The sequence below is a fragment of the Haliotis cracherodii genome, unplaced genomic scaffold (assembly GCF_022045235.1).
Source record: "Haliotis cracherodii isolate W230 unplaced genomic scaffold, xgHalCrac1.p SCAF_1, whole genome shotgun sequence".
Lineage (NCBI taxonomy): Eukaryota > Metazoa > Mollusca > Gastropoda > Lepetellida > Haliotidae > Haliotis > Haliotis cracherodii.
Genome location: NW_027266264.1, coordinates 23154499 through 23416824, shown reverse-complemented (window position 1 = coordinate 23416824; position 262326 = coordinate 23154499). Strand labels below are relative to the sequence as shown.

The following is a 262326-nucleotide window of genomic DNA, read 5'->3' as shown; positions in this document are numbered from 1 at the left end:
ACGCCTTGCACATAATCGCAGAGCCAATACAACATGTAACCATATTAACATCGACGTGTAATTCCATCGCGTCAGTTTAGAAATACTACATGAAAAACATCAACATGTATTCATATATTATTTCAGTTTTGTAAAGTACGAATGAACTGTTAAACATTCTTTCAAGAGTTGCCAATGAAAAAACCCCAACACATTTGCAACAAATCCGGGCCGCTTCACCTCTCCTTTCTCATCCAGGATCAGCGCTCCGTCAGTCCAAGCGTAAGACGTTTATACATATTGTTCAGCTCTGCACATTAATGTTCTTCATATTGTAGCCTAACTGTTTTTAGTTTTGATATATTATATATATATATAATAGTATATAGTATCCCCAACCTACTGTTAATGTCATCTCTCCATGTCTACAGATTTACTGTCGCCCACGTGTCGCCGTCCACACACGGCAATTACTAATTTAGCTAATTTTGCCGGTACGAACTCATAAATCGCGGAGCGATTTGTAGCCGTACACTAACATATTTTATATATATCATTATGTATTAAGACAATAAATTCATTCAGTGCAAATCAAGTGATAAGAGAAGGACCATTTAGGCATATTTCATTCAAAATATGTTTATACATTCTGCATGTAGATAACTCGTTGAGTATATTTGTTGCGTCTCATTTGATACAGTCAATGTCCCAATTTTATTTTCTAATTATTTATTTGGTGTTTCAGGAGTATCTACACATTATTGTTCATGATAAAACTTGCCTTCATAATCATCTCTTATAATTTCTGTCAACATCATGTTAAATTTATGAATGCATGTTACATTCAAAACAGGTGCATTATACAACCATGACCATCACTTGTATTACTTACTCAATATCACTATGAAGAAAACTGTTTTACAAATCATTAACAAGTGGTATTAATTGATGTTTTGTATGTTTGAGGCAGTTTCTTCAGAATTCCAATCTTCAGCTTAATCATCAGCATACTTCATTATATGGACCGATGTCATTGCATGCTACAAGGTATGAAGTTCATTTTAATGTTGTTGTTGTTGTTGTTGTTGTTGTTATTATTATTATTATTATAATTATTATTATTAATATGATAAGGTATTCTCTCTGATTGTTGTGAAAATACAGAATATAAGAATAAATAATATGAATACATTCGAAATTACAACTTTTACTTGTGAAAGTTCATTGGAGTATGAACATGATGAACCTTCACAGAGTGAGGGCCAAAGTGTACGAACATCAGAGCAATGAACTCACACAAAGTGAAAGTCAATTTTTATAAATCACTATTTTTTACCTTGAAAGATGTAGATCTATACAAAATTGTATTTAGAATGTTACTTCGTGTTTATACTAAGTGACATACAACAACCACATGTATCGTGGAATGAAGTTGTTCCTCTTAAGGAGAAGTATCATGAGCGTATGTATGCTCACAGTGACATATTTTGTAGTGTTTACAACAAATCTTATATTGTCAAATAAGATCGTCATTAGATGAGAAAGGTCTGTTAAGGGCTCGTTCAAGAATACGAGTCGGTTTTAACGTTTTTTTTGGTCACAACTGTTGCCTTTCGAATTTTTTGCTTCAACATATTTGTTTTAGTATGTTCTATAAATGATTTCATCCCCTATTTATTTGATACTGTACATCTCCTTTAAACCCTATTTTACTGTTGACTGGACTGCACATCTTTTATGTCTGTGATTCCTACTCTGAATTGAGAAACAAGATATTCGACTATATCATAAGCATGAGTTTAAACAATATTTATTTCCAAGAAAAAGGAATGGGATTGGTGAACAGGTTCCACTTTTTTAAACACCTCTCCCTACAAAGAACATTTAACAATGAATGAGGGTAAACTGTACATAAAATAATAAATTTAGATTAATTGTACCTACTGTTGCAAATATTATGATGCGATTGTGTACACAAGTCACACACGAATACACACATACATATATCGGTACATAAACAAACATCATACCAAATACCATACAAACAACTATATAAAGAAGACAGATTTAGATTTTAAATCTTTTAGATTTTGCAATGAACCAATGGACAAGTATGAGTTTATGAATCACTGTCAAATACTGATGCTATCCAGGCCTACTAAAGGATGAGTGTCCGGAAACATCCGCGAGAATGATAGTAAAATATAAATTGTTTTTTTCTCTATATAGCAGTGTTCTTGTATGAATTATGACAAAGTGTCACTAATGTGCTAAAATTGTAACACTAATTTCTTAATATATTTAGTGAACACCATTTTCACATACACTGCTCTACCTGTCTGCAGATAAACCTCTGGCTGAAGATGTGTTGCAGTTATTTTCGCCAGCGAAGCTTGTTGATTGGTAAAAATGAGTGAGTGAGTTGGGTTTAACGCCGCTTTTAACATTATTTCAGTTATATCACGGCGTGTCAGCTTAATGTGGGAGGAAAGCCCGAAGTGATGCAGGTCTCAGAAGTTTACCACTTCGGTGAAGCCCACGAGCATGGGTATGGTGCTGACATACCTAGAAACATAATCGGGGCGAACCGGGATTCAACCCACAATCATAGGTTTCTGGCGTGCCCAAGGGACGTAACTCTGCACAGCCAATCGCGGCGCCTTAGACGACTGGGCCACCCGTGTCCCCGATGATTGGTAAAAAAAATGGAGGGTTATAGGGGCCGTTTCATAGGCAAGTGAGTTAAGGTGACGATGGTGGACTAATGTCACTTTCAATGAGGGACGGTCGGGTAGCCTAGTGGTTAAGACCCGTGTTCGAATCCCGACATGGGTACAATGTGTGAAGCCCATTTCTGGTGTCCACCGCCGTGATATTGCTGGAATATTGCTAAAAGCGGCGTAAAACCAAACTCACTCATCACTTTCAATGATGGTATTCTTTCACTTGAGGTTTATAATTTTGACGTTTAAAATTCGTCTTCATGTTCATAGGGCTTTTGTTCAGGCTGATTTCGAACAGACGCTGTGGCCACTGTAGTCTTTGCAGGATACAAAGTAAATTTGCTTATGTATCGGGTGTTTGCGTAAACTAACTCCACTCACCAGGTCACATACAATTTCTATTTTGAGAACACGCAGACAACTGATAGAAGTTCACAAACAAAGATTATAAGCTGCAGATTTAAGGCAGATTCGGGTATAGAATCTCTGTCCAGGTTAATTAGGACTATTTACATTGCTCAAAAGTGCATAAGTGCAGTCACCTCCATATTGCATCCAAACAATTTACCTTTGAAACTGCTGACAAATCATATTGTTTTTTGCGAGTTCTTGTTTGCCTAGAAACTAGGCCAGGGACGCAAGTGTAATCTTACAGGATATCGACTGTCAAGATGGAGGACGAACACAGGTGAGTGACGAACACAGGTATAAAATTAAGCCTTTTGTACGATAATACCATTGGTTTTCCTTATTGTTCGATTGCCATTCTAGAAGTTGGTGAGTAAGTAAGAAAACGTTATCAAGCCGGAGTGTAAGAATCTACATTGAAACGTCCCTATATGCAATAAACCAGATGCTGTTATGCATAAAGTTGTACCTTTTCTTATAGGTTTTCCGTACAATACTACCATTTGCTTAAAGAGTGTAGTCTCCATAGAGAGCAGAAGCTTCGATCTCAGACCTCGTCATAAAAAAACACATTAAAAGATAGCACTTGTTTTAGCCTTGTGTGTCTGGCGTCTGGAGATAAACAAGGACTGGTCGGCTCTGACTCGGTATGCCGCGTATGAGTAGGGTGCAGCATGGTATATTAGTACTATAAAACGGGAATATGTCCAAACTAGAACCAGCTCTCACACCCACACATACCAATATATAGAGTATATATACACACGTACACGCACGTCGCTACATAAGTGCAATAATCTTGAACGCGACGTTAAGCCCATTTCAGTTCACCAGTACTGTAGTAGAAATACTGGCATGCATGCGGTGCTATGAACTATGACATTCACCTTCTCAGACATCTTCCCGAGGCAAGAGAGCCAATTGACTTTAAAAATCCAGTTTCCACCCTTGCCGAACTACGCTGGAATTCCTGGGCTCGATCTTAGCGCCATCAGTGTCTTTTACGAGTTATGTCCCTTCTAAGCCTCTCCTATGGACCAATCAGATTCCACCTCTCGTATCACTTGCATTTGTTTCAAACAAAAAGGACGATCTGATCGATAATCAAGATCTATATTGTGATAAAACGGGTCTTACATCGCGAACTGCATCAAATCAAGTGAGCACCTTGATTAAAAACATAAAAAGATTTGGACAGCGAGTTGGCGGGGTACATGCTTTGCAAATCCTGCAATCGACAGTTTACGAACCAGATTTCAATTTCGTTGTGCGATTTTGATTGGACTATGCATTAGTCCAACCAAAATGTAACTCCATAATACCAGCCTAGTTCGGCAAGTGTGGAAACTGGACCTTTATAGTCAGTTAACTCCATTGTCCCGGGAAGATGATGTCAGACTTCTCTCAACAAGGCAGAACGTAAAGCAATAGAACACGCGATTTGAAGTTAAATTACTGAAAAAAAATAGAGAAAAAATAAATACGTTCACCAGTATTATTATTTTAATAATACAATAACAGCTGTATTGCAAATTTTGAGGAAATATGGCCAATGCAACTATTGAACTATCAATGGTCGCTTGGTACGTACATATGCCTCGAATACCCTCTGAGCCCCATTTCCCGCGTACAAAAAGGGGTTGGCATCCTCCAAAAGCTGGCGGTACGCATGGCGACCATGGAGTACTGTTATGAGGTAATGAAACATGACGTCAATAATAGTGGTATGGGATTGCACCAACAATGTTCAGAGCGTAGGAATCATCATCATGGTTATACGTATGCTTCGTGTGGAGTTCTGTTTACTTGCCTTTCTTGAACCCGTTGGGTATTACCGTTATGTGCATGTAAGTTGTTATCACATCAGACAAACATCACAGAAGGATGGGACAAGCTTCTCCCTGGAGGACGGGAAGAAGTTACTGGAGTTCCTGGTTGAGAAAGGTCTGGATAATGACACTCTTATCCAGAGGTACGACGAGAAAAGCGAAGATTACAACAAGGTACCTCGGACGACGAGGAACAATACACTTCCATATTAAAACAACGAAGGCCAAGATCACCGGTTTGGTCACTGTTTGTTTCTCAGTTTGAGAAGTTTGTAATAGTTTGAAGTACCCATGTTTTCAACTAGAAATAATCAAGCATGTTATTGGACAGACAGAAGGACAGGCTTTATTTAGTACTTTAGGTCCTTGGCCCATAATACAAACAAGATGGAAAAGGTCAAATGTACATGCTGTGATAAACGGCTGGAGCACAGTACACTTTATGTTACAGGGATGGGTGATTTGCTTCTAATCTTTAGAACTTGACAAAGGAATTTAATCAAACATTTAATAATATGGATATTGTCGGTTGACATAAATCTTAAGGAGATTTCAGTTATTGATGGATTTGTGACATGAATAGCAAAACACTCACTTCTCGTTTGGGAATGTCAAAGAATGTTTAGAGCTGTCAAATATCAAAAATGCTTGTAATTCATCCCTAACATACTCAAAGCCTCTAGCATGGCAAAATAAACAGAAGCGTTCGTTATATGGAGTCTATATATGGCGGCCGCTTTCAACAGCAAGTCTAAAGTTATTTCACCGAATCATGGTTAATATTTTCATAAGTTAAATAGTTTTCTACATTTAGTAAAGATTTAAACTGAGAATAACAATTACATTTAGATGAAGCGTCGAGTGAGTGATGCCAATATTGAAAGAAACGTTAATAAAATCTCTGTTTGAAAATTACCATTAATGATGAGATGCAATCAATGTTTTGAGACAATCATATAAATCCAAAACATATCTAAATAAAATATTTCTCATATGAGATGCCCAAGTTCTTTTACCATTATCATCAAGAGTTTTAATCATTTTATATGCTTGGTGGGTCCCAGGACCACATTGATATAAGTATACGTGTTTTCTCTCAGAAAAGATTTACAGAATATTGTGTGTACACTTTCAATGATGTTAAAAAATTCAGTATTTTGAATATTCAGGATAAAATGTTAGGTGATGACTTTGTTTCTTTTTCTTGACATTACCTTTCACAAGATATACCTGTTCATATTGATGAGGACACTAATACTATTCTATATAGAGAGATTTTAAGTGAATAAATAGTTAAAGCACTGACTTCTTTAAAGTGTGGTTAAGCCGCTGGCCCCGGTGGAATTCTTCCTGAAATGTGGAGACATGGAGGTGATGTGTTACAACGTACCTACATGTTCTTTTAAACAGTATTTTTGAATCTGATGGTTTTCCATGGCATTGGTCTAAAAGTATAATTTTCCCACTTCACAAAAAAGCAATACAGAGGAATTTCTTTAATGGACATCTGCGGTAAAATATATACATCTGTTTTTAATAACAGTTTTAAATAATAATGAAAACGGAAACATGTCAGACACATGAGGAACACCTCTCGAGCTCCCACCTTCCTCCTCCAACATTTTATCACAAGAACACAGTGGTGAATACATGTTTACAACAAACAAACAAGCCATGTTATTGGCTGATATTGAATGTCAAGGTGATATAAACGGAAGTGCATATACATTTTCTCATTATAGCCTGGGATTTACTGGAATTCCTTCCCACACCGGAAGTGATGTTATGCAACCGGAAGTCTAATTACTTTGTCTTTAAGATAGCTTTCACGACAGAATTTGTTTTAAAGATTTCTTTAAATTAGACCAACCCGGAAGTGATGTCGTTAAATCAGAAGTGTTTATAACTTTGTTAGTCAGGTTTGTAGAGGCACAGTTCAGATGCAATCCAAACACCTTTCTAGTCTTAGATTTATGTTCAAATTGTTTCTCTTTGTTGACACACTGACATTGCTTTTAGATGCAGACTGTTCGTGGATACAAGGCACCCACAGCGATTGCGGACACTCTGGCTTCTCTGTATCCCAGCAACCGAGAAAATGTCCAGATATTGGATGCCGCTGCAGGAACCGGTTTGGTCTCCGTAGAGGTAGGTTCCGTCACAAAGATGAATATTCTGTGTAGAGCTTAGCGGGTGTTATAACGGTTGCAGTACGGTACATGTCGTTGAAAGTGGTGTTTCCCTCAGGGTATCCAGGTTACAAAATATCCCCAGTACTCCAGCTTGTTGCAAGAACCGACTAACACTGGGATCGGATGATCAGTCTTTATGATTTGGCTAATTCGCGTGGATCGTGTTTACCTGGTCGAGACTCGATAACCAGGTCAATGGTTTACCTGGTCCAGACTCGATGAGTTACGGTGTGCCGCGATATAGTTGGAATATTGATGACTTTTACAGTATTCAATAATGGTATAGATTGTTAAATCTCACATAACCGTATATCCATTCATCATGGCCAATCGCGATATGGCTGCAATATTGTTGATGCCATGTGATGCCACACGCAGAAGAACAATACATTATTTTCTGTTTCAGGTAAGGAAGCGTGGGTTTGTACATATCGACGGCCTGGATCCGTCTGAAGGAATGCTTGAAGAGGCCAAGAAAAGTAACTTGTACGAGCGATACATCTGTGATTTTCTTGGGGACAACACACTGGACATTGCTGACGGTAATGGAAGACGCAGTTGACGTTTACAACGTCTACAGTCCATGTGTAGAGCACTGCACTAATGCTACTGATGAATAAAGAAGTTATTAGTAGATAAGATGGACCATCATTCATCCTGTATCTATCTCTAGTCGCCTGAAGTCTTTAACGATGATAAACTTGGACTTGGGCCAATGCATGTTTTGTCAGTTTGTTCAAAGTGTTTGTATCTTTTGAGTAAACATGAAATGTTCTTTGTGTACATGAATCTCTTTGAACAATACACAACAATAAGGAAAACTCTTACTTACACCGCACTATAAATTATGCATTGTTGTCGTGTTATGATGTGGTTTGTGACGCATTAGTATCTGTCTGTCGTGTGCATTAGTTTTTCGGCTTCGTATCAGGTTTTTCTGCTTGAGTTTGTAATCTTTTGAAGGCAGGATAATATTTCACTATATTATATCGGAGGGTCTTTTGCCCTGAAGTTTATCCAGGCAGTCCGTGTTTACATTTTCAACTGTCAACTGCAGTGATCTGCAAATACCGTGTGTAAGGATGACCAAAAGGAATACCATGGGCTCTGATCACAATTGCGAAAGGCAATGTCTTTTGTTACCCCAAAATATTTTACTATTTCTTACTGAATTAGTGGAAAGTGGGATTTAATTTGTTTTCTATTCCGTTCATAAATAAACTGTTTGGCAAGTAATGATATGACTTTTAAGGGGTTATTATGTTTATAAATGATGTTACCTAGAGGAAATACGTATTGTCATGCTGTATCTATTATATACAGGCTTTTATTTTATTAGTGTTTACTCATTTCATCTGTTTTTATTTTCTGGTAATTTCAGACACATACACGGTACTGACATTGGTCAGCTTAACTTCTGAAATCTTGAAGAAACTGTCCATCAAGTGTTATGAGGAGCTTGTGCGTATCACGAAATCAGGTTTGTAGTACGACATCGACAGCGTGTGATTTATTTTCACTTTGACATCAAAGTATAATGCTCTGTCCGTAGTTTTGTTGTTACAATGTAGCTGTCCAATGTTACATTTCATAGTACTATGGATTTTAGGTCATAACCAATAACGTTACAAATGTTATATTTGGAATAACACTTTCTTGGTAAAGTACAAATTCTCGTACTTTTGTGTGTGTTGAGTCCCTTGCGGGTGTGTGTCCGAATCCCGACTCAACCCCCAAAAGGTACGAGAATTTGTACTTTACCAAGAAAGTGTTATCCCAAATATAACATTTGTTACATTTGACCACTTTCTAAATAACATTGTGTGTTCATAACCAATAACGTTTCATAATGCCAGTTACTTTGGGCCATAAACCATTACGTTTCATAAAACCACATACTTTAGGCCATAAACCATTACGATTCATAATACCATGGATTTTAGGCCATAAACCATTACTTTTCATAATACCATGGATTTTAGGCCATAAACCATTACGTTTCATAATACCAGTAAAGTTTAGGGCACAAAACATTACGTTTGGGATTTCGGTTAAGCCGTTACGTTTCTTTAAACTAGGGATAATAAATGGTCTGTTGAACTTTATCAAACAATTGATTCAATAAAGAAGTATAAGTCTCGATTTGAGCTTTCCTCTAACATTAATCTGACTAAATATTACTGAAATAGAGTTCCAGTAGCAATCACCCGAACTCATTCACTCACTCACTCATTTCATAAGTCTTTCCTTTATCGTGTGCAGGTGGCCACATCCTGATTAACCACTACGACTACATCTTTGACAGTGATGACATCAAAGGAAATCTGGCTCACCTGGAATACCGTGGGATGTGGAAATTGGTAGATAAGCAATACGTAGTAGAAAAGCAGAATGGGGTGCGTCGTTGCACGTGTGTGTATAAGGTTGCATAGACGTTGTTTGCTTACATGTTAGCTCACCTGAAATGTTAGTTCCAGTGAGCTTGAGTGGTGTCGGGTTCGTATCATGATGCAAGTTTAGAATATCATAGGGAAAATAACATAAGACACGTTTTTTGCATAGTTTGAGATTTGACTCGCACAAGCCACTATGTAAGCATTTTCGGTCATTAGTCACAACGGCCACACGTCAAAACGGCCATGACAATTAATGTCAATACAGCCAATAGAGAAAGTCAAAACTGCCAAGAGCATAAGTCAAACGGTCAACAAAGACATACAAGTTTCCTCGGTGCGTGTTTTTGTGTGTGAATTGCCTGGTGAGAAGGCATTGGTTGTCTGACAGTCGTGCGTCTTACGCAGCAATGCCAGTAGATCTTTATTAGATGTTGCTGACTTATGTACAAAGGTGAGCCAAACATATCAAGCTCATCCTTTGCAGTAAAAGGTTTGAGGATTAACTCATATGACACATGTAACTTTCTTTATTCAAGTTAACTAGTCTGAGGAGTATCGAGACAAACAATGTATTGTGAATACTGCATGCACGTCTGGAATAAATAGCAACATACCTCAGTTGTGAAGCCGTCGCAAAAAAAACCCGAAACAAATTTTGGAATAAAAATAAGAATAAACCGGTTTTGGCTTTCTGACTTTTGACCAATGACCGTTTTGACTTAAATATGGTCGTTCTGACCTTGACAGGGCAAAGAGTGCTATGGAACTCCGTTTTCATACAGTAAAGCCAAACTGAAAATGTCATTTTATGTTATCATTACTGAGTCATTCTGTGTTTTAGAAAGATGAATTCTGTTGTTTCCAACCTTTTCTTGATTATGTATTCATGTTTACCAGAATGTTATCGTAATCTTAATGTTATTAATAATCAGAAATATCCATATCAGACTTAAGGCTCTATTTCTATCATTCATTCAGTCAAAGTTATTATATTCAAGACATATATATGGCGCTGAGAGATGCCACTAGCAGTAAGACAGCCCATACAATATTACTGAGTAAATAAACTGAAGGGCAAAAGAAAGTACACACTTGAAAACTATATTTGACGAAGCAATTTACAAACGTTATCAAAATGTTTCTGAGCTGAACCAGTAGCTGGAACACTGCAAACTTAAGGTCCAAACCATAACTGTGATTCCCGTATCAAATGCATCAAATAACCGTTTCTTGTTTGTTTCATTTGATCCGCCATCTAACATGGGCGTATATTCTCCTTTACCCGGCAGTTTAGAACACTCTTCGTACTATGGAGTTATGATACAGGTTTATTGTAGATATAGAATGTATGGCGATTTCATCATTGGAAATTTATGTTAAATTCGAATTAACTATATTTTTTTCGAAAATACAACTCTTTGAAATATAATCCTCGATTCACTATGAATATTTTAAATATCATGTCCTGTTCGTTCAGAGCTTAGAACGTTTTCCTTTTAAATTATCTGCTGTTTCAGACTTTCACTGATTAATGTTATTTCATGACCAACTAAATAAATTGAGTCGTATATATGAATTGAGTTGTTTATATGAATTGAGTCGTATACATGAATTGAGTTGTGTATATGAATAGAGTGATCTGTGATACTTGAGCTTGTTTCAGTATTGGGCATATAGATAGTTCCTCTGCAGCTCTCATGTGTCTCCCTTGTGTCCTGAAACGTCCATGGTTCTTCTTGTTCAGGCTCATTTGGTTGTAGGGACAATGTATGTTCTATTTACTTTGTGTTGAATATAAGCCTCATGAACTAAAATTAAAATCTGAATTGAGCGAATTTTAACAAAATCTGCCTTTCCTGCTTCCATGTTGAAATTAACAATATACATATAGGTAATTAATATCAGCAACTCAGCAGTATTCCAGCTATATGGCTGCGGTCTGTAAATAATCGAGTCTGGACAAGACAATCCAGTGATTCACATCACCAATATCGACCTTCGCAATTGAGATACGATGACATGCATCAACCAAGTCTGCGAGCCTGACCACCCGATTCCGTTACTCGCCTCTTACGACAAGCATAGTCGCCTTTTACGGCAAGCATGGGTTGCTGAAGACCTATTCTATCCCGGATCTTCACGGGTCATATCGCATATAGCATTAAGAGACCCATACATATCTATAAGTAAAATCGAGAACATACTTCTGTTATCATAAGAAATGGTGATAATACCAGGTACTTGCGAAAAGGTGAACGTACATGGCACAGAGGTAACTGAGAAAAGTTTCAACGCCAGAGAATAATCAGCCTCAATCATCTGCCGAAACAGATTCTATTGGGCGTAAAAGGGAAAATAGCGATGGAATTATGGCCTGCCCTGTCGGTAGCAACCGCCTACTCACGATTTGCATCAAAAGCAAGTGTTTGTTGTTTGAGAGCGTCCTGTAAACAAACCAAAACAAATCAAGTGTTGACCAGAAAATCAAGTTACATGTTAGCGTATTTCCTGATACAGACAGACAGACAGACTGTTGTATTCAGTATAAGGCCCCCGGCCCAAAATACATGTACACAAAATATGATCATACATGCGCATTATATATCATATTTACAATTTGTATGTGTCTTTTTTAATATTTTTGATGATACAGGAATAGACTGACATTTCTGATGACATCAATGTTCTTACTCTGCATGATAGAAATAAAATTGTCAATTGTAGGATATTTACTGAAATGTTTAACAATGAATTTGTTTAGAAAATTCGTCTTCAACATCAAAATAGTCTTTATGCTTGCATGACAAAACAGTCTCTTTCATTATAAATCATATTTTCATATCCGCCAGTCTCAACAGCATGCTTGAAATTGCAACATCTAAACCTAGAACAAGATGTTCTCAAATGTTGGAAAGACACCTATGCTTAAATACTTTTCAGTATTTAAAAGTGATTTAAACTGGTCATAGTGAACATACTTATCATTTGCATGTATCATGTTGCCATGACTGAAAGAGATTATCATGTAATCTCTGCTTAAAACGTGCAATGAAGGCTGCTTGGTCTCCCATTTCCAGACTAATCCATGCAAAGTCAAATCCAAATTTAAACAGAATATACTCATAAACGCTGTGGTAAGAGATGGTCATATTTGCCTGTGCTAACATGAGTAGTCTCTGTGTCGTCAGAGACAGATCACGTCTTGTTCACCTTTCTTACACATGTTGTCAAGTCTCTTCTAGAGCTTGGCCAGAGGTCTCATAACATTGATGACCTTACCCTGTATTCTCCTGAGACACATCACGCGCCTTAGTTCCTGGGTTCGTTTCAAGAATGTCTGACCACTGGTCATCCAGCTCAGGAGCTTTAAGAATATCAGTCTCTGGCACTGGGTTTTCTGTCAAAACTGAGGATTGTATGTCCTCTACCTTGATATATTCTCGGTTTATCCACATAACGCTTCATGCCAGAAGGTAATTTGTAAGCCATTGTCATTGTCTGGTCTGAAACGTTGATAATATTAAATGATAGGTATTACTTTACGGAGTTGACGAATGACAAAGTAGACACAATTTAAGGATAACAACTTCTCATTTTACTGTAAAGGCGACTTTTCGGTTTAAGCATCTAACACGAAACGTTGCATTTCCAGTAAATAAAGAAGTTGTTATCCATAATTTGTGCCTACTTTGTTCATAATATTCACTGTATTAAGAGTCCCACATGACGAACCACTATATTCCGAGTATGTCCCCACGTCATCCCGTTTGAGATTATGTTTGCAAGGCTTAGACTGTTTACATACATGAGGAAAATTTTGTCATGATGTGACTTTCACTTTCTCTTCCTGACTGTGTTAGTTACACTTGGCTTTTGGCTTTCGTTTCCTTCTTGGCTGCTTGCATGTGCCGTGTGGCCGTTGACTGACAGTGCCCGGCGGTATCGCTCATTGCTAAGTTCTCCTTGGGAAAGTGGCATGATCTGTCAGAAGAGTGAGTGAATATACAAATATTCTGCGTTTGAAAACAGTGATAGATAAATTACTTTGAATGACGTGGTCTTACATATCCTCTCAGGGGGACAATAATTTTACACTACTTTAACCCCCTTCGAGGATATAGCCACTTACAATCTCAGTTAATTATTCATACTATCAATAGTAAAAGTTATTTCTGTCACAAGATAACCAAACACATCCAAACTAATCCTGGTATCAAAACCTGCACCCGGAACATAACCTACTGGAAAAACAACGTTCAACAACGCCAGGATGGGATTGATGCTGAAAACGCCTTGCCTTGCTTTACCTACAGAAAAGATGGCGTTTCTCGCTCGTTACGCGAGATCCCACTTTGAACGGCTTGAATTGTACGCGAACCAAGGGAGATAATTTGTTTAAGTCTTACTTTGGTTTACCTTGCCTTCTTCGTAAAATTATACTTTCATTTCGGGGGCTACGCCCCCTTATAAGTTTTCTAATTTAAACAGAATATTTCTTATTTGTGTTGCCCATTTATAACGGCCTACATCATCCAAAGATTTTAACATAATATAACATTGTTTTGGTAGCCTATTGTTTGTTAAATGTAATATTCTGCACCAATATTTCATTGCCTTTGTCACAAGTACAAACTGCAAAGGCACTCTTCAACATTCCCTTAGAACCATGTTATAACAAGTTGATTTACCAACCTTTATACTAGATTTGCAAAATTTGATATGTACATATTCAATAGTATTACAATAAGATGTGGCCTATATTTCAGAACCATAACATAGAATTGGTGTTATCACAGAATTAAATATCTCAAATAGATCTGGACAACTATTATATATTGCCTTGTTTGCTTGGGAAACAAGACATGTCTGAGCTTTGCTCCAGATTAACTAAGAGGTGAATACAAGTCCCAGGTATGTATGTAAAGATCCTGTTACTATAGGTGTACCATCTCTTCATCATCATGTATTGTATTCAGACCATAGGCCCATATACATACAATAATATTATATATATATACGAGTATAAACATGCAGACTTATATGCACAGAGATGTGCACGTGTACAATTTTGTGAAAAATAGATCGCATCACAAGAGGAGATTAAAGCATTTGATTAATAAAGGCAAATAACCTCAAAAATAATTAAACATCATCTGTACAAAGACGGTTGCGAAGTCGTAAACTATAATCAATGTATAGGATAGTATTCTTTTGTTGCTCGTAAAATATTTCATCAAAACGGAGGAGCTTGATTAGTGTATTGATGTTTTGGGGTAGACCTTGGAAATATTTGGTTCTGAGCGATTCATAACATGGACAGATAAGCATACAATGGTATTCGTTTTCAATAAATGTGGGGCAAAAAGGACAAAACGCATATTTTTTTAAACTGAGGAAAAACGACCCGTATTGCATACTAAATTGTTCAAACCTAATCTAAAACGTGTAAAACACACTCTAAGTTTCTGTCTGTTATTTCTGTTAAGTACTGTTCTGGGGATAAGCAGGAATTAAATGTTTTATAAAGGTCGTATCTTGAACTATTTTCCAATGTAGCTCTCCATTCTTGGATAAACAAATTAGATGCAACTTGTTTAAATACACTAAGAGAGTGAGTATGGTTTACGCCGCTTTTAGCAATATTCATGCAATATCACGGTGGGGGACACCAGAAATGGGCTTCACACATTGTACCCATGTCGGGAATCGAACCCGGGTCTTTGGCGTGACGAGCGAACGCTTTAACCACTAGGCTGCCCGACCGCCCCTAAATACACAGCAAGAACTGCTGTCTTATATCCAACACCTTGGTAAATCCAAACATATCCAAATCAATGAAGAAATAAAAGTTGTCTGATTTTAGTGACCCATGTTATATAACCAACACTGTCGCGGTGTTTTAGCATTTCACAACATTTACGTGGAATACGATCAGGTGACATTTCTGTAATCTTTAACCAATATTTTAGACCGCGTACATAAGAACAGATATATAAGGGGTGTCTTCCACATTTACCATACACCATACAATTTGGGGTAGATTTGCCAACATTTAAGAATCGTTTACATGCAGTTAAGTGATCTTTTTCCAAGATGTGATATTTTTCGAGACCCCAAATCTCTGAACCATATAACAGAATTGGTTTAACTTGAGAATCAAAAAGTTTGAAGAAAACAGACGGAGAAGACACACCGAGTTTATCAAGAGCAACAAATAAAGTAATGAGGGCTCTCTTAGCTCCTAGCGCAAGATCGTTGACGAGGTGATTTAGTTTCAGATTAAAAGGAAAAATGACATCAAGGTATTTATAACTTTTTTCAACATTAATTTGTTGCCCATTTATATACCATTTTTCCCTGGATGCAAGAGGACCCCCCTTTCTAAAAACAACAATTTTCGTTTTTTCTGTATTAACAGTCAGTTTCCAGGAGGAAGTATACAGAAACATTATGTCTATTTGTGTTTGAAGCCCATTAACAGTATCAGAAATTAGTATAACATCGTCTGCGAAAAGTAATATTAGCAATTCATACATATCTGGATAAAGTTGGACATCGTGTTTTCCGTTTTGTTGGATTTCAAGGGACAATTCGTTGATAAAGAAAGAGAAAAGGAGAGGGCTTAAAATGCAGCCTTGTTTCACACCGATAGGGCAATCAAAGTAATCAGTGACACCATTTTTGTGACGAACACATGATTTGACATTTGCATATATAGACTTTAACATATTATACATTTTACCCCCAACGCCCGTTTTTGTCAAACAATCCCAAAGTTTTCAACGATTAACAGTATCAAAAGCTTTTTTGAAGTCCACAAATGCAACATACAGTTTTCGTTTCCGGCATCCAAGATATTTTTGTACAACAGAATAAAGTGTAAAAATATGGTCGATAGGTGAATATGATCGTCTGAAGCCCGCCTGATTTTCTGGAATTTTATCATAAACATTAGACCAGAGCGTTAAACGCTTGTTTAAAACTATAGCAAAAACTTTACCTAAATTACTTGTCAATGAAATTGCTCTATAATTATCAGGATCTCTTGTATCATCCTTCTTAAATAGAGGAACAATGATAGATTTTGACCAAGTTGACGGAAATATACCTTTGTTGAATATGTCGTTAAAGAAAGAATGCAAAAATGGAAAGTTATGTGTTTGGAACTCTTCAGCATATCCGCTAAGATATTGTCAGGGCCTGGAGATTTTCCAGGTTTAAGTGAGTCAATAGCATCGAGAATTTCCTTTCTTGTTATTTCGGACACAAGACTGTCAAACTCAACATCTGATGGGTTATAAACAGCAATATCATGCTCATTTTCAATAACATCATGGAATATAAGACCATTGCCAAACACATGCGTAAAATGAGTCAGCCACTCTGTGCCTGTGATATTATTCTGAACTGATGATGGACTGCGTAGAGAATTAATTTCTCTCCAGAACCGTTTTGGGTTTGATAATGAGGCATTAAGACGATTTAATTTGGTAAGTTTAAGGGATTTTAAATAACTTTTACATTCTGTTTTATTTTTGTTGCGTAACCATCATAAAACCGCTTTCCATATTACTTTAAGAGACCACCATTTTAAAACACAACAATCTTGGTTTTATTCAAATTTACTTTCATGCCAGTATGTTTACAAAAACTTTCTAGTTCAGTTATCTTTCTCTGCAGTTGTGTTGCGAGCAGCAGTCGAGACATCGTCAGCAAACACGAGGGAGCTATTTGGCTATTTCAACAGATGCATACAAATTGACATATTACCTCTCAAAGTGGTGGTCCTGAGAACACTTTGAGTAGTATCTATCAGGGCCTTGAGTGAAAAGAGAGTCCATAGCAGTTAATAATTATCCCAATGACACAGACCTTTTTTCTTAAATGCACACATGCTTGAAATGAGCATCAAGCTGTGGGGCCTAGTATACTATTACGAGGAATACCTTGTATGAAACCATGTCACACTGATGCGGCCAAATACGACAGCCTACCACAAGTTAGCACTAAACTATAAAGTGGCTAATCAGTGAATGAGAAAAAAACCCCATTTGATTCTGTTCCGATATCGAACGTAGACAGTTGTAATGGGTTATCGGCAACCATTGTTATGTGCATCGATATGAAGGCCATCGACATGTGGATTTATCATGTAGCTGCGATGCGATGAACCAGTCCGTTAAACTTGATATCACGGGCCGATAATAAGCACATGAGGTAACCTATCTTGAACTACTTTTAAGCTACATATATCAATTCAATGTATGCTTGATAAATACATTATTGGCTATGCCTCCCAATACTTTTAAGGGGGCACGGGTGGCCCAGTCGTCTAAGGCGCTGCGATTCTCTGTGCAGAGTTGCGTCCCTTGGGCACGCCAGAAACCTATGATTGTGGGTTCGAATCCCTACATATCCACCTGCAACATGGAGGACGAAAACAGGTTTGCGAATCATTATTGTTACTTTGTTTGTTGGTTATCGACGTACTCGGCAAAATTCCAGCTAAATAACGGCGGTTGTTTACGAATTAAGCGAAGGGACTAGTAATTAGTATCCGGGGTCAGAGAGGGGTGTCCCGAATTTTGCTGCCCTCTCCAAATTGTATTTTTCATGGCCTACCCAAAATACATGTAACTGTTCATTTGAAATAAATTAGAACGGGGTCATTTTTTATTGGTCCTCGGTTGTGTTCTGATAAATTTCGGCGACCCCCGATTCAGCGGGGATCATGAAAAAATTACACAGTGAAAGACTGTGTAATTTTTTCATGATCCCCGCTGAATCTGACACCCACCTTCCCCTATAAAAACTGACGAGTCCCAAAGTCTCTTATATGATAGTAACATTGGCTTTCCTAACAGTAGTACCCTATGGTTAAATAGCGTAGTCTGCCCGGAGAGCAGAAGGTCGGCGGTTCGATCCCAGGCCGCGATACACCAAAACACAGTTAAAATACTTGTTCTTATCCCGCCTGGCTTTGGGGGATAAAATAACGACCTTGTCGGCTCGGAGTCAGTATAATGTGTAGGGTATCCATCTTAATGTGCGGCATGGTATTTCAATTGGCATGCACTATAAAACTGGCATTCCGGACTAGTTCTAGCAGCCGCACCAAGACTGAGCACAGCTACTGGCTCGAGGCTATAACAGCCTCACGTGGACTAACTGAAATCGGTCCCAATAACTACGTTTGTTGTTTGTTTGTTTGTTGTTTAACGCCACACTCAGCAAAATTCCAACTATATGACCACGGTCTGTAAATAATCGAGTCTGGACCAGACAATCCAGTGATTGACATAATGAGCATCGATCCACGCATTTGGGATACGATAATATGCATCAACCAAGTCAGCGAGTCTGACCAACCGATCCCGTTGGTTGCCTCTTACCAGTTTCCGAAACACTGAAAACCTAAGGCCCAACCCACAACTATGATGCCCGTATCAAATACATCACAATTGAATAACCATTTCTTGTTTGTTTCATTTTAGTCAGCATCAACATGGGTGTATACTTTCTTTTGCCCGGCAGGTGAGAACAATCCTTCGTCCTACGGAGGTTCAGCACAGATTTAATGTAGATGGAGAATGTATTGCGACTTCATCGTCAGAAAGTCTTTCGTCCTACGGAGGTTCAGCACAGATTTAATGTAGATGGAGAATGTATTGCGACTTCATCGTCAGAAAGTCTTTCGTCCTACGGAGGTTCAGCACAGATTTAATGTAGATGGAGAATGTATTGCGACTTCATCGTCAGAAAGTTGTTTTACGTTAAAGATCACTTTCATTCTTCTGAAATGTATTCATCTGAAATATTATCCTTGATCCACTTTTATGAATATTATCGTCATGTTCACGTGCAACTTGCTTCAGAGCTTAATAATATAAACCAACAAATTGAGTTGGGCATATGCATTGAATTCATTGTGATGCTTGAGCTTGATACACGGCAATGTCATGGTATCCTTTCAGTATAACTCTCACGTGTCTTCCTTGTGTCCTGAAACGTCCATGGTTCCTCTTGTTTCAGCTCATATGGTTAAAGGCACAATATGAAACCAAATAGCACGGGTATGGTGCTGACAAACCTAGAAACAATACCAGGGCAACCGGGATTCGAACCCACGATCACAGCTTTCTGGTGTGCCCGGGGGATTGACCATGTCTAGAAATTCAATTGACAAAGACATTTCCATAATCATAAGAAATCTCTACTAAAAGCAGAGTCTATTGTTGGGCTCCGGGGATATCATAAGCATGTGTTTATGAATCACTATCAAAAAGTGATGATACCAAAACACGATTTAATAAAAAGATGAAGTGTTTTCATGGATTCTGTTTCTGAACATATTTCAAGGCTGTTTGATTAACCTTAGCTTCAGCAGTAAATAGTGAGCTAATGTCTGGTAATCTGGAAGAAATATTTTTTAATCCAGTGGCTACTTTGGCACCATCCTTCGATCCACCAGTGATGATGGATCGGTGAGAATCGTATTTTGATCTTAATTGGATATTGGATAATTTAATATTCGTGCTGAAAGAATAGCTGGTTTGTAGCAGATTATTAATAATTAGTTAGTGTAAGGTCTGTTTCTAATTACCAATTGACTAATTACCAATGAGGTGTAGACATTAGTCGGTATGTTGCAATAATATCAAGATCCAAATTTGCTACTGTTATATCTGGTTTTATTCTGATCACCAGAGGTGGAACCAGCTTCGGTTTAGTTTGGAATAATTCCCCAAAAGGAGGATTAAAACGCAATCATACGCTGGTTTGGATTGATTTGATTTTAATTTAGTTTTGTTTTGTTTGTTTGTTCGTTTATAATCACCCCTTGGTGCTGAAGAATGTTTGGCAAGTGTTTGACCAAGTTTACGGGGGATGTCACTTTTATCAGTTAATAATTTATCACCTTCTTTAAGATGATGAACAGAAGATTTTGATGGCGGCAGAAATACATTACCGCTTTCTTCCTACACTTTGGTACCTTTTTGCATTCATTACTAAACCATGGTTTACGAATGTAACAATTTGCAGAGGACTTTGGAATTATTTCATCTGTTATTTCATTGAACGGATCTGAAAACAACTGAATCGGATCTTCATTTTATTTATTTGTTCAGGGGTTAAGTTTGCAGTTCTTAATAGTTCATACATTGACCAAATGGCCATGTTAAACTGTCATCTAGATGAAGATTGCTTTAAGAATGGTGGGGAAATGATCGCTTCCACAGAGGAAGGCAGGATGTAACTAAGTGTTTGAATCATCTCTGAGTTTTTGTTAGAATCATGATAAAAATCGCAAAACAGGATAAACGTTTTATGTTTTCTTATTGTCAGAGGTATTGCAAACCATATTCGTTTTTTTCCGAGGTTATGTTGTGGCAGACACAAGTATTAACATACAGTTTTGTTGTACATATGTTTTATCTATTTGAGGTCCTTTAGGTTTGTAATATTATTTTAAGTTGTTAGGAAAGTAGGTTCTTAGTTCAATATCTATTATGGGCTTCTGGATGAGTTTACTTATAATGTAGAGGGTGGTTGGGTTGGTCTATGTTTGTGTCATTGTTTCTCCTCTTTGTTCTAACCCAAGCCTTGTTTTCATTGGCTTGTTCAAACTGTGCACTTTTCATCCATCTTGCACTTGACAATACACCAATTCAGAAGTCAGTCAACAATTTGGACATGGACAGATCTGGGATAAATAATTCGATTATTAAGGTTAGTAATCTATAAAATTGCTAGCTAATCTCTATGTATGTATTTAAATGATAATATAACTTATGTTATCCAAGTTATGTGGAATGTTGTTTCAGTATTATTAACATGCTTATCTTTGGTATGGTGATTGTGTCACCATATTACTAAGTTAATAATAAAATAAGGCTAAGTAAACACTATAAATGCTTTTCTTCCTTCTGTGTGTGAATGTTTGAATGAATGCGTTGATTTTTATCATTGTGTAAATACTGAATTTGTATGCAATGTCAATCATTGTTTGATAGTTGGATTTAGTTTTATTTCCTCAATTGTATTCTGTGTGTTACATTTATTCATATTTGATTCTGTAATTAGGAGCGTGTTGACAGCTTCTTAGCATCCACGCACGGCGGCTGCCTGGAGAGGACAAACACCCCAGTGTCACCCACAGGGTACGCACAATTTACATGTTTGTTGTGTCATGAAATATATCTTGTAAATAGTGTATCATACCAAATGTATGATCAGGTAATGAATTAATATAGTAGTTTCAACAAAGTGGTAATTGTATTTGTAATGTTCATTGTATGTTAGAACCGTGGACCATCTATATATTGTAATCTTATCAGTAATGTCGGGATCGAGTTATCGCCCTTGATAAATCGTTTGTTTACTTCAGGGTAAGATAATGATTTTATATATCATTGATTATTAAGTTCATGTTGATGTAATGAATATAGACTATGTTTATATTAAATGAAAGGTCGCTTTGTATTGTATTAATATATGTGTGTATGAAACCTGTGTACTACTGTTTTTATAATCTAATTGTTTGTACATTACAGGGTGTCATTGTTATCTACTAAGGCAATAAAGACTCACACCCGTAGCCTGTGTTGGACCTTGTATTTGCCATCACAAAACCCGGTTACAATGTTATAAAGGTTTCAATGCCCTGTAGAATATACAGGGGGTGCTTAACCTTTTTCTGTGTGTGTATATGTGTTTGTTTATTTGTACCACCAAACATACATTTAATTCTTTTGGAGGGCAGGGGTGGCCCAGTCGTCTAAGGCGCCGCGATTCGCTGTGCAGTGTTGCGTCCCTTTGGCACGCCAGAAACCTATGATTGTGGGTTCGAATCCCGGTTCGACCCGATTATGTTTCTAGGTTTGTCAGCACCATACCTGTGCTCGTGGGTTTCACCGAAGTGGCATGCGCTAAAGTGTGGATGGCCTGTGACATCGCTCCTACAAAAAGTGAGTTTTAACACACTTTATAGAAATGTAGAAAAACCTCAAAACAAACATTGAGTTTGTAAGAAGATTTTCTATCATTATTTGAAGCCTTTTGTTGAAAACATGACATTACAAATCTTAAAACCCAAACCCTTCACACAAACTGTATAGAGTGTAAACCTGACAAGACCTAGCTAGTGTACCTAGGCTTTTATCTTGATTGAACAACAATGAGTGACAGGGGAGAGGAGGATGTGTTGTATAATACTCAACCCAGCGACAGCCAGGACAAAGCGATATATGACGAACTCAAGCTCAAGCTTGGACACAAAGACAAAGACTCTTTTCAACAAGGCCTGATTGGTATCTACAAAAGTGACCCCAAGGAACTTAACCACATTCGTGAAAGTGTGTATGACTATGCTAAGGCTACTTGTGACGAATTTCCTGCTGGAAGACTTGTATCACGACGATATAAAAACAACAACAAGCAATCTATTCTCAACAAATACGCTCAAGATGTGTATTATATATTCCAATATGTGGAGGGAGGAATACCAGATCACGTTTTACAGACGAAAGTGCTCAGCCGGGCAAGTATCAAATCTGTTGGTAACCATTCGATTCTCGGTGACGAAGACAGCCATGGAGGAGACGACGGAGACGACAACGCAGTGGAGGAGAACATCACACACAGTGAAAGTGACTCGTTACCCTTGATTTTAAGTCATGTGATCCAACTTAAACAGTGTTTTAACCAGGGGAATGATGCAATAGACAACAGGATTAAGAAACTGGAGAAGAAATTCGAAGATGAAGTTTTGACATTGAAAAAAACTATCTACGAGAAGGAAGTACAAGTGAATGAGTTAAAAGATAGACTAAATGAATCAGAAAATCGACGAGCTGAACTCAGAGCTGAACTTAAAATTAGTGGCCAGGAAAACAAATGCTTCCGGGACCATATCCATGAACTGGAAAGCGAAGCATTACGCATGAACTACTCAATTGATACTAAACTAAAGTTCATAGAAACGAAGGTCAGCAATATGGCGTCTAAACTGAATACTTCACATACCCCTAATAGACCTAAATCAAATGGAACCATTTCCACAATAAATGAAGTCCAACCAATTGAAATGCAAGCTGAACCTGGACCAAGAACCAGAGAAACTTTACCGGATCCTAATGCAGGTGCCCAACAAAAAGTAAATAATGACAAACCAAATAAAGACGCCCATATGATACCTACAGAAAATAGACAGCAGACAAATGAAGTTTATATATCATCAAATCCTGGAATATCAACATTGTCAGATAAAGGTGACAACTGCCTTGATCTTACCAACAAAACCTATCTGTACGACTTTACTTATAATGGTGAACACAGTGATAATGATTCTTGGAACTCTGTGAGACGAAGACAACGAAGCAAAGACAATGATGCACGTGAATCTGGAAGTAAACAAGCTGGATATGAATCTTATCCTATTAAATCCTTAGCTAAAACCTATCGAACTCTTGAAGGTGTACCAAGAATGCGGACCAAACGGATTGTGCTGTATAACATTAGAGCAGATGAACCTTTTGAGACTGTGAAAGATCTGATATACAACTGTGCCCAGGACAAACATGTTCGCGTGACATTTGTGCGACTCATGAAGAAGAAAATGAACTATAACCATCAGGATACGTATACTGTGCAAGTTAACATGGACGTTGATGACTATGAAAATAACATAGCTGGTAAGTCAGATTTTTGGCCCCCTGACATCAGAAGTAGAGACTATGTACCTAAAAACAGAATGGGCTATGACCAGACTGACTCGTACAAATATTAGAAGTTGTGATATTATATTCAGAATGCTTAATTTCATGTCTCTATCCACATTTGTTCAAATGACTCTGTCCTTATTAACATGGAATGTACGTGGGATCCTCCATGGTACAGATTATATTTGTAACACCTTATCAATGCCAGTTGACCTTGTTGCCTTACAAGAGCACTGGCTATCGTCTGATAAAGTAGACTGTTTAAGATCATTTCAAAACCTAAATTTAATCACATACAGAGCATTACCCCCAAATGCGAGTTGTGCACGAGGGTCAGATGGGTTAGCTATCTTAACTAATACCCACACCAAGTGGAAAGCTATTCCAATAGCTATAAGCTCGGATTATGCAATAAGTGTTAAATTGTCACAAACAGGCTACTGTGATGTATATGTAATAGCCAGTCGACTACCATCTACAAATGTGTTAAACTCTGTATACTGTAATGCCCTTGATGAACTGATGGACATATATGATAATCTGTGTGAGTTAGGAACAGTTTTTATCTTGGATGATTTAAATGCTGATGTTTGTAAGGCCAATCTAACAGCACGGGATAAGCTACTTAGAAACGTTATAGAAAATAGACATCTATTACATGCAGTAAATATGGTACAATTCGGAGGACTAGGATATACATGCAGATCAAAAGATAACACGTCACGAAGCCTTATAGACTATATTCTTGTACCGTCATGGCTACGTAACTTCATTACAGACTGTTACATTATAGCAAGCTGTCCTTATGAAATATCTGATCACTTTCCTTGTCATATTTCTATATCACAAGAAGGGCTAACTAGCCACGATCAAAATATAAAGCGAGTTATCCCTAAGTGGGATAAAGCAAATAAGACTAATATTTCTATGTTTCAAGCAGAAGTTGATAGATATATTAAATGTGCATATGATGGCAATCCAAATCCCCACTCCTTAGATCCACAAAGTTTAGAAATCCAATGTGACATCATAAATGAAACTCTTATACATGCAGCTAACAAATGTATCCCACAAAGTGTGTTTAAGCCCTTTCTTAAACCATTTTGGAGACAAGATGGTCTTGATAACGCACACTATCGCATGAGGGTGGCTCGAAGAACTTGGATTCAAAATGGTAGATCGAGAGATAAAGATTCAAACGAACGTATATCTTACAAAAATGAAAAAAGGTGTTTTAGACGCCTTTATCGCAAATCCAAAAAAGGTAAAAGGAAGCAAGTCCTTACAGAAATAGAAAAATCATCTGAACTTGATATACATTCCTTTTACAAAACTGTAAGAAAGCAAAGGTCAAAAACTACAGATATAACAAAACTCAACTATGAGGGAGAGAGTGTCACAACACCCTCGGACATTTGTAGATTGTGGGGAAAATATTACTCTGATCTAGCTCAGCCATATTGCTCAGACACTTTTGATGAAAATTTTCGAAAAGATATATCTTCTTCCCTAGAACGTATTCACGAAGAGATAGGGGCACATGATGAGGAACTAGAAAGACAATTTTCCACTGTAGAAGTAAATGAAACTGTTAAAACACTGAGTAGAAACAAGTCCCCTGGGCCTGATAAAGTTACAAACGAGCATATAATTCACGGGGGTGAATCTTTGATAAGATATCTGTGTGCCCTGTTTAATGCTATGTTAAGACTACAATACATTCCTTTTAATTATAGACTAGGAATGGTCATTCCTATATACAAGGGTAAGAATGACAAATCGGATCCCCGAAACTATAGAGGTATAACCTTAACTTCATGCATTGGAAAGCTGTTTGAAAAACTTATTGTTAAGCGCATTGAACTAAAAATGATAAAGTCAAATCCTGACTTCCCCGACATGCTCCAGTTCGGCTTTAGGAAAGAACATGGGGCAATAATGTCTGTTTTCACCCTAATTGAAAGTATTCAATTTTACTTACATCGAGATTCTACAGTATATGCTGCTTTCTTAGACAATGAAAAGGCTTTCGACAGAATATGGCAGGACGGCCTTTTTTATAAATTACACCAAATGGGTATCAGAGGAAATACATGGAAGTTATTACACCATAGCTATACAAATAGCCATGCTTTCGTTACTTATCAGGGTGAACAGTCAGATATATACCATGTAAGACAAGGTGTCGGACAAGGAAGAGTTCTCTCTGCTTGGTTCTTCTTAGTCTTCATTAATGACCTTATAACAGCCCTTAGACAAGCAAATAGTGGTATTTGTGTATTTGGTCTAGATATTCCAACTGTTTTGCTTGCAGACGACACAACTCTTGTGAGCACATCGCCACGAGGGCTTCAAAACGCACTTGATACAGTACATTCATATGCCTCAAAGTGGCGACTAACGTATAACCCTTCAAAAGGTAATGTTGTTGTCTTCTCTAAGACAAAACAAAAGGGGTTAGATATTAATTGCAAACTTGGTGATATAAAAATAACAACATCTGACTCTGTCATGTATGGTGGCATACTACTAACGCATAACCTGTCATGTAAATCAAGTATTGAAAAATGTTGCCAAAAAGCAAGACAAAGTATTAATTCGTTAAAATCTGTGGGACTCAACAGTTCTGAGCTACATCCAGCTACCAGTGTAAAAATCTGGTTAAGAATGATATTAAAAACAAGTTTTTACGGCTGCGAACTGCTCTTTGATATTAAGGGTCAAAACATTAATGTCATTGAAAATACTCAACGCTATTTCGCGCGAACTATACAAGGACTTGATAAAAGATCTCCATCAGAATCCACTATTGCTAATCTTGGGCTGTGGACAATGATCGGCTATATCGATAACTGTAAACTTCAGCTGCTTGGCCGCTTATGTAACGTAACCTGTAACAGTCTTGTTAAACATCTTTTTTGCGCATACATTGCAAATCCAACTAATCCTAAATCTATATGTGGAGATTTATTATCAGTTCTTAACAAGTATAACCTACGAAACAACCTTTGTACATATATAAGCTGTGGTGTATTTCCTACAAAGAGAAACTGGAAGCAGCTGGTTAATAAAACCATTCATGAATATGAAGAAAATATGTGGCGCAGAAAAGTTTCTGTCAATACAGGTCTTTCACGCTTCATGCTAATACACACAAAGCTTACTCACCATATATTATGGCAACTAGCATATCAGTACCCAGAACAGAGGTCAAGTTTAACATTTTGTGTTAGAGTTTCATCACGTAACAAAACTTCCAGGGACTGTTTATTGTGTAACAAACATGCCTTTGATTATGATGATCACATCATATTACATTGTGAAGCTCTACTGCAGGAAAGAAATGAACTGTTTTCAACCTTTATTGATCTGCTTGATGTTGAAACCTATGTCCAGTTGGAATTACAAGATGAAGAAGATATGTTGTCATTTTTCTTTGGTGCTGATACTCACTTCTCACAATGTATTGATATAGTTACATGGGAATCTGTTATATTGATATTTTCTGCTTATGTACTTACACTAAAGCCTTACCTTGATTATGTCATCTGATCTAACCTTTTGTACTGTGTGAATGGCATGACACTGGTGCTACTGTCTTTTATTGTATATATGTACAGGTAATATGAGCTTGTGTGAATACGTTTGATTAATTATGTATAATCTTTGGATTAATTTCTGGAGGAAATAAAGAATCTCTCTCTCTCTCTCTCTCTCTCTCTCTATAAATGCTTTTCTTCCTTCTGTGTGTGAATGTTTGAATGAATGCGTTGATTTTTATCATTGTGTAAATACTGAATTTGTATGCAATGTCAATCATTGTTTGATAGTTGGATTTAGTTTTATTTCCTCAATTGTATTCTGTGTGTTACATTTATTCATATTTGATTCTGTAATTAGGAGCGTGTTGACAGCTTCTTAGCATCCATGCACGGCGGCTGCCTGGAGAGGACAAACACCCCAGTGTCACCCACAGGGTACGCACAATTTACATGTTTGTTGTGTCATGAAATATATCTTGTAAATAGTGTATCATACCAAATGTATGATCAGGTAATGAATTAATAGTAGTTTCAACAAAGTGGTAATTGTATTTGTAATGTTCATTGTATGTTAGGACCGTGGACCATCTATATATTGTAATCTTATCAGTAATGTCGGGATCGAGTTATCGCCCTTGATAAATCGTTTGTTTACTTCAGGGTAAGATAATGATTTTATATATCATTGATTATTAAGTTCATGTTGATGTAATGAATATAGACTATGTTTATATTAAATGAAAGGTCGCTTTGTATTGTATTAATATATGTGTGTATGAAACCTGTGTAGTACTGTTTTTATAATCTAATTGTTTGTACATTACAGGGTGTCATTGTTATCTACTAAGGCAATAAAGACTCACACCCGTAGCCTGTGTTGGACCTTGTATTTGCCATCACAAAACCCGGTTACAATGTTATAAAGGTTTCATACATTTAATTCTTTTGGAGGGCAGGGGTGGCCCAGTCGTCTAAGGCGCCGCGATTCGCTGTGCAGTGTTGCGTCCCTTTGGCACGCCAGAAACCTATGATTGTGGGTTCGAATCCCGGTTCGACCCGATTATGTTTCTAGGTTTGTCAGCACCATACCTGTGCTCGTGGGTTTCACCGAAGTGGTAACCGTCTGAGACCTGCATCACTTGGGGCTTTCCTCCCACATTAAGCTGACACGCCGTGATATGACTGGAATAATGTTAAAAGCAGCGTTAAAACCCAACTCACTCACTCACCCATTTAATTCTTTTGAACAAACCAGTAATATATTTCCGGTGCATTAGCTGAATAAAGACACATACACTATAAGTAAAATTTCGTTTACGCTTCAAAGAAGATGTGGATTAAAATGTCACCAAACAGGCTAAACTGCATCTAGAAGGAAGGGAGAGACCGGGTTATGTTGGTAATATCAATTCCATCTTGTCCCAGCCAAGAGAATTGGAAGTTCACACTATGCACCATAGAGAAGGAGATTGGCTCGTATATCTTACATGGTTCTGATGAAATATGCCTTGCTCACACTGCCATCTCATCAGATCAGACGTATGTATTTGAAAGACTAAAATATCTACTTGACAGACGTCAAAACTCACCGTGGAACGTGACCACTTATGATGAATTTCATAAGTTTGATAATTTCAAAGTCTGTAAATTTAAATTCTCTTTTTAACAATTCCTCTGTGAAATCGTTAAGGAGTAGCCCATCTACTTGCTTCTTTTCAAATTTTGAAACATGTTTGTCCAGTTTTAGTGCCATGAGAGTTTTTGCCAAACCCTCTATTGTGAGGTATTTGAGATGACTGGGCACCAGTTTACTGCGTGGTGGCAGCGGAGGCGCAGGAACATCATCACTTTCTTTCCCCTGTACCTGGCTCACTTTTTTGGTGCTTGTATCCTCAGAAGATGAACTCGATCTTGACGGAAGTTTCGGTCTGAAGCTGGTATCCTGACTGGTTGTACTGACAATCTTTGTGAGTTTTGTTACACTCGTTTTCTGTGGTTTGTCTTCGGTGCCAGTGATCTTTAGTTTTTCCTGTAACTCGTTCACCAAGGCTCCTTTAGGTGGACGTCTCTTGTGGAAATACGGAGTGGCATACTTTTCATCATCAGTGACGTTGTCCTGAGACAGCAGTGCAAAGGTAATGTATTCAGAAGGCTCTATGTAGGAATAGATGTGATCCTCTTTATCTACCACAGAGCTGTCCGAAAACACCGCTATCTCTGAAATGTACATAAAACCTCAATATCGTATCTCGACATATTACTACACACATTATTTAATACATGATATCTAGGTATATATAAATTTCAATGCAAGAGAATAACCAGTCTATCCCATTTGGCGTAAAGGGCAAAATAGCCGTGTAAATTACATGAATGGATCACTGAAAATCAGTCGAAGTGAACTACTGTGAACCAACAGAAGTTGTCTTGACTTCTAAACACCCACAAAGACTCTATAACATTATCATCATAATGTCTTCAAACGGATTATTCTTGTTTCCATTAATTGATCAAATGTGGTGTTCAACTACTTTTGTTGTACTGAATTGCGTGTCTTGCACATGTTAATTTGGAGTTTGGCTTCTATCGGCGACACGTTGAGTTAATGACATAGGGTCTTACCTTTATTCCCCATGTTGGGAGGGACCTTTACGTCTTTCAAAGACTCCTTCAGTTTAGCATACAGAGTCTTCCACTCCTCCTCCTCCATACCAACGACGCCCTTCACCGTGGACACGTGCAAGTCATCAATGTACAGTGGAACCACCATCGGGCTCATGTCGAGCGACCCTGGGGAATGATTTCAAAAGGACATATTCATTTGCTGATGGTGTGACACAGTACACTGAAGCTCGATGTGAACATTCAGGATACTCTTAAGTGGCAGGGTAATCCTGATATTATCTCCTTTGGCTGGGAGGGTCCTCTCTATTCATGCTAATATTGTTCTCAAAACAAAAGTTATTGGTTTGTTATCTCGATGATGTTACGAGGCCAGGCGTGGTGTGCTTTGCTGGTAGGCTTGATCATAACTTTGAATCATTGGCTCGGGGTCCCAAGGCTAATATCATGGCCCTCATCCAGAGAGTACCACGATGTTGCCGGCCAGGATTTGCCGGCCAGGATCTGCTGGGGACACAAGTGTCTATTCTTTATCTGTTTATTGACTTAAGTAAATTTAAGCGATCCCTTATTTCTTAACATAGCATGAAGACTTACGCCCATATACTCCATTAGCTAGGATGAAGGTCTCCTCGTAGATATGTGACAGAGCGAGATTACTGAGGTCCTTGGCCTTCTGTCGATCAGATCCCATATAAAAGGCAACGTTTGCGGGGGCGGAAAACCTGACCTGCACTGGCAGTTTGTTCTCAAGTAGGATCTGTTTCATTGTCTGTTCTGGTCCCACTGAAACAACCATTGTTTTGATTGATAAATCATTTGACAGAACTTTGTGATGCATGTATACTTCCACATTTAATTTGAAGGGTGTCTGTGTGATAGACGTGGACGTGGACGTGGACGTAGGGTAAGGGTAAAGGTTAGGGCGTGGGCTTGGGTTAGGGCTAGACCGTGGGCATAGGGATGTAGTCGCGGGACAGACAGACAGACAATATATTCCAGTCCCACCTCATATACATATACCTGAACCACTTATGAGCCACTCCTAAAAAGATCGATAATAAAAGCTTTAAGACACGCCGCACTCAGCAATATTGCAGCAGTATGCAAATAATCGAGTGAGTGTGATTATATGTGTATGATTATATGTGGTGTGGTGTGGTGTGGTGTGGTGTGGTGTGGTGTGGTGTGGTGTGGCGTGGTGTGGTGTGGTGTGTGTGCGCATTTGTGAGGAAGTAGGTGTTTATGTGTGTGCAGTGTGCGGGTTCGGGTTGTTAGGAACTTGTGGTGGTGACATGGCTGTGGTGCGATTGGTATGGATATGGATGTGGGGAATGTGGATGGTATGTTGTGGATGTTACAGCTACAAGGCTAAAGGCTCATGTGAAAAACTATTAATACGTTCCTCCCACATTGAGCTGACACGCTTTGATATAACTGGAACTCTGTTCAAAGCGGCATTAAACCCAGATCACTCCTCACTCAATATCATTATGATTATGAGATATTTATATTGATTTTTACATAGAAGCCTTGTATACCCGGAGAAGACCTAGATTCTTGTAAGTGTGGGTGGTCAGGCTCGCTGATTTGGTTGATGCATGTCATCGATCCCAATTGCATGGATCGATGCTCATGATGTCAATCACTGGATTGTTTGCTCCAGACTCGATTATTTACAGACCGCCGCCATATAGCTGGAATATTGCTGAGTGCGGGGTTAAACAACAAATAAACCAAACCAAACCAGAATCCAAAAAATCCAGGTCATTGAATTATCGAGTCGGTGCACTGAGCTATTCAAACCATGACTATTATTCATAGACATTACGCACCTAAATAGATTCCCACCTGGTGAAACCTGTGGTCAATTAATTAAACTGCCTGCCATACATCCACCGTCCACTACATACTCTTTTGTCTTGATATGACAATCTTGAACTTCATGGGGTACTCCTCGGGTATGCTGATTGTCCTGCCTCTTGAGTCACGAGCGACCACCCGTCTCTGCTTGGTGTAGCCGTGGCAGAAAAGAGCCTGGGGAGGGAAAGAACAGATAAGCGTACTTACATGAACAATAGTCTCGCTGTCACAGAACAAAGAAGCATGTAACACAATAACGCGGCTTCGAGTGCCGTGAGATGTTAACAAACGCGACATGTGCTTCTGTTAACAACCTATTTTGTAGATCTCCAGAAGGAAGGGCAGAAAATGGTTGATCACATCGTGTCTTTTAAAGGATGAATTAGCACAAAACGCTTGGATCTTCTAATTCCAGTATGTTTAATTGAAACATTTTCCATATTCATAGGAAACATAAGCATGTGTTTATGAATCGATATCAGATAGTGATGATACTAGGTGTTCGCAAACACGCGAGCGTTTCCAGACCCACCAGTGGCACCCGACACAAGCACATGTAGAGGCAAGTCAAGTATTGACCTGAACAAACATATGATTCAAGTCAAACCAAGGAATTTCATCGGAGATAGTTGATGGTTCCTGATATGTTAACTTTGGAAATGTCCTCACATAAGCTTAAACGTTTTGAAAGCTTTGGTGAGGCCTTGCATATTGTGACTCTGATCTAACTATCTGTAAGCAAGACACGGGAAAATAGGACACAAATCAAAATAAGGTCTCGGGCATCACTCATGCATCATTGAAGCTTTTAAATTATTAGGGCCTTGAATGCTATGGCGTGATTAAACAACAATTGAGCAAGGATTGTATGAAGCTCTTTAAAATCTTTGCAGAAAGAGCATGCTATGTTGTACCGCCAAGTTGTGGAATGCAGATATCAAAGGCAGGAGCAGCTGGACTATTGCACGACTTAACCATTATGGTGATATTCTGCTATTGTTGATGCGGCTGGGCCAGGGATTCACTGAACAAAATTTAAACAAGTAAAACTGACGCGAATATAAGTCACATTGCAAAGTTATAGAGAAATTATATATCAACCATAACATGGTCAAAGTTGGAGAAATAACTCTAATCTGTTAATTCAGGAAGGAGGTTTGATTCCACTTCCGGGATAAACATACATTAAGAGATAGTTGACAATTGGAAAGTAGAAGTCATCCATCTTGCCATACAGTCTTGCATCATGAATATGTAAAACAAAATCGTTAAATAGAACGTGGTTGCTTACTGGTGTAAACTACGTGAATATTCGTTAGGTCGTCCAAAAATGATTGTCACTAATCTACTTTGTGATGATGCGTCAACAATGAGCAAGATCTATAATCATCTAATAAACGTATAACTACCTGTGCAATATTTCCTGTTTTGTGTAATAAACACTGATCATCTGTATATTACTTGACAACATTTTAAGAACTGATTTCAACTATTTAGTTGAGGCTTCAATCTGTGGATTTATCTGCATAACCTGTTCAACACGGAATTAATAGACGTCTTACCCGTTCCACAGAATGTATAAACGCCATGCCTGTTAAACAGAGAATGTAAAGACGTGGCTACAACATTTAAGGACTCAGTAAAGCTTTCAAACGTTTTATGGTATATATGTGAAGGACATTTCCAAATTTGACGCATGAGTCACAAAAATGACGTCCTTTGTAATTCCTTATTAAGACTTGTACCATATGTTTCTGTGATTTTTTCGGGTGCACAATTTACTCGACCACAATATGGCCATTGTGAGTATTTCGTGAGCAAAGCCTTGATCTTTGACAGAGAGACATGACCATGAGAGACAGTATGCCTGTGATCCTTATTTATTAATAATCATTTCAAATCTTCCTTTTCAGAAGTCCATAACAGTTGTTGACTGTGATAGGAAATGACCATTGAGCATCATACACCCTTACTCGAAAAAAATGCAATATAAACATATATATGAATAAAAATAGTTTACTGCAATAACCTAAACTGACAAGCAAAAGCAATGTTACCAGTCACTATTGTTTGTTTCAAAAAGAGAACAGGAAGATACTTGTATGGTCAAAAGACATGAATTAACAAGTTACGCCATGAGAATCAAGTTGGCCTAAAATGTACCCTATTGCAGTTTGAGATGCCTCAGTTGTGAGGATGAAGGGTTTGTTTTGGTCAGGTATGCAAGGATGGGGGACTATTGTAAGGGCTTGCTTTAGCTTTTCGATTGCCTGTTGGCAATTGTTGGACCATTCGAAAGGTTGTATTTCAGAAGGTTTTATAGAGGGGAGGCGATGCCAGAATTTTTAAAAACAAATTTGCGGTAATACGCGGGCCAAACCTAAGAGGCTCAATCGAATGATGCATCATTTTTCAGGAGGAGAGGCGCTTACATTTGCTTGGTGTTAGAGCGAGTCCTGCTTCTTTTATCTTTTAGAATACTGCCTTGAGGTGATTCAAATGTTCTGAAAACGTTTCAGAAAATATTATGATGTCATCTACATGTATTAATATGAAGGCCAATTAATTTCTTCTAGTGCCTGAAATGGTTTGCTAAAATGCCATAGGAGCATTTTTGAGGACGAAAGGGAGGCGATTCCATTCATAAACACCATGTAATGAAGGCAACTTGTGTTTTGTATCTGGATTGAGTGGTATTTGCCAAAAGCCACAACAATAATCAAGGACACTAAAAATGTTGCCATGGCTGTCAACTATATATGGCATTAACGACATCTTCAATAGGTGACAGAGGGGAAAATATGTAAGTTTGGTAACTGCATTGAGGCGTCTATAATCGACGGCAAACCGATAAGAACTATTGTGTCTAATCATAAGCCCCCTCCAGGCAGGACCCTTAATCCCTGTTTAAAAATCACCTACATCTGTACAGTTATTATGTTTTAGTGAACAGTGAGAAACTTTTAACATTCTTTCCATAGGTTGAATCTAAAATGTCCTGTAAAATAATTCCAGCTCTCTTTACAGAAAAATAACAATCTCAGCCCCTAAAAATTAATAAAAAACCCAACATGACTCTACCCCAAACACATACCCCCATAAATATCAAATGGTCCGCCCCTTATCTATGCCACATAGAATGCATAGACGTCAAACGAGTTCACCACAGAATGTACAGACGTCAAACATATTTTTTCAGAATGTATGCCCGTCAAACGTGTTCGCCACAGAATGTGCAGACATCAAACGTGTTCAACACGGAATGTATAGACGCCTTGCCTGTTCAACACAGAATGGTTAGGCTTCGAACGTGTTCAACACAGAATGTATACACGTCTAACATGTTCAACAGAGAATGAATAGACGCCTTACCTGTTCTGCGGAGAAGGTCTCGAGATCGGTGAACCCATAGCACCCTTGTGTCACTATAGCGAATATCGGCATATTCTCCGAGTACCGGTCAAAGAACTCTGGCATGGAGTAGTCCTCTTCATATGTTTCAAACTGTACTACCTTATACAAGAATTTCTTCGAAGCCATGTTTTCCTGTGCAAAAAGACAAAAAGTGTCTCCAAAATCGTTGAAAGGCATTACTTTGAACCTTGACAGCTGTTATGTCTTGAACGAAATAGGATATGATTTTTAGTATATGTGTTGCAGTTAGCTATAGACTGTGGAATCAGTCATTTCAAGAAATGACTAAAACTTTCTGTGATTTCGCGAAATGACTAGTGGGGTAGTACTTTCATTAAATGACTGAAATATATTACCAGACATTTCATGAAATGGCTATGCAGATTCCATAAGGAATAATTAAAAAGGGGGTGCGCCAGTAAAGGGCTTCACACATTGTACCCATGTTAGGTACGAACCCGGGCCTTCGACGTGACGAGCGAAAGCTTTAACCACTAGGCTACCCTACTGGCCCAAACATTATTAGAGTGAAAAAGATAGCACAACGTATGAATAATATTCACAAATATGCATCATATAGGGAAACAAAAAGCCTATAGTGTGTATATTATCAACATATTGTATAGTTATGTAGTCGTAAAGTGTTGCTTTGTGTAGTGAATATCATTAATTGAAAAGTGAAACATTTTGTCACCTTTATTGACAGTATTCCCTTACATAACCATGTGGTTAACGGTTACTGAGATGGTAAGAATTTCCTTCTATAGGACCAATGAAGATCCGGGGTAGAATAGGTCTTCAGCAACCCATGCTTGTCGTAAGAGGCGACTAACGCGATCCGAGGTCAGGCTCTCTGACTTATTTGATGCATGTCATCGATCCCAATTGCATGTATTGATGCACACGATATTGATCACTGGATTGTCTGGTCCAGACTGATTTATTTACAGACCGCCATCACATAGCTTGAATATTGCTGAGTGCGGCGTTAAACAACAAACCAACCAACCGTCTAAATGTGTAAATGACACAATAATGAGGTTGATAGGGTAGGGGTTGTGCACCAGGAAAGAAGAAGGGTGCAGAGGAAGAGATATGATGGCAGTATCTAATCTAAGTTAAAAAGTGACCATTTTCCGTTTATCTTAACACTATCTGAGGTATACATATACATTTTTCTATGTTGAAAAAAATTCTTTATCAGATATAATACCTGGCTTCTATTTCAATATCTAAAGCGGCAAGTGTTTATATATTTATTTTCAAAATAAAACACAGGGTCTTAGAAGTTCTTTCTTCATACCAGTAAATGATTTTTTAAATTAGGTTTCTAGTCTCATTGCAATGAAAGAAAATTAAATTATTTATTTATTGCAAAACTAATATTGCAAACTATAATGCGAACATTAAAGTTTTCACTGTAAAATACTGTTGTGTGTAGTGTGTAGTGTAAAAAGGTAGTGTGTTACCCTTAGATTGTAGTCACCTTTTTACTATATGTACTGTGTAGAATGCAGTTGTGCTGTGTCTGTTTGTTGTTAAAAATGCCGCACTCAGCAGTATTCAAGATTATTGATGGCGGTCCAGACAGACTGTCCAGTGATTGATATAAGGAGCTCACATACACGCAGTTGGGATATGATAATTTACCATTAACCAAGTCACTGGGCCTAACCATTCAATCCATTTGTTCATCTCTTACAAGAAGCATGGCTTGCTGGGAACCTGTATCCCAACCTGGAATCCTCACGTGTTTGAATGCAATGGAACCAAGTAGATATTTCCTAAGATTACAATTTATTAACGTAAGATTATGTTCAGTTCGTTATGTACACATATAATAAAATAACGTGATTGAGAAATGATCGTCATTATAATTATACTGCATTTAGATTCATCACATGGTTGCGCATTATCTGTATGTTTGCTTTTGAATGCAACGTATTTATCATAAAGCTCCGATGCATAATTCCGTTTGTTTCCGTATATTCGATATACATTTGACATTTTTTTATGTAACCATGTCCTACTATGTTACATGTAATGATTTAGATAACCATATTAAATTTCACGGTGTGCTTATTTCTAATCATATTTACTTTTAATTAACCCATACTTATGTAGTCTTGCTCCATATCGTTTGCAGTAAGTGAGTGAGTGAGTGTGTGTTGTTTTACACCGCTTTTAGCAATATTCCAGTAATATCACTGCGGGGAACACCAGACATGGGCTTCACACTGCTATTAAGATTTCTGATAACATTTGGGCATTTCGTTTTATAATTCTATTCATTTTAGCTATAATACTTGTTAAAACGTCCACATTTAGTGCATTATTTATTCCATTGTTAACGTTTGTGTTTACATTAAAGCGTTGTATGGGGAATGTATTGGTCCTGTCATTTATACCGTTTGTAAGTGTCAAGTTTTCATGTTGACATGACATATGCGATAAAGGTACCAGATAGTGTAAACATTTCGGCAAAATGGTGTCTTTACTTTAGTTGCCGTATACGGTGTCATATTATGCTGGCAGAAAAATATTGGGCGAGGCGTAATATCGGTGTATTTACACAGTGTAAATATATGGGTTGTGTACAAATTACGACCTGGGTAGTCCATTATTCCTCAGCAAGGATCGTTTTATCCTCTTCCTTTTTTTAAAAGTCATAATTTGAATAGTCAATAATGAGAATGATATGTCCCCGTTAGCATTCAAAGCCTCTCTATTATGCCTTGGTAGGCTCCTAACCGCGTTGTGCAGGTAATGATCGAGAGAAATGACATGATCATCTCCACACAATATGTTCCCAGAATTGTATGCCCGTTGAGCTGCCAAATGGTATTTTGCCGAAGTTAGCACGTACAAAATTGGCTATGCTTAACCTTTGATTATCAATATACAATACAGTGTTTTGTGTATATCTACAGGAATTCAAGGACTGAAATATGACCCGGCAGTTTTAACTGTTATACAGAACGAGGAAGGTGTCAATCTATACTAAACCATTTTACCTGTATCCATATCTATCGTATAATGATAGCACGTCAACGCCACAGAATAAATAAAACATAGTGGCAATGACATGAAAGCCAACACGTTCTCCATATTGAGAGAATAACTTCCGGGTTCTCCGTAGCCTACGTATTACGAGCATTTATCTAGTGCATTGGAAGTATTATTAGATTCACTGAGAAACAAGTTATAAGACGAGCCTTGAACGTAGATATATTGGTGACATGGATGCATGTAGAGGACATACTGGTTCCATATACCCATTATTACTGTCTCCAGACTGAATGTGCTACCCATTCGTCATGTTAGCCTGGTAGGGAGGATCGTCAGTGACTCTTGCGACTATATTGACTTTTACCTAACATCACCTGGACATGAGCGGGAAACATGTATCTTACCTTAGTGTAGCCGCGTCTTCACTCCGAGGTAACCAGGAGCCGATTGCCGTGTGTCGCTCCACAACTTGATCAGGCCCGCCCTGTGCACTGTGTGACTTATATAGACATCAATATGCGACGGTTAAATATAGAACCGCGGCGATTCACATAACATAGCACAGGACAAAATGGTCACTCTTTTCCGTCTGTTTCTGCACCTCGGAACGGACATACATATATTTGCTGTTTGTGTTGTATGTATGGGCAGTGAACCCCCGTACCTCCACATTCAAGGGTCCCTTCGTCGATGTATGTATTCACTGCAGGAATGCACCCGAAACAGTTCGGCGTCCACTGTAGATAGGTTTGGGTGGGATGGGGTAGAAAGGGGTAGGTAGAAAGGGGTGGAGAAGAGGGTGGTAGGGTAGAAAGGGGTGGTGTAGAAAGGGGTTAGGTAGAAAGGGTGTGTGAGTACGGATCACACACTGAACGGTGTTCACTGGACTAGCAAATACTAATAGAGTTTTGGAAGTAAGTGTTGATTATCTGTATGAGTGTTCTTTTTACATTGTTACATGTCAGGACATATATTCACATGACACATTTTAGTTTTTAGGAGGTAATGTGGGGGTGACACGGTGTTTAACGTGGCGTTCAAGAATATTTTTCTTATGTAGAGATGTGCATGCGCGCGCGCGCGTGTGTGGATGTTTGTACTAGTCCGGACTAATGCCGGGTTTAGTGTTTCAGCCCACTGATATACCATGCCGCAGTTAAACATGGTTAAATAAACTTGGTCCGAGCCGACAAGTCCATGTTTTATCTCCTGAATGCCGAGCAACGGGCAAGGTAACAAGTACAATCTTTTAACGTCTTTTTGGTATGACGCGACCATGGAATAGAACTACCAACCTTCTGCTCTACAGGCAGACGCTTTATCCACTACACTTCGGATTCGGACTTGATTTAAGAAAAACATTCTTATACACATCCATTGACACATCGATTGACACATCCATTGACACATCCATATACACCTCCATAGACACATCCATATACACATTCATATACACATCCATAGACACATCCATAGACACATCAATGTACACATCCATTGACACATAATATACTCATCCATATACACATCCATTGACACACCCATTGACACATCCATATACACATCCATATACACACCTAAATACACATCCATATACACACCCATTGACACATCCATATACACATTCATATACACATTCATATACACACCTATATACACATCCATATACACATCCATATACACCTATATACACATCCATATACACATCCATATACACATTCATATACACACCTATATACACATCCATATTCACATCCATATACACATCCATAAACACATCCATAGACACATCCATATACACATCCATATACACATCTATAGAGACATCCTTAGACACAACCATATACACATCCATATACACATCCATATACACATCTATAGAGACATCCTTAGACACATCCATAGACACATCCATATACACATCCATAGACACATCCATATACATATCCATAGACACATCCATATACACATCTATAGACATATCCATATACACATCCATAGACACATCCATATACACATCCATAGACACATCCATATACACATCCATATACACATCCATATACACATCCATAGACACATCCATAGACACATCTATAGACAGATCCATAGACACGTCGATATACGCATCCATATACGCATCCATATTCACATCCATTGATAGATCCATATACACACCCATTGACACATCCATATACACATCCACTGACACATCCATAGAGACATCCATAGACACATTCATAGAACATCCATATACACATCCATAGAGACATCCATTGACACATCCATATACACAGCCATTGACACAACCACATACACATCTACTGACACATCCATTGAGACATCCATAGGCACATTCATAGACACATTCATATACTCATTCATATTCTCAATCACATGTATATTCCTGGGACGACTGCACCACACCTGTCCTAATGATTATTTGCCATCATCTATGGTCGCATCTCGTTCCTACATCCTCTCTCTACACTTGCACTACACTAGCATATTCCCATGTTGGTCACCCGGGTTAGAATTGGTATTCAGCAACAAACGGCGATCAACGGGATTGGATAGTCAGACTCGCTGACGTGGTTGATGCATGCCATGTAATCGAAATTGAATAGATCGAAGCTCATGATGTCAATCACAGGATTGTTTGATCCATAGTCGATATATTTACAGACCACCGTCATATAGCTGGACTATTGCTGAGTGTGGCGTTAAACAACAAATCAACCAACCTTCTATAGTAATGACACAATAATGAGGTGGATAGGATAGGGGTTGTGCACCAGGAAAGAAAGACTGTTTAGTTATGTTTAATTATCCCCTCAGCACTTTCCGGATGAACAGTTTACTTGCCTTTGCATGTTTGTGACGGGTGATATTGCCGGAATCGTACAAGGGACTCTACGTGTTGCGGAGATATCTCATGAAGAGGGAATAGGTTTCTCGCTCTTATTTACATTATAAAAATGTATACAAGTATTAAATCACGCTAGCCGGAATCCCGGCCGTGCTATCAAAATGATTCGGTTTGTTTGATCTATGGGAAGGAGTTCTATCCTCTTCGTACCATCTGAAAAGGAGAAGTAGGCAATTCAGTGCAGTCGCCATTGAAGTTCATGTTTACTGTGCGACCCTATACTGAAGAGGTAAAAACATAAAAAGAGGGATAAATACAATGCAACACGGAAGTTACACACAAGTGAGGTACGTCTGCATTTTTAAAGGGTGGAGTAAACCTAACCAGTGCACATTTTTGTCAACAAAACTATCTCTTACTGAGCCGACAACTAGACTTCCTTGGCTTATCCAAATATCAACACAGTGATACGCCCTCAAGTAACATGAAGATCTCAGCTGAGCATCTCCATTTGCAGACGGTGTTCATGTGTTGATTTCATATCGCGAACGTGAAGCATAAAATGCTATTTATGACCACAAAGTGTGCATACTTGTTGTATTTTACAACAATGTATATACAGTAAACTACGGTTATAACGAACACGCTTATAACGAACTGACGGATATAACGAACTAACTTTTTAGTCCCGACTATTTGCTGTAGTTATGATGTATTTATGCTTATAACGAATTACGGCTATAACGAACTAAAATTAGTAGTCCCTTTGAGTTCGTTATAACCGTAGTTTACTGTACTGTGACGAATTCAAGAGATGCATATATTTGTTTGTTTGCTTTTGTTTAACTTAGCAATATTCCAGCTGTATGGCGGCGTTCTGGAAATAATCAAATGTGGACTAGACGATCCAGTGATTGACATCATGAGCATCGATCCACGCAATTGGGATACGATGACATGCATCAACCAAGTCAGCGAGCCTGACCACCCGATCCCGTTAGTCGCCTCTTACGACAAGCATAGCCATCATCGGTTGCTGAAGGCCTGTTACATCCCGGATCTTCAAGGGTCAAAAGATGCTTACTATTACTTAGGTCTTCGTCATATGTTTGTAGAAAATACATCATGGTTGGATTGGTAACTGTACACAATTGGCAAATATGTGCACCGTTTCCTAACTTGATGAACTAAAACGAATCACAAAAAATCACTCAAATGAAAATCTTTCATATTCCAAGCAGTGAATTAGGCGAGAGTAACACTCTCATGTTTTTTTTAAGTGGACAGACTAAATAAAAATGACTTTCAGACTAACATTATCCCAATTTTGCAATTTGACAGGTTATTTTGAGCAATTCACTATCAATCTCTCGTGTATGAAATCGTTATAGTTATTGCTGAAGAAAAGGGATTGTTTGTACTACTACAAATGAAAGTCTGACAAATGCACTTTTTCTTCTGTTTCTGTGTGTACTATTTAGTGATACTCATACACTGTAACGTATCCTATATGTGTTATTTAGTAATAGTTCTGTCTGCATTTGAAACTATGGAGAACAAATGTACTGTTCAAAGCGGCATTAAACTCACTTACTCACCAGGAAGGGGCAATTAAACTGATGACATACAGATTAAATACCACTTTTCAGTAGAATGGGTTTGCTTAGTAACGATTTATCACAAATCTCTCAACCATTTTTTGCGGATTTGGACGCGAAAAGAAAAGTGAAACATATTGCCCTTCATCCTTAATTTTCTGAAACAATCACTCAAATGAAAATCTTTCATATTCCAAGCAGTGAATAAGGCGAGAGTAACACTCTCATGTTTTTTTTAAGTGGACAGACTAAATAAAAATGACTTTCAGACTAACATTATCCCAATTTTGCAATTTGACAGGTTATTTTGAGCAATTCACTATCAATCTCTCGTGTATGAAATCGTATTGTTACGAATTTGTAATACTGTTATTTCATCTCCATGCCTCGCTATCTCGAATGTCCGGATATCTCAAAGTTACAACGCGGTCGCGCAAGGTTCGACATACCGAGTTCCGACATTTGCCCCTTGTAAGCCAATCAGTTATAACCTTACGTGTTATAAACTTATGTGTTTTTATTATTGCTGTTAAGGTTATGCTTGGTATTCATGCTGTTCATAATGCGTCCACGCACATGCAAGTGTGCGCAGCAGCAGAAAGTTTAGTGATGGCACAGTCCTCTAGTTGCCTTAATTCGCTGTGCAGAGTTGCGTCCCTTAGTCCCACAAGAATCATGTGAGCGTAGGTTTGAATCGTAGGTTCGTCCTGATTTTGAATCTTGGTTTATCCGCTCCAAACTGGTGGTCGTAGGTTTCACGAGTAATACACATTTAAGACTGCATCCCCTTGAGCTTTCCTCCCTCATTTAGCTGTCATGTAATTTACTGTTTATTGTATCAGTTCAGAAAACTATTTATAAATGCAGCGCAAAAGATGTTATTCCAAATATAGAATACTCAAAACGAAAAATTGTACAATTGTATAACACTACCAAATGTATTTATTGGGCAACTGGCGCAATTTGGGTCAACGCTGTATTTGTCATTTAGAAATAGTGATGTTTAAGCTGTTAATGTCTTTTTACCTGTATATGAGAACTTAAAAAGTAAGAAGTCGAACACTGAATATAGTTATTGCTGAAGAAAAGGGATTGTTTGTACTACTACAAATGAAAGTCTGACAAATGCACTTTTTCTTCTGTTTCTGTGTGTACTATTTAGTGATACTCATACACTGTAACGTATCCTATATGTGTTATTTAGTAATAGTTCTGTCTGCATTTGAAACTATGGAGAACAAATGTACTGTTCAAAGCGGCATTAAACTCACTTACTCACCAGGAAGGGGCAATTAAACTGATGACATACAGATTAAATACCACTTTTCAGTAGAATGGGTTTGCTTAGTAACGATTTATCACAAATCTCTCAACCATTTTTTTGCGGATTTGGACGCGAAAAGAAAAGTGAAACATATTGCCCTTCATCCTTAATTTTCTGAAACAATCACTCAAATGAAAATCTTTCATATTCCAAGCAGTGAATAAGGCGAGAGTAACACTCTCATGTTTTTTTTAAGTGAACAGACTAAATAAAAATGACTTTCAGACTAACATTATCCCAATTTTGCAATTTGACAGGTTATTTTGAGCAATTCACTATCAATCTCTCGTGTATGAAATCGTATTGTTACGAATTTGTAATACTGTTATTTCATCTCCATGCCTCGCTATCTCGAATGTCCGGATATCTCAAAGTTACAACGCGGTCGCGCAAGGTTCGACATACCGAGTTCCGACATTTGCCCCTTGTAAGCCAATCAGTTATAACCTTACGTGTTATAAACTTATGTGTTTTTATTATTGCTGTTAAGGTTATGCTTGGTATTCATGCTGTTCATAATGCGTCCACGCACATGCAAGTGTGCGCAGCAGCAGAAAGTTTAGTGCTGTCTGCATTTGAAACTATGAATGTACTGTTCAAAACGGCATTAAACTTACTTACTCACCAGGAAGGGGGAATTAAACTAATGAAACAAGAGAAACAATTATCATTTAAAGTGACATGTGAATTGTTCGACAGTAACATTCCGCCAATACTACCGTGTGGTTCTGCGATACGTTGAACCAAATGTAATTATTTTCATGGGAGAAGTTCATGCGTCGAATTGTAAGAATTATTTGGGTTGGTACGTATACGTAAAATTCTAAATATGTTGTTACTGTTCTTTGTATGTGTGAAAAGAGTTCATATATATGAGGCAAAACAGTATTTCCTGATATTACTATCAGTTATCAGTCTCGCTATATATTGTAACGAATTCCTTATTCAGATAGTAAAAGATAGGGAAGACTAATTATATAATGAATATGAATAACCAGCATGTACGTTGCTAGTGTACATGGAGGTGCAGGAACTTGATACGAAATTAGATGATGGTAATAATACATGGCACAGACGAGGTGCAGTCCAATGAACGTGTATTTGAATGTGTTTCTTAAATCAACACATTATATACATTGTAACGAGTTCATAACTAAAATCGTAAAAGATAGGGCAAGACTAATTATATTACGAATATTAATTTCCAGCATGTAAATTGCTAGTGCACATGGAACGTGTTACGAAAACAGATGCTAGTAAAATAGTCCGTGGTTCATGTGAAGTGCAGTCGTTCCATGATTGTGCATATGGATGTGTTTCTAAAATCAACCAACCGCCTCCGTGGTGTAATGGATGGAGCGTATGTTCGGAGAGCAGACGGTCGATGGTTCAATCCCCTGGCCGTTAAAAATGGAACTTGTTGTGACCCTTCTTGGTGTATTAAGGGTATAAAACAAGGACTGGTTGGCCTAGGAGGCAGTGCAATGTGTCTGAGTAGGGTTTCCATGTCAAACTGCAGCTTGGTATCTCAGTAGGCCAGGAAAAATAAAAACGGCATAATGACAAGCAGACACACACGTGCTTGCACGTGGCTATAGACAGACATTCTTTATTTCCTCCAATAATTGAAGAGTACATATGACAGTAAGTTAGGTCAAATCATAGATGACCTGTAGTGAACAAAACGCAGATAACAAAACAAAATGAATACAATGTCCTTATAGGTAGGAGCTTGTGAACTGTAACGGTTATAACATGCTTTGGTTGATGTGTAACCTGCAAATATGTACAAACTTTGAGACAACCAACACAAATCGTATCCAAGTGCTAAAATCAACACGACATAAGGTGTTGTGATCTCCTCCAAGCAAACAGTTCAACATTGCATTGTCATCCTGGTCACAAAAGTTAATAAAATCGTTTATATGCAGCAGTGAAGAAAGTTTATGAAGCATCAGATATGTTGGTGAACAACTCACATGAGTAGAGAGCATTTGGCAAGATAACAGTTCGCCATAGCTTTGCCCTAAAGATAGGATTAAACCCATGGACATTTAATCCGGATGTATATAGAGAGTTTAGAGTTTTCAATGCTTTGTGACATGCTGATTCAATTCGTCGTTTAGTCAAGGTGTTATGGGAGAAGATAACTCCTGCATATCTCGTTTGCTCAACTCTATTAATTGTTTCTCCGCCTATGGTGAGGTTAAATAACAATGGCCTTTTAACGCAAGTGTTTATTGTTGACTGTTTCCTTCTGATACTTTTGATTCTCCTGTAAAAGTACCCTACATCACAACTCTGTTCAATATCCCTGTATAGCTCTTCTGCAAGTCTACATTCGGCTTGACGTTTATTCCTGCGAAAGTTTCTTTCCCACGTGACACCAAACTTAGTTGATAAACGTTATATTGCACTTGACAAAACTGTCCATGTGATTCATGTAGCACGCCGTCGGGTGTGGTCGTGTGAAGAAGGTAAATCAACCAAGTTACAGAGTTCGAATCCCCGACAAGTATCATGTGCCGGACACCTATATTGATTTTTACCATACGTCCCCGTGTTTGTTCAGGTGAACAATTGACTTGCCTTTGTATGTGTTTGTGTTAGGATAGGCTAACATTTTCGCGAGCACCTGGTATCATCGCAATTTGATAGTTATACATAAACACATGCACATACTATAGCAGAGATGTATTAAGAGTATGGAAAGGGTTTTGTCACTTTTATTTACAATAATACGTGAACATGCAACCACGTAATCCGTTTTAGCTAACTTAACATCGCAATCCACAGAAGTAGTTGATACATATAACTCCAGGCTCATAAACCAACATTAAGAAATATCCTTGAAAAAAAGGCTTTGTCATGTTTAATATGAGTCATATTCTCACGCACTTAACTCATTCAGTTCCAATTGGTTTCCTTGATAACCGCTGGATATGTTGGCACCACAAAGCTAACTTTTATACCAAGTCGTTCCCGGAGTTACATAGCCAACGCATGGAGAAAACAAGATATGATTATGCTTCATTTGTTCTATGATTTCATAACCTTAATTTAAAGCTCTTTTAAATCGGTATAAAATGACACTAAACATGTTTGTAAGTGGCCTATTCATCTGCTGCTTTTTAAAATGTGACTTTTCAGTCTTTTGGAATGTGGCCAGTCTTAATGAATTTCATAAGCTTCACGGATTCAAACCCTGTGAATTTGAAATCACTTTTTAATACATCAATTGTAAACTCGTTTGCGAGTAGACCATCTACCTGGTGATTTTGAAATTTTGAAATATATTTGACCAGTTTAAGTTCCTTGAGAGCCTTAGAAAAACCCTCTATTGTGAGGTCTTTGAGGTGATTGGGCACCTGTTTGATGCTACCTTTGCGTGGTGGCAGTTGAGGCACAGGAACATCATCACTCACTGTCCCGTGTACTTGGCTCACGTTGATGGCGCTTGCATCCTCAGAAGATGAACTCGATCTGGACGGAAGTTTCGGTCTGCACCTGGTATCCTGACTGGTTGTACTGACACTCTTTGTGACTTTAGTTACACTCGTTTCCTGTGTCTTGTCTTCGGTTCCAGTGATCTTTAGTTTTCTCTGTAGCTCGGTCACCATGGCCCCTTTGGGCGGATGTCTTTTGTGGTAATATGGAGTGGCGTACTCGTCATCATCAGTGGCCTTGTCTCGTGACAGCAAAGAGAAGGTGATGTATTCAGTAGGCTCTATGTAGGAATAGATGTGGTCCTCTTTATCTACCACAGAACTCTCCGAAAACACTGCTATCTCTGAAATGTAGGCATGCTCTTTTCATAAAACTTTAAATCCAAGAAGCATAAAAAAACAAAACATATAAGAACATGAACTTACGTGTTTACATATATCCAATAAATAACCATTTCCGTAGTCATAAGAAATGTCTGCTTAATGCAGAGTTCTCTGTACGATTCCAACGATATCATTAAGCACATGTTTATAAATCACTATCAAATTGTGATGATACCAGGTGTTCGAGAAAAGGTGGGCGTATACTGCCCTACCGGTGGCACCTGTCACAAACACATGCAAAGGCAAGTAAATTGTTCACCTAAAAATGCTGTAACATATGGTACTAATCACAAGAGGGAATTGCATCGGATATATTTTGGGTTACTAATGCGTTAACTTTAGAAATGTTCTCCACATGTCTACCACAAAACATTTTGAAAGCTTTACCAAGGCCTTTAAAGTTTCAACTTTGATCAACAACTTTTCAGCAATATGACGCACTTTGAAATCGTCACAGAAGAGGATGTTTGACTGTCCCTCAAAAGTTGGAGCTTGTGGAGTAATGCTATGAGGGAAACTTGACTATTGGAAAGTTGAAATCATCCATCTTGTCATACAATCTTGTGGATATATTTCGGTCACGCAAGGCACGCATACACACGATAGCAGGACATAGGTAGACCGGCAGAGTAGTTATGGAATATATCAAATCTTTTGAAATGAATAACCAGGATGTTTTGTATCCCGAGTTTTATCTGGACAACACGTGTAGGACCTGTATTCAAGGGGCAGCAAGCAACGCACGAACCCGCTTTATTATATACCCCAAGATGGTGAATGGACACAATTGTCAAGCCTGTTGGAGAATCGTTTCGAGGCAACGCATAACAGATGGTATGAGGCGCCGCAATTCGTTGTGTTCTGTTGCGTCCCCTATCCTGTGAGATTTCTAATCTTAAATTTTCTCTAATTTATTTCCTTGGTTTGTCAGCAAAATACCACTGCTTTCCGCATCGTGATTAACGGCTACGACCTGCCTCACCGCCCTTCTACATGAAGCTGACACGCTATGGGACAATTCTACATGTTAAGCTTCATATTTAAACACATTTGAAAGCTTCTGAAATCAGACAGAAACATTCAATTACTTATTTTTTCCACTTGGAGATACCTGATACGTTTGAGTGAAGCTTTATATGATCTTACCATTATTTCCCAAGCTAGGGGGTATTTTGACATCTTTCAAAGACTGTATTAGTTGAGCATACATGGTCTTCCATTCCTCCTCCCCCATACCGACCACGCCCTTCACCGTGGACACGTGCAAGTCGGAGAGGTACAGGGGCACAACCAACACACTCATGTCCACCGATCCTGGGCAGAGGGATGCTTGTGTTATAGTTTTATATCATAAATGAACAACTGAAATCAATTTTCGATCATGACAATTGTTTTCATCTTCTCCCTGTCAAAAACGTTAGTTATAGAAGTAAATATGGACATGGTATTGTCTTTTGATACATGAAAACATTTATTATTTCCCCAATAAGAAACCAAGTACAAAAATAGGACTTTCGACCTTGAAACTTAAAAAAATACACACCTTGAACTTTACTATCCTTTGCATCGGCATATGTATACATTTGTTGTGAATGTTCAATACATAGTATAGTAAAATCACGTTTTGAGGAGACATATTTATATGTTTTTTCCCCTGTAAGATGTAGGGGACACGGGTGGCCCAATCGTGGCGACGCGATTTGCTGTGCAGAGTTGCGTCCCTTGGGCGAGCCAGAATCCTATGATTGTGGGTTCGAATCCCGGTTCGCCCCGATCATGTTTGTCAGCACCATACCCGTGCTCGTGGGTTTCACCGAAGTGGTAAACGTCTGATGCCTGCATCACTTCGGACTTTCCTCCCACATTAAGCTGACACACCGTGATTTAACTGGAATATTGTTAAAAGCGGCGTTAAACCAAACTCACTCACTCACTCACTCACTCACTTATTGTAAGACGTAAACTCTTAAGACCTACGCCCATAGACTCCATTAGCCAGGATGTACGTCTCCTCGTAGATATGTGACAGAGCGAGATTACTGAGGTCCTTGGCCTTCTGTCGATCAGATCCCACATAAAATGCGATGTTTGAGGGAGCAGCGAACCTGACCTGCACTGGTAGTTTGTTCTCAAGAAGGATCTGTTTCATTGTCTGTTCTGGTCCCACTGAAACAACCAGGGTTAAAAAGGTATGGATTAATCTTCTTTGTATAACATTAAGTTACTTTATGCTTGTCGTACGATTGTGGGTATGAGGTCAGATGCGGTTGTTGGTGTCCGTGTCAGGCCGGAGACGGTTGTGGTTGTGGATGCTGCAGCAGATGCATATGTCATTGAAGGTAGGTTGTTATGGGAGTGAAATTCTTGTTCTGACAATTGAATGGAGTATATTTAACAACTACCAACTTATAGTTCAGATATTAACATCGTCGTCTATACGGGATCTGATCGTACTGACTTGGTTAAAGATCCTTTATTAGAATTTTGGGCCAGAATTATTGTTGTTTTCATGGGAGATGAATGACTTAATAATTTTTGGAAAACATAGTCCATCACTTACCTTTATTTCTGGATATGACAATTTTGAACTTGATAGGGTACTCCTCGGGTATGCTGATTGTCCTGCCGCGTGAGTCCCGTGCAACCACCCGTCTCTGCTTCACGTAGTTGTGGCAGAATAGAGGCTGTGTGGGGAAGGAGTGAAGTAAGTGAAAGTTCCAGCCAGGTTTGCTGTGTATGTTAAACTGTTCAATTAAAAAATATTAAGAATGGCCCGGTTATGTTTTACAACGTTATCATATGAATTAAATTATAGAGTTAGGGTTTAGGTTTTGGGTTCAAGAGTATCATGATGACATACCTCTAACATAACGGCTCCATCCAGTGTGAGATGGAGCCGAAATAATATAACATGTCATTGACAGTCATGTTTAATTTCAAAACTTGCAAGCGATTTTTAGGGAGATTTAAAAATGCTCTTACCATGTTACTTTGTCTTCTGGTGATACAACCTCAGAGAAATATTTTGCAAAGTGTTTCCGACAATCGGAAAGTTGAATTCACCCCATACGTAGCCCATATTGACAGAATAACCAATATCAAAATAAGCACCCTGATGATCCACAATCGGAACATAGACGAACATCTTAAACAAACTGATTGCTAAAACTCTGAATTACCGAAACGTGAGAAGATAAATAAAAGCGACAAAATCCAATAATCATAAGATATCTCTGCACCATCCAGACTATAAGATAGGCATGTACTTATGTATAAACCTCAGACAGTGATGATACCATGTGAGCGTTTATGTCCACCATAAAACGTTTTGAATCTTTACTAAGGCCTCAATGCACAACTTTTGTGCAGGATTTGTATGATGCTCTTTGATTTCTTCACAGAAGGCGTGATCAACTGCATTTCAAAGGTTCAAAGGGTATACAAGTCTAGAGCTGAAAATATTGCTCCACATAAAGGAGAAACTTGATTCTTTGAAAGGTTTCATACAGTCTTGTGGACATATTTTGGTTACGCAATACACTCGATAGCAGGAGAATAAAGGTAGACCGGTCATGAAGAATATCAGATCGTTTGATTTGCAAGTGCATAGATCTAAGTATGAAACAGATAAGGCACTTGTCTCTTTTTATTTCTAGTTCCGCTGGGTAAATCAAGGTAGGGAAGTGGCTACCTTGCCATTATTGAACGACAGTAGATAATCGATATACCCGACGCTTAAGTTAAACTCCTTGCCTAAATTTTCGAGTTTTTTTTTTGCTGATCCGATCAGAAATTCCGATTCACATATATAAAGAAATAAATCAACAAGACGGGGAGCACAATTGGTGCCAGTGATTATGCCTACTTCTTGCCAAAATGGATCATCCCCAATTTTGGCACAGATGTTATCGATGAGGAAGTCCTGCATGTCACGTATTATGTTCGCAATAAACTTCAGCGGACATTTGCTCTCATGTTTGACAGATTTCCTGAACCTTTTTAAGATGGATATTTAACTGTATATATGGTCACCACATTTACTGACAAATACACCAAGGATACAGTAATGTATTAATGGAAAAGCATAGGGGACGCCTTGTGAAATAATAATTTCTGGGAATAAACTAAAGGGTTTATTTTCATTTTCAAATGTTGCCTTTTTTAACCGAACGTGTTTAGAGATCTTACCTGTTAAAACTGAACTATAGGCTATTCTCTGTAAAACAGAGAGTACATACGTCTCACCTGCTCGGCGGCGAATGTCTCCAGATCGTTTAACCCGAGGCACCCCTGTGTGACTATGGCAAATATGGGCATATTCTTCGAGTATCGGTCAAAGAACTCCGGCATGGGGTAGTCCTCTTCGTTGGATTCGAACTGTAACATTCTCATCTCCATCCCGGCCCTGCAACAAGAACCGACTTCTTGGACTAGTTTTATTATATGTTATGATCTCAGCAATGAAGTATATAGAAACAAAGTGCAACTACACCGCTCACTCTGACATGCGGACACTGAAATGTTATATGGTATATATGCATTGTTGTACATACACCCTCTGGCAACATGCCTAATGCTTATTTACATTGTGAAGGACACGACACCGGTGAGACTACCTAAATGACACTATGTATGACATATGTGTTACCGTAAGAGACGATGTCGACCTGATTCCTAATCTTACTATATCCGTCATGTAAGACCAACTAAGGCTGCTACAAAAGTCCATCATTTTACTACACTGTTTTCTAACTAAAATGGCAACATAACTATTTGCTATGTGGTCTCACGAGCTGCACCCATTATTGTACTGCACTGTGAATCTGTCAGACAGCACTATATTTACAGCCTTGAAGATATTAGCACAACCGACTGAAGTTTAGAGTATGTCACCTTAATGGCAATGTGAAATGCGGCTAAATAACTAAACAAGGGCACGTGTTAAAGACATATTTGTATGCTACCGAACATATAATACTAGGGGTCAACTGCAGTATTTGGGTCCCCACTTCGTGGGTTTCCATAAGGAAACCTCTGCCTTCGGCAGCTTCGCTTATACATAAGCGCGCACACGCAAGCGTGCCGAAATCCGTTAGGAGGCATTATTTAGCAAGAAGGACCTCAAAAATGAGCAAGACGTGAAAAGTATGGTCTCAAATTCCGCCCCTGTGGGGGCCGAGAGTTTTACGATAGAAAGTGAAGCCGAATTATCGTACTGTCGACTTCTTGTTGTTTGTGGGCGGGACATAAATGACGTAAGACGTCACGTGTCTGATCATGTGACTTTCCTTATATTGACTCGTTACTACGAAAGCAACTTCGCTCATAACTTGTAAATTCATAAACTGTGGCTTGTACAAATAAAACAGAGTCGCCTTGGAGTACAGTGAAGACATCTTTGCATAGGTATGGGAAGAATGCGGGAATGTATGACATTTACTTTGTTCAAAACATTATCAGAAAAGAAATATTTCAGTTGTTCAATTGATCAGTTTCTAAGTTCACCAGCCGTGTTTACATTTATTAAACTGAGGAAGCAAAATGATCGTTTAAGAAAAAGATGAAAAAGAAGCAGAAAAAGAAATTGAACTAGGTCTAGATGGATCCACAGACTTAGGGCCTATATGACAGTCAATACGAATTCAACGTTTCAAAAGATTTGTTTGAATGAGAAAGTATCTATCGATGATCATTTTCCTATGAAAATTTACATGCTTTCATGAATGAAGTTATGCCATAGTGCGATTTATATGAAAAAGGGGGATCCTCCCCCTTTACCCCCCCCCCATATTTTACTTTAATATTTCGACAAGGGGGGGACAAACCTTGGACCCCCCGTGTGTTGTCTGTGTAAGAAAATACTGAATTGCAGACAGCGTTCAGTAGAAAAATGGCGGCCAACAAATCCTCTCGCTTCGACCGTAAATAACGAACTGCGCATGCGTGGAACGTTTTTCGTTCGACAACTTCCGTTTACACGTAAAAACGTTCCTTCCGAAGTGGGGACCCAAAAACTAAAGTCTACCCAATACTGGCACTAGGCAATAATGAAACAGTATTCAAATTGTGAAATCCGTTTTACAAAACCTTGGCAACACTAGGCTAAAAACAGAATATACTACATAATGGCACCCCGTTTAATGACAATGTCGTTTAGGAAATGTCTTTGTTTCAACCTCTCGACATCAACTGAAATATATGACAATTAAATACTAGTCAGAGAATCCACCAGGGAAGACCAGAAACCTATTACCTTCAACTTGCAGACACTCGTCCACCGCCCTAGTGAAAGCCAGCCACTGCATTTGGCCACCAACCCTGCGGTGTCTGTATATAGATAGTATCAAGTGCACCACTTGATTGCACAACCCATTCCCCACCCTCCCGTCTTGGAATGGACTGGGCCATAGTGTCGATAGTGTGACCGATATACCAGTCCATTTGATTACTCACCTATGGGTGGTTATCTTGCCTTGTATAGATGCATGTCCGTAGGTATTTTGGGTCAAAGTGCTATTGCACCTTCAATAAAGGGAAGTATCGCTACAGTTGGCTATCTACATACATGGATCTATTCTGTCCCTGTTGACTTAAGTCGCTGATTGTCTGCTCCAGGAAGTACATGTATTATTTATGAAAGGACTCCGTCGATTACAATCACCATGTTTACCGGGCAAGGTGGATAAGGTAAACTATCACGGCGGCCTATAGGACAATAGAGCGTAGGCCAGGCAAACTAGTGGTTGGTGACATAGGCAATTTATTAAGCTGCAGGGCAAGGTGACACACACCCTTGAAAGGTCACATAGTCATAAGGCGACTTTACAACAAGCCATGGGTAATGGGGACCTATTCCGTCTTGGATAACTATCTGGGTATGTGAATAGATCTGGTATTATGTCAGTCCTAGATAATATACTCCCATCCATTACATGGTAAGATCCCAGGCCGGGTCATACCAAAAGAGCCAAACGACGGTTCTTCTTGTTACCCTGCTTGGCACACGGCATTGAGGAGATAAAACAAGGCCAGGTCGGCTCGGAGTTAGTATAATGTTAGATAAGCTTGTTAAACTGCGGCATGGTATCATTGCTCTAGTCCGGACTAGTACAAGCAGGCACAAATCATAAAAGCATTCCATGAAGATACGTCACTATAAATTAAAGGATCGATCTGTGCGGTGTCGACGTTGACGAAGTGGCGAGTGTCAGTCGCACCAGAGGCCTGTGTCTCGGTAGCCGGACTAGGCCTATCATATCTGTAGGTGTAGGGTAGGGTACCTAATGTACAATAAATGCTATATACGTACACAATACATATACCGTATATTGGTTACAAAAACGTTTAACAATATAATGACATGAATAAAGTTTTATGTTACGTTATCCTAAAGATTTTTAAAAATGTTTATTATCGTTTTGTTGCAATGAAAACATTCCCTAGCTTGTCCCTACGTTATGTTATACGTTGTCATTTGTGTGCAAACGCTATACTTTAGTTAAGCGTTGTCATTTCATTTTCAAATCAGTCAGAGTTAAAGTCGTTGACATCAAAATCGTTGCCAAAAACATCAGATCATTAGAACACAATTATCAAAATTATTGTTTTAAATAATACAAAAACATATTGATTTTCACGTTAAATAACGTAGGATGATTTTCTAACGAAATATACAGTAACAATAACTTACTTTAACCTGTAGCATGCAGAAACCTATGACACAGAAATTGACAAATCCCCAAATAACCTACTCAAAATAACAGCAGTGCCAATTACTAGAAGATTCCAGCAGCACACTAGTTCTAACAGAATCAAGCCTGCCAGGTCTCCAATACCGCAATACAGTCAGTGTGAACTTAAATACGCATCACCTGAAATGTTTACTACCTGCAAGTTCAACCGTAACCAGCTGCAACGCTGCTACTTCCTCATTCAGTCAATAGCAGGAGCGGAGCGTGAAGGTTCCAAAGTTCGCATAACAAGCAGGTGTTAGGAAAGCATAACAAAACGTATTGAGATGTGACGATGTGCAACAGCAGTGCGTAAGCAATCCAAACAATGAATGTCAATGTATACGACGATTTCAAAGAGTGTCATACGACTCTTGCTCAGAAGCTGATTGATCAGGGTTACAACACTCAATGCCTCAGTAAAGCTTTCAAAAACGTTTCATGGAAGATATGTGGAGGACATTTCCAGATTTGACGCAACCATCTGATGGTGTTGTAAGTGGAATAATTAAAATGAGGCGCTCCCAAAATGTCATGTGACCTTTGGCCTTTGGTGATACTCCCACGGCAGCTCATAGGGTAGAGTGATTTCCCTTGGTTGTGTATGATCAAACTCCGCCCCAGGCCTTGACACCTTCGAGAGCCCTAGAGTCCTAGAGCCCTAGAGCCCTAGAGAGCTCCGCTGTGATCTCGTTTACAGGCTTGTTTACAGTTATGCACTTCCGGGACGGACTACAGTGTCAACCAGGGGCAGTGGTGGCGGTATTGCTGATGGTTGTGAATAGCCCATAGTTTCCATGGCACAATGTCCATCTTGTACATTAGTTGCCTCAGACTTATCATTTCAACGAATACTTTCGCGTGTAGGGAGGACAGTCTGGGGGTCGGACCCGGGTGTAAGGCAAGTTAGGAGTTCCCATATGTTCTGCCTATAGCGAGCACTCTCTGAAGTTCGGCATTTTAGCAGATATTTCTCTGCTAACTGTTGATATAAATTTGTTATCAATTTAAGTTCAATTTCAAGCACCTTTCAACCTTTCAACAAATAACATTCATTTCACAACTCGCTGTGATATAACTGGAATACTGTTACTAATAAGCGGCTTAAACCTAACTCACTCACTCACTCTCACAACTCACTACTAGATATTTACGAGGGGGTAAAAAATCGTTTTGAGTCTAGCATACATATAGCTAAAATATTTGTGTGAGATTAAATTACTTTCAATATAGTCTCCTTGCAGTAAACTTGTTCCATCTCTCCTCTGAGGGAGTTACCCCTGTATTGTAGAAAGTCAAACTCGTGTCTGTCAAGCCGCCCTCCGCAGAAGCAACCAATTCTGGGACCCCGTCAAATCTCTGACCAGGCAAATGTTGTTTTCTTTTGCAAGTTGGAAAACGGGTGGTAGTCTCAAGGGGCTAGATCTTGTGGACAATGTGGATGGAGAAGAGGCTTGTACCCACTTCCCCGTACAGCAGCCACTGCAACATGATTTTTGTGAAGTGGAGCATTATTCTGATGGGAGAACAACACCACATCGAAGTTTGCTGCTTTGCTTCTCTTTGATCATCTTCCCGAGGCAATGGCGTTAACTGACTATAAAAGTCCAGTTTCCGCCCTTGCCGAGCTAGGCTGGAATTTCCAGGCTCCATCGTAGCGTGTCGAGTTGCGTCCCTACTATGTACCTCCTATTGACCAATCTGATTCCATCTCATATATCATTTGCATTTGCTTCAAACAAAACAGCGGCGCCCAGTCAAAACGATAGTCGAGATCTTTAATAATAAAGCGGGCCTTAACCCGCGAAGTGCATCAAATCAAGTGCACCTTGATGAAAAACATGAAAGAATTTGCAAAATATTTGTCGACGCCCAGTTGGCGGAAAACATGTTTTGCAAATCCTACAGTCGACCGAAATCTTCACGTTGAAATCCATGTTGTTTACGAACCAGATGTCTAGTTCGTGACGCGATATTTCGGGAAGGGTGGAAACTGGACTTTTACGACAGTTTGACAGTTAACGCCCTTGCCTTGGGAAGATGTTCTTTGATAGAGTCGCGCAATCTTTTCCAATAAGAAGTGCAAAATATGCACCACACATTTGTGTTCGGTGTCTATTATGCTTTTGCTGTCCCTAAAGAAGGTGGCTAGAACGATCACAGTGGGTCAGGTTGCTCTAAACGTCTTGGTTTTTGGAGAACCAAAGTGTTTCCACAAGTGGATTTTTGTTTGCTCTCGGGGTCATAGCGATGAATTCAGGTCTCTTCAACTGCCATTAGCCTAAAATGAAAATCTTCTCGGTTTCAGTTGTATCTGGTTAACAGGGCATAAGAAGTGGTGACCCATGTAGCCTTCATTTCATCCGATGGCGTTCGAGGAATCCATCGGGCACAAACTTTTAACATACTTAAATGTTCAAGAAGTACGGTTTCTATTGGCTCATACAAGAATCCCGGGGTCTCCTAACTGATGGAAAGTATTGCACCTACATGTTGTTCAGGACCAGGATGTGGATGGCATCAATGTGTTCTTTAGTCGTGCTGGTGGTGGGGGTCCTCCAGAGAGGGTTATCTTCAAAACTATCTGTCCCACACTGAATTCCTTCGCCCAACGTTTATTTTGTTATTTTTAACATAATCAATGACAAAGGAAAATAGATTAAAGGATCCAATTTATAAAATATGAAACCGACTGCAACGAAAGCGACTGATGACTCTTCAACATCAGTGTAAACAGTGATAATTCCATAACGGTAAATAATCGCAGCTAAAAATCCAACGTATGATTCCGACTCTATCATAAGTCTGTGTTTATGAATCACAATCAGATAGTGATGATGCCAGGTTTCGACAAAAACGTAAATTATGTTAATTAGAACATTCAAATTCAAGTTATCTTCATCGTTGGCGTCACGGCAAGTGGCATGGTGACTACACAGTAAACAAGAATAGAGATGACATTGTTTGCTGGCGCTGTGTTGATAAAGCTTCGCGTGTTAACAGATATGAATCTACAGATAAACTCCCGACTAAATGGCAGTTCTTGAGGGCAGACACGGGAACAGAACGATGTAGTTTGTATTCATTTATTATGCAAATGGAGAAGGGGCTGAGGAGACTTGGATTTAACCAAGATGAAATACGTATCACGTTAACTTGTTTCATCTTCTTTTTTATACATATATATATATACCTGCTTGTCTATCTTTGCTAGAACGTAAACAATTAATCCAATATGGCATATATCACCTGCAAAAGTAAATAATCTCGTCAAGGTGGACGGTGATTGATGGAGAGTTGTTAAAACTGATTTTGGTGAAATTCATGTTCCAAAATTCAGACTTCGGTAATACCCGAGAAGTCATTTAGGGGCCCTCATACTAACTCCGATTAACAGGAGTCTGCAATACAGGAACTGTTGCCTCATCATGTTTGTGACTGCCCAAAACATTGTGCCAATGCTGAAATTGAGAACCGAAGGTTTCTGAATGTTGAAAAAGGATTTTATTGATACTTTCATGCCTAGCAATGAAAATACAAATACCCCTTCAAAACATAGACTAAACATAATTTTGGTTTCGAAATATTTTGCAGAAAACTTGTACAAAATTCGGAATGTGGAAGACATCCAATGAACTGAATACTTTAACGAAATCCGATTGGAAGATGTGCATAAATGGACATGAGGTGCTCTCTGTTAAGAGCGGCCACTTTGTTTGATACACATGTTTGGCGCGATTTGTCAAATGTCTATGTAAGATTCCTCTTGTATATTTTCTTTAGTAATTTATTATTGGAAATTTTAGGTGAAACAGAACCACTGCCACGCAAATACTGGAACCGTAAGCTCTGGTATCTTCCAGTGATGGTACAATGTAAGGCTCACAATATCATTCTCTGTAGATATTTATTGGTGTTTCTAAATGTAATGGTTTTAAGTGTGAACCAAAACCTATACACTAAAAGGCCTGAATGCGAGCATCGAACGGAAAGAGTCCGTCTGGGAGACACACGGGTGCAGGAACAAACAGTTATAACATGAATGTGTACACATTATCATAAATTAGACCTCATATAAAGTCAATAGCAAACATATAATTTACACATATTTGCATCAATAGCAATAATAGTAACATTGAAAGAGTAATTTGATGTCCTACCTATTTATATACCGTATTCTGTTAAAGGACAGGTCCTGGAATGATGAATATGCGCGATAGATAATTACAATATATTGACATCAAAACCTTCATTGATTTAAAACAACTTTCCTGCTTAAGAAGTCGAAAAGTAGACATATTTGAGCCCCGGTAACTTTCCGACGAAATAGTTTCCTGCTCGGATCAATATTATTTGGACAAACAAAAGACACGAAATTAAAAAACACACAAAACCAACAAATGTTGAAAACACTGAGGAATTACGTTCCGAATGTAAATGGGAAGAATCACAAGTTCAGGAATACCTAAATATGTATAGAAAACTGGTCTTGCTTATGCAATGTGAATAAAATGTAAAATATATAGAGAATCTCACCCGAGTGTCTTTTCATATCAAAAACACAAACACGAGTTGATAAAAGTGGCGTCTAAAAAAGGGCCAGTGGTCACTGAGAATTGGTGGGGCTGTGATATTGCTGGAATATTGCTAAAAGCGACGTAAAGACAAACTCACTCACTCACCCATAGGTGTCAGGGAGTATGGTATCCTCACTGTCAGGGAGGACAGTCACAGAGAAAGTATTAGGGCCATTTTGTCATTTGGAAATGAACAACACATTTTTCAGTATGTTCACATTGAAAATTGTACATTACACTCTATCATGCCATTACTTGATATCGCCCTTGGCATCTTAGGGAGTATTTGTTCTGATTGTCAGCTGAGAACTTGCTCAGTCATATCACAGAGGTGAAAAACTAATATATATCGCACGTAAGAATAACAACAACCTATATATAGCTAGATATGCCAGGCTCGTAACTTCTGATATCTTTCGTCGTTTAAATTTCGACCACTCTTGTGAAATATCATTTTAACATGGCCAGTGACAAATGGAAATATAATATAAGATTCATTTGATAAAATATGAAAACCCACTCCAACGGAAGCGTTCGATGAATCTTCATTAGAAGGCAATGTTGATTGGAACATTCAAAGTTCTAGTTACCTTCGTTGGTGGTGGCGTGTCATGTAGCATCGTAAAACTACCCTTGGTGATGCCATTTAGAAATGAAGAAATCAGAGAGTTTATGTTCACATTCAGAATTATACATTAAACTCTATAACATTACTTGAGGTCATTTGTCGAGCATGGCCTTTGGTATCTTGGTTTGTGATCATTGGCCGAAAACATGCTCAGTCACATTTTTGGAAAGTCTCAACAATCATTCCTGAAGGAAAGGTGGTTAAAAAACTACCGACTCATTTAGGAACATATTGTTTCAATTTGGAATGTGTCCAGTTCTGAGGAAGTGCTGAAATCTAAATACCTCAATGGCCGAAAATTGGAATTCCTTCCTTAACATATCGTCAGTAAGTTCCACAGCGATGTGCCCGTCAATCTGATTCTCTTTGAACAAAGGCACGTATTTACCCAAGTGTAAATCTTGCATTTTCAACGCAAGCTCCTCAATGCTCAGATCCCTGGTAGGAAAAGACGTAGGATCAGTACTTCCCACAAATGTGTGAGGGGCGGCGCAGTCATCACTATCACTTCCACTTTGACCTTTTCCCTGGCTCTGAGCATGTATTGGAGATCTGATCGACCAAGACTTCCGCTTTTGTTGCATCCTGGTGTATAGATTATCTTGGGTCCCCCGCGCTAATGGCCAACGCCAGGACCAGTTGGGTCCCTTCTTGTCGCTGCTTACAGTGTCCACGTGTATAGAAGCACGCTTAGTGATGATGTTTTTCCTCAGCTTCTTGAAATGTCCCTTAGCCTGTTTGAGTAGTCCTGTCTTGGGTGACCTCTCTGTCGGGATGACACTGTAGTATGCCGCTTCAGCTGAAGCATGCTGTTCTTTATCTTCTCCAGGTAGGCTTACGTCCTCGTATATTTCCTCATTATCTTGATTCTGTGGGTTATTTCCCCCGATGGATGATCCAGCATATGCTTTCACTTTCCGCATTTTCAGCTTCACATAGTCGTAAGGTTCTACGGTTTCAAAGGAGGTTTCTGGGGCTTTTACCGACTCGTTGGAGTAAATGGAAATGTCTGCAATGCATAAAATAACTTAATACAAATATTAACGTTTTTCGGAGCTCGTGGTGTGTTTTACCATTTTCACTGTCAACCATTTAATTGCTGTTTAACACAACTTGGCAATATTTCAGCAATATTACGGCCAGCTTAAAATAACAGAGCGAGGATCTGACAAACCAGCGATTGATGTTATGAGCAACACTCCACACCACAATGAGCCACGGTCAACCAAGTCACCGAGCCTGACCACCGGATCCATTAAGTCGCCTCTTACAACCAGTGTATATAGTTTGCTGGGGACTTTTTCTATTTCGGAATCACCACCGGAAAATTTACAAAGGCTTGAGGTGGTCGTTGTTATAGAGAAGACAAATAAGAAAATGAGATTGTCTCTTTACAAAAATTCAAGCTAACGCCGCCTCTGTCAGCAATAGTTCTGCTATATAACTACATCATGTAAATAATCAGCCTTGGCTGGACATATAAGTGGTTATAACATGAGGTGAGGTGAAATGGGGTCCAAGATTATTGCACTTATATAGCGAAGCGCATGCAAGTGTGTGTGTCTGTATGTACTAGTCCGGACTAATTCTGATTTAATAGTGCTAGCACACTGAGATACCATGCCGCAGTTAAACATGAATACCTCACTCAGACACAGTACACTGACTCTGAGCCGACCACTCGTTGTTTTAATCCCCTTAATGCCAAGCGCCAACCAGGGTAACAACAAGTACCATCTTTCGTCGCGGCCGGGGATGGAACCAACTATCGTCCACTCTCCAGGCAGACGCTCTACCACTAGACCACGGAGGCGGTCGGTTATAACACGGGCAACGATAACATACCATTGGTCAGGCTGCACATTGTAACTTTTGGTAAAGTATACTTATTTATCACACCTTCTGGTGCCACTGTGTCAAGAGCCATGGTTTCCATCCGTGAGTTGAAAAAGGTCATCAGATTCATGAAGTACCCTGTAGACTTGCCCTTGATACCATTAATGGTTGACAGCAGCACGTCGTTCAGGTACAGTGGAACCACGAAGGGTGTGTCGTCAAGCTCGGCTTTTCAAAATATCGGAATGATGGGTTATTAAGGATCTCTCAAGGCGTAGAGTTACTGACTCTAAAAACACTCGTCTGGATTTTGTAACAATTTTTTATGAAACAATAAAAACAGTAGAACAATAATACAAAATGTATTGATTTTGAATTAAAAAAAACACATCCTGATCTATGGATCAGACGTTCGACAATAAGCGTTATTCATCAGGTTTGATTGGCTCACAACGAGTCGATGATGCCGAGGACTAAAGATGAGCCCGTAGGCTCAATGATACGGCGAGATATCGGATTAAAGAGGCTTGTCTTGCAAAAACTTAAGACATATTGAGATTAAATATCGGTAATGGTAACTAACGTTATTGTCTGAAAGGAACTATCATTACTTATATAGTTTAAATGGAATGTAATGCTCTGAACACCAACTGACTTATAATCTGTCACATGACGACACAAATTTAGCAACATAAACAATTCAGTGTTTCGTATATATCTTCGAACCTAAAATTGTTTACTACAAACTATTTACAACATGATAAGGAAGAAATAGGAATTTCCCTTAATTTCTGTGTACATGTATCGTCTTAACAACAGCTGTTTCCATTACCCAGCAGCGATCGTCACATTACGTATTTGAATTTGAATGATCACTATCATTTATCACGCTTGAAATTTTTTAGGGCCTTATTAACTATACTTTTTCTATACCCGCATATGCACTTCTTTTCGGAATGAACAAATCTCTTACCACATCCCATCCCTAGCAAATCTTTCAATGTCACCTATTTTAGGGGAACTATTTTTTAAAGCGTGACGTTGTAGACCCTACTGAATTCAATTCACGAAGTGCAGCACAGTTTTGTTGTCTTCCCCCGTGATATAACAAAAGCTTTACCATGCACTCTTCCTTCAATACAACTTACGTATACCTACTTTCATCGACGCCATGCCCTATGAGATAGACTACTTCATAGACATCTGTGAGCTGTAGTGAGCCAAAGTCAGTGACGTCGGTCTTCTCTCCGTTTAGAGCTATTAAATCGTCGCCATCGACGGCGAATTCCACATTAACCGGTAGAGCATTGTCTCTCAGTATATCCCGAAGGCTTTGTGTCGCCCCAGCTGAAAATAAGATAAAGTTTTGAATGTATGTAAGATCATATTAGGGACCGATAATTTCATATTGGATTGGGGAGTGTGTGGGGGTTGGTGGGGGTAGATTGTAGCAGACATTTCTTGAAACAAATAATTATGCTTCAGATTGGTTGAGAAAAAAGAGTGTCGCAAAAGGTACATTGTAGTTGAAAAATACGTTTTCTCCAGACAAAATCCGAGCGTTCGCTCGTCACATCGATTCCCCATGGGTATAATGTGTGAAACCAATTTCCGGTGTTCCCCGCCAACAGCCCAAAATAAGAAAGTAACTTACGTTTCCGGTCTGAGTTCACTCTGAACAGGTGTTGTGAATCGACGGGTATGCTGACGTTAATCTGCCGTTTGGCCTTCGCCATCACTCGCCTCTGTCGACTGAACGTGTGACATCGGATGACCTGCAGACACCAGGTTCACAGTCAAACATGGACACATCTACCGGAACAGTACCAATACATACACAACTGCAAACAGGACGTATACTTATTCATGCCCAATTCGTCGCTCGAGGTTTTGCTGGTTGTGGGTTCGATGCCACATACGGCCGAACAATGATCCTTGTTCTTTTAGTATCATACTTTTGCATCATGGGTTTCAACAAAGCGTTATTCAATGGCCACGACCTGCGTCACGTTAGGTGTTTCATACACATTAAACTGATTTAACTGAAATATTGTTTCAAATCACTAGCTCATTTATTCGGACCCATCCCCACATGTGGTCAGTTAATCGAACAAAGCTCTCTCTCTCTCTCTCTCTCTCTCTCTCTCTCTCTCTCTCTCACTCTCTCTCTCTCACTCTCTCTCTCACTCTCTCACTCTCTCTCTCTCACTCTCTCACTCTCTCTCTCACTCTCTCTCACTCTCTCATTCTCTCTCTCTCACTCTCTCTCTCACTCTCTCACTCTCTCTCTCTCACTCTCTCTCTCACTCTCTCAATCTATTTCTCTCACTCTCTCTCTCTCACTCTCTCATTCTCTCTCTCACTCTCTCTCTCTCACTCTCTCTCTCACTCTCTCTCTCACTCTCTCTCTCTCTCACTCTCCCTCTCTCTCTCTCACTCTCTCTCTCTCTCTCTCTCACCTGATATGCTGGAACTGTCTCTATGTCTGTCAGGCCACATTGCCCTTGTGTGACTAGTATCAGCTTGGGCAGGTTGTTCTCGTGTTCCTCAAAGAATTCCCTCAGAGTGTAGTTCTCGCCATTGTCCGAGAAGAATGCATCACCCGAGTCCATCGCCGAGCGTCATCAGCCGCAGCCTAAAGTAACGTCTGAGATGTAATAAATACTGTCTAAAAATACATAACATTATTGACTTTTCAAATGGTCTAGTTTTCCTCAATTTAATCATCAAAGCATCATCAAGTATCATCCTTCAATTAAACATCAACAGCTAATCACGGCTGGTGGATGGTTGCTGAGCATATCACCGAACACTGTTATTTTGAACACGTGTAAATAGTGTAAATTCGAAAATATTCCATAAACACAATGTGTCACGCTCAGCACCCGTCAATAGAAATGCGATCAAAATAAACTGCCGTGCAAAATAAAATATACTCTCATGATGGGGAAGTAGCCTAGTGGTTAAAGCGACCGCTCGTCACGCCGAAGACCCGGGTTCGATTCCCGATATGGGTAGAATGTGTAAAGTCCATTTCTGGTGTCCCCCGCTGTGATATTTCTGGAATATTGCTAAAAGCAGCGTAAAAACACACTCACTCACTACACACATAACGGTGGCTAAAAATGAAACAAACAAGAAATGATTATTCGATGGCGACGTAATTGATACTGGTATTTGAACCTTACGTTTGTTGTATTTGGCAACTGTTTTCAGCCTAATAATGTTTTGATGACACATGATCAACACCCATCCGAAGCGTCAAGTAAGAAACAAGCATCATGACGCATGACGCAGTCTTCGTGGTATGACGTGAAATGCCAGTGGTGAACACATTAATCAATGTCTGCGTGTATACGCTGGGGCCGACTTGTCCGACATAATGGATTACCCTACGACAGAAGAGGCCAACACAAAGGGAGGTGTTCAAGTGAGAGAAACTCACTGCTAGTCCTTGAATGAGTTCACCATGTTCGCGGTGCATCACAAATACATGTCGGCACAGATACTGGTTTGATCATACTGAAAAGGTGCATATCGTAGATATGCGGGGTCGCAATATCTTTCAAGTATGATATGTAGTTATAATTATTACAAATGCAAATTTTAGAAATGGGTTACGATGAACATGTTCATATTTTACCTCGTGATTACCCTTCTAAAGGTTTAAATTTATCAATAAGATGCAAAAGGTTCAAAGCTGAGATGTTTATGTTAAATACAATTGTTGAAGGGGATACTATTGGTGTTTTGTACTTTCAACATAATTCAGGTATGACCTACAAAGCTCAGTGTAGAAGTATCATCATGGACGACACCGATTGCTGCGACAAAGGACGTGGTGCTTATGGGCGCGGTGACTTCAGGGAACCAGGCTACATAGAACCACCCTACACTTATGAGTATACATGACAACAAATGCATAAATACAAGCACTCGAGGTAGTCCGGTGACATATGTAATAGAAATATAGGTTTGGCTTACCTGACTGGTGTTTATGTGTCGTGTGGAATGCGGGATCCCTCTCCACGACCAACTGATATAGCTACCGTAATGTCTCTACGACTGGGGTGCCGCCTATATTGAGGACGAGGAAAAGGTTTCTAAATAAGAATCGGGTCTCTAATTTGGGAGTGATCAGCTGCAGAGTGGAGCGGGCGGTGTTTTCTTTTGGACTCAAGGAGTCAAAACTTTGTGTACAAATTTAATCAAACACATGTTGCTTCACGCATGTGAACGGGGTATTAGGTGTGTAAATAAAGTATGTAAATTGTGTAAGGCACAAATATTCGTCAGTCAACTGTTGAAAATTTGTTTGGTTTGGGCAAAAGAACATATATTAATTAGTACTCTTACGTACTGCATATAGGTAGCTACAGGTGTAGGTCTGTGTATGTATTTACTATATGTAGGTGTGTTGTTGTTATTGTGTTTACTGTACTGCATATAGGTAGTTACAGGTGTAGGTCTGTGTATGTGTTTACTATATGTAGGTGTGTTGTTGTTAGTGTGTTTACTATACTGCATATAGGTAGCTACATGTGTAGGTCTGTGTATGTGTTTACTATATGTAGGTGTGTTGTTGTTAGTGTGTTTACTGTACTGCATATAGGTAGCTACAGGTGTAGGTCTTTGTGTATGTGTTTACTATATGTAGGTGTGTTGTTGTTAGTGTGTTTACTGTACTGCATATAGGTAGTTACAGGTGTAGGTCTGTGTATGTGTTTACTATATGTAGGTGTGTTGTTGTTAGTGTGTTTGCTGTACTGCATATAGGTAGTTACAGGTGTAGGTCTGTGTATGTGTTTACTATATGTAGGTGTGTTGTTGTTAGTGTGTTTACTATACTGCATATAGGTAGCTACATGTGTAGGTCTGTGTATGTGTTTACTATATGTAGGTGTGTTGTTGTTAGTGTGTTTACTGTACTGCATATAGGTAGCTACATGTGTAAGTCTGTGTGTGTGTTTACTATATGTAGGTGTGTTGTTGTTAGTGTGTTTGCTGTACTGCATATAGGTAGTTACAGGTGTAGGTCTTTGTGTATGTGTTTACTATATGTAGGTGTGTTGTTGTTAGTGTGTTTGCTGTACTGCATATAGGTAGCTACAGGTGTAGGTCTGTGTATGTGTTTACTATATGTAGGTGTGTTGTTGTTATTGTGTTTGCTGTACTGCATATAGGTAGCTACATGTGTAGGTCTGTGTATGTATTTACTATATGTAGGTGTGTTGTTGTTAGTGTGTTTACTGTACTGCATATAGGTAGCTACATGTGTAGGTCTGTGTATGTATTTACTATATGTAGGTGTGTTGTTGTTAGTGTGTTTACTATACTTCATATAGGTAGCTACAGTTGTAGGTCTGTGTATGTGTTTACTATATGTAGGTGTGTTGTTGTTAGTGTGTTTACTGTACTGCATATAGGTAGCTACATGTGTAGGTCTGTGTATGTATTTACTATATGTAGGTGTGTTGTTGTTAGTGTGTTTACTGTACTTCATATAGGTAGCTACAGGTGTAGGTCTGTGTATGTATTTACTATATGTAGGTGTGTTGTTGTTAGTGTGTTTGCTGTACTGCATATAGGTAGCTACAGGTGTAGGTCTTTGTGTATGTGTTTACTATATGTAGGTGTGTTGTTGTTAGTGTGTTTGCTGTACTGCATATAGGTAGCTACATGTGTAAGTCTGTGTGTGTGTTTACTATATGTAGGTGTGTTGTTGTTAGTGTGTTTGCTGTACTGCATATAGGTAGCTACATGTGTAGGTCTGTGTATGTGTTTACTATATGTAGGTGTGTTGTTGTTAGTGTGTTTACTGTACTTCATATAGGTAGCTACATGTGTAGGTCTGTGTATGTGTTTACTATATGTAGGTGTGTTGTTGTTAGTGTGTTTGCTGTACTGCATATAGGTAGCTACATGTGTAAGTCTGTGTGTGTGTTTACTATATGTAGGTGTGTTGTTGTTAGTGTGTTTACTGTACTGCATATAGGTAGCTACAGGTGTAGGTCTGTGTATGTATTTACTATATGTAGGTGTGTTGTTGTTATTGTGTTTGCTGTACTGCATATAGGTAGCTACATGTGTAGGTCTGTGTATGTGTTTACTATATGTAGGTGTGTTGTTGTTAGTGTGTTTACTGTACTGCATATAGGTAGTTACAGGTGTAGGTCTGTGTATGTGTTTACTATATGTAGGTGTGTTGTTGTTAGTGTGTTTACTGTACTGCATATAGGTAGCTACAGGTGTAAGTCTGTGTATGTGTTTACTATATGTAGGTGTGTTGTTGTTAGTGTGTTTGCTGTACTGCATATAGGTAGCTACAGGTGTAGGTCTGTGTATGTGTTTACTATATGTAGGTGTGTTGTTGTTAGTGTGTTTACTATACTGCATATAGGTAGCTACAGGTGTAGGTCTGTGTATGTGTTTACTATATGTAGGTGTGTTGTTGTTAGTGTGTTTACTATACTGCATATAGGTAGCTACATGTGTAGGTCTGTGTATGTGTTTACTATATGTAGGTGTGTTGTTGTTATTGTGTTTGCTATACTGCATATAGGTAGCTACATGTGTAGGTCTGTGTATGTGTTTACTATATGTAGGTGTGTTGTTGTTAGTGTGTTTACTATACTGCATATAGGTAGCTACATGTGTAGGTCTGTGTATGTGTTTACTATATGTAGGTGTGTTGTTGTTATTGTGTTTGCTATACTGCATATAGGTAGCTACATGTGTAGGTCTGTGTATGTGTTTACTATATGTAGGTGTGTTGTTGTTAGTGTGTTTACTGTACTGCATATAGGTAGCTACATGTGTAGGTCTGTGTATGTGTTTACTATATGTAGGTGTGTTGTTGTTAGTGTGTTTACTGTACTGCATATAGGTAGCTACATGTGTAGGTCTGTGTATGTGTTTACTATATGTAGGTGTGTTGTTGTTATTGTGTTTACTGTACTGCATATAGGTAGTTACAGGTGTAGGTCTGTGTATGTGTTTACTATATGTAGGTGTGTTGTTGTTATTGTGTTTGCTATACTGCATATAGGTAGCTACATGTGTAGGTCTGTGTATGTGTTTACTATATGTAGGTGTGTTGTTGTTAGTGTGTTTGCTATACTGCATATAGGTAGCTACATGTGTAGGTCTGTGTATGTGTTTACTATATGTAGGTGTGTTGTTGTTAGTGTGTTTACTGTACTGCATATAGGTAGCTACATGTGTAGGTCTGTGTATGTGTTTACTATATGTAGGTGTGTTGTTGTTAGTGTGTTTGCTATACTGCATATAGGTAGCTACATGTGTAGGTCTGTGTATGTGTTTACTATATGTAGGTGTGTTGTTGTTAGTGTGTTTACTGTACTGCATATAGGTAGCTACATGTGTAGGTCTGTGTATGTGTTTACTATATGTAGGTGTGTTGTTGTTAGTGTGTTTGCTGTACTGCATATAGGTAGCTACATGTGTAGGTCTGTGTATGTGTTTACTATATGTAGGTGTGTTGTTGTTAGTGTGTTTACTGTACTGCATATAGGTAGCTACATGTGTAGGTCTGTGTATGTGTTTACTATATGTAGGTGTGTTGTTGTTATTGTGTTTACTGTACTGCATATAGGTAGTTACAGGTGTAGGTCTGTGTATGTGTTTACTATATGTAGGTGTGTTGTTGTTATTGTGTTTACTGTACTGCATATAGGTAGTTACAGGTGTAGGTCTGTGTATGTGTTTACTATATGTAGGTGTGTTGTTGTTATTGTGTTTACTGTACTGCATATAGGTAGCTACATGTGTAGGTCTTTGTGTATGTGTTTACTATATGTAGGTGTGTTGTTGTTAGTGTGTTTACTATACTGCATATAGGTAGCTACAGTTGTAGGTCTGTGTATGTGTTTACTATATGTAGGTGTGTTGTTGTTAGTGTGTTTACTATACTGCATATAGGTAGCTACAGTTGTAGGTCTGTGTATGTGTTTACTATATGTAGGTGTGTTGTTGTTAGTGTGTTTACTATACTGCATATAGGTAGCTACATGTGTAGGTCTGTGTGTGTGATTACTATATGTAGGTGTGTTGTTGTTATTGTGTTTGCTGTACTGCATATAGGTAGTTACAGGTGTAGGTCTTTGTGTATGTGTTTACTATATGTAGGTGTGTTGTTGTTAGTGTGTTTACTATACTGCATATAGGTAGCTACATGTGTAGGTCTGTGTGTGTGTTTACTATATGTAGGTGTGTTGTTGTTAGTGTGTTTGCTGTACTGCATATAGGTAGCTACAGTTGTAGGTCTGTGTGTGTGTTTACTATATGTAGGTGTGTTGTTGTTATTGTGTTTGCTGTACTGCATATAGGTAGCTACATGTGTAGGTCTGTGTATGTGTTTACTATATGTAGGTGTGTTGTTGTTAGTGTGTTTGCTGTACTGCATATAGGTAGCTACATGTGTAGGTCTGTGTATGTGTTTACTATATGTAGGTGTGTTGTTGTTAGTGTGTTTACTATACTTCATATAGGTAGCTACATGTGTAGGTCTTTGTGTATGTGTTTACTATATGTAGGTGTGTTGTTGTTTGTGTGTTTACTGTACTGCATATAGGTAGCTACAGGTGTAGGTCTGTGTATGTGTTTACTATATATATATATGTGTGTGTGTGTCGTGTCGTGTCGTGTCGTGTCGTGTCGTGTCGTGTCGTGTCGTGTCGTGTCGTGTGTGTGTGTGTGTGTGTGTGTGTGTGTGTGTGTGTGTGTGTGTGTGTGTGTGTGTGTGTGTGTGTGTGTGTGTGTGTGTGTGTGTGTGTGTGTGTGTGTGTGTGTGTGTGTGTGTGTGGTGTTTCGTGTGTGTGCGTTTCCTTTATGTAGGTTGCTACACGTGTTGGTCTGTTTGTGTTTACTATGAGCTGTAAGTTATGGAGACAGTAAATAAGTACATGGCCTGGCTATGTATGTTCCCTGTCATAACTGCTTGTGATCATGGTGTTATCATGGCGACTTAAGACAGTGTATGCAGTTTCCTCCCTGTTTAATGTGGGTTCTCATGTCTCTTTAACTTGAATTGACACGCCATTCAACTCTAATTTCTTCTCACGCGACATTACGGAAATAGTTAGGTTAAAAACCCTTCGTATCTTTCATGCACAAACATGTGTCGGTCAAACGTTCACCAGTAGGCCGCTATGCACCGACTCCAGCGAACAAACACATAATCCCTCGATACACCCACCTCAGTATACACACATACACCCACCTCTGTAGACACACACATACACCCACCTCTGTAGACACACACACACCCACCTCTGTAGACGCACACATACACCCACCTATGTAGACATACATACATCCACCTCTGTAGACATACATACACCCACCCCTGTAGACACACACATACACCCACCTCTGTAGACACACACATACACCCACCTCTGTAGACACACACATACATCCACCTCTGTAGACACACACATACACCCACCCCTGTAGACACACACATACATCCACCCCTGTAGACACACACATACACCCACCTCTGTAGACACACACATACACCCACCTCTGTAGACACACACATACACCCACCTCTGTAGACACACACATACATCCACCTCTGTAGACACACACATACACCCACCCCTGTAGACACACACATACACCCACCCCTGTAGACACACACACATACACCCACCCCTGTAGACACACACATACACCCACCCCTGTAGACACACACATACACCCACCCCTGTAGACACACACATACACCCACCTCTGTAGACACACACATACACCCACCTCTGTAGACACACACATACATCCACCTCTGTAGACACACACATACACCCACCCCTGTAGACACACACATACACCCACCCCTGTAGACACACACACATACACCCACCCCTGTAGACACACACATACACCCACCCCTGTAGACACACACATACACCCACCCCTGTAGACACACACATACACCCACCTCTGTAGACGCACACATACACCCACCTCTGTAGACACACACATACACCCACCCCTGTAGACACACACATACACCCACCCCTGTAGACACACACATACACCCACCTCTGTAGACACACACATACACCCACCTCTGTAGACACACACATACATCCACCTCTGTAGACACACACATACACCCACCCCTGTAGACACACACATACACCCACCCCTGTAGACACACACACATACACCCACCCCTGTAGACACACACATACACCCACCCCTGTAGACACACACATACACCCACCCCTGTAGACACACACATACACCCACCCCTATAGACACACACATACACCAACTACTGTAGACACACACATACATCCATCCCTGTAGACACACACACATACACCCACCTCTGTAGACACACACACATACACCCACCCATGTAGACACACACATACACCCACCCCTGTAGACACACACACATACACCCACCCCTGTAGACACACACATACACCCACCCCTGTAGACACAAACATACACCCACCCCTGTAGACACACACATACACCCACCTCTGTAGACACACACATACACCCACCTCTGTAGACACACACATACACCAACCCCTGTAGATACACACATACACCCACCCCTGTAGACACACACATACACCCACCCCTGTAGACACACACATACACCCACCCCTGTAGATACACACATACATCCACCCATGTAGACACACATACACCCACCTCTGTAGACACACACATACACCCACATCTGTAGACACACATATACACCCACCCCTGTAGACACACACATACACCCACCCCTGTAGATACACACATACACCCACCCCTGTAGACACACACATACACCCACCCCTGTAGACACACACACATACACCCACCCCTGTAGACACACACATACACCCACCCCTGTAGATACACACATACATCCACCCATGTAGACACACAGATGTCCACATACAGTGTGCTCACTCAAATCAGACACTGTCTGACACCTATCACAAAAGCCTTCTGTCAGTGGCAGGTCGAGTTGACCCAGGGTAATGTAAACCCGTTTCGTGTACGTTGTAGATAAGAGTGTAAGCCCCTTTTGCACATTTGTTAACGCCAGCACAACAGACTGACTCATCCTGACACCCGATGTCTATCACACAAGTAAAGCGGGTTCCAAAAACACAATGCTTCGCGCAAGACCCGGCTAAAATAAATGCCGGTAGCTGCCAGTGATGTGCGCCCTGGTAATCTACTTCCTCTGGGTAGATGGCTGATGATGGTGTCCCCAACTGAAATGATAGACATTCCATTTGTCAGAGAACCCATTTGTTACACAGTAGAGATGGCTTGTCAAACCATGAGTGAGTGAGTGAGTGAGTATGGTTTTACGCCGCTTTTAGCAATATTCCAGCAATATCACGGCGGGGGGACACCAGAAATGGGCTTCACACATTGTACCCATGTCGGGAATCGAACCCGGTTCTTCGGCATCACGAGCGAACGCTTTAACCACTAGACTACCCGACCGCCCCTTTCAAACCATGCGAGTTACCTGTTGTAATGGACTAGTCCTAATAGACTTAATCTTCCGTAGAATAATGATCAAATACAGACCTTTGAAGTTACTTGATCTACTCACATACAATCAGATTATGTATTTTTCTAGTTTCTACCCGAATAAATTTCATAAAAACATCTTACATCTGTAAGTCCGCCCCTCAGCTTCTGACGAGAATATTGAGCTTTCTAAATTTCCCGTTTTACTAAATTGTGCATTTTGTGTCAAAGATATATGAATTACAGTAAACTACGGTTATAACGAACTCAAAGGGACCACTTATTTTAGTTCGTAATAACCGTAGTTCGTTATAAGCATATATACAGCATATTTACATCAAATGGCCGGGACTAAAAAATAAGTTCGTTATATCCGTCAGTTCGTAATAAGCGTGTTCGTTATAAACGTTGTTTACTGTAGTCACAAACATGGCAAGTTCGCAGAATTTGTTCTATGGCAGTGATGTACGCCCCATGTACACATTTAACATCACCTATACCTACACCTGGTAAGTAATATCTGCTACGATATACAGGTCTCCAAAGCCGGGAATCCGTAGAAATTGGACGGTTGGTGTACATCAGATGTTTCTTTCAGCTTTGCCGTGTGTTGATTTACTGTATGAAACACACGTAGGATCACACCCCTCCAATAAAGACAATATAAATCCCATGAACGTGCAAAAGATTTATTGAATCATTTTCAATAACATATAAATGATATACCGGAATGACATACCGGGTAGGACATGCAGTGCGTAGATGTACGGTGAACAATTCCCGGTGGGGAAGACATTCAATTAACAGTCCAATGTTCAAAGTCTCAATAAGATTGTGAAGTGTCATACCCACGTAGCAATATTCAATCACAGTGACTGACATCGTGAACTTCGATCTAAGCAGCTGGGATACGATGACATGCATCAACCAAGACAGCTAGCCTGACCACCCGATCCTGTTAGTCGCCTCTTACGACAAGAATGGGTTGTTGAAGACCAGTTCTCACCCGGAATCTTCACGGGACCGCATGTAGGCAAATTAGATCGGTATATGTTAAAGGCGCGCGTGAGGCTTATTTTGTCAATTAGCAAACAAATTCCTCTGTGATACTTGTGTTAGAACCAAACAGGCTCTTCCTGTATGGTAAACGATTGAATGTTGTTTCACGCCGCGGTCAACAATATTCCAGCTATATTACGGCTGCCAGAAAACACATGAGTCTGGATACGACGAACCCGTGATTGAAAACATGAGCAACGAAACACGTCATAGCGGGACGATAACACGAAATCAGCCATATGAGAGAGCCTGACCAGACGAGCCATTTGAATCGAAGCGTATCACAAGCATAGGTGACCTGGGACCGATTCTAGCCCGGAATAATCCCACGAGATTACAACATGTTCTACCATGACTCTGCAGAATGTTTGAAGTAACTTGGAACTTGGAACATCAAAAGACTGTCACGCAAAAAATACATGGAACCGTGTATCTATCACAGCCTACATGTCGATGCATATCACAACGGTTGCCGATACCCCATTAGAGCTGTATACATTCGATATGGGAACATCATCAGACGTTTGTGTCACAAAATGGTCTGCTGCACAAGTAATTGGTCACATAAGTTTATCAAACATGCTGAAATATATTCATAACACATACAATTTAGTAAAACATACACAAACTACTGTGTCACAAAAAAGCCGTGTCTTCAGCTCAAAAACGGTGGTATTCAGAGGTGAGGTGAAATGGGGTTTAACGCACTTATGTAGCGACGTGCATGCACACGTGTGTGTGTGTGTGTGTGTGTGTGTGTGTGTGTGTGTGTGTGTGTGTGTGTGTGTGTGTGTGTGTGTGTGTGTGTGTGTGTGTGTGTGTGTGTGTGTGTGTGTGTGTGTGTGTGTGTGTGTGTGTGTGTGTGTGTGTGTCTGCTTGTACTAGTCCGGACTGATGCCGATTTATAGTGCCAGCTCACTGAGATACCATGCCGCAGTTTAACATGAATATCCCACTCAGACACAGTATACTGACTCCGAGCCGACCAGTCCTTGTATGAGCCCCTTAATGCCGAGCGCCAGACAGGGTTACAACAAGTACCATCTTTTAACGTCTTTTGGTATGACGCGGGCGGGGATCGAACCCCGAACCTTCCGCTTTTCGGGCGGACGCTCTACCACTTGACCTGAGGCGGTCCGGTGGTATTCAGAAATACTTCAGGGTGGTTCCGTTGACAATGGCTGTGTTAGCTGGCTCATGTTTACGAGCGAATGTTAAACATAACTACAGACAGGGATTGTCTTTAATGTTAATCATATCACCAACATTATATACAACGGATCGTCTTTCGGCCAAAAACCCCGCGCTCATCGCTACAACACGACTCCGGTTAAGTCCCCTCTCAGTAGAAACACTGGACATTAGGCTAAAGCTCGCCCAACAAACGAGGACTACTGAATGTCCTCATAGAATAGTTGTTTTGCATCCGACTAGTTGCGAACCTTGCCGGAAATCGCCGATGTTTTACGCTAGACGAAACAATATCGAAATGGTGTTGGACATATTCCGTTACCTATTTAAACATCGTCAGTGAGACATGTAACCATCACATGGAACTTTCCCGCGATGTCGGACTGACACACCCAGTCCTGTAAAGTAGTTAGTCTTCAGTGCAACGTGTATGTCGTCATGGTATTTACCATTTTACATGTTTGGGCTAGATTTAGTTAAAGTTATAATCATCTATGACCAGAAATTGTAACAAAAATGATAAATGAAAAGCGTATTACCCTCACACTCAAGTTTTACCTGCTATTTTTATCTGGCAAAGCACTTAAACAAAGAGAGATTTCAGAGTTGCATGTAGATAGCAGTGTACAAGCATGGCCACGGCGACAACGTAATCTTAAAGTGGACAATGTTCCATGTCGTTATGCTGTATGTTGTCGATGTAATTGGCACCTTATTTCGTGCCTCTCTGTCTTTCCAGATGTTACAACGAACGATGGAATGCTAATTACCATGAACACATGTTTCTCCGATGATTGGTCAAATTATTATTCAGTGAATATTATCTTTATATTTGGTGTGTGTTTAAAGCTATATATACTCGAGCAACCAAATACACAGTACATACACTGCGTATTCTTACAACAGGAAACAAGCGGGCCGTTAGAATAGTAAATAAATTGCGATTATATCCCAAAGCATTAATTAAAGTAATGCTTTATTTGAAAAAGCACACATATATGTATATCTTGCAATCCATCCAAGCACTGGCGTGAACAGATTCCCCGCGAATGACTCATGAAGTTTATTTAGGGATGTGACCTGATCGTACGTATTCCCTGAATTTGATGGCCTCTACTGCACTGAACCCAAAGTCACTCTGAAGGATGTCTTTCGTGAGCTGTGAGGCGATAGTGCCGTCGATCTGCTGTTTCTTGAAGGCGTTTACGTGTTTTTCAAGCTTCAATTCCTTCATCTTCTTGATAAGATCACCGATTGATAGGTCTTTCACAGCCACAACTACTGGATCGCCTTTCCCACCCGATTTTGAAACTACCTCAGCATTTTTGTCCTTTTTAAACCCTTTGAAGAAGCTGAAGGGAGCTACTTCTTTTCGAGGAATGTCATTTACGTATCCATGCGCTGCTTCACTTCCGGTAGGTGACAACGGTTCTTTTTCCTGATCTTTTGCAGGCGATACCGACTTAGTCTTGGCTTTCACAGTTGGAGCAGTTTTCGGTTCCCGTTTTGGGATAGGTGGTCGTGAGACGTATACCTCGTCTTCGTCAATAGGTGTGTAGATGTTTTCATCGTCCACGACCACACCATACCCATCATCGTCTGTTCCCGACACGAGTTTGAATGTCAGAAAGTCCTTTGGTTCGATATAGTCATACACGTTGTCCGACAACCCAAGGGTCTCATCGGAGTAAAAAGCAATATCTGAAAAGAAAGAATGTCACAATTGGTCCTCAAGAAAATTTCGGTACAAAAAGTGTCTATTTCAGCAGTAATCTCCCGATACAGCTCCTCAGGGACAATTAAAATGTCTTTCTTATTCCCGAAATATATACAAAAGTAACATTAATGGACATAAAACGCTGGTCTGATATCAAAATCGGTGTCGCAACAGGCGGTTGGCTGCATCTATACAGCGAAGTATGTATCAGATACAAACCAAAATGTATCAGCTTGTAAACCCTTGCCGTTCAAGATTCAAAATAAACAGGATACATCGGAGCTTCAGTTTGGGCTGTTAAGACACGGGGTGACACTTACCTTTGTTCCCGACGTTGAGATCCACCTTAACCGACTTCATCTCCTCCGCCAGGAAGAGCTCGTACTGCTTCCACTCTTCCTCGGTCTTCCCCTCCAGGCCGGTTGCCATGGCGATCAACAGGTCTTGGAGGTAAACCGGAACAAGCACTGTCTTCTTGTCTATAGTTTCTGCAACACACACACACGTAACAATACAGTAAGATGTTACAGCCCCGTTGGCAAGGCAATAAGTAGTTTCTGGAGACCTTCAAAGTCTTCATGTTTCGGTATAAGACACTCGACTTTGAAGAACGCTTCTTGTCCCCTAATTTACGTGTACCCCTTGAACGAAAGGCCCTTTGGATTCTGTCATCAATAAGCTTCCAAGTCCTCCAACCAGTCAACTTCTAAATACAAGTCAAACACTTCACAGAACTATAAATATATAACGTTAAGGTCCACCCTTTCTATATTTTAATTTCTCCCGAACCTCCATGTATCTGTTGGATACTTCTGAGACAGGTCCCATTTTGATGTCCAAGATACCACCGATACGTTATGGGGAACGTATGTATGTATGTATGTATGTATGTATGTATGTATGTATGTATGTATGTATGTATGTATGTGTGTGTGGAGGGGGGGGGGGGGGGGGGGGGGGGGGGTGAGTGGTAAGGGGGGGTTGTGGGTGGGGGTCGGTCGGTCGGTCGGTCGGTCGGTCGGTCGGTAGGTAGGTAGGTAGGTAGGTAGGTAGGTAGGTAGGTATGAGGCGACTAACGGGATCGGGTGGTCAGGTTCGCTGACTTGGTTGATGCATGTCATCGTATCCTACTTGCGTAGATCGATACTCATGCTGTCAACCAATCGATTGTCAGGTCCAGACTTGATCATTTACAGACCGCCCTCATGTAGTTGGAATACGGCTGAGTGCGGCGTTAAACAACAAACAAATAAACAAACTGTTTATAGGTGCTTCACATGACGCGGCCTTCATACATCTGTCAATGGGCTTCCTCTGTGACATATTATCTATCGCGAACCAGCACCAGTAACTGATTACTTAGAAATTCATTCGAAACGTCAGTAGTTATATTATGAAGGTTGAACATACTGATAGGAAGGAGAAATTTATCATAAAGCCCTTCATGCCAACTTGTATTGAACTCACTTGTATTGATACAGTTAGCCAGCATGTAGGATTCGTCGTACTCCTGCACCAACGCCCAGTTGCTGATGTCCCGGACCTTCTGTTGATCACAGCCGATATGGAACGTGTAGTCTTCAGGGACGGCGAACTTCACCTGCATCGGCAACGTGTTCTCCTCTAGGATCTCCTTTAGGCTTTGTGCGGGTCCAACTAGGGATCAAAATCTATTATTACGTGGACATTTCTATTCCAGTACTTTTGGTCATTAGCAGAGTGTGGGTGCAGTATGTCAGTTATACCAAGGTGTGTCAACTCAATTCTGAAGTACTCTCAAATTGATGCAGGTCGTATTTCATTTTGTTGAAACCCATGAGCATGTGTGTGGCGACAGACCAAGGAACATTACATGGGCGAACTTGCGGTCGGTGGATCCAACCAGGTAAGAAAATCAAATCTACACACAGGACAATCCGTGCAGACTATAAGATTTGTTGTGAATAATGAATAATGTGAACTCGGATAATAGGGTCCCGTTTGACAAATCGATCTTGGTGCTACGACTTTCGTAAGTGTATGTTAATCTGTGGGAGTTACGATCGTCTAAGCGTTTCGGTCGCTTTCGGGACCGAAATTGGCCAAAACTGCCTAAAATCAATGAGGCAATCACCGGTCAAAAAGAAAGCCTAATTATTACAAAATTATTCCAATTCAGTAACGAGTGCCTTGCACAAGCTATATCTTTGAGTAAGCGTACCTTTGCCTCTGGACTTGACCAGCTGAAACTTCATGGAGTAGTCTTTGGGGATGCTGAAGGTCCTGCCAAGGTTGTCTCGGGCCACCACCCGCGTCTGTTGTGTGTGGGTGTGAATGTGCATGACCTGGCCAGAGAGTAAGCTAATCAATGCCGATTGAACAAAAAGACAAGACACAAAAATCACACACCCTCGTACACACCGACCTCTACCTCTACATATAGGCGTAGGGAGCCCTCCAGTACAGCTCGTCCCCCTATTTCTACAAATGGAGATGTGGACCACCCGCCTCGAGTACATCACACCCCTTCTTCTACACATGGAGATGTGGACCACCCGCCTCGAGTACATTACTCCCCTACTCCTACACATGGAGATGTGGACCACCCGCCTCGAGTACATCACCCCCTACTTCTACACATGGAGATGTGGACCACCCGCCTCGATTACATCACTCCCCTACTTCTACACATGGAGATGTGGACAACCCGCCTCGATTACATCACTCCCCTACTTCTACACATGGAGATGTGGACCACCCGCCTCGAGTACATCACCCCCTACTTCTACACAGGGAGATGTGGACAACAACCTCGAGTATATCACTCCCCTACTTCTACACATGGAGATGTGGACCACCCGCCTCGAGTACATCACTCCCCTACTCCTACACATGGAGATGTGGACCACCCGCCTCGAGTACATCACTCCCCTACTTCTACACATGGAGATGTGGACCACCCGCCTCGAGTATATCACTCCCCTACTTCTACACATGGAGATGTGGACAACCCGCCTCGAGTACATTACTCCCCTACTTCTACACATGGAGATGTGGACCACCCGTCTCGAGTACATCACCCCTACTTCTACACATGGAGATGTGGACAACAACCTCGAGTACATCACCCCCCAACTTCTACACATGGAGATGTGGACCACCCGCCTCGAGTACACCACTCCCCTACTTCTATACATGGAGATGTGGACCACCCACCTCGAGTACATCACTCTCCTACTTCTACACATGGAGATGTGGACAACCGCCTCGAGTACATCGCTCCCTACTTGTACACATGGAGATGTGGACCATCCGCCTCGAGTACATCGTTCCCCTACTTCTACACATGGAGATGTATACCACCCACCTCGAGTATACCTCTCTCCTACTTCTACACATGGAGATGTGGACCACCCGTCTCGAGTACATCACCCCGACTTCTACACATGGAGATGTGGACAACAACCTCGAGTACATCACCCCCTACTTCTACACATGGAGATGTGGACCACCCGCCTCGAGTTCACCACTCCCCTACTTCTACACATGGAGATGTGGACCACCCACCTCGAGTACATCACTCTCCTACTTCTACACATGGAGATGTGGACAACCGCCTCGAGTACATCGCTCCCTACTTGTACACATGGAGATGTGGACCACCCGCCTCGAGTACATCGCTCCCTACTTCTACACATGGAGATGTGTACAACCGCCACCAACCTCGACTGCACCCCTACTTCTACGCATGGTTTCCCTTACCTGGCCGGAGCAGAAGGTGTCCAGGTCGATGTCTCCATAGCTGCCCTGTGTTACGACCACAGTCTTAGGGAGGCAGTTGCTGTACAGATCGTAAAACTCCTTCATGGTGTAGTCGTCATCCCCCTCGCTGAAGCGGAGGGGCACCTCCTGCTCCTTCTTCGGCGGCCTCTTCCTGCAGGACAGGACCAGACACATCCATCAATAACACGACCAGACACAACCATCAATAACACAACCAGAAACAACCATCAATAACATGACCAGACACAACCATCAATAACACGACCAGACACATCCATCAATAACATGACCAGAAACAACCATCAATAACACAACCAGACACAACCATCAATAACACAACCAGACACAACCATCAATAACACGACCAAACACAACCATCAATAACACTACCAGAAACAACCATCAATAACACTACCAGAAACAACCATCAATAACACAACCTGACACAACCATCAATAACACGACCAGACACAACCATCAATAACATGACCAGAAACATGGATAACAGACACTTATAGGAAGACCAGACACATGGATAACAGCCATAAATAACAGGACCTGCGACATGGATAACAGTCATCTATAACAGAACAGGACACATGGATAACAGCCACTAATGGCAGGACCAAACACATGGATAACAGCCACTAATAACAGGGCCAGAGACATGGATAACAGGCATCTATAACAGGACCAGACAAGTGGATAACAGGCACCATTAACAGGACCAGACACATGGATAACAATCACCAATAACAGGACCAGACGCATGGATAACGGCCATCTATAACAGGACCAGACACATGGATAACAATCACCAATAACAGGACCAGACACATGGATAACAGCCACCAATAGCAGGACCAGACACATGGATAACAGCCATCTATAACAGGACCAGACACATGGATAACAATCACCAATAACAGGACCAGACACATGGTTAACAGCCACCAATAACAGGACCAGACACATGGATAACAGCCATCTATAACAGGACCAGACACATGGATAACAATCACCAATAACAGGACCAGACGCATGGATAACAGCCACCAATAGCAGGACCAGACCAATGGATAGTAGCCACCAATAACAGGACCAGACACATGGATAACAGCCACCAATAACAGGACCTGAGACATGGATAACAGACACTAATAGCAGGACCAGACACGTGGATAACAGCCACCAATAACAGGACCAGACACATGGATAACAGCTATAAATAACAGAACCAGGCACATGGATAACAGCCACCAATAACAGGACCTGAGACATGGATAACAGACACTAATAGCAGGACCAACACATGGATAACAGCCACCAATAACAGGACCAGACGCATGGATAACAGCCACCAATAACAGGACCAGACACAAGGTTAACAGCCACCAATAGCAGGACCAGACACGTAGATAACATCCACCAATAACAGGACCTGAGACATGGATAACAGCCACCAATAGCATGAGCAGGCGCATGGATAACAGCCACCAATAACAGGACCTGAGACATGGATAACAGACACTAATAGCAGGACCAACACATGGATAACAGCCACCAATAACAGGACCAGACGCATGGATAACAGCCACCAATAACAGGACCAGACACAAGGTTAACAGCCACCAATAGCAGGACCAGACACGTGGATAACATCCACCAATAACAGGACCTGAGACATGGATAACAGCCACCAATAGCATGAGCAGACGCATGGATAACAGCCACCAATAGCAGGACCAGACACATGGATAACAGCCATCTATAACAGGACCAGACGCATGGTTAACAGCCACCAATAACAGGACCAGACACATGGATAACAATCACCAATAACAGGACCAGATGCATGGATAACAGCCACTAATGGCAGGACCAGACCAATGGATAGTAGCCACCAATAACAGGACCAGACACATGGATAACAGCCACAAATAACAGGACCAGACACATGGATAACAGCCACTAATAACAGGGCCAGAGACATGGATAACAGGCATCTATAACAGGACCAGACAAGTGGATAACAGGCACCATTAACAGGACCAAACACATGGATAACAATCACCAATAACAGGACCAGACGCATGGATAACAGCCACTAATAGCAGGACCAGACACATGGATAACAGCCATCTATAACAGGACCAGACACATGGATAACAGCCACCAATAACAGGACCAGACGCATGGTTAACAGCCACTAATAGCAGGACCAGACACATGGATAACAGCCACCAATAGCAGGACCAGACACATGAATAACAATCACCAATAACAGGACCAGACGCATGGATAACAGCCACCAATAGCAGGACCAGACCAATGGATAGCAGCCACCAATAACAGGACCAGACACATGGATAACAGCCACCAATAACAGGATCTGAGACATGGATAACAGCTATAAATAGCAGAACCAGGCACATGGATAACAGCCACCAATAACAGGACCTGAGACATGGATAAAAGACACTAATAGCAGGACCAACACATGGATAACAGCCACCAATAACAGGACCAGACACATGGATAACAGCCACCAATAGCAGGAGCAGGCGCATGGATAACAGCCACCAATAACAGGACCAGACACATGGATAACAGCCACCAATAGCAGGACCAGACACATGGATAACAGCCACCAATAGCAGGACCAGACACATGGATAACAGCCACCAATAGCAGGACCAGACGCATGGATAACAGCCACTAATAGCAGGACCAGACACATGGTTAACAGCCACCAATAGCAGGACCAGACACATGGTTAACAGCCACTAATAACAGGACCAGACACATGGATAACAGCCACCAATAACAGGACCAGACACATGGTTAACAGCCACCAATAGCAGGACCAGACACATGGATAACAGCCACCAATAGCAGGACCAGACACATGAATAACAATCACCAATAACAGGACCAGACGCATGGATAACAGCCACCAATAGCAGGACCAGACCAATGGATAGCAGCCACCAATAACAGGACCAGACACATGGATAACAGCCACCAATAACAGGACCTGAGACATGGATAACAGACACTAATAGCAGGACCAGACACGTGGATAACAGCCACCAATAACAGGACCAGACACGTGGATAACAGCTATAAATAGCAGAACCAGGCACATGGATAACAGCCACCAATAACAGGACCTGAGACATGGATAAAAGACACTAATAGCAGGACCAACACATAGATAACAGCCACCAATAACAGGACCAGACGCATGGATAACAGCCACCAATAGCAGGACCAGATACATGGATAACAGCCACCAATAACAGAACAAGACACATGGATAACAGCCACCAATAGCAGGACCAGACGCATGGATAACAGCCACCAATAACAGGACCAGACACATGGATAACAGCCACAAATAGCAGGACCAGACACATGGATAACAGCCACCAATAACAGAACAAGACACATGGATAACAGCCACCAATAGCAGGACCAGACACATGGATAACAGCCACCAATAACAGGACCAGACACATGGATAACAATCACCAATAACAGGACCAGACGCATGGATAACAGCCACCAATAGCAGGACCAGACCAATGGATAGTAGCCACCAATAACAGGACCTGAGACATGGATAACAGACACTAATAGCAGGACCAGACACGTGGATAACAGCCACCAATAGCAGGACCAGACACACGGATAACAGCCACCAATAGCAGGACCAGACACATGGATAACAATCACCAATAACAGGACCAGACACATGGATAACAGCCACCAATAACAGGACCTGAGACATGGATAACAGCCATCTATAACAGAACAGGAGACATGGATAACAGCCACCAATAACAGGACCAGACACATGGATAATAGCCATCTATAACAGGGCCAGAGACATGGATAACATCCACTAATAGCAGGACCAGACACATGGATAACGGCCATCTATAACAGGACCAGACACATGGATAACAGCCACAAATAGCAGGACCAAACACATGGATAACAGCCACCAATAACAGAACAAGACACATGGATAACAGCCACCAATAGCAGGACCAGACACATGGATAACAACCACCAATAACAGAACCAGAAACATGGATAACAGACACTAATAGCAGGACCAACACATGGATAACAGCCACCAATAACAGAACAAGACACGTGGATAACAGCCACCAATAGCAGGACCAGACACATTGATAACAGCCACCAATAACAGGACCAGACACATGGATAACAATCACCAATAACAGGACCAGACACATGGATAACAGCCATAAATAACAGGACCTGAGACATGGATAACAGCCATCTATAACAGAACAGGAGACATGGATAACAGCCACCAATAGCAGGACCAGACACATGGATAATAGCCATCTATAACAGGGCCAGAGACATGGATAACAGCCACTAATAGCAGGACCAGACACATGGATAACGGCCATCTATAACAGGACCAAACACGTGGTTTACAGCCACCAATAGCAGGGCCAGACGCATGGATAACAGCCACTAATAGCAGGACCAGACACATGGATAACAGCCACCAATAGCAGGACCAGACACATGGATAACAATCACCAATAACAGGACCAGACGCATGAATAACGGCCATCTATAACAGGACCAAACACGTGGATAACAGCCACCAATAGTAGGACCAGACACATGGTTAACAACCATCTATAGGAGAAAGAGACACGGATAACTGGGCAGAGACAACCTATGTTGGCATTTGGAAGGACTGTATTGACAGAAATGCACCCGAGAACCAGTATCTCCAAATTCGAACCGAAATCGAGTTTGGTAAATACATTCTTCCTATTCTATCTTATCCCTATTGTCTTTACCTCTAAATATTTGAAAATTTGTTTTGGAGAGAGTTCGTGACAGCTTGTGCCCGATACCTTTCACGCTTTTGTGAATGAAATATGTTTGCACAAAGTCTCGACTACCCGATGTCAGCGTATTAACATATGTAGCTATATGTACAGAACAATGAGTGTTTCAGTCACTGGTTGTCGGTGTCAACACTTGGAGTGTGTTCGTGAATCTAGCGAAAACACACGACTCTTATCCCTGGTCGCGTTCTTGAGTCCCTGGCCAGAGTCTTACTCGAGTACTTAGTAGTCAGCGTAACTGCGTAACTGCACATATATATAGACTAGATAACCAGGAAGAACGTGGAGTCGACTCAGAACACCTGACGTCATTTCCTGTATAACAGTATCACTTAACAAGCACTTTCAGATGAGAATAACTGCAAATGACAATATCACATATACGCCTTTCTGTCTGAAGTCAACAGGAAATACTCATTCTCCTTGGTGTTTGCAAATATAGATTAATATTCATAACTGCTCAAGCACAACTGTGTTACTAAGGGTGTGGGCAAATATAGATTAATATTCATAACTGCTCAAGTACAACTGTATTACTAAGAGTGTGGGCAAATATAGATTAATATTCATAACTGCTCAAGTACAACTGTATTACTAAGAGTGTGGGCAAATATAGATTAATATTCATAACTGCTCAAGTACAACTGTATTACTAAGAGTGTGGGCAAATATAGATTAATATTCATAACTGTTCAGTACAACTGTATCACTAAGAGTGTGGGCAAATATAGATTAATATTCATAACTGCTCAAGTACAACTGTGTCACTAAGGGCGTGGGCAAATATAGATTAATATTCATAACTGCTCAAGTACAACTGTGCTACTAAGAGCGTGGGCAAATATAGATTAATATTCATAACTGCTCAAGTACAACTGTATTATTAAGAGTGTGGGCAAATATAGATTAATATTCATAACTGCTTAAGTACAACTGTATTACTAAGAGTGTGGGCAAATATAGATTAATATTCATAACTTCTCAAGTACAACTGTATTACTAAGAGTGTGGGCAAAAATAGATTCATATTCATAACTGCTCAAGTACATTAGTATGTATTGAGGTTAGAAATGGCCTTATACAATAACATTATTATGAGAGTCGAGCAATATGAGAGGAACACATCGACCACTGGTGTGTGACAAAGCTCCATAAAACACTCTTTTTGAGACTAGTATTGTACATATATTATGTAATATTTCTTCCGGTTTGATTTAGTTATGTAACGTAAATGTAATCTGGACAACTGCACAAGTTGTAATCTATGTTATTCGTCAGCAGCCATTGTCCAGCACAGCGAAAGTGAACACAATGCCATCTCTAGCCATCAGAAGTGAAGAGAAGTGTCGGTATTTCATATTTCCAACTTTCCTCATAGACACGCATTGACCCTTCTCTTGTCCTTTGTTGTCCACTACCACATATACACTTACATCGATTGCCTCCCCTCCCAAGACGTCCCCTTGGCGGTGAGTGATTGAGTGAGGTTTTACGCCGCTTTTAGCAATATTCCAGCAATATCACGGCGGGGGACACCAGTAATGGGCTTCACACATTGTACCCATGCCCCCCCTCCAACAAACACACACCCTTCTGGATCTCCGACACTGACTGCTCACGTCACCTGCTTGTCTATACAGCCTGATGAGGAACATGCCAAAACGTTTCTGGGCTTGGCCGGTAGATGTGGATTCGCCCTGGAATCTGTTTCTGTTCAACACTATGACTAAAGAAAGTTGGACTGCCCTTGTTCTTGTCTACAGTCAGAGGTAATCCCACCCCATCGCCGTCAACTTCCAAGTTGATCGGTCTACCATCTGTACACAGATCACGATTGAATCGCTATAAATGATTGCACATTCAATCATACCATGATGAACTGAGTCTCTTGACAACAAAAGCCAGGGGCTTTGCTGATTCAGGCCGTGATGATGTTGATTGTTGTATTAAAACATCACCCCCACTCTCACTTTCTCACCCGAATACAGACTCACTCATCCACACAATCGCTCACAAGCCCACTCACTCACCCACCAACTCATACACAGTCTCTCATCACACAATACATCAATCCATCCATCAATCAATCAAAGATTCCTACCTTGGAACAATTTCTGGCGGCTTGTCGTCAGTCATGATGGCGGGTCGGCTGACTGTGTGAGGAGTGTGTGGACAAGACCTTACATCACTGAAAAAAGGAAGCATGTAACAAGCACTCGTTTCCTATTCGTTTTCCCGTATAGGTACTATTAATAGAACTAAAAACATTTATTAAGAGCTATGGGAATAGTGAAACTACAACAACGTGTGTTATAACTGTTATATCTGCACGTGAGACTGACTGATAAGGACCCCTGTTAGGCACGCGGTCATATACCACAGAGGTCAGTGAAGTGATATAAATCTATTTCCGACTACTCTGGAGTAGGTAGAAAAGCGCGATAAAATTTAAATATTTGCATGTGATATCAGCATGGAAGTATTATCATATATTCCGACACTTTTAGCAATATCCCAGCAACCTATCGGCGGGGGACACAGGAACAGGCTTCACACATTGTACCCATGTGGAGAATAGAACCCAGGCCTTCGAAGGATTTTAACCACTAGGGTTATGCATCCGCACCCGTTGAGAGAATTCCTTTCGTGAGTTCGTTCGTGAGCAATTCGACATACGACGGCGGCCTTTAAACAAACCAGATCGACGATCAATGGACCAGAAAATCCAGTGACACAATGACCCCTTTACAGAATTTAAAACTGAAACGATGTCATGTTTTTTAATATATGACTTTTGTGTACAAGTGCCGAGATCTGCTGCTTATAAGTAAGGGGTACATTTAAGAAATATGTTCGTTTTGTAATTCAGTGGGGTGTAACTACACCCTTTTCGCAAATTCAAAACATATGTATTCCCTATTTTCACTTGTACCATACGTTCCCGAGGCTTGTCGGGTGAACTATTGACTTGCCTTTGCATGTGTTTGTGGCGGCTGCCACAGGTGGGAAAGGATACGCTCACCTTTTCGCGAACACCTGGTATCATCACTATTTGATAGAGATGCTAATGGCATTGTAAGAATCGTACACTCGACTCTGTTTTTGGCAGTGATTTCTTATAAATATGGAAAGGGTTTTGTCGCGTTTATCTATGCAAATGAATCGGAATGTCTGCTCGGATTGGCTTAGTTAAATCAAGGCAATTTGGCCATGGAGTCTATCTTAAGCTTCAGGTATATATATATGATATGATATCGTTCAATAACGGTCAAATAGCCAATTCCCTTCCTCTGATTTTCCTACCTGAACTAAAAATAAAGCAGCTCGCCTAATTAATATACAGATCTATGGGATCTTACAATAGAGTTGGAATCGCCCTCGAATCTGTTCGATTGCTTGATAAAGGTGTTAGGATCTACACCGAAACGTCGCACTAATTGTAATAAAGAACTTGTTCATCCATAGAACTCGTCTTACTTCATCACCCCCACTCTCACTTTCTCACCCGAATACCGACTCATTCAATCAATCTTTATGTCTTATCCAAGAGGCCACATGCCTTTAGTACATAATACAATTCAACATAATTAACCATTACAATAGAACATCAAATTGAAATAAATTATCTCCCACATATATACATCATGGCAACCATAAATATGCTCATTATATTCTGGCATAGATAGTATTTGATTAACAGTTAAGAATTTCATTTCTATGGGCAAAATTATGGTAAATAAACATCGATAAATTCTTTACAACCTCTGTTCTCTCACATTTTATTAAACTTATAAATTTACGTATGTTTGGTTCACTGTAATAGTATTCTGGTAAGTATTTTATTCTTAGGTCTAAATATAATGGGCACCTGATAAGGAAGTGATATTCGTCTTCTATTTCATTTAAGTTACACATGTTACATTTTCTTTGTTCACTGATGACTCACTCACCCACTAACTCATACACAGTCTTTCAGCAGATGTGCCTTTTGATTATATAATAGTTGTGTCAATTAAATTGTAAGATATTGTAAAGTGCTGTGGTAAAAAGAGTATCAGCATTCCGACAGCGTCGTGTGCAGTTCATATATTTTTGACACATGTAAGTGCACATGTGTTTCAGGAAGTAGAAGGGAGCGAGCCTCCTGTAGCCAGTGTTGACATAACCTGTTATGTGCAAACGTTATGTGGTCTCCCAGCAGAGATAACGGTACCCGCTGATACATCTACCCACTTTCACCCCAAATACATATACATGTGTACTTTGTAATGTGATGTGTGGAGAAGTCATGGATATCGTTTTTGTGAAACTCTGTTTGAGAAACACTACCCCTCATATGCGAGTCCTCTAGGAATTCATCATCAAACTACTACTGACAACTAATTGAATATCAGTGACGTTGATCATATCGATCGTCTATGTAAAGTTCAAGGTTACACGGAATGTAGCGAATATTTATGACCATGTTACGTCGTTCAACGACTATAATATCTATCGACATTGAATATTCACATATTCACACCATCGGACCTTTCGGAAACATTGCTACAAACAAAATAGATAAGATCATTCTGGAGTGAAATATATTATGGCATCATGATTCCACCTTTAAGTAGAATGCAGTAGAAAAATAGAAAAGGGAAGAATGTATATCAAACACGAATAAAAGATAATATATTCGAGAGTTTTACACGAAAGTGGTGTCAGAATGTATAAAGCCGTTTATGTTTGCACAGCAATGTCATGCTACAATGTATTATGTAATGATGACACCATGGGACAATTAAAAAATGTTATTTTCGTTTGCAATTTCCTCAGTGAAAACTCGAGTTTTATTTTCAACCGTAAATCTCGGTATTTCACTGCCCTGTGTAGAATAACATTAATTTATCCAATAATTACATGGATAGGGCGACAGAGGTTACTGTCAGATAATATTTATCTTACAACGAGATAATCAGTAGTCTATTCCTTACATACATAAACAAGTATATGGATAATTGACTCTTTTCAGCATCGGATCGACTAAAGCACAAGAAACTCAAGGACTCAAGAAAGTAGTCCGTCATAATCTGACCTCACCATGGAGTAGTCAATCACGAACAAGGTTGGATAATTCTTATAAGAGACGATATTAAATTAAACAAGATGGCCAGGCTTCTTCAAGACTGTTATCGTTCCCCGGCGGTGGAGATAGTATTTCCTGTCATTGGTTTTCACTATGTCCTGGTGGTGTCGACTGCCAGGATAACCAACCGATATTCGCAGTCTGTTTCATACGTTACATAATTACGTTTAAGGCCTACTGCTATTTTCGGGGTATGTTACGAACCATGTGCTTACTGCTGAACGTGTGGTAGTAAACGAAATTGAGCTGCCTACATGAGTCATACCAAGGGAGAAATAGTTTTCAGTGAAGAAAAGTAGCTTACAGACATACTCCAGAGGAAGATGTAATGCACTGTACGTTTAACAAAGGATACGCCCTACTTTGCTATACGAAATATGAATCAGGAAGGAAAATGTTGAGCAATTTGATTTTTAAGGGAAAATGATAGTTTATGTCAATGTGAGATTAAACTACCATGGTTTAAAAAAGCTATTAGAAGAGCGCACAAGGCAACGCTTGTACTATTTCACAGATTTCATTTCAACGCGCGTTACTGACCAGGAAGAACTGGTAGATCATACAAGACGCATGACAGAATTGGGAGAGAGTAAGTCTTTGGACGGTAGCACAACATACCGTCAGCCAATGTACTCTTGGGATAAAGATGATATTCGTCGAACTATTCTCAGCGTTCTTTTTGAGGGGTCATGCAGATAATAAAGATAACACGTTGCCTTGTCAAGTTCCAAGAGTGCAGTTCAGTGGCGTGCGTTATGTGCGTTTATGGAATGATACTGACAAATGGTCAGTCAAAAGGAACAACCCGCCTTTTTCAATGAACGAAGGGGCGAAAGGACAGGACTAATGTAAAAACTTTGCATTTAGAGCAACAGTTGATATCGAGAAACTTGTTTGTAGATCAGTCTTTAATGTCGAGAACTGTGTATGCAGATCAGTCATTAATATAGAGTACTGTTTATGTAGAACAAGAATTAATGTCTTGATTTTTGTATGTAGATCAACCATACATGTCGAGAACTTTGTTTTTAGATACATCATTAATGTCGAGAACTTCGTATGCATATCAATCATTAATGTCGAGAACTTTGTATGTTTATCAATCATTAATGTCGAGAACTTATATAGATGAATCATTTATGTCGAGAACTGTGTATGCATATCAACCATTAATGTCGAGAACTGTGTATATAGATCAACCATTAATGTCAGGAACTTTGTATAGATGTGCCATTAATGTCGAGAACTCTGTATGCATATCAATCATTAATGTCTAGAACTTATATAGATAAATCATTTATGTCGAGAACTTTGTATATATATCAACCATTAATGTCGAGAACTTTGTATATAGATCAATCATTAATGTCGAGTACTTTTTATGTAGATCAATCATTAATGTCTAGAACTTGGAATGAAGATCGCCCATGAATATCAAGAAGATTGTGTGTAGACCAGTTATTAATTTTCAACAACCGAACACACACACACACACACACACACACACACACACACACACACACACACACACACACACACACACACACACACACACACACACACACACAGAGGAAACGTTTGGTTAAAGGGATGCCAACTTGTATGGGAGCAGACAATACAGGACACTGGATTAAAATATGTTTATCAGACATGTGTGACATAGTTACATTATGACATACAAAGATTAAATTTTTTCCCCATTGAATATATGAATATTTATTCGTACTTATCTAAATTTTATTTACCAAGACCAGTGTGTCTTTTAAATTGTTTGTTGCCAGAAGGGATTGACGTGTCTACATGTTGACATGTTATTTATCTTTATAAAATATATTACACTATAGTTGCCATCAGTGAAACAGACAGTGTGTCTTACTGTTTCAATACAATTTTGTAAAGGTATAAAGTTTTCTTATATTTACAGTTTCCTGTAAACGGAATTCAGGCCCTAGCTCAAATGGGATGTTAGTCATTCAGTGATATAGATTTACTCCATAGTATGAATTTGAAAAAAAAATCCTAAATGTTCTCGAACCAAACCTCGATCAGTAATCGAGATTGACGTTCAGCAAAGATGTGGCCACAAAGATGTGGCCACATCAGGCATGGATAGAAATGTGATCCGTTTCATAAAGATAACAGCACAAGTGTTGTTCGCAGGATGAAAACATACAAAATATCATTTTATCCAATGCTTTTATTAAGAGAACAACGACCACGAGTTGTTTATTTTTTATATGTGATATCAATATAATGAACAGCCTCTTTGAGGGCGTTAATAAAATGTACAAGCTTTAAAAATATATTTGAATAATGATGACTCCCTAAATGCACTCCGACCCCGACAATGTCAGACAATTACAATTACATTAACAGATTCGTTGCGATTTATTTATCTGCCTTATAAACCGACCCATGTACCTTGACAACAGAAGCATTAGTCTTAGCAGAGAATTATTACCCGTCTGTTTTGTTTACATACCGCAGTCGCATGGCAAGTGTACAAACAAACACCTATATGTTTTTGTATATTTTGTGAGAGTGGCGGGCGCTACCTGTAGGACAGGACATCATCATTCTCACCCTTTTTCGCAAACACCTGGTATTTTCGCTGATTTTTCGTAATCCATTCAAATAACTTTCACCGTCATTTTGCCTTTTACGCCAATTGGATTGTTTCGGCGTATTATCGAGGCTGGTTTACCTCTAGCGTTGGCGTTTTACATTAGATAGCTTCACCAGCATTGTTTCAATTCTGTTTAAAAACAGATTGATGGACTCGAAAGAGCTAGACAGAAAGGAGTAGGAAATGAGAATTCAAACCTTCCATTTCCTGGCACGAGGGTGTATTTGTGAAATACTTCCTGAATTCGAGCAGGGCTTTTTGGTTGTCAAATTTCGGCCCGGTAATCAGACCAATCAGTCCAATTATATGGGTAGGTTTGACATTGGTTTACCCGTGTCTCATCCTGCTAGATAAAATCTGACCCATCATCTCCGTATTTCGGCATTACTATGCCCCCGTGTTTTTTTCCCGATAAACAATTGCTTCATCGTAACTATGTAAGGTATAGGCAGAACACCGAGTGCATACATGGCATAAACCGGTCGACGTATAACATACGCGTATAATTCATCGACGTCAGTGACGTGTTATCTGGCTTTACAAGGTCATCAGTACCTGGACTTTTCAGTATCCACCGCCTTACTGTATATGTTACAGTCAGTGTGTAAACTGAGTCAATGTGTAAAATGTGATTCTCTTAGGCAATTTATAAGAAAGGGATTACAGCATCCCAATAGACTGATCATGCCAGGATCAGAAGCAGAAAAAAAGAATAAAATATCTACTGATTTTTGTTTTCTTATAATTCTATCTCTGGGTGATGAAACTAAACATCATACTGTTTGGAATTTGTTGTTGTAATAAACAATAGACAATTGTTCGGTCAAATTGTAAAATAACTAAATTGTAAACTGGACAAGTGGAACTTTCCGTCAGCTTACACACTGACTGTAACATACATACATGTATTTCGAGGGCCCTGCAAACTCCATCAATGACTCTATAGCTGTTGTGGCGTGGTCTGCCTCGATCATATGTCTTTGAAATGTATATAATTATACAGATTCACCTGGACCGTGGGAACGTGACGTGATTTTGTTGCTGTAGCCATACATGAGGAACGACGGATGTAGCGATTTCAATAGGTTCCGCGTATGCACGAAATGCACGTGATGCAAAGCGAGTGGGAAAATACCACGAATTTTGTTTTCATACACTCTACTTAAATATGGACAATATGGGGGCGTTCGTATCTGTACGTATTTCTTCATACATCTTAAATTTGCTTTTATTATACTTCAATATTTAAATGATCTTCTCATGTTACATAACCCACTCGTTTTAACGTTGGCTGTGTCAATAGTAAATCTTAATGAGTGAGTGAGTTGGGTTTAACGCCGCTTTTAAAAGTATTCCAGTTACATCACGGCGTGTCAGCTTAATGTGGGAGGAAAGCCCGAAGTGATGCAGGTCTCAGACGTTTACCACTTCGGTGAAACCCACGAGCACGGGTATGGTGCTGACAAACCTAGAAACATAATTTGGGCGAACCGGGATTCGAACCCACAATCATAGGTTTCTGGCGTGCCCAAGGGACACAACTCTGCACAGCGAATCGCGGCGCCTTAGACGACTGGGCCACCCGTGCCCCCTAGTACATCTTAATGAATAAAGAATAAAGCTGACGTCCCAAGCGGCGCTGGGGTATTCTAGTGGTTAAAGCGTTCGCTCGTCACGCTGAAGACCCGGGTTCGATTCCCCACATGGTTACAATGTGTGAAACCCATTTCTGGTGTCCCCGGCCGTTATGTTGCTGGAATATCGCTAAACGCGGCGTAAAATCCAACTCCAACTCACTCACTCACTGACGTCACAAATATACGCGCATACGGTGAAAGATGGTTCGGGGGCGTTTGCTTAACACCTTAACGGTAATTGAGTGCTTGTTTCAAATTCATACCACGGAGTGAATCAGGAACAATGAAAAACTAAAATCTAATTGAGCTGGGTATAGGATCCGTTTTCAGGAAACTGTAAAAACATGAAAACTTGATACGTTATGAAATGAGCGAGTGAGTATGGTTTTACGCCGCTTTTAGCAATATTCCAGCAATATCACGGCGGGGGACACCGGAAATGGTGTACCCAAGTGGGGAATAGTACTCGGGTGATGAAATGAATGTATCAAAACAATAAACATGCTGACTACTTTACTGACGACAACAAAAAGTTCAACTGAGACTGTTTGAAGGGGTATTTAGTATTCACGCAGATAGCTTTGGTCAAGTCAGCCAATATAATGATATATATATATGATTAATGTAGCATAGAATTATCCCTCTTGTCGTGACTGGTATTGCAGAAGCCACGGAATGGAGATTCGCGCACTTTGTGCAATAGTTCATTCATTGAGCTTGGCCTATTAATAATTATAACATGGCCTTTGCTCTTCCCGTGTTAATTCCGGGGCAGGGTGTGTTCACAGTAACTAGTAGAGCCGATTGGATATGATGGTTAAAATATTGACGGCGGGGATCGTTGTTCATGATATCAACCATTTGTTCGCCACCGGTTCAGATTCGATGTTTTAAGGTCGACGTGTAATACGAGTGTTTAAACTCACTGCCACCCAGCTTACCCTAATGCGTAAAAAAGCGACAAAACCCTTTCCATATTCAATAGAAATCTCTGCTACAAGCATAGTCGATTGTACGATTCCGACTACATCATGGACATGTGTTTATGAATCACTATCAAATAGTAATGATACCAGTGGTAACAATGTGTTAATTTAACTGTTTGCATTTCATTAATGTACAAATATAAACGGGGAAAACACGAGAATTAATTATGTGAAGCGTAAGATATTTACAAATTAGATACACTTACTCTATGAATTATTTATCGTGTAATTTTTTTTTAAGGGGACACGGGTGGCCCAGTCGTCTAAGGCGCCGCGATTCGCTGCACAGAGTTGTGTCCCTTGGGCACGCCAGAAACCTATGATTGTGGGTTCGAATCCCGATTCGCTCCGATTATGTTTCTAGGTTTGTCAGCACCATACCCGTGCTCGTGGGCTTCACCGAAGTGGTAAACTTCTGAGACCTGCATCACTTCGGGCTTTCCTGTCACATTAAGCTGACACGCCGTGATATAACTGGAATAATGTTAAAAACGGCGTTAAACCCAACTCACTCACTCACTCACTCACTCGTTAGTTCTTTTTAGAGGTTTTCACTTTCCGAACACACGCGGACAAAGAACAACCTGTTTTGCAACAAACAATAATAGCTGACATATGTGTCAATTATTTACATAGATAGGACAAAGTAACTATACCCACCAAAACAAAGAATATGCCCATGTCACATGACACTTAGTAGGCCAACAAAAACTCGCACACCAATGAATCCGACTTTCTAGAAACGCTTGGGTGCTCTTTCACAAAACGCCCTTCTGTCAGAGGAAGACACAACAGGACTTGTCAGCACTCTTCATTGCTGTTACCCTGTAAGCTTTCTTATGACAGGACACTTGCCGTAGGGCAGGCCCACTGTTAAATAATAATGATCAGCATGCTTGACAACCCTCTTGCTTCAAATGTAAACTACCCTTCTTAAATGCCCGTGCCTGTAGCCCCAAGGAGGTTTATGTAAGTAAACTGTGGCGAAACACATAGCAATTGTTGTGGCGTAACCCCTGTGATCGACATGCTGACTACATACACTGCCTAACGGTTATATGCATACTCTGCTGTCGAGAACATGTTATTGCTGCACACTGCTAGTACAATGAATTCAAAACACAAAAATGAAGTTAAAGACATATCTTGCTTCTAGTATAATTTGTTACTATGTAAGGTTGAAAGTTGTACAGGTAGAGACACCGACATGCTTACCTCCATACTATCTGCGTAAGCTCTGTGCGACATATGCAATGACGACCACCTCAACCAGGAAGTGATATCTGTTGCGCAGGGTGGTGTGTTTATCTCAACGTATTGCATGTATTTATAGTTGTGTTTCGCATGTACGTCGGACAGGAAGTTATTGATAAGAAGGCTCTTAAAGGGAGACTCTGGTACATCTTATAGGCCTGGACATTATAACTTGTGCCATGTGTGGAATGACACCCTGTCTCTATGGAGTTAGGTAACCATAAAGATATGATTACAATAGACCTAACATTGTGTGTTAGTAGACACGTATTAGTGGTGGTGTTTGGACGGATTGAATCAAATAGGCTGGGACTGCCAATTCGCCCCCTATAAGTCCAAACACATTGAGTGCCACGACGATCGTAAATCTATGACAAAGTATGGGAATTACGATTACCTCAGAGCTAAGATCCCTTCGTGGAACGTGGCCCAGAATAAGGACGTTCCCGACTTAGAGCTTCGTTGACATATTTCGAACTTTATGACAAAGTAACTTTGCCATGAACGAAAACAGTGGACATTCGATAGTCTGCTAATTTCCTCCCTATGAACCAGGTATTGTGTAACAGCTTGTGTAGCTTTGCCTCCACAATCAGTCAATACAATACACGGCGTATTCTATCCTGAACACATCACCGGGAAGGGTTTCACAAGCTCATATGACCGCGAGACGCATAATAAACAATTGTGTGGGCCAGATGCAAGAGTTATTGTGGTCGAAACTGCATATCTCTTATTGTTATACTATTTGTCTCGAGTTTATTCATCATCAGCATGTGAGTGAGTGAGTGAGTGAGTGAGTTGGGTTTAACGCCGCTTTTAACATTATTCCAGTTATATCGCGGCGTGTCAGCTTAATGTGGGAGGAAACCCCGAAGTGATGCAGGTCTCAGACGTTTACCACTTCGGTGAAACCCACGAGCACGGGTATGGTGCTGACAAACCTAGAAACATAATTGGGGCGAACCGGGATTCGAACCATCAGCATGTCTTTACTTGTGCATAAACAATAGGTACGGTGGGAGGAAGTCTATTTGGCGACAACTTTACTTAGAGATCCACTTGATGTGTCAGCTTCAGTATTTGATATAGTTTGTGATTTACATAAATCCGATATAAATTGTTATCAAGGTATGAATTCAGTCATGGGCAGTCCAGAGTCCAGAGGCCCAGAGGGGGTCGATCGATTGGGATCGATGACATGATTCAACCAAGTCACCCAATCCTGTTAGTCGCCTCTTACGACAAGCATAGTCGCCTTTTACGCAAGCATGGGTTGCGGAAGACATATTCTACCCCAGGAACTTCACGGGTAAGCATGAATGATACACGAGAATGCATTTGATTGTGTTTAAGATTAGATACACTCCCCAGTTACATTTTCCCAAACTTTCCTCGTTCACGTGCAAATGTGACAACAAGTACACGTATACTGATATTTTTATGAGAAGGTCACCGTGGAGACGCCTAACGTTTAGTCTCATGAGGCAGTGACAAAATATATAATTTCAGTGAGTTTATATCGGTAGAAACTGAAATTTCAAAGTTGTATTTTCATTAATGTTGAGGATAAAACTGTCCCTCTCGACATATACGTTAGTTAAACTTGTGCTTTCTGCTTTTTAATGCTCTATGAATATGGCATCGCTCCTCATTAGCATCGCATGGCATAAGCCATCTCGGATTCTAGCCATACCCCAACGGGTGCATCACAGCCTGCTTACAGTGTGACAACGAGGCTTGGCCCCGCCTGCTACAGGGGAAAATGTGCAGTTCTACCCTACCGCAAGTTGCAGGTTTAAGTATAATACTTTCCGTGCTTACAAGCTGAATTGGAACTAATGCACAACCAGGCAGCATGTGTATGCAGACATCAAAGTGACTAGGTATTCTCTGTCAATGAAAATGGACAGAATTCACTATCTCCCTGTCTTCAAGTATCTCCAAGTAAATGGGCTCCACCAGCTACCCATGCGCACATTAGGGGAGAATGTTCCTACCTTGACCATTGTTACGAAGTGGGAAGCAGAGTTCAAGAAAGAAAGAGAGATCCAAGATCAGGAAGGCCTTCATCTGCCACCACTAAGACAATATTGATGTAATACAGGATATACTTAGAGATGATCAAAGACTCACACGTCACAGAGCTAATACTGTAGGCAACTCATGAGAGAGTTGAGAATAATTTGAGGAATGAACCGGACATGACCTTGGCTTCCAAGGCTTCTGACTCCTGATCAGAAACGATCCAGGTTTAACATCTGTCGTGGGAATTTACGTCGTTCTGAAACAGACCCTGCTGATTTTTTTCAGCGATTTGTAACCATGGATGAGTCTTGTGTTCACCACTATCAGCCAGAGACAACAGGCAAAGCTGTAAAAAAACGTCTGAGGTCTCCTCCGACAATGAGGACAAAGTCTGTTCCATCAGCTGGAAAGGTGATGGGTTTGGTTTTCTGGGAAGCCAAAGGAACCCTACAGGTGGGCTAGCTCCCGAAAGGTCAAATGATTAATGGTCAATATTATGCTAATCTGTTCAGCTAACTAGTATATCAAGACTCTAACGTCGTGGAAAACTCAAGGCGTGTTGTTCCACCAGGACAATGCACATGTGCACAAGTGTGTTGTCGCCATGGTGTCATACGCTTATGTGTCATAATGCTTTGATTAAATGATAAAATCAATTTACCCTTCATTGTCTACCTGGGGGCACGGTTGGCCTTGTCGTCTAAGGCGCCGCGATTCGCTGTGCAGAGTTGCGTCCCTTGGGCACGCCAGAAACCTATGATTGTGGGTTTGAATCCCGGTTCGCCCCGATTATGTTTCTAGGTTTGTCAGCACCATAACCCGTGCTCGTGGGTTTCACCGAAGTGGTAAACGTCTGAGACCTGCATCACTTCGGGCTTTCCTCCCATATTGAGCTGATACGCCGTGATATAACTGGAATACTGTTAAAAGCGGCGTTAAACCCAACTCACTCACTCACTCATTGTCTACCTTCTGAACTGGTATCATCCCAGCAACTACATCTGTAGCAAGGCGAGGTTTAATCAGAGGATATTACCTATAGATTTAAATTGAAATTAGAACCGAACGCGCAGCGTCAAATGTCAAATGTTAAATCTACAGGCAACCTCGCTCTACATTGAAAACACAGTATATTTATTTCCATTCTGCCATGGCTTAATAAAACGCGAACGCTATAGTAAGCGATGCGTCTACGTTTGGGTCCAGTGTTTTAAGTGGGTTGTTGATCTAAATTACATAATCACCATAAGTTAGCTTCAGGTGATATCATAGTCTGATAGAGATACATAACGTTATCACCAAACATTATCACCTGTCCTGACTGTCTAATAAACATACCAGAGTACAAAGTGCAATCTATTGGTTGATGAACAGACGTGCAGGAAATGTATCACTGTTAATGACTGCGTTAACGTCATGGAACTAATAATCTTTGAATCCATTTCCGTGACTCGTGATATCATGACTAAGGATAAAGGTTGTGGGTTTTGCTAGTTCAACATAATTTATTGAAAGTTTTCGGGTGAAATGAACCAAAACCGTAAGGTACACTGCATTTTTATATGACCTTTAGTTTCATTGACCATGCAATGTATTTGGTATATTTAGACTGCAAGCAAGAGATCATGTTTTTGGTTTGGGCACGGATAGGAGGACGACCAAGTTAAGATGGAAAAGGTCACACCTTTTCATGATGAAGGCAGACTATGGCGACGAAATCCTACGATATAGGGAAGATGTTTCGAAAAGTAGAAATGGAAGAATCCAAACAGGAAAGTGAAACAGAAAATTGTATATTCCTTCCCCAATACACATCATTCTGAAAGTGCCTTGTCAAGGCATATAAGTTATACTTGAAACATTGGTAAATTCTGATATAAAAGAAAGTTTGTTTTATACACTTCCAAAGACAGTAGGGGATTGTGAAATATAAAAGTTGCATCAACAGCAAGAACAATAGCATGACATCATCATAATAGTTCAATGGTAACATTTCAATTTGCTCTTTTTTTATAGAACCCACGTGGTATTAATTTAACGTGTCTCAAATACTTTCTGTGAATATAAAGTTTTTCTTTGGATGTACAAAGGATTATTGTGAAATATTTGAGATAAGGGTTTGGTGGAACATTTACTGGACTCTTTTTGTGCGGATGTTTATGGAGATTAGGAATCCAGTACAAAAGAAGAATAGCCATGTCTTCAGAGTCAAGTCAAAAGTTTATATAGTACTGAAGCATGGTTTGGTGCGATTTGTTCCTTAGTTAACATACTGGCCTCATATATATACTGCCCTTATTTGATAGGCCACTAATACCAAGTTCTTTTTAACAAACATTAATGTAGTGATGCTTACATATCATAAATCTGTTATCTTATGTTTTGGGACATTGTATCGATTGCGGACTGACGCTGATCACATATTCCTGGATGAAAAAAGAAAGGTTTATTCGTCAGTAATATAGTGTTAGTTGTTTAACGCCGTAATCAGCAACATTCCAGCTATGTGAATAATCGAGTCTAGACCTGACAATCCAGTGATGACACCATGAGCATCGATCTACGCCATTGGGAAACGATGACATGCATCAACCTTGTCAGCAAGATTGACCACCCGATCCCGTTGGTCGCCTCTTACGACAAGCATGGGTAGTTGAAGACCAATTATAAGCCGGATCTTCAGTTTTCATGTGGTTAGTAACGTGATTTTTAACCAGTCACAAAGCAACCTGAGATACATATTAAAAGGAGGTTAATACATCTTTGGTTTTGTAACACTACTGTCATAAGAGGGTCTGACACATGTTGATGGACACCACAGGCAGATAAAATCAGGAATGGAAAGCCCCGTGATTTCAAGGATCTGGACTACCTTGGAGAGTTATCAGACATAATGAAGGCTCCGTAAAAACAATAGGATGACATCACAGGAGGTTTATAACTCCGAACGACACATCCTGCTCACGGTTGTCCACACACAAGCAGTCATTAAATAAGATCAACCCCTGAAGATCTACACGAAGGTGGACATTTGATACAGTTACACAAAGCATGACAGTATGGGTTGGCTGATTGACAGTCAAACACCATATAACAGGTAATAGCTGACACGAACGTAAGGGACAGTTTACTATACAATTTACTCAAAGGTGTAGTGAAATGCGTTTTAACGTCGTGTTCAAGATTATTGCACGATGTGTACATGCGTTTGTATGGCCGGACTACTTGCACTACCCATGACTAAGACAAGTGGATAAATTTTGAATGACGTAAGTTAAACGTGATTGAAAACATGTGTATAACCGTTGCATAAGTGTTGAAGCTTGTCCAACGACCTTGTTGTTAGCAAGCAGGAAGTCTTCCTAGTAGACATATATAGACAATTGTTCTTGCAAAATCCGACATGATGTCGGACGTTTGCGATCTTTTCGTTAATACAGTGTAACATAACGCGTTGACAATAACAATATATAACTACCTACACCATTCCGTTTTCATTCACTTTGAAAAGACGGTTGAAATATACTTCTCAAGGGAAGTTAAAGAACACCCGATTCTTTCACAGTACTGTAGGTGATGTCATGGCATGACTATAGTAATATGAAAGAATCGGGTGTTCTTTAACTTCCCTTGAGTAGTATATAATAGGTTTAGACGACCAAGGAATGTTAGACTGCTTGTATATACGAGTAAAACTCAAACCTTTTCCGGTGATAAGTTCTACGCATATTGTTTATTTTCAGAACCATGGCTGAAGAACTAACCTAGTGACTTGTCTTTCTATATTATTCATATATTTGTAACACATGTCAGTGAAAAAGCCATTGATACATAAGACCTGGGTTCAAATCCAACATTGGAACAATATGAGTGAGTGAGTTCGGTTAAACGTCGCTTTTAACAGTTTTCCCAGTTATGTCGCGGCGTGTCAGCTTAATGTGGGAGGAAACCCCGAAGTGATGCAGGTCTCAGACGTTTACCACTTTGGTGAAACCCACGAGCACGGGTATGGTGCTGACAAACCTAGAAACATAATTTGGGCGAACCGGGATTCGAACCCACAATCATAGGTTTCTGGCGTGCCCAAGGAACGCCACCCGTATACTGTATAGTAAAGTTGTTATCCATTATTGTCTAGTTTGTCATACGTCTACTTCTGAGGAATGAATTTCAAACAATAGAAGAATTCATTGTCTACGCGAGGTATGCATTACGTGCCAACATGCGCATTTGTCCCACACAGTGCACGCCAAATGTTTCCAGCCATGCGCAAATATGTTGTTCTTCTGTCATAAAGAATATCATGCCTGCGTCTCTGTACTGCTGTTATTTCGACGCGTTCCTGGGGTGCCAGAATTCACAGAGCACCATGATTCAGAGAGGCAGGGTCTGTAGACTCGTGAGAGAACATTCGATCTCTCCATCTGCATAACTGTGTCCGGTCGACAATGTATTCCTACCAGCGACGGGTGATGATTTGAGAGCCTCTCGAGCAAACAATATCTCGTGGTGTCTCACTCCGTTTCCCTCGCCATTGTGCACACATAAACCACTTTCATATCCACTTGATCAAATTGGGGTCATTGTAAACAGCATTTCAGTAAAAAATACAGGCTTATTTATATCCGATCTTACACATAAATATCTGCAAGAAAGCGATAATTTGGAGCATAGTAATAAATTATCCTTCCTCTCGATCTTTCAATCATTGTGTTATTGTGTTAAGTTAAACATTATATTGGCAGAAGTATTGCAAGACCATATTTCCATCATAATCACCATCATCTTGTTCATATAACTTCTTAGTAAAAAACGACAGAGATTTTGGACTTGAATCATATTGCGACCTTTCAATCCATAAGAGAAATCCTGTCACCCTTGAGGTCAATTGGATGTTTTTTTTACGGATCCTCAAAAGCAAAATTTCACAATTATGAATTTAAATCAAAATCAAGATGACTTTACAAAGGGGCCAGACTCGATTATTTACAGACCTTCATCATATAGATAAATATTGCGTGCAGCTTTAAACAACAAACACAACAAATAAACTTTACAAAGATGCTGCTAATAGCTGAAATTCTTATCCTTACTTAGTACTCCAACTTCTAAATGCCTATCAAAGAAGAAACAGAGTAGATGAATTCAGTGTAGATGGCCAATCCCTAAATTCTTCTCTCAGGTTTACCTTTTGTCTTTCAAATGATGCAGTTTATACTGTGAGTATACAGATTGTTTATACGTGTAGTAGATATGACCAACATCAAATTTGATGTTTCTCTTCTAACTGATTTTATAATCAGGCCTGTTTATGTGTTAATGTGTATTTTGTTTTGCTAAATTGCCAAAGGAATATGTATGTCTAAATTTCATATATTGAAGGCATCCATTATACATGAAACTACATGGAGTTGACCGTTTGTATAGAAAAATATGTCATATGTAAACCCATGGATGTGCATAGTGCGAAGTCTCATGTTATATGATACACGTTTTTTTGTTTGTTGTTTACCGCCGCACTCAGCAATATCCCTGCTATATGGCGACGGTGTGTAAATATTCGAGTCTGGACCAGAAATTCCAGTGATTGACATCATGAGCATCGATCCAAGCAATTGGGATACAATGACATGCATCAACCAGGACAGCGAGCCTGACTTTAGTCACCTCATATATGATACATGTAAACAGTAAGGTTCAACACTAGCAATATACGTACAATCTTATACTAAGACGAAGGGATTAGGTTTGAGATTGGTGGTGCACTCAACCTTTTAAATTGTTAAGCCAGCGGTCTGCGTTTTGGTAGTGAACCTTTACCCTGCACTGTAGGAATATTTGACAATAAACAAAATGGTTATCCATTCACATATATTTCACCACTACATCGTCTTTTAGTTTGTTGTTAACGCCGCTGTCAGCAATATTCCAGGTATATGATGGCGATCTGTTAATAATAAAGTCTGGACCAGACAATCCAGTGGTTGAAATCTTGAGCCTCGATCTACGAAATCTGGATACGATGACATGATTCAAGCAAGACATCGCGACTGACCACCCGGTCTCGTTAGTGGCCTCTTACCACAAGCATGGGTTGCTGAAGACCAATTCAAACCCGGAATAATCAGCGAGTTAAACGCTTTCAAATGAGGCATGCACTCGTAAGTATTTTGTCTATGGATGTAAAATTTAAAATTAATGTCCAAATAAAGCTATGCTTATATCTACAACTAATTAAGATTTTTAAGTTGTAACAATATATAATCTTAAAAATTAAAGGGGGAGATTACTCCTGCATGGATTTCTTTTCTCAGAGAAAATACCCGCCATATATCTGGAATAATGTGGAGTGCGGTTTTAAACAAAAGATCAATGCAAAAAATGTGATCTTAATTATTTCTGACACTGCATGTTTAAAATACTTCATAAGTTCATAACGTCGTAGTGTCGGACACATTCATTTCACAGTGTGGTTAAACCGCGCGCTGTCACCTGACTGCCGACTCTTACCCGGATTGTATCCACATGATCACAACTCAATGATGATTATTGCAAGCAAAATGAATATGTCTTGGAAAGCGCACTCTGCATTTTTTGTCATTATCGTAAGTAATATTCCTTATTGGTGGAATGGCTTGTTTTCAACTATGTCCGTTAATTAATCATCGCGATATTTCGTGATTCTATTTCAAGTGGGAGGACTGTAAGTGCAAAGGACGGATTATTAGTTTGATAAAAAGACTCCCCCTCTGCCTTTTTATGAAATTAAAACTCCGTATATTGGGTATCATTAATCAGTGAAAGTATTAAATAACATTAAAACAATGTGACATAACTTCTATAACCCATCATGGCAAACACATGGGTACAATAATGACAGAGACTTTCGTTTAAAATGCATGGTGCTTATGTCAATTTGTGATGAAAAAAAATAAAATCTCAACCTGATTGATGAAGATACTTTATTGTAACCATGTCCATTCATCCACCACTGGTATTCTCAGTGTCTTTCATGCCTCTCAATTCAATTTAACAATTTGCTCACAATATCAACAATTATAGTTTGATTCTTTCTGTATTCGCACAAAACAACTATGAACAAAAGCTCTAGCTGCTCTGGGTGGGACGTAGCTCTGAGCCATACCACAAGTTATCCTGGAGCAAACTGGCATAACTGCAATACCTTTACATACACTTATGACAGTATTTTCCCTAAGTAGTTTTGTGGAACATGGCCCAGCCATGCTACAGTTGTAATGCTGATCAGGAAGGGTTGTCACTTCTACAGAGTTAATATTATATTGCAATGACCTACGACTGGTTACAAGGCTGTTCATCTATGCCATGGGTTGAGGTGCCTTCAGGAACTTCCTCTGCTAACGAAAGATGATGCAAGTGAAAATAAGATTAATGAACTGAGAGGAAGGCCCGCCTGTGGAACTGTTCCAACCATGCATCTTTTACTGATCTCCGTTGTCAGAGAGCAGCATGCTGATTAAGAGAATGACTTTTACTGAGACTTTAAGAAATTATTTTTTTTCCTATCAAACTTAAAGTTGCTGATGTGCATCAATTCTACTCCTTCAATCTTTGTCTTCACAGACCTGAATACACAAGTGGTTCTAAAGTGCATCCTGTTCGCTACCAGAATTTTTCTATCAGATTCAAGTACATCCATTGAGAAAATATACACTCTGCCAAATGCCAGTCTTGCCATACATGCATATATACTCCCATATTCTTCAAACATGTCACATGCACCATACATACAACATGAAAGACAACAATCAAATGAACTAAATATGTAATACAAAGCTTAAAAATAAATTTTCCTTACTCTCATAAGTTCTTTTGAATTAACACCTACAAATTTGGAAATAGATAATGCATTTGACCAAAAGCATACCAACATACAAAAGCATTGGTAATTTCCACCAACTAGTTGTGTGTGAGCATGACAATGATACCTTTTTGTTCTGCCTTTGTGATATTGTGTTAGTTAAATCTACTGTCTTCAATTTAGTTACAGCATTTGGTACCAGAGGTCAGAAAACACACATTATATCACAGCATACAAAACCAGCAAAATGAAAAATACAATCAGTGCATTAATGTATAGTTATAAAATATCAAAAAGACATATGTAGGATGTAGGATAAGATAGTGACATAAGTACAAATTGTTGAAACCAATGAAGGCAGTTAAAACAAGGTCATGTACACAACAATTATCAAAGTAATGCTCCTGGTATTGCAAGCCGTGCATGGATATTTCGAATTTAAAAAAAGATCAGTAACAGCTGTACTGGTCTGGCTTGCTTACTTGAATGAAATCAATAATTTAGCAAATCATCTAAAGGGGTGCCAAGTTGGCATGCTTCATGTTTCAGCTCTTGAACTATGAATCCTTAAAATGCTATGATGTGCCATACACTTAGATACCGGTACTCTTCCTGCTGTAGCTGTCAAAAAACAGAGTAATCCATTCAAATTGGCGAAAGGTGAAAGAAAGTTCTTTTTGATGACTTCATAAATCAAGGTTGAAATACAAATGTCTTCTTCATGATGTCCTATTACCGGGGAACAAGCAGCATTTGCAATGTACAATGTCAACATGTGTAACAACATATAAATAAATAAAGATCTGTAACATAAAGAAAATTGATTACACAGACAAATAATATGTACAAGATGTAAATCATAGCTTGTGTTTTAAACAAGACATTCACACAAATGACACACATTAACATTTAGCACTTACAATTCTTTCTTTCAAGATTTAAGTAACTGGTAAAATACTCCAAAGGAGTTTGAGGATATAACCTGTTTACATCAACTTCAAAGAGTCATGCACATATTCCATCTGCCTCTACAAGTCATCATTATTTGGAGAATTGATCACATATTATGAGAAACTTCCTTTGAGATAGTGATGGAATACAGTAAGACAGAACATACATTATCAGATTATCTACTTCTTGCCCTTATTGAAAGTGACCATTAACAAACAAGTAAGGTTTTGTGATGTGTTTAGCCATAGTTTAGTCATATCATATCGAGGAGTACCCTGGACTTAAGAGTTTTGAGCCAATGTCAAGTAATTTTTCAGATTATCAGTCCAACAACGTCATGCTTTGGTTATAGCTTACCATATTCGACGTAATAAGCATCCCGCTCTAATAAGCGCCCACAGCAATATTTGCTAATACATTGGCTAATGAACAATCCCAATTAGCACCCCATCTGATTGATGGGGTACACAAGACTTATTTATTCACGCATAATATGCAGTCGTGTGTTATATACACTCTTAATTATGGGCAATTAAATTCTGAAAAAATATATCTGCCGTACATAAACCATAAAAGTTTTCTTTCAACTCTGTTATTTTCCACCAAAATAATATTCTTATAAGAGCCCCCAATTTTTAATTTTGAGTGCACCCTGGGCACTGATTACGTCGAATACGGTAATACTTAAAAAACATAAATTTCTGTTTCCCAATCTAAAGCTTCATCTCATTGTGACAATAAGTGCTGTTGTTCACAGCAGTAATCTTTTAACATCAATTGTTGAATCATATTAGATTTTTTGTTTAAAAGGCACAAAAATACTTCAAACACTATCAAACGAAGCCTCACTTCCTGTTAATTCAGAGTATCCAACATGTCATCATTGACTGACCTAAATGTCAATGGCTGAATATATGATACTGTATTCAATGTACTAAAAGCCCTACTCCAAAAATCTGGCTTAAGAAAATAAAACATGAAGCATCTTCTAAACATTCTCTTCCCATCTGTAGTTTCTATTAGCTTTATTTTGTACTGAAGTAGTCAGATACCTAACCTCAAACTCAGTCATGTGAAACAGAGCTTTAGTAAACTTCTACCCTTGGAACTTCCCACCATGCACCTGTGTTCTTAAAAGATGAATTACGATATTGGACAGAACCAACTGGAGAAGTGTTGACCAGAGACAGAAATCTTGAATGGCCCTACCTTGTTATTACTTGCATATATCACAAAGCCACATACACAGTTAAATATATATTTCTATTACATCATATACATACAGACAGTTTACAAGAAAAGAAAAACAGTGTAAAAATACTTTTCTTTACAAATTATTCTTGGAAAGACAATATGTAATAGATCACAAGTTATTTCACTTGCAAACTCAATACAGGCAAGACATGAAAATATACAAATTTGCCCCATACATACAGCGTGTAACATAGCTTCATAGAAAAAAAATCCACCTTCTTGTAAAGGCTGGACTATATTATTTCCTGACTGTCACAAAGGGTAGAAAATGTGTTCCAGCACAAAACACATGTGCTATGAATACAACCCTGGACTACACAGCACAGCATGGTTCTAACAATACAACAAAGGTCTGGAGTTGCAATATGCATGCTGGAGCATCATCTTTACTTCCAAGTCATTGGAGCGAGTGAGTGAATATAGTTTTACGGCGCTTTTAGCAATATTCCAGCAATATCACAGCGGGGGACACCAGAAATGGGCTTCACACATTAGGCTACCCCCCCTCCCCTCCCAAGTCATTGGAAGTGTTTGCAGTTTTGACATAGTGTATTGCACAAATTTATGTACACATGTGCATGGTATGGTGTTTGTAGGTTTGACATAGCTTGCAGCAAACAGTTATGTACAGAAATGCATATGTTTAGACATGTAACATATACATGTTTAGACATAGTGTTTTGTGTGGGAACATTTGATGTAAACCTGTAACACACACGTATGTTTAGACATACAGTGTTTTGTGTGGGAACATTTGATCTATTCTGTAACACACACGTATGTTTAGACATAGTGTTTTGTGTGAGAACATTTGATGTAAACCTGTAACACACACGTATGTTTAGACATAGTGTTTTGTGTGGGAACATTTGATGTATCCTGTAACACAAACGTATGTTTAGACATACAGTGTTTTGAGTTTGTCGGAAGAGTTACATGATATGTAAGACCTAGGTATGTACTGCTGTGCAATGTTTCATGTTTGTTTAAATGTTTAATGTTTGTTAAATGTTAGAGTTTGACATTGTATGCTAATCACTGCATGTATCTATACATATACTGCATAGCATAGGTCAGCCTACTGCAAGCATGTATGCATATGTTGGCTAGTCAGTGTCAGATGAACGTATACATATGCTGGATAGTCAGGGTCTGTAGACTTGAGCATAAAGGCAGCTGTTACATACTGGAGGAGATAGTCAGATTCAAGTTATGCAAATGCCGAACCTCTGAACCCTGTCTACATGCAGGGATGCCTGAGCAGGCATGAGTACTTTACCTCTCATCAGCACCAACATACACACTCACAATTAGAAAAATATATATATTTCAACCAATTACTGATCGTTTCCCATTACCATTTCAGCACTGTATGTTTCATAGAGTGGAAATTCATCACCCATAACAACTGATTCGGTAAGTTCTAAAATGATCTTCTCAGCCAAAGAGAATCTGAAAGATTTTATTTATTTATTTTCCCACAAAGGCTAAGGTACCTTATGGCCTATGAACGCATTTGGATTCTCTACATCCCTATTTATTGGCTGTTAGGGTAGCATGGCATTTGGCATGTAAATCTGAGTATCTCCCTTTACGTGTAAAGATATTACTGCATACTAATCTGTATTAAGGGATACAAGTCTTTCACTTAGATACTCTACCTACCACTTTGAATATCTGAAACAACAGAGCCACAAGGCTCTGTAGCTCACTAAATATTTCGGGAATATTGCATTAGACCACAAATTCTATACAAGGGCAAAAATATAAGAAAAATATGAAACAAGTCTCTACTAAACAGATATCCTCCAAGAATGTTCATTCAAGTACATCTGGTACATGCATAGATGCTACACAGAGCGCACTATGTCATGACTACCATGACACTACTCCCAGCTGGCATCACTGACGCATAGTTTTAGATTATTTACTCTTGCAGTTCAGAAAACGTAAAAGTTAACAACGGGCTGATAATGGACAACGTGTCACAACATAAGCTCACTTGACTTTCAGCCAGGTAGTCTAAAAATTAGAATGAATCCTTACATTTTAGTGACTTTTTAGAAAAGCGTCATGTAATTCATTGTCATTTTTGTAATCTACACTGATCTTATAAAATTCTCAAATAAGAAATATCCCTTAATAGAGATTTGGACAAAACTGCATACATATACATATTTACACTAGTATATATACTTTGAGACTACAACAAAAAACATTTAGTATGGAGTGCTGACAAATCATCAAACTGAAATATCACCAATGAAATTTGTCCAACCTTAAATGAACGACATGGTCTTGTATCCATGACAATCACAGCCATTACAGAGTGTTGACATCTTTTGTGACCATGGTTACCTATACTGATCCATGGCAGAAAATAGTATCAAAATTGCATGAGATTTCAGTTGAAAAACTTGGTACTAGCAATTTCATGCATGTGAATACACCTCATGAAAGCCAGATTAATAAGTGTAAAGGATCATAAGTTAATGAGGAAGTTAACTTGTAAGGAAAATAAGAAAACCTTAAACCATCAGTGAGAAACCAAGCGTCAACTGGCAAAAACTCAAATTCAATCAACACTAAGCACTGAAACCTCAATAAATTTGTTCCTATGATCCACCAGTTTGAACAGATGATGTCTTATTTCATCTTTGTTGGAGAAAGACGACCATTGTTGTAGGCCAGCTCACAGCTGTGTCTACGCCGAATCATGGATGTAGTTTCGTCCGCCGATTCTCCCGTTGAACAGGAGGAAGTCGGCGATGGCTGGGGGAATGACAAACAGGTATCACTCACTTTGGCTGACTGTGGAATCAAAGAAATAGCACTTTGTGAGCTGTCCGAGCCGATGGATGGACGGTCTGTTTCCACCTCGGGTAGGTTCATACCACTTTTACTGCTCTCATGGGAGGAACAACTGTCCAATCTCTCTGCATGGGCAGCTCCATGTAGATAGCCTCCATCACCTCCCCCTTCACTGCTAAGGACACTTTCCCTATACCCAGAATCACTCCCAGCTGCAGCTTGCTCACAAACTGTCACAAATGGCACTCTTATACCTTTGTCCGAGTCAGATTTGCTATTCAACTCCCCTTGATAATGGCCAGGAAGACTCTCCTGCGAATCTACATCCTGAAAACGTGTGCATTTGCGGCACTTCTGAAGCTTGACTTCATCGAAGGAGTTACTGACACTTCTGGAGAGTCCAGGTGAGTTTGGCTGAGAGGCGCTGAACTTTCGGGGGCACTCAGAGTGGGATGTGTGACTCTTGTTGTCCGATGTACAGTCCTGGCACAGGGATACGCAGTCATCTCCAGCATGACTCTCACATGGAGGGGAGGACAGGGAGGTGCTATCCTTGTTGCTTAAACATATACAAAACACACATATTCAATAACCCTACCAGTATTACTTTTTAGGATGTTGTGGACCTAACTGATTATGTGAGAGAAATCCAAAACATTTTACAGTTTGACAGGTACATGAATGAGTGTTTAGCTAATGGTTTAATGCTGTTTTGAACACTATCATGGGGTTTGCAGTCTTTACACTTGTGCAAAGCACAAGCACAATGCACACACAGTTCACTGAGCAGTTGAGTTCCTGGACTATTACTTATCTTGGATTTGCCTTGTTCAACCCTAATTCACTGAGCAGCTGAGTGCTGGACTATTACTTATCTTGGATCTGCCTTGTTCAACCCTAATTCGCTGAGCAGGTACTTGTAAAACATATTTGCTACTACATGTTAAACACCATTTGAAAGGTATAATCCTACTGTTTATACATATGAAAGTTATGAAACGTCCAGATTGATGACCAAGGAAGCAAATTTTTTTTTGATGATTTGGGGCAAAAATGAGCATTTCTGATTAAATGCAATGTTTTTATACTTACCTGAAGCTACACAGTGCTTTAGTTTCCCTACCTTATACAAACAGACAGAACTAGAACGAAGAGACAGTTAAACAGACTACAGCCCCTGCCTTGGCATCCACGAATTATCCCCCTTGGCCCCTACTCCTCATATTCCTCAGAATCGGCATGGTCAATGGCATCGAGTGTCAGTCAGCTGCTGTGCCAGGACAAGTGGACCAAAGCTATGTGTACTCTCAACACTCTCCACAGAAATGGTGCGAAGATACTAGCTGGCGAAGACAGTAGTAGATGACCAGAACACCAATCTATGATGGACCGGACGGAGTCGTTAGCATGGAGGGCCAGCGAAGAAGACAGGGCACAGATCTCATGTGGACTGGAAGCTGTTGGTGGTGGTAAGTCAGCAGGATGATAAGCCCTCAGGATAGCAGAACGAAGCCAAAGGGAGATTGTATTATGAGAGATCTCTGCAGAGACACAGCTGCAGGAGGGATGAACAGCCTCTGGCGCTGCTTATGATGATGCTGAGACACCTGAAGATAACAACAAAGGCCCCAAATGAGAGCACTTTCCACTGAAAGTGCTGGCCCTGGAAGATGAAGCGGAGGAAACAACAATGTGCTGCATGAATGTGATCGTGCAGGATCCTGGAGATCCAGACTGATGAGGAGGCAGTCCATCGGTTGCAGGAAGTGGCGCAGAGACCAGATGGAGACTATCTGGAAATGTGGCGGAGGAACGAGATAATGGAGGTTAAATAGCACCAGATTGTGGACCATTAGTAGTTTGGATGAACACTTCTTGGGCACCAGGAAGACTGGAGAATAAAACCCTGGAGAGATGGAGTCGTCGTCCAGGAGACCCACTGCATTCTTGGCGATCAATAGATTGATATTGGCCTGAAGATCCGGCACATCGTGAGGACGGTATAATTATTGAGGTTCCAAGGGAGTGGTCGTTAGAGGCAGAACGGCACAGAACTGCAGGCGGTAACCATGACGGAGGATCCTGGAAACAACCGGGTCCTGGAGCGGCTGCCAATTCCTCTGGTAGGTCTGAAGTCTCTCTCCTACTGTAGACAGATGAACAGGGACAACTGGTGGAGGGAGTTGTCAGTAGTCAGGCATCTGAAGAAAGTAAGTCTGTTGCCAGTCCCCTCTGGAAAAGCGTCCACAAGGTTGGTGCATCAAGTGCATCTGACCGATCCCAGGCAGAGTGTCTAGCGAGGGTGATGGATCCAGGGCAGTATTTTAGGCAAGTGGACATGTGTACAAGTTGACACTGTTGCCAATCCAAGACAGAAAGGAGCTAGTTATTAGCCTCAGATAATTCTTGTCTCAGTCTCTCTTGTCTCAAGTTGGCGGAAGACACCGCCAACAGTTAATAAAGAGAGTGACGGAGAGAGGCGTCCATTTGACCAAGCTGCAAATCTGTCATCTGAATCGAGCTGATGAGCATCTGAACATCTTCATCAACAGGAGGGTAGATGTTGGCAAATTCCATAGAGTGGAAAGGATAGTGTTCCTTCTGAAATCTCGGAACTTTAATCGATGGCTGGACAGGCAGTGTCGTAAAAGCAGTGTCCAATAAGCTGGCCACATCAGTTACCAACTGGTCTCGCGTTAGGTGAACTTCTCCAGACTCCGAAACTCTGTGCTCCACCTGGGGGGAGGCACCTTGCCCAGGCGAAGCACAAGGGAGATGATCCACAAGCTAAGCAGGCATATCGGCAGGAGTGAGAGACTTGGTCTGAGACACTTCGTTTTAGTCCGGTACAAAATGTTGCTCATCATCCGACGTCTGGTGCCCTGTGCCGGGACTCCAGATGACAAAGCATGCTGAGAAGGCAATGGTCAACGAGACGAAAGAGCGTCTGACCTATTGAGCTGGCGACCATCCGTGAAAGCTGGCGACGGCCTGGCAATATTTGACGACAATTTGGCAAGCGCTGGCAGCAATTCGATGAAACGAGGCGACGGTCTGGAACTGGCTGGTGACAATCCGGTGACGCCTGAGGACGATCTGGTGAAACTGGCGACTCTGTCCCGGCGAAAGCTGACAATGGCGCTTGACAAAGGCAGCAGTAGTGTCGTCAGGAGTATGAGAGCGGCATTGGGGACCAGAAGACAGCGGGACAAAGTATCTGACGAGATGCAGACTGGCGGCAGCTGGCAAGTTCTGAGCTGACGGGAGGCAAAAGCAAGTTGTCTGGACGATGCTGAAGGAGTTGCTCCCAAAAAGCACGAATGGCCGTAGGATTAATAAAATCAAGCGGTGCAGATGGCATAGATTGGGGAGTAGCACCCGAAGGAACTATCATCGGCGTAGTCGTATCTGAAGGCGGAGGGCCCGGATTCGATGGAGAGGGAGAGGTTGGTGGCGGCAAAGTATCAGACATCTTCCTTCTCTAAGCAAGTTGTTTCTGGTGACGAAGATAATTAACAAGGTAAGTTGAACTCTGTTCTTCTACACGTCTGTCCGTAGGGCACGTCTGTTCGTAGGGCAGACAGAGTAGAATGTGGGGAGCAGAGGCCAAGGGGGATAACTCGTGGATGCCGAGGCATGGGCTGTCTCTTAATTTCAGTACTGTCTGTATGTATAAGTAGGGAAGCTAAAGCACTGTGTATAGTCAGGTAACGTAAAACATAAGATTTCACAAAAGATTTCATGTTTGATTTTGTATTTTTATTGTTAATGTAATCGGAAAATTATTTTTGAAAGAATTATTAATAATATCTGTTATCATTTTCCTGATAACAGCGGCTGTCCACTAAGTAGCATGAAGACATTTCTCCGTTTTCGAAGCTTCGTATGAATAAGGCGTGCCATGGGACACACCATTACCTACGAAGTTTATTTTGTCATTTACACGATAGTAAACTCGCCTAAAGTCTTTACATTACTGTAACATGCGATTTTATTGTTTCAAATGATGCTTTGTTGACGAAATTTGCGACAAGATTTGTGATTGGTCAAATTTGAGCATGGGACCTAAAGCAGCCAACTAAATTACAGCAATGTATGATGAATTTTAGATTTTGATGAAAGGTTTTTGTTAAATCTTGTTATTCTGAATGTTTTAAGCAGGAAATCACTATCTATATAAAAAATATTAAACTTTAGGGATGTATCGTGCAAGGTTACGAGCTGTGACAAAGATTTTTCATGCATATATTTTGGCATTAAACATATTTCAGACATTGTGAAACGTGACAGATTTAATAAATCAAATATATGACAAGAAGGTTCATAAAGTTAAATACTAATTTGACATGACTACGGCTTGGTCGGTCTACCGGCCTGAGGTGTCTGGGGACTCGGTGTTGAAAGAGTTCAATTGTGTTGACCATCGTTTTGAAGAAAGAAAATTCAATTTGTTTTTGCACATATTATTAAAAACTATTTTTACATACGAGTCATGATTATCAACAGAAATACTCTCGATCATTGATAAATTAAGTGTGCCAAAGAGGCAAGCAGGAAAGGAATTCAACGTGCCATTACAGTTTTCGGTGTGATGGCACTAATAATTTCAAACCCTGAAATGATATGTTCAATAGATCTGGAGACCTTTTAGTCCTCAATACACATAGATGAAGCATGAGATAACGTCTTGGTCTAAGAGGATAGTTATGTTATGCAGTTGTAATCATTTCTCAGTGAATTTGTGTACCCACCTATAGCCCGCAATAGATCCTGCCAGTGCCTTTGTGCTGGCATCATCATAGAAAGATACGGTGGCTGACTTTTCGCTGAGGCTGATATTGGCAGATTCACTGCTGAAGCTGGCTCTCTTACACTGAGACATGTGGTTGGTAGAAACATCTGCCTGCACCTCCAGTCTAGCACAAACACACAATTGATATAGGTCAGTATAGTGGCCGTCTGCAGGAAAATACACTCTACTCAAGGATCATGTTCAAGAAAGCAACTTCTGTGTTACAACTATCATATATGCACATTCCATTACAGGAATTGATGTCATTGCTGTTGACTTTTTAAAGACCTATAAATCCAATTGGTGTGTGTGAATGTTGTTTTAGCCGCAGACAGCAATATTCCAGCCATATCACTGTAGGTTGTAAATAATCAAGTCAAACATGTTTGAGCAACAATCAAACAAGCAATCAGCTACTGAAAAAACTGCAACCTATTCAAACGTCTCTGACAACAAACAAGGGGTATTGTGGACTTTATCAGCCCAGGAATCCCTTCTACGGGTCAAATAAGTCACCAGAACCATTACTGTTAAACAATAACTTTTGACAAACCATTTGGCACCTTTAACTGCCAGAAGCATAACTTTCAGAAGCATTTCACGTACTTGTTCTGGTATGTGGTGTATGTGCTCCCACATAATGAGCCATTTAGACTTGAGCCTGCAATAGCTCTGTTGCTGGCGGAATCCCGGTCACTCTCATCTCGTATGCCGCCCACACGGTCCATGTGACTCCCGCTGGCACTCAGACTGTTGGTCATCCCAACAGATGCCTCACCAATACTGGGGGCGATGCTGGGGTTGGCAACATGGTGGCCAGTCTCAACACTATGGCTGTCTCCTGTGACAAATAGGGGAATAACATATATATATCCAAGTAACATAATGTTACTATTTAGTATATTACCAACACACAAAATATTTCCCATGTTCACTTGATATATCTACTCAGGCAATAGCAGAAACAAGATTTTTTCAAATTGAAAATATTCGGTATTACATAATTTATAATTAAGAATCATGACATAAATCTGCACCTTGCCCTTGCTTATCTCCAAAAGCTGAAGTGACTTGTCAAGCTCATTTTTACAGAATCATGGGGCTAGTTGCAAAAGTGATGCTAGTGCTACAACTCTTGCAACTTCCATGCTTTAACATAGACTTATGATAGTCGTAGTGTTAAGTTCACTTTGTGTAACTGGACCGTGACTGAGACATATGTATCTAACTGACACTCTTCCTATAATTCAGCCTACCTGTATCTGCGTACTTCCCAGCCTGTGTACCCTCGGCCTCCTCATCAAACTCAAAACGAACTCCGCCTGTGTTGGTGGTTGTCACTCCACAACCTCCACTCCGACATAGGGAGATTGGAACGACACCATACACATATGCCAACAAGATGGGAACACCAATACCTGAAAAAAAAAGGCCAATCAACATTTCTGAAGATCTGTTCCAAACATGCTGCAAAGCAATTTCTTCTAGCAACTTCTCCTATATTAATAAGCAAATTTCCCGTTGATAGAAGACAGAGGTGTATAAAATGAACACAGACTTATGACATACCAACAGCGAGGCCTGCTATAATGGGCGACACCAAGATGGAGGCAGCCACACCTCCTGTAATGGCCAGGTTACGCCGATGTTTGGACGGGGAATTCTCGTATCGGGAATGAAGCTGGAAACAGATATGCAAACACTCATCACCTTCACACAACACAGATCTGATCTACAAGAGCAGTTGTTTTTCCCATAAAACTCATGAATTTGGAAGTCAAATAATTGAATCAAGAACCCCCTAAATCTTTAACTTTTAACCTGGTTTAAAACAAGGAACCCATGACTTTCGAGCACAATTTCGACACGGAAAACTTATTATAGTGGTGCTTACCTTCCTACCGACCCACACGGGGATGCCTATGATCATGGCAGGCACAGCTATACCTGCCACTAGGGTAATACCCACAGGAGCACCCACTAGAGTTCCTAGCTGCCACAGAATCTTCTTCTTCCTGCTCCATGGCTTTTTCCCCCAAAACGTACAGCCAGAGGGACTGAAATGGGTATAATAAAACATTCAGTAAACATTGATGCCAACTCCTTTCAGTTGAAAAGGAACCCCAGTGAGTTGGGAATTTAACCTGTGGAAAATCTGGACTTCTTTCATTTATGGCTATAGCATTACAGTATGGGATGGGCAGAAGGGAGAATAATATGGTTCAGGGACTGGTGGGGGACTAACTTATTTACCAACCTCGGACTTTTCATGACTGAGCACCATTCAACATAATGACCGAAGAACTACATCTATCATAAGCCTATGTCAAATCATGAGTGTTACGACAATCTTAGAGTTAAGTTCACTTTGTGGTACAGGCCCCAGGACTTTGTCATCAAATATATGGATATTAGATGAAAAGCAAATATTAATACTTTACTGATAATGCAGTAGGGCCTTGTTATGTATGTTTCTTGTCATGTGTGCTGAGTCTGGGCTTTGATGTCTGGACAGTGAGCAACATGTATCATTTACTTCCTGGAACCAAGCATGTTACCTGAGATAGTGTAGATCTGAGATTTCCTTCATGCATAGCCAGCAGAACTCTGCCCCGCACACAGCACATGTCATGTGATTACAGGATCCATCATTCATCTTCACAATGAAAGCTCCACATCTTGGACATGGCTTGATGTCATCTTCTGTCAGGAAACAAAAAACGATCAGATTCACTGTTCATTTTCCGGTACAAGGAAATACTGAATGTTGAAACAGACAAGGTGATATTTAAAAAGTGCAACTGAAACCCTAAAGAACATCAAATGTTATGGTTCTGTGTATCAAATCCAACAGATTGAATTTTGAAATTTAAATCACTGATACATTTTCTGTGATTAACAAGGAAACAGAAACTCATCATTAGGATTTTTGGCCAATTCATCATCACATCTAGGGGTCAACATTTTTTAATATAGGGCTGACTGATCCACCAATAACTCACTCTGTGATCCAGACTCATTACTGTAGCTGAGTGAGGATGATCGTATATTGGGGGACCTCTCTGCCCGGGCTGTGTCACAGGTCTGGTTGGGGTGCCAGTGCTGCTTGCAGTGGTAGCAGAAGAAGGTGTTGCAGCCAGGCCTCTCACACTTTAACTTGGGGCACCCTGCACAACCGGTGGCTATTACCGCGTACCTGAAAAGGTCAGTCCGAGTATGATTAGAAGCTGCTTTTAGCAATATTCCAGCAATATCACAGTTGGGGACACTAGAAATGGGCTTCACACTGTACCCATGTGGGGATCGAACACAGGCCTTCTGCGTGGCAACCACTGTTTTAACCACTAGGCTACCCCACTTCCCCAAAACCAGCACTGAGTCAAGTTAAATGGTTGGCATCTAATGCATCCTGATTTAATAAAAATGAACATGAATGAACTGTGATGAAGCTCTTCTCTCCTTTGCCACCACACCTGCTTACAATGATGTGATGTCACGATCATGATGATGGCACTGTCTGTTTAGTAAGGAACAGATTACGGTCACTATCTTTTGAGTCACTCTCTTTGAGCATTTGCATTATTACCATGATTACTAGGAATTAGAATTCACTTTTCAAAACAAGGGACATAACTCTGTTATTCCTATCCAATAAATCTGACCTAAGTAGCCCTAAATAAAAGTAAATATCTCCAACTACTGCTGCTACTACCATAAATCAAATTTCTGAGTTTGGTGTGAATGTTCAACAGTAATACCCCTTCAATATGTTATCCGGTTTGTAAACTGTCAGGCAGATTTCCGTCGATTGCAGGATTTGCAAAGCATGTGCACCTCCAACTCAATGTCAACAGATATTTTCAAAATCTTTTCATGTTTTTAATCAAGGTGCTCACGTGATTTGATGCATTTCGCGATGTAAGATACGTTTCATCACAACGTAGATCTTTACTATCGAGCAGATCGTCCTGACTTAGCGCCGCCATTTTGTTTGAAGCAAATGCAAGTGATACGAGAGGTGGAATCTGATTGGTCCATAGGAGAGGCTTAGAAGGGACATAACTGGTAATAGCCACTGGTGGCGCTAAGATCGAGCCCACGAACCCAAGAATTCAAGCCAAGTTCGTCAAGGGTGGAAACTGGACTTTAAAGTAAGTTAACTCTCTTGCCTCGGGACGATGGTGCCCCTCATGGTTTATTCAGTCCTTTTTATGCACAGGTGGGTTTTTCCCGCATATTCTCACAATCCTAACGTTGATTACCAGTACCTTTTCTCCCATTACTGATTGCCATATCCCTCTCGCTTTTGAATGCGATTGTTCAGCCATCACGTTTATCTGCTTTGCCCAGCTATACATCTATGGGGAACAACTCACTAGACCATTGCTAGACACTCCCCTGGCAAAAATAATGTTGTCCAATATAAGACAACATCAAGTTTGTATGTTCGTCGAACAATCTTGTTTGCGATTTAACGTGTAGCTATCTTATATAACATAACACCTCGCATAACAGGAAATACAATTGAGCTGGTAAATCATATAGTCTAGAGTAATAACGCTTGTGCTAGAGAACACAGGGTCATCCAAGGACCCTGAAACCTGCGTTATCTCAAGTTATGACTGTATATTGAAGGAATGTGAGCTTAATGTAGGAGGAAAGCCCAAAATGAGATGCACTTTTTAAATTTTTTCCCAACTTAGTCATGGTCCCACTAGCATGGGAATAGAGCTGTAAAATTAAGAAGCATAATCAGGGTAAATCCCTGTACATCTACTTGGACCCGTGAAGATGTGGGATGGATTAGATTTTCAGCAACCCATGCTTGCCGTAAAAGGAACCTATGCTTGTTGTAAGAGGTAACTAACGGGATTGGGTGGTCTGACATGGTTGATGCATGTCATCATATCCCAAATGCGTGGATCGATGCTCATGATGTCAATCACTGGATTATTTACAGACTGCCATCATACAGCTGGAATATTGCTGAGTGTGGCGTTAAACAAAAAAACCAACCAAACAAACATCTAATTGCGGTGCCCTAGACAACTGGGCCACATGTGCCCACAAACACCACATTGCTGTTGATGTTCACAAATAAATACTGTCCTGCAGATTCATTTTTAACTCTGAAGAACAACATGAGTTCAAATACCTATAAATTGGAACAGGTTTCATATTTTCATACATCTCATCAAACTGCAACTCACACTCAAATAACAAAATAGAGAAAAGACCTGTAAATTATAATGGATGACCTACCCACAGTCTGGTGCAGGACACCACCTTGCATCAGGATCCATGGCTAGAACACGCCGCAACATGAAGTCCTCATACTTTGTCATGAGAAGCTCATCTCGAAGGATCATCTGGATGTCATTTGGGTGGAACTTCTCTGCACACTCAGGACATGCAATATTGATACGACTCTCGGAGATCTCAATCTGCAGGTACTGCTTCAGACAGTCTCGACATGATCGGTGGTGGCAAGTCATGATTTCAGGGAAGTTGTCTAGATCCTGGTCGACCATGCAGACTGGACATTCCCTGCAGTTGTCCTTCCTTTTGGACTGGGCCACTGCAGTAACGCTGGGGGGAGGGCATGGCACTATAGGCAATGGGGGTGGTGGCGGCTCACTCACTACATTTAGACTCGTCTCAGATCGGGCTGAATCCGAGTCCAGGCTGGCATGTGACTTGGATCGATTACGAGGTCTCCGCACATGAAATATTCTCCTCAGGGAAAATGTTGAGCCCTTCCTGTGATCAGACCCTTTGGAAGTTCCTGAAGAAGTTGAGATAACTTCACTGTCTCGCTTCTTCATGGCTGATGTCAAGATAGGCTATTGTGGGATGTGAAGTTCAGATTCCTGGAAGAAAACAAACAGCAATTCAGCATAAAGTCATACACTGGATATAATAGATATTAAAACAATTACAGGAACCTGCAACATATAGTTAACATAAATAACATGTACATGATGTTGTTTGAAAAAATGAAGGAACATCAACAAGTTATCAATCTAAAATTAACGAATCCTAAAAGTATATGAATCAATGTGGGCTAAATCATGTTCACCATTGAAATATCACATAACATTTTAGCAGACAAGAAGTATGAATTAAGATGATTCAGAAAGGTAAATACATCTGAACATATATCAATATCATGCTGACAAGATTAAGCATGAGTTCCATGACTATGACATGCTACATAACGCAAACTGAGAACCCAGCTGGTAACTTTAAAAGCGGCCCACATTTAACAAAGAGATGAAAAACCAACGAAAGGATTAAATAAATATGTGTGTGACTCCAACACTGCCCCTGTGGATTTGTACATGAGAAGGGATTCAGAATTTTTTACAAATGTTTGAGGCCGATGTATTGTTCAGAAACATTTGAGATAAAAGCCATAGGTCATACTGATAGATATTAACACTAATTGTATACATACATACATACATACATACATACATACATACATACATACATACATACATACATACATACATACAGTGTGCGTTTGTGCATTCATGGGTGCACACACATCAAGAACATTACAGTATTCTTGTATCATAATATCACTGTTTCACATTTGCATATGGTACATAATTTCTGATAAAGAAAAACATTGTGACATATTTTCCTGAATAAACACTAATGACACACAAAATATCTTAAACATGTTAACCATGATCACATTCAAAGCATATTGTAGCATATTGTAGCATATTCCATTGCATATTACCTTTAAAACATCATAATAATTACTTCTAAATATTGAGCTTGTTGACTAGCAATCCTCTGTCCACATGACACAATACCACTCAGAGCTCCATGGGATGGGCCTGTCCTGTTCAGAATAATATTAACAGAGCACCAACTGCTTGTGACATTGTCCAGTTGAGTGCACACACACAACATTTGATAAGAGTGTTTAACTACCACAAATCACAGCTACCTCAGACTCTAATAATAGCAGCAGAGAGCATGTAGAACTAGGACACAACTGTCAGTATCACGGACTGGCTTTGACAAACAAGATACTTTGTAATTACCTCTGTCATAATATCAATCACATCAAGGGGCTATGCAGCAAACACTAAATGTCATCATGCAAACATGGCTGTCACAACATTCACGGCAAAGTGGTAATCATTGCATAACTATTAATACTTCTCTGCATACCAGTAACCATAGTGACAGGTACAGTCTAGTATCAAATGAAAGGTTTTTTCTAATAGGGCTGATTATCAGTACTAGGAAGCCATGTCAGAGACTGATAATACAAATAATTACAAAGCATGACCGATCCACATGTAATCATAATTATCACCTAAATCACTACATCACTTGAACAGGGCACACCCAAAATGCTGCCCGTCACACCCAGACCAATAGCCATCATTTAGCAAACCAGTACATTAGTCTTAGCAGGACAGATTTAACCCTCCCAAAATATGCTATGAATTAATTTGACAATGAAACCATAAACAATAGTTAGCTAAGACGATTATAACTCACTTGTCAAAAATAGCCCATTGCCTAAACAAGCAGACAAGAAGTGGTCAATAACATGTATTGATGTTTGTCTTAACCTGTATATAATTAATAATATGACAATGATGATGTTACAATCCTGGTGATATTGATGTTTTCCACAACATAAGGGACAATGTCGACTGTACATCACCCATCATTGTGTGTACCGGTAGCATTAGTTCTAGATACCGTTAAAAAAACTATTCAGTTACTTCTAATTCAATCCTTCATGTTGACCTGAAAATATCTACCACTTTGATAGAAATCTGACTGGTTTGAAGCTGTTATACAAAACTCTGTGTCATTTCAACTTTCTGATTGGTCAATCATGTTGATTAAATAACAGATGGATATATAGGTTAATAATATCAATGACTTCATGCACGAGTATGAAATAATATTTGAGAACAAGTCAGGGATTTATCAACATATTCTTATCATTAGTGGCCGGTGCTTAGCCTCAAAGGCTATACTACTCAATAATTAAGTAGCCATATGCTTTTCAAAACGCTAAAGGGCCAGATGTTTTTGTATCCTGGTCATCAGAACAACAATGATGTATTTTTTCAGCTCTCTCATCATCCTGATATGGCTGATATCAGTAATTGATTGTCTGTCCTCAAGCTAGCACACAGTGACACAATCAAACAACCGACAGCTTCTCCTCTCCAGCTGTGTGACAGAACTGATAAATGTCTGTTTAGTCGAAAACAGGAAAAGTAAATTGGCATTTCAGCCCTCTAAGTATCGACCATTTTGGCGACCAAATGTGACTTAAATCTATGATTGCTAAACTACATTTATCTACTGCTCGCCACTTGGATACCTAAAAGTAAACATAACTGGCGACAATATCTGTTTAAGATATCTGTTGGCTGTTAGGTTTGGCTCCCAATAATCATGTTATGAGTCGCTTGACTACCTGACAAAAAAAACGAACTTGGAGGGATGCATTTGATGCATGTTGAATTTTCCTAAACCTGGGTTACAAATTCCTTGTATTAACGTGTCGCTGGCACAGTTAAAATAAGTGCCAGGTGCAAGCACACATAGAAATGACAATTTGTTTAAAAAGAAAACCTGACAATTTTTGTTGTGCTGCACTTTAGCACAAGTTAACTGGACATACCAAGGGAAATGATGAATGAGTGAGTTGGGTTTAACGCAGCTTTGTACAGTATTTTAATCATGGCATGTCAGCTTGATATGGGAGGAAGGCAGGAAGTGATGCAGGTCTCAGACGTTTCCTGGGAGGCAAGGCTGGATCAGTTGTCTAAGGAGACGCATTTCGCTGTGTAGCATTACGTCCTTTGGAAGCACCAAACACCTATGATTCTAGGGTGGCCATGATTATGTTTCTCAATATGTCGGCACCATATCAGTACTCGTGGGTTTCGTGAAAGTGTTAAATGTCTCACACTGCCATTGCTTCAGGCTTTCTTCCCACATTCAGCTGACATGCTGTGATATGGCTGAAATACTGTACAAAGCAAAGTTAAACCTATTTCTTTTTTCATTGAAACGTCGTCTTTTCATTGGCACACTTAAATTAAAAAGGGCACACCTAAACTTCATATGTACACCCTGTGGCACGCTTGAAAGAAAATGCATTTCTGTCCCTGTATATATGGTAAATCCATATAAATTTATATTCACAAAGCTTAAAACATGTACATAAGCTAAATAATATTATCATTTTATACACTGTCAACAGTGGCAAGGACTCAGATGAATAATATGTATTTTTAGCCTCTCATAACCATGGTAACAGACTTCAATAGCATATGGTGTACCATGGCACAGTATTCACAATTATGTATGGCCAAACATTTATATAATATGCGCCACTTACCTGAATAGTGTAAATTAATGACTGGCTGCAAGTTTGGAAAGGACTTTTATATCCGAACTGCTATATAATATAATGGTTGCAAAAGATAGAGACTCAATAATTAACAAGATTCTTTAGAAAGATGACATATCCCTCCGGCAGCAGTCTGTAAAGTAACCACAAGTAAATGTGCAATTCTGTATGTAATGAGTCAAGAGTTGAATGTTCTTGAAGAAGCAAACATTGTTTACCCACAAAAGATCCACCATGGTCGCATCCATATGAAATGGAAAGTAAAACAAGTGTGTTTCTGTGGGTTTTTTTATGCAAACAAATGACAAATTACAAGAAACAATAACTAAACAACGAAGTCATCTATATCCCCCACCCATTCTAACACGTTATGGTCCCAAACCAGGTAACTGACCCAACATTTCTCTTAGCCCATGTCAAAATAGCTGCAATGGAAATTCTAAAATAAACATTTCTAAAACTCCTTAATATCAAATGGCACCAGTTCAGTATGTTCTTTATATATAGACATGCAATGTTAGGCAAGGAAATATTTAACAGTATATTTGTTTTACTCCATAAGTATGAAAATTTCTAAAATTCCTAAATAGCAAAAGGCACCAGTTCAGCATGAGTCTGATAGACATGCAAAGTTTTGTTAGAAAGTTTAGAATGGGTTTTGAGTTATGCTCCGGAAATGAAATCTACCCTATAGAACCTAAGTCCAACTTGTTGCCATGGAAATGTAAAAATATTTTTTTCTAAAATTCCTAAATAGCAAAACGCACAACTTCAGTTTGTGACTGATAGATTTGCCAAGTTTTGATCAAATACATTGAATTGTTTTCGGGTTCTGCCCTGGAAAAGGAAACGATTACAGACGGCCGGACAGACAGACTGGCTGATCGCTATATCCCCCGCATTATATGCCCCGGGTGTGTGTGTGTGTGTGTGTGTGTGTGTGTGTGTGTGTGTGTGTGTGTGTGTGTGTGTGTGTGTGTGTGTGTGTGTGTGTGTGTGTGTGTGTGTGTGTGTGTGTGTGTGGTTAAAATCAATGAACACACTTTATTAAAGTTACCTTAATATACTTATTTTTTTATCTTTTACTATAAAGTTGAGTTTTACTACTTTTATCAAGGGTTCCTCTAACATCATCTGAAAGCCATCTTTAAAATATCTTTATTTATTTCATTTTTTTAAATGTCAGGTAATTTCTCTGATCCCATGATCGATTGGTTCTCAACAATCATATCCATGATGCCTATTAGTCTGTATTACGTCCTGGTTGTGGGTCTGAATCCTGATTCGCCCCGAGTATGTTTCTAGGTTTGTCAGCACCTTACCCGTGCTCATGGGTTTCACCGATGGTAAACATCTGAGACCTGCATCACTTCGGGCTTTCCTCCCACATTAAGCTGACATGCCGTGATATAACTGGACTACTGTCAAAAGAGGCATTTAACCCAACTCCCTCACTCACTCACTATTAGTCTGTAAACATGATATTTTCTATACACTATAGTAACTTCATTTCAATCCAGCTTTTCATCATCACCTGACCTGCTGACATATTTCACTCAATTTCGACGAGCAGCTAGCATTGATAATGACTCACTGACCGAGTGATCCGTTTCAAAGGTATGCTGTTGTTTCTTAATAATAAGCTTCACAAAAAATAGCATGCGATTGGTGAGATTGATAGTGCTGTTCCACTTAATCAACCTTATTGATGATTTCAGTTTCTAACCAAGGAATCAACCCATGATCAATTAATATCTGATTACATGTAAAGTTTAACAAAAAAATAAGTTGAGTTTCAGGTCACATGGACCAAACAGATATCGGCCACTCAGTAGGTACAATGTTTTGATTATTTGATAATTTGGGTAGTGGATTGTTTGTTTTACATTTAATATTGTTTTTCATAATGCTTTAGACATATGGTTTGTTAAGAACTGATGTTAGGCGTAATGTCTCTCGAATTGGTCAAAATAGCTACAGGGACATGATAAGTGGAAACATCTGATTTTTTTCCAAAAGTTGAATACGGGTTTTTGGTGGCTGCTTCCAGCTGTGATAAAAACATGTGGTCTCAAGTGAAACAATAGGGTGCTGTGCTACCTGGTTGTTCCTGAAGTTCACTGTAATAAACATTATGTACCGATATGGCTCAATGCCTGTTGTAGTGTTGACATGGTTAAGGTTCAGAGTTAGCAAAAATGGTTAGTATCAGTGTTGTTGAGTATTTAACAAAAATATCATTTGAAACTTTTGTTATAATGTTCTGTTTTTATATGAACATGATGAACAATACACAAAAGTAATGCTTCAAATCAATTTCTTTTACCTTCCAAGAACAGAGAATTAATTTTTCATCGATTGTTTTTTGAAAACCAATGGTTAATCTTGTAATTACAAATTCCAAAAGAGGATTATCCAAATGTTATAAGAAACTAGCTTCCAGAAAGGAGATGACTATTTAACTACTGTGAGGTTGTGTGAGTGGGAATGAAGAAATTATATTGGTTATATTTCAGGGAAAAAAAAATAAGACAAAAACTATAATGGCTACCAAACAGTTACCGCCTATTTTTGTGTGTTTCTGCAATATGTTGTGTATAGCATGGTATAGTAACTGTACCAATAACTTAGAATATTGTAAAACTAAAAGTAAACGTGCTTATTTCTGTTCATGGAAGAAGTTATGATTTGATTTCTGTTATACTGCAACGAAAGAGAATATCAAAACAGTGGAAACAGACTTTCCTGTCAACTAAACATACCAGTTATTGCCATCATAAAAATAGCATGTGCCATATTGTAGTTATTGTATTCTTAAATATTAGCAAAATGTTTTTATCTACTTGTAGTATACCAATGGACATAAACTAATAATCACCAAATTTGATCTGCACATGCTTATCATGCTTATCCATGACACTATGTAATATAGATTTTACAATATATTCAGGTTATGCTCTTTGAAAAAGGGCTAACTTTGGTTCTTAGATAATATTTTCAGGGATTTTCAGCTTCAGCTATACAAATTACATTTGTTAGTATCTCGGTTATCGGACTCAATTTCTTCTTATTCATCAAAATCAATAAGAAATGCTATTATCAATTTGTCATCTGCAAACTGACAAAAAACAATAATCCCCAAATTTGACCTACACATGCTTATCCTTAACACTATGTACTATGGATTTCGCGATATGTACAGGTTATGCATTTTTGGAAATTAGTTCAAATAGGTTTCAGAATTGTATTTTGAGGAAGAATTAAATGACGGACAGATAGGAAACAATGACAGAGCTGAAAGAGCATCATCGTGTTGTTTGATTTTTATTTTCACATGAATTAGTCACTGCCCGCGCATCTTTTCTAATGTTGTATTTAAAGGGCAAGTTCACACGGAAATGAACCATTTTTTCTTGTACTTTTTCCACATTAAAAGTGTTAACATAGAAGTATCATAGACAAAAATATAAAAACATCATATTTAATTAACATATTTATTGCACTAAAACGATTTATATTTTTCACATTTACCAAGTGTTCTATTTCCATAACAAAAACACCATGGCTTATGCCCCTTGCAATATGACGTCATTGGTGCCAATTGATAAACATTATGACGTCATCATGCTTTGTTAGAGCCGCTTCACGTGGTGTAGGTACAGTTTTGTGATTCTAGCATCTCAGATGCCAGCCAGAATTGTGTTATGCTGAGTCACCACTGCGCCGGAGTGTGTCGTAGACCATGTTGTTTTACCGCAAACTGGTCCTTGATGTCTTTTGCGTTGAGAATAGACAGGGACCCAGTTGAATTGGCACCAATTACGTCATAATCTAAGGGGGATAACTCAGGCCTATTTCGCTCGTAAAACGAAGGCCTCATAACGGCATATCACTTTCACACTATTGTGAGCTTCCTACTTTCACTGTGATAAAAAATGAGTGTATATTTTCAAACACAGATACTAACTAATTCTAAAATTGCGTTTTGTTTAGAAAAAGAAAGAAAGTGATTTTTGCGTGTACACTTCCCCTTTAAGCAAGGTGATTATGGGGGTGTTTTTTTTTTTAATATTTCCTCACAAGAGTCCATTTTGTTCATTTTTGGATAAATATTTCTTTCTTATGAAAACGAGCAAAAGTAAAATGAGATGCGCTCATGTGCGCACTATAATGGGGACTTGGCGATAACTGGATGGTAGCCAGTATCATTGTGCTGTTGGATTTTATGTGAGAATTCGTCACAGGACTTCATGTGTCTTTTCTTAAGTTGTATTTGAGCAAGGTGCTAGTCTGGTGTATTTGAGTTTCTAATATTTTCCAGCACTTTAGCTCATAATTTTTGGAAAAATATTTCTTCTTTCTATTGAAAACAAGCAAATGTAAAACAGGTCGCAATCACATACACACAAAAGGACCCTGATTGGGACCATAATTGAAATAATCAAGTGTACAGTTACATGTTACATACAAGACTCCGCTGAAAGGTCGAGGTAGCACTAGCCTTTATAGGACCATCAGCAATTAACAATTTGAATAAATGTGAATAGGTTACAACTACTACGTAGAAATAAAACATAAGGTGTTACCCCTGGGATTGCAAGATTTCTCCGTGCCTTCATGTTTATCACTATTTATTCTTGATCATGAAGCTTAGGCCTTAGGTTGATTTCCATGATGTCAAAATTAAAGATTTCTAGATAACCATATTCCCAATGTGTAATTTTCTCTTCCTTTCCTCAACAGCAACATAAGCCGAAAATTGACTAGTCTGGTGAAAGAACAAACGAGATTTCTGAGCTTTTGCATTTGACAGATTCTGGGCGTATTACGGAAGTTTGTTTTGACAACTCTCTTCAGAGGTGTTTTCTTATTTAGGTCCAAATCTACTTACCCCTTAATAAAGTTGGAATGTTGATCATTTGATTCCCTGTAATGAAGTTAATTAATCGTCATAATCAAACACATTTTAAAGCCATTTCGGCCTCAGCATACGAAATCTAACATTCCGAAATTGAAACCCGACCATTTTCTACTGTAATGGCCGACAGATTCGTTACCGGAAGGGTAGTAGAACCTATCCATATCTTACTGTAACGGATTTAAACAAAACCATCATGGTTAACTGCCAATATAAATATACATTCTTGGTGATTTAGGGATTAATTTTACAAACTAGGGCCTGTATAATAAGCACAAAAACATGTCACGTGATTAATTTTAACAACGAAATGTCATGTGACTTGTACCGCATTCAAAATGGCGACCACTATTTCATCCCGGAGCAGGGATATGAAGACGTCGAACTAAACACAAGTATAGACTTATTCTTTTATTTCCTGGAATGAAAGAATGAAAATCTGGATATATAATGAATAAGATTTGGGCCTAGATTAACATGGCAACTTCCATGCGGAAAAGAAAATTAGAAATTCAAGTTTGTAAGGCACATCATTGACCCTCCATGGGCACATAGATCTATATCACTATTATCAGTACCTAACCGAGTCAAAACAAAGACTAGTTTGAGATAGCCGAGAGTCGCAGTGGTGTCTGAGAGTCTAGACATGACCGCTTCGCGGTTTGAGCATGACCTGACTTATCATGATTACAGATTAGTGTTTCCGTGGTGAAATATTCAAGACAAGATTAGATCGTGGAATTTACAGTCTTCATTGAAAATAATAAATGACGAGATTGGCATGTGGGTTAACGCACTATGCGATAGATAAATTACGATACAGTTAACAAGTACATAGGGTAAGACTTCCGCCTGTATCCCCTCTAAAAATATATATGCCTAAAAAGATTGAGAGGCAATGCATTCATATACAACTTTTCAAGGGGGGATACGGGCGGAAGTCTCTAAGACAATTTGCGACAGGCCTCTAGAACAGATTTCAAGAATGATTTCTAAGCCAATAAGATATATGATTTCAAACACAGGGAACTAATTATAGATTGTAGATATAGATGACACAACTGTGTCATCCTGACCGATTTAATTATCTGAACTGTTGTTGAAAATACAGGCCTACACCAACCAGAACCAGATGAGCACTAAACAAACTTTGACCACCCAGTCAAAATGAGGGATGCATGGGTTCTTGAGCCAATCAGATGTCAGCTTTCTAAAATGATTTGACTTCATTTCTTTACCACCTTGATTCAGAAATTTTGATTTGTACAAAAGAAAACCCACACAGAACATAAGTATTCCTTTGATGGTACTCCCTTTAGGATGTAGACGCCATGTCACTCAGTAGTGGGTGAGTGAGTATGGTTTTACGCAGCTAGAAATGGGCTTCACACATTGTACCCATGTCAGGAATTGAACCCGGGCCTTCGGTGTGACGGGGGAACACTTTAACCACTAGGCTACCTGACAACCCTGTCATTCAGTAATGACAGGGTGTATAACAACAACAGAATTATGCAGCTTTATGTTTATCTACATTCAGAAGTTGTCGTGCTCTCGGGAGACAAAAATAAAGGATGCTCGTGTAAACGCATCACTCACTCGTATTGAAAATTTAGAAGCCTCAAACCTGATTGGCTGATAAGAAAGTTCAACAAAGTTCGACAGATATGACCTTTGGAGGTGTCCTCAGATCTCCAAGCAGAGAGATATCATATGAAAGTGTAAGATCTGATTTGAATGACATTTGGTGGATGACCCCTTTCACCTGAGTATCAGTATTTCACCTTATCATCATAAGTCAAAATAATTCCACATCTCGTTCGAGACCAAGATACAGTAGTGAATTGTTTATGTCAATGGGTTGTATAGGTGTTATGATAAATAGTACAGTGTTTATTTGCCATGCAGTGTTTCACCAAATGAAACTATCAACAATAATTTCTTGTCTTGAGTATAGTCACCCACAAGAGTGACACTGTCACCATGTACTAAAGCCACTCAGTGCCATGCATAAAGATTTGATTGAATTGTTTTATAAGGATTGACTACATGTCAAGTACAAAATCAAAGTAAAATCAGAATTATTTTTAAAAAAGAATTCCTGTTTCCTGTTTCTTAACACACACCTCCCCCCCCCCCCCTCGAATTATATAAAATGTATTGTTTGGCTTAGTTTAGAGGTTATACAAGACGTTAAGAGAAACAGCTGTAGATATTATGATTAACATGGCTATATTTGTGACTGTTGACACGTTACATTTCCAATCTTTTTTCATGATGTAGCTGAGGACAAGCCTGAGAATGTACCAAAAATGGCTCTTCAACTGTTTAACAAACGTATCGTGTGTCATCGGAAGAAGCAAACTCTAGCTGTGCTGGCTGCGGTTGTGCTGGTGTTCTGTCTGATGCAGCTGTTCTCCTTGTTGAAGCTGAACATCTTCCGGCAGCAGCAGGGAGAGAGTGTCCTGTATGGAAGCAAACACAACGATGGCAGGAGCACAGGGATACACTATCCTGACAATGACAGGGAATTATTTACAAAATCAAAAGAAACTGGCAACCACAGGAATGTGATACAGGACGATCTGCCACGTGGTGTTCACGTTGATGATGCACACCTGTTCAAACCAAATGATCGATACATGTTCACCTGCATTAAAACAAAGGTAAACACATGGACTTTGAATTTAGACTTTCTTGGCACATGTTAAATCTACTCTCAAATGTTGGGATGTCATGTATATGTATCTCCAGGCAACACATTTTCTTAATTGGTCTACGGATTGCTCCAAACCCTGAAAATAAAAAGTTAACAACTAAATCTGAAAAAGCACTTTTTCTTTTATTCTGTCAAATGCAAATGTAACCAAAAAGGAGTGTGAATATGATAGGTTAAACTGCATGGGCATAAGTTATTATGGGTAAAATAATGAGACATGCTTAATTGTGTGAATATGATAGGTTAAACTGCATGGGTGTAAGTTATTATGGGTAAAATAATGAGACATGCTTAATTGTGTGAATATGATAGGTTAAACTGCATGGGCATAAGTTATTATGGGTAAAATAATGAGACATGCTTAATTGTGTGAATATGATAGGTTAAACTGCATGGGTGTAAGTTATTATGGGTAAAATAATGAGACATGCTTAATTGTGTGAATATGATAGGTTAAACTGCATGGGCATAAGTTATTATGGGTAAAATAATGAGACATGCTTAATTGTGTGAATATGATAGGTTAAACTGCATGGGTGTAAGTTATTATGGGTAAAATAATGAGACATGCTTAATTGTGTGCATATGATAGGATAAACTGCATGGGCATAAGTTATTATGGGTAAAATAATGAGACATGCTTAATTGTGTGCATATGATAGGTTAAACTGCATGGGTGTAAGTTACTATGGGTAAAATAATGAGACATGCTTAATTGTGTGCATATGATAGGTTAAACTGCATGGGCATAAGTTATTATGGGTAAAATAATGAGACATGCTTAATTGTGTGAATATGATAGGTTAAACTGCATGGGTGTAAGTTATTATGGGTAAAATAATGAGACATGCTTAATTGTGTGAATATGATAGGTTAAACTGCATGGGCATAAGTTATTATGGGTAAAATAATGAGACATGCTTAATTGTGTGAATATGATAGGTTAAACTGCATGGGTGTAAGTTATTATGGGTAAAATAATGAGACATGCTTAATTGTGTGAATATGATAGGTTAAACTGCATGGGCATAAGTTATTATGGGTAAAATAATGAGACATGCTTAATTGTGTGAATATGATAGGTTAAACTGCATGGGTGTAAGTTATTATGGGTAAAATAATGAGACATGCTTAATTGTGTGAATATGATAGGTTAAACTGCATGGGCATAAGTTATTATGGGTAAAATAATGAGACATGCTTAATTGTGTGAATATGATAGGTTAAACTGCATGGGTGTAAGTTATTATGGGTAAAATAATGAGACATGCTTAATTGTGTGCATATGATAGGATAAACTGCATGGGCATAAGTTATTATGGGTAAAATAATGAGACATGCTTAATTGTGTGCATATGATAGGTTAAACTGCATGGGTGTAAGTTACTATGGGTAAAATAATGAGACATGCTTAATTGTGTGCATATGATAGGTTAAACTGCATGGGCATAAGTTATTATGGGTAAAATAATGAGACATGCTTAATTGTGTGAATATGATAGGTTAAACTGCATGGGTGTAAGTTATTATGGGTAAAATAATGAGACATGCTTAATTGTGTGAATATGATAGGTTAAACTGCATGGGCATAAGTTATTATGGGTAAAATAATGAGACATGCTTAATTGTGTGAATATGATAGGTTAAACTGCATGGGTGTAAGTTATTATGGGTAAAATAATGAGACATGCTTAATTGTGTGAATATGATAGGTTAAACTGCATGGGCATAAGTTATTATGGGTAAAATAATGAGACATGCTTAATTGTGTGAATATGATAGGTTAAACTGCATGGGTGTAAGTTATTATGGGTAAAATAATGAGACATGCTTAATTGTGTGCATATGATAGGATAAACTGCATGGGCATAAGTTATTATGGGTAAAATAATGAGACATGCTTAATTGTGTGCATATGATAGGTTAAACTGCATGGGTGTAAGTTACTATGGGTAAAATAATGAGACATGCTTAATTGTGTGCATATGATAGGTTAAACTGCATGGGCGTAAGTTACTATGGGTAAAATAATGAGACATGCTTAACTGTGTGCATATGATAGGTTAAACTGTATGGGCATGAGTTATGGGTAAAATAATGAGACATGCTTAACTGTGTGCATATGATAGGATAAACTGCATGGGTGTAAGTTATTATGGGTAAAATAATGAGACATGCTTAATTGTGTGCATATGATAGGATAAACTGCATGGGCGTAAGTTACTGTGGGTAAAATAATAAGACATGCTGAACTGTGTGTATGTAGAATAGGTCTTCAGCAACCCATGCCTGCCGTAAGAGGTGACTATGCTTGTCGTAAGAGACAACTAACGGGATTGGGTGGTCCGGCTCTCTGACTTGGTTGATGCATGTCATCGATCCCAATTGCGTGGATTGATGCTCATGATGTCACTCACTGGATTGTCTGGTCCAGACTCGATTATTTACAGACCGCCGTCATATAGCTGGAATACTGCTGAGTGTAACATTAAACAACAAACAAACAAACTAACAAACAAACAATCAAAGCATATGATAGGTTAAACTGCATGGGCGTAAGTTACAATGGGTAAAATAATGAGACGTACATGCTTAACTAACACTACTTGCATGGGAACATATTGAGATTGCTTTTAAAAATAAAAAAAATATAACTTTTTCCACTTACCAACCATGATAGTTCTCAAGAAGATGTAATAATTTTCTTGTGAGTGCCATGATGGAATCGTGATGTAAGTGTGGTGGTTTCAGAGTGAGATTCCATGGGAGCATGTGAATGATGACTACTGTGACTGCGAAGACTCCAGCGATGAGCCGGGAACTTCAGCGTGTCCAGCCTCCAGGTGAAGGAGATGAGGAATGGGATGGTTGCTTTTACATTAGTTTAACTTGTTCGAATACCCAATCGGAATGTTAGGACTCCTTGGATTAGTAAGATGTTGAATTTATCTATCTGAAAAGAGGTGCTCTTCTGTGTGTAAAAGTATTTCACATATATGAATAAATGATATTTTAGGCTGCAGCTCACTCCATTACAGATGCACCATAGACTGATATATCATATTCACTATTAAGTCATCCTGGGTGCTTAGGAGATTGACAAAGGTGTGTGCTTATTAAGCACAAACTTGGTTAAAATGTCAATGAAACTCAAATGTTGTTGACTGGAATATTGCTGAGTATAGCGTTAAGCAACAAACACAGCTCTTTATTAAAAACTTCATTTTCCACTTTGTTTTAACAAATTTAAGCTTCTGAAAACTTCATATGGGAAGGACATTTTTATGTGTTTTCTTATAAAAGGGTACTTGAATCTATTATTATTTGAAACATGAGAACACAGAGGTTAATGCTGTAAATATGGTACCTGTGTATATATATATATGTTTTACAGATTCTACTGCACGTACCAAATTCCCCACGAAGATGTGCAGTTTGTGCCAGGAAGCAGAGTGAATGATGGGATATGTGACTGTTGTGACGGCAGTGATGAGTGGAGTGGCCACCAGGTACCAAAACACATGCACTTGACAGGTGAGTCATATCGGATTATTGGAAAGAATGTTACCAAGAAGTGTCTGGTAGGGCTGGTATGAGATATATTACCCTGGTACCTGGCCACCAGGTTCCCGAACACATGCACTTGATGGGTGAGTTATATTGGAAAGAATGTTACCAGGAAGTGTCTGGTAGGGCTGGTATGGGATATATTACCCTGGTACCTGGTCACAAGGTTTCCGAACACATACACTTGACAGGTGAGTCATATCGGATTATTGGAAAGAATGTTACCAAGAAGTGTCTGGTAGGGTTGGTATGGGATATATTACCCTGGTACCTGGTCACAAGGTTCCCGAACACATACACTTGACAGGTGAGTCATATCGGATTATTGGAAAGAATGTTACCAAGAAGTGTCTGGTAGGGTTGGTATGGGATATATTACCCTGGTACCTGGCCGTCAGCTTCCAGAACACATGCACTTGATGGGTGAGTTATATTGGAAAGAATGTTACCAAGAAGTGTCAGGTTGGGCTGGTACGGGATATACTACCCTGGGTGCTATTGTACAAAACAACCTTAGCGCTACAACTGTCGTAAGTCTATGTTATGGTATGGGAGTTACGATCACCTTAGCGCTAAGATCGCTTTGTACAACGCCACCCAGGTAAATGTGTTGGGACACAAGATTGGCCACCTGACTTGGTTAGCTGTGATCTTTCATGCAACATACCAGTATTGTAAAAAGTACTGAAGATAACTGCTGGCCTATCATGTGTCATGTAATATTCTTCCTGTTCTTTCATGTTTCCTCTCCATCTGTTTAGTTATGATAACTTTCTTCAACTGGGCCGACAAAGTTTTCTGACTCTGAGCCGACCAGTCCTTGTTTTAGCCCCTTAATGCCAAGCGCCGGGCAGTGTAACAACGTTTACCATCTTTTAGGATCCTTTGGTATGACATGACCAGGGATCGAACCCGCGACCATCTATTCTCTGGGCGGATGATCTACCACAAGACCACAGAGGCTCTCTCTGCAGATGCAGGTCTGATGTAGGTTAATGTAGAAGTTCACTGTAACATCTTCTTTTTACATAGACACTGACTACAATGTCTAGACTGACCAGAAATAGACACCTGACCACAGACTCACTAATAGGCTGTCATGTAGCTGGCATACAGGCCTTGATGTCATTGAAATACTCCCAGTCTTACACCCAACTCACTCACATTGTCCCTTATAGAGGAATCTCAGGAGAAGCACGTCTACCAGTCTCCGTGTGGCAACCACTGTGAGAAGATTGTGCATCTCCGCGGCAAGGAGGAACAGATCAAGCACGAGGGACAGAGGCAGAGGAGGAAGTATGTCGACCTGGCCAAGTCACTTCCCGCATCGCAGAGACAGGTGGGCAACGACATGGTGCTAAGTCACCATGACACCTTCATACCAATGTCATGGTTGGAAAATATTTTCTTGCCAGTTATATTTTAGCCATTTGTGGAGACCACGTTAACATTTGGCCAAACATAAATCACTTGGATTCGGTTACCCAGCCCTGCCTAATGTTTGCTTGCCACCCATCATGTTGTCTGAAACTATTGTGACCAATGCACAAAGCCATCTTGGCTATCCTGGCACTAATTGGTACTAATTATTACTTATTATTACTTATTAACCAAATGTTAGAGGTACTCTCTTTTCTACATTTGTCCAAATCAAACAGTGGGTTTTGAGATAATTGACACACATTCAAAAGATTGCTTCCAAATTGTATCTCATTAACTTCCAAATTACAAGTGAAAGTACAATGCTGTACAATTACCATACAGGTTTAAGGGCAATTGCCCTACAAGTTTTTAAGGTAACTTTTTTAAAGCACAAAAATAACTTTTTGCAGCAATTCACCATTCTGCCTGCGAGGGTAATCGTAATTTATCAAAGGGCAGCAACTCCGGTCCATCACATTTGTTTAGTCTGCCTGATTTGCTCAGTCATTACATTGACATAAGTGAGTGAGTGAGTGAGTGAGTGAGTGAGTTGGGTTTAACGCCGCTTTTAACATTATTCCAGTTATATCATGGCGTGTCAGCTTAATGTGGGAGGAAAGCCCGAAGTGATGCTGAAACCCACGAGTACGGGTATGGTGCTGACAAACCTAGAACATGATCGGGGCGAACCGGGATTTGAACCCACAATCATAGGTTTCTGGCAACTCTGCACAGCGAATCGCGGCGCCTTAGACGACTGGGCCACCCGTGCCCCCTACATTGACATGAGGTGATGAAATGCAGTCAGAGTGACCAAATGAAACAACCACTTTATTATTCATGGATCAGAGAAATGAAAAGATACAGTACAAAACTCGAACGAACAAAATGTGATTGTTAACTATTTGAATGGTATTTTAATCGAATGCAGTCTCTGGTCACTGCCAACACCACCTACAAACGTCCCACTGTCCTATCTACTGACTCCTTATCTGCTTGCAGGAGTATGGTCCAGAGGGGGTGTTCTACCAGCTGGCACAACAGTGTTTCGAGCACCATACCACAGAGTATGAGTACACTATCTGCCCCTTCTCATCCGTTACCCAGCAGAAGTTCCCCCATCCCCGCATCTCCCTGGGGAAGCAACCAAGGTGGGAGAAACAGAAGCCTGGAGACTATGTGCTGGTCATGGCAGAGGGGGATGCCAATCTGTGTCCATTGAATCATGCTAGAAAAACTAAGGTAGGATTGGGGGTAAATCAGACATTACAAAACAAAAAAGATATGTCATATTTGGGGGTTAGATAATGACAAGACAGTATAAATGACTTGATCGTTGCTGCCGTATCACTGTAGATTCTCACACCAATAACAAGCAAGTGATGCACAAAATAAGCAGATGAACATATCACATGCTTTGTATGGGAACAATCAAACTTATATTTCATTTCTCAAATTGTTTTTTCTCAGTCCATATTATTATCCTCTAAACTGATTTTTTCTATTTTCAGATCCATTTCTTCTGTGGTGTTCAGGATCATATTGTGAAGATGGTGGAAAAAGAACGATGTTCTTACTCTGTAACATTCAGCACTCCAGCTGCTTGCAGCTGACATAGAAATGGCATACCATAATGTGCAGCTGACATACCATAGTGTGCAGCTGACATACCATAGTGTCAGCTGACCTACCATAGTGTCAGCTGACCTACCATTTTGTGCAGCTGCCTACCATAGTGTCAGCTGACATACCATAGTGTGCAGCTGACATACCATAGTGTGCAGCTGACATACCATAGTGTCAGCTGACCTACCATTTTGTGCAGCTGCCTACCATAGTGTCAGCTGACATACCATAGTGTGCAGCTGACATACCATAGTGTGCAGCTGACATACCATAGTGTCAGCTGACATACCATAGTGTACAGCTGACATACCATAGTGTCAGCTGACATACCATAGTGTGCAGCTGACATATCATAGTGTCCTGCTGACATTTCATAGTGTGCAGCTGACATACCATAGTGTGCAGCTGACCTACCATAGTGTACAGCTGACATACCATAGTGTGCAGCTGACAAACCAAAGTGTGCAGCTGACATATCATAGTGTGCAGCTGACATACCATAGTGTGCAGCTGACCTACCATAGTGTACAGCTGACATACCATAGTGTGCAGCTGACCTACCATAGTGTGCAGCTGACCTACCATAGTGTACAGCTGACCTACCATATTGTGCAGCTGACATATCATAGTGTGCAGCTGACATATCATAGTGTGCAGCTGACATATCACAGTGTGCAGCTGACATATAACAATGCCGACTTACAATATTTTGAGACATGAGACTATGTTGACCTAGGTTGTCAATAACAGACGTTCTTTGTATTCTTTCATATGCTAACAAACTTCGATATATATGTGTGAGAGTATAATTTGGATCTTCTAAAGATGATATAATAATATTTTTATCAGTGTTTTTGTGCAACATGTATTCAGGATGACAGACTGTGTAAATGTGTGTTTGATGTCCAGTCTTATCCAATAAGTTGGTCATTTTGCTTAAACTGGAGACAATTCTTACAAAACTTCTACCTCTATTACATCTTTAAAGGCACTACTTGTAATAAAGACAAGACACCCATGGCTACCTAGCTGACCGACCAATCATCCAGCCAGCCGTCCGTTAGTAGATGAGTGAAAAAAGTGATGTTGCCACCATCATGACGTCATGGCTTGGGTAGTTACGAGACTACATGGGGACAACTAATTGTGTGATTGACAGTGTTCAAAATTGAAAATTTTAGTTATGGCAGGGATTGAGTAGAGGTAGTATTCTTAGAATTATTAACAATGATTACTATTGTTTGATATTTCATGATTTGTGCATCTCATCTGTTGGTGTCAATAGGGTGTCATAAGCTCAGCACTCCATAAATATTATGGTGATTTGTGGTCATATTCTTCAGACAGACACAACAAAAAGTAATGTCATCCCATTGTTTGGTAATGACATGTCATCCCATTGTTTGGTAATGACATGTCTTCCCATTATTTGGTAAAGACATGTCATCCCATTGTTTGGTAATGACATGTCATCCCATTGTTTGGTAATGACATGTCATCCCATTGTTTGGTAATGACATGTCATCCCATCGTTTGGTAATGACATGCCGTCCCATTGTTTGGTAATGACATGTCATCCCATGTCATCCCATCTCATGAATATTTGTGGGAATATTTTTTGTAGGGAAGACTGAGTTTCTTTGAATGTGTACTGTATATAGAAATATTTCATGATCTCTTTGTTTAGTATATATTGTCACACTGACATTTTTTCAGTACACTTGTCCCAATGATCTGTTGGCATTGTTCATATCAAATCATATTAAATGTGTCAGTTATATGTTTTATGATACTCCAAAATAAAAAAAAAACAATCTCATTCAGATAGATTAAAATTAAATAAATTTACCCCAATACAATACCTCTCTGCATAGCGCATGAAGATCTGACAACCTCTTCATAAAAAGCTAGCTTCAGTTGAACTTTTAATAAGCCAGTCAGCACTGAGTCTTCTAAAGTTACATTTGCGTGAACAAAGCATTCAGTGAAAACAAACTTCAACACCAAGTTCCGAATGTAAATAATAGTGACTGTGCCACACGCTTGTAGTAGAGATTGTGTCCATCTTTATGTCACCCCTAGCATTTACACTCCTAAGGAGAATACCATCGAAGACATATTTGTGGTTTTTTTTGTTTTTTTTCTTAAAATAAAATTTTCTAAATCAAGGTGGTAAACAAATGGAGCAGAGTCATGTTAAAAAAGCTGACATCTGATTGGTTAAAGAACAAACACATCCTTCATTATAACTGGAAGGTCAAAGTTTGATCAGGGTTCACCTGAAAAGATTAGCTGACAATAGTTTATTTTTCTAAACTGATTCATTTAAGAATTGACCTTCACTTTGTGTGAGTTCATTGGAGTATGAACCTTCATAGAGTGAGGGCCAAACTGTATGAACGTCGGAGCTTGCCCTCACTCTTCTTCATAGATCGGTGAAGGAGTAAACAAGCGAGTCTCTCTCGGCAGTATGACTGTTTACATCTGGAAACTGATGTTTGTGTTACAGTGGACCTGTGTTATATCTGGCAGGGTGGTATGGTATGAATAGGGGTCTTGCTGTAACAGAATAGCAATGGCTGGAGTAAGGATAGCAATGGCAAGATGTAATTTGGGACCAGTCAATTAATACAGGGCGGTGGTTTTTTTCCAAGGTTTTTGTATTTAAAATGAACTGCTGATGCTTGACAAATTTTGGATGACCCTCCCCATGACCTTGTACATTATTTCATGACCTCCCCAAATCACAAATATACATCTATATATTTTTTTATAGAATGTTAATTTTTCGTAACCCTCCCAAATATGTGTATTTTTTTTATGAATCTGTCCTTGAGACTGTCATTTTGCGGTGCCACTCCCTTGATATTTAGGGGTTATTCCTCCCCTCTGACCCAACCACCCCCATAAATAAATGACCAGTCCCTTAGATGTTATTTAAGGGATTACCTGTCGGAAAATTGTAATGTATTACTGCTTCCATATGACACACAGGCCTTCCAAAAACTAAGATGTGTCCATAGACATATGCATGTTGAAATTGCACACCAAAAGATAAAATAGATGAATTATGCAACGAATTTGCACACAAAACTGCTTGCGAAAGCTGTTGGATGATGCAGTTAGAAAATAATGGAATGTCATCCTTTTCAGAGTGCTTGGTCTTTTTATTAATTTGTAACAGTTGAATTTACATGTACCACTGCTTGTAAGATTACTGTATTCAACGTAACAAGCGCCAAGGGCGCTTTCAAAATTAGAAAGAGGGGACTCTTATTAGAATATAATTTTGTTGAGAAAAAAAACAGAGTGGAGACATCGTAAATTTTGTGGTTTATGCTGACAGCCTGAAATAATACAAAAGAAAACCCCCTGAAGCCCCCATGCAGATTCTGGTTTAGAATAAGTGCCAAGTAGAGTGCCAAGTAGAGTGCCAAGAAGTGCCATCAGAGGCCACTTAATGGATTGGGTGTTCAGACTCAATAACTTGTTGATTTTGTGTCATCGTACCCCAATGACTTGGACCATTGCTCATAATATCAGTCACTGGATTGACTTGATTATTTACAGGCTGCCATCATGTAGCTGGAATACTGCTGAGTGCATCATTAACCATTAAACAAACAAGTATGATGTGTATGTAAGTGCTTGATGACTTTGCTTTATAGTTGTTTCTTGTTTTTCTCAATAATTTGTTGTTATACATGTTTTTGTCAGGGAGATTCAGGTGATGAGTTGCCATGTTCCTCCAGGAAGGAATTATAGCTGCTCACTTATTTCTGTCATGTTTATCTGCTGTATGGCATTCCAATATGGTACAATGCAGATGCATAGTGTTCCCTTGTTGTTGCGCTCTTCAATATAGCGCTAACACGGTTATAGCGCACGGTAAAGCATTGCTTCCAAAATTTACTAACATTTTTAATAAAGATTTCCAATGACATGATGTTTTCCCCCATCTCAGAAAACATTATCAGCTGATCACCGCGATCACGTAACACCGGAAATACCAGTCAACAAATCTGAACTCAAGGAGGAATTTTAATCCTATTATTATAATATCTGGTTATAAAAAAATTGTTCATTGTTTAGCTGGACTAATATTTTATTCAAAATTTCATTCAATAATTATCATAATGTATACAATAATTTTGGCGAAATTGTATGCAAAGTGGGCGGTATATTGACATCTCACCGTTATTTACAACAACCATGGTCAAATTACCGCTATAGACGCTTTGAAACAAACTCCTGGAGAAGCGGAAAGTCAGTGTTTTGATCTCCTGGTCACGTTACACCATTAAACAATGGTACGTGTTGTTACCCTGCTGTCTGAGTAGCGTATCCATCTTTAACATTTGTCTGTGGGCTGGCGATATAACATCGACATAAGCATGTTGCTATATATACGTGAAATAATCTTTAATGCAACATTGAAATCCATTTCACCTCACTTTTTATTCAGTTGTCATCAAGTCTAGTTATGTATGCTAATACCACTAGAACCATGTAAATGTTTTTAACCTTTGCAAACCTTAACTATGAATCCATAATTTGGCCCAAACTGAACAATATTTACATATTGTATTCATGTATATTCCTTGTGAGCACAAGATCCCAAGCAAGAGAGTAAATCTATGCAAGATGACATTCCACTACACCAGTATTGTTCTCATATACTACACACAAAAAGTTCAGATCACCTGATTCTTTAATATTACTATCAGGTGATCCTTAACCTGTTTTATGACCAGTTTATGTTCTTGTTGTATGGGTTAGTCTATTCTAAAACTTGGGGCACAGGTGGCCCAGTCGTCTTGCTTGCGATTTGCTTGCAGAGTTGCGTCCCTTGGGCACACCAGAAACCTATGATTTGGGTTTGAATCCCGGTTCGCCCGATTATGTTTCTAGGTTTGTCAGCACCATACCCCTGCTCGTGGGTTTCATCGAAGAGGTAAATGTCTTAGACCTGCATCACTTCAGGCTTTCCTCCCACATTAAGCTGACACGCTGTGATATAACTGCAATAGTGATAAAAACGGTGTTAAACCCAACTAACTCACTCACTCGCTATCCTAAAACTTGCAAAGGATAGAAAGTATCTATGGCTTTTGATTGAAAATATGCATTTTTCCTACATTTTGCTTGTATTTTTGTTACATTTTTAAAATTCCTTTTTTAATGAAATTAAACTCACAATATAGCTTATTTTGTCCTGCCTCGTGTCATATGGACCATGAAATCTGTGAAACAAGAATATAAACTGGTGTGATCTATAGTAGATATTAATACAGATATTGATATGGTTGTTACGGAACAGGGAGTTAATATGGACCAAATAGTGATTCACAATTTTTGCTGTTATTGACCGAAATTATTCTGTTGACAAAATAATGGAAATTTCTTGATCTTTGAATATCAGCATGATTCTATGCTAATGAAACTGGAAACAGAATATCTATCTCAAGCCTTATATATGTCAGAATGGGAACACACTGTTTGGTCCTGTGTACAAGTATGTTGATGGTTACGAGGTTGTGAGACTTATTGTCTGTTACAGTGTGGTTGTGAATTATGATTTTAATAAAGAACAAGATCTTTAAATGTGATTATCTCATCTGTTTGTTGCAGACTTTGTGCATCTTCCCGAGGCAAGAGAGTTAACTGACTTTAAAAGTCCAGTTTCCACCCTTGTCGAACTAGGCTGGAATTCCTGGGCTTGATCGTAGCGCCACCAGTGGCTATTACAAGTTATGTCCTTTCTTTGCCTCTCCTATTGACCAATCAGATTCAACCTCTCATATCAATTGCATTTGCTTCAAACAAAACGGTGGCGCCCAGTAAAGACGATCTGATTGATAATCAAGATCTATATTGTGATAAAACGTGTCTTACATCACGAAGTGCATCAAATCACATGAACACCTTGATTAAAAGCATGAAAGGTTTTAGAAAATATCTGTTGACAACGAGTTAGCGGTGCACATGATTTGCAAATCCTGCAGTCGACCGAAATCTGCATAACACTTTACGAACCGGATTTCGATTTCAATGCGCGATTTTGATTGGACTATGCATAGACTCGTTAGTCCAGCCAAAATGTAACTCCATAATACCAGCCTATTTCGGCAAGGGTTGGAAACTGGACTTTTATAGTCAGTTAACTCACTTGCCTCGGGAAGATGACTTCGTGGGGAAGCACTAAGTTTGTTTGATGGAAACATAAGTTGTAGCAGAATCATGAGGGGTATATGGGCTTTTATGCGTTCCTCATGAGGTTTTATGCCAAAAGCCGGAGGCGAGTGGTATAAAGCCTAACAAAGGACGCATAGACCTATAGACCAGAATCTTAGCCCCAAAAATATGTAGCCCCCCAAATAAGTCTGACCATACTATTCTGTATATGGTAACCTGGAACCACTGGGTTACCACACCACATCTGGAGAACCAGTAAAATTACCTTGGTAGTTTCTGCAATGGGTATCAGGTGGACATAATGGTGGATGGAATGTCTACCCACTTTTCTCAACATGGGGATTCTGAGGTAGAACTCATGTTTTGTCACCCAGGGGCAGACTAGATCCCCAGCACCTAATGCTAGTCTCAACATGGGGATTCTGAGGGAGAACTCATGTTTTGTCACCAGGGGCAGACTAGGTCCCCAGCACCTAATGCTAGTCTCAACAATGGGATTCCAGAGCAGACCCTAGCACCTAATGCTAGTCTCGACATGATTCCAGGGTAATTTAGATCCCCAGCACCCAATGCTAGTCTCAACATAAGGTTCCCAGGGCAGTCTTTGCTAGTCCATCGGGATTCCAGGGAAGTCCCCAGCACCTATGGATATTCTATGGCAGACTAAGTCCCCAGCACCTAATGCTAGTCTCAACATGGGAATTCCAGGGCAATTTAGATCTCCAGCACCCAATGCTAGTCTCAACATGAGGTTTCCAGGGTAGTCTATGCTAGTCCATGGGGATTCCTGGGCAGTCCCCAGCACCTATGAATATTCTATGGCAGACTAGGTTCTCACAAGAACTTTCCTTCGTAAGAGTCATGCAAGATAGGAATGTATTGCCTTGGTGAACATACCCCAACTCACTGTCCTGATGTTATCAATCACTGGTTTGTCTGGCCCCAATAACAGTCCACCATGTTATAGCTGTAATAGTTTGCTGTCTTTTGAGTCAAGGTCTCTTCTCTGTCTGCAGTATGACAAAACACCAGTGAACAAAAGATGAAGGTCGGGCAACTTTATTTACTTATCACAGTATTTGAGGCATGAACCTTTATTCACATACATCTTACATAATTGCAAGTATCACAGAGACAAAGATGAATGCATTGCACAGCAGAACAAGAAAAACAGGGTTAGAAACATATATATAGATACACTAAAGTCCATCTAGCCCTAAAACGAATGAACATCGGTCAATGAAGGATAACTCACAAGTACCAGTGACTGGAAATTCTCTACAAATAATGTACTAGCAAGCAAAGCTGGTGAGTATATAATTTGTAATGAATGTCTTGTTATGAGTGCGTTATCTGACTTAAATACATCCAAGTAACAAAATACTGCATAATCAGATTTAAAATACTGCCTGAAAATTATAACAAGTACAACAAACATATGCGGCATGGGCTTTTCATGTAGTGCATTCATTATACATGAGAATCTTTAACTTGATGCTTCGATATCTGTGCTGCATTTGATGTAGCCTGTATATTCATACCGCACATGATTAGGCTTAAAAAAATAAAAGAATTGGTTCTCGGGCAATGACTTTTGAAAATATAGTGCTTGCTTTTGCTTGTTCAAACTACAAAGTAGTATGTAACCATATAAACAGTTGTGTACCATCAACCTAGGGAAGGGCCTTCCTACATAGACAAGTTTACAAACTCCTATTGCCACGATGACCATAACGTGAGATGCACAGTAAAGGGAAGTAACTGTAACTTGTTGGGAAAATGGAAATATAAACAAAACGTGCGGGTGACTTTATGATGATGCGGGTGGTGCCTGAGAACCAAGACCATTATTTCTTTTAGCCTTAGAAACAATACAGGGGTTAACTTAAAATGTGCTTTGCAGAAAGTAGGTCCGTAAACTGTCCAATCGTTACTGATAATCTACAGTTTAAACAATAGGGTGACATAGGTTGTATTTTAAATGCAGAAAGATGGTATGAGGTCAGAAACATATGTATAGATACACTAAAGTCCAGTCCCTCCTTCATGGATGAACAGATCTACGTTGGTCAATGAAGAAGAATGATGGCAGGTGCTTGTAGGTGATCTAATCTACATCTGGGTGACAAATGATGAGTCCACAGAAAGATGTGAATCAGGATCCTTGCATCTTCAGCAATGAGAGTACTATAGTGTACCCTCCTCTTCAATGGTATTTTAAGTTACACCTGTATCATGGAGGGATTCAAACCCATGCCTTCTGGATCCTATCACAGCTAAAGTGGACCAGCTGGCCACTTGGGCCCCTTTGATATAAGAGTATTTAGGGTGAGTTCATTGGGTAGGGTGCTGATGTCATCATTTACAGATTATTTACAGTGAATGTTGATTTGGTTGCCGTAGCTTCAGCATCAAATGGTCTGTTCCACACAGAGAGGGTCCTTCACAATGCGCTGGTGGATCTCGATGAAGAGTGGGATGTACGTCACAAAGTCCATGAAGTCAAACATCCCCTTTCCCTCACGGTTGAACTTGCTCAGGACCTGTCACATTCCAAGAAATCGCTGTCAGAACTCAGAGATGTAAAATACATGGAACCCAACGTACCTATTGGCTGTAGTATTGTGAATATGTGTCACTAGTGAGTGAGTTTTACGCCGCTTTTAGTACTATCCCAGCTATATCACAGCAATATTTCATGGGGGACACCAGAAATGGGCTTCACACATTGTCCCCCTATTATGGGAATTGAACCTGGGTCTTCGGCGTGATGAGCGAACGCTTTAACCACCAGGCTACCCCACCTGGTCACTAGTAGGTAAACATTAACATCAATATGTACCTATAGACTATAGTATATAAAACATATTTCTGGTTGTTACATACCATTAGTGGCCATAACTCAGCCAGAATGTAATGACGTTTCAAATCATTTTGTCCCCATTATTTATACTGAAAAGAAATGGATATGAAGGCAGACAGCAACTTTTGTTTTATAGCTGTCTTTGTTGACGTGTAAACCATTGACTCTATAGGTGAGCTACAGCACATTGATACAGTAGTGGTAAGCTTACATAGCTGATGTGTTCTGGCCTCAGACCTCCAGCGGTCAGCTCCAGTGCCAGGGTGGAGGCAGGAGCTCCCCCAGCGGGAGTACCGATGTCATCATCCTTCAGCAGGCTGAACAACTCCTGCAATATTGCAGGCAGTTGGTGGTGAATGAGTGAGTGAGCGGTGTGGACGTTAGTGTTTAGAGCAACATCGCAAGCAGTTGGTGGTGAGTGAGTGGGTGAGTGAGTGAGTGAGTGAGCAGTGTGGACGTTAGTGTTTAGAGCAACATCGCAAGCAATTGGTGGTGAGTGAGTAAGTGAGCGGTGTGAACGTTACTGGGTGGGTGAGTGGGTGAGTGAGTGAGTGAGCGGTGTTGACGTTAGTGTTTAGAGCAACATCGCAAGCAATTGGTGGTGAGTGAGTAAGTGAGCGGTGTGAACGTTACTGGGTGGGTGAGTGGGTGAGTGAGTGAGTGAGCGGTGTTGACGTTAGTGTTTAGAGCAACATCGCAAGCAGTTGGTGGTGAGTGAGTGGGTGAGTGAGTGAGTGGGTGAGTGAGTGAGTGAGTGAGTGAGTGAGTGAGTGAGTGAGTGAGTGAGTGAGCGGTGTGGACGTCAGTGTTTAGAGCAACATCGCAAGCAGTTGGTGGTGAGTGAGTGAGCGGTGTGGACGTTAGTGTTTAGAGCAACATCACAAGCAGTTGGTGGTGAGTGAGTGGGTGAGTGAGTGAGTGAGCGGTGTGGATGTTACTGTTTAGAGCAACATCGCAAGCAGTTGGTGGTGAGTGAGTGAGTGAGTGAGTAAGTGAGTGAGCGGTGTGGACGTAGTGTTTAGAGCAACATCACAAGCAGTTGGTGGTGAGTGAGTGAGTGAGTGAGTGAGCGGTGTGGACGTTAGTGTTTAGAGCAACATCACAAGCAGTTGGTGGTGAGTGAGTGGGTGAGTGAGTGAGTGAGCGGTGTGGACGTTAGTGTTTAGAGCAACATCGCAAGCAGTTGGTGAGTGAGTGAGTGGGTGAGTGAGTGAATGAGTGAGTGAGCGGTGTGTGTCTAGAGCAACAGTACATCCATGTTGGATACTGCTTGCACTGATCTAATTTATGATCACTTCCAATTAACTAATGCTTAAGACAATTCATTAGCCCTGAAAACCTTTAGATTTGAAGATTGTTAACTAAACGATTTTAAATTGGATGGTTGGAGTTTAAGAAGGCCTCGTTCTGAATTCCAGATATTCCACATATTCATCTTTTCTTTCTGATCTGATCGTATGTCACATAAGGGGGAAAGTTGAATCAAGAGATGATGAAAAAATGATCTTGTTAAATGACAGCATCATGTACCAAGTGTTATATACGATGTATCCTAAAGACTCTATACATATACCGGTATTATGAGACCGCCTCCGTGGTCTAGCGGTAGAGCATCCACCCCGAGAGAGGAAGGTCCGGGTTTGATCCCCAGCCTTGCCATACCAAAAGACATTGAAATATGGTATTTGTTGATACCCTGTCTGGTGCTCAGCATTAAGGGGCTAAAACAAGGACTGGTTGACTTGGAGTCAGTATACTGTGACTGAGTGGGGTATCCATGTTAAACTGCGGCATGGTATCTCAGTGAGCACTCTAAATCGGCATCAGTCCGGACTAGTACAAGCAGCCATACACACATGCATGCACGTCACTATATGTGGGTAAGTGCATTAATCGTAGACTCAACGTTAAACCCCATTTCATCCCACCTCACCTTACATATATAGTATGTTGTGTCACTCAATCATGCAAAGAGTATGGCAAAATACACAAGCCACCTGGGCTACCATTTCATTTCCTTTCACAGATCTTTACACACTTCTACTAGCCTTGGACCACCATAATAGCAATATGACCAAGCCATGTTGAATTGGCTGTGGTTTTTGTTCCCTTGAAAGTCAGTTCAAGTGACTTGTTTCCACATGGAACTGATTATTCAATTGTTACGTTTGTAGGCCAATGCATTAGAGTTAATACCTTGCACTTTTCCATCTTGACGTCCAGGGCATTGTAGTCAAATTTGTTGAGCAGGTTCCTCAATACCGGACTGAAAGAGAGACAACAATATCCTGTAGTTGTTTGGACCTTTTGGTGGTGGGTGTTTGATTACTGAAATACAGTGGTCCCTCGCTACAATGCTACCAATGGGGTCCAAATAATTGGTGGGCGTTATAGATGATGAGCCGTTTAACTGAGGTGGAGGCGGGGGAGCGCGCCAATCTCACAATCTTCGCCTTGTCTCGCACATTGCAATGATACAAGTTGTTTACTGTTCAAAGTGTAAAAATATATATCCATTATGTTTTCGCCGTTTGTTATTATTTACAAGCATGACACTATCCCAGTCATATAATGGTTTACAGAAGAAGCCTAGCACGATTCATGTGTCTAGCACAATTCAGAAACTTCCACAAGGGTATGGTCTTGACAGACCAAGGCTATGAATCAGGGTGAATGGGCTTTGGAACCCATGAATAGTGGATTGTAGCAACTAGGGGACATAACTCTACATAGCTAAAGTCCTGGCAAGAGCACTGTGTAGTGCAAAACTGATTTGCACACACATAAAGATATTATCAATTGACAAAATATAGCTGAAGTATTTGTAAGGCCACTGGTGCAAAACTGGTTTGTACACACATAAAGATACTATCAAATGACAAAAGATGCAAGCAGAACTCACTCCATCTGTGTGACCTTCTCTGACAGCGCTGCTATCACCGAAAACAAGCGGAAATTTATCTTGGACCTCCCAGGCAAGTCCAGAATCTGAATACAATAATCAATGCAAGCAATTAGTCACACATCACCTTTGTCATCATATAATCTACAAAAAAAAATACATTTAATGCTGAAATATGAAATCATTGTTCTTTGCCCCAAACAACAAATTACACAAACCTCACAATGTCTTATTTCCTTTTTTATGATTCTATTCTTTAGCCAAATGTACTGGACAAACTTGTAGTTAGCAAGATGCCTAGTGCACAGATCTGATTTGTAGCTGATACACTGACTTTTCTTTAAACTATTATTTGAGCTTATACTTTGCAAACATCAAAGTAGATTCTTGTTGTGAATGATTTAATAGTGGTAGTTTATTTGCCATGGACCAAAGGACACTAAAAGATGGTACTTGTTGTTACCCTGTCTGGCATTCAGCATCAAGGGGATAAAACAAGGACTGAATTTCTTCCTTGGCCGAAATCCAAGTGCTACAAATTCTTGAAACATTTTTATTGTAACTAAGGTTTTTCCTAGACACATTGTTGAAACATTATGTGAGTGAGTGGGTGAGTTTAATGCTGCTTTATACAGTGATACCGTGGCATGTCAGCTGAAGTGATGCAGGTTTCAGATGTTTATACGGTTTGGGTAAAACCCATAGACACGTCAGTATGCTGATAACAAACGTTAAAATGTTTTGATGCCATGATCATAGGTTTCTGGCACGCCAAAGGGATGGAACCCTTCACAGTGAATCGTAGCACCTCAGACAGTTGGGCCACCCAAGCCCCTGAAGTGTATGAACTGTATGCAGCTGTATGAACCTACGAAGTAGAGGTACTTGAACTCCTGGTCTGTCAGCAGGTGGTTGTTGATCTGCTGCAGGGCCTCTTCCACCAGCTCCAGGTTCATCTCGTAGTCCTGGCAACACCCACATGGAACAGAGTCATGGAAGGTTGGTTGGTTGGTTTGTTGTTTAACACCGCAATCAGCAATATTCCAGCTATATGACGGCGGTCTGTAAATAATCGAGTCTGGACCAGACAATCCAGTGATTAATATCATGAGCATCGATCCACGCAATTGGGATCGATGACATGCATCAACCAAGTCAGTGAGTCTGACCACCCGATCCCGTTTGTCGCTTTTTACGACAAGCATAGTCACCTTTTATGGCAAGCATGGGTTGCTGAAGACCTATTCTACCCCAGAGTCTTTACGGGTTGAGTCATGGAAAGGGGAAAGACAGACAGAGGGGGTCAAGGAAGCTGTTGGAGTGGGGTTTTTATGTAAAAAGAAATTTCTCGTTTATTTTACATACACATACAAAGGTTCATCTTCATTTTACTTTAGTTTTATGACCAGGATACAGGCCTGGCTCAGACAAACCAGTAATCAGTTGAGTGAGTGACCACGGTTTTACACCCCTTTAATAGGATAAAACAGAAATCGATACATGTGTAAAGGATGTCCATTTTGGCAGGTTAAATTTTCAATGAATCGATGCATTAATGAATTAATACATCTGTGAATCAATACATCAATGAATTGATACATCAGTGAATCATTACATCAGTGAATCAGTGTATCAATACATCAGTGAATCGATATATCAGTGAATCGATACATCAGTGAATCGATACATTAAAGAATCAGTACATCAGGGAATCAATACATCAGGGAATCAATACATCAGTGAATCGTGACACCCCTACTACTAGCAGACACAGTTCTGTTAAGCTACAAAGAGACATGTTTGTGCAAAGCGGGCACCATACCATGTATCATGCAACAGGGCATGTCTGAATTTAGCCATGTGCATGATTCTGTTATAGGTGACAGCACATGTCTCAAACATCTCTCTCTGTTGACGGAATATTTGTAGGGGTATTGATTCAGTCAAATAATAAGTTCCGCACATATAGGATGGCATAGACATTTTTGTTTGTTGTTTAACGACGCACTCAGCAAAACTGCAGCTCTAAGATGGCAGTCTGTAGCCTCTTACGACAAGCATGGGTTGCTGAAGACGAATTTTAACCCAGATCTTCACGGGATGGCATAGACAAAACCCATACATATTTCGACTATGCCATTCATTCAAAGTCAGTGGTGTCTCATCATCTCTTCTGTGCCCACCAGTGATGAGTCAGATACACACAATAAAATGACACTTGTACGTCATCACCATGTCACTGAAGAGGTCCATATTCAGATTTTCATTCAGTGCATAAATAAAACAGAAAAAAAGATGAAAAATATACTTTCAGATTTTTAAACAGTTATGCATAATTTCGCTCTCGTCAAGTCATATGTATCATTAGAAAGATTCATGAAATACCCAACCTACCGGGTCTGGATGGAGCTTATTGTATAGCTGACTCTGCTGTCTACGGAATCCTGATGACCTCTGGTTGTCTGCCTGGCTGGTGAAGAACACTTCATTACTGAGGATGTCCAGGAGGAGCTTCTCACCTGGGGACACAGGTGAATGTGGATTTATTGCAGGAGGGGATGCAGAGTATCACTGGAGAGGATGTACACTTACAGGTGGAGAGAATGCAGAGTAATCACTGGAGGGGATGCAGAGTATAACTGGAGGGGATGCAGAGTATCCCTGGAGGGGATGCACACTTACAGGTGGAGAGTATGCAGAGTATCACCGGAGGGGATGCACACTTACAGGTGGAGAGAATGCAGAGTAATCACTGGCGGGATGCAGAGTATCACTGGAGGGGATGCACACTTACAGGTGGAGAGAATGCAGAGTATCACTGGAGGGGATGCAGAGTATCCCTGGAGGGGATGCACACTTATAGGTGGAGAGAATGCAGGGTATCACTGGAGGGATGCAGAGTATCCCTGAGGGGATGCACACTTATAGGTGGAGAGAATGCAGAGTAATCACTGGAGGGGATGCAGAGTATCACTGGAGGGGATGCAGAGTATCCCTGCGGGGATGCATACTTACAGGTTGAGAGAATGCAGAGTAATCACTGGAGGGGATGCAGAGTATCACTGGATGGGATGCAGGGAGATATACAGGACTGTCAGTAGTTTACCCTAGTTTACAATGTGACACAGAGGCACTGCCTACCTTCCAGCTGATGAAGGCGGTTGTGGACATCATGGATCTTCTCCCTGGTCCTCTCCCCCTCCAGGTTCAGCTGACGGACCTCCGGATCAGAACTCAACTGGACACAAAACACCACATTGCATCAACAGGTTTATGATCTTACAGCAGCAGGTGTATCATCCTACAGTAGCAGCAGGTTTGTTATCTTACAGTAGCAGGTATATCATCCTACAGTAGCAGCAGGTTTGTTATCTTACAGTAGCAGGTATATCATCCTACAGTAGCAGCAGGTTTATCATCTTACTGTAGCAGGTGTATCATCCTACAGTAGCAGCAGGTTTATCATCTTACAGTCAGATGTATCATCCTACAGTAGCAGCAGGTTTATCATCTTACAGCAACAGGTGTATTGTCCTACAGTAGCAGCAGGTTTATCATCCTACAGTAGCAGCCGATATATTATCCTACAGTAGCAGCAGGTTTATCATCCTACAGTAGCAGTAGATTTATTATCCTACAGTAGCAGCAGATTGATTATTCTACAGTAGCAGCGGGTTTATCATCCTACAGTAGCAGCAGGTTTATCATCTTACAGTAGCAGATGTATCATCCTACAGTAGCAGCAGGTTTATCATCTTACAGCAGCAGGTGTATTGTCCTACAGTAGCAGCAGGTTTATCATCCTACAGTAGCAGCAGGTTTATCATCCTACAGTAGCAGCAGGTTTACCATCCTACAGTAGCAGCATATTTATCATCCTACAGTAGCAGCCGATATATTATCCTACAGTAGCAGCAGGTTTATCATCCTACAGTAGCAGTAGATTTATTATCCTACAGTAGCAGCAGATTGATTATTCTACAGTAGCAGCGGGTTTATCATCCTACAGTAGCAGCAGATTTATCATCCTACAGTAGCAGCAGCTTTATCATCCTACAGTAGCAGCAGATTTATTATCCTACAGTAGCAGCAGGTTTATCATCCTACAGTAGCAGCAGGTTTATCATCCTACAGTAGCAGCAGCTTTATTATCCTACAGTAGCAGCAGATTTATTATCCTACAGTAGCAGCAGGTTTATCATCCTACAGTAGCAGCAGATTTATCATCCTACAGTAGCAGCAGGTTTATCATCCTACAGTAGCAGCGGGTTTATTATCCTACGGTAGCCGCAGGTTTACCATCCTACAGTAGAAGCAGATTTATAATCCTACAGTAGCAGCAGGTTTGTTATCCTACAGTAGCAGCAGGTTTATCATCCTACAGTAGCAGCAGGTTTACCATCCTACAGTAGCAGCAGATTTATAATCCTACAGTAGCAGCAGGTTTGTTATCCTACAGTGGCAGAAGCTTTATTATCCTACAGTAGCAGCAGGTTTATTATCCTACAGTTGCAGCAGGTTTATAATATTACAGTAGCAGCCGGATTAAACTCATACAGTAGCAACAGATTATTTTTAGCCTACAGATTCTATGTATTTGACCCTTGAATATAGTTCTGGGATATAATGACAAGATGTCCCTAACTTCTAAAGAAGTTGACATCCATAAATTCTCTTCCTTATGTAAATTTTCAGTTTGCCAGGTATTTGGCCATCCTGTCTTACACACCACACATAAGAGAACTTGCTAACTATTGTGATTTGTATTGGACCGCGCAGTTGGTGTATCATCCCAACCCTAGACTGTTTATGTGCATGTTTTGTAATGTTTCACTCAAAACTAACAACAGAGTATCGGTAACATTGTACATTTCCTACATCTATTTCTCCAATGAGTGCCTGTCAGAACATACAAGTAACAAGCAGCACGCACCATAGTGAGCTGGGCATCAGTCAGTCTCTCCACAATCACCTCATCTGGAATTGGTTCCCCTCGTCGCCGCGGTGTTACCATCTCCATCTCCTTGTCCTTTTTAGATTTCTAGAGGCAAGATGTGCAGTTCAGTTATAAGTTACCCCTTCAAATTGGTTTACAGGTCTGTCAGCGATCAAACTTAAATCACAATGAAATGATTATTATTCTTTGGGTGATCTTGTTATGGTATTGTTTATGGTGAAATATAAAAAAGAAATATAGAACAAAAAATTGTTTTAAAAGAAAAAAAAGGCAAAGAGTTACTTCCCTTCTATCATAGGAGTCCGTATCTTAAAATAGACGTCCTCATGCATATTCATGACCATCTCCACACGCGAGCCCGAAGGCTTCTATCTACATACTTTGAAGGTTCATTCTCTAACAGACTTAAAATGAGACTTTCCTCAAAATACTAATTTTATTTGTCCTGGGAAATTTTTGTTAATTGTATCTGTTAATCAATTCACTATAACATAAGTTGATGACTTACAACAGCCTTCAAAATTTGACTTATTAAAGACCAGCCCAGGGGACTAGTGGAAACAATATTTCACTGGTCCTGCTTGAACGAGACAAAACTGTTTGCTGTGTATATCTTTTTCCAGCTATTTCAGTGGCAAAAATGACGCAATTAGAACTGGTTCCGACCTATAGCCCTAGAATGCTACCAGTCTATATGCTCCAGTGGGTTGTAGTCTGGAGCTCAGGTGATGGAGAGAAGTGAGTGAGTGAGTTTTACGCCGCTTTTAGCAATATTCCAGCAATATCAAGGTGGGGGACACCAGAAATGGGCTTCACACATTGTACCTATGTCGGAAATCGAACCCAGGTCATCGACCTGACGAGCGAAGTTGCCACAGTTGCTGACCATGTTGCCGCCTCCACCGAAACCACTCCAACCCATCTGTCCAGAGCCGAATCCTCCTCCTCATTGGACTTTCAATTATCTTCAGCTCAATTAAGTAGTCTCGAGCTAGAGGACTATCATAAATTTTGAAGGCTTTTATGTCAGTGTCATCATTATTTTAGTGGGGGCACGGGTGGCCCAGTCGTCTAAGGCGCCGGGATTTGCTGTGCTGAGCTGCGTCCCTTGGGCACGCCAGAAACCTATGATTGTGGGTTCGAATCCTGGTTCGCCCCGATTATGTTTCTAGGTTTGTCAGCACCATACCCGTGTTCGTGGGTTTCACCGAAATGGTAAACCTCTGAGACCTGCATCACTTCGGGCTTTCCTCCCACATTAAGCTGACACGCCGTGATATAACTGGAATACTGTTAAAAGCGGCGTTAAACCTAACTCACTCACTCACTCATTATTTTAGTGGGTCAGCTGGTAATGCCTACCTTCCCTTTCTTCCCCTTCTTCTTGTCTGGGGGTACGTAATCGTGGGCACACACGTCTGGGAGCAGGGTCCTGGTGCTCTCCGCCAGTGTCGACACTCTCCGCACTGCACAAGCATGGATCAACAGATTCTGTGATGTAAGACTGACATAGGGTACAGTACTGGGGCTTGATTACTGATTTTACATGGCTGAAGTTGGGTTCTGTAAATTTCAAACAGCCTTTTCCAGCAAACAATTTTTTTAACATGGTTTCAGGAATAACAAAATGTAAATTTACAAACTAGCACTAGCAGTTCACATTCCTGTCATAATTTAGGCATGGAATAATATAATCCTGAAAAAGTCCCTGTTTATCTAAAATACTTTCAGGCATGAAACAACAGCATTCTTACAGGTTTTTGGAAACCTTTTAGGGGGCAAACCTCATTGCAATCTCTTTAATAAAAAATAGTTTATATAATATAGACACATCAGGAAGATAGAGCAAGTAAATGTTGATTTACTCCACAATTAGCAATATATAAACTAGTCGCAGAGAGCAGGACTAATGAACCAAGCTTTAGGGAACAATGACGCAGCAGGAAGTGATCACAAGGTGTCACTTTCATATTGCAAAGGCATAATATTCCATGCTGTAGTTGTGGTTACACTGACTGTCTAATTGAGTGAGCTGAGTCTCCAGTCCCCTGGCCTTCTCCTGCAGAGTCTCCAGGGTGTACACAATCTTCTCGCGGTACTCCTCGGGGGCGTTCTGTCCCTGCACAATGTACAACACACAACTTCATACCAAAAATATCCTCAACCCTCCAACATAGCAAAAAAGTGGTCAACTTTTTTTTGCCTTCCTTTTTTTGAAAATATATGTCTTTAACATGTAAAAACAATTAGTGGCACTTTATGCTTTGTCTATGATACTCTAATACAATCTAGTTAACTTTAGGTTTGGTACAGACAAATTTGGATCATAATCAGGACCAAGTCTGAACCAGAAAAACCAGTGATTGATTAGAAGCAACAATCAATGCCACCAGGGTACAGTGGCACGCAATTTACCAAATCACAGAGCCTGACCTGACCCAATCCATTTTGTCATCTCTTACAACAAGCTTAGGTTGATGGGGACCTATTCTAACCTCAAATCCCCATGGGGCCCAGATAGCTGAGGAACATAACACTGCACACAAGTCACAAGCTGTCCACTGGCCGATAACCACTGACCTACTATCATCGACCAATTTGTAGGCCTTTAACCACAGACAAACCAAAATCAATCAGAGTGAATCTGAGATTCTTTAAGATAAGCAGATCCTGGCAGTTAAGGGCCATAACTCTTGACTACAAGTCCTGTTTTCCCCTGACAGGAAAGTATCACTAAACTCACAATGCTGCTTGTGATGCCCTGTCCATGGTTGATGAGCAGCATGTCCCGTGCCAGCTTCAGTTCATGTTCAGACAAACCCTCCTCCTCCGTCTTCTTTGAAGACTTCTTGCCCTTGGCCTTGACCTTTTCCTTGTCCTTGACCCCCTCTGTGACCTCTCTTTCCACTGGTTCACTTGCTGCTTGCAGGAGCTCATACCTTGGTGTCTGGTCGGTTACCATGTTCTCAAAGATGACCTCATAGAATGGCAGGCGGTTGGGACTGGTGAGAAACATAGGGATATACTTTAAAAGATGAAAGACCAGATTCCTATGTTTTGTGGAACAACAAATTCCATAATATGAGATGCTTTACATCGCCCTGAGCAAATATATCAGATGTTCAACCAGACAGAAACAAACTCTGCAGGAAGAATTTCTCATAAAGATGATGCAGCACATATCCTGCCATGTACCCGTCTGTGTAAGAAACTGAAACACCCTCAGAGCAGTGATGAGGGTGGTGTACTTGGCAAGGAATCAAATATACTTTGCAGTCAATAATCAGTCCAATACAAATTGAGTGTTTTTACAGATCATAGGAGACATTTATTGGTATGATATTGCACACAATTTTACGGGCTTTTTTTCTCTTTTGAGTGGCCATGGTTCTTGATCGCAAGACCAGTCCTGATGAGGAGTATGAAAGAGGGAAATATATGCTTCATGAAGTGTTAGTTATAAACATACTTGATAATGCAGTATTTGGCAAGGAAGTCAAGTGGATCACTGATTTCCTGAAGTGCACCAGCCGACATTGGGGCTTCAGCGGGCCGTGACTTTTTACGATAGTGCATCTTGGGCCTGAAAGACAGAGTGAGTCACATTTTGATAACAGTTTAGGCTATACACATGTACAACGTCATTTGCTGTATTTATAGCTAGAAATCAAAATATATTTTACCCTATTACACAAAGATTGCGTGCCCAGAAACTCCATCTTCTGGAATAAAGATATCATTTGGTCCTGATGAACTAGAATTTGTTCGCATAGGTCAGTGTTTGAAATAATTTTAAAACCCAACAAGACAGTCGGGCAGGTGGCCCATAAGTGTTGCCTGCCCATCTTCAAAGTTACCTGACTGCATTTGGACTATAAATATCCAAACATATAGAGTTGAAATACAAGTTGAAAAAATGTAAACAATTACCTGAGTTACAATAAAACTGAATATGTAAGTAATTTTTAAAATTATCTGCCAGATAGGTAGGAAGTTTCACGCAGCCCGACAAAAAAGTTACGACCCACGGGCAGGTGGTCAGGCAGTTATTTCGGACACTGATCCAGGTGTCTGAATTGTCAGGCTATATGTTTTGTTCTGCAGCTGAAGGCTTTAGACATGGGACAAGATACACGCGGACATTTCAAAGGTAAAGGATTGTTGAATGGGAAAAATGAATATGGTTGCTTTTATGTTGTGTAGCACTCACAGTCTTCTGACTTTCGGGGCAGCTTTCCTTTTCTTCTGGGGAGTCTTCATCTCAGGGGGTCCCTCGACAAAGAACCTCTGAGCCTTAGACTTCTTTCCCTCCTGCAAGAGCAAATATGAGATAGCGAGTGAGAACTGAGGTGTCACCATGATCGGCTTATGCTAAAGTCCAAGTTTTTCACCTTGGTGAAACAGCAATGGACACACCAAGGATCATAATCAGGCAAATGCAGGATGTGATCCACAATCAGCAGATCCTGTATCAGCGGATCAAAGTACATGTCATGTGACATCACAGTGACAAACCGCAAAGATCCTTGCCCCATGTTTTTCTTGTTTCAAAATAATAAGTAAGGTTTTGGCAAAAATGCTTGCATCTAGGAAAAGTTATTTGTGAAAAGCGGTCTGTGGTTGGAGGAACAAATAAGGTAAGAAAGATGGAGCATATCTTGGAGAGAATGTTGCCATGGAAAACAGATGGGAAAAATCTGGATGAAGCAGGAAATAGAGGATAAACTGGTGTATATGGTGGTATCTACAGCATGGAGGCCATGTGTTACCCTTCCTAATGAGTATAGACCTGTGAAGATCCGGGTAGAGAATAGGCCTTCAGCAACCCATGCTTGCTGTAAGAGGCGACTATGCTTGTTGTAAGAGGCGAATAACAGGATTGGGTGGTCAGGCACCCTGACTTGGTTGATGCATGTTATCGTATCTCATTTGCATTGATAATGCTCATGTCAATCACTGGATTGTCTGGTCCAGACATGATTATTTACAGACTGCTATCATTTAGCTGGAATATTGCTGAGTGCGGCATTAAACAACAAACAAACGTAATGAGTATAATAGTGTTGCTAGGACAGGAATTTCACCTTCTGCTCCTGTCTATACTGGGGGAGATCCGGCATGCTGGTGGTGGGGACGTACTCCTCCTGAGGGGGTGGGGTCAATGTCCTCTCTCTGCTGGGGGGTATAGGGCTCCAATCATCCACAGATTTGGTCTCCTCGGGCTCCGGAGTCACCTCAGGAGTCACCTCAGGGGAAGACTGAAAGTTTATCATTCGTCATTAGAAGTCCAGAAATATACATTACACAAAGATTCTACATGGACCAGAATCCAATTATCACATCTGAGATTAAAGTACCCTAAATTATCTGAAAAGTATAAAATCCTGACATCAGCATACTTTATGGAGGACATTTTTTGAAGTACAGAACAAGCTAGGGCATGAAGCATCCTAAATATATCTTGAAGTATTGAAATTACAAGAATTGTACATATTAAGGTGCTTTGCAGTTCTTTATAGACCAAAACCAAACTTAAAAACGTCCTTACAATGATTTCTTTCTCAGAAACCCTTAGTACCAGTTTATACAGATGACTGTACAGTAGAACATGGATATAACAAGCTACAAGGGACCAGAGAAATCAGTTGGTTGATAACGTAGTTTATTATACATGTAGTTCTTGTTACATGTTTTCACTCGAAACATCCACCAACTTGCACCCGAGAAATAAAACAAAACACTCAGGTTGTTACTTAGCGATAACTCTATTAAGCAAAACATTCAACTCACATGTCACAACATTGATAGATGCATTGAGTTAACGATGTTGATTGCGATAATCTGGAAGACTATAAAGTTAAACAAGCAATTTTTACAAGTATTATAGCCTATTGCACATGCATGACATGAAGGTTTCACAATGAATACACTTTCATTACTCCCGCCTCATTTCACAGGGGAATTTAGTTCCCCCAGAACATTATTAACAAGGCCCAATTTATTGCTCACATATACAGGTATAGAAGATAATATATTCTCAGTCTGCTCTACACGTCACTAAATAGTGGTACCGTATTCAATGTAATAAGCGCCCCGCACTAATAAGCGCCCACGGCGACATTTGTTAATATATTGGCTTGTGATCAATCCAAATTAGCACCCCTTCCAATTGATCAATGTACACAAGACTTATTTATTCGTGTATAATACGCACTCGTGTGTTATATGCACCCTTAATTATGGGCAATTAAATTCTGGAACATATATCTGTCGTGTATAATACGCACAGACTTTTCATTTGTATTATTTCAGGCTGTCAGCTTAAACATCGAAAGTTACAATCTTTCAACTCTGTTTTCATCTCACTAAAATTATATTCTAATAAGAGACCCCTGTTTCTAATTCTGAGAGTGCCCTGAGCGCTTATTACGTAGAATATGGTATTTTGGATTGCGGGGATCAATATCAGTTTGCTGTATACCTTAATTTGCAATAAATTGTTTGTTATACAAATATATTATATATGATAATATATAGGAGTGAAATCTGGGATTTCGTAACAGTTCGTTCCATCCATTTGTTCGTTCTGTCCATTTTCGCTCTATCCATGTTCTACTGTGTGTTAGAAGTTAAAGGTGTGTGCAACTTTTACTCTGATATGAGTGTTAGATAGGTTAGGCTGCGAAAGTGCTTCGTCCCTTCTTACAGTCATTGGTTTCCGGCATGTTTTGTTATTTACAGCAATACTCACCTTCCGCCTTGTGAACTGTATCGGTGATCGTTCTTTCTTGACAATAGCAGATCTCTGCTTCTTGGGGCTCTCGGGACTGAGGGACTGGCGTGGACTTTCTGTAGTGCTGGCCTCCTTACCGGAGTCTGTAACATAAAGTGTCAGCAGTCAGGGGAGGTAATCCTCGTGATCAGCACATGGGCATAGACACAGTCAGCAGTCAGGGGAGATAATCCTTGTGATCAGCACATGGGCATAGACACAGTCAGCAGTCAGGGGAGGTAATCCTAGTGATCAGCACATGGACATAGACACAGTCAGCAGTCAGGGGAGGTAATCCTAGTGATCAGCACATGGGCATAGACACAGTCAGCAGTCAGGGGAGGTAATCCTAGTGATCAGCACATGGACATAGACACAGTCAGCAGTCAGGGGAGGTAATCCTAGTGAACCGCACATGGGCACACAGAACAGTTTTTCCAAGGAAAATTTTTCCATGATACATTTTAACTATTAATATTTGCTCCGGATGGAATTAATTTCATGCGAAACTGATCATCCATGATATCATCACAGGCTATACACGGGTGTACTCAAGGTATATGCTGGTCATTGGCAGAAATTCTGTCAGTTTTAAAATTCTAAACTTAGGGGCGAAAGAAATTATACCTCTCAGTTGATTTCATGTTTGATTTTCAATTGAAAATATCTTAAGTTAGCGATATCATAGAAAATAAATTACCTGCATTAGCACTTGGTTGGTACTCAAAGAATACTTCGCCATGTTTATTTTTTCATTTTTTTTTTTCATAATACACAACTGCTCATGGGTATCTTAGAATCATATCTTTGAAAATAAAAGAAATTGCTTTTTTCGGTACAAATGTACATTTCAAAATATGGTAGGGGGTTATGAGGTTGCAAAGTCATTCTCCACCAATGTCATTGAACAAATTTATTTTTACACAAAATTACAAAGCCTTTCTACAAACTGTTTCAATGAGTGATGGTTAAATAGACTCAATTTTAGCAACAGTTTTTTTCAATTTTCAATTACTTAAAAAACAAACTTGCTATCCTTTCTTTTGCAGTTTATAAATCTCACCATAAGAATATGTCATGTCTCAGAGTATATTTTTAAACAATACTCGAGATTATTCCTTAGGGTTTGTTCTCACTTTGCCAGCAGGCAGGGGGATTAAAACTAACGGTCCTGTTAATTCAAAGGTATAGTCCGTTTCATTCTTGATTGGTGAGCGGAACTCAGTGTGAGTGGTATCATCGAGCCAAGCCTTGTAAATTACCAGAACCATATTCGACGCTCTCAAAATTAGAAACAGGGGGCTGAGTTGAAAGATTGTAAATTTCATAGTTTATGCTGACAGCCTGAAATGATACAAAAGATAAGTACCGGTATGTGTGTATCATACACGACAGATATATATTCCATAATTAAGGGTGCATATAACACACGAGTGCGTGTTAAAAATGAATTATTAAGTCTCGTGCACATTGATCAATTGGAAGGGGTGCTAATTGGGTTTGTTCACTAGTCAAAATATTCGCAAATATCGCGTGGGGGCTTATTAGAGGGAGGTGCTTTTTACGTTGAATACGGTAAGTGAACTCCTTTTCCCCAGTGTCATGGCAAATGGCAAATATATACCTCAACGTTAGATTTATTCCTAAATTTAATGGTGTAATTCATATGATAAGTCAAGTTTAATTAATTATGTTTCATGAAATTTTTGTTCATATTTCATTTTGTGAAACAAATAAGAGTGTGCTCATTAAGTTTTCATTTTCACTTTATACCTTATTTATTTATATATTTCTATGTGATTTATGTCTTGACAGTTACACTCACTTTGCCGGGAGGCTGGGTTCAGTCTAGTCTGGGTCAAAATATAGTCTTAATCCCCATTGTTCTGGGATTTAACTGGGTCTGGTAACTTATGGTTCTGATAATACCGGCCAGCAAAGTGAGAACCCCCACTTCGTGAGAGAGTGAGTGGACATTTTTTTTGTGATGCAGTCCAATGTATACCATATGAGAGTTCTCAGACATGGGTCTATATACCTTTTTTCATTTCAATGAATAGAACTAAAAATCAACATACAGATGACTTTACTGCACTGCAAAAAGTGTTTTCCAAACTGAGGTTCTGTAGTAATTACATTTAATCAAATATTTAGGCCCAAAAATAAACTGCACACCGTAAAAAATAAGGACCAAAAATATACATTGGACCTTCATACAAAATGCCAGTCTTACGTAGTGGGTCAAACCCGAAAGTCACAGGTTCATTATCGCGTAAGGCAACTGCATCAACAACAGCTGGCTGCAAAATAGATCGGTCAACAGACGCAATGCAGATTTCAAGATTTTGTTTTGTTTGTTTGTTGTTTAACGCAGCACTCAGCAATATTATAGCTATATGACGGACGGCGGTCTGTAAATAATCAAGTCTGGACCATGCAATTGGGATGCGATGACATGCATCAATCAAGTCAGTGAGCCTGACCACCCGATCCCATAAGTCGCCTCTTACAACAAGCATAGTTGCCTTTTACAGCAAGCATGTGTTGCTGAACACCTATTTACCCCAGATCTTCACGGGTCCCTATTTAAAGGCCTCTCCGATAAAAAAATATTTATATAAAGACCTCTCCGATAAAAAAATATTTATATATAATATATCACAAAACACCTCGTGTCTTGTGATGTTCATCTGTAGTCAATCTTGGCATGGCGCCGTAGTCAGTGGAGTCAGGTGAAGCAGGTGGAAATGTGAATTTTTTGAACGTCCAAGTGTCGGCTTTACACAGTTGGGGCTGGTATATATATATACAATCAAAGACCTATAGTCTTCCTTGTTTTCTAAATGTGCTTGAATCTTTCAAAAGTAAAAAAAACAAAACTTTGCTTTTAATTTTTGAAATCAAGACATATTTCTAGAAAAATATAACATATAAACATTCATCAAACATTAATTATTATGTGAAAATCATGCATACTTAAAATCACCATAATTTAAACGTATCTAATTATTTGTGACAATTTCAGCAAGAGAAAATCTATACTATAGACTATTGACTCACCATATTGTTGATCTTGTCCTAGATTCGGTAACTCCAAATCAGTTTCTGTAACATAGGGATGTTGTATCTGGGCTTGACAATTGCTCAGGTGAATTAAATATTAAACATGCACATAATTTGGTACAGGTAAAAACTACAGGTAAATTATACATGACTTACACATGAATGTCAACATTTAATTGCCTTGACTTACCTCTGCCGTCAAGAGAGTTTTCAACATCTGAGCTACTCAGTGAGATTATCTTGAGAGCTCGTTCTCGAGCCTGCTCCATTGTGGCAAAATCCTTTGATTTTATGTCCTATTTCAAATAGTAACATGTTACCAACTTTGAGAATCCATTCAGAATTTGTCAGTAATACAACAGATACCTCCCTGTCCTTCAACCTCAAGGAACAATCTTAATGTAAAAACATCCTTCAAGATCATCCACACTTCAACTTCCACTGCGTTGAGTCAGTATAGCAATATTACAGCTCTGACAGTGCATGGCTGAGACATTTAATTCAGCTCTCTAGAACTCTCCTATCCATGAGTTTAATATCCTCCAATCCCTTGTTATTATAACCTATCAGGTTTCAACAAATGATACACAAAAAACTCCTCATATTCACGAGAGCAAGAAAGTTATTGAGTTATCTTTCCCACTCCAAATGTTGCTAAATCACATCAGACGGAGATGACGAGTTCAGTAGATCTCTAACTCTTAACAAGGATCAAGATGATGATCTGAGAAGTAGAGTTGGTATCACTTAGCCGAGTTGTTGCTAAATCACATCAGATGGAGATGACGAGTTCAGTAGATCTCTAACTCTTAACAAGGATCAAGATGATGATCTGAGAAGTAGAGTTGGCATCACTTAGCCGAGTTGTTGCTAAATCACATCAGATGGAGATGACGAGTTCAGTAGATCTCTAACTCTTAACAAGGATCAAGATGATGATCTGAGGAGGAGAGTTGGCATCAATTAGCAGAGTAACTGCCTCCCAGGTCCCAGGATCGGTTTATGAAGACAGAATATCCACTCCACTGGATGAGTGAGCCTAGGTATCCATCTTGACAGGAACTGTGACAACGTGTAAATGGGTCTTGTTAATTTGTTCAAAAACCATTCCAGATAAGAACAGAGCCAATTCCAGGATACATAACTCAAGAATTCCAGGATACATAACTCAAGCGATGAACCTGTGTGTGAACATCACAGGCAGAAGCCAAGAGTCAGATCGGACCTGTCAACAGCTCATTTTTGGACAAGTTGTTAATTTCAAAACATGAGTCCAGATTTCCACTAGTCTCAGGCCTAGCAGACTTATGTATATATAAGTTGGTGTACACACAACAGTATCTGTTCCCATCCCTTGAGTCAATGTACGACACCACTTGTCAGAGATCAATGTGAATACAAATCACAAATAAATTAATCTAAAATTCCCGTAAGTCTGAAATCCAGTTCTGATATAAATAGCCCTGAAATCAGGTATGAAAATTGAATATATCAACCGAGAAGTTCCATTAACGCTCAAGGAGTAGGCTAAAGTAGATGAATAATAAGCAATGAAACCTCTCCGCTGGGTCGTGCTTCATGCCCTGATCTCATCCACCCATGACTGGGGCAGCTGAACTTGTTTACAATGAAGCCAGATTTCTTTGTTAGTCTTGAGATTAGTTTCCTAAGACGCATGTTTATTTCCAATCTATCATGGCAATAAAGTATGTTATATGATGCCTTGAATGGCGGCTGATCACCAGCTGAGACCGACTCTGCCCCTGGGATGACTACGCTATAGATCAGTGTCAGCTCGCTTAGTCTGGCGGTAAGCTGTAACTGCAATACCGTCAAATCTACCTGTTAGCCTGGACTACACACATTACTGACACGTTGTTGTTTAAATGTTTCAGTCTTTGTGGCAACAGCCTACTAAGGAGTACTGTCCTCCATGAAGAATGTAACTTGCTGCATGCTTAAGGTCTTAATCTATCTGTGAAAAAAATACATTTAAAAATAGGGAAACTAAAGACACTTGAAAAACTATGAAATCAATTAATTTGTGTGGCTAATTCAAATGAAAGAAAAAAGAAGAAGTTTTTATGACAGGTTGTACTGTAGATTTCTTTTTCTAATCTAATGAAATGTCAACAAGATAATTTTGTATAGTGTGTCGATTTTACCATATGTCTTGTTGTTGAGGAAATATATGATTGAATTCATACTGCAAAGGATGGATTACCATTGCAAATAAATTACTTATAGTTTTCTAAATCAATGGCAAGTTCATAAAATTCAATATCGATACATATTTTTGAAAAAAAAATAAAAAGAATTGTAACTCGGCAAATTGCTTTTGATTGCCAAACATGCATTAAACAATCCTGTATGATTTCCCATGTTCAAAATAGTCTCCATTACCCTTAGAGCAACTGCAATTTCTAATTTTTGATAATTTTCTGAAGAAAAACAAGCACCAAAAAATGGTGCTACCCTCAACAGATGTTAAACACAGCTAAGTTCCCAGATCAGTGCTTCCTCTGACTGGTCAGGGCTTTCAAGCCTCTACTGATCAATAAACATTCTACTTCAGGCTATTAGGCTAATTACAGCTTCATAAAACTATCCATTCCCTGCGACAGAGTAACATGGGTAAGTGGGTGATGAAGTGCGGAAGTGATTATTGTGTTGAGCTACAGTTGACAATATTCCAGCTATACTACTAAACAAGATTCTTTAGAAAGATGACATATCCCCCGCGGCAGCTGTCTGTAAAGTAACCACTAGTAAATGTGCAATTCTGTATGTAATGAGTCAACAGTTGAATGTTCTTTAAGAAGCATACAATGTTTACCCACTGAATGGTTTTCAAATTCTGGCCATAAAAATTGTAAAAAATAACAATTCATAAAAAAATAATATCAAAAGGCACCACTTCAGTATGTGCCTGATAGATTTGCCAAGTTTCAATCAAATACACTGAATGGTTTTCGAATTCCGCCCCGGAAGAGGAAATGATTACTGACGGACGGACGGACAGACTGGCTGATCGCTATATCCCCCCGCATTATATGCCGGGGGGATAAAAAATTAACTATAGTAATATGAAAGAATAGAGTAGTACATTTCACTACTTGTACATAATAAAACCTGGGTCAGGCAAACCGGTGGCTGACAGGAGGAACTATCCGGACCACGGTACCAGATCACACATTGCACCCACTTCCCCATCACTGGTCAGCCTTGTGACAAGTGTGGGGAAGTGGACACTTGTTCTGCTTGTATCCCCATGAGGACACTGTAAAATGGTACTTTCTCTCAAGCAATATTCAGAGGCGAAGATATGAAGTCTTAGGTCTCTGACTTTAGCCACAAGTCTGAAGCCTGAGTCTTGTAAAATTTCTTTCTGATTTGAAACCTCAGCCCATATACTAACATGAAAGGTATTAAATATGTTATCAGTTGACTGAAAGTCATTGTAAGTCACTGTATCATAAGAAACAAAATCATGTAGGCTTTAATCCTTTTTAAAATTGGTTTACTGATCCTCATACACAAAATACCGAGAAAAAGGAAGAAGACATAATGAAATTATAATTTTTAAAAAATATTTCTATCACTGATGACTTGAATTTCTTTTGTACTGAAATAGAAAAATGTATTTCTAGAATCTTGCGACTCAGTTATGAGATTACTTTGCTATCAAGACTAATTGGTACATTGCAGAAGGACAATGCAGTGTTGATAGAAAGGTGCGGTCAGGTGAAATGGGGTTTAGTGTTGTGTCCAAGATTATTGCACTAGTATAGCGATGTGCATGTGTAAGAGTGAATATTATCCTACCCTATTTTTTATAACGGGGATGAAATTCTATAGTGTCAGGATGATTCTCCCTAGTGAATTTGAACCCAAAGCAGTGTGTTTAATCCTATCTTATACTATACTCTAGAGTAAAACTTCCCCCGGGATAATATTTAGGTAGGATATAATCCTTGCTTATATATGCACGTGTGGCTGCTTGTACTAGTCCAGACTGATGCCGGTTTATAGTTCTAGCACACTGAGATACCATGCCGCAGGTTAACATGAATACCCAACTCAGACACAGTATACTGACTCCGAGCCAACCAGTCCTTGTTTTGGCCCAGACAGGGTAACAACAAGTACCATCTTTAAACGTCTTTTGGTATGACATGGCCGGGGATCAAACCCGGGAGCTTCCGCCCCCCCTCCCCCGAGTGGACATGCTACCACTAGACCACAGAGGCAGTCGTTGACAGTAAAGGTTACCATTAGTAACATTAACTACATCCCAGTACCTTTTCTTGTCATGTCAGAATTTGTTTGTTTTTTGGCTACTGAATTGGGAAAAAACTGTAAACCAACCAAACAAAAAGGCTATTAACTGTTGGACCTGTTTAGACACGTCACCAAGACAAGCATGTATTCAATTGTTTGAATTTGTGATTGCATGATTGTGTGAATTGTATTTCATACTGCAGTCAGGATTATTCCAGTCATGTCCTTGTGTCACATAAATCAGTGGTTGACAGCATGAGCATCAGCCTATGCTGTTGTGGGAAAATGATGCAAAATCTCATTCATATGATTCTTCGGGATTGGTGTTAGGATTGTATCATATTGATCCAACACCCCCATTATATGTAACATTTTTCCATGGCCCCAACTCAATACATGTAACATTTTTTTAATTTGAAAAATAGAACTGTCATTTTTTCATTAGTTGTGATAAATCTGGCTTGCCCCTCCCTCCCTCGCTGTATCATTTCACTATAAATGGTCTACTTAATAAATGACCAGTCCCTCAATTACATCCATGGAGAACTGGAGACCTGTTGTTTTATTTATCACCCAGGCAAAATGTCATCAATATTATTTTAGATGAGATCTACCTTTATGCTTGTTATATGTATATCAGATGATTCATGCTGTAATTATAACTATTCACATATCAAATTTCCGAAGGACAAATATTGCAAACTGTTGAAAGACGTCTGTTTCAGAAGCACCTGCTGTTTTCTACCTAATTGTGTAGTAACAGTACTGCGTTACCATGGCAACAGTAGGAAAAAATCATCCTATGATATTTATAATTCAAGTTGTCAAAAACATGTAAAGGACAATTAAGCAAACTGTCTAAACAGATACTACTAGGGCGCTCTCAAAATTAAAAATAGGGGGCTCTTATTAGAATATTATTTGGGGGAAAAAAAACAGAGTTGAAAGATAAATTCCATGGTTTATGCTGACAGCCAGAAATGTTTTTATACAACAGATATATTTTTCCAGAATGTAATTGCCCATAATAAAGGGTGCATGTAGCACACGAGTGCGTATTATACGCGAAAAAAATACGTCTTGTGTACATTGATCAATCGGAAGGGGTGCTAATTTGGATTGTTCACTAGCCAATATATTAGCAAACATCACAATGGGCACTTATTAGAGCGGGGTGCTTATTACGTCGAATACGGTATATTGTATAACATGATAAGAATTTATAACAGGAGATGCAACTTTAGAACATAACTCATCACATTCCTAGAAATCAAATGTCAAATGGTCTGCTGACTCATCAATTAGCTACTACCGTATTCGAAATAATAAGCGCCCGGGGCGCTCTCAAAATTAGAAATAGGGGGCTCTTATTAGAATATTATTTTGGTGAAAAAAATCCTAGTTGAGAGATAAATTTCATTGTTTATGCTGACAGCCTGACATGTTTATGTACGACAGATATTTTTTTCCAGATTTTAATTGACCATAAATAACGGTGCATATAACAAACAAGTGCGTATTATACCGAATAAATAAGTCTTGTGTACATTGATCAGTCGGAAGGGATGCAAATTGGGCTTGTTCACTAGCCAATATATCAGCAAATATAGCCGTGGGCGCTTATTAGAGCGGGGCGCTTATTACGTCGAATACGGTACTCCATAAAAAGCTTGCCACTGACTTCTGGGAAGTGAGATCACGTCAAGTGGGAGAAATTATGTTTGCAAGAATTGACCAAAACACCTTTCACTTCTTATCATACAGAACTATTTGAAATGAATGATTAGTTCTCTCTGTTAATCATGTGATTATTCAGAGTAAATAATCAACACTCTACAACAAACATGACTGAGAAGCTCTTTTTCAGTTGTGCTTTAGACATTAACTACATGTTTCACAAAATATAAATTAAAAAGAAAAGATTGAAAGTTTTTTTAAAAGGTTTGTATGGATACTTCTTTCAGTTAATATGTAAACATTGATACAGGCAACTGACATTTACATCATTGTCAATAAACAAATATTGTTTGCGATCTTGCCCATTCATATTGTGATGGCAAGCGATGCAACTCCCGCTAAAACCTAACTTATCCGGACCACTTTCTAAGCAGGTCTAAACTTTTGGTCCATGACAAGTCGGTTGTAGACAGATCCACTGTAACCCTAATTAGAGCAGTATTCCTCATCATCCTCATCATCCTCCTCCTCATCATCCTCATCATCAGCAGCAGCAGCAGCAGCATCATCATTTAAAATATTATATTCATGTTTGACTGACAGGTTGGTCATAATCACACTCATGATTTTAATGTTAAAAATTCAGGAGGTGTGAAGTTATACTTCTACAGGAGTCATTAGTTATACAAACAGTTACGATAGTCGTATGTGGAACAGGTCAAGGTCAAGGTCATCTCACAGGGAGAACACTCAACAAGAATGTTAGACATCCATGGCATTTCTTGGTTTCTCATCTACATGTTCACCTTCAAAGGGAGCGGGTGGTGGAGGAAAATATAAAAACAAAGAATAAAAAATACCTTTGTTCGAGAATTCAACTGATAACTTGTCTCTTATATATTTATGAAGGTGTAAAAAAGGTTAACAGTTTCATTCTAGACCCCCAGCTTTCGAATCTGGTTGTTTAAATTTGAACAGTTTTCAAAAGTGCATGTCCTCCTAAACTTGTGACAACATTATTAGGCTATTTTTCATGTATCGGTATTGGGAGTTTACAAGATGGAAATAAACAAGAGATAAATCCCTTTTATATCTATCCTTCTGATAAAATACTGTGAGGGTATTTTTTGAAAATGGATTTACTTTTTTAAGTATCTCCAGGATTTGATGACATCCATGTATATTTACATGGTGAATGTGTGTACTTGCAAAACATTTTGAAAAGTTTGTGTGGGATGGTAATTTGGGACTGTATGGAGATCAGAAACACAAAAACTTACAGACAACAGTACAAAAAGAGTTCCAGAATTTGATGTGTGACTTATAGAGAGTACAATACATACATAATAGACAGACTTGATATATTTTATACTACTCAATACCATCTTGTATCACACAGTTATGTTATCATTAATACATATCTAGGCGAAACCGCATTATCAGTGGTTCATATTGGGAAGGGGAGGTCACTCTAATTTTAAACGGGTGCTATCTCCGTTGTTTTCGTATTTGCGAGTAATGGCGTCACCCACGCTGTACGTTGTGAGTCCAGCTATTAAATGCCCAGCTTATCCCTAAGGTAAAACGTATGCGTAATTAAATGTTTGAATGCATTATATATTTATGTTTCCATCCGTACATCTTCTAAGATTGGTTTAGTGGTGATAACCATTTTCTAAAATGTGGGCCCACATCTTTCCCGTCATCTATGGTGATTGAAACAAGTGAGCCCACATTTGTATTTCGCCTAGCTTCGTTAGGTTGTTTCGTTAGTTCTGATAATCAATCCCTAAATGTGGGCAGACGTTCTTCCGTCATATTGATTGCAACAGGAGGGACCACATTTATTAATCGCGAAATTCTACTTAAATATTGATAATCATTTTCTCAAATGTGGGCCCACATTGTTCCAGTCATATATGGTGATCGAAACAAGTGGGCCCACATTTGTATATCGCCTAGTGGGTAGACGTTCTTCCGTCATAGTGATTGCAAAAGGAGGGACCACATTAAAAAATCGCTAGCTTCATTAGCTTGGCTTACTTATAACCATTTTCTAAAATGTGGGCCCACATTGTTCCCGTCTTATAGTGATCGAAACAGGTGGGCCCACATTTTTAAATCGCTGGGTTTCATTAGGTTGACGAAGTCATTGAGGCTAGTGGGCTCACGTTTGTCATTATGTGACATTATATATTATTCATATTTTGTAATATTGATGGGAAATATCTTTGTAAATCATTTTGTGTGACATTAATTCCACGAAAGGCACAAAAGTCTTTGAAGTTTGAATAACTGCGTCATAGCTGACCACACTAGTTTTACAAAAATAGCTACCAAGCAAGAAACTAAAATCTACTTCAAATTAAATTTACAGAGGCAATACCACTCATTCTACTTTTTCCAATATAACACATGAATCTAATCATAAGTGTTGGTGGCGATATAAACCTGAAAATATGTCTACACTTGAATTGACCTCGGACATGATACAAGCCTCAAACGTTTCCGAGAACTTGTTCCATAAAAGGAATAACTCATGAATATTAATGACCCCACGACCTAGTTTAGCGATGTTCGTAGAAGTGAATTCTGCTGTATTGCCATCTTATTTGTACATTTAAATCCAATTATAAGTCATAATACTTATTTTAAATAGACCTTCATGAGTTTGTTATGCGGGTTTGTTTACGTAGTATATATTCTCAAAAACAAGTGCGTTTAGTTTCGAATGTGGGCCCACCTCGAACTTTCGATTAGGCAAACAGAGTTAGCTCCCTTCTCGAACCACCGATAATGTGGTTTCGCCCATATCTACATTCCTTTAATACATCTTGAATTATTCCACTCCAGATATACTAAATTTCTATGTTGTACAATAAACAAACCATCATAATATGTAAAAACACATATAAGAAATAGCAAGATAGAAGTGGATACTGTTATCCACAATAACATCACACAAGATGCAGGTTTTCACTTAAGTCAAGATTTCAACTAGCATGTTACATGGGTTCTATAAACAGTCATGTATCATCCACTGGAGAACATTCAAATCCAATCTGATCATCATCAATAATAATTAGTAGAAAATAGACAAGACTAGAACAGAATAACCACTCGATTGACCATCACCATAGAAACCAACACAATCTAGTCAATTCCATCAATCTTTCACAACAAGAACCAATCAAAATCAAACTTGCCATTTCTGCTGATCAGGCCAATACCAAGATTCAAATAATAATTACACACAATCGCATGTAAGCACTTTTCTGAAAACCAGAAACCATCGCCTGAATCCAAGTTGTGTGTGGTAAGTGCTTCTCTGGGTTGTGATGTATATTGGCCAGAGTACAAGGAGATTAGTGAAGCGACCCTATCGCCAGCCCTATCTCCCCTCGGCAAACAGGGTTGGTGGGAGAACACTTCAATCCCACTGCGGAAAAGCTATAGATGGGCTATCTTATTAGTCCCTGCCTATGGTCTATCAGCATGAGCTGTTCTTGTGCAAGCCAAACAGAGTTTCAAAGGGTGTCTTTTGTCCTTGTTTAAATTCATATGGCCCAAGAGAGGGTATCCTATATCATCTCCTTGTCCAACCCCATTCAAACTCATTTAGGGATCTATAAATACAGGCTTCTTGGTTTGCCGACTGTCTTAAAGAGATTGTCGTCATTGGCTGTGATGTTTATGAGCTGGTTTTTGTGTTGGGTCGTTGACACACTGATGAGTGCACGCATATTGCCCACTTTATTTATTGTGTAATAAATGGCATAGCTACAAGTCATTTGTACATGTTACCGATAATGCCTCCCCTTGTTGGCACTAATGGTTGTAAATTTATGCAAGAGTCTGTCAGTGGGGTGTGATATAGTTGACATCTTGATAGGCTGGAGATTTTAATTAGACGTACATACTTCAGACGCTAACACTCTAGGCATGATGGCTGCATATTGACAGAATGTAAATGAATTATACATAAGGGCAACTTGGTAATACTTTGCAGCAGATTAAAATTAATTGCAGACACAGGTGGGACTGTGATCAATGCAAATTGCTGTGAAGAGTTGCTTCCCTTGGCCATGCCAGGAATGAGTGTGAGTATGGTTTTAGGCTGCTTTTGCAGAGTTAGAAACTGGCACTAGTTCTGAAGTCCTTACCAAACTGCCCAATAGTTAAGGTATCCAAAGGACTAGTAGAAATGTGTCCTTTTTAAGTGTTTTACTATATGTTATCACTATAAGGACAAGTGGACTAAAACTGTTAGTTCATATCACTGCTTTTAGCAATATTCAAGCAATGTCACTGCAGGGGACACCAGAAATGGGCTTCACAAATTGTACCCATTTGGGGAATTGGACCTGGGCTTTCCACGTGTGGAATAAACGCTTTATCTACTTGGCTAGTGTTTGCTTGTCATTGGTTCAAATCCCAGGTGGATGTGACCTTGTAATGATCTTTGATCTGACAGTACCAGTGACTGTGTAACTGTCTGCTCCATGCATCACGTCATGCACTGAGATGCAATGACATAATTGAACTACAGTTAAATGTGGGTTGAAATTACTATACTCAACACTGTCACTATTACAAATAAATATTGAACAAAATGAGTTATGGATCATAAATATTCCATCTATTCCATATATTTATTTAATTGTGTGCTCAGTCTTCTAAACAAAAAAATATAGTCTTTTTAACTTTTTTTGTTTGGTATATTAAGTTATCAGTACCGGTAGTTTGAGGCAAGTGGAGAACCGATGTTACTGGACCAAAGTGCTGATTAGGATTCTGCTGGGACTTACATCATTTTAAATAATATATAGAGTTAATAAGAGTCACACAGGATAACAGTAACTGACACCCTATTTACATTTCAGTATTTGGCCAATGTAGATAAGTTTTAATTTCAATATGGGAATTTTTACCAACATTTGCTGTGGACCTGATCTGAGAATGCCTGTTGGCTAGAAGAGGGGAACCAAAAACCAGGACTGCTTCTGGCAGAGTGTCAGTTGAGGAATTATTCAAGGTCTTGAAGCTGACTACTTTGGGAATTTCAGGGAGGGTGTTAATAAGGCATTATTACATACTTATGGGAAGGGGAACTAGGTTTCAGATTCCTGGATAAAAAAATATAGTAACAATTAGATTTTATTTAAACCCGATTTTACTTAAACCAGTATTATTTTTATATTTAAACATGTATTTATATTTATTGATATTTTTTATGAATATTTTGTGGAGGGGTTGCAGTAGTTTAGTGGTTAAAGCATTTGTTTGTGTGAACTCAAAGGGCAAGTATTAAAAATGAAAAAAAATATTGTGTGTTTTTTGCAAATGTCAATTTTCCTAGATACATTTAGTCAATTTCCAAGGGAGAAAAATTCATAATAACTGTAGAAATATTTAAATGTCCAAATGAAAGTGATGAAATCACACTTATAGAAATTACTTATGGAAATTACTTATGGATGCCTAGATGGATCATGTTCATGGTGCTATTACAAAACTAGCAGAAAGAGTCAAAATTAAACAAAGTGTGACAACATTGCTGCACTTTGAATAATTTTTTTAATTGTTACCAAGCGTTGTGGTGTCATATCTTGTCATTGTTCAACAAAGTGATCTTTGAACTTTTTTGATTTTTTGTTTGTTTGTTGTCGCACTCAGCAATATTCCAGCTATATGACGGCGATCTATAAATAATCGAGTCTTGACCAGACAATCCAGTGATTGACATCATGAGCATCGATCTATGATTGGGATACGATGACATGCATCAACCAAGTCAGCGAGTCTGACCACCCAATCTCATTAGGCGCCTAGTCGCCTTTTATGACACGTATGGGTTGCTGAAGACCTATTCTAAGCCGGATCTTCACGGGTTATGATTATTGTATGTTTAAGTATAGGCGTTCCAGGCATCTAAGATCTTAGGTGGGTCCATGAAACGGGTCCTGCTTAATTAATATTTTAAACATGGTGGCAACCTAAAACTATTGGCGACTTGGTGTTGTTTTGTGATGCATTCAGCTATGTTTCAGCAATATTTCAGCAATATTCTATGTGGGACACAAGTATTCTCCGTATGATGACATCATATTTTGTTCAAACCATTAGATGTTAGCTTTAGTTTTTAGTCCTCAAAAGGTATACAGGAAATATCTGAATATCACTGCTGACAACATCTTTGCTGACATTATATATTGTTAACTACCCATCGAGGTGAGCTACAGTGCCGTGTATTTTACACTAACAATACAGTTTCTTATTCATTTTACACTGTAAATATTTCTCTAGATGCATTAAACAACAATTATCTACCATCAGGACCGTCTTACAAAGACAAATGAACTCTTTGTAATGTTTTCGATAATGTGGTCGAAAAGTTATTACATTTGGTGGAAGGTTTTGGTTTCAGGATCCACTGGTCCCCTGGACAAACCAAAGATAGTTGATAGCTTGATTACCTTGTATCCTGTGAAATCTTGAAGTTGTTTTGTCATGAATGGTCAACTGTTACAGTGGTGATAGATTACCATCATAAAACATGTCTTCATGTGATGCATGTCAAGACTATGTGTTTTAAGTGTTCAGTTGAATTGAATCAATCATACCTGAGAAGTATACATGTAAATTTATAGCAGTGACATAACAGGCGGACATATACACACTGTAAGGGCCACCAAATCCCTCAGTGGAGCCCTTACTATAATATTATCAAATACATGTGTGCGTGTGTGTGTGTGCGTGTGCGTGCATGTGCATTTCAGCAGTAAAAAATAACATTTTGTGTCCACTAGTCCTTATAATGATAACATATAGCAAAACCCTTAAAAATGGCAAATTTCTACTAGTCCTTATGATACCTTAACTATTGGGCAGTTTGGCAAGGACTACTGGACTAGTGCCAATAACTCACGCTGGCGTTTGCAGCTATGTGCATCTGTGTGCCTGCATGTATAATCTGTCAGCATGTGTGTGTTTCCTTATGACTAACATTAAGTTTGACTAGTAAATTTCAGAGACCTGAATCAACCAGAGTTGATTTGATTGAACCAGAGTTGACTTGAATCAACCAGAGTTGACTTGATTCAACCAGAGTTGACTTGATTCAACCAGAGTTTATCAGTGTTAATCAAGGATAACTTTGGGAAGTACCCAAAACAAAATGCATAGATAAACAGTAATACAAAATGGCTGCCAGGAACACACTACAGCATAGTGTGTTGCTATAACACACAATTGTGAGAGGTTAACAATTGTTACATTGCTTTCTATTTTAATATATGCATGTACTTTCAAAACGTAGTACTTGCCGAGGAAAGTGCATCCACTAGCTTTTTTGTCAATGTCTTGTTTCCACCCTTGCCACATCATACCCACAATCCTGTGCTTAATATGATTGGACTATCGTACATATCGACAGTCCAATCAGAGAACATTTTACACAATCAACATCTACGACTGGTATACCTTCGTATGAAAGTCATCTAACGCTGCCTGTCTTTGTTGACACACATATGTTTTTTCATCTTTAAACCCCCCAAAGATTGCCTATGTTTTTGTGTCAGGGATGAAATCGTGAATGTTTTCATTATCTAGTCGACTAGGTCGTCGTCGCCTATGGGAGTTGACATCTTTGTGAATCTATACAAGACAAGAAGAATGATCTGATTGGATATCACCTTTTTAAATTACAAGGGGCACAACTCATGATCTACACAAGGTGGCACCAGGGTCAAGTCAGGAAAAGTGGCCTTGATGTGGCTTTGAAATTGGCTGGTGGACACGCTTGCCTCAGGAAGATGGAAGACTGACGACTGATGATTTTCTTTTGAGAGTCCTTTTATCTTGCAATTTTGTGTTCATTAATCTTATTACCTTGTTATCGTGATTAATTAATCCTATCTATTCACAGTCAACACAACATTATCTGTATACATCACTCTTCAACTCGTCTGTCACTTGCAGTAACCCTGAAATCTCTTTGAGAAATTCATTCTGAAATATCCAGAAGATCAACTTACCTGTGTTTTGTTGTGTTGAGTCTCTGAAATTGTCTTCTGTGGACTCCTTCAATGATTCTGAAACTTAAATAAGTTTTTCATCAATCAGATATCCTTTCAACAACTTGTGTTACTTAATTAAGTTTGGCTGTTATGTGTCAAGCTTCATTCAAAGCAGTTACCGTAGTCGACGTAATAAGCGCCCTGCTCTAATAAGCGCCCACGGCGATATTTGCTAATATATCGGCTAGTGAACAATACCAATTAGCACCCCTTCCGATTGATCAATGTACACAACACTTATTTATTCGCGTATAATACGCACTTGTGTGTTATATGCACCCTTAATTTTGAGCATTTAAATTCTGGAAAAATATATCTCTCGTATATAAACATTTCAGGCTGTCAGCATAAACCACGAAATTTATCTTTCAACTCTGTCTTTTTCACCAAAATAATATTCTAATAAGAGCCCCCTATTTCTAATTTTGAGAGCGCCCTGGGCGATTATTACGTCGAATACGGTAGTTGAGCTTCTGCACGGATTCGTGAAACTTGTCTATTCTGAGTACGTAACATCAGTAAAATAGTACAAATAGCTTCAAGATTGCTTTTACAGCACAATAATCATCTTCCCGAGGCAAAGGAGTTAACTGACTATAAAAGTCCATTTTCCACCCTTGCCAAACTAGGCTGGTATTATGGAGTTACATTTTGTCTGGACTAACGAGTCTATGCATAGTCTAATCAAAATCGTGCACCGAAATCAAAATCCGGTTCGTAAACTGTTGTGCAGATTTCGATCGATTGCAGGGTTTGCAAAGCATGTGCATCGCCAATTCGTTGTCGGCAGATATTTTCCAAATCCTTTCATGTTTTTAATCAAGGTGCTCACGTGAATTGATGCATTTCGCGATGTAAGACCCGTTTTATCACAATATAGATCTTGATTATCGATCAGATTGTCCTGACTGACGCCACCATTTTGTGTGAAGCAAACGCAAGTGATACGAGAGGATGAATCTGATTGGTCCATAGGAGAGGCTTAGAATCGACATAATTGGTAATAGCCACTGGTGGCGCAACGATCGAGCCCAGTAATTCCCGCCTAGTTCGGCAAGGGTGGAAACTGGACTTTTAAAGTCAGTTAACTTGGGAAGATGCACAATAATATAAGGCAGGCCCACTAATTTTCTGGCCATATAGATTTTCTTGGATGGATGGAAAATAGACTTCTTTTTGTCAGTGTTGATTTTATATTATATTTTTTAACAAAATGCTCTTGAAATAGAAAATTAAACAAAAAGAGGCAATTATTTTTACTTCATTAAGACAGTTCATTTGTAACACATGGAAATAATTGTCTGGCCTTATAAATATTTTAAAAAATCATCTATGTTTTTATGATATTTTTGTACTTACTCAATTGTTATTACCTCCTTTTATATAGAGGACATTGAGATCCTATGTTGATCCAATCATTTATATGAATCTGTATTCCTTAAATTCCTTGACATTGTACAGAGCTGTACATTAAGAGTTATCTCCCATGCACAAAGATACCAGTAGGGTGTGACAATATATGATGTCAATGTATTTGATTGTATTTCAGAGCAAAGAGAACACTATTAGTAGATTTGCATATCATGCATAGAAGTTTGCAACATCTTAACAGGAAACACGGAATTTGACACACAAAATAAGACACAGCACTCAAACCATGCAGCCCTTCAAATAAAGTTGACTCTCATTCAGTGGCAGTCCTGGGGGTTGGGGGTAAAGAAAATATCTCACGCATGAGATTCCGACATCTCCATCCCATACAACATAGGATTTGACTACCTACACGAAGGGGAAATAACAACTGCAATAATTCACGCTTAACGGGGTACGGCTTAACTGCCTGTCCTAGAAAATTTCAAAACTCACACTATTTGGTACCTTGCCGAGGTGAAACATATGAGTGAGAAGGGTTTTATAACCCTTTAAGCAATATTCCAGCACTATCAAGGGAAGGGGAATCCAGAAACGGGATTCACACATTGTCTCTGTATGGGGAATTGAACCCAGGATTCGGTGTGACAAGCAACACTTTAACCACTTGGCTACTCCAGCGCACCTGTGGAACATGATACCTGTCGCTGGCAGCCTTACTTCTACTTTTATCTATCTTAAGCCTGCACCTTCACTGTCTACATATAAGGAGTTGTACGTGCTACCCATACTTGGCTCGCCGCCAAATTAACAGGCTTTGACCTGTGATGTCACGATGATTTGAATGTACAGTCAACATTCCACTGTCAGCCTAGTAGGATGGCCAACAGCTTTCAACACCTTTCTGATGTTGACGTTTCTTTGTACAGGCAAAGAAATACATTTTAATGAAACTCAAATACTTTGAATATTGTCTGGGACAAGTAGAAGCCTGACCCTGCGACATACCTTATTAATAACTGTACATGCTTATAAGCATGATCACCAAATGATTTGTTGTTAACAGATGCTGTATGCAGCAACTGCTAATCAACAGATAGTGTGCGTTGATCACTTGCGGCTAGATAGTTGTGAGATATGTAACCAGATTGTTTGAAAAAACAATTTCCTGTACAGTTACATGATCCAAATGTAAAGTGATTTGGGGCCCCAGAAAATGTATCTAGATATTCGTTATTTCTATTACAACAATTCCAGCTTTCAGGAATCTATTTGAGCATTTAATTTTCCAAGTAAACCAGATTCTACATAACGAGTATAAGTGTAAAACAAACGTGAGTGATAGGGCTGGGACGGGTAACTTGGGTATCCGGGTTGGGTGGGTACTGAGTAGGACCCGGACTACCTGGACCTGTGGTAAGTCATGTGATATATTGTTTAATGACAAAAATTATCTAGAACTCTATGGTTACACGACTAGTCACTAAAGTTCACATTTCTTTTGGACTATGCACCCATTCTTTCTGACTTTTCATATGGTTGAATAAAGCTGTACTAGTAACTTCAGTGTGTGCATGACCAGATTCTTAAAGACATGTATCTCAATACATTTTGCCAGGGCTATTGTAAAATAATTCCCAATCGTACATTTTGTACCTAGCTCTTGAAACCTACAGTGGGTACCCAGGTAGGGTCGGGTAATAGGGGGGTGGGTACCCGGGTAGTATATTTGGACTCATCCCAGCCCTAGTGAGTGAAGGATAACGGATGATGCTCATTGCAAGAATGAAGGGACTTGGCAAGAGAAGAGGACAAGAGTTAGTGTGGAGAAGACCACAACATGCACAAGAGCAGCACTCAATACCTGTCTCCACATCAGTCTCACAAGGCCCGATCGCTACCTTCAGTCTACAGGTAAACCTTAATGTCGGGTCTGTCTTTTTGTCTTTCCGCCTTCTTCCAGCAGGGACACGTGAGTATACTGTATAGCTAAATACCCGCGCATTAAACAGGTTTTCTTTACTTCTTCTGTGTCGAGATGAAGCAATATTTGGGATTTGCGGTAAAAGCCTTGTGCTTCCAGTAGGGTGTGGTCTCAGAGCCTCCTCATTCGATGATGGTAGTAACTTTTCTGTTCGAGAATGTAGATAATATATTCATCGCCTTTGATCATTTTTGTAACCCAAATGCAATTTTGAGCCATGAGGTTCATTAGCTCACACTATCATATTGGCAAGTGCAAAATTCGAACAGTTTGAAAAGACTTCATCAACATCCACTTCTAAACGCATCCTCAGGTAGAAATAAAAATGTGTAGCCTTTAGCATTTTTCCATATTATTTCACCCAGGCAAACATGTAACAAATGTCAAGGGAGGTAACTATACACTCTTCAAAAAAAGCAACGCACAGGTAGATGTTTAGTGAATTAATTGTACCTAATAAAGTCGATATATAATGCATTTAATTTAATATCATAGATACAAATAAGAAATTTTGGAGCTCAATAGTCACATGTTGTCGTTGTACAAAGGCATTGAAAACTGTTCATTGTCATGTAACATAAGGCTACAAGGTAAAGCTGAACTCAGTATCTCGTGTGACCGCCCCGGGCAGCAATCACGGCCCTGCATCTCCTCGGCACTGACTGGATCAGTGTACAAGTTCTGTCCTGTGGATTCTGCGCCATTCTGCTTTTAACATGTTGGCCAGTTGTGGGAGTGTCTGCGGCATGTTCTGATGTCGACGTACACGGCGATAAATTTCATCCCAGAGGTGTTCGATTAGGTCGAGATCTGGAGATCTCGGCGGCCATGGCAAGACATGGATGTTGGCATTATGAGGGTAGTCTACCATGACATGAGGTTAAAGAATTTGATTCATGTAGTGATTTGCTGTCAAATTTCCCTGAACTACAACCAAGTCAGATCTCCTGGTGTAGGATATGGCCTCCTACACCATGACACTACCGCCACCGAAATTGTTGAATTCACTTATGCAATGTGTGTCAAAATGCTCATTTCGATGACGACAAACATATTGGCTTCCATCTCGCCGGTGAAGTAGAAATCGTGATTCATTGCTAAACCATACATGTCTCCATTTTCTCATATTCCAAGGCTGTACGGTATGGCACCAACGCAAGCTTCGTTGTTGGTGGATCTGTTGCAAAACACGGACGATAACTGGTCTTCTGGGTTGGATTCCAGCCGCGCGAAGATGTTTCCTGACAGTCTGGTCCGATATCCTCCTAAACCAGGGATGCGTACTGCAGTGTGCTTAGCTGTGGCATTGTGATGATGTAGGTGGAACAGTCGAATGCAGTGATCCTGTGCAGGGGTGGTAACTCTTGGTCGGCCGGTTCTCGGCCGGTCTGCAGCGGAACTGTGTGTATCGGCCCCAAAGGCGACAAATGGTGCTGTGGTGGACGTTGAAGTCGCGTGCAACAGATGACTGTTTGGATACGTCCTACGGCGATGTTCCGATCGGCAGCACTGAGTCTTGGCATTTTCAAACTTGAAAAATGTTGACAATTGAATGACAAATTATTGGCTTATGCTTGCCTTTTTATAGCCACTACCACGAGTTACGAATGCCATAGCTTGCATGTCCATTTTGCTTTACTGTTTTTGCTTTGCTTTTCTCCATGACATTTTTGAACAAGTGTGAGAAAACAATGCCGTTTAAGACATTGCAAATCAACAATGGCTGCGTTTTGACACACTGTTTGTTGAATATCAGGCCATTTTCCAATAACATATATCCAATTTATATGCCAGATTTTTTGTGTAGCCAGGATCAATGAACTACATTCTACCTGTGTTCCCTGTTCCCCCTCTACACGCAGCCCAGGCAGCAAATGGGACTTCTCCCAGGACGTGCTGCCTAGTCAATCGTCTTGTATTGATACAGAAAGAAATGTATCATGTATCGTATTGTTGCATGAAAACTCACGATGCACCGGTGCACTGATGTATCGTTTCACCCGATTGTCACCATTGTTTCCCTGTTTGAAAGTTTTTATCTTTCCAATCTCTCTTCCCAGCAGGCACATGGCATTGTTTCAATGTTGAAATTTGATTGATCTGAAGTTGCTATGTTGACTAAAGAACATCGATCCACACAATTGGGATACGATGACATGCATCAACCAATTCAGCGAGCCTGACCACCCCATCCAGTTAGTTGCCTCTTACGACAAGCATAATCGCCTTTTACGGCAAGCATGGGTTGCTGAAAATCTATTCTACCCCGGATATGACATGCCCTATAGTGTTAGTCGCCTCTTACGACAAGCATAGTCGCCTTTAACGGCAAGCATGGGTAAAGACCTATTCTACCCCGGATATGACATACCCAACCGCCCCAGTGTTAGTCGTCTCTTACGACAAGCATAGTCGCCTTTAACGGCAAGCATGGGTAAAGACCTATTCTACCCCCGATATGACATGCCCAACCACCCAATAGTGTTAGTCGCCTTTAAAGGCAAGCATGTGTTGCTGAAGACCTATTCTATCCCATCTCTCCTGGGATAACAAGCCACATGGATGTTGGAACCCAGTATCACCTATGAACGTATAAACAGACAGAAAAAGTTGGTGTTAAAGTCCAGCCATTGCACAGGGGTTACTAAATGGCAACCAAATATGTTCGACAAATTTGTTTTTAAATATAAATTTGTATTCATGACTCACTTGCGTATATGTGAACTTGTTCCCATCACTATATGGCTGCAATAATGCCGATGTGATATCGATGTTTAATTTTAACACCCACTCACTACTAAATGGTGATTTAAATTCACTATGACCATAGATTTAAGTGAATTAAAAATACTGGTCCTTGCAATATTTGACCAGTCCCGATTTCAAAACACCAAATGCTGAAGTAAAGACATTTAACACACAGCTTTAGACCCTACTTGTATCAATACCTATGACTTTCTGAAAAGAAAGAAGAGAACATAATCTGCATTGTCACTGATGAAAATGAAAAATTACTGGTAAGCGGAACCACTAATATGGTTTGCCATTGGTCTCTAGTCATTTATAGGTCATAAATACTGTAAATAACATACCTGTCACCACCTCACTGTCCAGCCCTGAGTCAGGCGACAAGCTTCTCTCCAACTCTCTCCTACAGTGAAGGATGAGATTGACATGACAATTAAGTGTGTAGAGATCTCACCACCATGCTTGTGTAAAGAAATATTTCATGTTAAATACTCTAATAGTTATTGTTGAAGATACATAGTTTGTTTCTTGTTTAATGCTGCAATCAGCGATACATCTTCCTGTAAATGATGGAGTCTGGACGAGTCAAATCAGTACGGACATTAACAGCCACACCCATCAGAAAACGATGACATGAAATGAACCAAATGACCAAGCCTGACTACACGATCCCTTTAATGGTCTCTCACAACAAAGATTCCTTGGAACCTCTTCTATCCTGGAATCCCCAAGAGCAACATTTAACCAGATTATAGACCAGTTCAAATGAAAACACATATTGTGTCTCCCAGACAAAAAGAATCAAATAATGTGTCTCCCAGACAAAAAGAATCAAATATTGTGTCTCCCAGACAAAAAGAATCAAATATTGTGTCTCCCAGGCAAAAAGTATCAAATATTGTGTCTCTCAGACAAAAAGAATAATATAATGTGTCTTCCAGACAAAAAGAATCAAATATTGTGTCTCCCAGACAAAAAGAATCAAATATTGTGTCTCCCAGGCAAAAAGTATCAAATATTGTGTCTCCCAGACAAACAGAATCAAATATTGTGTCTCCCAGACAAAAAGAATACAATAATGTGTCTTCCAGACAAAAAGAATCAAATATTGTGTCTCCCAGGCAAAAAGTATCAAATATTGTGTCTCCCAGGCAAAAAGTATTAAATATTGTGTCTCCCAGACAAAAAGTATCAAATATTGTGTCTCCCAGACAAAAAGAATCACTTTTAGGGTTGGTAGTTATTGTGTCTTACCGTTTCCTCTCCAGCACTGACAAGTTGGCTTCATCCTGCAACACATATTCATCATACAGTCACCGGCAAAAGAAATGAAAACCATAGAAACATGTAGAGAAAATGTATGTCAAGAAGAGATGTTTCCAATGTGTACCACTTAATGACAAAACTTACAATCATTCAAGTGTTACCACAGAGTGACCTTATTCTTATCATGATAAGCTGCATGTGATTTCCAAACTTTTCACTCTTTCTCAAATTATTCTCAAATTTCAAATTCTGTCTATGAAGTTTTATATTCTTTGGACAAGTTTGAGTGAAATGTCTGATCCCATTGCATTCCTTATTAGGGATGTATAGCAGTTTGACAGGAGTGGAATATTTTAGATGGGACTTTTTCTCTGACCCAGGACACATTCAAACATCATCAAGTAGCTTGTCTCAACAGTGGTATGCTACAACGCTGATCAGTCTGTAGAGTCATATAGTCAATATCATTACAATTACTGTAATTTTGACTAATCAGGGTAACAGTTTCTGTTGCTTACTAATCTGTTATATTCTGTCAACGTCAAGATTTCCTTCTTCTGTTCTTGTATTAGACTTCATGTTAGGTTTGTTTGAATGAACAAGATCATTTGCAAACAGATACAATATTAATTGGATAATTAAAGGTAAGCCAATGATAAAGTCAGTATCATTAGAATTATTGCCATTTTGACTAATCAATACATTTATATGGTAACAGTTTCTTTTGTCTGCTGATCTGTTATATCCTGTCGAGATTTTCTTCTTCTGTTCTTGTATTAGCCTTAATGTTATGTTTGTTCGAATGAATTAGAGGATTTGCAAACAGATGTGATAATAAATGGTTGATTTAAGATACACCTTACTTGGTTGAAGTTGTGAACATCCATAAGAATTCATGCTTCATAATGATTTTAATATTAAACTATACATCAATAACCATAACCATACAACTTTACTGTTGGACCTGGTATGATAATGTAAACATGGTTTCTTGCCACATACTTCCTGTCCTTGACCTTTGTTCTGGCCGCGACCACCACCTGACCTTGGCTGCCAGAACGATGTACTCTTTTTTTCAGTCTGCTGCAGCTCAAACTTTCGGGGTGCCTGCAACAGTGTTGACAAATCATGCATTGGCAATTCTCTAATTTTAGTTTGTTTAGTTACTTCCACTTCAGTTATTTCATACTTGGAGAATATTTTATATAATAATTTTTTTTAATCTGACTGTAAAAATATTTTGTCTCTAGCTAAGATGTTAGGTGAAATGGGGTTTAATGTTGTGTTCAAGATTATTGCACTTATGTACATCTAAATACCTTAGCATTTGGTATGAATTAAGGTATACATGACATGGCTATAAAGACATATGTATTCTTTATCTCATCTGGAAAATACTTGGTATTGAAGCTGCATCATAACTTGTGACCTTGACCTTAACCTTGAACAATTACAGTGATGACAATGGATCACCTTCCAGTTTGGTGCAGACTTCTTGAAGTCCATGAACTCTGTGGTGGACTTGGTGCCCTTCTTGATGTCCAGGGGTCTTCCTTTAGGGATGTCATACTGGCGGTCGGTGGAGAAGGGTGACCTTGACATGATGGCCTGACGTTGCTTCTTCTTCACCTTGAAGAACCTAGGTGCTGAGGAACCAGATGGAGCAAGGGTATGACACCTCAATTCAAAGACATATGTCAGTTTCACAACATTTTGTTACATATATTCACACTGAATTTAAACCTGAAATCCTTTGATTGCTTGAATATCTACAATGATGTTCCAATCTCTTGCAGAAGATAAGCTACTGATCTGCCCACATTCAGTGAAACCTTGAACTTGAACACACATTTAAGATGGTAACTTCATGATCCAAGCAAACTCCTGTTTTTATAGGAATGTTTTTATAATGTTTTAAGACTGTTTTTAACAGTGATCACATGTTACTAATCATGACACATGAGGCCATACGTATGAGTGAGTGAGTGAGTGAGTGTGTGTGTGAGGAATTGAACCTTCAACATGACGAGCTAGCACTTAACCACAAGGCTACCCAACCGCCCCTTAGGCCATATGAAGACAAAGAATACCTTTATACAAACTCTGCTTCTTTGAATCTGTTTCAGTGGTATCTGAAATAGTCATGGAAATATGTGAAATGTCTCTACTGAGTTAAGATACACAGTCACTTGGACTTCAGATAAAAGCTTTACATCTGTTGATGCTAGACAGGTATAGATCAAATATCATCTGCTAAAACATCTCAGTTTTCAAACTCTGACTTACAACTGCATTAACAATGCTAAATACTGAGGTTTGTAATTAGAAACTTGTAGAAAATGTAGGTGGCTATTGGTTCAAACAATGCATACAATGCATATCTCTTGATCAGTGAGGTCAAGTTACATTTTGTTGCATGTGTTACAACAAGGTCACCATACAATACACAATACAATACAGGAAAACTTGAGCACTTGGCATATTTCTCATGAAAGGAAATGAACACAAGAACCCAACAGATACATGTTTTGAAACTTCAGTGCAGTAAAATACAATGATTTCTCAATTCTTGTACATACCATTAGAACATAATATTTTCCCCCATCATTTGTATACTCCCCAGGGAGCTGAGAATGAAAAATTAAGTGCACTCTGATCCACTGACTTGGGTAATTATAATGCAACTCTTTGTTTATAGTTTGGGTAAGGAGTTCTGCACTTTCAAACAGACCATTACCCTTATAATAATATTTACTTTTAACTTTTAACTTTATGTTTTAAAAAATACATAACCTCACACTACAACCCATTGTCATTGTCATATGGATCCCAAAAGTAGACCTATATTTTAGATTCCGGTACTAAGCAATTCAGCACCTTCCTCCTTGTCAGAGTCGGCGATGTTGCTGGTTTCGTACATGCTGTCACTGTCCCAGCCTCGTAGCCGGTCAGTGTCAGGTCTGGAAATGGTCTGTGTGGTCTGCCTTGTGGTGGGTTCCATGGGAACACTCTCCTCCTTCTTCACCTTCTTCTTCAGCTTGAAGGCTGCAGGATATATAAACTTTATAAAACCAAAACCAACCTAGATTTTAAAAAGCAACTTTAGTCAGTTCTATGAAATTAGCATCAGGAAGGAACAACTGTGTTGTGTAATAGTGGATTTCATGGAATAAATGTTTGTCTAGATGTCTGGCTAACCCTGCCAGATACAGTCTGTTTTTTGAGGAGGTATGACAATGGTCTACTCTACTCCATTAAACTGTCGCCTGACAGTAGACAGAAAGAAGAGCAGTGATTACTTGTGGTCTCTCCACTCTCCACTCACTATATTTCTTCCTGGTGGCATCCCTGGTCTGTAGGATCTTCTCCAGCCTGGTGTAAGACATAGCATCTGAGTCTGTGTCCACTTCTGGAATCTCGACCATGCTCGGCTTGTAAACCTCATCCCCACCTTCCTCCCCAACCTCATCCCCAGCAGCTGGTGACACTGAAACAACAACAACAACAACTGAATACTGTCTTGTTTGTTTGTTGTTTAACACCAGCAATACTCAGCAATATTCCAGCTATATGACAGAAGTCTGTAAATAAATTGAGTCTATAGGCAGATTCAATGACACATGCACACGATATACAAATTCATGTATGTAACTTACGTTTTCTTTTCTTTGTTATTTAACGCCGATTACAGCAATATTCCAACTTTATGAAGATGGTCTGTAAATGATCAACTCTCGACCATACAATCCAGTGATTGATGTCATGAGCATCGACCCACGCAATTGGGATACGATGACATGTTTCAACCACGTCAGCGACCCTGACCACCATCGTCTGTTACTGTAATTATCTGTGTAACAGTTAGTGCTCCACAGTACAAAGGTAGTGACATGGGACCACTTTATCCTCCCAGCAAATTAAAAACGCAAAAATAAGTATAAATAATACATACATACTTTGTTCATTGCAATACATCATCAAATGTTGAAATCATCAACCAGAACCACAAGTTTAGTCAATAAGTTAAAAACACAAATGAATGCAGAATGGTCACACAATACATCACAAATGACAGTGTAAACAGACCAATTAGTGTCACTGTTGCCTCACAGTAATCCTGCCTTCTCCCAACCTTGCTTGATTGCGTCCACACAGGAAACAAGCCATCTTGCGTGAATCGGTTTCATGACACTGGTCAACTTTCCGGCCAACTCAGATTAACTAGCTTCAGAGAGAAGCTGTCTATTGTTTGGTAATCGAGGTGTCATCTCAACACGGCAACTCGCAAAAATATCTCGTCGCATTATTGTCTTTGGTGTGATATTCGCAATATTTTAACGGCGCAGAAATAAAGCTGTTTACAGTATTTCTCATACAGCACATGCTCTCGCTACACCTATGGGTGTATTTCTCATACAGCACATGCTCTCGCTACACCTGTGGGTGTATTTCTCATACAGCACATGCTCTGGCTACACCTATGGGTGTATTTCTTATACAGCACATGCTCTGGCTACACCTATGCGTGTATTTCTTATACAGCACATGCTCTGGCTACACCTATGCGTGTATTTCTTATACAGCACATGCTCTGGCTACACCTATGGGTGTATTTCTTATACAGCACATGCTCTGGCTACACCTATGGGTGTATTTCTTATACAGCACATGCTCTGGCTACACCTATGGGTGTATTTCTTATACAGCACATGCTCTGGCTACACCTATGCATGTATTTCTCATACAGCACATGCTCTGGCTACACCTATGGGTGTATTTCTTATACAGCACATGCTCTGGCTACACCAATGGGTGTATTTCTCATACAGCACATGCTCTGGCTACACCTATGGGTGTATTTCTTATACAGCACATGCTCTAGCTACACCTATGCATGTATTTCTCATACAGCACATGCTCTGGCTACACCTATGCATGTATTTCTCATACAGCACATGCTCTGGCTACACCTATAGGTGTATTTCTCATACAGCACATGCTCTGGCTACACCAATGCGTGTATTTCTCATACAGCACATGCTCTGGCTACACCTATGGGTGTATTTCTTATACAGCACATGCTCTGGCTACACCTATGCATGTATTTCTCATACAGCACATGCTCTGGCTACACCTATAGGTGTATTTCTCATACAGCACATGCTCTGGCTACACCAATGCGTGTATTTCTTATACAGCACATGCTCTGGCTACACCTATGCATGTATTTCTCATACAGCACATGCTCTGGCTACACCTATGCATGTATTTCTCATACAGCACATGCTCTGGATTTATATATTATTGATTACCATACTCTTTATTATTTCATTGCAATATTTCGGTAGAGATGCTAGTACCCTTAAGCAAGTGATAACGGTACACTTGCTTGATGAAGGTACTATCACCTCCACCAAAATGTCACAAGAATAAAGACATTAAAATCCATTCACTCAACTCTGTCTTCCTTCACACTACAGCTTCCATAATGCTACTTACATTATAGGGGGTTATGACAAGATAACTACTTTCAGAAGCCTATAATGTTTAAACAGTGGTGGTTTCATTCTAGAAAACCTGTATTATTACTGCTTACATGCTCGTTTTGTCAATTGTAATTCTTTCCACAACTTGCATCCAACAATAGGGGGTGCGCATTATGCTCATGAATAAGTGAGTTTGGTTTTAATCCACTTTTAGTAGTATTCCATCAATATCACAGCAGGAGGACAATAGAAATGAGCTTCACACATTGTACCCATGTTAGGAATCAAACCCTGGTTATTGACGAGCATATGCTTTAACCACTTGGCTACCCCGCCCCACTTTATACACAAGAAAATATTGTAATATTTAAATAAAATCATGAACTGAACTTCATTTTGGTCACACTTTTTGTTCCGCCAACTGTAAATTTGGTAGAAATGGACCATTATGTTTCCGAATTTGATCCTTTTGTTTATCCTGCAGATAAACTTACAGCATATTGCACTCAAAACATGTTTTCTAAAGAACGATCCACTGAGGTTGACATATTAAACATCATCAGAGAATCAAAATAAAGTTTGTTGTCTTTCCTGAAATTCATAGGATGCATAGATACACTTCAGTATTCCCGCTTGATTCCTCAAGTTTTGCACTGCTTAAAGCATTATAAGGCTCTCCTCCCACATAAAACTATTTATAGTTTTTTATACCAGAAGACCAGTAGTGGAGCAGAAAACTACAATAAATTGAATTACTTTTTTTATTCTTTTTTCCCCCTACCAGCCGACAGTTATTTTCCTGTAAAACATCTGAAAAGCAAGTAAAAATAAGGTAAAAGGTGTAGCCTGACAGTACAAGTGAAATATACATACCTAGTCCTAATTCCTTCATTTTCTCCAGAGTTAGTTCATTCAGAGGGATGTCATACAGCCAGGGGTAGTGGGCAATCAGCCGCGTCCACAGCGCGTCCTTCGCAGCCTGCGACATCGCATGATCCGCTACAGGCAAACGAGACAAAACCTAATTAACAAGCGAACATTGTATACAGCAGGTGAGGTGAGGTGAAATTGGGTTTAACGTCGTGTCCAAGATTATTCCACTTATATAGAGACGTGCATGTACGTGTGTGTGTTTGTGTGGCTGCTTGTACTAGTCCGGACTGATGCCGATTTATAGTGCTAGCCTACTGAGATACCATGCCGCAGTTTAACATGAATACCCCACTCAGACACAGTATTCTGACTCTGAGCCGACCAGTCCTTGTTTTAGCACCTTAATGCCGAGCGCCAGACAGAGTAACACTGTAGATATCGCTGCAATGAAATTACATCACAATGCTTTGCGGGCCATTGTGACATCACTGGTTACCATGACGTCACAATCAAATGACATCACTAATGGCTCAGCTACTGAAGCTGTTAGCAGTACTTTTTACACTGAAGTCACTGCTAATTACTGTCTACTAATTGAAAAAGTTGGAAGAATGATGTTGGATGATAAATAAAATCTCACCCGAGTGTCTTTTGATATCAAATATATCAACACTCGTTGATAAAAGTGGCAAAAATCCTCGACAAGCCTCGGAATTTTTCCACTTTTATCAACTCATGTTGATATATTTAATATCAAAAGACACTCGGGTGAGATTCTCTATGTATTGCCTCAACCTATTCTGTATTTGGTCTGTATTTGTTGTCATGTAGAAACAAAACAAGTCACACACACGTTTTCATAAATACTCAAAGAAACACTTTGCTATCAAATTTAAAGATGTTCATAACAGTTAATTTGGTTTAGATCACTCCATATTATTGATAACAGTAAGTTGTCATCCCAATATCCCGAATCAAAGTCAGTTTGAATAATTTCCTTTGATAATCAATCAATATCATTAAAGGCACATTATCATCAGGCCAGTTCTAGAGTGGTCATATGACCAGTTGAGCTAACAACCATACGCTTCATCCTCCTTACATTCCAGCAGCAGCCTGAGTTCCTCCTCAGGGATGCGAGGCATCCAGCTGGACGGGTGTTTGGACTCATCTTCTCCCTCCGGCCGGTCCCTCTTCCAGTAGGTGTAGCCTCCCCCTGTCTTCACTGGCTGGTCATGGTGGATGCTGCAAGTGGAGCTAGTCTTAGAGGAATTGTTTCTTTGGTGTTTAACGCCGCACGCAGCAGTATTGCATCTATATGACGGCAGTCTATAAATAATCGTGTCTGGATCAGACAATCCAGTGATTGATGTCATGAGCATCGACCAAAGCAATTGGGATACGATGACATGCATCAACCAAGTCAGCGAGCCTGACCATCCGATCCCGTTAGTCGCATTTTACGGCAAGAATGGGTTGCTGAAGACACTGGTGTCGTGTCAGTATGGACAGTATAAGAATGGAGGCAACGAAAGGGATCACATAAAAACAACAGTTTTAAATTATTTTTTAAATTGATATTACGACCATAGATGTAAAATTTTGGAAACATTTGCCCTGCAAACAGTGGCTAAAAATAGGCCTTACTGGAATGTAGTGCCCTTGTTGCAGCCATAGCAGAACCCTGCCCGGCGACATCCTTTGCAGAAGCCCGGGAACTCATACAGAGCCTCTCGCTTGTCATCAGCGGGGAACACCTTCTGATGCAGCAGCAGTCTTGCAACGATGTGGAAGTAGATGCGGTCACTGCCGCCGCCAATCTGGCTGTAGAGATTGTGGAATGCTGACAGTCTGGGAAGTTGGCGTAGGCTGGAAAAGAATGACAATCATATCCTATATTTAGTTTGACTTTACAGATGTGACGAGAAACGAGAAACAAGCCAAACCTTCTACTGATTGACAGTAAGGGGCAGCAACTCCAGCCACATCTGGGTATTTTGCCTTGACATGTTGACATTTTTTTCACTACGAGCTGATTTTCTTGGGGGGGGGGGGGGGGGGGGGAATGCACAAACCGACTCTAAAAAAATAGCCTTATATATGCAAATGTTCATGTTAATTTACGATCATTTGGTTTGGAGGTTTCGATGAAAAACTCACTTCAGCTACCGTGGTACATCATCTACACTGTCCAAAATGAAACGGTGATCTTGATACTCTACAAATTAGCATGGGGGTTGGTGGGGTAGCCTTATGATTAAAGCGTTTGGTTGTCATGCCAAAGGTCGGGTTTGATTCCCCACATGGGTACAATATGTGAAGCCCATTTCTGGTGTCCCCCGCCGTGATATTGCTGGAATATTGCTAAAAGCGGCATAAAATCAAACTCACTCACTCAAATAGTCCACATAGAGGAACAAGTGATCACTGTCCATGATTACAAACTAACCACATTAATTTTGAATATGTAATGTACATTCGGGGTAGATTCAATAAGGTCACGTGAAATTGGTTCACTATGACAAGATGTTGCTTTATCATTGACGATGAGGCAACTGGTGAGGTGGTTATTTCCATCTGTCTGAAAGTTGTGCCTCTTACTTTGTGCTATGATCCAGCTATACATATGTGTACATATATATGTATATGAATTTATTTTTAGTGATGAAACTTAATTGCGAGAACAGCTTGGCCTTCAATGACATTTATCTCAACTTGTTTACATCAACAAACTTGTTTACAAAATTTCGCAAAAGCCAAAACTGCATTTGAATGAAAATATGCTTATTTTGATTTATATTGAACCATTTCACATTTGTTTTAAACTTATATTTTCCATGTGTTCTCAAGAATATTAACCTCAAATCAACCCTGACAAAATTCAAAGTGTTCACTTTGCCTCTCCCGTCCTGACACATCGACCTTATAAATTCAGAAATCAAGAAACATTATGTGCCCTAAATGTTGTTGTTTTTTCTAAAAAAAATACATAAAGATTTGAAGATAGACTTACATGACAACATACAAGCATACATACTAGCACAAATGACAAGAGTACCATGGCAAAATCATCTATGACTGTGGCCTACCTACCCTGGGACCTGGGAACAAGACTGTCCGTGACTGTGGCCTACCTACCCTGGGACCGTGGACAAGACTGTCCGTGACTGTGACCTACCTACCCTGGAACCGTGGACAAGACTGTCCGTGACTGTGGCCTACCTACCCTGGGACCGTGGACAAGACTGTCCGTGACTGTGGGCTACCTACCCTGGGACCGTGGACAAGACTGTCCGTGACTGTGGGCTACCTACCCTGGGACCGTGGACAAGACTGTCTGTGACCTACCTACCGTGGGACCTGGGGACAAGACTGTCCGTGACTGTGACCTACCTACCCTGGGACATGGGGACAAGACTGTCTGTGACTGTGGCCTACCTACCCTGGGACCGTGGACAAGACTGTCCATGACTGTGTCCTACCTACCCTGGGACCGTGGACAAGACTGTCTATGACTGTGGCTTACCTACCCTGGGACCGTTGGACCTGTGGACAAGACTTTATGACTGTGGCCTACCTACCGTTGGACCTGTGGACAAGACTGTCTATGACTGTGGCCTACCTAACCTGGAACCATTGGACCTGTGGACAAGACTTTATGACTGTAGCCTACCTACCTGTGGACCTGGGGCTCTTGGCTGACAGACTCCTTTGATATACTGGGTCTATCCATCTCTTTATTCTTTCACAGGATCACATGAATAGTCTATGTTTCACATGCTTTTGCACATTCAAGAAATTAGTTTCCACCCAAATATCCTACTCTCATTTGTTCCTTGTACATGAACTTGACGAGTATTTCCTGATATATTCTTCCTGGTGAGGTTCATCAAGTGAACAAACTGGTGAGTTACACAACAGTCGATCCGTACCATCAACACAGGATAACTAATCTGTCCATATCCTCTTATATCCAAGTGGAATTTGGTTGATGTCCGCCATGCATGAGAGACTGACATCCATCAACAAGAGTGAGTGGGGAAAGTAGTTTCATAATTTCTCATCATCAGTTGTAGTCAACACAAATGAGAGAGCTAACCATTAGGGGAGAGGGAATTTAAGTTTGGCAGGAAATGACCGTATTCGGCCGACATGACCACACTAAATTGTTATTCAAGGTAATCCTATCTCATAGATGGATCCTAAGGGTGTGTGTGTTCGAGGCTGGGTGTGTGGGGAAGGATTTTGATATTTAGGACCCTTCCCTTTTAAAACTGCTTGATCCGCCCTTGTGTTTTATTGATTTGGAAACATTTTCTTTCAGATACTATGCTTATAACGAACACGCTTATAACAAACTGACCGATATAACGAACCTAATTTTTAGTCCCTGTCATTTGTTGTATATACGATGCTGTATATATATTTATAACAAATTACGGGGTTATTACGAACTAAAATTAGTGGTCCCTTTGGGTTCGTTATAACCGTAGTTTACTGCCTTTGTTATATTGTTTCATCTAAAGAAACCATTCTTGCACAAAACATATTGCCAAACTTCCGCAACACATACATCCATTTTACACACTACATGATCACTCTTGTAGAACACATGTCAACACTTACACAACACATATATCAATAACTCCATGCTTAACAACACACATGTATATACCTATACATTCCTTACATACTTCAATAATACATAACACATAGAGGTGACCCGTGAAGATCGGGGTTAGAATAGGTCTTCAGCAACCTTTGTCGTAAGGGGCGACTAACGGGATCGGGTGGTCACGCTCACTGACTTGGTTGATGCATGTCATCGTATCTCAATTGTGTGGATCGATGCTTATGATATCAATCACTCAATTGTCTGGTCCAGGCTCGATTATTTACAGACCGCCATCATGTAGCTGGAATATTGCTGAGTGCGGCGTTAAGCAACAATCAAACAAACAAACAAATAGAGGTTATCACGCGAGTAAGTGTCCATATTTAAAACAGCACATTAGTCTGTCATACAGACCATGAAACAAATATATCCAATAGAACGCATGCAAGTTTATAATATTTGGCAAGTCTGGATGACTGCGAAATCAGGCTCCTTTTCGTTATATTTTATTAGGATAATTTACCAACTGTTGTTTTTCTCTAAAATACTTTCATTTCAGAGACTAGCTGTTTTTCTACAAATATATCAACACCTACCTTTCGGCCACAAACGAAACATCTTCAACTCCAATTTCCTGAAAGAAAAAACAAGAATTGATCAATAGTCATAAAATAAGAAAATGCAGATCATTATTATTTTCAAGATTATAGCCATACACTGCTTTTGTTTATATTTGTCAGACTGTTGTATATTTTCGCAACAGCTTGATCAAAAGTAGCTCCACAAAGTTGTTTACAAGATCAGATCAAATTAATGGATAATTTCTGAATCATAGCAAGTCCGACACTGCAGCATGTCCATCATAAGAAGATGATCATCACATCACAATAATAAAGCTGTCTTCATAATAGAGTGAGTGAGTGAGTATGGTTTTTACGCCGCTTTTAGCAATATTCCAGCAATATCACGGCGGGGGACACCAGAAATGGGCTTCACACATTGTACCCATGTCGGGAATCGAACCCGGGTCTTCGGCGTGACGAGCGAACGCTTTAACCACTGGGCTACCCGACCGCCCATCTTCATAATAGAGCATTGAGTAACAAAAATAATACACTCAATGTAAGAGAATCAGTAGACGCTGGCCATGACCTATATGGACAAAGGTCCATTAAATACACCTGTACGATTATGTACATACTGTTACCTAAACAAAATCACAGATCGGTATCATTTCATCTTTATAGGTCCATCCTTAAAAAAGGGGCGGTCGGGTAGCCTAGTGGTTTAAGTGTTAGCTTGTCACGCCTAAGACCCGGGGTCGATTCCCGACATGTGTAAAATGTGTGAAGCCCATTTCTGGTGTCCCCCGCCGTGATATTGCTGGAATATCGCTAAAAGCGGTGTAAAACCATACTCACCCACCATCCTTAAAAAACTATCAAAAGCTATATATATAGAAATTAAACATGTAATTCGGCCTTTAATCCAACAATTTAATCGCCTTAAGTCAACCAAAAAAATTATCAAGTTTTAAAATTTACAATGTTATAATTTCAAATATGCCCTAAAGAGCAGAAATGTAAATGAAAAGAAATGTGAATCTATTAGTGAAATGCTCATGTATAGTATGCACTTCATATCTATGGCCTTTCATACAATAAACACTTGAATTGAATATTCCCACTGAAACAACATGTTTCTGATATTATTCAAAATCAATTTATCATCGCACTTAACAAATATGCATAAAGGTGGCACTGCCCCGTTAGCCTGTGGTGCCAATGTGACTGTGGACAAGGTGGTAATTGCTTGAAGCATTCATATAATCAACAGTCCAGTTGCTTGTCCGATCAGCCAAAGATAGCTGGAATAGCTGTACCGGGCTGAGCCAGGAAAGATTGTTTTTTCTTAAGTCTACCCAAGCAAAGCTGTGGTGGGGCCGTGTATATGCTCTTCAGTGTCTGTATAATGTCATTTTAGTAAGTTAAATAACCAAATTAATTTAACTCCGATTATTAGCTTCATTGAAGTTGTCACGAGACCCCTGACAATGTATTTCCGAGAATGACAAATTGGCTTTAATTGGTTCAGTAACCAGCAGCTAGTCAGGACTAGTGACTCCCTAAGTTAATGTCTAATATGGAGATAGACAAAGATTTACCAATCATTATATTTGATTCTAGCATGTGACCTCCCCCAACCAAATGTTGTATGTTCTAGTCATGACGAGACAGGGTCTCGAACTTTATGACCCTTCCCTTTTGAAAATGCTGGATCCGCCCTCGCCCTAAACTCCCACAATTTGCATACAAAAATAAGCGTTTATCGCCAGAGGCCACACAGCTGAACACACGCCATGCGACGTCGACGTATAGACAGTCGCGTCTTGAAGAAAAGAGTTGTACATGGCTTCATTAAAGTGACATAATACCATGTCAATTTGGTGTTGGTAGAACGTCCAATATGTCAGTGACACTCACAAGCACGGACATGGTCCATACAGATCTAGATGTAAAATCGTAGCCATGTACTGCCCAGCTTTCCGACATCTACTGGTTCCTTTGTATTGGGGATCATTAGACGTGGAAATGTAGAACAGTGGGCACCTGTTAAAGACCAAGTCTGTGACATTGAAGCTATGTACGAACGAATCTAGACAACCAAGACTCGTAATCAGAGCAAACGCTGGTTTCGACACTACGATAAGCAGATCCTGACACAACTAAGGAAGGTAAATGGACATAGCATTACCTTACCTACGACCCCTGGGTCACCCGTGACTCCGTTAAAGTGAGGACAGTGGACAATGATGCATATCTCAAAAGGGCTTTACCAGACTTTTCACAGAACGGAACAGCCACCTTGATCCGTCCACGAAATGTGTGTATCAGCACTGAACAGCGCACTGAACAGTAAATATGGCATCGCCGAGTTTGTAATCCGGGCACTTGCAATATCGCTCGTTAGAAATTTCCATAAAGATCGGGTTACACGCCTCCTTTTCGTATTAAAATATTCTTTAACGGATGAGGGAATCATACACTTGTTTAATTCAAACTAAAATGCCGGGCCAAAGAATGTATACGTCCATGTTTGAGAGTGGCTAAATTTCAATAAACGATGGTAATTCGATGGTGATGTAATTGATACAGGTAATAATAGTCGTGTTTTGAACCTCATGTTTGCAGTGTTTCGCCGACTGTTTTCAGTCTAGTAACGTTTTGATAACGTTTGTAAGTTGTTGTTTTTTTGGGTTTTTTTTATCTCGGGGCCATAAAAATATATTTAGGCCGAATAAAAAGGCTATATTTGTTTTAGTATGTTATAAACCATAAAGAAAGGCATATAAAAACTATCAACCTTTATAACATATATTTAACAACAATTTCCGAAAACTTTCCTGAATAATGCAGACCCATTCTGACAAACTAGGTCTTATATACACCTTCGATCAAACTGCAACCAACACGTGACAAAAACACATACAAAAAACAACTTGTTTACTTCATGCATATTATTGCAAGACGTAAAGTTCTTAAGTTCTTACGTCTGACGAGCGTTAAAAATATTGAGCTCGGAGGGGGCATGACGTTGTCAATTAACCCAAACACACGCCAAAACGTACCGTGCCGCACACCTGCACATGTTTAATATAATAAAGAATGTAAAGTGCCATAGCTACGTCACAGTAAGACACTGGTGTTGACTATAGAAGACTATTGACAAGATAGACACAATTTATGGATAACAACTTCTTTAATACTGGAGTGAGTGAGTGAGTGAGTTGGGTTTAACGCCCTTTTTAACAGTATTCCAGTTATATCACGGCGTGTCAGCTTAATGTGGGAGGAAAGCCCGAAGTGATGCAGGTCTCAGACGTTTACCACTTCGGTGAAACCCACGAGCACGGGTATGGTGCTGACAAACCTAGAAACACAATTGGGGCGAACCGGGATTCGAACCCACAATCATGGGTTTCTGGCGTACCCAAGGGACGCAACTCTGCACAGCGAATCGCGGCGCCTTAAACGACTGGGCCACCCCTACTCCCTTTAATACTGGAAAGGCGACGTTTCGGTATAGATCCTCATGTCAACTTCTAAGTAATGCTTATTAAACAATTTATAGTAGATTATTCTTTTGATAATGTAGTAGTAGTTTCTCCTGATTCCCGATGGTTAATTCTAACTCGATCGTTGAATGACAAGGGCGACGCCATGTGTGTAAACGCTGAAAGTAGTTTCCTACTTGACCTTTGATATTTGCATCTCTATCCGCATACGACCCCAACGGATATCGTTTTTATCCGTTGGACTTATCCTGTCGAAAAACTTACCCTTTATGTGAAAAAATTAGTCATCATGGGACCAGGTATTTGGAGCTTAAAACCGTTTTTTTGTGCCAGGAAAAGCAATGGCTATATAATAATGGCTTTCGTTTAAATAGTTGGAAACTGTGTCAAGGAAACCTCTGAAATCAGCCCTTTAGCCACATTTTAGCCTTACTTCTACCTATGGAGCTGCTGTGAGTCCCAAACATGCACGCATTGGAAACGTGCACATTCATGAACACATCTCATATATTTAAAACGATTTCCGAAAGCTTTGCCCATTTCCTTAATTATGCAGACCTATTCTGCCAAACTAGGTCTTATACACCTTCGATCAAAATCTACTACGACCAACTCGTGACACAAACACACCCAAAAGAACTTGTTTACTTCATACATGTTATTGCAAGACGTAAGGTGTGAACGTGTTCCTACGAACGTTACAAACCTTGAGCACTGGGTTTATTGTCGTTGTCCATTAATGCACGCATGTCAGAGCATGCCGAGCCGAACACCTGCACATAGTCACACATACAATAGAAAATCCCGAGTGTAAGGTTACTAGTGAAAAGGACTGAACTGTTTCATTGGCATTTTTAGAAGATGGTAAGTAACAGTATAGACAAGATATTTAATAGAAGTTGTCATTCATAACATATCTTGTCTTTACTATGAATAAAACTGAACAAATATTAAGATTGTGAGCAGAATATTTCGGGAACAAAGCATATTGCAAATATATTTAATTTGAATTAAAACAGATGGCAGTTATATTTTTTAATTGAAAATTTAACTGTCATGTTATATGTGTATTCAATATGTAACCCGCTTGTTATATCCAGAGTACAGAGTTATCTTCGACTGCCAGTGTAGTAGGCTGAAACGACTCCCCCTAAATTTGACTCTAGGCTCAAATTACTCGAGAGTCATATGGGCCTAGGCTGACATGACTCCCCTAGCCAGGCTCAAAACACTCCCTCTAGACTCAGCTAACTCCCCTACTGGGACCAAATGACTCCACTTGTTTTGAAATAAAATGATTACAGAAAAGATCAAACATATCTTGTATTATAAAGGTTTTCAACCCCTCTTCCTCATTTTCTATTCTGAAATGTCAGGTTAAGAACGATCCCCATTATTGTGTCAGATGTTTTAATACCAGTTATCTTATTACAGTTTTATATTTAACTTTATTTGGAAAAAACTCAAGGTGCCTCTCTCAGATCACTATACTTTTCTTAACCCTGTGTCCTACATCCAATTCTTGAGTATCAGGCTTAAACGACACCCCTTATTCTATATCCTATTCTTGAGTATCAGGCTCAAACTACTTCCCCTCTTCCATATCCAATTCTTTAATATCAGGCTCACCCATGGCAAATGGGGATATATCTGATCGTATTATTTGGGGGGACTACAGAGGAGGGTCAACAAGAATGTTGCCGGGTATTTATTGTAAGGCCGATATTTAATGAATACTAATGCATTCAGAGATCGTAAACAAACTTTTAAATGGTTGAATATTTATTTTTGTATTACAAATATACAGTTATATAAATATCCTTGTATTATCCATAATGTTAGTTTGGCTATACACGCCCTGAGGGAAAGGTCAGGGGATACCATGTTAATACACATTACGTGTTCGGTGTCTATAAGCGTGTGTTGGCAATAATGAAATAATGAGGATGTGTGTGTGTGTGTGTGTGTGTGTGTAGGGGGGGGGGGGGGGGGGGGGGGGGGGGGCAAATACAATACTGGACACTCTTCTAGGCACGCTCCCCAAACTAACCTCAACAAGTCATCGGCATCAGGCGCAATGGTAAATACTTGTGAATACTAGCTATATTGATTAATAACTACACCCATTTTTATTTTTTTTAAATCTCAAACTATCAAAAAGGTCCCAGTTCATCATTAGACCTATCTATGTGCCAAGTTTTTTTTAAGGAATATGATAAGGTTTTCACGACCTGTTCCGGAATGCACGGACGAACGCACGGATGGACGGTTTTGCGGGGATGACAATCATAACAAGCTTGTGCTTTTAACTGTCAATGTGTCACAGCTTAGTAAGTGAGTGAGTTGAGTTTAACGCTGCTTTTAAACGTATTATAGTTATATCACTTCGTGTCAGCTGAATGTGGGGTGAAACCCACGAGCACGGGTATGGTGCTGACAAACCTAGAAACATAATCGGGGCGAACAGGGATTCGAATCCACAATCATAGGTTTCTGGCGTGCCCAAGGGACGCAACTCTGCACAGCGAATCGTGATAGAGAGAGAGAAAGAGTGAGAGGAAAAGAGTGCCTGTGTGAGAGTATGGGAATGTGTGTCAGAGCGTGTGAGTAAGTGAGAGTGATTGTAAGTGTGAGTGTGAGTGTAAGTGTGAGTGTGAGTGTGAGTGTGAGTGTAAGTGAGAGTGTGAGTGTAAGTGTAAGTGAGAGTGAGAGTGTAAGTGTAAGTGGGAGTGTAAGTGTAAGTGGGAGTGGGAGTGTAAGTGAGAGTGTGAGTGTGAGAGTAAGTGAGGGTGTGAGTTTAAGTGAGGGTGTGAGTGTAAGTGTAAGTGTAAGTGTGAGTGTGAGTGTGAGTGTATGTGTAAGTGTAAGTGTGAGTGTATGTGTAAGTGTAAGTGTGAGTGTATGTGTAAGTGGGAGTGTAAGTGGGAGTGGGAGTGTAAATGAGAGTATGAGTATGAGTGTGAGTGTGAGTGTAAGTGTAAGTGGGAGTGTAAGTGAGGGTGTAAGTGTAAGTGTAAGTGTAAGTGGGAGTGGGAGTGTAAGTGAGAGTGGGAGTGGGAGTGTGAGTGTAAGTGTAAGTGTAAGTGTAAGTGTAAGTGAGAGTGTAAGTGTAAGTGTAAGTGTAAGTGTAAGTGGGAGTGGGAGTGTAAGTGAGAGTGGGAGTGGGAGTGTGAGTGTAAATGGGAGTGTAAGTGGGAGTGGTAGTGTGAGTGTGAGTGTGAGTGTGAGTGTAAGTGAGAGTGTGAGTGTGAGTGTGAGTGTGAGTGAGAGTGTAAGTGAGAGTGTGAGTGTAAGTGAGAGTGTGAGTGTAAGTGTGAGTGTGAGTGTAAGTGAGAGTGTGAGTGTGAGTGTAAGTGAGGGTGTGAGTGTGAGTGTGAGTGTGAGTGTAAGTGTGAGTGTAAGTGTGAGTGTAAGTGAGAGTGTGAGTGTAAGTGTAAGTGAAAGTGAGACTGTAAGTGTAAGTGGGAGTGTAAGTGTAAGTGGGAGTGGGAGTGTAAGTGAGAGTGTGAGTGTGAGAGTAAGTGAGAGTGTGAGTGTAAGTGTAAGTGAGAGTGAGAGTGGGAGTGTAAGTGGGAGTGTAAGTGTAAGTATAAGTGTAAGTGAGAGTGAGAGTGTAAGTGTAAGTGTAAGTGTAAGTGAGAGTGAGAGTGAGAGTGTAAGTGTAAGTGTAAGTGAGAGTGAGAGTGTGAGTGTAAGTGTAAGTGTAAGTGAGAGTGAGAGTGAGAGTGTAAGTGTAAGTGGGAGTGTGAGAGTAAGTGAGGGTGTGAGTTTAAGTGAGGGTGTGAGTGTAAGTGTAAGTGTAAGTGTAAGTGTAAGTGTGAATGTGAGTGTAAGTGAGAGTGTGAGTGTAAGTGTAAGTGTAAGTGAGAGTGTGAGTGTAAGTGTAAGTGTAAGTGAGAGTGTGAGTGTAAGTGAGAGTGTGAGTGTGAGTGTAAGTGAGAGTGTAAGTGAGAGCGTGAGTGTAAGTGTAAGTGTAAGTGTAAGTGTAAGTGTGAGTGTGAGTGTGAGTCTGAGTGTAAGTGTGAGTGTAAGTGTGAGTGTAAGTGAGAGTGTGAGTGTAAGTGTAAGTGAGAGTGAGAGTGTAAGTGTAAGTGGGAGTGTAAGTGTAAGTGGGAGTGTAAGTGAGAGTGTGAGTGTGAGAGTAAGTGTAAGTGTAAGTGAGAGTGTGAGTGTAAGTGAGAGTGTGAGTGTGAGTGTGAGTGTAAGTGAGAGTGTAAGTGAGAGTGTGAGTGTGAGTGTAAGTGGGAGCGGGAGTGTAAGTGAGAGTGTAAGTGTAAGTGGGAGTGTGAGTGTAAGTGGGAGTGTAAGTGAGGGTGTAAGTGTAAGTGTGAGTGTAAGTGTAAGTGGGAGTGTGAGTGTAAGTGAGAGTGTGAGTGTGAGTGTGAGTGTAAGTGAGAGTGTAAGTGAGAGTGTGAGTGTGAGTGTAAGTGGGAGCGGGAGTGTAAGTGAGAGTGTGAGTGTGAGTGTAAGTGGGAGCGGGAGTGTAAGTGAGAGTGTAAGTGTAAGTGGGAGTGTGAGTGTAAGTGGGAGTGTAAGTGAGGGTGTAAGTGTAAGTGTGAGTGTAAGTGTAAGTGGGAGTGTGAGTTTAAGTGAGGGTGTGAGTGTAAGTGTAAGTGTAAGTGAGAGTGTGAGTGTAAGTGAGAGTGTGAGTGTGAGTGTGAGTGTAAGTGAGAGTGTAAGTGAGAGTGTGAGTGTGAGTGTAAGTGAGAGTGTAAGTGTAAGTGAGAGTGTGAGTGTAAGTGAGAGTGTGAGTGTGAGTGTAAGTGAGAGTGTAAGTGAGAGTGAGAGTGTGAGTGTGAGTGTGAGTGTAAAAGAGAGTGTGAGTGTGAGTGTAAGTGTGAGTGTGAGTGTGAGTGTGAGTGTAAGTGAGAGTGTGAGTGTGAGTGAGAGTGTGAGTGTGAGTGTGAGTGTAAGTGTGAGTGTGAGTGTAAGTGAGAGTGTGAGTGTAAGTGGGAGTGTGAGTGTAAGTGAGAGTGTGAGTGTGAGTGTAAGTGAGAGTGTAAGTGTAAGTGAGAGTGTGAGTGTAAGTGTGAGTGTAAAAGAGAGTGTGAGTGTGAGTGTGAGTGTGAGTGTGAGTGTGAGTGAGAGTGTGAGTGTGAGTGAGAGTGTGAGTGTGAGTGTGAGTGTGAGTGTGAGTGTAAGTGAGAGAGTGAGTGTGAGTGTGAGTGTGAGTGAGAGTGTAAGTGAGAGTGTGAGTGTAAGTGAGAGTGTGAGTGTAAGTGGGAGTGTGAGTGTAAGTGGGAGTGTGAGTGTAAGTGAGAGTGTGAGTGTAAGTGAGAGTGTAAGTGAGAGTGTGAGTGTGAGTGTGAGTGTGAGTGAGAGTGTAAGTGAGAGTGTGAGTGTAAGTGAGAGTGTGAGTGTAAGTGGGAGTGTGAGTGTAAGTGGGAGTGTGAGTGTAAGTGAGAGTGTGAGTGTAAGTGAGAGTGTAAGTGAGAGTGTGAGTGTAAGTGTAAGTGTAAGTGAGAGTGTGAGTGTGAGTTTAAGTGTGAGTGTGAGTATAAGTGAGAGTGTGAGAGTGTAAGTGAGAGTGTAAGTGTGAGTGTAAGTGAGAGTGTGAGTGTGAGTGTAGAGCGTGAGCGAGAGTGTGAATGTGAATATCTGAGTGTGAGTGTGAGAGTGTGAATGTGAGTGTGAGCGTGTGAGTGTGTGAGCGTGTGAGTGTGTGAGTGTGTGAGTGTGTGCGTTTGTGAGTGTGTGAGTGTGTGTGTTTGTGAATGTGTGAGTGTTTGAGATTGTGAGCGTGTGAATGTGTGAGAGTGTTAGTGTCTGTGTGAGTGTGTGTGACAGTGTGAGTGTGTGCGTTTCTGAGTGTGTGAGCGTGTGAGAATGTGAGTGTGTGTTTGTGAGTGTGTGAGCGTGTGAGAGTGTTAGTGTGTGTGTGAGCGTGTGAGAGTGTGCGTTTGTGTGTGTGAGCGTGTGAGAGTGTTAGTGTATGTGTGAGCGTGTGAGAGTGTGCGTTTGTGTGAGAGTGTGAGTGTGTGAGAGTGTGCGTGTGTGAGAGTGTGAGTGTGTGAGTTTGTGAGAGTGTGGGTGTGTGAGAGTGTGAGTGTGTGAGCGTGTGAGGGTGTGAGTGTGTGAGAGTGTGAATGTGAGTGTGTGAGAGTATGAGTTTGTGTGAGCGTGTGAGTGTGATAGTGTGAGTCTGTGTGTGTGAGTGTGTGAGAGCGTGAGTTAGCGTTTGGGTGAGAGATGCCTTGGGTACTTTGACCTCGTGTTCCGCCCCGTCGAGTTACCGTTCTTGAAGAGCAACATCAAGATCCTATTTTAACAGGACAATGCAAGACCTTACACAGCTCGTATTGTAAATATTTCTGGCCATGAACAACGTCAATGTTTTGCCATGGCGAGCCCTGTCACCAGACATGTCGCTCATAGAACATCTTTGGGATCTTCTTGACCCGAACATCCAACGCCGTCCTCCGTGAACAGGAAACAGATGGTACAAGCACTGGGAGAGGAATAGGTGATAATTACTGCTGACATCATAAAACGACTGACGAACTCTGTCCATGTGCATTCCTGATGAACTTTGTCGGACATCATGCTGCGCACACCTGGAGGCCATACATATGAGTTTGACTTACTGACATTCAGTAAGAGGCGGACTGAGGGGTGGACCAAGGGAGCGTTGTTTGTTTGAGTCACGGTTTTTTCTCTTCAATTTCAGGGGGCGGTCGGATAGCCTAGTGGTTAAAGCGTTCCCTCGTCAAGTGATATTGCTGGAATATTGCTAAAAGCGGTGTAAAAACATACTCACTCACTCTTCAATTTCAGGGGCTGAGATTTGTTTTTACGGCACATTTCTAATTCAATCTATAGAAAGAATGTTAAAAGTTTCTCACTGTTCATTAAAACATAATATCTGTACAGACATATGTGATTTTGAAACAGAACACGGACTTCATATCACCCCATGGGTATTTTGAATGGAATCGCCTCCCTTTTAGTCTAAAAAAAGCTGCAAAGTCATTTCTGCTTACCATTTCAGAGGCAATAAAGAAAACGCTGTGAAGTCGGCCATTCACCCCTAGCGCTGTGTTTGATTGGTAAAGGTGACGCATGATGGTCAGCAGCGTGTTTATCACAGTAGATGTCGCGCCACATTCAATTCTTTCTTGTTCCCTGTCATAACATATGCATCAACATGTTGTTTTTTATCATTAAAAAAATTGATCGTCATACTGTCTTACGATCGTCAGTTAATCTCACAAACGTAACACGCAAATCGTATAAGTTGTTTGTCGATCGAGAGAATAAATGAATGTGTTTGTATCACTGTTGATATTAAAGTCTACCGCGCCTCCCCACTTAACATGTTGTTTCCATGGAAGGTCCACAAGAGCATTGCTATACATAACTCCGACTGACTATAGAGTAACTTCTGTCCCAGGTAGCCAATATTCTCCTGCCTCAGTTTATCATACTTCACTTATTGCAATATCTTATTCAAAGCAGCAGGGAAATGACACGATTTGATTTAAGACACACTCATAGATAAGAAGTTCCTTTTATAACGGGATCCAGAGTTAATGTATAGACATAATTGAAAGATAGATTTCATTTAGTGGGAGCGTGGTTGTGTTGGCAGTTGCCATGTTACCATATGCTGGACATGTTGTCTAAAGAATAAAAAAATACAGGCTTAAATATAATTTCTTTACAAGTCTCTTTCTGTACATGAAGTCGGGCAGTTGGTAAAGGGTAGGCCCCGGCATTGTTAAGCTGTCACATACAAGTCACATACTTCATGCTCAGGTGGACTATTGTTACAGTTAAGATAGAGCAACATATTAACGTGCAATTCGAACTCTAAATGTTTTCCATAATTATCCTGGATGACTTAAATGCATTACTAATTTCCGGCTCTCCTTACACGACAACACATACTGTCTAATGTCTGATAGCCATGTGCCGTTCACAGGTCGATACCGTCTCACACTTCAAGTCACCAGGACACGTGAGGGTAATGTCCTTAGTTACGATGTGACAGATATCACTTAGCTATGGAATACTGTAAGGGACATTCTCGCGATCTCGCATTCTCGCGATCTCGACCTTTAGAAACGAGGTAAATATGCCAAAAACACGAGAATGCGAGATCGCGAGAACGCGAGATTTGGCCAAAATCTCGCGATCTCGCATTCTCGTGTTTTTGGTACATAGCCATTTTTGTCAAAAGTCGACAACGCGAGAATGCGACATTTGGACATGATGCAAAATATCGCAATCTCGCAATCTCGACTTGTCAAATTAGGCCACAAAAACACGAAATCGCGAGAACGCGAGAATGCGACATTTCATTTTCTCGCGATCTCGCGTTCTCTTGTTCTCGCGTTTTAGACGCCGTCCGTGCGCATGCGTAATATCATAAAGTCAAGCGCATGCGCACGTTAGTAGTCCTATGGTCATGCTTCTTTCATGCTCTTCATTCTCCAAGTAGCATTTAGCAAACTTATGACTTGAGCTTGGAAATGCTATGTAATTTACATACACAAAGTCTGAGTCATCTCCCGTTGTTACAGTTTCCTATGTACTTTATAATAAAACCCTCAACATGCTCAATATATTTTACAAAAGAATTTTAGCCATTCAGTAACTAAATATTCGGAAGACGTCAGGAAAGGACCTACCAATTCAACAGATTATCAGTTATCACATTTTCAAAGTTGTTATTTACATGTTTACAGGTCTTTGCAAGTGCTGTCGCTACCCCTAGTGTATAGTACATTAAATGTGCACACCTATGGTAGCTGACCAGATCGTGGAAACACCATTAGTGCAAAGTTATTAAAGACCCTCGCTCCTGAAAATAGCATGCATTATTGTATTTTTGTAGATTACACGGAAACTGTCGCCAAGGCGACATATCGCCCTCTATCTGTTTCTAAGTTACAGCCATGGTGCATAAGTACCAGACCGGATGTCGGCATTTCCACAGTACTTGGCATCATAATGGCTTCTGGAATATAGATATACTTTCAAACTCAAAATGTTTGATTGAAAATTACAATTATGTAGGCCATTATTTCTAAAACATATAATGAACCATTGATAGTGTGGGTAAAGTTTTACATCTGTTAATTATAGTTTTTATTTCTAACGTCTTAAGCCAATTGGTAATGTACTTAATGAAGAGCTTCTGCCAGACAAGTGCCACTGAAAAGGAACCATGGCATTCACATGGATCATCGACTTCAAAAATGTTCCCAATCACCTTCAAGTATTATCCGCTACTGTTGTGCTATAGGTTCATGGCATATATGAATATTATCTTTGAGTCATCCGATCGAGACGAGATTGTTGGATATTGCAGTGAGTTAATATGTTTTTCGCCGCTTTTAGCAATATTCCAGCAGTACCAAGGGGGATACCAGAAACACACCCGGGCTATATCCCCCGGTCGGACATTAGAGTTAATCGAGCACAGGCAAAATAGCACAACACACTACACATGTGCACGATGTAAATTGCGATCCCAGATATAGTGTTTGCACATCCCTATAACGCAACGGTTAATTGGAAAAATGTGAGTACATTTGAACTTGCAAAGAGTGAGGACCACACAAGATAAACAACTTAAATATACTAATCCAAACGTCCATGACGTAAATTTAAGGGCAAAAGAAAGTATACCGAGTTTGTCTTTTATGTAACTGAAAATTGAAAGAAATGTTGCTAAATTTGATTAGGCCTAATAAACCATCGCTCATTCCTGCAATGTAAAAAAAAGTAATCTGTCGCTGGGTATATTTGTGTAAAAATAAATTGGTTCAACAAAGACTTGAGTATGATATAAATCTGCAACCACGTGACCCCTACCATGTTTAAAATGTTGTAAATGTATTCTGAAGCAATCAAATTATTGTTTTTTAAAGATGGGATGCCTGAGATACCCATCAGCAGTTGTGTATTTAGTGGGGTTTTTATTTGTTAAAATTTTAAATAAAATTAAATTTTAAAAAACTAGAGCCATCCAGAATTATTCTTTGCGTGCTGACGAAGCGCCAGTAAGTTCATTTTTGGATATGATATCGCTATCTGCAGATATTTTCAATTGAAAATCGAACACATGATAAATTCAGCTAAGAGGTATAGTGTTTTTGCCCCTCATTTTACTGATCCAAACACATATGGACATATTTGATTTCTCAAGTGGTTATGAAAGTAACACCTATGAAAAAGCTCAGAACAATTAATTTGCTCCTCGACCGAGACACCACCACACCCTTTACATACACGTTTTCCACTGAATATTCCCAGTGTCAAGCACCCTAGTACCCACCTCCTTGTGTAGTGTACTTTAATGGCACAAACCACTCCGCAACAATACAATCTAGTCCTTGAACCCAGTAGGAGGGACCCTACCATATAGTTATTAGATAGCGTAATAGTTCACTGTCGGGGAGTTTTATGTGAAGTGTAATCTTTCACAATGTTAAGGACATGTACACAGTAATTGACAGTGAGTGAGTTAGTATAGGTGTAGCAATATTTCAGTAACATCACTCACTCACATAACATTCATTTTAAGTATTCTGGCTTTTAAATTCACCAGCTGGTTCGGAAAAAATTGTCTGTCCGCAACAAATCAAACCGTTCAAAATCTGTAACACAGCGAATAAAACCATTGACATCTCTCCCAAGGACATCGGCAGTATTAAAAAACAGCAAATAGTTGATAAAGCAAATAAAATATTGCGCGAAATCTCACATGTTTTACATCCGGGGTATCAACTTCTTCCTTCTGGCCACCGACTACGCTTGTCGTTGTTGAGAACAAACAGGGCCCGGAATTCATTAATACCATCTAAAGCCAGGTTTTATGATAAGTTTTGTGATAAGTAACTGTTATGAATTTGTGTGATAAGTAACTGTTATGAATTTGTGTGGCGCACTCGTCTGAGGTGCCGCAATTCGCTGTGCAGAGTTGCGTCCCTTGGGCACGCCAGAAACCTATGATTGTGGGTTCGAATCCCGATTCGCTCCGATAATGTTTCTAGGTTTGTCAGCACCATACCCGTGCTCGTGGGTTTCATCGAAGTGGTAAACGTCTGAGACCTGCATCACTTCGGGGTTTCCTCCCACATTAAGCTGACACGCCGTGATTCAACTGTTAAAAGCGGCGTTAAACCAAACTCACTCACCCACTCACTATATTTTCTTGTCTTATCTTATAGTTTGGACATCAGTACCAGCTGTTTCCCTGCATACATGCATTATATCGCCATTGAACGTTTATAAATGTAAGACACGGTTTTTAATGACTCAGAGTTCTTGATGCGCCAAATTACTTATTTATCTTCAAGAAAATGTAATAAGCTTAAACTGATAAGACTGCCAGGCCATGTGTCTGTACTGGTTCTGTTATGTAAATGTCGTGAAGGTAATTACATTTCAGAGCGTTTTAATTTATCAGGTTCGAGCAAGATATATTGCATTTCCCACTCTCGAGACGAGAAAGCGTGATGGTGAAATCCACACCGGGTTCATCTCTGTGTACTACATCCACCTATAACGGGCTGTTAATTACTTACTGCACGACTGAGCTAAATACTGTTACCTAACCCACACGTGGTTAACCCCTCTGACCTTACGATGTACCTCGAGCCACATGCCAGGTCGTGATGGACTGTAGATGTGGAACCGTGACAGTGCGCGTCATCATAGACTGTAGATGTAGTACCGTGGCAGCACGGGTGGTTATAGACTAGATGTAGAACCGTATCAGTACAGGTCGTTATAGACTAGTTGTAGAACCGTATCAGTACAGCTCGTTATAGGATGTAGATGTAGTACCGTGGCAGTACAGGTCATTATAGACTGTAGATGTAGTACCGTGGCAGTACAGGTCATTATAGACTAGATGTAGAACCGTGGCAGTACAGGTCGTTATAGACTGAAGATGTAGTACCGTGGCGGTACAGGTCATTATAGACTAGATATAGTACCGTATCAGTACAGGTCGTTATAGACTGTAGATGTAGTACCGTGGCAGCACTGGTCGTTATAGACTAGATGTAGAACCGTATCAGTACAGGTCGTAAAAGACTGAAGATGTAGAACTCGTTCCGTGATTTTATTTGGCTGTTGACTCTGATTGGTCATAAAACGCTCGAACCTTTTTCAAACTCTAGTACAACCTGACAAGAGCTAACTATTTCTATGGGTGGCATTTTAGAAGCTGAAGTATCACTGAAGATAGAGTTGACATACGGATTTCAAGTTCAACCGCCTAATTCAAAGTATAAGCAAGTTGCAATCAACAAGTCAACTAATTATGACTTGTTGCAAAGTTTCCAATTTCAACCCACGAAACACACCAAACGGCCTCGACTGAATCAAACGCAACAGATCTTCGTTAATTTCCAAATATGACTCATCAGTAAAAGAAAATATGATGCGATGCAATTTCTTTATTTTGACTTGTACCATATGTTCCCGTGTTATTTGTCAGGTGAACATTTGACTTGCCTCTGCATGTGTTTGTGATGGGTGCCACCGATGGGCAGGATACGCTCACTTTTTCGCGAAGACTCGATATCATTAATATTGATTGTGATTCATGGTCCTGGAATAGTCGGAATCTACAATTGTCTCTGGATTTAGCAGAGATGTCTTATGTATATGGAAATGATTTCTATGTCTTTTAATCCACAATGTATTCATATCCCTTCCTATATTCTAACTGAACTACAACGGAGATCAGTTTGTTAGTTCGGACACACTTCATTCCTAACGTCCGCATGTGAAAAGGTCAAACACCTGACGGTATGTACCGCCACCGGAACAGCTGCCGGAACAACAGTTTCCAGTTTGACTCAATGGAAGGTGGTAATGTCTCTCACTAAAAAGTAGTGGACTTCTCTCACAAGAAGTAGAGGTTCCGCTTTATAGAAAGGGACATTACTCGTGATGTACTTTTTGTAGCCAGCCAATAAAGGGAAATTAAGTGATTGAGTTGGGTTTAACGCCGCTTTTAACAGTATTCAAGGATTCCAGTTATATTCCAGTTAGCGTGTCAGCTAAGTGTGGGGGGAAAGCCTGAAGTGGTGCAGGTCTCAGACGTTTACCACTTCGGTGAAACCCACGAGCACGGCTATGGTGCTGACAAACCTAGAAACATAATCGGGGCGAACCGGGATTCGAACCCACACTCTTAGGATGTAGATGTAGTACCGTGGCGGTACAGGTCATTAAAGACTGTAGATGTAGAACCGTATCAGTACAGGTCGTTATAGACTTTAGATGTAGAACCGTATCAGTACAGGTCGTCAAAGACTGTAGATGTAGTACCGTGGCAGTGCAGGTCGTTATAGACTGAAGATGTAGAACCGTGGCAGCACTGGTCGTTATAGACTAGATGTAGAACCGTATCAGAAGACGGTAACATAATCGGGGCGAACCGGGATTCGAACCCACAATCATAGGTTTCTGGCGTGCCCAAGGGACGCAACTCTGCACAGCGAATCGCGGCGCCTGGTCCACCCGTGCCCCTGTGCCCCCGTGCCCCCGGGAAGTTAAGTATTGGATTAAGTTACTTGGAATGATGCCTGATAGATACGCATATCAGTGTTACAAAATGTTAAAGGTACTTGACGATAATGGTAAAAATAATTGGGTTTCAGATGTGAGAAATCTATTATGTGTTTGTGACTTTTCATATGTTTGGATTTCCCTTGAAGTGGGAGATCCACAGTTATTTTTATATTCATTTATGCAAAGACTAAAGGATATATTTTGTCAACAGTGGCGCCAAAGTATTTCCGAATCACTTTATCTTATCAATTATAGCAAAGCAAAATCATTGTTACAAACTGAAAGATATTTAACTTTTTTAAATTTTTTTTTATTATTCCACTTTTTTTGTCGTACAGCATTTCATACATATTAATGTTCATACTGCGATTCTTAAAACAGCAACAGAATCATACATCATGGGGGCATATGAACTCAGATAATTCAGTATTTTTGTTGATATGGTTACAACTGGACCAAAACTTCACAAACTTGTTGTAGTTACAGTTAGAGTAAGCTATCGCTTTAGTTATAAAGTAGTAATTTGCCAACTCTCTCTGGATCACCTCGAAGGACAACTTTTTTTTTAAGATAAAATTTGAATATAGTATCTTTAACGACAAGGCATATAGCATTTAATGGATCATTTCCTTTAAATGGAAAGCCCAGTAAAACGTTTTCTTTGGTGAAATTGATATGAATTTCCGCCTTATTATTTATCCATCCTTCAAGTTCGGCCCAGAGAGAGTTAGCGTTTTCACAATTCCATAGTACATGAGAAATGTCAGCAATAACTTTATCACAACTCGTACACAAGGGAGAATCTTTATATCCCACTTTAAACAGGTATTTACCAACTGGAAGTATTTGATTAATGATTCTGTACTGAAGCCAACGCAATTGCACACTATCAGTACATCGGAAGGGTATTTCATTTATATTTTTCCATTCATGATCTATATAATATTTTATTTCATTTTCCCATTGCTGATTGGCTGATGTCCTCTGAAATGTTGAACTCAATGGCACATCATAGTAGTATTTTGAACCCTTTGGACTCTTCATAAGTACATGAATGTTAAATGGTAAAATTGGGGCTACCAATGGTGTAACATCATAAGTTTCTAAAGATTTTAAATAAACATTTATAGCATTTCTTACCCCGTAAAAGGTTAAACGATTACACGAAACATTGTATCTATTCTCAAATTCTAAATATGAAAGAAGTCGGCCCAGTATTTCCGAATCACTTTATCTTATCAATTATAGCAAAGCAAAATCATTGTTACAAATTGAAAGATACTTAACTTGTTTAAACGATGAAAGTTTAATCAGAGCTCATTGTAAACTTAGAACTTTATTGCACAATTTTAATGTAAATATATGTCGCAGGTCCAAAGACGGTGATATTGTGAATTCTACTTGTACAAACTGTTCACCCGGAAAAGTAGAGGATGAATACCATGTCTTACTTATATGTGAAACGTATCCCCATTGAAGGTATACATTTCTCCCCATGTTGCAAGGTATTTTTAAAGACCGTCAGTTAATGATCTGCTAAACTGTGTAAATCCTGATGTGATCCATGCTGTTTCTGTATTTTTAAAACATGTCTTTATAATGAGGAATGTATAATTTGATTTAAAATCTAATCATGTATATCACGTGACAAATGTTGATATCCAATCTGCATTGTAATCCGGGCCTTAATGCCTAATTTACTGCATGTACTGTCTGTCCGTCTATTACTCGTGATTAGCGAATCCTTGTATGTGTCAAATGATTTCAACATATTTATTCAATTCATAAGGAATGGGGATTGGACACAACTTAGGGAGCTCTCTCCCATATGTGCCAATGGGAACTTCGCCTTGATAAACGGCGTTTACATAAATTCATGACTCCATGCTTCCTGTAATATATAAATTCAAGATTATTTGAAATTCGATCGAAAGATAAACATGTTAATTAACCTATACATTACAGATGCCACCAAAAGTCTTATCATATTTCAATATTAACCACCCATCCTGTCTCTCCTAAACAAACATTTATCTTAGCTGTCAAGACCCCGCACTACACACAAACACACTCCGCACTCCATGACATACGTTTAAGCAAATATAGGCATGTTCATTGTCAACACACATAGGCACAAGGGTAAACGTGCTACGCAGCCTCTGACAATTGGAAATAAGGGGCCGATTATTTAATATGCAGGGGGTGAGGGATAAATTTAAAGAATATCATCTGTTACCGAACTAATGTGTCCTTAGCTCCCCCGACTTTCTCCCCAACCCTAAAAACAAACAAACAAAAAACAACACAAAAACAAACAAACAACAACATAAATGATTCACTATGTGCTGGATGTCCTGAAACTCAATGTGTTGTTTATGGAAAAAAAACCATTTGTTTGGCTGACTGAAAACATATTTTCTTCGAAACAAAGATCCCTCGCTGGGCCCACGCCCCTCCTCTCCCCTTAAACTTGTCTCAGTGAGTTATGATCCCCACAGAGATAAGACCAACACAACTTACTGCAGAGTAGCTACGATCATACTTGTACAATTTCTTCTTATATAAATCTTTCAAGTGAAGTGTAGAGGTAAGTCTGGAGTGAGTAGAGTCGGGGCCGCTTCCAGCACATATTCCGGCAATATGGCGACGGGGACACCAAGAATTGTATGCAGTGTACACTGACGGGGAATCGAACATATATATTGTACATGGCGTCTCCTCAAGCCTTCAAGACATAGTCTTTTTCAAATAATGTCTTTCTGTGCTCGAAAAATCTCTTCCCATCTCTCACAAACATTACCTAAACATGTACTGTGAGGTAGCCTGATGGTTTAAGCTTTCGCTCGTCACACCAAAGACCCTGGTTCGATTCCCGACATGAGTACAATTTGTGAAGCCCATTTCTGTTGTCCCCCGCCGTGATATTGGAATATTACTAAAAACGGCGTAAAATCATACTCACTCACTCACTCATATGTCGTAGATAGTACGCTTTATGCATTCATTTGGCTGTTTAAATACATCAAATTGTAGTGGTTATTTATTTCAGCATGAGGGAACACGTATTCTCCCAACGCTGCAAGTGATTTATCCTATGTTTATCTGAACACAAACAACACTAAGGGCGTCACCAGTGAGCGTTGTTGCCTTCTGTATACAAATGCAACATAAAACCAGCTTAAGCATATGGAACAGTTTGACCTGACGTGCTCTCAATGGGCCTGTTGGTCTCTAACACAGATCACAATATCAACCAAACAGACATATACATACCAACAAACAAATGCAGAACAAACGCATGCTTTCAAAGAATGCAAGTAATAATGCTACACCTTTATACTGGCATGTCGTTATATTGTCTGACGAGAAAGAAGTTTACATTGTTGATTGAAGCGGTTCCTGGGTTCTTTATCTAGATCAGTCTCTCAGTTCTCCTACGTTTAAATGTATCGGGGTAGCTGGACTTATCTATGAGAGGAATGTTCAGACATATTTTAATCTCAATAATATATAGGACATTGTACAACGAACGCGGATATAACGCACTGACTATATTAAAAGTTACGAACGCTGTACGATTTAGTATCATACCAAATGTTCACGCGAGTAACGCGTCTTGTATAACGACAACAGCGAACTGATTTTTCACCCCAAACAGACCTGAATATCAAACATTATTTAAAAAAATACAATTTGCTCTACCCCCGTTTGTAGTTTAATAAAGTATAGTTGGCCCTGAACAATTAAAGTTAAAGCTCGAGCACGCCAGCTTACAAATGGTTTCCGCGCTTTTATTAATAGAAATGTAATATAATTGGATTCAGTAGCCATAGTGTTGTTTGAATTTGTTTAATCAAACATGTTAGAACTGCAAATTTGGCCGAACCTAGGCCCCTTTATGTAAATGCTTACTCTGGAGTTATCCTGAAGGGGACTTACAGTCTATGGTGTTAGTCATTTCAGTCTTGAGTGAGAACTACGAGTGAGTGAGTGAGTTGGGTTTAACGCCGCTTTGAACAGCCTTATGTGGGAGGAGAGCCCGAAGTGATACAGGTTCCAGACCTCTACCATTTTGGTGAAATCCACGAGCACGTGTTTGGTGCTGACAAAGATGGAAACGTAATCGGTTCGAACAGGGATTCGAAACCAAGAGTTTCTGGCGTGTCCGAGGGACGCAACTTTGCACAGCGAACTGCGACGCTTCAGGCGACTGGGTCCCCCGTGTACTCTGAGAACCACGAGGTGTGGATGAACAGTTCTGAGCCTAACTATGATGGTCTACGTTGATGAAGTTGGTTGCTGATTATTTTTCAACTTAATCTCCTCCGATGTCCACAGTTTCTTGTCAACGATGTTAATGCGCCTAGGTCTCAATGGCTTACCCCTAACGGTATAAAAAGTCATCCACAGCAGAAATGCATACTGAGTGTGAGACAGTTCTTTCCTCATGTTTGGCAAGAGGTGGAAATCTGACGGTATAAAATCTGGCGAATATGGATGATGTTCAATGACTTCAAAGCTACATTCTTACATTGCAGCCAGATTTGTGCACAGATCATTGTCCTTATGGAACAATATACCTTTTTGGCTTGATATCCTCACATAGTTGCCTAAGCAGATTTGCCTAATAATGTCCATTAATGGTACGACCTTTCGGGAGGTAATCCTCCAGTAGGATTCATTTGGAATCCCAGAAAACCGAAGCCATCTTCTTGCCAGATGATGGAACGGACTTTGCCTCCTCCTCCTCCTCCTCCTCCTCCTCCTTCTTCTTCTTCTTTGGTGGAGGAGGAGGGGGAGACGGTAGATAACTCCTCTGCTTTGACTGTTTCGTCTCTGGCTAATACTGTTAACCAAAGACTCGTCCATGGTTACCAATCGCCCAACACAACCAGCTGGGTCTCCTTCAAAACGACGTAAATTCTAACAGATATTATGATCCTGGAATGTTCGGAAGCCTTGGAACCCATCGCACTGGCACCTTTGTCATGCCCAGGAAAATCCTCAGAATGTTATCAACCCTCCCATTCTAGATGCCTACTGTACTGGCTCTGTGACGTGTGTCGTCGATCGTCCATAACCATATCACGTATTTTATCAACATTTTACTTAATGGTGGCAGTTGGAGGTCTTCCTCATCTTGGATCATCTTCGAGTCTTTTTTTTCCCGTCTTAATCTTAACAATGGCAAAGGAAGGAGCATCATCTCCTGAAGTTGACACCACGTCCGCATGGATGGTTGTTGGGATTGACCTTACAGTTGTACGTACCTGGTGACCAATTCAGTCCAGTTCCATCAACAGAGAACATCTAGTGACTTTGATGCCCTCAGAAATATGCTGCATGAATGTGTATACGGTTCAAATGCAGCATGTAGGCATGGAACGCATTGTACTTTGTACATGCAAACAGTTACGGGTGTACTATACATCCAAGGTAGCGAGACCGTATTCAGCACTCCTCATAGTATGAGCTTAGCTCTACATCACAAATATAAAATTAGGACATAATGGGGCTGTGTTAGTTATAAAAGCAGCATAATTTCTCTCGGGTAACTCGACATCGTGTGAATCTGGAATCTCATCTACACTGTAGCATACATATGCTACTTCCTCTATTTTACTTTAGTTTCAAGTTGACTGTAACTAAACATTAAATACCATCGAGGTCAGATTTGCAAGTTATCTGAATCCAACAGAAAAGAATATGTAATCAAAACGGATGTGATTGGCACCATCAAGAAGCCACCTTAGCACTTCCAAGTGTGTGTGTGTGTGGGTGTGTGTGTGTGTGTGTGTGTGCGTGTGCGTGCGTGTGCGTGTGCGTGTGCGTGTGTGTGTTGGTGTGTGTGCCTGTACTAGTCCGGACTGATGCCGATTTTAAAGTACTAGCCCACTGGGATACCATGGCTTAGTTTAACATGTCGTAAATGGCGACTATGCTTGTCGTAAGACGCGAGTAACAGGTCGGGTGGTCAGACTAGCTGACTTGGTTGATGCATGTCATCGATCCCAATTGCGTGGTTCGATGCTGATGAAATTAAGCACTGGATGGTCTGGCTCAGACTCGATTATTCCCAGACCGCCGTCATATAGCTGGAATATTCCTGAGAGCGGCGTTAAACAACGAACCAACCAACCCAACCCACTCAGACACAGTATACTGACTCCTAGCCGACGAGTCCTTGTTTTTTCCCCTTAAAGCCGAGCGCCAGACAGAGTAACAACAAGTACCGGTGATCGAACCCCGGACCTTCCGCTCTCCTTGGCGAACGCTCTACCACTAGACCACAGAGAGGGTCATTAATCTTTGGAGTCGTAGCCGTAAGATATCGTATCGTACGTGTCATCGAATGCCTAGAAAATCTAACTACTACTAGTATTTGTATCTGGCTGCGTTGTTTTGCACAAAGTGATCGTAGCACAACTGCTATCGTAATTGTTATATACTGCTTAAAATAAGTCATGTCATGACAGATTAACTGTAGTAATAAGAAAGTATCAGACATTCTTACACTTCTTTGAATAGTAAACTTTGACATGGACGTAGCGCTACGATCACTTTGTAAAACTGGATCCTTGTGTTTGACATCCTGGCGTGCAAATACATACAACACTATCACCATCACCTAAAACAGAAGTTTACTTACCACCACTGAGCCCGGGGGTGCGCTCTGGGCTACCCGGGGTGTGCGGCGGTACTCCGGTCTGGTCGTAGAGTTTTGGGGTACTTGTCTGGAGTAGTCTGGTCGTGAAGGAAGTGGAGCTTTAGGGAGACGCCATTCTCTCGGGGAACGGGACTCGCACGTTGTCCGTACGTTCCACTGAGCTCTGTATATAGCTTCCTGCAACGTCGTGAACGTATCCAGCTCTCGCCCGACCACATCACGGACTACAATCCGAGGCAGACGAAAATTAGAGTCTGTAACATTACTTCCCTTTAGTTCCATGGTTTCAATCTGTTTTCGTCTTTCTGGCGTATAAATGGACGTGGTTCCTCTGTCAAACACGTCCCGTCGCTTTTCCCGATAGTGTCTTCCCGTTGGTATAATGGTGTACTCCAGCCCTCTGTCCCTTCTCACACCGCTAGAACACACATCCGACCCCCACCCCGATCTCTCTCTGCTGCTAGGATACACATCCGACCCCCACACGGTCCTCTCTGTCTCTGTAAAGGTAACTCCTCTCTTGATCCTGTCCTGGTACCTCGCCAGGATGTCACTCCCTCCCTCCTGAGCACTTTCCTCCGTCGACCCCCTTACCCCCAAGGACGCCATCCCCACCCTCAGCACAACAACGCTGTGGTGTGTTGGCTTGCAGGGTAATCCCTACATAATCTGTACAGAGTGCCTCGATCTTACTTTCTCTATCTGTGATGAGTGGATCGTCTTTGCCTCGGCCCACAATACGTTCAAGTAGTGTCTGTCTAACCTGTGTCATACACGGCATGAACTGTAGCAACAACCTTACAGCTGACTTATAAAGTGTCGGTACGGGCAAATTAGTCTTACCTCTGTAGAGTTAAAGAGTTGCTGGATTAAAGTAATGATGTTGGTTCAATTTAAGTTCAGGGTTGTATGCATACATGTTTTACGGATTATATCTTTCAAAGATTGAATCCAAGCGTCTTTAATGTTGTCGTTGTCATTAAGATATTGTGTTACAATCTAGCGAGAATTCCCTGAACGCGCGCGGGTCATTCAGTGTACATGGTCGCTCGAGTTGTAGACCCACTGAACGTCATGACATGTGCTCTTATGTAACCATGGCAACGGGTGTGACTTCTCTCGGGACTGACTAACCTGAACGTTTTCGCTCCCTGCATTTTCTTCAAATAGAACTAGGTAGCATATTTGTGAGTGCGTTAGCTGGTTAACTTGGTACGTGGGTTCGATGATAAACGTTTGCATGTGAAGCCAGTTATGTTTGTACACCCCCACCGATACATAACATTAATACCAGGGTATTATTTTTTTCATTCACGAATATAGATAATATAGTATTACCTAAAAGGATGACCATCCGCGAATGTGGGTTCCCCTGACAGTCAGTGATGACAGAACCACCCAGTGACACCAGAATTGATTGTTGACATGGCGATAACACGCATAATTTTTATTTAAAAGAAGTTAGAGAGTGAGGTTAAGGATGAGGGTGGGGGTGAGGGTCTAGGTAAGGATTAGGTTGAGTGAGTGAGTGAGTGAGTGAGTATGGTTTTACGCCACTTTTAGCAATATTCCAGCAATATCACGGCGGGGGACACCAGAAATGGGCTTCACACATTGTACCCAGATTAGGCTGAAGGTGTGGGTTTGGGTTAGGGTAAGGTTTAGTATTAGGGGGGGGGGGGGGGGGTAAAGTGAGGTTTGGGGTGGGGTGAGGAATAGGATTAGGGTGAGGGTGAAGGTAAGGATTAGCGTGAGGGTGAAGATGAGGGTGGTTACTCATTCAGTCTCTCACAGTTTTACAAATTCCCGGTTGTTTACAGGTCGCAGTGATATGGTAAAGCATTAAATCTCGCCTTTGCGTCGTAAAACAACCCTCATTCTCGCATACGGTCGGAGTATGGCAATACCAAGGTGTTTCAAATTCAACTGGAGTAATATAAGGGAGGTAATCGCCTGTGGTGGGAATATTACGTCAGTTCACCGTCACCAGAGGGACGGGGAGCGTTGGGAAACACGCAGCGCCGGGCGTGCCGCTGTGGGACTTTAAACAGCATTGACGTGTACTTCATGAAGCAGTGTGAACAAGTCCGCTGTCGAAGACTACACGTATAATTATACCTGTCTTGGAAATTTACCTGAAAGGATATACCAGGGGCCATTGAAGGAGGGACATGACTTCTAGACACGGAGTGTCATTCTCACAAATTGCGGGTGCTTATAGCAGGTTAAAATATGCCCTATTATTAACACAGTAAAAGCAACATTACACAACTGACCGCCGAATAAGAAGAGGATTGGCTTTAACCACCTCCTTTGATTCCGATATATATCGAGACCTGTGACCTGTCTGTAGTGTCAGTAGGGTTGGATAATTGCAGAGGTGAATTTGGTGGGTGAAAGGCCGATGACATTCGAATGAGGGGTCTTCGGGGATTTAGATTTGTTAAAATAAGTAAAATACAGCGGCAGTCTACTTTAGGTGCGTAGACGTAAACAGTTGTTGATTTTCAATAAAGAAGCAGAAGAAATACAGAACTACGGTTATGGCGAACTCAAAAACGTAGTTGTCGCATACCGCACGATACCCATAAAGAGCATTATACATGAGACACGCAGTATTGTGTGTGTGGTCTGTATGAGACGAGTGTTGGGCTGTGTGGGTGTAGGAGACGAGTGTTAGGTCGTGTGGAGGTTGGAATGTGTGATGTATAAGAGACGAGTGTTGGGTTGTGTGATGTGGAGGTTGGAATGTGTGATGTGTAGGAGACGAGTGTTGGGTTGTGTGGAGGTTGGAATGTGTGAAGTGTAGGAGACGACTGTTTGGTTGTGTAGAGGTTGGAATGTGTGATGTGTAGGAGACGACTGTTGGGTTGTGTGGAGGTTGGAATGTGTGGTGTGTAGGAGACGAGTGTTGGGTTGTGTGATGTGGAGGTTGGAATGTGTGATGTGTAGGAGACGGGTGTTGGGTTGTGTGGAGGTTGGAATGTGTGATGTGTAGGAGACGACTGTTTGGTTGTGTGATGTGGAGGTTGGAATGTGTGATGTATAAGAGACGAGTGTTGGGTTGTGTGGAGGTTGGAATGTGTGATGTATAAGAGACGAGTGTTAGGTTGTGTGGAGGTTGGAATGTGTGATGTGTAGGAGACGAGTGTTGGGTCGTGTGGAGGTTGGAATGTGTGATGTATAAGAGACGACTGTCGGGTTGTGTGGAGGTTGGAATGTGTGAAGTGTAGGAGACGAGTGTTGGGTTGTGTGATGTGGAGGTTGGAATGTGTGATGTGTAGGAGACGAGTGTTGGGTCGTGTTGAAGTTGGAATGTGTGATGTGTAGGAGACGAGTGTTGGGTTGTGTGGAGGTTGGAATGTGTGATGTGTAGGAGACGAGTGTTGGGTTGTGTGGAGGTTGGAATGTGTGATGTATAAGAGACGAGTGTTGGGTTGTGTGGAGGTTGGAATGTGTGATGTGTAGGAGACGAGTGTTGGGTCGTGTGGAGGTTGGAATGTGTGATGTGTAGGAGACGAGTGATGGGTTGTGTGGAGGTTGGAATGTCTGAAGTGTAGGAGACGAGTGTTGGGTTGTGTTGAGGTTGGAATGTGCGATGTGTAGGAGACGACTGTTGGGTTGTGTGATGTGGAGGTTGGAATGTGTGATGTGTAGGAGACGAGTGTTGGGTCGTGTGGAAGTTGGAATGTGTGATGTGTAGGAGACGAGTGATGGGTTGTGTGGAGGTTGGAATGTGTGATGTGTAGGAGACGAGTGTTGGGTTGTGTGTTGTGGAGGTTGGAATGTGTGACGTGTAGGAGACGTGTGATGTGTTGTGTGGAGGTTTGAATGTCTGATGTGTAGGAGACGAGTGTTGGGTTGTGTGGCGGTAGGAATTTGTGATGTTTAGGAGACGAGTGTTGGGTTGTGTGGAGGTTGGAATGTGTGATGTGTAGGAGACGAGTGTTTAGTTGTGTGGAGGTTGGAATGTGTGATGTGTATCAAACAAGTGTTTGGTTGTGTGAAGGTTTGAATGTGTGATGTGTAGGAGACGAGTAGTGGGTCGTGTGATGTGTAGGAGACGAGTGTTGGGTCGTGTGGAGGTTGGAATGTGTGATGTGTAGGAGACAACTGTTGGGTTGTGTGATGTGGAGGTTGGAATGTGTGATGTGTAGGAGACGAGTGTTGGGTTGTGTGATGTGGAGGTTGGAATGTGTGGGTGTAGGAGACGAGTGTTGGGTTGTGTGGAGGTTGGAATGTGCGATGTGTAGGAGACGAGTGTTGGGTTGTGTGATGTGGAGGTTGGAATGTGTGATGTGTAGGAGACGAGTGTTGGGTTGTGTGGAGGTTGGAATGTGTGAAGTGTAGGAGACGACTGTTTGGTTGTGTAGAGGTTGGAATGTGTGATGTGTAGGAGACGACTGTTGGGTTGTGTGGAGGTTGGAATGTGTGGTGTGTAGGAGACGAGTGTTGGGTTGTGTGATGTGGAGGTTGGAATGTGTGATGTGTAGGAGACGGGTGTTGGGTTGTGTGGAGGTTGGAATGTGTGATGTGTAGGAGACGACTGTTTGGTTGTGTGATGTGGAGGTTGGAATGTGTGATGTGTAGGAGACGAGTGTTTGGTTGTGTGATGTGGAGGTTGGAATGTGTGATGTGTAGGAGACGAGTGTTGGGTTGTGTGGAGGTTGGAATGTGTGATGTGTAGGAGACGACTGTTTGGTTGTGTAGAGGTTGGAATGTGTGATGTGTAGGAGACGAGTGTTGGGTTGTGTGGAGGTTTGAATGTGTGATGTGGAGGTTGGAATGTGTGAAGTGTATGAGACGAGTTTTGGGTTGTGTAGAGGTTGGAATGTGTGATGTGTAGGAGACGAGTGTTGGGTTGTGTGGAGGTTGGAATGTGTGATGTGTAGGAGACGAGTGTTGGGTTGTGTGGAGGTTGGGATGTGTGATGTGTAGGAGACGAGTGTTGGGTTATGTAGAGGTTGGAATGTGTGATGTGTAGGAGACGAGTGTTGGGTTGTGTGGAGGTTGGAATGTGTGATGTGTAGTAGACGAGTGTTGGGTTGTGTGGAAGTTGGAATGTGTGATGTGTAGGAGACGAGTGTTGGGTTGTGTGGAGGTTGGAATGTGTGATGTGTAGGAGACGAGTTTTGGGTTGTGTAGAGGTTGGAATGTGTGATGTGTAGGAGACGAGTGTTGGGTTGTGTGGAGGTTGGAATGTGTGATGTGTAGGAGACGAGTGTTGGGTTGTGTGGAGGTTGGGATGTGTGATGTGTAGGAGACGAGTGTTGGGTTGTGTGGAGGTTGGAATGTGTGATGTGTAGGAGACGAGTGTTGGGTTGTGTGGAGGTTGGAATATTTGATGTGTAGGAGACGAGTGTTGGGTTGTGTGGAGGTTGGGATGTGTGATGTGTAGTAGACGAGTGTTGGGTTGTGTGGAGGTTGGAATGTGTGATGTGTAGGAGACGAGTGTTGGGTTGTGTGGAGGTTGGAATGTGTGATGTGTAGGAGACGAGTGTTGGGTTATGTAGAGGTTGGAATGTGTGATGTGTAGGAGACGAGTGTTGGGTTGTGTGGAGGTTGGGATGTGTGATGTGTAGTGGACGAGTGTTGGGTTGTGTGGAGGTTGGAATGTGTGATGTGTAGGAGACGAGTGTTGGGTTGTGTGGAGGTTGGAATGTGTGATGTGTAGGAGACGAGTGTTGGGTTATGTAGAGGTTGGAATGTGTGATGTGTAGGAGACGAGTGTTGGGTTGTGTGGAAGTTGGAATGTGTGATGTGTAGGAGACGAGTGTTGGGTTGTGTGGAGGTTGGAATGTGTGATGTGTAGGAGACGAGTGTTGGGTTATGTAGAGGTTGGAATGTGTGATGTGTAGGAGACGAGTGTTGGGCTGTGTGTGCGTGCTTTGTGTTTTTGAGTGGAGTGGACCTAAGCCATTTAATCGTGTCGAAGTGAATAAAGGCGGTTATAGTATTGTTCTCAGGCGTATGCTTTAAAAGGAATCGCCCGGCGTCGGAAGTGATCAAACCTTAGTACAGGACAAATATATTTTATATATTATATTATATTTTGTCATAAAAGAACGCTCTGTGGCATAGAATAAAACATTTTGAGGCGCCTCGATACATATTACATAATTTGTATAGTATGGGGAGTATATATGAGACAATTTCGGGGGGTACTTTTTCAAAACAACAACATTTCAGTGCTTTTTTGTAAGAAACCGAACGAAAACACTGTATTATATATGACACAGCATGCATGCTCATGCATTAATTGTTCTCAAGTGTATATGATAGTTTACTGATTCATTTGGTCCTCGTAGAGGGTAAAGCGTTTGTTCGCAAAGGTCCGTGTTTGATTCCCAGTCTGAGTTCACGGTCTATGAAGTCTTTTCCTGGTGTCCCGTGCCATGATATGGCTGGAATATTGCTGAAATCCGCGTAAATCCGTACTCTTTGTGTAAGGTTAAATGGGACGATGGGACAGAAATGTTTGGACACTTGGCATAAAAGACATACAGGACATTAAGATCAGTATCGGCAGGAAAATGATACCATAGAAATGATAGAAACTCTTGAGACTGAACTCAGTTTCGTCCCTTGGTCCTGCCAGGATCTGCTTGTAGTAGGTTTGCCCACAACTTGATCATGAACCTTCGTCTGTTGGCCGCCTTTGTCCATAGTATTCGTCGACTATCTGCGTCACGCACGTGGAATAACTTAAACATAAGCTGTTGTATTTATTACCAGATGTAAACACTGGTTATAGATCATGCGGGTGAACGGGGGTCCAGGTCGCCTAAGTAGTCGCAATTCGTTTAGCAGAGTTGCGTCCCTTGGACACGTCAGAAACCTATGATTGTGGGTTCGAATCCCGGTTTGTCCCGATTATGTTTGTTTGTTTGTTTGTCAGCACCATACCCGTGGGAATTACCAAAAAGGTAAAGTGTCTGAGGACTGAATCATTTTGAGTTTCCTGCCACATTAAACTGAGTCAGGGACGAGTTGGTTGGAGCCGTCTTAACAGTATTCCAGTTATATCACGGCGTGTCAGCTTAAGTGGGAGGAAAGCCCGAAGTGATGCAGATATAACTGGAATACTGTCAAACCCAACTCGCTCATTCACCATACACCAAGCATCTAGCGGAGAACATGGTTATAATGAACGCGAGTATAGCGTATTTCTTTATTTCCTGATTTACCGTCCTGAAAGTGAGCTCGAGATATGTTGATATTCATTTATTACATTCTATCGGAATTTTATAGTTTTAAGTATTACAGAGCTGTCGGTATCATCACTGATATTGCAGGTCAGTGTGTCAGGCACATCTTCGCACACAATCAACGTAATTTTAAGAAAAAAGAAGGTGAGAAAAACATACTTGTTTTTCAAGGTGAGAAAAATGACTCGGTTGATGTATGGAATTGTATCCCAATGGTGTAGATGGATGATCATGATGTCAATCACTGGATTGTCTGGTCCCACGACATTCATCCGACAGGCGAGGTTTCAGTGAGTGTCTGCATGCATGCTAGGGCTTCAACGGGTCCAAAAATATGGACTCGAGTACCCGAGGGGTAAGACTCGGCTCGTGCTCGAGTACCCGCAATTATACATCTGTTCAATAAAATTGGCAATTATCCTATCGTATACAAAATGAGAAGGTGAGAAACTGAACATATTTGTTTTTCAAGACTTCCAGTGAACCTTTCTTTGTGTAATCCTCAAGAGGCAAAATAGACACATATAAACGCAAGCAGATATACAGACATGCATGCAATTTAGTACTCGAGTACTCGGAACTCGGGCACGGCCGAGTTTAGTAGGACTTGAGTCCAGTTTGAAGGATTCGAGTACTCGACCAAGGGAGATAACTCTAATTTGGTCGACTTTCAATAAGTTAATAGAAACGTCTCTTTATGTAACTTTCCTTTTGCATGAGTAATCAATTAAATCAAATAAAAGTGTCAATAGCTTTCTTTATGGTTTTTTTTTGCATTTTGGCATGTATTTTGTATACGATAGGATAATTGCCAATTTTATTGAACAGATGTATAATTGCGGGTACTCGAGCACGAGCCGAGTCTTACCCCTCGGGTACTCGAGTTCATATTTTTGGACCCGTTGAAGCCCTAGCATGCATGCAGACACTCACTGAAACCTCGCCTGTCGGATGAATTTCGTGGGACCAGACAATCCAGTGACTGACATCATGATCATCCATCTACACCATTGGGATACGATGGCATACATCAACCGAGTCAGGTACTGCTTCGCACACAATCAACGTAATTTTAAGGGGAAAGGAGGTGAAAACATTTGTCTCACCTTGAAAAACAAGTATGTTTTTTCTCATCTAGTAGGTGAGGCGACAACGGCAATTTCCGTTAACGATGACCAGTGGTTGTCTCTCCTGCCCACGAATTCCTCCCCACACGCCACGACCTCCTGAACGCAACATGCCACCGTGGCGGTAAACACGCTGTCTTCCATCAGCTCTAAACAGACAGAACCGGCTTTCATCGGTGTAGACGACCCCCTGCCAGTCACGTCGCTGCCAACGACGTACAGTTCTGGCTCATCTAAATCTCTGACGATGATGTTGCGCTTTCACCAACTGTCCTCTGTGAGGTCTGTAAGCCCTAATTCCTCGAGCCCTGAGTCGCCTGGACACTGTCTGTCGATTAACCATATGCCCTAAGGCATTCGTCGTTGATGACGTCACTGTCAGGAGTTGATTACGGAGATGCAAAGTACGCAAATACCCGTCTTCATTGGGCGTAGTTACCCTGGGTCTGCCTGTTTCTTTTCATGTCTGATGTCTGCCCTGTCTGTCTGTAACGTTGTGTCAGGTTAGTTACAACAACACGGAAACAACCAAAAGTCCTAGCAATGTGGGCATGGATGGCTCCCATCTGTATCATACCCAGGGCCCGCTCCCGTTGTTCGGGTTTTGTTGTGTTTTGTTATCAGTGCGAGTATATGACATTGTATCTCTCCGTTTTATTTATATACCTTTATGGCACGTCTAGTTTTCGGCTGCCCAAGCGGCACGCGTTTTTCATATTTTCGCATTTTCCATTCAAAAATGGTGCCGTGATTGTGTATCACTTTCTGAAAAGAGCCTTGGGCCATGTGTTTTGCATTGATTTAGTTTGAACTTGTGTTTTCAAATCCTTGCAATTTCATTTTTGAGGTTGTAAAGTTTATTTTGGGCGTCAGTTTATATTGCTACATATACATTGTGCCCTTAAAATAGTTATCTCTTTTTATATTAGCAAAAAAATAGATACTGTGCGATTTATTTTAGTAAAGGGGAGTTACAAGTAGGGAATTCACAATAATACGAATTCTTCCTGCAACTATTTTGTCTGGACAGACGCTCTATCCACTACACCACAGAGGCGGTGCCTGATTAGTGAGTGTTTGGGGCTTAACGCCGGTTTGAACAGTATTCCATTTACAACACGGCTAGTTAGGTGTATATGTGACGAAATCCCTAAGTGATGCAGGTTCCGGACGTTTACCTCTTTGGTGAAACCCACGAGCACGGCTATGGTGCTGGCTAACCTAGAAACATCACATTATCAATGTAATTATTATCCACGTTATCCAAGGTTAAACGGTTAACACACCTTCCTTACTTTCCTTAACTATGGTGACTAAAATATTTCGGATCATTATACAAATATTTATGACGTCAATGTCGGCTGGTTAATGCTCACTTGGATCATGTCAACTGGTTCGATTCGATATTCAGTGAAGTTACAGTAAAATATCACTGGGAAATGTTGGGGATCTTGGTTTGGGTGACCCCCGCTGTGCTGCCCAAACTATCTACAGTGAAAAACACCCGCACCTTCCAAACATCATAAAACATCTCTGCTAAAAACAGAGACAATGGTTCTATGGTATCTTCTATTTCTAGCTCAGGAGAGTAAATCATTGAAAAGGAATGAGCTATTTGACCAACCGTGAAGATCCGGATTAAAATAGGTCTTCAGCAACACATGCTTGTTGTAAGAGGCGACTAACGGGACCCGGTGGTCAGATTCGCTGACTCGGTTGATGTATGCCATCGTATCCCAGTGGTGTAGATTGATGATCATGATGTCAGAGGGTGAGAAAAACATATATGTTTATTATCCTATCGTATACAAAATGAAAGAGTCACAATGACAGCGTAGATAACTAAGAAAACCAATGTGATCGCGTATCAAATAAAAATAACGTTTTTAAATTGATAACCTCATGTTTCTAGGTTAGCCAGCACCATAGCCGCGCTCGTGGGTTTCACCAAAGAGATAAACGTTCGAGACCTGCATTACTTAGGGATTTCGTCCCATATACATATTATAAATGGAATACTGTTCAAAAGGCGTTAAGCCCCAAACACTCACTAATCAGGCACCGCCTCTGTGGTGTAGTGGATAGAGCGTCTGTCCAGACAAAATAGTTGCAGGAAGAATTCGTATTTTTGTGAATTTCCTACTTGTAACTACCCTTTACTAAAACAAATCGCACAGTATCTATTTTTGCTAATATAAAAAGAGATAACTATTTTAAGGGTACAATGTATATGTAGCAATATAAACTGACGCCCAAAATAAACTTTACAACCTCAAAAATGAAATTGCAAGGATTTGAAAACACAAGTTCAAACTAAATCAATGCAAAACACATGGCCCAAACACACCAAGGCTCTTTGCAGAAAGTGATTCACGGCACGTTTTTGAATGGAAAATGCGAAAATGTGAAAAACGCGTGCCGCTTGGGCAGCCGAAACTAGACGTGCCATAAAGGTATATAAATAATACGGACAGATACAATGTCATATACTCGCACTGATAACAAAACACAACAAAACCCGAACAACGGGAGCGGGCCCTGGGTATGATACAGATGGGAGCCATCCATGCCCACATTGCTAGGACTTTTGGTTGTTTCCGTGTGTACTTTGCATAATCGACTCCTGACAGTGACGTCATCAACGACGAATGCATTAGGGCATATGGTTAATCGACATACAGTGTCCAGGCGACTCAGGGCTCGAGGAATTAGGGCTTACAGACCTCACAGAGGACAGTTGATGACAGCGCAACATCATCGTCAGAGATTTAGATGAGTTAGAACTGTACGTCGTTGGCAGGGACGTGACTGGCAGTAGGTCGTCTTCACCGATGAAAGCCGGTTCTGTCTGTTGGAAGACAGCGTGTTTGCCGCCGAAGGGAAGAACGAACGGTAGCATGTTGCATTCGGGAGGTCGTGGCTTGTGGGGGAGAAATTCGTGGGCAGGAGAGACAACCACCGGTCATCGTTAACGGAAATTGCCGTTGTCACCCACTCCTTCCGATTTCATTGCTATGTATAATTTATTTAATCTATGAAAACAAAGATACCAAGATACTTATGTTCATTTACTGTCTCTAACGTTTCACCGTGTATTCGCAAAGATAGATTTCTTTGTGTTACCCCAAATATGATCAAGTTAGTTTCGGAGCTTTTATACTCAGCTACCAAACTTTGCAAAAGTCATTAAATGTAGACTGTTTAGGTTGTAATGCATATCCTGATAGGTCCTTGTGAGTAAAGTAAAACTTTTCGTTCAAGAATATGTTACAATATCAATTGATTTTGCACTTAATCATATTCCTTTACGTTCATGCGTAAATGAAAATGATTCCGTATCATAAAGAAACTAAATAAAATAGGATAAAGGTTTCCCCTTGTCTTACTCCTGTATTATAAGGGGAAAAATCTGAGTAGATATTTGTGTTCCTCACACAAGATTTTATACCTTCTTAAATATAAACTAATGTCCAAAAGAAACGATACCACGTGTTTGAAAGGACATTACAAAAAAACTAAACGATGCGTTGCCATTCATGAAGGAGGCATCGTTCCTATTCCTGGAGGTTAACTGGAGGCACAGGGCGATTCCTGACCATGGTAAAACGTGAATATTGGCGTTTGCTAGGAAGTTCTGGGTCGGCCTTGCCGTGTGAGGCCTCGCATTATCGTGCTGGAAAATGATACCATTAGGCTGTTGTTGGATGAATGGCACCACAACTGGTTGTAAGATGTCATCACGATAACGCTGCGCATTCAGGTTTCCTCGAATAACGACGAGTCTCGTTTTGACGTTCTCTTTTGATTTCAACCCAAACCATAAAACCTCCGCCCCCATATGGCCTACCTTGATGGATGCAGTTCGGTGCCAAACGTTCACCTACTCTTTGGTACACACGCTGCCGGCCGTCGTTCCTGAAGATGCAAAATCTGCTTTCGTGACATGACACGTGCCCAGTTCCACCGTTGCCACCGTTGAAGTCGCCTGGCCCATATCCGTCTGTTGAGTCGGTGTTGAGGTGTCAGGAACGCTCCGAGGTAGGGGCGAGGTGCTCGGATACCATGTGCCGGCAGTCCCCTGTACACGGTTTGTCGACTTATCACGTGTCCCAGTGCCGTCCGTGCCGTTAACGTCGCCGTTACGAAGCGGTTCCGAAGGTGAAGTACCCGGATGTGGCGGTCTTCAATAGGCGTGGTCACCCGTGGTCTCCCGGTTCTCGGCCTGTCTGCTGTCCGACCTGTTTGACGCAACCTCTGCATTAACCTGGTGACGGTAATGCGCGCGCACCTAACCTTCGGGCGACGTCGCGGTGCGTAGCTCCCTGTTGGAGCATTCCTACGGCTCTCTCTCTCTTAATCGCTGTCAAACGTGGCATTTCTTTTGTGTGCTTTTTGTTGCTGTGATCCCAACGTGTCGGGTCAGCAGTTTCATACAGAAGATATGCACGTGCATTACGTATTACGGGACGGAACGTCATTTGGGCAAATTGCACGCTTTTTCCTCGATTGATCAAATGTTCCAGGTTTTATCGACCGAATACGTTTGGTTTGGAACGTAGGATACGCAAAAGTACCTTTTCAGACGAAAATTAACTCCTCATAATAAAATATTTAGAAAAATGTGTGGTATCGTTTCTTTTGGACATTAGTTTATATATATCATGCGAAAGAAATTCCATTGACTCAAAGTTCATTAATTTACTCCACAATCCTGGTCATTATTTCTAAAAATATATAAATGTACAATGAAGCTTTTTCTTTCTGATATTAAAAACTTCAGTTATTCTTTTCATTGAGAACATAATTATGATCTGCAAATTCTGACAAATGCAAACATACAAGAAAAGTTATCATTTTTGGCAGCACATCTTTTATTGTTCTTTTGATGTCTTATTGCTTTTTTATATGTTCGTCTTTATTAAAGGCTTCTTTAAATCAGTATGTTCCTCAACAGCGTATATATATCACAAACATGGTCGGAATAGTGACGTTGAAAAAGTTCAAACGGTGTAGCAATTCTCAACACCTTGAAGACCTCTCTAATCTCCAGTTTGTTGCCATGACAATCAGTAATTATAAGAAGCATCTGTTTTGTTGGAACAAACAGAGCAGGGAATCTTGACATATTTATTTTCACATTAGTAATTGAAAAAGAAAAAGAACCATTCCAGCTGCCAGACAGACAGACAGACAGACAGACATACTTTATTAAAGTGTCACAGGGTATGAAACAATAAGAATACATCATTTTAAATTTATCATACCATCCAGCCTAGCTAGGCTTATGAGACACTATTTTAAAACAGATATACAATAGTAAGTTCATACCTAATAGAAAAATGAAATAGATTAAAATGTATTAAAATATACAGATATCAATCGACTAAGACATCGTTAAACATTTCATTAATAGTTTATACTAAAAGTTTGATTAACGAGGCGTCAGAGCTTGACATGACGTCAGTTAACACAGTAAAAGCCTTATCAGTTAACACAGATGATTTAAAATCTAAAAGATTAACAAGTTCAAACCTAAGATCATCATAAAAGCTACAATAAAAAAGAAAATGAACTTCAGATTCTAGATGATTACAAAAAGGGCACAGTCTCTCATTAAGTGGCGTGGGAGATTTGTTATAGCGACCAGTCTCAATGTGGAGGGGTAGATTACCACAACGTAATTTAGTGACATTTCGTCGCTTATTTCTTGATATAATGTTTTGTAGATATTTTTCCGGTCGACAATCCTTCTTAAACAGCCTGTTAGTGCGAAGTTTGGTACCATTAAGATTTCTCCGGTCATTCTACAATTCTGTAAATTTTCTTCATCCAGTCTGTAGAGGCGCTGTTTAATTTGGGACACAATTCTCTTGATGGATGCGGGTGATATCAGAATATCCATTACCTGTAATTGCCCACCCAGCTTGAGAACACTACTGGCAAAGGAACCTTTCCTACCTTTAGACCAGTTGAAAAGTTTAAAAGTAAGTCTGTCACTTGGCGTTCGAGATAGTTTGACAAAATATCTGAAGGCTTCAACTCTCTGACAAGTAAGGCAAGATTTCCATCCCATTTCACCTTGTACTGCGATGTTTGATGTAGTTCGAGGTACACCTAGGAAGAAACGACATGCTCTTTGCTGTACATTACTTATTTCCCTGTGTCCATACAGCCCCCAGATAGGCGCACCATACAATAATATAGGCTGTACAGTTGACTCGTACAGTTTTTTGAAAACATCATAAGCCATGTCACCACACTGCCTGTACTTGGTGATAAGAAGGGATAAGGCCCTGCCAGTACATTTAGCTATTTCCTTGATAGTATACTTCAAATTCAAATGTTCTTCAAACCACAATGCCAAGTACTTGTATGAGCGAGTATAATCTAATAGCACGTTGCAGCAGTTGAAATGGAAGACTGAACGGCCAACACTATTCGGTCTAAAATGCACTATTTTGGACTTATCTCTATTAATGCTGAGACGCCATCTACTACACCAACTTCATACAACATCCAGTATATTTTGTAGTTTCCCCTCAGTAGGGGCAATCAGAACTATGTCGTCAGCGTAGGGTAAAACAGAAACGTACATCGCGTCAAATGTAACTCCATCATTCAACTCGTCATGTTCATTTGCCAGGTCGTTAATATATAACGAAAACAAAGTCGGAGACAGTGTGCATCCTTGCCTGACGCCTGTTGATACTTTAAAGAATGGTGTAAGGCAGTTATTAACACGTACTGCGCTTGTAGTATTACCATACAAGGACTGTATAGTGTAAAACATTTTCCCGTTGATCCCAGCTTTTAACATTTTCAGCCAGAGACAACTTCGATCAACGTTATCGAAGGCTTTCTTCAGGTCAATGAAACAGGTATAAGTTGAGCTTTTGGAGTCACGCCTTCCTTCAGAATAGTTTACAAACTATGTATGTGGTCAAAGCAACTCCTCTTCTTACGCAATCCATTCTGCGAATCTACTAAAATATTTCTGGAGTCCAACCATGAAGAGATTAAATGATTCAGTACATCACATTAGATCTTAGAAGGGACTGAAATGAGTGATATTATTCTGTACGTTAATGGCAGTCGCAAGTCAGTGTCACCTTTAACTATAGGATTAATGATCGACTGCTTCCATGCACTAGATATTTTACCTTTTTCAAAACATACGGTGAATAATCTGAACAGAATATCTACACAACAGTCATTTTTTAAAACTTCAGCTTTTATATTGTCAATTCCCCCCGCCTTACGGTTTTAGCTCTATAAACCGCGTCGCGAACCTCCTCTTGTGTAATTTGACTGTTAAGCACACTCGCTTCTCGCTGCATGGCGTTACCGTTAGTTAACAGTGTTAGCTCACGCTGAACGTCAGGAAGGTAGCCGCTATCATAATAATCATAAATCTTAGGCTTTCTCTCATTCACTATTCCAATATTACCAATGACCTTCCAAAAGTGTGCTGTTTATCCCTCCGGATCTATCCTATGTGATGATCCACATGGTGGGAAATAGCACACACATACATATACACGTAAGCCATTATTGAGAGATTTGAGTTCTAGCCAAACAATACCATCAGTACAGTTATCGACTACACTGCAGCAAAAGGTTTCCAAAATAGAATTTTTTAACAAAAGCACCGACTCCACCCGATCCGCGTTTTGATTTCTTTGATTTCTTTTGATGCAGATTCTTCCTATTGTTCCCAAAATATGTATAGCCCTCTAAAGATAAAACATCACCTTCCTTAAGGAAGGTTTCGCACAACGCAATGATATCATATTTACCAGATAAAACAGCAAAAGATCTAAAATCAGAGTTCTCTTGATCATATTTAGACTAACCACGACAGTTCCAACAACAAAAGCGCCACACAAAGTCCTATTTCTTATGTGGTATCAGTTTTGTACCGCGCACATGAAAGTCATTGCCTTTACCAAGATGCTTCAGTACAGTCCTGTGCGACGCTTGGGTGTTTAGTGTATCTCTGGAAAGTTCATTTTCTATATACACATTTTCATATTTGTTAATGTTTTTTTAAAGTTTAACTCAGGGACACCAAGAACAAGGAGAACGACGGCGCTCTTCCAACCTAATAAATGTAAATTTGTCATCTCTTCATGGTATGCACCGAAATCAGTTTGCGTAATAATGAACAAATTGTATGCCTTTTCACTATTAAACACCCCTTGTTATCTTGTCTACTTATACATAGAAAGGTATGTTTAAAAGGGCAAATTTCATTAGTTCACTTTTTTAATCAAATTGAGCACACAGGTAGTGTTTTCCATTAAAGAAGATATTTGTAATGTAATGTAAAGAATATATCGCAAGCTCCGACGTTCATACAGTTTGGCCCTCACCCTATGAAGGTTCATACTCCAATGAACTCACACAAAGTGAAGGTCAATTCTTAAATAACATTTTAGACATGGCTGTGTTTCCAGAATCTTGGAATATAAGTATGATTGTTTCATTATATAAATCTGGGTCAGTTTGTGAACCAAGTATTTATAGAGGCATTACACTACTAAATGTTATGGGACAAATCTTCACGTCAATCATAGAAAAACGTTTGAGAATATGGATGGAAGTAAATGATTTACTGTCCGAGTCTCAAGCAGGGTTCCGACCAAACTACTCTACTGTTAATAATTTGTTTTTTTACAAGCTCTTTGTTCTTAGTATTTGTGCAAAAGCAGAGGTGGCTTTTATTGTGTATTTGTTGACTTTAAAAAAGCTTTTGACTCTGTTGATAGGACAAAATTGATGTATTTACTTATTACTAAGGGATGTCATGGTAAAATGTCTGTACTCTTAAAAAAACCATGTATGCATCAGTCAGCGCATGTATAAAGGTCAATAATGAACGTACGGACTGCTTTACAACATCCTCCGGTGTACGACAAGGTTGTGTTTTAAGTCCGTTTTTGTTTATATTTTTCATAAATGAACTTGCTATAGAGCTGCAAAATAGTTGCCAACATGGGATATTTGTAACAAAAGAAATAATGGACATTATGCTCCTTCTCTTTGCTGATGATGTTGTATTTTTTCCTATTCTGTAAATGGCTTGCAAAAACAGTTACATGTGTGACAGAGTTACTGTTCAAAATGGAGCCTTGAAGTAAATTTAAATCTGAATAAAACCAATGTTGTAGTTTTTAGAAAAGGTGGTACTGTTGCAAAACATGAAAAATGGTTTCTTGGTTCGTCTGCCTTGAGTGTAGTCACTTACTATAAATATTTAGGTCTTATGTGTTCCTCTAGATTGTCATGGTCTATGGCATGTAAGCAATTGGTTGTTCAGGCGTCGAAAGCCATTATGCCTCTTATAATTTATTCAGGAAAAATAGGTTTTGAAGTGGGTGCTAAGTATTATTATTATTTCAATTGTTTTCTTGGTGTTCGTAAGATTGCCTCAAACAAGGCAATCCTTGGGCCGTAGTAATATTTTTGTAGCAAGCCAATTAAGGGTATTTAAGTATTAGATTAAGTTACTTAGAATGATGCCTGATAGATACTCATATCATTGCACAATTTTAATGCAAATGTATGTCACATGTCCAAAGACGGTGATATTGTGAACTCTATTTGTACAAACTGTTCATCTGGAGAAGTAGAGGATGAATACCATGTCTTACTTATATGTGAAACGTATCCCCATTTAAGGTATACATTTCTCCCCATGTTGCAAGGTATTTTTATCGTCAGTTAATCATAAATCTGCTAAACTCTGAAAATCCTGATATGATCCATGCTGTTTCTGTATTCTTAAAACATGTCTTTATAATGAGGAATGTGTAACTTCATAAAAATCGTATCATGTACATCACATGACAAATGTTAAGATCCAATCTGCTTTGTACTATGGGCCTTGATGCCTAAGTTACTGAATTAACTGTCTGTCTTTTCCATTAACATGAGCTCCGTCAACAGTAGGCTGCTGAGAAATTAGTTCTAAGCCTCGATACGTTTTATATCGCAGCAGAAAGTATTTGAGACAAGAAGAATTAATTTCATGGGGATTCTCAAAACCTCAAAGGATTTGCTTCATATTTTGCAGTCTCGGGGAAGTACCAAATTAAATTCTATCAAAATATCTGATTTTTCAACTTTGTACTCTACTATCCAACGTGACAAACTCCAGGGAAAACTTAATTTAATGATATATGGGGCATTTGTCAAAGAACACGTGGTACCCATAGATATAGTTACATATCCATCTCAAGAGGTTCGGGACAATTTGTTGAGAAATAAAAGCAAATGTAATCTGAAGTTCACTGAGAAACGATATGTGAAATGTTGGACTTCCTCGTACATGACATCTCAACATAACATTTAGGACTAAGACGTAGGCAGCCCCACGGGCACCAATAGTGCTCCCCGTCTTGCTGTTCTGTTGCTTTTTGCACAGGAATCGGAATTTATGCGAGGATTGGCAAAATCACGACAATGTAATTTGGCCAAGAAGTTTAACGTAAGCTTCAGGATATGCATCGATTATCTGATATCGTTTAATAACCATCAAATATCCAATTCCCATTTACTGATTTACGGCGCGTTGGGGTAGCCTGGTGATTAAAGTGTTCGCTCGTCACGCCGAAGACCAAGTTTCGATTCCCCCACATGGGTACAATGTGTGGAGTCCATTTCTGGTGTCCCCCGCCGTGATATAGCTGGAATATTGCTAGAGCCGAGCAAAACAATATGCTCTCCACTGATTTATCCACCTAAACTAGAAATAAAGGAGACAAGTGAAACCGCCTCGTCTCTTTCATGTTTAGACCTATGCATAAAGATTCTCAGTGACAAAATAACATCTCCACACGCATGTATGACAAGAGTGATGTCGATGAGATTACATAATCTATAATACTCTTGTCAAGAAAAGTAGTCATCCCAGAGTATCTTGTCCAATACGACCATTGCAAAGAAATAAGTTCAAATTCGGGCATAATTCTATTGATTTTGCACCTGAATTATTTCTATATTTCAAATCTCAAATCAGTTATATCTATATCCAACTCTTCAAGGACATGTTTTTCTGTGGTTCAATAGACACACAGATGTCTTGTTTTAGAGTTGAAATCGACCATCAATACAGCACAATAACTCAAAGAGACAGTGTGTAATATAGGTTGTTCAAGTTCGTAGAACCCATCTTCCTTAGAATATTTTGAACTTTCTGGTGGAATGTACACAACTCTAAAATAAAGACCTTGCTTAATGTCAAATAGCGCTTTTGACATTTTGATCCAGAAAATACTTATATGTATGTGCATGCTGAGCATATTTTTCTGTGATAGCTCTTGTTCTTCTCAAAGCGCTGCTCCTATGTTAAACAGAAAGGCCATCAATATGTATGCATCAAATACATCTTTTTAGCTGCTTGGAAACCTATGATAAAGTTGTTCTCAAGTAGATCCATGAATTCTGGGCGTTCTTATTGTTTCATTATTCCGCACACATTCAGAATAAGAAAGTGCAAATTATTTAACAACTGTCAGTAGCATTGATATTATCTTCAGGTAAGCTTAGTGGCAGTGTATTCACATTATGATGGTGATTTGGGGGTGTTTAGGAATCCCGTTGTTAGAAGTGTTACTAGTGTGATCAATATCGTCAACAATATTCGTATTAATGGCATTATGTTCGGTGGTTCTCAGAATAAGTTCAACATGAACAGGACATAGTTTTGCACAGCATCACAGTCGCAGTCGCATCAACAGTGTCAGGCACTGGTTTCACATTCACCCCAACTTTCCCCGAACACCTGGTTTCATCACTATTTGATGTTGAATCATGGACGCTTGCTCATGATATGGTCGGAATTGAACAATCGACTCTGCTTTTGGCAGAGATTTCTTACGAATATGGAAAGGGTTGTGTCGCTTCTATCTTGTGATCCCACTTTGAGTATGAGCTCAAATATTGTGAAAAGTCTCCTAGCTGTTCACTATCAACACAGGGTCACACAGCCCCAACATTATTTGATATCCTACAGTATTGAAACTTAAGGTGCCTGCAGTATATAGCTATGGTTTAGATATCTCTATCAGGGTATGTTACACAGTGTTCAAACTTAAGGTGCCTGCAGTATATAGCTATGGTTTAGATATCTCTATCAGGGTATGTCACACAATGTTCAGACTTAAGGTACCTGCAGTATATAGCTATGGTTTAGATATCTCTATCAGGGTATGTTACACAGTGTTCAAACCTAAGGTACCTGCGGTATATAGCTATGGTTTAGATATCTCTATCAGGGTATGTTGCACATTGTTCAAACTTAAGGTACCTGCAGTATATAGCTATGGTTTAGATATCTCTATCGGGGTATGTCACACAGTGTTCAAACGTTAGGTACCTGCAGTATATAGCTATGGTTTAGATATCTTTATCAGGGTATGTCACACAGTGTTCAAACTTAAGGTGCCTGCAGTATATAGCTATGGTTTAGATATCTCTATTAGGATATGTTACACAGTGTTCAAACTTAAGGTGCCTGGACTATATAGCTGTTGTTGTAAACATCCCTATCGGCGTACGTTACACTGACTGGTGTGTTTGTGCATGTTGGATGACAGGCTGGTGAACCTACGCCTAATAGTAACATAACAACAGTTTATGCCGCACATACAGCACTATTGATATGCAGTGTTATATACTACAGGCACATGTAGTAAACTGACATACTATGAAAACGTGTAGTGGAATTAGGGAAATATTATTCAGCGAACTGACAGAAAACAAAGAAATTGGTATGTGGTAGTGGGGCCTGAAGGCTTGAGACATTACAATAATGTTTGAATCCTCATTCACGTTGTCATAACTGGACATAAGCTGCCAGTCATTTGTTACGTAAGGGTCAAAATCAACTATGCCTTTTAGATGTGTTTCTGTATTGAGGGTCGATGTGCCTTCCTTGTCGATGTTTTTTCGTCCTCATACGGATTGGCAGGGATGACAAAGTACATGTATACTCACATTCGGTTATTGACATACGAGTGTTTATGCTCATCATAAGATGCAAAAGGGTTTTATTTAAAAACCTCGATAACTTTTTAACATTGCTGAGACTTCATAATATATTTTGTATGATAAATTTTGTTATAGAAAAATGAGGAGCTCGCTCAACTTTACAATAATGTAATCATTTATTGATTATTTTTTTTAGCGAATTAAAATATTAGCGGGATCATGCTATGGGTTTAAATCAGAACGTGTAATTCTGTCTGTATTGGTGGGTTCTTCTGTAACTTTTACGAAGGCCCAATTCCACCCAGTTGAAACCCTTGCGCCGATTATACGCTTCTTGAATCTAGACCATGTACGTCGGACATCAATCACAATGATGCTTATAAACATTGCTGGCGCATTCGCACCAGGCCGCGTGTAAAGCATGTATTTCACATTGTACATATTTATATTTTCCTCGATTTTTAGAAGCCAATAAATTATTTAATATTGAAATTACATATTTATTTATTTATTTTTATTTATTTATTTATTTATTTATTTTTTGGGGGGTGTGTGTGTAAAATTCTCCTCAAAGAAAACATCCAAGATTGATGTCACTGGCATGGCCACTGAACAAAAATCATTTTGTCATTTCCCAAGATCAGTTCAACCGATCACCTGTCACCGATGAACGGTTGTTTCTCGCTGTCAGTCACCTGACATCCAAGCGCTTGCATTGCGTCATCGGGCAGGCGACCAATCAGAACGCGTTAATCGGGCACTGAGGCAGGGCGCTTTTACAGTGATCTTTCTTGGCATTGTTCATAAACTGAGCTTACATGTCTAATTTGTCAGTACATTGAAGTAAGGAGGTTTAAAGTCTCATGCCGGTCTGATGAAAAGCCACTTGAACTGATCGTCACTGTTGATCACATCACTCGGAACAAGGTGAGAAAGACTTGAACAGGAGCAAACGCGTGTTTCAACCCATCCGCACTTCAACAACTTATTGTTTATTCCACTAGCCAAAGTGACAGAAATGCTTCGCACAGAACCTGTATCTTGCGAGGTGACAAATTCGTCAGACTTTGCACCCTGTGCTGAAACAAGGAGAGAAAAGCCGTATTACAACGACGTCAGTGGTGGCACGTTCACGGCTCTGGAGGGCCTCAAGTCCTTCTACTGTAGTCAGGGAAGTACCCAGAGGCAGCAGGGCACCTACGGACACCAGAGTCCAGACTCTGCAAGCAGGGATGACAACTCGGAAAGTCAGGACACAGACGGCTACTCACCCCCAAATTCCGCCACCAACTACACATCCCTCCAGCCGGCCCACTACGACCACTCCCCAGCGGCTCCACCCCACTATGATGTTCCTCAACCCGCTTATGACCACCCTCAGTCCCACTACGACCATGATTCTTCTCGAGATTCCATGGCTCCCTACCATCCTTCCGACAGCCTTCAGGGACGCTACCCGTACATGAAACCCTACCACCAGCCCTACCCTTCCGCCGTGGAAAGTGAGGGGCTTTATTCAAGGGTGGATTCTCCACCTCAAGAGCTCCCTGTCCCTGAGTCTCCCACCCTGATTGACCCCACCCACGGGGGACAGTCTGGCAAGGCGTGCGTGTACCTGTGTAACCGAGAGTTGTGGCTCAAGTTCAACACGCATACCACGGAGATGATCATCACGAAGCAGGGAAGGTAAATGAACACACATACTTATTCCGAAATACGATTAATTTCAATCAGAAAAATCAGAAATTGTTCGGTGTATAATTATGTTCTTTGAACTTGAGCCTTCTTTGCACTTTCACTACCTTTTTTCTATTTCAAATATATATATTTACGGGTATTTCGAAATAAGAAATTTAATGCAAAATTGTCCTAATGGTAAGAAGAAAATACATATTTTACCTCATGGACTAAATATAAATATATAAGTATATATATATTGTTCTCTTGCTTACTTAGATGGGATTTTTTTTTATTAGTTTCTTGTTGTGTGATATCACAATAGCTCGATGAATAGCGCATAGTGTGATAAATTATTTTTATCATCTATACCATTTTTTACCTGTGAAAATGATGTTTTAAAATTTGTTAGGGCTTTGTTAAGGCTATTTTTGTCACTGAAAATGTAAAATATCCCTACTTTCGACAAAAACAAACAAATGCTATTAGAATCAAACAGTTAAAACTAGTTCGCATCGAAAAATGTTATGTGAAAAGTGTTATCGAATTGTTGCCGCATTAAAGTATTTTAGTTTCAAGTTTAGTTTCTGATTTAGCAATTCAGAAACTACTTCCTGAATGTACATAAACGTAAAGCATATATTTTGTAAATAAAAGCGAAAAAACCCTTTCCATAATCATAGGAATGTTCTGTCAAAAAGTCATTAACGATTGAAGAAACAAGGGAATTGGTTTTATTGGTACCGATTCATTACAAAGACACAAGCAGGTACATACTGAGAACTATTTGGCCATAAATTGTTGTGAAAACAACCGATTAAAGAATATCCTCTGATTCACCGACAGAGAAATCGCTATATCATTACAGTTGTCTTTGGAAATGTTTATTAATTATTGTGAAAACAAAGTTAACCGCCCTACTCCACCACCGGGTATAATCAAGAACTGTCTTCACCGTTTCATTTAATTAAAATAGGGATTGTTTAAACTTAACGTACAAATATTTAGGTTATAAAATCATGCTTCTTTTCACTTGAAAATGGACTGTTTATTGTTCATGAAAGTTCTACATGACAGTTACTACATATATATTTCAACTTTTGTTTGTTTGCGCAAAAAGTACAAATAATTTAGGTTTTGATGTAAAAAATCGTTTACACTCAGCAAATCATCAAAGTTGGTTGTTATTAACGATGGTATATTTCATCCTTCACCAAGCTGATTGAATGTTATTACAATCATCTATTGCGTCTCAATGTTTATACACGACTTTAGAGAGGTGTAAGACGATGCCAATCTATCTGTTGACAGACAATTAAGATACCTGGCCGAAAAACTTCTTTGTCGTGTGCCTTAAACAAACATATCACCTGTCGTAATTTAGATAAAAGATGGTTTAATTGGTTTCGTCGGGAGCTGAACTTGCTTAAATTGGCGGCACTGTTTTCTCAAGATGCTGTTTGTTCAAGGATTAAAGGAGGTGTGAGCGCACGACCTTGATGTCAATTAACTGTTGGATTGTTACATTTCTAATCAAACTATCAATTTATATTTGTATTTGAAATTGGTCATTTTCCAACATTCGCTTCCGAATACTCGTACAAACAAAAAAATTCTTTTAAAAAATGTCTGGGGTAAGCAGTCACAAGCTCTTCTTATGTTCTTGATCAATATGTGGACTTTTTTCGGTTTAAGGATGATTTAAATTGCCACAAGAACTGTTTGACTATTACAACAATCAATTTTCGTTGTTGTAACTAAATACAATTCGCCGTTTTGAACATTCCTACACAAATTATGGACGATTTTCCATATTTCTACAAGATCGAACTATGTTGGGGCATAAGTTTCGCTTCAATATTATTTGATGGAAAACTGTTGAAACAATCTGTTGTCGGAGCCTTAATAAAAAGCAATATTGTAATCTGTGCTCTGCAGGCGAATGTTCCCGACTCTTCAATACAGTCTGGCCGGCCTTGACCCCTCTAAGCAGTATAACGTCTTCGTCGACATGATCCTCGCCGATCCCAACCACTGGAAGTTCCAAAACGGCCGCTGGGTGGCGTGTGGACAAGCAGAACAACTACCAACAAGTAAGTTCTGTCTCATGAAATATTATTATTGCATTCAATTCAAATGCAATAAGAACAATACGTTATATCTATTTTAACTTATTTTTTTCGGCATTATGATTTTGAAACCGGCAAATTTGTTAACGTTTACATATATATTGAACATAAAAATTCTCATCCTACCGTCTAAATTACAGAAAGGCTTCAAACATTTTTTTGTTTGTAAAACATATTTAACGTTTATGCCAACCACAGTTATTATTTTGTTGAAGGGTAAATAAGGTAATAAAATAGGGCTCAAATTTCATAAAAAGATATCTATGGCATCGTGTCGACAACAATTCAGATGTTACTATCACATGTAAACGTAGAGTAACATGTAACGTTTCTTCTTCGTACACAACGCGCGGCTAACAAAAATACAGTGACCCCCACCACAACAAAAACAGCTTCCGTCGAGGGATACATGTCCGGACAATCCCATAAACTATTATTAGTCCTAGGGTAAATAGTATTTTTTTGTTGTTATTAGCTGGCTAGCTACGCTGTCTGGTAAGTGTTCGCAGTTTGGCAGGGGTCGCAGTAAGAGGTCTCGGGGGGTGGTTACTGCCGGGATGCTGCCTTTGACTAATTTAGTCCACCTACCGCCATGTAACAAAAGTTTAAGTTCTAATGTTTATCGTACCTTGAGACCATTTCTGAATCGACATATCGTCTGCCAAAACATCTGACGACCATGCAGGAGGAACCCCGCAGTGAATGTTTTGGCAGACGACAATATGTCGGCCATGTTGTTTACACATTGAACAAAAGATGATAGGCAGTGGGCATTGGTCTTCCCAGAAATGATCGTCAATTAGAGTCGGAATAATGAAGGTTATCTGACGTTCGTCATGCTTCCACCAAGTATCCATTGTCCACTGGAGGGGATTAGTCAGTCGAACAGCAATATTCCTTAACTATACTTCGGTTCAATCTGCAGGTCACTTACCGCCAATTATCACTTCTATTAACCCTTCTGAACATGTGACATTAACCCTCCCAGCGCACCTGCTGCCAAAAGTATACCACGGATATATTCTGTAATAGCTCCTAGTGAGTACAACATGGATATATGAGGAATAATACAGGAATATGTAACCTTAAGTTCAGTTGTCTGAATGAAGACATGATCTCTGATATTTTTGAAGGTCTGGTCTAAATATTCTGCACAGAGGTAGCCTAATTAATGCGCGTGGCTGACCAAACTGTTGAAGGGTTCCTACAGGAGTTACCAGCTACCCACACCTTCGAATAGACGGACGTATTAAGGAGACGTGGATTTGCATAACCTTACTGTCTCTCGACGCTACGTAACAATTGTCCGATAATGATTAATACTACCGTGATGAGCTAATTAGGAGAGTGATGTAATATAGCCTCGTAACGTAGGCTCTATTTGCATCTAGCTCTGACGGTGCCGTGGAGTAGATTTGTTTGACGTTGTGATATCAGAACTATATTTGAAATTAATAGCGATTGGGCTGCAGTTGATGCTTTTGTTATTAGCGCACTAATTATTATAACTGACTGGACCAGGACACATCAAATAGAGCGTGGTTTCACCGCTGCTGTTGTACTGCGATAATTATGGAAGCGTATTAGTGCCACAGTCTAAAAAATATTTCATCTACGTATGTGATATCATAATGTCAAGGTTACCCATAAAGTAATACTGTCTTATGAAGTTGCGACCCTGGTTAGTTTCTTGTTTATACGAACTTTTATATTTCAAATAAAGGTGATTTCATGTATTTAATTACTGTTAATTTAATTAAATGTTTGGGAGCACGTTGGTTGTTTACTTTCATTTGTCCTTTTCCGTATTTTTCCAAAACACTGAGATCATTTCAAATTGTCAAACTATCACCGTTAAACTAAAAATACTAACTTCAGAATTTCACCTTCAATGCTTCATAGGATGATAACGAGTATTGGTTTGATATAGCTTTTACAGTTCGTGTGATTCTCCCACGTTCATATTCACGTTTTACGTCTGAAATCTAAATTCCGTATTGGAGAATCATGAGAATCAACATATTCGAGTGATTTCACCAACTTAAACTACAGTTTATATATAATGATGGTTGATATATAATTTCGCTAAAATTTTGAATAATGACCATTAGTTGTTTGTAGTTTTGGGGAACTTTTTGTACTCCTCTTTATTACGGCTGTAAGGGAGTACGGCATGTGTTTTCTTCAGTAATTTCGACACATTGAAATGAAGATTTACTATATTTTATGTTTAAACAGTACCCGAATAAAGAGAAGTCAAGATAGAAAGTTAAGCTATTCGGTCATTATCAATTAACCGAGGGACCCGTGAAGATCCGGTGTAGAATAGATCTTCAGCAACCCATGCTTGCCGTAAAAGGCGACTATGCTTGTCATAAGAGGCGAATAACGGGATCCCAGTTTCGCGGATCGATGTTCATGATGTCAATCACTGGATTGTCTGGTCCAGACTCGATTATTTCCAGACCTCCGTCATATAGCTGGAATATTGCTGAGTGCAGCGTCAAACAACAAACAAACAAACAAACTTACTCCAGATGTTATATATAACTGAGCCGGAGCTATTGTCGATTACTCGAGGAAATATTGTTTGAAAAGTCGATAATAGGAGAGTAGATGATACTTTCTTCTACTTAGAATATAATTATATCATATATGTAGATGTAAGTATCATGTACATAGATAATTTTATTTACAGTGTGGCGCTAATACGTTGCCATAGTTAATGCCGAACAAATAACATTCTACTGCTCTGACGACACAAGTAAATGATACGCTTCTGAAAGCTAACATAGTGCCGACATGAAAACAGCATAGTTCATTGTGAAAGTTACTGCTCAATGTGAGATTTTATTGGTGATAGAATGCATTTTAAGACATTGTGACATTCAATATGCTTAGAAACACTCGCGAAAATGGCGACAGACATTATACACAAGTTTTTAAGTATAGTTCTGTGCGGTTTGCAATTCATTTCCATTGTTGCTAGGTAACTCGCGCTGTATACACGTCACTCCAAGCTTGAGTGTTCCTGCCCTACCGAATGTGTTATCAACAAAGTCAGCAGGTGCTTCGTCTGAGAATGTTCAGAACTTTGTTAGGAGTGGTGACTCCCTTCCATTTTATGTGACATTTTTTTTCATGCCCTCAATACATTTCAACACTTTTTATGCACACCCCCTCATAAAATAAATGACCAGTCCCTAAATACTGTTTAATTATTCATTGTAAGTGTTTGTATTTCAAGCAATTATACATTTTTTCAACTGTGTAACGTAGATTATTTCCTCTCCAGCCGGCCGCGTGTACCTTCACCCCGACTCTCCTAACAGAGGCTCCCATTGGATGAAACAGGACATCGTGTTCGGGAAACTTAAGCTGACTAATAACAAAAATACGGACCAATCACACGTAAGTATTGTCTTTGGTGGAAGTGTTGTAAACATATTTTTATTAACAGAACATAGAGCATCTGAAGAAACAAAACATTACAACAATTTGACAGATACCTATATTCTGATTTTATTGCTAGAATATTTGATCATTAACGTGCTTTGAATAAATGAAAATCTTATTTTCAGTGATATATAATACATCAATGTACGGGGAAATGTTTAGTCATTATGGCAGAATACATGGTTTAAGTGAGTGAATGTGGTTTTACGCCGCTTTCGGAAATATTCCTGCAAAATCACGGCGCGAGATAACAGAAATAGGCTTCACATACTATACCTATGAATGGAATCGAACCCTGGCTTTCGACGTGGCGAGCCAAGGCTTCAATTACTAGGCTATCCAACCGCCCCACCTCTTAAAAAAATCCGTTCAAATTAATGCACATTCACTGCAATATACAATACATGGTTCTGTTTGTATTAATTGTACCACCTGTTCATCACATTGTTTACCCTTTTATTCTCGTGGTATTTTGACTTATGTGATCCATGTTTACAGATTGTGTTAAACTCCATGCACAAGTACCAGCCTCGTCTTCACGTCATCGAAGTAGGCGCATGCGCCCCCGGAGAACAGAAAACGTTGCTGACACACAGTTTCCCGGAAACTCAGTTCATCTCCGTTACTGCCTACCAGAACACCGACGTAAGTCTATCTCATTTGTAATTGAATTATTGTAAGACAATTATTTTCTTATTATAATTATCAGAATCCGAACCTTAGATTATTGTAAGAATTATTATCTAGGAAATCTATAACGTGTCCTTCATGTGTACTAATTGGTTATTATATTTCAACAGATAACTCAACTAAAGATTGACCACAATCCGTTTGCAAAGGGATTCCGGGACAACTATGACAGGTAATTGTTGCCATGGATACACTCTGAAGTTCCGAGTTTTACCCAAAGTGATACACATTACGACGCATTGACATCAGAACTGTAATACTTTGTTTATCCTTTATAAAAAAAACCCGTTATATACCTCGCATAACGTCCACATTTCCCTATCCGATATAATTACATATTCCCATGCTAATAAGTATTGCCATCAATATATCCATATGTCTAGGGGTAACAACGGTTATTAGGATGGGTATACTTTTTCAAAATAAATTTGCAACAGCATGACTAGTTGTCATCCATATACGCATATGTCTAGGGGTGATACTAGTTATAAGGAAGGGTATACTTTTTCAAAATATAGGTGCCACAGCATGACTTGCTATAATCAAGTTAGGGACTGGTGCCAGGTCTGATAAACTATGTATCGTTGGTCCAATGTCATCTTGTACATACATGTATATGTTTAGTTGTGGCATATAATTTTACTAATAAAATTTATTTGCTTCATTTCCAGCTCGGCCATGTTCCGATCTACCGAAAGGACGCCATCGCCCCCTGCAAGAGATCCTTACATCGCCAAAGAACATCCATCCATGCCATATCCCCTCGGATACATGGTGGGGCAGCCCCCAACCTCATACGGAAGCAGCTCCCAACGACCATATTCCTCCTACAGTGGGCAGTCCTACCCCGTAGCGCCCCCTGTCGTTTACGGTAGAAATCAGCACATTCCCGACTACAGTGTTTATCAGTACCGTGATAGCAACAGTGCTCAGCCAGAATATCAACCCCAAGGATTCCTTCAACATAACGACTCCTGTGCAAAGAACGACAGTGGTAATAGGTATATACCCAACTCCTACGTCCTGAGCGGCCTTGAAAGCGGGCACTCCATGTACCCGGGGCCAGCGCTCCTGCAGTCTCTGGACACTCCATCAGGGGAAAACGACATCAACCCCATCAACCCGGCCAAGAGAAGGCGCGTGAATGATCCTGACGACATGCCTTCCCATTCTAGAGCCAGACACGATTTCCGCTTGGACGATGAGGAACGTCACACTTCAAATAATGTAGCTTTATACGAAGACAGAGACATGGCGTCCTATAAATCAGGGGAGATAAACTATGCACTTCCTGCCCAACACAGCAACTATGCCGACTTAGCGCCCTTGAAAACGGAAGCGTCGCCTTACCATATTCCTGTCCCAGAAAGCTCATATTATTAATTGCTTATTTTGCTGTTACAGATTTTATTGTTATTGAATGCTTCTAACGAAGCTGAGCGTTTCATTGGTGGCTGTTTAATGCTGATATTACTTCAAGAATCGCAACGTAAAACTACAGAAAGTGATGTAATTGTATGTACCGCAGGGGACTTATCGTCATGGACACGTGTTGTTTGGTGTTGTTGACTGGCGAATGAAGAATAGGGACTGTATATCTCACGTCACGGAACATTTCATTGATTAATTTTGAAGTAATATTGAAACAGCGACATATCCGACAGTGCTCTGGTTGTGTTGATCACGTGACAGCATACGGGTATGCACTGGAGATGACTGGTTGTCAGAAAAATTGTTGTATTTTGAATTTGTTGCATTATCTTGCCACTGTGTTTGTTGTATGAGTGAGTGAACGTATCTTAACATATATCAGTAAACATGAAAAAGAGCACTTTTACTTTGTTTTCCTTTTCCATTCAATGTGATCGTAGATTAACCTCAGGGCCCTCTTACATAAAGCGATCTTAGCGCTAAGATGATTGTAACTCCCATACTTAAACATAGGCTTACGGTTGTCTTAGGGCTAAGATTGCTTTGTACAAGTAGGCCCAGGGGTTGTGAACCTTGTACAGTAAACTTACCTCCATGGTCTTATGCTTTATATACACCATGGTCCGTATTCACAAAGTGCTATTACTGTCGTAAGTCTATGTAAAGTTATTTGAATTACGACCGTCGTAGTGTTAGGCCGCTTTGTGAATAAGAGACATACGCTGATCCCAAGGGAGATGGTAGGGCTGTGCAAATATACTGAACATTCATATATTTCCAACTTTTACATATGACCGTATTACAATAATATAACAAAATAACAGGTCGAGGCAGTCTCACATTAGGCCTTGGTGACCCTAGGTCGAGGGAGTCTCACAGTAGGCCTTGATGACCCTAGGACGAGGCAGTCTCTCAGTAGGCCTTGGTGACCCAAGGTCGGAGTAGTCTCACATTAGGCCTTGGTGACCCAAGGTCGAGGCAGTATCATAGTAAGCCTAGATAACCCTAGGTCGATGTAGTCTCACAGTAGGCCTTGGTGACCCAATGTCGAGGCCATCTCACAGTAGGCCTTGGTGACCCAATGTCAAGGTAGTCTCACAGTAGGCCTTGGTGACCCAAGGTCGAGGCAGTCTCACAATAGCTTGATGACCCTAGGTCGAGGCAGTCTCACAGTAGGCCTTGCTGACCCAAGGTCGAGGTAGTCTCTCAGTAGGCCTTGGTGACCCAATGTCGAGGCAGTCTCTCAGTAGGCCTTGGTGACCCAATGTCGAGGAAGTCTCACAGTAGGCCTTGATGGCCCTAGTTCGAGGCAGTCTCACAGTAGGCCTTGGTGACCCAAAGTCGAGGCAGTCTCACAATAGCTTGATGACCCTAGGTCGAGGCAGTCTCACAATAGCTTGGTGACCCAATGTCGAGGCAGTCTCACAGTAGGCCTTGGTGACCCAAGGTCGAGGTAGTCTCACTGTAGGCCTTGATGACCCTAGGTCGAGGCAGTCTCACAGTAGGCCTTGGTGACCCAATGTCAAGGTAGTCTCACAGTAGACCTTGATGACCCTAGGTCGAGGTAGTCTCACAGAAGGCCTTGATGACCCAATGTCGAGGCAGTCTCACAGTAGGCCTTGGTGACCAAAGGTCGAGGCAGTATCATAGTAAGCCTAGATAACCCTAGGTCGAGGCAGTCTCACAGTAGGCCTTGGTGACCCAAAGTCGAGGCAGTCTCACAATAGCTTGATGACCCTAGGTCGAGGCAGTCTCACAATAGCTTGATGACCCAATGTCGAGGCAGTCTCACAGTAGGCCTTGGTGACCCAAGGTCGAGGCAGTATCATAGTAAGCCTAGATAACCCTAGGTCGAGGCAGTCTCACAGTAGGCCTTGGTGACCCAATGTCGAGGCCATCTCACAGTAGGCCTTGGTGACCCAATGTCAAGGCAGTCTCACAGTAGGCCTTGGTGACCCAAGGTCGAGGCAGTCTCACAGAAGGCCTTGATGACCCAATGTCGAGGCAGTCTCACAATAGCTTGATGACCCTAGGTCGAGGCAGTCTCACAGTAGGCCTTGCTGACCCAAAGTCGAGGTAGTCTCTCAGTAGGCCTTGGTGACCCAATGTCGAGGCAGTCTCTCAGTAGGCCTTGGTGACCCAATGTCGAGGAAGTCTCACAGTAGGCCTTGATGGCCCTAGGTCGAGGCAGTCTCACAGTAGGCCTTGGTGACCCAAAGTCGAGGCAGTCTCACAATAGCTTGATGACCCTAGGTCGAGGCAGTCTCACAATAGCTTGGTGACCCAATGTCGAGGCAGTCTCACAGTAGGCCTTGATGACCCTAGGTCGAGGTAGTCTCTCAGTAGGCCTTGGTGACCCTAGGTCGAGGTAGTCTCACAGTAGGCCTTGATGACCCTAGGTCGAGGCAGTCTCACAGAAGGCCTTGATGACCCAATGTCGAGGCAGTCTCACAGTAGGCCTTGATGACTCAAGGCCTAGGGAATCTTGTTGACTCTTGGTCTAGTACTGTAGTCCAAGATCTCGACAAACGTACAGTAGGACTTGTTGCCTATATGTCTAGGCAATCTTACATTACATTGTTGATTCTTGGTCAAGGCAGCGTTACAATAGTCCAGTGTTGATCACAAGTCTCGGCAGTCCTACAGTAGACCTTGTTGACTCATGATCAATGCAGTTTTACAGTATGTCAGCGTTGTTTCTAGGTCTGGGTCGAACATTAGACCCCTGTGGACTCTAGGCTAAGACAGGTTTACAGTAGACCCCTGTTGATCAAGGGTCAGGCAGTCTTACAGTAGACCCCTGTTGATCAAGGGTAAGGCAGTCTTACAGTAGACCCCTGTTGAATCTAGGCTAACAGCTGATCCTTGTTGACTCTAGGGTCAGGCAGTCTTACAGTAGACCCTGTTGATAAAGGGTCAGGCATCTTACAGTAGACCCCTGTTGAATCTAGGCTTACAGCTGATCCTTGTTGACTCTAGGGTAAGGCAGTTTTACAATAGATCCCTGTTGATCAAGGATCAAGCAGTCTTACAGTAGACCCCTGTTGAATCTAGGCTAACAGCTGATCCTTGTTGTCTGTAGGGTCAGGCAGTCTTACAGTAGACCCCTGTTGATCAAGGGTCAGGCAGTCTTACGGTAGACCCCTGTTGATTAAGGGTCAGGCAGTCTTACAGTAGACCCCTGTTAAATCTAGGCTAACAGCTGATCCTTGTTGTCTGTAGGGTCAGGCAGTCTTACAGTAGACCCCTGTTGACTCAAGGGTCAGGCAGTCTTACAGTAGACCCCTGTTGATCAAGGGTCAGGCAGTCTTACAGTAGACCCCTGTTGAATCTAGGCTAACAGCTGATCCTTGTTGACTCTAGGGTAAGGCAGTTTTACAATAGATCCCTGTTGAATCTAGGTAAGGCAGTCTTACAGATGGCTCTTAACCCAGTCCTGATGTGACAATAACAATATCATTAGTGAAACACAAACAGGTTTTTGACCAGGATATTCCACCATAGATAAAACATTTATTCTTCAAGCTGTTGTTCAAAAATATAATATATATCGCCAAGATTAAGGGTAGATTTTACTGCATTTGTATTGCATCTTTTATGGCTTTTGACAGAGTAAGCCACGATGTTCTTTCACAAAGGTTTAGATCGAATGGGAATAAATGGGAATAAACTTTCCATGGTTAGCAGTCGGTAGATGTCGGAGGTTTTTAGCAATATTCCAGCAATATCAAGGCGGGAAACACCACAAATGGGCTTCACACATTGTACCCATGTCGGGAATCGAACCCGAATCTTCGGCGTGACGAGCGAACGCTTTAACCACTAGGCTACCACAACTCACTACCCCGTAGTTAGATACCACACGTACTTGTATTATTGTACATGGACAATGTATCGCCTGTTGCGGACTATGCTTTACAGCAGAATATTGCTGCTACAAAAGAAAATAAGCGTTTTTAAACATGTCACTGAATCCACTGGAATGAAAGTAAATTTAAAGAAAACTAAAATTATTGTGTTTCGACGAGGCGGAATATTGAAAAGCGAAAAATGGTATTCAAAAGCAGAAAAGGTTAACGTTGTGAAAAACTTACAAATATTTAGGAACGCTTTTCACCCTCATGTCGTGGAGCAACAAACTCAGTAGTCTTACAGTTCCAGCAAACAAATCAATCAGATCTACAAACTACTGTCAAAATTTGTTTTATTTTATTATGGATACATATCATTCACACACGTCTTTAACATATTTGACAGTACTGTCGGTCCGATCATGTGTTATGAAGCTGAAGTTTCGGTAACATACACAACAAATTAAATGTCCCAATATGCTTCTATGAAAGGCATCTTCGTCTCTCTAGGAATACACCTAATAATAGGGTACTTGGGGTGTGTGGCTCCCTCTGAATGCTGTCTAAATGAAAAGAACAGTGAGATATTGGTGTAGACGTCTTCACCTTGACTCTCCCAGTTTAAATCTATGTTCAACAGAACGTGATTTAACAACGTGATTCCCACACTACTAAGAGTGAGTGAGTGAGTGAGTTGTGTTTAACAGTATTCCAGTTACATTACGGCGTGTCAGCTTAATGTGGGAGGAAAGCCCCAATTGATGCAGGTCTTAGACTTTTACCACTTCGGTGAAACCCAAGAGCACTGGCATGCTGCTGAAAAACCTAGAAACATAATCGGGGCGAACCGGGATTCGAACCCACAACCATAGGTCTCTGGCGTGCCCAAGGAACGCAACTCTGCACAGCGAATTGCGGCGCCTTAGACGACTGCCCCGCGGGTCTTGGAAGACACATATTGCATTCCCCATAGTTAAAGATACTGCGACTTCTGTTTGTCCAAAAGCTGTAAATATATTGAAGAGGAATACCATAGAATGTTTATAGGTGTACCATATGCCACTACAAGAAGGAAAGTCCGTAGAAAAGTACGTCTCTCCATATTACACTGAATATCCATCTTTTATAACATTCACACAGCTAATGCTAACAGATGAGAATCTTGTCCTTCATAATAAGGGCGTGTTCGCAGCAAATGCCTTCCAATTGAGAAACAGCTAATACCTTTTCTTCAAGAAAATAACTGTAATATATTTTACTCCAGCATGCATGAAGTAGCTGGCTGTTGACGAAAACATTGTCTCTCTGTTTGTCTGTAGTTCTGATTGTTGGCTTTTGTGTGTAAGTTGACCATTGTTGAATGTAAGTCAAGTTTTGATTGAATCCTTGAAGAAAAAAACATTTAGCAAGATTGTTTTCATCGATGACCCTTTACCTGTCATTATGATATGTGTGTCATTTGGCACTGGAGATTGTTTATTTGTAGGGACCGCCTCCGTGGTCTAGTGGCAGAGCGTCCGCCCGGAGAGCGGAAGGTCCGGGGTTCGATCCCCGGCCGCGTCATACCAAAAGACGTTAAAAGATGGTACTTGTTGTTACTCTGTCTGGCGCTCGGTTTAAGGGGCTAAAACAAGGACTGGTCGGCTCGGAGTCAGTATACTGTGTCTGAGTGGGGTATTCATGTTAAACTGTGGCATGGTATCTCAGAGAGGCTAGCACTATAAATCGGCATCAGTCCGGACTAGTACAAGCAGCCACACACACACACACACACACACACACACGCACACACACATCGCTATATGATTGCAATAATCTTGGACCTCACCTCACATTATTTGTAGTGATTTGCAGTGGCAGCAAATGACTGAAACGCTCGTAAAATATCAAGTGCTGTATTGGCCAGACTGTGACAGGAGGTGGTACTGTTGGGGTTGTAGTTTAAGGGCGACGTGGGCCTACATAAGGCCTATTAGCGCCTAACACATTGATTTAACTCAATAAGAATCACAACGTATTACGTTGCAAAAACAAAACGGAATTGCTATTTTTTTATAGAATTGATAAAATAAAGGCGATGTCAGCAAAAGTATCATTCATTTGGAAACACGTATACATTACACATGAAAATTAATA

General features: G+C 40.1%; 10 protein-coding genes across 15 annotated transcripts in view; 3 read left to right on the top strand and 7 right to left on the bottom strand.

The window, feature by feature from the left end:
* The first annotated feature begins 3373 nt into the window (after positions 1–3373).
* On the top strand, positions 3374–11099 carry LOC139462180 (methyltransferase-like protein 27). The gene is made up of 6 exons (XM_071243736.1): positions 3374–3390; positions 4978–5113; positions 6959–7087; positions 7538–7673; positions 8513–8611; positions 9394–11099. The coding sequence occupies exons 1-6, from the start codon at positions 3374–3376 to the stop codon at positions 9561–9563; spliced, it is 687 nt and encodes a 228-aa protein (XP_071099837.1). The 3' UTR covers positions 9564–11099.
* Positions 11100–28844: 17745 nt separating this feature from the next.
* LOC139462176 (uncharacterized) lies at positions 28845–39192 on the bottom strand. The gene is made up of 6 exons (XM_071243722.1): positions 39102–39192; positions 35647–35820; positions 32325–32448; positions 31009–31197; positions 30412–30579; positions 28845–30006 (listed from the first exon to the last, which is right to left on the bottom strand). Exons 2-6 carry the CDS (start codon positions 35812–35814, stop codon positions 29375–29377), a joined length of 1281 nt encoding a protein of 426 aa, XP_071099823.1. The 5' UTR covers positions 35815–35820; positions 39102–39192; the 3' UTR covers positions 28845–29374.
* A 6898-nt stretch (positions 39193–46090) lies between these two features.
* On the bottom strand, positions 46091–56139 carry LOC139474658 (uncharacterized). Of its 2 annotated transcripts, none has more exons than XM_071257763.1 (6): positions 56067–56139; positions 52561–52736; positions 50876–50999; positions 50293–50481; positions 49462–49629; positions 46091–48275 (listed from the first exon to the last, which is right to left on the bottom strand). In XM_071257763.1, exons 2-6 carry the CDS (start codon positions 52711–52713, stop codon positions 47632–47634), a joined length of 1278 nt encoding a protein of 425 aa, XP_071113864.1. In that variant the 5' UTR covers positions 52714–52736; positions 56067–56139; the 3' UTR covers positions 46091–47631. The 2 variants fall into 2 exon arrangements, with proteins under 2 accessions (XP_071113864.1, XP_071113857.1); XM_071257756.1 differs by lacking the exon at positions 56067–56139 and adding an exon at positions 54569–54644 and having other exon boundaries at positions 52561–52720.
* Positions 56140–59159: 3020 nt separating this feature from the next.
* LOC139474647 (uncharacterized) lies at positions 59160–67156 on the bottom strand. The gene is made up of 6 exons (XM_071257745.1): positions 67071–67156; positions 65546–65721; positions 64741–64861; positions 64245–64433; positions 63150–63314; positions 59160–62259 (listed from the first exon to the last, which is right to left on the bottom strand). The coding sequence occupies exons 2-6, from the start codon at positions 65696–65698 to the stop codon at positions 61487–61489; spliced, it is 1401 nt and encodes a 466-aa protein (XP_071113846.1). The 5' UTR covers positions 65699–65721; positions 67071–67156; the 3' UTR covers positions 59160–61486.
* An 8143-nt stretch (positions 67157–75299) lies between these two features.
* LOC139474640 (uncharacterized) lies at positions 75300–98914 on the bottom strand. Its single transcript, XM_071257733.1, has 7 exons — positions 98844–98914; positions 89353–89439; positions 82324–82495; positions 80783–80906; positions 80050–80238; positions 78903–79070; positions 75300–78566 (listed from the first exon to the last, which is right to left on the bottom strand). Exons 2-7 carry the CDS (start codon positions 89385–89387, stop codon positions 77929–77931), a joined length of 1326 nt encoding a protein of 441 aa, XP_071113834.1. The 5' UTR covers positions 89388–89439; positions 98844–98914; the 3' UTR covers positions 75300–77928.
* Positions 98915–107858: 8944 nt separating this feature from the next.
* LOC139474626 (E3 ubiquitin-protein ligase RNF19B-like) lies at positions 107859–133009 on the bottom strand. 2 transcript variants are annotated; one of them, XM_071257712.1, is made up of 10 exons: positions 132859–133009; positions 123821–124428; positions 121561–121754; positions 121117–121261; positions 120453–120615; positions 120128–120239; positions 119815–119976; positions 119165–119399; positions 118518–118682; positions 107859–114325 (listed from the first exon to the last, which is right to left on the bottom strand). In XM_071257712.1, exons 2-10 carry the CDS (start codon positions 124381–124383, stop codon positions 113602–113604), a joined length of 2463 nt encoding a protein of 820 aa, XP_071113813.1. In that variant the 5' UTR covers positions 124384–124428; positions 132859–133009; the 3' UTR covers positions 107859–113601. The 2 variants fall into 2 exon arrangements, with proteins under 2 accessions (XP_071113813.1, XP_071113821.1); XM_071257720.1 differs by having other exon boundaries at positions 121117–121258.
* A 214-nt stretch (positions 133010–133223) lies between these two features.
* On the top strand, positions 133224–142212 carry LOC139462170 (uncharacterized). The gene is made up of 7 exons (XM_071243709.1): positions 133224–133280; positions 135169–135551; positions 138356–138447; positions 138999–139138; positions 140350–140510; positions 141596–141835; positions 142105–142212. The coding sequence occupies exons 2-7, from the start codon at positions 135198–135200 to the stop codon at positions 142204–142206; spliced, it is 1089 nt and encodes a 362-aa protein (XP_071099810.1). The 5' UTR covers positions 133224–133280; positions 135169–135197; the 3' UTR covers positions 142207–142212.
* A 7256-nt stretch (positions 142213–149468) lies between these two features.
* Positions 149469–226361, bottom strand: LOC139474606 (uncharacterized). 3 transcript variants are annotated; one of them, XM_071257683.1, is made up of 29 exons: positions 225611–226361; positions 201947–201984; positions 198383–198604; positions 197814–197980; positions 196736–196861; positions 193702–193863; positions 193254–193421; positions 192467–192508; positions 191850–192022; positions 191379–191483; positions 190365–190399; positions 189455–189513; positions 182966–183028; positions 168969–169013; positions 165888–166012; positions 164221–164394; positions 163347–163447; positions 162606–162719; positions 161880–162138; positions 161153–161255; positions 160499–160602; positions 159113–159220; positions 157321–157417; positions 156574–156698; positions 155052–155144; positions 154180–154265; positions 153474–153543; positions 151489–151605; positions 149469–150957 (listed from the first exon to the last, which is right to left on the bottom strand). In XM_071257683.1, exons 1-29 carry the CDS (start codon positions 226235–226237, stop codon positions 150826–150828), a joined length of 3840 nt encoding a protein of 1279 aa, XP_071113784.1. In that variant the 5' UTR covers positions 226238–226361; the 3' UTR covers positions 149469–150825. The 3 variants fall into 3 exon arrangements, with proteins under 3 accessions (XP_071113784.1, XP_071113793.1, XP_071113802.1); XM_071257692.1 differs by having other exon boundaries at positions 182966–183022; XM_071257701.1 differs by having other exon boundaries at positions 197838–197980.
* Positions 226362–247974: 21613 nt separating this feature from the next.
* Positions 247975–256291, top strand: LOC139454840 (T-box transcription factor TBX6-like). The gene is made up of 6 exons (XM_071236464.1): positions 247975–248642; positions 250572–250726; positions 254058–254173; positions 254717–254863; positions 255019–255080; positions 255580–256291. Exons 1-6 carry the CDS (start codon positions 247975–247977, stop codon positions 256289–256291), a joined length of 1860 nt encoding a protein of 619 aa, XP_071092565.1.
* A 5979-nt stretch (positions 256292–262270) lies between these two features.
* The window catches only part of LOC139462159 (galactoside alpha-(1,2)-fucosyltransferase 2-like), a 19172-nt gene continuing 19116 nt past the window's right edge, over positions 262271–262326 (bottom strand). For both annotated transcript variants that reach the window (XM_071243686.1, XM_071243696.1), the window contains exon 3: positions 262271–262326. This exon is cut by the window's right edge and continues 2319 nt beyond it. The gene's annotated coding sequence lies outside the window, so the exon portion shown is untranslated.

Bases quoted from the DNA above. Each gene is read 5' to 3' on its own strand.
- LOC139462180 (XM_071243736.1), top strand. The intron at 5,114-6,958 runs GTACCTCGGACG...CATTGCTTTTAG, and splicing joins AAAGCGAAGATTACAACAAG to ATGCAGACTGTTCGTGGATA. The intron at 8,612-9,393 runs GTTTGTAGTACG...TATCGTGTGCAG, and splicing joins TGTGCGTATCACGAAATCAG to GTGGCCACATCCTGATTAAC.
- LOC139474606 (XM_071257683.1), bottom strand. From the start codon at position 226,237: ATGGCGTCCTTGGGGGTAAGGGGGTCGACGGAGGAAAGTGCTCAGGAG. The intron at 196,862-197,813 runs GTTAGCTCAACT...GTTTGCCTGTAG, and splicing joins GGAGGATGAAGCGTATGGTT to CGGATCATGCGATGTCGCAG. The intron at 192,023-192,466 runs GTATTCTTTGTC...CTGGTTCCTCAG, and splicing joins GAAGCAGAGTTTGTATAAAG to CACCTAGGTTCTTCAAGGTG.
- LOC139474626 (XM_071257712.1), bottom strand. From the start codon at position 124,383: ATGAAGAAGCGAGACAGTGAAGTTATCTCAACTTCTTCAGGAACTTCC. The intron at 120,240-120,452 runs GTAAGCACCACT...ATCTGTTTCCAG, and splicing joins CCGTGTGGGTCGGTAGGAAG to CTTCATTCCCGATACGAGAA. The intron at 114,326-118,517 runs GTGGGTACACAA...TATATGTTTAAG, and splicing joins GGATCTATTGCGGGCTATAG to CAACAAGGATAGCACCTCCC.
- LOC139454840 (XM_071236464.1), top strand. From the start codon at position 247,975: ATGCTTCGCACAGAACCTGTATCTTGCGAGGTGACAAATTCGTCAGAC. The intron at 250,727-254,057 runs GTAAGTTCTGTC...TTTCCTCTCCAG, and splicing joins AGCAGAACAACTACCAACAA to CCGGCCGCGTGTACCTTCAC. The intron at 254,174-254,716 runs GTAAGTATTGTC...CCATGTTTACAG, and splicing joins AAAATACGGACCAATCACAC to ATTGTGTTAAACTCCATGCA.
- LOC139474640 (XM_071257733.1), bottom strand. From the start codon at position 89,387: ATGACTGACGACAAGCCGCCAGAAATTGTTCCAAG. The intron at 80,239-80,782 runs GTACGCTTACTC...TTTGATCCCTAG, and splicing joins GGTCAAGTCCAGAGGCAAAG to TTGGACCCGCACAAAGCCTA. The intron at 78,567-78,902 runs GTAAGTGTCACC...CTTTCTTTTCAG, and splicing joins TCTCAACGTCGGGAACAAAG to ATATTGCTTTTTACTCCGAT.
- LOC139474658 (XM_071257763.1), bottom strand. From the start codon at position 52,713: ATGGAGATGAGAATGTTACAGTTCGAATCCAACGAAGAGGACTACCCC. The intron at 50,482-50,875 runs GTAAGTGATGGA...TGGTTGTTTCAG, and splicing joins TGTCATATCCAGAAATAAAG to TGGGACCAGAACAGACAATG. The intron at 49,630-50,292 runs GTAGGTCTTAAG...CCCTCTGCCCAG, and splicing joins GGCTAATGGAGTCTATGGGC to GATCGGTGGACATGAGTGTG.
- LOC139462176 (XM_071243722.1), bottom strand. From the start codon at position 35,814: ATGGCTTCGAAGAAATTCTTGTATAAGGTAGTACAGTTTGAAACATAT. The intron at 30,580-31,008 runs GTAAGTCTTCAT...ATCATTCCCCAG, and splicing joins AGCTAATGGAGTATATGGGC to GGTCGCTCGACATGAGCCCG. The intron at 30,007-30,411 runs GTAAGACCCTAT...TGTACATTTCAG, and splicing joins TCCCAACATGGGGAATAAAG to AGATAGCGGTGTTTTCGGAC.
- LOC139474647 (XM_071257745.1), bottom strand. From the start codon at position 65,698: ATGGACTCGGGTGATGCATTCTTCTCGGACAATGGCGAGAACTACACT. The intron at 64,434-64,740 runs GTAAGTTACTTT...TCTTATTTTCAG, and splicing joins AGTGAACTCAGACCGGAAAC to CTGGGGCGACACAAAGCCTT. The intron at 63,315-64,244 runs GTAGGTATACGT...TATTTTGAAAAG, and splicing joins AGGGCATGGCGTCGATGAAA to CCGAGCTTGACGACACACCC.
- LOC139462170 (XM_071243709.1), top strand. From the start codon at position 135,198: ATGGCTCTTCAACTGTTTAACAAACGTATCGTGTGTCATCGGAAGAAG. The intron at 135,552-138,355 runs GTAAACACATGG...TGGTGGTTTCAG, and splicing joins TCACCTGCATTAAAACAAAG to AGTGAGATTCCATGGGAGCA. The intron at 138,448-138,998 runs GTGAAGGAGATG...TATGTTTTACAG, and splicing joins TCAGCGTGTCCAGCCTCCAG to ATTCTACTGCACGTACCAAA.